This window comes from Schistocerca cancellata, chromosome 3 (assembly GCF_023864275.1).
Source record: "Schistocerca cancellata isolate TAMUIC-IGC-003103 chromosome 3, iqSchCanc2.1, whole genome shotgun sequence".
Lineage (NCBI taxonomy): Eukaryota > Metazoa > Arthropoda > Insecta > Orthoptera > Acrididae > Schistocerca > Schistocerca cancellata.
This window is the reverse complement of record NC_064628.1, coordinates 68,809,607-69,097,964: the sequence shown is the minus strand read 5'-3', so window position 1 is coordinate 69,097,964 and position 288,358 is coordinate 68,809,607.

Below are 288,358 nucleotides of genomic sequence, written 5' to 3'. Positions count from 1 at the left end.
AGTAAAGTTCTTGAGTAGCAATGAACTCCTTTAAATATGCACATTGCCCGTCAAATAAAGGCGCAGTGAAACAAATGAACAGCAAACAACGGCAATAAACACATTGGCCGGCCGGTGTGGCCGTGCGGTTCTAGGCGCTTCAGTCTGGAACCGCGTGACCACTACGGTCGCAGGTTCGAATCCTGCCCCGGGCATGGATGTGTGTGATGTCCTTGGGTTAGTTAGGTTTAAGTAGTTCTAAGTTCTAGGGGACTGATGACCACAGATGTTAAGTCCCATAGTGCTCAGAGCCATTTGGACCATTAAACACATTAGATGACAAAACAAAATTTATATGTTGTGACAAAATGCTTAAAAATCTGTGTGAAACCGCCAGAACCTCCATCATGCATAAATTAAATGCCTTAACACATCGTAAATGACGGGAATAATGGATACAGAAGAACCAACAATCTTAAGTAGCAAGATAAGTGACGTAGGTTTTGATGTGGGACAGAAACAGGAAATAGAATCTGTTTGTTTTCCTTTTCAGTTGACAGGTTGTAAGAAAACGTGTGGTAGTTATAAATTTACCAGCACAAATGCAGGTTATTAACATCACGTAATGTGCTATGCTGAAAGTAGATTTCGTAAAAAGTTATTCAGAAATCCATTAAAAAGCAAGTGAACCGTGGATGAAAAAAGGTATTAAAATATCATGTAAGAGGAAGAGAGAAATTTATATGAAGAGCAGAATAAGTCAAGATCTGACACTACGTGGTTATTACAAAAAACACTTATATTTTAAGAGAGGTCATTAAAATGTCGAGTATTACGCAGGTCCTGACAGAAACTAATAATGCATGTAACAAGATTAAAGTTATATGGGACATCGTCAAACGAAAGACAGGACTGCCAGTCATTGTACAAGATACCATAACAAACTAGATGACAGTACTGTGACCAAAGCTTCACAAGTTATAGTACTTTTAACAATCGTTTTCTAATTTCACCAGCGAAAATAAGATTAAAAGGTTCAGTTGAATGAGCAAGAGAACTATTGCTGTCCATTCCCAGGCTCCTACAGTCGTCAGGAAAGAGCAAGGCGGATTACGGTGGTGAGGTCCTAGTTACGCTCGAGAGCGCCAAGAAAATTGCGAATAACACATTTATTAGGCAGAAATAAAGGATTGTCTTCCAAAAGCTCCGCGTCACAATCGGACCGGCGGAATAGCACCTAGTCCGGAGCAGAAGGTCGGCATGCGGTAGTTTGCTGTATCCAACGCGCAGCGAAGCATCGGGTGATGACCGTCGACTCATGGCCTCCGGCTCTATGCATCATCTCCAAAGTGTACTCACTGAAGTCGAAGATTCGCACTCAGGAGTTAAGACCCAGATCAACTTGAAGTACTCGCTGGCACACAGGGGTCGGCTATCAACCCCGTTCAGGAACGGGAGCCAGCAGCCACAGGAAACGTATGGGCAGCAGCGGCCCCCACCCACTGCAAGGTGGATGGTAGCGTCGAGGTCAAGCCTCAAGCAGACGTGCAGGGTGATGGCGGTCTCCGAACCCCACCACTGTGGCCTCTGAAGCTGGGTGAATGATTCGATACTGTTGTAAGGCTCGTATATTTTGATGACTGGGAAGAAATCACAAAGGAAGTTCGCAGGGTTCGATTTTGGATCCATTTCTATTTCTTAAGTAAGTGAATGACTTTCCACTAAACATTCGAAAAGGAGAATTTTAAATTTTTGCAGGCGATACTAGCTTTACAATAATAGCGAGAAAGGAATGATAAAGATTGTTAATGATTTCATTCAAAGTATTATTAAGTGAAACTTCATGGCAGATTAAAACTGTGTGCCGGACCGAGACTTGAACTCGGGACCTTTGCCTTTCGCGGGCAGAGTGCTCTACCAGGAGTTCGCAGGAGAGCTTCTGTGAAGTTTGGAAAGTGGGAGACGAGGTACTGGCGGAAGTGAAGTTGTGAGGACGGGGTGTGTGTCGTGCTTGGGTAGCTCAGTCGGCAGAGCACTTGCCCGCCAAAAGCAAAGGTCTCAAGTTCGAGTCTTGGTCCGGTACACAGTTTTAATCTGCGAGGAAGCTTCATATCAGCGCACACTCCGCTGCAGAGTGAAAATCTCATTCTGAAATTATTAAGTGGTTCTCTGAAAAGGACTCCGACTAAATTGAGAAAACATGCTATATTCAGTTCTGTGCAACCAATAAGAGTGATGTACCACATCAACAGGATTCAGTAAACAGGACAGAAAGCCTCAAATTTTTGGACGAACACACTGATGGAAACTTGAGCTGGAAACAGCATATTACTGATCATCTGAAACAATTAACTTCAGCTTCTTTTGCTCGTCGTATAATTGTTAGTCACTGAAACAATTGACTCAGTCTTATTACGTATTTAGCATATTTTCACTCAGTAACGTCTGATAGAATAATTTTCTGGGCTAATACATCACTTAGAAAGTACTGATTGTACAAAAATGAGTACGAGGAACAATAGGTGGTGTTCATCCCTGGTGGTAAAGTACATATGTCTTCAAAGAGTTAAATATTTCAAATGTACCATCACAAATTCGTCATGAACAATCGATCACAATTTGAGAAGAATAGTGATGTCCACACCTATATGACTAGAAGAAAAAGTGACATTTATTATCTGTTATTAAGGCTGTCAGTGGCTCAGAAAGGAAGTCAATACGCGCATTAAAAATTTTTATCATTTGCCCATTAATATAGAATGGCAGTTTCAAATCTAACCTAAAATCATTTCTTTAACAAGACTTGTATTTAAGACTAGTAGCATGAGAGAGCTAAAAATTGTATGTAATGTCAAGACTAATTACATATACACATCTTGAAAGGTCTCTGTTGGATTCCTTTCATGTTTAATTTCTTAAATCTGTTGCCATTTATGGAATAAATTCCTCTTCTAAATGTACTGTGGCGTTTCTAACTATCTGGGAGGAGACTGAGCAGTGGAACGTGTTACTTTTACACATAAACAAGAACGATCTGTCACACTACTACACTTTAAAGCACAGTTTATATGTAATTCTTATATGTAATTCATGTCACACAGTTTCATACGGAACCTACATCCGCTTTCTTTTATATACTGTATATGATAAGATACTGTCATCCCCCTTCCCTTTTGTGTGAGAGGATGAATGAGCATATGTATTTCTAGTTGCATGCTTGAGGGTAGCAGACAAGGCTGTCTGCTAGAGAACAGTCGGACCAACGTCGGAACAGGTAGCTACGCTTCCTAAAAGCAAAGATGTTTCTATCCTTAGTATGGTCCTGTCCGTCCGTTGTCATGTTGGTATAGGAAGCTGCCCCTCTGGCCACTTCCGTTGGTCTTTGTGAGCCACCCTCAGGAAGCACGCTCGGCAGTAGGGCAGTGGCAGTGTGGCCGTGGCGAGCGTCTGAAGTGGTAAGATCTCCGGCTAAGCGCGTGTCTGTTAAGTCCGTAGGACAATGGATTTCTTAAGTTCAGCCTAACTGAAAATTTAATCACCTTTATTTCGGGTTTAGGTCTAAAATATCCGATGTTATCTTAAATTTCAGCGCAGTATAATTCTCGTGTGAAGTTCAGATTAGTTTCCGGTAGTTGCTTTGTTACTACTTTGTGAGTAAAGTGGAACTATGTGTTGATCAGTAACTCTAACTAAGATCAATCTTATATGCGAATGCTTGTGTGATTATAACGTCTCGTCTTGACTATATGTTCAATATAGCAACTTTTCTTTATGTTCAGCCCACGTGGGGTGTACTTTGCGAGACCACTACCACGTGCTTATATAACTGTTTGACCCATCAGGTTAATAGTAAGACGTTAGTAACCAGTTCAAGGTTTTTCTTTTGTCAATTGCTTTTCGATCTAATTTATTTTAATTATCAAAATTATTGTGGAGTTGTACGCTTTGTGTAAACCAAGTTGACCACGTGAAGCATGTGGTGTAATCATCAAAGTAGCCCTCAGCTATTCTTTTTGCGAAGTCTTCACAAAGAGTTAATATGAATTTAGTATACCAGTGTGTGGTAATTACATGACGGACAGGATTGTGGTATGAACGTAATTTCTTTGGGTAAAAACTGAATCTGCTGGTTGTGGTTAATTTCTTCTTGCTTATGTTTCAATGTTCTTCGTGTGTTATTTTATGAATGCAGTGTTGTATCCAGTCTCCCAATCTTGGCTCCACATTTTATGTGTTCCGTAAGATTACAATCTCACTTTTTTCAATCATAAATAAGGCACCAGCTCAGTTATAACTCACGTATAATATGCTGAAATTTCAATGAACAATCTTAAAATAAATTTCCAAATATAAACTGATTTCTTTCTTTTTATTTAAATTCTCCTTTATATATATATATATATATATATATATATATATATATATATATATATATATATATTACCGGTTTTGTATGACTATTAAAAGATTATCATTAATGTTAGTCTGCTTGGTAAACCTAGACTAAATATCTGATGAAACAGTTGCCCAGTAATCCACGGTTAACGTCCCCAGACAGATCACGCCTTTTAACCCACTTTCATTGTTAATTAGCACCGATTTCAGCATGCCAAATAAGAGTTACAATATTACACATCAGCATAAGAAAATTAGAGTGACAATATTACACATGGCGACCCTGTTCTGTGATTCCGCTAGACTCTGGAATCTCTGAAACGTTAGATTGCGAGCGTGTTATAATCTTAATTTTCTTCCTACAGCGCACAAACAACTTCTGCGTTGTTTCCGAGCAGACTTTCAAAAGATTCACGGCGTTGTTGATCGGCGTTGCGTTGTTTGTCTTGTTTTGTTTTTTATACTTGTGTGTTTTATATGTCTGTGTTTTTTATTCTCGCTTGTAAATTCCACTGTTTCGATCTAAGATAAAAATTTGTTTTGCGTGTGAAAAAGTGCGTACTAGGTTGGGTATTTTTCGTGTGACTGTCGTAATTTTTGTGGGACACATTTATTTTGATTAGTGTGTCGCATACCGGTTATAAATTGCACTAATGCAGACACATAACCAAACTAAAAGTAAGCGGTCCGACAACCTAAGCAACATGGACCAAGGGGATAATTTAATTTCGAATGTTAACGCGTTGGGCGGTTCCGAAAATGCAATGGGGAATACTTCAGACGAAATGCAAGACAGGACGAACGGGCTCACATCAGAGCCACAAATTAATTTGCCTCCAACTAACCAAATTGATTTGGCAGAACTCATGAAAGCCTTATTGCAACAAAATAAAGAATCATTTGAAAAATCGTTCCGAGAACAAAAAGAATCATCAGAAAAATCGTTCCGAGAACAAAAAGAATCATCCGAAAAATCGATCCGCGAGCTAGGCGAACAAATGACGCATAAATCTGAAAAATCGATCCGAGAGCTAGGCGAACAAATAGACGAAAAACTAATCCAGCAGACAAATAAAGTCGACAAGTCGATGCAGAGAGTGTCCGATGATATCTCACAAAGAATAAACAATCTGGCAAGTGAGATAAAAAGTGATATTATGAAAGAATTAGGCCGTACATTTGAACAAATCAATGATCGTCTGAAAGCTTTAGAACAGAGCAAGCGGAGGGGCGATACCGAATCTAAAGAAAGTGAAGAACGGCTACTTAGGAATTTCCAAGAGCTGAGGGAAGAATGCCAAAGGGAACACCAGCAGTTACTGTCGAGGGTCCAAGAGGCGGAAACGCATTGTCCCATGTCCGTTAGCAACACAATAGCGGACAACAGTTTAGCGATCCACGCGTTGGAACAGCAAATAGAACAATTGAAGCAGACTGGGGCGGAGGACAAGAGACAAATTGATGATAAGATTGCGGCATTAGCGGACACTGTAGGCAAGATGAAGCTGACAGAAAAGCGAGAACAATACTACACCGGTAGCAGCCGCAGAGACCGAAGAAGTGCGTTCGCTTCTTAGATTTCAGAAGGGACAGTTTGAAGTGAACAGACAACACAAAGCTGTAACAGGCGAATTACAAGAACGCGTGGCGCATCTGGAAAACCGCATGGCGTGTGATTCCGAACTCGCCAATAGCACTAAAAATAGCCGTACGAACAGTGCAGAGAGGGACTCCGGCCACGAGGGAGATTTTGACGACAGGGAGGAATGTAATTTAAGGGGCAGACATGAGAGAAACAGAAACATTCAAGGGCCTCGCCAGGAGGAAATGCGGGGATTTGATTTCAAACATTTCCTTACGGTAAGAAAGTTTGAGATATTCCGAAATTCACAAAAAGGAATACATCCACGTGCATGGCTCGAGCAATTTGAGTTTTGTCTTCCCCCCGACTGGGCAAGTTCACATAAGATAGAATATATGTGTGGCTATTTGGAAGGCGAACTGGCGATTCGCATGAGGTCGGCAGCGCGTCACTGCAACTCCACTCGGGAGTTTCGACAAGCCTTTCTGTCCGCCTATTGGTCGGAAGCGGCACAAGGTAGGGTCAAACATGGCATAATTATGCTGCCAAATTTGAACCAGTCTGGTTTCGGCAGCCCTGCACGCCTATTCGACCACATGCTGCAGGCAAATCAATTCCTATACGACCCATACGGGCCTGCAGAACTAATTAGGATATGCATCACCAAACTGCCGATGCACTTGCGGCACGTCATTCTTGCAGGACGATGCAAAGAGGACGTGGAAACGTTTAAGACGCTTCTCCAAGAGTTGGAATATAATACAGCAGAATGCCCGCCTAATCAGGCACAAAGTTATTACGGGGCACAGCAGCGCGACCGCAGTCGTGGCCGTATTATTAATCAACGGCGTGACTGGTCGTCGCGACGCGAACGGAACAATAATCGGGACCGACCGTATAGAAACTGGGGTAACAGTCGCGAACACAGGTGGAACAACGGAAATGATCGAAGACGTAGACAGAATCGTGAACGGAACAGTTACGGCAACCAGAATCGATACTACGGTGAACACGGTGGGAATAGGACTATAGGCGGAGCACCTCATGATGTTGAAATTCGGCCGGCTAACCCTAGACATAATCCAGCAAATGGAAATGAACGAAACCGGCAATGACAAACGATCAGCGCAGAAGGCGCCCAATCGGAACAAATGAGCGACATGGCAAATGACTAGAAAGGACAGTGAGAAGTAGAGTGGACGGTGAGGAGAAAGAATTGATTAGTTTAAATTTGTGACGTATGCATTTTAAATAATATGTTGGTAAAAAAATTAATGATAAAGATGTTTCTATGTGATGGATTGAAGTGATGTTTTAATTTTTTTCTTTCCTTGTGCAATTAGGATTTAGTTTGATTCAAACGTGAAGATAAAAGGTTTCTTTGTGAACGAGTAAAATGCTGTTTATGTTTTTTTTTTTGTGTGTAAATTGAAAAGAGTCGCTCCTGAGGAAAGCAAGATCGTTGCTGAATTAGTGCATAAACTCAGGGGAATATCCGATCTGTGGGTATTATGGGTCTGGCAAACCCAGGTCCCCAGCTGTTAGTAGCCTTGTTTCCGATTTTCTGCTTTCAGTGCTACTATCTATCTTTTACTATTCTATATCTGTCAGTATAAATGAGGATCTCTTACTATAGTATGCGTGCTGTATGAATATTTTAAGATAGGAGAACTCTGAGAAAGGAATGAGTAAGTTTGGAATCTTGAAAACAGGATGCGATAATACGATTGTTGAACCATTGGCTTCCAATATGCGATGATATGTTAATATTGGTGATATATGTCTTTTTTGTTCTTTATAGCTGAGTACGTAAAGTGCTGTCTGTGGATTTCGTAAGTATATTGATTCCCTTCAAGGTGAAAGAAGAATTGTGGTTTGTGTAATTTACGTGGCTCTGAAATATTATTGTGGTAGTTAAATACGAGCAGCTTTTCAGCAAATGGAGAATGGAACGGAAATATGGATCCTTTTTGTAGTCTTGATTGATGTTGAGCCAAAGTCTAAAAAATTATTCTGCGTTGATACTTGTCCTAGAAAAGCGACGTTTATGTGTTTTGCTGATGCTGTGAGCATTACAGCTTACTGTTTTCGCTGGTGCGGGATGCACTGCAGCCTATATGATTTGTACTGAGGAAATTTCCCTCTTGAAGGTAGAGGATGATTAAATAATTTTGATTATGGGAACGAAGGAAAGCTTGGTTTAAGGTAATAAGGATAAAGCAAAACATTTGTCATTTAAACTACAGGAGGATTCGGATCTTTTGTGTCTGTTGTAAGTTCAATATGTTAAGATGATACTGTTTTACAGAATAGAGGTGACCACAATTTTGCCATTCATGAGAAATGAATCCAGAATAACCACCACAGGCGAAATAACTGATTTGGAAGCGAAAGGTAACGTAAAGAAGGAACGAAATCGCAGCAAAATGGGTAAGAAAATGTAATATAACCTGTATAATGCAAATATTTTTAACCTTCTCAGAGTCATCTGCGTGATTAATTGTTCTGATAACGTAATTTTAGGTGAAATTTTCTTACTGTTTTATGTGTGAATATATGAGTATGATAAATGTATAATTGCGAGTCTCTTTTCAGGTGTGCGAACTGGTATAAATGTTTTGGCGTGTAAATAACCATTGTTCTTTTTAATGTGTATGTTTAAGGAAAGTTCTCCATATTTATCATGTGACAAGACGTATGCCGCGAGCGTCAAGAAGAGGACGAATTAGAACAATGTTGTAGTGGTATATACACGGTGTTGAAATAGCAGTGAAGTAGCTTATTGGCTTAACTAGTAGTGGATAGAAGTAGAATATTGAGTAATGCATGTTTATGGGTAGTTAGTTTGTAGAATAGACAACAGGTGTGCATGTATGTGTGTGTAAATAACATGTGAACCCTATGCTGTCCTGACCTATACTTGCACAAGGCATAATCCTATTCATTTTAGTGAATTAATAAATAGCATTTGATTTATTAAAACGTAAGTGAACCACATTAGTGATGTGGATTTAAATATTATATTGTCAGTTCATTTAAATTTTTATTTTTATACTGTCAAGTCATTTCACTTTTATTTTTTTTACATTGTCAAGTCATTTAAATTTTATTTTATATTGTCGATTCATCTAATTTTTTTATTTAAAAAAAATATTAAGTCTCACTTGGTTCTTAAAAAGTGTGAAAGACAATACTAAGTGGTATTATGTATGACATTGTGTAATCACATAAGGATGATGAAAAATTTCTGTGAATGCAGTTGAGAACGTGAAAGCGAACCGGCAAAACTCTTAAGAGACAGCGGGAGCAGCCGGACTAGTTGTAAACTGGCGGGTTTCCCAGCAGGACACGCTGTCAGCCAGGCCACTTTGGGAACGCGGCCGACAACAAAAGAAGGTACGCGGCAAACACTTTCCCTTGTACCTGGAGCTAATGGGCGGCCGCCCCGGGCGACCCTTCCTCGAGGCGATGACCTGAGATGGGCGAGCGGTCCACCACGCGGAAATCCATCTGCTGGCAACGCACCACACGCACGCGACCGTGACGAGACGGCCGCGGTGAAACAACACAAGGGGCGTGGAGCCTTTTGACAGATACTGCCCAGAGAAACTTGCAGACGTCAACGACGCCTATCGACATTTCCTGATGGATGCCTACTGTCAAGCGACAGTAAATCATGGTTCGATGTTCTCTGGTCGCTAAGGGTGGCACAAAAGAAGAGCCATTAAGTGTCATCCTTGCCCAGGAATATCAAACCGGCGAGCCAATTGAGGATAACCCAAGAATGTAACAACACAAAGGGCGTGGAGCCTTTTGACACATACTGTCCAGAGTAACTGGCAGACTTCAATGACGCCTATCAACATCTCCTGGCGGATGCCCACTGTCAAGCGACAGTAAATCATGGTTCGATGTTCTCTGGTCGCTAAGGGTGGCACAAAAGAAGAGCCATTAAGTGTCATCCTTGCCCAGGAATATCAACCTGGTGTGTCAAACGAGGATACCGCACGAATTTGACAACACAAAAATGGAACCAAATCGAGATGACGTGACACGGGAGAAACTTCATGAGAGGGCAGAGACAGCGGGATTGCACGCAACAGATGGACAAAAAAATCCCTACTGACAGCTGCAGCGACGAACCCCCCCTCTTTCCCCTATATTGTGCCACAAAACAGTGGAAGTACTGAGTGTGTCAGTGAACAGTGATTATACGGGTCTTAGTCCAGTGCATATACGTGTGTTTCTGTCAGAGAAACTCTGACTCGTGTGTTTTGCAGGAGTTCGATTTATTGGTGTTTATTAGACTGACTCTTGTATTTTGCAGGTGTTTTATATATAGGTGTTTTTTTTGTTTTAGATGTTGACTATTGTACTGTTTTATTTATCAATGTTTGTTTTTGTGTGATGTATTAGATTTGTGATATTTTGTTTCGTAAATTCATTGCTGTGGCATTGCTTCGTTTATCAGTCAGATAGCTTTTTATTCTCATTGAACTGTGATCGATTAGCCTTTGCATGGGGCATATTTACTGTGAGGAACCCCTTAAGGGTAACAATCACATAATTATTGTAGTTTCAGTATAATGACACAGTGCTCATTGTTTGCTAGCTAATTGAAATATAGTAGAGTGATTAAATGAGTGCCACATAGTTATTTTAATTCTACAAATTATTAGTTTTATACGATATAGAATTTTTTGCGATAACCACTTTGTAAAACATGTTTTTTCTCTTATCATTTTGTTGCTTTTGCAGATTGTGCATTGTTATGTTCTGCTTTTTAATACCGATGTTATTTGATGTTCTTTTTTTAATTGCTGTGGCACCTTTGCTATTTTCATAAATTTTGCTTGTTAATAAACAGTCATAAATTTTCCTGTGATCAGTTGGCTCTTGCAATGAGCAAATACTGGTGAACTCCATAAGAGTAACAACCAGAAATTGTTTTCATATTAATGACACAGGAACCATTGTTTTTACTTGCTGACCGAATTAGGTCTACACTACCTTTTAAATAGGTGTCACAGATTGTGTTCTTTTTTTTCTGTTTGAAATTGGTAGATTCTAAAGACGTGTTGAAATTATTGTGTTTTAGCAAGTAGCTGGTGTCCGTTTGCCTTTTCTTTTACACTTTTGGTTTAAGTAGGGTGTGAGAAGCCTGCTTGGGAATGTCCTAGCATGGCCAGAAAATTCCCTGCACAGTCTTTTCCTGGAGCGTTGGGGTTATGAAAGGTCTCTGTTGGATTCCTTTCATGTTTAATTTCTTAAATCTGTTGCCATTTATGGAATAAATTCCTCTTCTAAATGTACTGTGGCGTTTCTGACTATCTGGGAGGAGACTGAGCAGTGGAACGTGTTACTTTTACACATAACCAAGAACGATCTGTCACACTACTACACTTTAAAGCACAGTTTATATGTAATTCTTATATGTAATTCATGTCACACAGTTTCATACGGAACCTACATCCGCTTTCTTTTATATACTGTATATGATAAGATACTGTCATCCCCCTTCCCTTTTGTGTGAGAGGATGAATGAGCATATGTATTTCTAGTTGCATGCTTGAGGGTAGCAGACAAGGCTGTCTGCTAGAGAACAGTCGGACCAACGTCGGAACAGGTAGCTACGCGTCCTAAAAGCAAAGATGTTTCTATCCTTAGTATGGTCCTGTCCGTCCGTTGTCATGTTGGTATAGGAAGCTGCCCCTCTGGCCACTTCCGTTGGTCTTTGTGAGCCACCCTCAGGAAGCACGCTCGGCAGTAGGGCAGTGGCAGTGTGGCCGTGGCGAGCGTCTGAAGTGGTAAGATCTCCGGCTAAGCGCGTGTCTGTTAAGTCCGTAGGACAATGGATTTCTTAAGTTCAGCCTAACTGAAAATTTAATCACCTTTATTTCGGGTTTAGGTCTAAAATATCCGATGTTATCTTAAATTTCAGCGCAGTATAATTCTCGTGTGAAGTTCAGATTAGTTTCCGGTAGTTGCTTTGTTACTACTTTGTGAGTAAAGTGGAACTATGTGTTGATCAGTAACTCTAACTAAGATCAATCTTATATGCGAATGCTTGTGTGATTATAACGTCTCGTCTTGACTATATGTTCAATATAGCAACTTTTCTTTATGTTCAGCCCACGTGGGGTGTACTTTGCGAGACCACTACCACGTGCTTATATAACTGTTTGACCCATCAGGTTAATAGTAAGACGTTAGTAACTAGTTCAAGGTTTTTCTTTTGTCAATTGCTTTTCGATCTAATTTATTTTAATTATCAAAATTATTGTGGAGTTGTACGCTTTGTGTAAACCAAGTTGACCACGTGAAGCATGTGGTGTAATCATCAAAGTAGCCCTCAGCTATTCTTTTTGCGAAGTTTCACAAAGAGTTAATATGAATTTAGTATACCAGTGTGTGGTAATTACATGACGGACAGGATTGTGGTATGAACGTAATTTCTTTGGGTAAAAACTGAATCTGTTGGTTGTGGTTAATTTCTTCTTGCTTATGTTTCAATGTTCTTCGTGTGTTATTTTATGAATGCAGTGTTGTATCCAGTCTCCCAATCTTGGCTCCATATTTTATGTGTTCCGTAAGATTACAATCTCACTTTTTTCAATCGTAAATAAGGCACCAGCTCAGTTATAACTCACGTATAATATGCTGAAATTTCAATGAACAATCTTAAAATAAATTTCCAAATATAAACTGATTTCTTTCTTTTTATTTAAATTCTCCTTTATATATATATATATATATATATATTACCGGTTTTGTATGACTATTAAAAGATTATCATTAATGTTAGTCTGCTTGGTAAACCTAGACTAAATATCTGATGAAACAGTTGCCCAGTAATCCACAGTTAACGTCCCCAGACAGATCACGCCTTTTAACCCACTTTCATTGTTAATTAGCACCGATTTCAGCATACCAAATAAGAGTTACAATATTACACATCAGCATAAGAAAATTAGAGTAACAATATTACAATCTTGTAAACTGACTTGTTACATGTCTTTTCGTTCAGATAATCTGTGGAACACGTAACAAACTAACTTCCTTGTAAACTCAGTGAATATTTAGTCAGCCTTCTAATGGCATTGCTCAGCATTTCTTCAGAGACTGCCCTTTGTATTCCTTTTGTCGACACCATCTCGAGCTGCGGTTCGTCAGTCTAGCAGCTCCTCAGTGAGCTGTACGGGCGCGGCCATCTATCGATTTACCCCTCGTTGACCATCTTTGTCTGGATAACACTGGAGGTACGCCGGTGGCGCCATTGGCGGGAACAAAGTCCGTGGAGCAGGAAGATTTCAGAGTGAGTGTATGGTATGCGGAGCGAGTCGGCTGGGGGCACAAGGGGTTTGGAGCTCCGGATAAGTGTAAATGTCATGTGACTAGGGCCTCCAGTCGGGTAGACCACTCGCCGGGTGCAAGTCATTCGATTTGACACCACTTCAGCGACTTGAGCGTCGATGTGGATGAAATGATGATGATTATAACAAGCGGAAAAATCTCTGACCCAGCTGGGAATCGAACCTAGTCTCTCAGGATTGACATTCTGTCGCGCTGACCACTCACCTACTGGGGGCAGACGGAGCTATGGATGGTAGACGAGGATGAATCAGCTCTTGTGTAGGTGCCAAGCCTGGTCCTGAAGGCGGTCCAGTCTCTTGCAGGCTTAAGGAGTGGAAGAACAGGGGCCATCCTGTCCAAATTAAGTAACTATTGTGAAGTCCTTACCTCTCGCTTTTTCCCTTCTACCCCCCCCCCCCCCCTTTGTGGGGTTTATGCAACCACTCATAATTAATAGCAGTTTCTTGAAAGTTATTTGATTAAAAACTCATCAGTGAATTCTGGCTACCTATAGCTGCCTATTCACTGACTTAATTGTTTTGAAAATTCTGTATTTTTCTGTATACAGAATGACAGTGGGTTCATAATTAATAGAACATACTTAAAGGTCGTCTGGTAAAAATCTGATCAGTGAATTTTGGCTAACTGTAGCTGCTTATTCAGTGACTGTTATTTTTTTTTAATTCTGTATTTTGTTGTCTACTGAATGACAGTGGGTTCTTAATTAGTAACGTTTGTTTGAAAGTCATTTGTTTAAAATCTGATCAGGGAATTTTGATTAAGTGTAGCTAGCTATTCAGTGACTGTTAATTGTTTTAAAAATTCTGCGCCTTCGCTGTCTACTGAGTGACAGGTTCATAATGAATGGCAGCTGTTTGAAGGTCATTCGGTTAAAAAATTGTTCAGTGAATTTGCTAACTGTAATTAATTGTTTTTCAAATTATGTACTTTTGGTGCACAGTTAATGGCTGGTTGCTCATAAGTAGTGTCAGCTGTTAAAAATTTATTTCTCTAAACTCTGCTCAGTCAGTTTTTTTACCTCGTTTATTTAATAAAGGCAAGTTATGTACAAAGTACAATGAACGCTGAAGCTATTTATGGGGACCCCAGTCCTTCCATTAGGGTGACCTGATCCTAAATCTCACCTGAATACCTAGTTAGCAACTGGTAACCCAGAGTGTGGTTATTTTAATTTTCCTGGAAAGATCCGGGGAGCAGGGGGGGGGGGGAGGGGGAGGGAAAGGGGCGAGGGTGGCCATGTTTTCCCTTCTTGCAACAGCGCTCTTAGTTACTACCTTACTCGTGTCAACTGTAAACTGTATGTGGTTAATTACGTACTGTTTTCCAGGCAGAAATCGTCGGCATGGGAACCATGCCGTGCCCAGACATAAGCTATCTCAAGAAAAACCACCTTTTGTACGATTTCCAAATTAGGCAGCAATCGGACGACGGCACAATGCCTGAATTGGCTGCTCGTTTGCGCGCAACGTGGGAAAAGCCTTGGACCTCAGTGAAGGCTCCACTGATGAGGCAGGTGCTGTGCTCAGCGATGGCTCGGCGGCATTGGCAGGACCGTGGGAAAATGTGGACGTCTTACAGGACAGACAGCCTATCTGCAAACAAGTGTATAGGATACAAGTGTACAGGATACAAACTGGGTGAATCATCTTCGCGATGTAAAGCAGACATCCCTGAACGCCGACGAAAATGCTACCGTTGATAGCTTGATAAGTCAATTTAGGGAGCTACAGACAGATTTGAGTCTTCTCGAATTAGATGACCTAACTAGTGTAAGTGAGAGGGGCACTGTAGGTGATAATGTGCGCCATCTGTAGAGTGGGCAGGAAACTTAGGGACCAGTAAATGTGATTTCCTCTAGTGCTTTTGCTGGCTTGACAAACCCCATTTGGCATCTACTGCGAAGGTTTAATTAGCTTACTATGGAGTAGACTGAACAAATTGAATTTGTGTTATTGTTAATGGTTCGGTTTGAATTTCACGCTGATGCACAGTACATTTCACATACCATTGTTCTTCAACTTCTTTATCCATTAACCCACAGGATTTTAAGCATGATTTTATCTAAAAGTTTGGAGAGTGAAGGATTCCTTTGTGATTTGAGACACCGCATTATTTAACTGAAGTTGTCTCCGTAGAGCAGGCATGAGTTGGAGTGCAAGCATTTTTGACATGTGCGATACCAGAACGAGATTTTTCGTAAATACACCAATGAGATCCCCACTGCTTTGCTAGCTCTAGGGTTGTAAATAGTTCGGGGTGACGTCGTTAAGACCATATTAGAAGGCTTGAAGCCTGAGGACTTGCTAGATACGGCTTTTTGAAGGAAAGCCACCTTCATTGAATGAGATACCTTGGTTACTGAGATAGAACGATTAAGATTTTTTTATGAGCAACGGGAGCCTGTCAGCCGCGTAGTTACTCCATTTGAGAGAAACCAACAAGAAGCCTCGCTATTTGTGCTCTGTAAGGTTAAACCTAAGGTCTGTTTCAGGTATGGTGATGGTGGTTATTTTGTGCGGTCATGTCAGGGCCTGAATCCGAACAAATGGAGACATCTGATCCATCTTCCTGTTACGAATCGCTCCCATGTTAGAGCAATGCAAAATCTGATGCTTCCTTATATGTGTGCCCAATTGAATAATGAACCTGTATGTCCCAGAATGGAGTTCTGTTTCATTACTTGATTATAATTAGTACCTCAAATTTGGGAATTTATATAGACTGCCTACTGCATGTCCTTATCTCAAAGATGTTTTCTGGTTAATGTTCAAATGTGTGTGAAATCTTATGGGACGTAACTGCTAAGGTCATCAGTCCCTAAGCTTACACACTATTTAACCTAAATTATCCTAAGGACAAACACACACACCCATGCCCGAGGGAGGACTCAAACCTTAGCCGGGATCAGCCGCACAGTCCATGACTACAGCGCCTTAGACCGCTCGTCTGGTAAATGCACAAGAGTTACCTCTGGTAGATGAGTTTCGGGGAAAATTAGGTAGACTGGATTTTACGAGGCCTGCCGACTTTATCGTTGCTAAGGATTTGCCAGTTAACTTGATACTGGGCTCTGATTTCATTGAGTACACTGGTCTTTTTCTTGACTATCAAGCTCGCGCCTTTTATTTCAAATTTTGCCCTAATGAAAGGATAGCATTGTGTCTGTGTTGACGCTTTCAACTGATTAGTAACGTGCAGTCATGGTCGTCTGAGCTTTCCACTGATCATTTGGAACCTGGCGTGGCTAGGCGACTGTTGAGCGTATTATGCCCATTTCGCAATGTCCTCAGTAATAAATTATGCGCCACTAATAAGATCCGATACAAAATTCGCTTGGTGGACGATATTCCGGTTCGTCAGGCGCCGTATAGGTTATCCCCACCCAAGATGAAGATTTTGTGTGGGTTAGTTAATACCATACCCTGGGATGGTGTCATCAGACCGTCGACTTCTCCCTACGCTGCGCTCATTTTTCTGGTTCCTAAAGGACAGAGTGGCGATTATCGGCCAGTCGTCGGTTATAGGGCATCCAGCCAGGAGGTCGTCTTGGAATCAGTCCCGTTGCCGGATCTTCACGACTGCTTCACCTGGTTGGTGGGTGTCCGTTGGCTCTCTGTACTGGACCTCAATCAAGACTACTATCAGATACTCTTGACCGAAGGTACCAAACCAGTAACTGCCTTACGTACTGATTGGCACTTTTATTAGTTTAATCAGATTTCTTTCAGACTGTCTATAGGCGCTGCCACGTTGTCTCATCTTTTGGACCATGTTTTGGGAGATTTTAAGTTCAAATCCGCTTATAACTATCTTGATGATGTGATAGTTTACGGTGCCACGTTCGCGGACATTTGGACCACCTTGAAAAAGTTTTGTTACATGTTAAGGAGGCTGGGCTTACTACCAAGCTGTCTAAAATTACCTTGGCTCATCACTGTATATAATTTTTGGGTCGGCACTGATCAATAGCTGACACGTCTCTTGTGCGACTCCCCCACTGCTCCTCCCCCCTACCTCCAAGAGCAAGAACAAAAAGGTAGTGGCCAGATTTATTGAAATGGTGAATTTATTTCGGAAGTTTGTTCCTAATTTCGCTCAATTTGCGGCGCCCTTTAATAACTTGCTCAAAAAAGGTGAGCGCTTCCTTTGGAGGGAGATTCATCAAGCTTCCTTTGAGGCAATAAAGCCGCCCTTAGAAACCCTCCTGTGTTAGTTATCCTGGATTTCGGCAAGCCTTTTATTGTCCACATCGAAGCATGAAATTATGGAGTAGCGTCAGGGCCTCTCCAAGAACATCAGGAGCAACGGTGTCCCATCGTTTAAGCATCGCGCTGTTTGTCTCCCGCTGAATTCAAATATTCGGTGTATGAGTGGGAAGCTTTAGCAGTTCTCTTCGCCTTGGAACAGTTTAAGTTCTATCTGGAGCATAGGGAATTTATGCTCAAGACTGAAAATCAGACGTTGAATTGGGTATTCGCTCACCCCTGAAAAACTGGTAGGATTGCTCGTTGCGCAGTCCGCATCTCCTCATTTCGTTTTAACGTTAATCATATCAGGGCTCTTGACAATAGCGTGACCGCCTCAGTCACGCTGAAACTTGCAACTACCCGCAATATGCGGAGGATAGTGACCAACTTGCGTTGGGCGGTGCTGTGTTGACTGAAGTTCAAGAACTCAGGGGAGACAAAAGGAAGATTCTCATATGTTGCAAATAAAGATGGTTTTAGAATGGCGAGAACATAGACGAGTATGTTCTTAATAAAGGCAGTGCGCGCCAAAAGGGGAAGGGTGACTGCAGATTCAAAATTTGTTTGCTTCACTTATTGATTCCAGCTGTTTTTGGATATTTTTGTAGCTTTGTGGTGGGCGGTCATCGAGGTTTCCATAACTCCTTGGCCAAAGTTAGACGACATGTGGTTTAAGGATATAGGTAAGTTAGTGGGAGTATCTGTTATGCAGATAAGGGAAACCCCATTCTAAGTCATTTTAGGGTCTTTCGAGTCTACTCATGAGAACAGATCCATGGATCATCGCTTTGTGGACTTCGTAGAACCCCTTTCAAATGCCCGTGGGGAGGTGGGACATGATATTTTGGTGGTGGTGGTGGATGAGTTTTCCTGTTTTAGCTGGTTAATTCCCAGCCGTGGGGTGACTAGTGGAAAATCTGTGCAGCATCTTATTAAAATCTTTGCCGTCTTCGGACCACCGAGCAGCCTACTACGTGATAATGCTCCGGCATTTAAAGATAGAGAATCCTGTAGACTTTGTATCGATCATGCTGTTAGGCATGTTACCACTACTATTCACTACCCAATGTATGCATGTCCAAAGGAACTTTGCATCATAATTCAGAACAACACAGGCACTACAATATCGTATTTATCTGCCGACGCCAGGCAAGCGACTATCAAGTGCCGGCTGTAGTGACCGAGCGGTTCTAGGCGCTCAGTCCGGAACCGCGCGACTGCTACGGTCGCAGGTTCGAATCCTGCCTCGGGCATGGATGTGTGTGATGTCCTTAGGTTAGTTAGGTTTAAGTAGTTCTAAGTTCTATGGGACTGATGACCACAGATGTTAAGTCCCATAGTGCTCAGAGCCATTTGAACCATTTTGATTTTTAGATAAGTGCCACAGTGCTCAGAGGCATTCTAACCATTCGACTATCTAGTAAACTGTCCGACCTTAATGGATGTACGAGTACAGGTTGTAGATGTATTGTTTATACATGTGAAAGTTGGGGACTAGCGTGAGTGGTGCATGGATAGACAATTGGTAAGGCGACTGCTCGTGATAATTGGGAAATCCAGGTTCGAGTCCCAGTCTGCCATAAATTTTCATTGTCATCATTCCATTCTACAGCTGATCGTTATACATATTCGCAATTGCGAATATATTTCATGTCTTCTTTCTGTAGCTTATACTAACTGGCGTTGGCAGAATCTGAATTTCCTTTCATGTGAGTTGTGTAGATGTAGGCTAGGCTGGTGCTACCGCCATTAAAGGAAACCGAAATCTCTGTGCCAGCCACTTTGTGGAGAGACACAAGCCGGTCGTGCAGTGCCGAGTTGGTGAGGAGCTGGACACTACCTTGAGATCTGAAATGCATCGTTCCAGCCTGCTGTGTGCTGCGCTGGCTGGGCGACTTCATGGCATCAGGCTCCAGTAATGCAACATGGAGGCTTTTAGGAAGTTGGGCATCTATACTTGCTGAGAAACAAGAGCCTGGAGGTGAAAGCAAACATGTGTATCCTTGGGCCCTGTACATTGATCTCAGGACCTGGATGAGAGGCTGAAATATTAGACGAAAGCGAATCAGTCATTGGCATCAAGCTTATGACCGTAATGTCTTCAGCAAGTGCAGCCTTTGTTGATAGTAGGAGTCGAAATTATGGCGTGGTTGGATTTAGGAACAGACAACCACTTCTTGGTGTCAAGTTGTGTCAGAGGTGGCGCTGAAGTATCTAAAAGAGGTAAGAAGACAGAGATTTTTCAGGACAGTAGTAATCAAGGAGTCATTGTACAGAGAAGCAGTTGTCAAGTCTGCATGTGGTGGAGATGCAGTTGTGAGTGACTGGAGGTGATGCGTTTGTGAAAAGTGCTTCCACACTGTGCTCAAGGTCACGTATGTCTTTAGAGGTCGATTACTGTTCTTTCGTTACTAGTGCTTTGATTCCTGTGGGAACACTTATAACAGGACGTCACCTTAAACCCTAAACTAGAATAGTAATACTCGATACAGTAAATAGTTTTGAAGTAACCGATAATCCAATGTCTGATTTAAAGACTGTCAGATTCCATATATTTACCTTTGTACACTTTAACCTTGCTTACATGGCAATGGTGTCTACAACTTACGACTATTGAGTCGCATGTAGTAGTTCCCAAATAATATTGAATATACCATTTAGTGTAACCTTGAAGCAAGCAGAAAACATTAGCTAGCCTTCTCTGTGCATTCCTCTGTTTTTAAACTACCGGCCCGAATCAAATCGGTAATTATGAGAACGTAAAATTATTTATTGCTGTAATTTCTTTACATGTAATATTTTGTGCAAATATTGTCTTTGGCTTCGAGTTTAACAACTCGAAGAGACTGTCATCTTTGGTCATGCAGGGAGGAGATGGATCTTTGGAATACGAGGTTCGGGGTCTTTAATCTCTAGTGTCGGTTGGGGGAGGTTGTGATACAGATGTGGTGGAAGACGCTTGAGTGTAAATCTGGTGAAAGACAATGTTTCATTTTATATTGGTGTAGACGTGTTTAATGTGAGAAGACTTATTAAATAGTGATGTTCATAAACTAAAATAACTCTTTTTCTCTAAAAAAAAACAGAATATCACGTTACAATACAAACCAGATCGTCTCATTCTAACATAAAGAAAACCGCGGGAAACTCTCAGTGGAATCACTCCTACACTTAACGAAGCCAAGATATACTATGAAGACAATAACGAAGCCATCATCGTAAAAGCTAAGTACCAACACTATTCGTACTTGTTAACGAGCTCTAACTGTAAATTTGGACCTACTGTAGATCCTAAAGTCACCAAGTGGACAAAGGAGTAGGTAAACTTATAGACTGTGGAAGTGACACACCTCATCGATAATTTGTTAGTGTGGGAAGTTCCCACACGCTAACGAGGAGGTGACGCATTTCATGTCTTGCTGAGAATGTGTACCTTCGATCTAATTTATTTGGGCACTGATCCAAATGGACCTGCCTCCATGGCCGAGGATCAGTCTGGCTTTAGAAGCCAAGCAGTGCAGACACATGCAATGTTTCTGCGTGTGATGCACACAACCTGCCTTCTTTAATCATCTTGTGGTGCAGTTCAACAACACGTAAGGGCAGCGAAAACTCCGCCTATGTTTTGAGTAATCGAAAAACTGCATTGCCACGTGAACACAGGCAAAGAAGTAAGCCTATTTACTTCGCCAACAAAACAGGAAAACGTACCACAACTTCAAAACTATGACATGTTGTATATTGTGTAGCATAACAGCTACCAAAACAAGAGGACAATAACATAATGTAAGTTAAAAATAAAAATAGAACCCACTGATGATAACACAAAAGTGCTGAAACATGTATGGGTGAAACAAAAGAAATAAGGTGTCTTGCATAAAGCGGAACTTCTCATCCCACTGCCTTCTTTACTTTGCGGACTTAGACTCTGCTTCAGGAAAGAAGCACTTCGATTCTCCTTTAACAGTGAATATACACACTTTCTCCGTGACGAGGCAAAGATGCGACCATCGGACATACGTCTCTCCATTCTTTGTAGTGTCGTATACGTCAAGGTCGTCGACAATGCGACGTGTGACTGGATCTTGAAATCTTCTCAACATGGCCATGGAGGAGCATGCACGTTTGGGCATTCATACTATATGCGTGTATGAGCTGCTTTAGCAGCCCTTGCACGGTTCAGGGTCACACTACAGAACGCTGGATGCAGTTCGATATCTACCCGTTTTAAACAGGGTGCGTCAGATCATGATTGATCTTCGTTGTCATGTGCCATCGTATTTATTGGTGCACGCAGTCATTATATTTATTTAGCGTATGGCTAATACAGACATATCATGGAATTACATATACATATGTACATACTGATACACAAGAAACTTAAGTTAGTCCTTACAACTGAATATCCAGTCCTTCAATCCGGCGCACTGCATCTGGAGTTGCTAGCAGGAAGTCCTCTTTGGCGCCGTGATAGGCTCGAATCCTGCATTCACTGGCAATGTGGTGAACAGTCTGGTATGGAGCCCCGCAGTCACAAGCTGGATCAGGCAGCTTCTTCCACTTAAAGAGAGCATCCCTGCATCGCCCATGGTTGGTACGGATTCTGTTGAGAGTAGACCAAGTCTTGCGTGGTAAGTCGAATCCACTTGGAAGTTTAGCACCTAAGAAGATGTTATGCAGGTGCACATCTGTCACTGCTTCCCACCGACCTTTCCATTCTTCAAGAGGTTTGATATTCTTAGCAACCATGTCAGCAGCATCGCACAGAGTTGGATGACGTGATTTCAGTCTCTTGCGATTTAAAAGTGGCAGGTCGCTATGCACGGGTCGGTTAGAATTCCTGGAGATCTTGTGGAATTCTCTCATAAGGGCAGTACATCTGCGTAGATCAGGAGGAATTATACCAGTTAACAGTGGAAGCCAATAAACTGGAGTAGATCTGATTGTGCCAGATATTATGCGCATTGTCGTATTCAGCTGGGTATCAACAATCCAAACAGGTGCACAACACTCAGCACTTGAGTATACCAAGCCCAGAGCTGAAGTTCGCAGGGTGGTTGCTGAAGATCCCCAGGTAGTTCCGCATAGCTTATGGAGGATGTTGTTTCGAGTCATCAGCTTTTGAGCTAAGTTAAGAAGGTGTTGTTTGAAGCATAGTGTACGATCCAGGATGACACCAAGATATTTTGGGTTCCAATTGTGACGAAGAATTCTGCCTCTGAAACTTACTTCCAGTTTTACGTTCGCCAGTATTACGTTAGATGGAAGCAACACACATCTGTTTTACTCACGCTGGGTTGGAGTCTCCAGATTTTGAAGTAATTGTCTAATGCAGACAGGTCATTGGCTAAAATCTCTTCTGTTGTCTTCATTTCCTGGTCATCGGCATAGCAGTATTTTCTGGACGAAGTGTCAGGTAGATCAGATAGATATAGGTTGAACAGTAAGGGTGAGAGAACTGATCCTTGAGGCAATCCGTTGTTCAGCTTCCTCTCCTTACTTACGTTGCTTCCAGTGATTACCTGGAACTTCCGATCACTTAGCATGCTGTTAATCAGTCGAGCCATTGTTCTGCAGGGTATGATGCGGAGAAATTTGTGTCGAAGGCGGCAATTATATCAACAAATGCCACAGATGTTTTCTGCTTCATTTGGTATCCTGACTCTATGAAGGATGTGAGAGACAATACTTGGTCGCAGCAGCTACGCCCTGGTCTGAAGCCTGCCTGATCAACTGGAACGTTCTCTAAGATAGCGCTACTTATTCTGTTATATATTAGCCTTTCAAAAAGCTTGTAGCAGCAGCTGAGTATAGAAATGGGGCGATAGTTTTCTACCTTGTTTCTGGGTTTGCCAGGTTTCAGAACAGATATTACCTTCGCCTTTTTAAACTCAGATGGAAGTTGACCAGTCAGCAGGATGTCAGTGAAGAATTCTGCCAGCCATTTCTTAGCTTTTCCTCCCATATAGGTCAGGAATTATGGATGGATACCATCGACTCCAGGTGCCTTAAGAGGTTTGAGGTCCTTCAGACGAGAGTCAATGTCTGAAACTGTGAAGGGATGGGTATACTTAGATGAGGGAGATGCCTTCTTTTTCAGGTCACGAAGCTGTCGTCTGATATGTCTTGTATGTTTCTTGTCAGGAGGTACTCTTGAGGTAGTAATGATGAGGGAAGCAATTTGGTCTGGTGTTACTTCGGAATTTTTTCTGCATGCTGGTGCACTTCCTCCCAGTTTTCTCAGAAGACTCCATGCTTTCCTGCTCGAGTGGGTAAAGTCCATAGTTTTGACTGTTTCTGCCCATTTCTGCCTCCGAGATGTGGCCAAGCTGGACAATAGTTCCGTAGCTATCTCTGGGTCACCACTTTGCTGGAAGTATTGGTACAGTGTTTCACTTTCCTCATTCCATCCTGGAACATATTCTTTTCGGTATCCTCTTGGCATACACTTTTTAGCTGTTGCTGTTACTGCACCAATGAAGCGTTGATAGTTATTATGTGATGGAGGTATCCATCGAATGGTCTTATCCAGTTCCGTTGAAAACTTCATCCAGTCGGCTTTCTAGAAATTCCATCGAGCATGCGGAGTTGATCGTATGACAGGAACAGAGCAGCCAATATGTATTATTACAGGTCTGTGTTGGCTGTGAGGAAAGGCATCTATCACTTTCCTTGTGGTGTTGATGGGAAAGCCAGTTTCGTTGCAGCTAACAAAGCACAAGTCAGGATTTGAATCCTTATCCCAAGCAGCTAACCTGAAAGTGCCTTGATCTTTGGCATCAAACACTAGATGAAGATTATTCTCTTCGATCCATTCTGCAAGCATGCTCCCATTTTCATCATTTTGAGAGTACTTCCAAAGTTCATGGTGACTATTGAAGTCTCCTATGTAAATTGCAGGATGTTCTGCTGTGTGTAGGACAAAATCGGGCCATGTTGTTTTGGGTGGTTTGTAAGCATTTGTAATAGTAATGCCGTGCAATTGTATGACAACTGTATGTATATCTGCCTCCACACTTACAGAAATCAGTGAAGCTTCGTTTATGTTGTTACGGACATACGTAGCAATTCTATACACCTCGTGGTAAGTTACACCAAGTGCAGAATATCCAGGAATTCGACCTCGGCTTCGGCATATTTCTTCGCTGGAAACACGAGTTTCTTGAATGGCGACGACATCGATATTGTTGTCCAGCAAAAATTTTGACAGGTAGTCACACTTTGCCCTGCTAATGCTTTCGATATTCAGTTGAAGGAGTCTGATAGTTGGTCCAATGTTTCTTGTTAATGAGCTCTGAAAAGAACTGTTTCTGCTATTTAGTTGATATGTCATTGCCAGGAGCTCCTATGGATAGTCTGGCTGCCTGTAATCACTGTTGCTCAATTAGCACCACCCAGGAGGCACGTGTAGGGTATTTTAAGTTTAAACCTACGGACGTGAGCAACGCTACCTCCCGCAGTCTTTATATATGACGGTCAACCCAAGACCTGCTCTGTATGTGGCATGAAGGGCCATCTTCATTGAGAACGCCTGCAATGGTGCATCATTCAACTGTCGCCCGCTGAGATGCCAAGAGAGACTCCACCAACGGTATTGCCAAAGTGACAGGCCCATCTGTGGAGTCCAACAGAACAGAGGCATCTGTCTCTCCTTCCTCCTGCCACAAAGACGCCTGCCAACGCCATGCTAGATGCTTCAGTGGAACTTTCGGTACTCATTGTTCCTACGACGTGTTTTGTGCTGGTACGTCGAGAATCTCTCCCATCTTCGGATACTGAAGGTCAGGTGTGCAAGTAACACTCACTAAAAAAGCATAAGCGGCGACGCTGCACGACCTTTTACCCATGATTCAGAGCCCAATCGTCCTGGTGACACTTCAGTGATTTCTCAGGATAAAGAGGACCCCAGTGTTACTTTGGCAGACGGACCAGTCTATTGGCGATAGATCGTATAGACTCATCTCACGTGCCGACGACATCAGGATGGAGCGACAACGTCAAGGACGAACTGGACACTGCACAGGTGCCTACAACACTCGTGATGGAACAATAAACATACAGAAGCAGCTGTGGATTCCAGGGGCACCCAGTGAATGGCGCTGCAGGCTGCCCTGTTTTGTTGCCTACAAGTGGGATTACCACCCGTGACATGCCACAGCTTCAGACCTACCGAGTGGCTACAATTAACACCAACAACATTAGTACCTGGGTGAAACTTCTGACGGGAATGATTTGGGCTTCCGACACTAACGTCACGTTTTTTCAGGAGGTGTACTTGGCCACTCTGCCAAGTGTGGCCAGTTACGCCTCTTACATATCACCTGTTGATGATCTTGGACGCGGAGTAGCTGCGTGTGTTCGTGAGGGCATCAAGACATGCTGTATGTATCATCCGCGATGAGTATAGCACTTATCTTGATGGGCACCCACATTGCAAATGTGTATGTCCAATCCGGTTGTGGGCATAGTAGGGGCAGAGCTCGATTATACAAAGAGGAGGTCACTCCCCTCTTTCTTGGCCGCTAAGAATAGAAGGACCAGCAACCACAATTCTCAACTCCTGCGACGAACTGTGCTTTGTAGTCCGCAACCTTCTCCATCTGTGACAAATGGGAGATTCAACATGACGATGCACAAGGCTATAATATCAGACAGGCCACTCTGCGAGTTGTCTGGGTAGGATTTATGTCTCCCAGGGGCTCGTCAGTGTTATCCAGGATTTAGAACGTTGGCCCTTGGCATCCTCGGAACACTGCGCATCCTCCTCCCATTGCAGACAGTATAGTGCAGTGGTGTGCCATGGAAATTAAATACCTCCACACTTTACCAATCCTGACTGCCGGCAATGTGTAGCAGAGGTTTGGACAGCATGCGAGCGTTGCCATCTGGCACACGCAACAATGATTGCCTAGTGGATGGAGGGCACAAAGCCTTTGATACTGCGAGTCTTGATGCAGTTGGGGAAGGAAGTGGCTGGAGCCACCGTACAACAGACTTCTAGTTTGCTAGGCTTTCTGACCTTGATATACAACTACTCTCTCCGGCCATTCGCATGGACTGCTAGAGGATCAAGGCTCTCAGAGTTATGCTGACCGGTCATAGAATCCCGGGAGTGGTCGTGAGGACTCGCCATCAAGGTATTGCGTGGCAGAAAGACCCCTCAAATAACCACATCGTGATTCGTAGGAAGCACCACTCGCAAAATTTCGTCTTGGAGTTCATCACTTGTGGGGGGCATCAGGCCACCAGCTAGACTGATGTTGTGGCTGGCTTTGTGGAACACTTTTGCCACTTCTACCAATATGGACTACATGAAGTTCATGATTTGGAGCTTGTTTCGTCCCATATCACTCGCGCCATCTCGGGCATCAATATGGAAACCCTGACAGGCGTGTATCACGTAGCCTGTGGGAAATTCGCCACTAACCAGCTTTTACATGCGATTGGATTAATGGGCACTCCTTTATGGTTCACTTGTCTCTCAGTGGACGATGACACCCGTCAACTGACCTGCGCCACTGGGGCGGCAAATGGTCATCTGGTTTCTCTGCGCCCATCCATCTATGGTCAAACCACACACTTTCATTCCCCTGAAGGACGTGTGTTGCTCTGCAGCAAAGAATCATGCAGCAGTCTCGGTCAAAGGATGGACTTCTCCAACCTTTATGGAGATGGGGACCAATCACGGCTTAGTCTTTGGACTCTCCTACAGAATGAGCATCTGGTGATTGAGCGATGTCCAGACTGACGCACAGATTCCGCCAATTCCTCCGTCGGGTTTTGTGCAACCCCTAGCTCTGGTGGAATGTGCTGATGTGATTGGTTCGATCGCTGTTAAGCTGAACTACTAAGACTTGCTCAAAGCTTTTCAAGGCGCCAGCAGGTGCAGCTCCTGATACCGCCTGTCCTTGTTTTCCATTCCCATCTCACCTATCACTGCTCTCTGGCATGCTGAAATTTCATGGCTAAAATTAAGAATCTGCTTCCTTGACTGTCCGTTCTTGTCGACTTCCTGTTGGTTGGTGACATTGGGGACGCTGTGGCCAGACCTCATATGGTCTACCCCTGCCGACTCAGCTCCCTGATGTGCCATCTAGCCGGAGGCGATCTACACTCAACAATTCCCATTTGTATTTTCTGCCGTTATCTGCTGATTTGGAGTATTTTTTGTTTCTTAATAAAGTTTATATTTTCCTCTCATGTTAAAAGAAAGGGAAGAAAAAGAAAACGCACGCTTGTGCGGTGGTGCTCGACCCAAGGGTGAGCCGATTCGAATTCTGGTGGAGCAAATAATTTCACTGCCAGTACTTAGCTGGCAAGAAGAGGAGAAGTAGTGGCGTAAAGTTCCTGATTACCAGACCTCACGCCAATGTCCTGGTTTAAATACCAAACCTCTCTGCAGTGTCTCATGAAGATGGGGACGTTAAGGTGGCTGCCCCATAGGTGCTATTCGGGAGGGGTAGGCTATGTGCCTCCACCGAGTTTCGCCCTCTCCCTCCTCTCATCAGCATCATACAAAAGAAACATTATACTACACTCCACAAACGCACGCATACAAAACACACGCACAATACATACTAGTTTTACAAAAAGCTGTAATGTAGCATATTGCAAATCAACAGTAAACGAAGTCATCCAAACGGCAGTTGCTTGCTTGCAGTCCCAGCACACAATGTATTCCCCCCATCCCCCCTCCCCCCCCCACACAACCAATCCCCCAAAACGAAATATTTTTACAGTTTTCACTACGGTATTAAGTGTTAACTTCAATTGTTCTTAATACAAAAAAGAGATGTTATGTTTAAACTCAGTGTGGAAAATTATTCACAATGCGTGCCACTAGGATACAAACACATTCACAATGCCTAAGATCTGAGATTTCCGGTGGAAACAACAGATGTGTGCAACTAGTATCTTTATACATCTTGAGAGTCTCTGATATTGTGTCTGCCCAATATTGTCCACGATGCTACTCCAGGTGGATGTAAAATGAATGTGCGCAACGGAAAATAATAAACGCTAAAATGAAGATATGGCCCTGTCTGACTACCCGCTGAACCAGATCTTAGGATCTCTTAATTCTTCTAAACATAAATGAATTATGAAGGCAACTAATACTACTAAAGGATACACGTTGTTGAACAATAAATATTTATTATAGATGAAAATCAACCCTTTAAGTACAGTTGTCTATATTTTCTAACTAAAATTATTAATCAATTACCCAACTCTGCCCCTTATTACGACTGCGCGATCTAATATCAATAACACGAAATGGCTGACATCATCTACATACCAAACACTAGAAGACACTACTTTCAAAATGATCTACTGTGGTGTGGAACCTCAGTGGAAATAAACTAATGTGATCACAGCTGTTTAGCTTCATAGCCCTAGAAAGCCGAATAAATTTGCGGTATCACCGTCTGTACCGCGTCTGGTGCGTCAGCGTGCTGGTTCTCATACACGTCTGCGTCGATGGAAGAACCCCAGCCACAAAATAAAATCTTTCAAACACTAGGACGGCATAAGGCGGTCCTCTGATTAATATACTCTAATACTGTCTTCTCCGCTCTGTGTTCTACAGACGAGAAACACGAACTCCCAGCCACAAGGATGGAGTTCAGATAACGTATCAATGTAAGTATAGGCAGGAGAAGTGCTCTCAATTACTGAACACTGCGCACTCAACGACGACTTCCAACCCAGAGGTGCAGTCGAGAATCGTATAGGTTCGCAACTGTACGGTGCCTAACTGTTCTAGCTATAAACTCTCCTGAGAGCAAAGACAGCAAGTCTGTCTGTCCCAACAAAACTGATATCGAGCGACCGTCACACAGCGGCGCTCACAACGGAAGACTAAGTCTCCCGACCACTGGCCTCCTAGCAAGGCTCGGCTCCCCGCCCGCGTAATTCCGAAAACGAATCATATTCCCGAAACCACAGAATATTCTCCCTCTCTACAGATCCTTCCGAATGCCAACCATCCATATTTTAGTCTTTTGTCGTCCAGCGCCTAAAGTTTGCAAGGAAAAACCTATAGTCGTAGAATGTTACGCTTCTGAGTAATAATCCTTGGAAGGAACCCAGCCTGCGTGGTTTCCGTGGTGTCGCTTCTTCGTTCCTCTCACCTGCATCCAAGATTTTCAGAGTTTGGAAGTATTATCCGGTTATCCTTCCGGCCCTACTACAACAGCGGCCGGTCGCCCCTGTATTGTGTCTTCGCGCTCAGGTGTCCAGACTGTCCGTCTCCGCACTTCCTGTGTGTAGCTCAACCACCACACCTGTGTGGGCCTTCCACCCAGAGCTTGGGTTCCACCTGCCGTTTCCTCTGCACTGTCGTTCTTACCTCTACTAGTATGGAGGATGCTAAGTTCACCCAACCTGGATATGATGTGACGTCATTATGACGTATATACTCTTCAGTCGATTAGCACACCTATCGACTTTTACGAACGTTCGAGATTCTAAACTGTCGTCAGCTAGTGGTTTGTTTTGACACGTGCGATTCTGATAAAAGCTCAGCGTGGCAGCGTGTATGTACACTCCTGGATATGGAAAAAAGAACACATTGTCACCAGTGTGTCAGACCCACCATACTTGCTCCGGACACTGCGAGATGGCTGTACAAGCAATGATCACACGCACGGCACAGCGGACACACCAGGAACCGTGGTGTTGGCCGTCGAATGGCGCTAGCTGCGCAGCATTTGTGCACCGCCGCCGTCAGTGTCAGCCAGTTTGCCGTTGCATACGGAGCTCCATCGCAGTCTTTAACACTGGTAGCATGCCGCGACAGCGTGGACGTGAACCGTATGTGCAGTTGACGGACTTTGAGCGAGGGCGTATAGTGGGCATGCGGGAGGCCGGGTGGACGTACCGCCGAATTGCTCAACACGTGGGGCGTGAGGTCTCCACAGTACATCGATGTTGTCGCCAGTGGTCGGCGGAACGTGCACGTGCCCGTCGACCTGGGACCGGACCGCAGCGACGCACGGATGCACGCCAAGACCGTAGGATCCTACGCAGTGCCGTAGGGGACCGCACCGCCACTTCCCAGCAAATTAGGGACACTGTTGCTCCTGGGGTATCGGCGAGGACCATTCGCAACCGTCTCCATGAAGCTGGGCTACGGTCCCGCACACCGTTAGGCCGTCTTCCGCTCTCGCCCCAACATCGTGCAGCCCGCCTCCAATGGTGTCGCGACAGGCGTGAATGGAGGGACGAATGGAGACGTGTCGTCTTCAGCGATGAGAGTCGCTTCTGCCTTGGTGCCAATGATGGTCGTATGCGTGTTTGGCGCCGTGCAGGTGAGCGCCACAATCAGGACTGCATACGACCGAGGCACACAGGGCCAACACCCGGCATCATGGTGTGGGGAGCGATCTCCTACACTGGCCGTACACCACTGGTAATCGTCGAGGGGACACTGAATAGTGCACGGTACATCCAAACCGTCATCGAACCCATCGTTCTACCATTCCTAGACCGGCAAGGGAACTTGCTGTTCCAACAGGACAATGCACGTCCGCATGTATCCCGTGCCACCCAACGTGCTCTAGAAGGTGTAAGTCAACTACCCTGGCCAGCAAGATCTCCGGATCTGTCCCCCATTGAGCATGTTTGGGACTGGATGAAGCGTCGTCTCACGCGGTCTGCACGTCCAGCACGAACGCTGGTCCAACTGAGGCGCCAGGTGGAAATGGCATGGCAAGCCGTTCCACAGGACTACATCCAGCATCTCTACGATCGTCTCCATGGGAGAATAGCAGCCTGCATTGCTGCGAAAGGTGGATATACACTGTACTAGTGCCGACATTGTGCATGCTCTGTTGCCTGTGTCTATGTGCCTGTGGTTCTGTCAGTGTGATCATGTGATGTATCTGACCCCAGGAATGTGTCAATAAAGTTTCCCCTTCCTGGGACAATGAATTCACGGTGTTCTTATTTCAATTTCCAGGAGTGTATTTCGCCAAAATAAAAGAGCTGGATATTAATAGAAATTTTCCTGACCGTGGCCTTGAAAACACCACGGACAACACGTTTCGTAAAAAAGTGAAGTCTTCTTATGTCCCGACCAGATTAGATTGGGTGATTGTTGTATTGAATGCTTACGCCGAAAATAATATTTATTTATTATCAATATTTTAGTATGGTTTCATACAATTGGTCTTGTCAAAAGATTGTAGCAGCATACTCTTGCTGACTTTTTTTTCTTAATTTATATAGCTGAAAGAGAACTCGTGCAAGTTTGTTAGCTAAGTAATTTATATGTCCATCCGAAGATAGTCTTTTATCAACCATAATTCCAAGTAATTTTACACTCGGACCGCAGAGACAGGTACCTTAGTGTCCAGTAATGACTGGTGTGTAGAATGATTGAATTTCGAACTTAAAAAGATAAATATGAGACATTGTTTAAGAAAAATCGTCGACCGGAGATGAAATACGAGGGGAAGTGGATTTCTCAATGTAATCTTAACCAAAGGTTAGTGTCTTGACGCGTCTAAAGATTTTGGCTGCTGAGTGCTTCTTCTCACCGAGTACGAATAACCGACGCACTTCAGCTGGGTCACAAGTACAATTTCTGCTTGAGATTCACAATAACCACGCAATTGCCTGTCGTCATCGATGCTGAACTCTTTCAGCTTTTCTCTCATTAGTCTCTCGAATGCTGAATACATAATTAGAGACGAGCAAACGAAAAACAACGCACAGGACACAAACACAGTACAATACACGATTTAAACGCAAGGAACGCAAAACACATTTAAACGAATGGCGCAGAGCACAGCGCTACCCTGTCACAAACTCTCGAAAGTTCACAAAAGTCGAATAGTCGATATACGGTTTGTATCGTTTTCGATGTAGCGTGTATACGTCATAATGACGTCACATCGTATCCAAGTCCGGTGAACTTAGCATCCTCCTACTAGTACAGGCAATAATTCATTACACCATTCTGATGACAAAGACACTCTCTCATCTTTCATGCAATGAGCTTTAAGAATTACTTACAAGGCGTACGTGACAATGTCAGTCTCCTTTCTACATTCATGTATGCGATGTACAACCTATCACATGATACCTAATTGTGTTTGTAGATCACGGCCAAGTTTGTGGATGAGTTCTTGTAAGGTGAGAAATTATAGACACCTTACAATTGCACCATGAGATATGGCATTTCGTTTATATACAAACGTGTATAGAGATACTACTGACAATATTCACTCTAAGAAATTTGCTGGTATTGAATTTCTTGTCTGTTCTTAATAATTTTCGTCCACTGCAGTTCTGGTTGTGCCACAGAGTCCAGCTTTGTTTGAGAAACAATCAGAATGTTCAACAGATGTGTTACGGGTGTGGAGATCCGAACATTGGCTGCATCGTTTGCGATGCACCGAGGGAATAGGAACTTGACCAACGAGGAATGGGTCGCATACTCTACTAGTACGAGTGTAGATTATGCCTGAATAGTGAATTTGGACGCTCCATCACACGTCGGAAGACAAGGACATTGTCGAAAATGATAGTTTCGGTGGTCGAGGTGTTATGGTGTGGGAGACGTAATACTGATTTTTCGTGTTGACCTCCAAATGTTTGAACACGGCACATTCACCGGCTAGCGTTATCGTGGCACTATAGTCCTCCCTCATGGGAGTATTTTCAGAATTGCATTTGACCCTGGCTTCATGTTTATGGATGACAATGTGCGACAGCAGCGAGCAGTGCAAATAGTGGAGCTCTTTGAAAGAGAGGATATTCGGCGACAGGCTGGCCTGCCCGTTTCCCCAACATAAATCTTATCCAGCACCTGTGGGATGCGTTGGGGGTACGTACACTACTGGCCATTAAAATTGCTACACCAAGAAGACCTGCAGATGATAAACGGATATTCATTGGAAAAACATATTATACTAGAACTGACATGTGATTACATTTTCACGCAATCTGGGTGCATAGATCCTGAGAAATCAGTACCCAGCACAACCACCTCTGGCCGTAATAACGGCCTTGATACGCGTGGAAATTGAGTCAAACACAGCTTGGATGGCGTTTACAGGTACAGCTGCTCATGCAGCTTCAACACGATACCACAGTTCATCAAGAGTAGAGACTGGCGTATTGTGACGAGCCAGTTGCTCGGCCACCATTGACCAGACGTTTTCAATTGGTGAGAGATCTGGAGAAAGTGCTGGCCAGGGCAGCAGTCGAACATTTTCTGTATCCAAAAAGGCCCGTACAGGACCTGACACATGCGGTCGTGCATTATCCTGCTGAAATGTAGGGTTTCGCAGGGATCGAATGAAGGGTAGAGCCACGGGTCGTAAAACATCTCAAATGTAACGTCCACTGTTCAAAGTGCCGTCAATGCGAGCAAGAGGTGACCGAGACGTGTAACCAATGGCACCCCATACCATCACGGCGGGTGATACGCCAGTATGGCGATGACGAATACACGCTTCCAATGTGCGTTCACCGCGATGTCGCCAAACACGGATGTGACCATCATGATGCTGTAAACAGAACCTGGATTCATCCGAAAAAATGACGTTTTGTCATTCGCGCACCCAGGTTCGTCGTTGAGTACACCATTGCAGGCGCTCCTGTCTGTGATGCAGCGTCAAGGGTAACCGCAGCCATAGTCTCCGAGCTGATAGTCCATGCTACTGAAAACGTGTCGAACTGTTCGTGCAGATAGTTGTTGTCTTGCAAACGTCCCCATCTGTTGACTCAGGGATCGAGACGTGGCTGCACGATCCGTTATAGCCATGCGGATAAGATGCCTGCCATCTCGACTGCTAGTAATACGAGGCCGTTGGGATGCAGCACGGCGTTCCGTATTACCCTCCTGAACTCACCGATTCCATATTCTGCTAACAGTAATTGGATCTCGACCAACGCGAGCAGCAATGTCGCGGTACGATAAACCGCAATCGCGGTAGGCTACAATCCAGCCTTTATCAAAGTCGTAAACGTGATGGTACGCATTTCTCCTTCCTTACACGAGGCATCACAACAACGTTTCACCAGGCAACGTCGGTCAACTGCTGTTTGTGTATGAGAAATCGGTTGGAAACTTTCCTCATGTCAGCTCGTTGTAGGTGTCGCCACCGGCGCCAACCTTGTATGAATGCTCTGAAAAGCTAATCATTTGCATACCACAGAATCTTCTTCCAATCGGTTAAATTTCGCGTCTGTAGCGCGTCATGTTCGTGGTGTAGCAATTTTAGTGGGCAATAGTGTATTACAGCGCGTCCACGTACACAAATGACCATCCGTCAGTTGTCAATCACACACCCTGTTAAGAACCATCTCCCGCCTTTCGCAATGTCAGTTTATTTACTGTCTGTTAATAAAAGTGTAATCTATTTTCGTCTCATTGCATGTTTCTTTCAGTTAGCTTCTGTACCATACTGATGCAATTCTTACTGGGTAGGGTCCAAATTTCATCAAGCTGTGTTACTTGGCAGTGCTTTTCAAGGATGCATTTGGCCCTTACCCCTTTAGCACACTAGTGCAAAGTATTCATTTATTTCCGCATGGAGTATAAGTGAAGTTGTATAAAACTCTGACATCATGCCGATCCAGAGAATGTCAAAGAATCAGAAGGACGTCCTCTTCATATCCTTGTTTTCATGAGCTTTAGGCCATTGTCCAAGCCATGTTTCTCTGTACAACGTTCCTCGTCGTTCTGCAGCTGACACCTTCAGAGGCTGTAAAGAGGCAGTTATTAAATTTTCAACAGGAAACTTGTTTCTCTAGACGGAGCAGCGGAACTTTTTATTGGTACCCAACCTACGATCGAGTTATGACATTATCCGTTCGGTGCCAGATATTGAAGAATCGAGCAGATGCGTGTTGTGGAACTTGTACAGCAGAAGAGTTCGCACTGTTTGCTATATTTAGCACTAAGGCGCATCACTTGCTTAGTTAAAAAAAATGTATGGCCCTTTTTTATACCATAGAATTGTAGTTTTAATATCTAGATAAAACTTTAGTATCTGAGATTCGAAATTGGTGGTTCCCTGGTCCCAGACGGCGATCTGCTACTGCCGATTTGTCTGTGTTACCCAGACGGCAATTGTTCTTTAAGTCGGATATTGGTGTTTCTTTTAATACTTTCAATGTACACTTGAGCGCGTGTGCAAGGGGATTTGTACACTTCTTCCGTGGCAAGTTACGGACATAGATCCTTCGCAGTATTGGAATGTTCACAAACCTCCTTTCTCGATTCAAACAATGTCTCAATAGCGAGTCTCCTCAGCACGCTGCTAATGCAATATGAAGCCGTTTTCTACAAATACCAGCCATACTTTCCCTTTATCTGGCCAGTGCATTTTTGCCGGTGCTGCCCTTTCTTGTTAAAGTAACATTCTAGATTGTTCAGCTCTTCTCCAAGTATTGTTGCTCAGAGATGCTATTAGCCCAGCGCTTTAGCATCTTACGAGGGCAGTTCAATAAGTAATGCAACACATTTTTTTTCTGAAACAGGGGTTGTTTTATTCAGCATTGAAATACACCAGGTTATTCCCCAATCTTTTAGCTACACAACACTATTTTTCAACGTAATCTCCATTCAATGCTACGGTCTTACGCCACCTTGAAATGAGGGCCTGTATGCCTGCACGGTACCATTCCACTGGTCGATGTCGGAGCCAACGTCGTACTGCATCAATAACTTCTTCATCATCCGCGTAGTGCCTCCCACGGATTGCGTCCTTAATTGGGCCAAACATATGGAAATCCGACGGTGCGAGATCGGGGCTGTAGGGTGCATGAGGAAGAACAGTCCACTGAAGTTTTGTGAGCTCCTCTCTGGTGCGAAGACTTGTGTGAGGTCTTGCGTTGTCATGAAGAAGGAGAAGTTCGTTCAGATTTTTGTGCCTACGAACACGCTGAAGTCGTTTCTTCAATTTCTGAAGAGTAGCACAATACACTTCAGAGTTGATCGTTTGACCACGGGGAAGGACATCGAACAGAATAACCCCTTCAGCGTCCCAGAAGACTGTAACCATGACTTTACCGTCTGAGGGTATGGCTTTAAACTTTTTCTTGGTAGGGGAGTGGGTGTGGCGGCACTCCATTGATTGCCGTTTTGTTTCAGGTTCGAAGTGATGAACCCATGTTTCATCGCCTGTAACAATCTTTCACAAGAAATTGTCACCCTCAGCCACATGACGAGCAAGCAATTCGGCACAGATGGTTCTCCTTTGCTCTTTATGGTGTTCGGTTAGACAACGAGGGACCCAGCGGCAACAAACCTTTGAATATCCCAACTGGTGAACAATTGTGACAGCACTACCAACAGAGATGTCAAGTTGAGCACTGAGTTGTTTGATGGTGATCCGTCGATCATCTCGAACGAGTGTGTTCGCACGCTCCGCCATTGCAGGAGTCACAGCTGTGCACGGCCGGCCCGCACGCGGGAGATCAGACAGTCTTGCTTGACCTTGCGGCGATGATGACACACGCTTTGCCCAACGACTCACCGTGCTTTTGTCCACTGCCAGATCACCGTAGACATTCTGCAAGCGCCTATGAATATCTGAGATGCCCTGGTTTTTCGCCAAAAGAAACTCGATCACTGCCCGTTGTTTGCAACGCACATCCGTTACAGACGCCATTTTAACAGCTCCGTACAGCGCTGCCACCTGTCGGAAGACAATGAAACTATACGAGACGAAGCGGGAATGTTTGAAAATATTCCACAAGAAATTTCCGGTTTTTTCAACCAAAATTGGCCGAGAAAAAAAATGTGTTGCATTACTTATTGAACTGCCCTCGTATTTTCTCCTTTCTCTTGCTTGGAATGGTGACAGGAATTTTTGTTGAAGTATCTGTCCCTTTGAGTCCGTTTTTGTACATTCTGTGTTCTAAAATTCCGCTAGTTTCTCTAGTTACATGTAGGCCTACATCGATGAAGAAAATTTGATCTTTTTGCATTGTAAAACTTATGTTACAATTTATATAATTCAGATATTCTGAGAGGTAGTTTTTCTCATGAGGTAACGTAACGGAAGTGTCATTAACGTACCGAAATCAACAAGGATATCAGCCTAACGTCATGGGTTTCTTATTGGCCGTCCGAGAGGCTATTGCTTCAGATCTTTTCACACAGAGCAAATGCGAACCTTAGTGTTAAATAAAGCGAACAAAGGGAACTACTCCGCTGAAGAATATCCGTAACACACTATTTTTGGCACTGGTCGGATGAGGCCACAACTAGTCCATTGCGTCAGTTTCTTCTTTCTAATCAAATTTACGATTGAAAAGTTGGCAACTACGTCTTCATACACTGTACGAGCATGTCTCCCACAGAAGAAGAGGAAAGGTTAGGGAAAGTTAGATACCTTATACGAGAGCCTTATGCCCACAATACCAATGTAATAACAATAGATGATCAGTCTAAACACTACCTGAATGAACTAGAGTCGTTTCAGCAGAACTGACTCAATTATCAATCTTCTGTCGCACTTTAAAAATACTATTGATTTATAGTTTTCATTAAGTTTGCCGGTACTGTACCTCTATGAGTTGGTCTGGCGTGTAGTATTCCTGCACTACATCGTCTTTTGCATACCTTTACGTAAGGAAATAGCATTTAAGTCAGGTTTGATCAAGTTAAGGTTGTGCAGTCATTATAGGTAAGATTGAACGTTGTCTTTGGATTGCACGGTTGATCGGGAACACTCTTTCCAGTTAATGTTCGTACTGTTCTTCAGATCGCGTATGCCTATTGCAATTGCATATTTACATCTGGGCCCTGAAACTATTACAGATAGTATCATCAACTGATTTACCTTCCCGGAATCCGAACCGATGAGACCTATGAAGACGGCGATTGGCTCTATGTGCCTCCAGACCGTCCCACAGGAGCCTCTCCTAGACGCTAGCGTATTTATTAGACAGATGGGTCTTTACGATACTGGATCTGAAGGGTTCCTCTAGGCGGATTTCTTGAATATTATTGAATTAGTTTCTTCCAGCATCGGTGGACTCAATGTGAAGTTATAACTTACACTGCTCTCTATTTTCTTCTTCAAAATGTCTTCGATGTCACTGCATATGTCACAAACACGGCGGCTGGCTGTGCCAGCAGGGAATATTTGAAATTTCGGTAGCAGCTTCTGAAGCAAGGACTATTTTTATGGTTTCTTTACACGTGGGCATTAACATCGTTTCTGCTATTGTGTGAGGTTTTTTGGCCCTTAAGATAAGTTCGAGTACTGAAAGGTGGCTACACTGAGTCACAGCGCCAGAGATTGCGCCAGAGAGTATTATTTAGCCGCCTCCATTGGCGGTAGTTGTTCAGAAGCGGTGGTAGAGAGTTCTTGTCGAGAAGCGGTGGTAGAGAGTGCTTGTGGAGATGTTGCAGTAGCGTGTCGTTGTTGAGAATATCCCATGGAGAGTGCTTGTTCAGATATTGTCATATTACTTTGATGGACTAGAGTGTACTTTTCGTCAATATATATGAAGGTAAAAAATTCCTTTTTTTAATTATTTCAATGTCTTAAACAATAATGCCTCTTGGTAACAGGTTCAGTCAACAAAGCATCTGGCTCGTGTTCATGTATTAGTCTGTAATTCGGGTTTCTATGTGCAATTATAGTATTTCAGTTTCATTTTATTAATTCAGTCTAAATGGTATTTAAATATCTTGTCTTATTAAGGAAGTACCGTGCCAGATGTGTACGTTGAATCACACTTCCACACACAGATCAGTTACACTTGTGCTTGGTTGTTTCGTAGCTTTTGTAGTTGCTGGGGACTTAATTAATTAATTGTGTTAACGGAAGTTTTGTTTCATTCTTTGTTGTTATTCCATGCAGTCAGATTGCGTACTAATACTAGTCAGGGCCAACCGGTTACGAGACTGCGTAACCGGACAGTCAGCTACTAAAATTGAAAATATTTGCAATCTATGTAATTAAGCCCCCATGCAGTACCTTCTGCGGAACATGTACCGGCATAGTCATGAGCTGCACTTGTTTTTTATTTTGTTCCAAGAAGCGGCTACAAACTGCTGCAAATCTCAAAACAAGGCAATAAAAATAATGAGAGAGGTATATTTCTGCTAAACCCCGAAATTGTAGGCAAAAGGACATACAGCCAGACGTATAAAAAATATGCGGCGTTACGAAGTACTGTCACCCTGGCGGCATAGCCGCCGATGTGCTACTGGAGAGACCACAATTAACTTCAGATAAGCAAACTATAACAACAGTACTGAGAAAATAATTACGTTTACTTGCTATGTAAATATAACAGTTATCAGCATGTATTATATGATTAAAGAATAACGAAATCCCCCTTACACAAAATCGAAGGAAATAAATAATATGTTTGTGAAGATGGTGTCGATGTTTTCGGACATTCATAGTGCACTATGAATATAGTGCGGGACAATAAGTTGGGAATGTTGGTCTCACGGGAGGCGTGCCAGAGATAAGTCCCTGCAGGATACTCTGTGACCTCGATGGCTCAGCAGGCACGGTAGCTCAGCGTGTTCGGTCAGAGAGCTGGTTGGCCTCTGTAATAAAAAAAAACTGAGTGGAAGGATCAACAACGAACTTGAACGGATGTCATGTAACGTCTGCAACGACCAAGCACAAAAATAAAATAAAATAAAATAAAATAAAATAAAATAAAATAAAATAAAATAAAAATAAAAAAATGGAGAGAGTGCCATGAGATCCCGGGTTCGAGTCCTGGTCGGGGCGCCCATTTTCAACTGTCCCCGTTGACTTTGAAATGTCCCCTTTGAACAATTATACAGGACTGAGCTTAAACTGACACACAATATTTTTTAGCGCAACGCAATCTGACTTTCAAAAATCCCTACAAAAGAATGGCCCTGACTAACATTAACCTATACCTTTCACAAATCACTTACCTCACCAAAACTCCTCATTACTCGAACTACTGCAATACAGCGAGCGATACTACTGCCAGCTAAATAAAAGATTCAAACTACGGAAGGCACTAACTACTGATAGGCATAGTTAGCAAATGAAATATTTTAATAGAGAACAAACAATGTACTTACCTTAATAGTCATCAAAAGTCATAATATATATAGCAGTTCATGACATCCAGTCTTACAAATTTCAAAACTCCGCCATTTCTCTCCCCACATCCACCACTGCTGGCGGCTCACCTCCAACTGCGCAACGCTACGCGCTGTTAACATCCAGCTGCCCAACACTACAATGGCTGACAACAATGCAAACTGGCCACAGACTGCACGCAGCACAGCCAGTGATTTTCATACAGAGCGCTACGTAACGTTGCCAATAAGAAAACATAAACAGCCTACTTACAACTTATATCAACGCCTGTATGCAGCTAGGGGTATTCATTTCATTGTAATTTCATCGAAATAAATTTTCTTCAACAACACAAAAATTCGCGGTACATCTAAAATCGAAACCCGTTATTTCCTCACAATAATACGTTAGTGTTCGCGTCACACTCTTCACTTTGTGGCGGCACACTAGTGTGTCTCGGCACATCTGTTTATGAACTCTGGACTAGACTGACACGGTCTTCTAAAGCCCCTTTTGAGCAACGGTGATGGAAGCGAACACAAGGGAATGCGCATTGGCATCCTGTTCGCCAGTGTTCACCGCCAAAGGCGTGTATCCGTGAACAAGCGTTTACACTAGAGATAACGGAAGAGAACAACACTAGATCATGAAGACAGACTATTAACGCTACCCTCTGATATTAGGTATAGCAGATGAGATTAACACTACACAATTGTTTTTTGGCTCTGGTAATCGGTACACAGGATGAGACACATTAAAGTTAGAACAACCATACAAAACTTTGATGTTAAAAGACGATTATTTTGCATGGCAAGAGCACTGCTTTTGTCGAAGTATTCAAAATGGCGTAGGAAAAAGAGAATATAGGTGTTTCAGTTTCTACGTAAACGTGAAAGTCGTGGTGGTTGTCGGTTGATGTTTTCCACTGACTTCTCATTACAATTGTGGAGAGAATTTAAACACAGAATACTAATTACCGTCGCCCAGAGTAACCATTTCGCTCTGATTACTGGCAACTGGCGACATTCACGTTAAATGTTGTTTCGCATTTCAGTAGGTGTTGTACATTGTCCAGTCTCATTAATGTGACACCCTCTCTCAAGCCTGAATGACCACATCTTGCTGCGCAGCCGCTGCGAGACGTATAGGAATAGAGTCTACATCTACATCTACATCTACATCTACATCTACATCTGCATGGATACTGTGCAAATCACATTTAAGTGCCTGGCAGAGGGATCGTCGAACCAGCTACACAAGTCTCTATTATTCCAATCTCGTATAGCGCGCAAACATTTGAGTCATTTGAGGTTCTGGAAGGCACCAAGAGGATTCATGAGGCAAACAGCCCGACCGAGATGGTCCCACAGATTCTCGATTCGGTTTAAATCTGGGGAGTTTGGTGGTTAGGAAAGTATGATAAGCCCATGCTGCTGCTCTGCACGCTACACACTGCAAGCTGTGTGACACGCTGCATTGTCCTGTTCCTAGATGTCATAGTGCCAAGGAAAAGCAAACTGGACGTACCGGTGGACATGGTCACCAGGGATAGATGGATATTTGTGTTGGTCCATTGCACTTTCAAGACTGGTGAGATGACCCAGGGAATGGCCTCTGTCCGGCCGCGGTGGTCTAGCGGTTCTGGCGCTGCAGTCCGAAACCGCGGGACTGCTACGGTCGCAGGTTCGAATCCTGCCTCGAGCATGGGTGTGTGTGGTGTCCTTAGGTTAGTTAGGTTTAAGTAGTTCTAAGTTCTGGGGGACTTATGCCCATAGTGCTCAGAGCCATTTGAACCATTTTTTGAATGGCCTCTGTCTGGACCCTTCCGACGACTGTAGCAGGATATTTGCTTCTACGTGTACATCTACATCTACATATATACTCCGCTGGGCACCAAGCGGTGTGTGGCAGAGGGCGCAATTCTCACCGCAGTCATATTTCCCCCTGTCTGCTCCACTCGCGGATCGCGCGAAGGAAAAACGACTGTCTGAACGCCTCAGTACGAGCTCTAATTTCCCTTTTATTTGAATGGTGATTATTGCGTGATTTGAAAGTTGATGGTAATAACATATGCTCTACGTCCTCGGCGAAGATGGGATTTCGGAATTTAGTGAGCAGCCCCTTCCGCTTAGCGCGCCGTCTATCTGCAAATGTGTCCCACTTCAAACTTTCTATGAGATTTGTAACGTTCTCCCGATGGTTAAATGTACCAGTCACGAATCTTGCCGCTCTTCTATGGACCTTCTCAATCTCTTGAATCAGACCCGTCTGGTAAGGGTCCCATACATACGAACAATACTCTAAGACTTGACGAACTAACGTATTGTAAACTATTTCCTTTGCTGAAGGACTGCATCGCTTCAGGACACTACCGATAAACCGCAATCTAGAGTTCGCCTTACCCGTTACTTGTGTAAGCTGATCATTCCATTTGAGATCATTTCCAATAGTCACACCCAGATACTTGACGGATGTTACCGCTTCCAAAGACTGGGCGTTTATTTTGTACTCGTACATATGAGGATTTTCGCTTTCTTATAAACAGTAGGTTACACTCACTAATATTGAGAGATAACTGCCAGTCATTACACCAAGCATTTATTTTCTGCAAATCCTCTTTGATTTGTTCACAACTTTCTTGTAATACTACTTTCCTGTAGACTACAGCATCATCGGCAAATAGTCTAATGCCGCTATCAATACGATCAACCAGACGGTTTATGTAAATCGTAAAAAGCAGCGGACCTATCACACTGCCCTGGGGCACACCTCAAGTTACGCTTGTTTCTGTTGAAGTTAGCCCGTTCAGGACGACATACTGCTCCATGTCTGTTAGAAAACTATCTATCCATCAGCTATGTCATCAGATAGGCCGTAAGGGCGCACTTTTTGGAGCAAGCGCCAGTGCGTAACTGAGTCGAACGCCTGTCGAAAATCGAGAAATATGGCATCAACCTGGGAGCCGGTATCTAGAGCCTGTTGCACATCATGCACAAAGAGGGCGAGCTGTGTCTCTCATGACCGCTGTTTCCTAAAACCGTGCTGGTTTCTGCAGATGAGCTTCTCAGAGTCTAGAAAGGTCATTATGACTGAACACAAAATATGTTCCACGATTCTACAACAAATCGATGTCAGTGAAATTGGCCGGTAATTATGTGGATCCGATTTTCTGCTCTTTTCATAGACCTGTGCCTTCTTCCAGTCCCGTGGAACTTCCCGCTGTTCCAATGATATCTGATAGAGGATGGATAAGAATGATGCTATATTTGTAGCATAGTCAACGTAAAATCTTACGGCGATACCGTCTGGGCCAGATGCCTTCCTGGCGTCTAAGGATCTTAACTGGTTTAGAATGCCAGATACACTAAACACCATGTCAGCCATCCTTGCGTCTGTTCGATAGTTGAAAGGGAGAATGGTGCTGCAGTCCTCTACCGTAAACGAGTTTTTGAAAGTTAGGTTTATCATCATCAGTTACATTACCCGTACTGTCAGCAAGAGAAGGTATTGAATTATTTGTAGCTTCGTAATCTTACGTACGACCAAAATTTTTTGGGGTTATTTTTAGAATCTGCAGATAAAATATTGCTTTCAAATTCGTTAAAAGAATCTCTCATTGACCTTTTATAGCTGCTTTCATTTCGCATAATTTCTGTTTGTCAGCGGGGCAGTGACTACGTTTAAAACGACTGTGCAAAATTCTCTACTTTCTCAGCAACTTCCTAATATGTTTGTTGTACCAAGGCGGATCCTTTCCCTCCCCTATATTTTTGCTAGGCACTTACTCCTGTAGCACATGGTGGACACTATAAATTCCGACCAAATATGCTCAATATCTTTGCGTCCTGCGGCGAATGCTTGGAGCTGACAATGAAGGTATTCATTAATGACACTTTTATTTGCTTTCCCAAACAAGAAAACGCTTTTTTTTTTTTTTTTTTTTTTTTTTTTTTTTTTTTTTTTTTTTTTTTTTTTTTTTTGCAGCTTCCACTGACATAGAAGCCACAACGCCATTATGGTCGCTAATACCTTCTTCAAGACGTTTCAGGCCGTACACGCCAACGGTCACCTGTCCGATGGAGAATATAACGATATTCATCCGAAAAGGCGGTGTAAGTAGGCTGTTTATGTTTACTTACTGGCAACGTTACGTAGCGCTCTGTATGAAAATCACTGGCTGTGCTGTGTGCAGTCTGTGGCTAGTTTGCATTGTTGTCTGCCATTGTAGTGTTGGGCAGCGGCAGCGCATAGCGTTGTGCAGTTAGAGGTGAGCCGCCAGCAGTGGTGGATGTGTGGAAGGAAATGGCAGAGTTTTGAAATTACATATATTATGACTTTTGATGATATTAAGGTAAATACATTGTTTGTTCTCTATTAAAATCTTTCATTTGCTAACTATGCTTATCAGTAGTTAGTGCCTTCCGTAGTTTGAATCTTTTATTTAGCTGGCAGTAGTGGCGCTCGCTGTATTGCAGTAGTTCGAGTAACGAAGATTTTTGGTGAGGTAAGTGATCTGTGAAACGTATAGGTTAATGTTAGTCAGGGCCATTCCTTTGTAGGGATTTCTGAAAGTCAGATTGCGTTGCGCTAAAAAAATATTGTGTGTCAGTTTAAGCACAGTCATGTATAATTTGTTCTAAGGGGATGTTTCAGCGGTTGGCGTGCAAATTCCAGCCTTCCATGGGTGCATGAACCAAACGCCTGCTGCTGACAAGGGAACCTCCCCATCGCACCCCCCTCAGATTTAGCTATAAATTGACACAGTGGATAGGCCTTGAAAAACTGAACACAGATCAATTGAGAAAACAGGAAGAAGTTGTGTGGAACTATGAAAAAATGAGCAAAATATGCATACTGAGTAGTCCATGTGCAAGATATGCAACATCAAGGAATCCGTGAGCTGAGGAGCTCCGTGGTCCCGTGGTTAGAGTGAGCAGCTGCGGAACAAGCGTCCTTGGTTCAAGACTTCACTCGAGTGGAAATTTTACTTTCTTTATTTTCGCAAAGTTACGATCTGTCCCTTCATTCATTAACGTTTCTGTTCACTGTAATAAGTTTAGTGTCTGTGTTTTGCAACCGCACGGCAAAACCGTGCGATTAGTAGATGAAAGGACGTGCCTCTCCAATAGGAACCGAAAACATTTGATCGCATGGTCATAGGTCAACCGATTCCTCCACAGGAAAACACGTCTGATATATTCTATACGACACTGGTGACGGCATGTGCGTCACATGACGAATATGTTGTCGACCCACCTAACTTGCACACTTGGCGAATGGGTAAAAAGATTCTTCTACCCTGCCCGATTTAGGTTTTCTTGTGGATGTGATAATCACTCCCAAAAAAGTGATGAAAACATAAGAGTTTGTCACATAAACTGCAACAAATGAATGCAACAGTTTCGCAGTCGCACAGTTTTCCCTGTGCTCTGTCCTAACACGTTTTTTACGTTTTCAAATGTTTCCGTGTGTAGACCGTCAAATCCTGCGTATGTCCAAGCAAATCTGAACATGTCCTGGAATTTTGGAGAGCGAAGTTGATTATGTGTGAGTGCCTGAACTTTGATAATTGTCTGAAAATAAAAAAATAAACTTTTCACTCGAGAGAAGACTTGAACCAAGGACCTCTCGTTCCGCAGCTGATCACGCTAAGCACGGGACCACAGCACTCGCAAGCTCACATTTTCCTTGATATTGCTTACCTTACGCATGGACTACTCAGTTTGTATATTTTGCTCATTTTTTTCGTAGTTCCACACAACTTCTTCCTGTTTTCTCGATTGATCTGTGTTCAGTTTTTCAAGGCCTATCCCTGTGCCAACTTATAACTAAATCTGAGGGGGGTGCGATGGGGAGGTTCCCTTGTGAGTAACATACGCAGCAGTGTTCGCCGAAAGGTCATTGAGGAGACACTTGGTTCACCTCGAGGATCAGTTGCTCAACAGTTACACGTGTATTTGCCCATACACACATCCGCAGCTGTCGTTTACTCCTTCATTTATCGCCTGTGGAGCACCACATTTGACACGGCGCCGGTTTTGGATAGCGCCATTTTGCAACGTACAGTATTCTTTAACCAAGGTGGCACACGAACTGTTTACAGACCTAATCGTTACGGAAATGCTTCCACACTTGGCCCAAAAGCCAGTGGTCAACCCTTTTGGATGTCAGAGAAATCGCTCCGGTTCCGCATTACGAGAACGACTGCGTGTTATTCGCTTCCTCCAGACACGCTTTATGTACCTTCCGCTCTTAGTGCTGCCACGTGCCGTCTGTGAGTGGTCACTGCCCGTTGACGTAGAACATATGCGGCAGTCATATTAACATCCGCAGTGAGATATGCGAAACACTTCAAGAAATTTATTAAAGTAGGTGAAAGAAAGATAATGTCAACGAAATGTTGTTGTTGTGGTCTTCAGTCCTGAGACTGGTTTGATGCACCTCTCCATGCTACTCTATCCTGTGCAAGCTTCTTCATCTCCCAGTATCTACTGCAACCTACATCCTTCTGAATCTGCTTAGTGTATTCATCTCTTGGTCTCCCTCTACGATTTTTACCCTCCACACTGCCCTCCAATGCTAAATTTGTGATCCCTTGATGCCTCAAAACATGTCCTACCAACCGATCCCTTCTTCTAGTCAAGTTGTGCCACAAACTTCTCTTCTCCCCAATCCTATTCAATACCTCCTCATTAGTTACGTGATCTACCCACCTTATCTTCAGCATTCTTCTGTAGCACCACATTTCGAAAGCTTCTATTCTCTTCTTGTCCAAACTAGTTATCGTCCATGTTTCACTTCCATACATGGCTACACTCCATACAAATACTTTCAAAAACGACTTCCTGACACTTAAATCTATACTCGATGTTAACAAAATCCTCTTCTTGAGAAACGCTTTCCTTGCCATTGCCAGTCTACATTTTATATCCTCTCTACTTCGACCATCATCGGTTATTTTACTCCCTAAATAGCAAAACTCCTTTACTACATTAAGTGTCTCATTTCCTAATCTAATTCCCTCAGCATCACCCGACTTAATTTGACTACATTCCATTATCCTCGTTTTGCTTTTGTTGATGTTCATCTTATATCCTCCCTTCAAGACACCATCCATTCCGTTCAACTGCTCTTCCAAGTCCTTTGCTGTCTCTGACAGAATTACAATGTCATCGGCGAACCTCAAAGTTTTTATTTCTTCTCCATTAATTTTAATACCTACTCAGAATTTTTCTTTTGTTTCCTTTACTGTTTACTCAATATACAGATTGAATAACATCGGGGATAGGCTACAACCCTGTCTCACTCCCTTCCCAACCACTGCTTCCCTTTGATGCCCCTCGACTCTTATAACTGCAATTTGCTTTCTGTACAAATTGTAAATAGCCTTTCGCTCCCTGTATTTTACCCCTGCCACCTTCAGAATTTGAAAGAGAGTATTCCAGTTAACATTGTCAAAAGCTTTCTCTAAGTCTACAAATGCTAGAAACGTAGGTTTGCATTTTCTTAATCTTTCTTCTAAGATAAGTCGTAAGGTCAGTATTGCCTCACGTGTTCCAACATTTCTACGGAATCCAAACTGATCTTCCCCGAGGTCGGCTTCTACCAGTTTTTCCATTCGTCTGTAAAGAATTCGCGTTAGTATTTTGCAGCTGTGACTTATTAAACGGAGAGTTCGGTAATTTTCACATCTGTCAACACCTGCTTTCTTTGGGATTGGAATTATTATATTCTTCTTGAAGTCTGAGGGTATTTCGCCTGTCTCATACATCGTGCTCACCAGATGGTAGAGTTTTGTCATGACTGGCTCTCCCGAGGCCATCAGTAGTTCAAATGGAATGTTGTCTACTCCCGGGGCCTTGTTCCGACTCAGGTCTTTCAGTGCTCTGTCAAACTCTTCACGCAGTATCTTATCTCCCATTTCGTCTTCATCTACATCCTCTTCCATTTCCATAATATTGTCCTCATTTACATCGCCCTTGTATAAACCCTCTATATACTCCTTCCACCTGTCAACGAAATATGGCTAATGAAATGTGAAATAAACATACATGTCACATAGGCTCCTAGATAAAATCTACTATAAAGTTTCTTAAAGGGCTTATGGTGTGATGCTCGGTAAACAGTATTTATTGATCATCAAAAATCTCTAACATAACAGAGGTAAGTCAGCAATGTAATAGGAGATGATCAAGTCTTTCATATATTTTTAATTTCTAGCGGCGTAATAGGTACATATTCGTATTTGTTTACTTTCAGGGAAATTTATTGAGCTTTTTTTTTCAATAAGAAGAATGACAAAAGTCATGCTTATTCACTCCGTTTCCGCACGAAGCAAGCATCTAATGTATTTATCGTGTTTCTCACGTCCCTACTAGGACCTTTGAATCTTCGGCAGTTCTCTACCAATTATATTTCCATTCCTTAGAACTTTGTGCTGTGGATCTGTTGGACCACAAAAGCTTGTTTGATATCTGTATACTTCCATCACCAGCAATACCTTCCCTTCGGACCAGTCCATCGCACACGCAATTCATGTCAACATCGACAAAAGTAGGCAAGATAGCAGGCGAATGCCTCCAGTACTGCTGGGACCGAAGCGAAGATGGCGCGAACTTTCTTTGATTGTATGCCAAAAATGGAAAACCAGCGGAAAACGAACAAGCACACGCGAATGCGAACCGAACGCGACAGAATGCCGTTTGCATACGCTCTTCTAACGTTTAAACCAGAAAGATTTCGCGTTACTGTTGCACGTTGTGTTCGCTCCATTGTAAAGCGGGCTCAACGTAAAGCTTGCAGCTAATCGTTCAAGCGTCATTAAGTACTCTTAATGAACTAATGAAATGGAGTTTTTCCTGCTTTCATAGCGTTTTGTTTAATTACCGAGAAACTGTTCCTGATAGGTAGTCCTGAATGCAACATAAGCCTATCTGTCATCGATCACCGAGTGCCTTGTCATTGGCGATAAATATAGCGTCGGAAATGTTCCTACTGGTGCCGCGGTTACAAGCACACCATTCTTCATGATGAAATGTGAGCGTACTTTAGCACTTCGTATGTAAACGCATTGGCTGCGGAAGGTAATCAGCTCACATTTGACAAATTACGGGTTAATGTATGGCACATCGTGTCCTCGCTTAAGAAGCTTACTCTGCTCCCAAGGAAGTGGCGAGAGGTCGGGGTAGGGGGAGGAGGGAATATTTATAGCCGCGCATTGATCACTCGATGATCAACGCGTCCCTTTCATCAATCACGCGTTGCTTTAGGATTCCAAACACGCTTTGATAGCTTGTCGAGGTGTGCTCCTTTGGAAATAGGCATAGCAAAGCACGAATACTAAACGCGTTAATAGCCGTGCATAGCATCACGACGCCTCGAGCGTGAACATCCGTGCGAGCAACGCTAACGAAATGAAATGTCTCTAGAACAAAAGGAACCTACCGTACGTGAGAAAAGTACTTTGGGCCGAATCATCCGTTAAATCTTAGACAAACCGTAAACATCACCGTCCAACGCAATTTTTTTTTCTCGATTGTCTGTATTTAAAATGCACTGGTGCTTTCTTCCGACGCAAAAATATTCATATTTAAAGAACAAATTCCACGTAATTAATCTTAAAAGCACAAATTACAATGGAGAGGTAGGCCTATACTTAGATAGCCCATATACAACAGCTACTGTCTTGCCCAAAACTATCCGAACGGCCGGAATTGAGTTAAGCCTGATTTGCATGCAGCGCACGTAATGGAACTGCCTTGCAAGTCTAAGCAGTTTTTGGTACAGTCATTTGACTACGCAAAATAGTTACCACAATTGACCTCCAGAGAACACTGCTATGGCAATAAATCCAGATATAAATTAATGCTGCGAGACTGCAAATATCAGGGAACACTTTATTAGAGATGAGACAGTCTTTAACGCTTGTACACTAAAATTTATTACGTTAAGTGACATTCCTATAATGTTACCACTCGCATTATTGTCTGAGACAACTAACACCCGTAACTCAACCAAATAAATAATGGCGTAATCCTTTCTCAAAATATTTTTTTTTCTTTTTTTGCAAACAAGAGATTTCTCAAGAGTATCTAAACTTCCAATGTTCGACGATAATTCAAAGTAGCGTTACTCTAGAAAATGTTTTCCATCCTCCTATCAACTGTCGTTACCATAAACTAGTTAATGAAGTAACCAGTTAGAAAACCGTCATTTAGAGTGTCCAGTGCTCTATGGAAACTTCACCATCAGCGACGTACCACTAGTAATTTCACTGTATTCATGATGGCACCTGGCTCAATGTGCAATTCGAAAGTCACTTATCGCCCTTCTTACTTAACACAATGTGATATTAAAAATTATCTGTCGCTAGTTATGCACATGTTTGACCGTTAAAAGACATGGCCAGCTGTGTCGTTCTGGATATGGATTCAAAGCCAGTTTCTATACTCATACTAAATGAAGCATAGCTTCGTGTCTGAGCGTCACTCGAACACAGGACTGATCTTCACTGCTGGCAAGGCATAAATTGGCGTGATATACATCACTCTTAACTAGTATCAGTTAGTAATTTTTTACCGGAAATTATATGACGACACTCTTCGTAAGGATCTCGACTCCCATGCAGCAACTATTGCCCTGTTAACTAGCCATGAAACATATTAAATATAGTTTCCTTCTGAAGTAAAAATCTTGAAATACCCTGATTCAAATTGTAATGGACGGGGATCAACCCAACACACGATCGGTTTGTTAACTAAGCACAGTCGAATGTCAGATATACAATTTGTTTGGCAGTAGCGATATGTTGAACTGCAAATGACGAAATAAATGAATAACTGTAGCCTTCTCAGGATCTGAACGCGGAACCTATCGCCGTTGTTTTACAGCGAAAGCGCACCAAGTTTCTCCACCAGTAGCGAAATGTGCACATGTTTGAACTAGAAATAATGCGACTAAGACGGCCGCGGTGGCTGAGCGGTTCTAGGCGCTACAGTCTGTAACCGCGCGACCGCTACGGTTACAGGTTCGAATCCTGCCTTGGGCATGGATGTGTGTGATGTCCTTAGGTTAGTTAGGTTTAAGTAGTTCTAAGTTCTAGGGGACTGATGACCTCAGAAGTTAAGTCCCATAGTGCTCAGAGCCATTTGAACCAATGCGACTAAGAGCTCGGTACTGAATGGGTGCAAATGGTTCAAATGGCTCTGAGCACTATGGGACTTAACATCTATGGTCATCAGTCCCCTAGAACTTAGAACTACTTAGACCTAACTAACCTGAGGACAGCACACAACACCCAGTCATCACGAGGCAGAGAAAATCCCTGACCCCGCCGGGAATCGAACCCGGGAATCCGGCCGCGGGAAGCGAAGTGCTGAATGGGACTTATACTGCGCATATACCGTCGTTGACTACAGACGAAGTGTCACTAACTATCGAACTCGTTTTCAATAATAGTCACGAGTGGCGTGTATGACCTTGAAATGATGAGACGAAAATTTCTGTATCTTACTGGGAGTCGTAACCATCCCATATTGTTATTGCTGATAACAAATACAAATACGTTAAAAATCAAAATTATTTTCCATCAGCAGTTAGATGCACTTATGCTCGAGCTCGAAGAGAAATGATACATAATTTTAAGCTGGACGTGTATTCGAAACCAGGTACTCTCCTTGCTTGAAGACATTTAGAAATTTGTAATTCTGAGCAGACATGCTCCAGGACCTTGGAGATTTGCTCCTCAGTTTGGTCCTACGAAACTTTACATGTAAATAAATAAATAAATAAAACAAAGATTTGATGGAATTGTATCGTCCCGAAGGGAACAAATCGTACGGAAGGGAAGATCCAAATTCAAATCCCGGCCAGAACCAATACATCTATCACAAGCTCAAATAAAAGACATTGTTCAGCACACTGAACTCACATTCGCGCAGTAAACGGTTCTAACCCACATCTGGACGTCCTGATTTAGGTTTTCCGTGATTTCCCTAAATCGCTCCGGGAAAATGGCGGGATGGTTCCCCTGAAAGGGCACCACCAAAACTAAAACTTACACCAAACGACATTCTGGTCAGCTTTGGTATTGTTTCTTTGTTTACGAAAGTGCCACTCAGTGACGCTCTGGAGCACATAGGTTCCATTTTCCCGCAAGACATTACAAAGCTCTTCCATGCATATCTCACCACAAGCTATTTCACATGGAATGGCGATTTCTACGAACACATGGAAGGCTTTGCCATGGGTAGTTCTCTTTGTCCAGTGGTGGCCAACGTCTTCATGGAACATTTAGAAGCACAGGTACTGGACTCCACGACTTGTAAACCTAAGGTGTGGTACACACTTTCGTTGTGTGGAGCCATGGTGAAGAGCAGCTTGAAGACTTCCTAAGACACTTGAACAGCCTCCACGCCAACACAAGATTTACCAAGAAAGGAGAAAAGGACAAAAAACTACCATTTCTAGATGTGGTGGTCACAAGGGATGCGAAAACCTGGGACATAGCACGTACCGAAAACCGACACACACCGACCGATACTTGCACAAACAATCAAACCACCACCCGAGCCAGAAAAGAGGCATGATTCATACGCTCGTAACGCGAGCAGGACGAATATGTGAGCCGCAACACCTCAGACGCGAAATGCAACACCTGGAAGGTGTTCTGAGGAGCAATGGGTACTCCACTAATTATATTAGAATTGTAACAGAGCCAAACACTCGGCGAAGTAAGAAATCAGAAAAAGAAATATCGGATACAGCCTTTCTGCCATACATTCCCAGAGTGACGGGCAGAATCGGCAGTATATTGCACAAACACCGCGTAAAGACAACTTTCATACCGACAAGGAAGATCAAAGAATGTCTTAGATCGGCAAAGGATAAAAGGGACCCACTTACAATGTCGGAAATATACCGCACACCATGCAAATGCTGAAAAGCTTATGTCGGAATGACGGGACACCAGGATCAAAGAACATAAGCGACATTGCAGGTTGGAGCAGGTGGAGGAATCGGGCGTGGCAGAGCACGCGGTGAGTGAGACCGACCACGTAATAAAATTTCACCGACACGGAAGTGCTGGCTGTAGAGAAGCACTATCACACCCGCTTGTTTGGAGAAGCTATCGAAATACACAAACACGGGATTAGCTTCAACAAGAAAAAAGAAAGCCTTAAGGTAAACGGAGCCTGGCTTGTCATACTGGAGCGAACGACCGTCGCTGCTAGAGGGGAACCGCATCGGAAGTGACCGCGGAGAAGCCCTGGGACGTTGGCGTGCCAGATACATATAGTCTGCGGCCGCGAGCTCGGCTGCAGTCCACCACCGGCAATGGGGGGTGAAGCTTTAACAATGACAGCCACTCGTACTGCCGAAAGTCAGTAAAATTATCAGACGAACGTCGGCCGAAGAACCAGAGACAGAAGCAAATAGGTAGTTTGTCAACAAGTGGCCACAAAAGCCTTAACAGTATTCTACGATCGATTTCGTTCCTCATCCTTGACACTATCCGAGCCTGTGCTTCGTCTCTGTCTCTAATGGCTTCGATGTCGACGGGTCGTTAAACCCAATCTTTCTTCCTTCCTTCCTCACATAAAAGATGGAGTAAGTGACTTGTGATATTACATGATGTTTGGCTCATTAACTAAAATAAGTTAAAACTGTCAGAGAGGTCACTGGTGACGGAGTTTGTACAATGCTGACACTTTAGCTTCTGTCGTGACCGGACCTAACCTCTAGTCGGTAGAGAAGGGACATCACATCAAATGTGAATTTGCAACCACGGTGCTATTTTTTTTTTTTTTTTTTTTTGGTCATCAGTCTACTGCTGGTTTGATGCGGCCCACCACGAATTCCTTTCCTGTGCTAACCTCTTCATCTCAGAGTAGCACTTGCAACCTACGTCCTCAATTATTTGCTTGACGTATTCCAATCTCTGTCTTCCTCTACAGTTTTTGCCCTCTACCGCTCCCTCTAGTACCATGGAAGTCATTCCCTCACGTCTTAGCAGATGTCCTATCATCCTGTCCCTTCTCCTTATCAGTGTTTTCCACATATTCCTTTCCTCTCCGATTCTGTGTAGAACCTCCTCATTCCTTACCTTATCAGTCCACCTAATTTTCAACATTCGTCTATAGCACCACATCTCAAATGCTTCGATTCTCTTCTGTTCCGGTTTTCCCACAGTCCATGTTTCACTACCATACAATGCTGTACTCCAGACTACATCCTCAGAAATTCTTCCTCAAATTAAGGCCGGTATTTGATATTAGTAGACTTCTCTTGGCCAGAAATGCCTTTTTTGCCATAGCGAGTCTGCTTTTGATGTCCTCCTTTCTCCGTCCGTCATTGGTTATTTTACTGCCTACGTAGTAGAATTCCTCAACTTCATTAACTTCGTGACCATCAATCCTGATGTTAAGTTTCTCGCTGTTCTCATTTCTACTACTTCTCATTACCTTCGTCTTTCTCCGATTTACTCTCAAACCATACTGTGTACTCATTAGACTGTTCATTCCGTTCAGCAGATCTTTTAATTCTTCTTCACTTTCACTCAGGATAACAATGTCATCAGCGAATAGTATCATTGATATCCTTTCACCTTGTATTTTAATTCCACTCCTGAACTTTTCTTTTATTTCTATCATTGCTTCCTCGATGTACAGATTGAAGAGTAGGGGCGAAAGGCTACAGCCTTGTCTTACACCCTTCTTAATATGAGCACTTCGTTCTTGATCGTCCACTCTTATTAATCCCTCTTGGCTGTTGTACATATTGTATATGACCCGTCTCTCCCTATAGCTTACCCCTACTTCTTTCAGAATCTCGAACAGCTTGCACCATTTTATATTGTCGAACGCTTTTTCCAGGTCGACAAATCGTATGAAAGTGTCTTGATTTTTCTTTAGCCTTGCTTCCATTATGAGCCGTAACGTCAGAATTGCCTCTCTCGTCCCTTTACTTTTCCTAAAGCCAAACTGATCGTCACCTAGCGCATTCTCAATTTTCTTTTCCATTCTTCTGTATATTATTCTTGTGAGCAGCTTCGATGCATGAGCTGTTAAGCTGATTGTGCGATAATTCTCGCACTTGTCAGATCTTGCCGTCTTCGGAATTGTGTGGATGATGCTTTTCCGATAGTCAGATGGTATATCGCCAGACTCATATATTCTACACACCAACGTGAATAGTCGTTTTGTTGCCACTTCCCCCAATGATTTTAGAAATTCTGATGGAATGTTATCCATCCCTTCTGCCTTATTTGACCGTAAGTCCTCCAAAGCTCTTTTAAATTCCGATTCTAATACTGGATCCCCTATCAGACAAATCTTCACCCTCATAGAGACTTTCAATGTATTCTTTTCACCTTTCTGCTCTCTCCTCTGCATTTAACAGTGGAATTCCCGTTGCACTCTTAATGTTACCACCGTTGCTTTTAATGTCACCAAAGTTTGTTTTGACTTTCCTGTATGCTGAGTCTGTCCTTCCGACAACCATATCTTTTTCGATGTCTTCACATGTTTCCTGCAGCCATTTCGTCTTAGCTTCCCTGCACTTCCTATTTATTTCATTCCTCAGCGACTTGTATTTCTGTATTCCTGATTTTCCCGGAACATGTTTGTACTTCCTCCTTTCATCAACCAACTGAACTATTTCTTCTGTTACCCATGGTTTCTTCTCAGCTACCTTCTTTGTACCTATGTTTTCCTTCCCAACTTCTGTGATGGCCCTTTTTAGAGATGTCCATTCCTCTTCAACTGTACTGCCTACTGCGCTATTCCTTATTGCTGTATCTATAGCGTTAGAGAACTTCAAACGTATCTCGTCATTCCTTAGTACTTCCGTACCGCACTTCTTTGCGTATTGATTCTTCCTGACTAATGTCTTGAACTTCAGCCTACTCTTCATCACTACTATATTGTGGTCTGAGTCTATATCTGCTCCTGGGTACGTCTTACAATCCAGTATCTGATTTCGGAATCTCTGTCTGACCATGATGTAATCTAATTGAAATCTTCCCGTATCTCGTGGCCTTTTCCAAGTATGTCTCCTCCTCTTGTGATTCTTGAACAGGGTATTCGCTATTACTAGCTGAAACTTGTTACAGAACTCAACTAGTCTTTCTCCTCTTTCATTCCTTGTGCTATCTTACACGGTTCATTTCGCATTACTGGAGGTGAGCAGGATCTCGTGCCTATTAAAGACGATCACTTGAAGCGGGAATCTAACCCAGACGATAATTGTGCTACCCTATCATCAATCCACCAGACCAGGAAACTCAACGTGTGGCTTCATTACGATGCTGTCGTAATGCATGTGCGTCACACTGGATGAAAATTCTGACTCTCTCTATTCCCTGCAATGGATTACAGACTGTTCAGTACATTCATTTCCTGTTCCGATTGAATCACCATTAATTTGCCGCCTCGGATACCCTGTCCATATATTCTACTTCATTCCGCAATCACGGACATAAAATCGCATAATTATAGTCTAAACAAAATACCAACACTGTAGGATGCCGAAGCTTCCACAGATAGCGTTTATCTTCCACATGAGCTACTCTCCTGAGCTATCTGTTCATCGTGCAGTGTAGGTGGTCCCGGCGGAGGTTCGAGTCCTCCCTCGGGCATGGGTGTGTGTGTTTGTCCTTAGGATAATCTAGGTTAAGTAGTGTGTAAGCTTAGCAACTGATGACCTTAGCAGTTAAGTCCCATAAGGTTTCGCACACATTTGAACGTTTTTGAACATCGCGCTGTGAAATAGAAAACCTGAGTTATTGAACCGATTCTTCCGTGATTTTGTAAACTACACCTTACCTTTCCGCTAGCAGTGTCGATCTGTCGGAAGCTCGGAGATAATTTCCTTCCTTTTCTAACACAACTGTAATACAGAAATCTTGGCAAAACATTTCCGAGCTCGTGACTGTCTGTCATGATCGGAACACTTTCTGCTCCACTGACCTGACGCTAGCTGGCGTTAGCCCAGGCGATCGCGACGCATCGCGCCTTGAGCCATGGTCTGCAGCAGACGTTTCTGCACTCATAATGCCAAACATAAGATTACTTAATACTATAGTTTGCTTTTCCGCCTGAAATATTTTCGTTAAGCTGTGTGTTCACCAAGCAGTAACAACCGCGTTATAATCAGTGCTCACGCTGCGAATTAGGTGAGGGAGATTCAGTGCACAATCCCCAACTGTGGGCAATATTCGTCCGGAAAAAAGAAGTTGGTGCGTAAGTTCGTGGCGATTTTTCATTTGGTGCGTTGGTACGCAGGTATATTTACAACTCCTCATTTTTTATTTGATGTACTAGTACAGGGTTATTACAAATGATTGAAGCGATTTCACAGCTCTACAATAACTTTATTATTTGAGATATTTTCACAATGCTTTGCACACACATACAAAAACTCAAAAGGTTTTTTTAGGCATTCACAAATGTTCGATATGTGCCCCTTTAGTGATTCGGCAGACATCAAGCCGATAATCAAGTTCCTCCCACACTCGGCGCAGCATGTCCCCATCAATGAGTTCGAAAGCATCGTTGATGCGAGCTCGCAGTTCTGGCACGTTTCTTGGTAGAGGAGGTTTAAACATTGAATCTTTCACATAACCCCACAGAAAGAAATCGCATGGGGTTAAGTCGGGAGAGCTGATCATGATCTCCACCACTACCGATCCATCGGTTTTCCAATCTCCTGTTTAAGAAATGCCGAACATCATGATGGAAGTGCGGTGGAGCACCATCCTGTTGACCGTCGGCTGTGGTACCTTTAGCTCCCTGCTTGCTTTATTCGTCGACTTCCGCGGGCTACGCGTGAAACTTGCCCGCACGCGTTCAACCGTTTCTTCGCTCACTGCAGGCCGACCCGTTGATTTCCCCTTACAGAGGCATCCAGAAGCTTTAAACTGCGCATACCATCGCCGAATGGAGTTAGCAGTTGGTGGATCTTTGTTGAACTTCGTCCTGAAGTGTCGTTGCACTGTTATGACTGACTGATGTGAGTGCATTTCAAGCACGACATACGCTTTCTCGGCTCCTGTCGCCATTTTGTCTCACTCCGCTCTCGAGCGCTCTGAAGTGCGGCTTCAGCCGAACAAAACTTTATGAGTTTTTCTACGTATCTGTAGTGTGTCGTGACCATATGTCAATGAATGGAGCTGCAGTGAATTTATGAAATCGCTTCAATCATTTGTAATAGCCCTGTATTATTCTTGCTTTGACTTCTTGAACGTTGCGTATCTGAGAGTTACCAGTAGCGTTAGAAAACTGAGCAATAGAAGAAAGTTCTTTGGATTTAATAGCGATGTGAAATCAGTGGGAATCTGTATCCACTGTTTAGATTCTGACGATTATGTTATTCCTCTCAATGTTATCCGATCGAATATTTGTGCCTTGTAAGGAGGTGATTCGCTTCGTGTAGGATGGTTTTCATACAAATTATTCGCCACATTCAGGACGCCCAAGCTCTGTAGCTCTGTTATTTAAAGGATTAAATGCTGTTCTCCCACGTGGCTTGAAACTAGAACGAACGACACCTCGGTTTTACAGCATACCTACGTTTCCATAAACATAGCGACCGACTGCAGCATCACTGCTCCATCACTGTCCTAATGATGGCTAAGACAGATAATTCGCAACGAGAAAGACGAAATTAGTTGTAGATTCTGTGTGGAGTGACCTTCTTGCACCGAAAACATACATTTATCTGTTGGTTGACACACCATAATTGAAATTAGTTCAAAAAATTTATCTGGCATACAAAGAAAACAGCAATTAAATTAGCAGGATAATTCCGTGTCACTCCAGGCAGTAACTCGACTATCACAGGGTTGCCGGACATATTCTACAATGTGGCCAAGTCCCAATCATCCGCAAGGCATGAAGAAATACCTTTCCGTAGTTGATGTGTTTTTGAGTACTCTAGCAATACAGGAGAGATTCCGTATCAAAAAGACAGAGAGGTAACAGTTTCCTAATTGACTGCTACGACAACCCGACTACCATAGAGTAAGAGCAGGAGCAATTAATTTGATGGTCCTCGTCGTCATAGCTGTCTTTATAGTACAGGGTTCCATAAAGTCCCTTTACAACTTCAAAATTATAATGACAACGGCAGTTGTTGAAATATTTTAACAACATTTCTTTTATTGTAATCAGAGTTTATAAAAGTTTTTTGACAGTGTTTAATAGACCTCTATATGGGCGCCTTTAGTTGCACGAAGCACAGCAAGACGCTATTCTACTTCTTGCCATGTTCGATGTAGCATAGCGTCATCAATGGTGGCAATGGCATTACGAATCCTATGCTTCAGGTCAGCAATGTCCCGTATCTGTGTTTGATACACAATATCTTTTACACACACCCATAAAAAAAGTCCTAGCCCGCATCTCGTGGTCGTGCGGTAGCGTTCTCGCTTCCCACGCCCGGGTTCCCGGGTTCGATTCCCGGCGGGGTCAGGGATTTTCTCTGCCTCGTGATGGCTGGGTGTTGTGTGCTGTCCTTAGGTTAGTTAGGTTTAAGTAGTTCTAAGTTCTAGGGGACTTATGACCACAGCAGTTGAGTCCCATAGTGCTCAGAGCCATTTGAACCAAAAAAAGTCCTAGGGAGTGATATCTGGCGAACGGGGTGGCCAAGGAATTGGCCCATCCCTCCCAATCCATCTGCCTGGAAATTGAGAAACCGACGAAGACGCAGTCCCCAATATGGTGGTGTACCATCTTCCTGGAAAATGATAGTTGGTTGTAAGTCAATCAATTGTGGTGCTACATATTCCGTCAGAAGGTCGAAGTAAACATCTGCAGTAATTTTTGACTTGTTGAAGAAAAATGGACCAGTTATTCGGTTGCACGTGATTCCACACCACACATTCACTTTTGGACTACCCCGGTGAAGCTCCCTAGTCATATGGAGGTGTTCAGATCCCCAGATTCTCACATTGTGTCTGTTTAATGTCCCAGAAACATGGAAAGTTGCCTCGTCACTGAAACAAACTCGCTTGAGGAATGCTCCATCCTCCGAAAGACGTTCCAGCATGTTGAGTGCAAACTCTGTCCGTTTAGGCTTGTAATTTGGCTCAAGTGTCTGTAACAGACGCACTTTGTAAGCGTACAGCCGTAAAATCTTGTGGAGGACCTTGAAAGTGGTAGCTGCAACTGGCAGCACTGAGGATGGGCTTCGTAGGTGAACGAGTGAAGATATTTAAAACGCGTTTCATGTTTTCCTCGAATGTTCTAAGTCACCCGCTCCTCCCTTTATCCAACACTATCCATGTCTCCATAATTTTTTGTACCTTGCACGGACTGAAGGACGCGATGGTGCACCTCTTCCACCCTTCGTTCTGCAGTTTCGTTGAGTCTGAACATCCAATTTTGTCTCAATAAACCAGGACACACATTGTGCGTTCTATTGAGAAGTTACCATTTTAGAAAGATTCAGTTCCTTCCATCAACAGAGTATCTGAAACACAAAATATTAGAATATATAAAAACTTTAGTAAACAGCGTTTACAGTAAAATAATTGTGTTAAAATATTTCAACAACTGAAATTGTAATAGAATTTTGAAGTTGTTGTTGTTGTGGTCTTCAGTCCAGAGACTGGTTTGATGCAGCTCTCCATGCTACTCTATCCTGTGCAAGCTTCTTCATCTCCCAGTACCTACTGCAACCTACATCCTTCTGAATCTGCTTAGTGTATTGATCTCTTGGTCTCCCTCTACGAATTTTACCCTCCACGCTGCCCTCCAATACTAAATTTGTGATCCCTCGATGCCTCAGAACATGTCCTACCAACCGATCCCTTCTTCTAGTCAAGTTGTGCCACAAACTTCTCTTCTCCCCAATCCTATTCAATACCTCCTCATTAGTTACGTGATCTACCCACCTTATCTTCAGCATTCTTCTGTAGCACCACATTTCGAAAGCTTCTATTCTCTTCTTGTCCAAACTAGTTATCGTCCATGTCTCACTTCCATACATGGCTACACTCCATACAAATACTTTCAGAAACGACTTCCTGACACCTAAATCTATATTCGATGTTAACAAATTTCTCTTATTGAGAAACGCTTTCCTTGCCATTGCCAGTCTACATTTTATATCCTCTCTACTTCGACCATCATCGGTTATTTTACTCCCTAAATAGCAAAACTCCTCTACTACTTTAAGTGTCTCATTTCCTAATCTAATTCCCTCAGCATCACCCGACTTAATTTGACTACATTCCATTATCCTCGTTTTGCTTTTGTTGATGTTCATCTTATATCCTCCTTTCAAGACACTGTCCATTCCGTTCAACTGCTCTTCCAAGTCCTTTGCTGTCTCTGACAGAATTACAATGTCATCGGCGAACCTCAAAGTTTTTACTTCTTCTCCATGAATTTTAATACCTACTCCGAATTTTTCTTTTGTTTCCTTTACTGCTTGCTCAATATACAGATTGAATAACATCGGGGAGAGGCTACAACCCTGTCTCACTCCTTTCCCAACCACTGCTTCCCTTTCATGCCCCTCGACTCTTATAACTGCCATCTGGTTTCTGTACAAATTGTAAATAGCCTTTCGCTCCCTGTATTTTACCCCTGCCACCTTCAGAATTTGAAAGAGAGTATTCCAGTCAACATTGTCAAAAGCTTTCTCTAAGTCTACAAATGCTAGAAACGTAGGTTTGCCTTTTCTTAATCTTTCTTCCAAGATAAGTCGTAAGGTCAGTATTGCCTCACGTGTTCCAACATTTCTACGGAATCCAAACTGATCTTCCCCGAGGTCAGCTTCTACCAGTTTTTCCATTCGTCTTTAAAGAATTCGCGTTAGTATTTTGCAGCTGTGACTTATTAAACTGATCGTTCGGTAACTTTCACATCTGTCAACACCTGCTTTCTTTGGGATTGGAATTATTATATTCTTCTTAAAGTCTGAGGGTATTTCGCCTGTCTCATACAGAGACTTTATGGACACCCTGTATTTTATGTTTAGTCTCTAGGTTATCAGATTGTTCGTATGAGAATTATCGAGGAATAATTGTTGAAACAGATTGTTACGTTAAGAGAAAATAAGAAAAAACCAATCATTGAAATGAAGGGCTGAATGACAGCACGTTCTTAGATAAACAGAAATTTTAAAAACCAGCCATTGACCCACCACATCGTCTTGGCAACATGAATGCGACGATATGGATGGGACGACTGTGTTGTAACGTGTGAAGATGATCCAGATACAGCTGCTAATTCGTTAAGTGAGACTACTAACACACTCTAACAGCTCTCGTTCTCATTCAGATTCCAACTCAAGCTTAATTTCTAATGTTCAAAGACTTGCTAAGCCGTGTGTAAAAACAGCATCAACACCTTTGTATCCCACACACACCACAACCTCATCGCAGTCTACTTAACCATAGCAATACCTGCCGTGCTTATATTTTTCTGTAGATGATTTAATTTCTTCGTGGCAGACACTCTCCTCATTTTGGAAGCGTTGAACAAGAGAAACAGACTATCACATCTTCATACATCTAATACAGCCTCGCTTCTCCACCCTTCACCGATCTTCACAGTGGATTTCTCATAAATTATCATTCCACCCACACAAACATAAATTGAAGTTATGCGGCCATCCAGTACTATGAATAAACTTAGCAATGCCCTATGGACCTAAGGCGTCTGCCTCATGAAACTGGTGTATTATCGAAGATAACTAACCTACCCTACTTCCCTCTGGGCGCAGGGACCACACTACTCCACCCTCGACGAGGTGTAACCACGGACTCCTAGACTTCGCGAGTTTAAATCAGCCCCTGAATTTGTTCATGGATTTTCGCCAATTATCGTAGTAGGTGAAGTTTTATTAGGATCTTTGTCAGTCACGGTTCTGTACCCCTAAGAACAGTACTGTACAAAGCCTGAGTTGACTTCCTCAATGTGAATATTATAACAGTTCACTTGACGTCGTGGGGAGCCGTCACATTAACCGCAGGACTGGGGACAAAAGTAGCATCTTATTATTAATGACTGCATACGAATAGGTGCTCCCAGCTTGAGTACCATTAGCTCCTGGCACGTTTAAATCACTGAATGTCTCGCACCACGTTACGGTGTTACGAATAATAAGCTGATCGGAAAGAATTTCCCCTCCACCAACTCGTTTCTGCAGGCTTCTACATGAAGTTTTACAAAGTAACTCGGTATTCCTAAAGCAATAAACTATGGCTACAACGGCTAACCCCAATAAAGTGAACCATGGTTGAGCCATGGTTGCTAGTGGACTAATGAACTGCTTGCAGTATCATGCGACACACGAGTAACTGTTAGCCGATAACAAAAAGTAATAACTCTTCTGTGTGTCAACCTTTTCATATTTCGTAACAAATGCAACAGAATCCCAGTGTCATTAAATATTTTCTCCCGTTTTTGGTTACTTCAATGGAGACAACAGTTGAAACAACAGAAAATCATTCTAGGTTGATCAGGCCCACGCATTCGTGGCTTTCTGGTAATTATAGTGCATTTACTCATTCTGTAGTCGCGTAACATGCTACAATACAAACTGATTTATCATAACAGAGGTAAATCACCCCAAATGGTTGTAGGTTTATATCTAGAGTATCAGCTTGCTGTTATCAGCTTTTGTAATTGAATTTCCTCCTTTTACTCTGAATATAAGTGAATACCGAAGGTACTGGAGAACATTACGTGCGGCGAACATCTAATGATTCCATCTTCCAACTCACCGTTCAAAAACTAGTGAAAATAAGCAACACAAAAGTCTCTAAAGACGAATAAATAACAATAATAATATTATAGTAACAATTAAAGAACTCTGGCTCAATTCCATCATTAAGCTGATGATTATCAAAAGTAGCCTGTTCAGTCTATATGAACTCCTGTACGAACTGAGAGACTTTATTAAAATTACTTTACTGAATTTCGTTCTGGTCCTCCCAGTTGCACTAGAGCAGGAGGAAAAAACTGACTTTCTTTGTATCACTTTTCTAGCGATACTCGGCCCAATGGCACCCGTCGAAAGTGCATCGGGAAACGAACTCAATACCACATAGTCAGCCGCCGATACCGGGAATATTCCCTCACTGCTGTAATAGCAGTTAGGCAGAGAGAATAACAGATTGCTCACAAACTGAAAGACGAGAGAAATTATTATAATTTATCAGTAAAATAATCTTCTCACAGCCGAAAAATTAATTTTCCTCATTGTCACTTATTACTTAAGAATTGTTGAGAATATTTCATCAAAATTATAAAAATATGTCCAGTATGTTTTGGAAGAATAATTAGGCTGCAGTCCCGAACGTAAGTCGACGATCACAGATTTTTTCGAAGTCTCGGGTGTTCCAACAGCAGTAAAATATTTTTGTGCGGCTCTCAAGATCTCACTCTACATCTGGATCAGAATAACAAAGTGATTGTCAGTTAAGCGTGGAGGGGTGAAATGTCAATTCATCGTTCCGCGCGTGGGCAATATGGCTTCTGTAACATCAGCCGTGAGGTTGCGTACTGATTATGTTCATACATAAGCGCAGCATTGAATTCGGTTGCAGAATAATAAGTTTTATCAGTTCCCTATGTAGTTTCACACATTCTGAAAAAGAAACAAACCTCACAGACAAATGAAGCATGTGAGAACAAGTCACAACAATAATGCTAAGACGGCAGCTGTCGTCTGCAGCCGACTGCTAACCGCCAGCTGAGGCAGCAGAGCGATATGACAGCTGTGAAGAGGACAGAAGGCGTCAGCAAACTCGTGCCCTTATTGGTAGTTACTATGGCAGTTCTTCTGTAAACAACTAGCTGCTAGTCACCCTGACTACTAACAAATCCCTGCTCGACCTGTGGTCTACCGAACACCAGTTTCAGGGCAGGCTTCACTCAAAGCGTTGAATCCTGCCTTGACGTCAAATATGTTGCGTCTAGGAAGCCTGTCTTCTCGGATCGCTAGACAACATTCAAAACAATTGTATTAATGAGTTTTATTACGGAATGAACAATGACGGTACTTAACTTTGACAATAATAAGCAAGTGTCGCAAGCAAAGGGCGACAGACAAAATAAACAATGTTCTTCAGTCTATTCAATTCCTAAGTCGATGGTCTTCAACCGCCTATTCTCGATGCTGCTGTAGAAGTTGGCGGCGGTCAATGCGCTAGGCGCTTATGTCGTCTTCGTATAGAGGCCACTGCCATCGCGTTGTCGTCCTGGAGATGCGTCGGTCAGCTGCAATTGGCTGACGTCCTGCTCTCTCATTTCCGATTGGCGTGCCGGCGTTTGACTTTACGCCGTAACACAAACACCCTACAGAATACATCACTGAGTTTTATTTCGGTATATTAATAATTTTTACTTATGGACCGTCTGACAGCAACTGAATAAAACACAATTTTAGTGCCATAGGCGTTTCGCCTTTATTTTCTGCAAGGCATCATCAGTGGCAGGTTGCGTGGACAATTTCCTACATATTACGCTCCTGTTGCATTTTTGGTGTTGTTCTTCTTCTTATGAACGCCAAGAAGAAGAACAACACCAAAAATGCAACAGGAGCGTAATATGTAGGAAATTGTCCACGCAACCTGCCACTGATGATGCCTTGCAGAAAATAAAGGCGAAACGCGTATGGCACTAAAATTGTGTTTTATTCAGTTTCTGTCAGACGGTCCATAAGTAAAAATTATTAATATACCGTAGTATTACACGCAACTGAGGAAGACAGGACTATAAGAGTTTTATTTCGTTTGTTGCTGGTAACTGTAATTAACTGAATATCTATGTTACCATAGAAAGATGAAACCTTCGCCAGGGACTTAATTGTGAATTACAGAGTAATCATGAAGACGTAAATGTAGGTGTAGATGCAACTCTATGTAAAATATCCTGTGATTTATGTAATTGCGCCACTATATGTTTGTATGCGTTATTTTGTAATGAAGGTATAACTGCGTCATGATAACTGTCAATTGTCTTACGTGCAATTTTTGGAATGAGCCATTCCTGTTCTAAACATCGTACACAACAGCTGTGTTTCTACGACTGCAAAACAAAATGGCTCTGAGCACTATGCGACTTAACTTCTGAGGTCATCCGTCGCCTAGAACTTAGAACTAATTAAACGTAACTAACCTAAGGACATCACACACATCCATGCCCGAGGCAGGATTCGGACCTGCGACCGGAGCGGTCGCTCGGCTCCAGACTGTAGCGCCTAGAACCGCACGGCCACTCCGGCCGGCACTGCAAAACATCGGTGGCGATTAGAGTCTCAGCTTTTGGCAGCTTTTTGAGAAGAAACGATTAGTGTGAGATAGAGCGAGTACTTCGCAACTGTACCGCAGACAGAAAGGACTCTGAAAAATTGTATTATACCATTTTAAAAGTTCACAAAGTATGAGCTAAAAAGCAAATACCAACGTGTCAGTTGCTGCAGAGACGATGGTACCCAAGAATTGTCCCCTGCCGTCTTACTACGGGAAATGAAAGTTCCTCATTTCAGAGAAGCGGACAGAATTGCAGTCTGTGAAATGGTGCGGTTATTTTGCTTTATGGGACAATACAATCATCACGTGCAAGTTGCTTCATCTTAGTAAAGACAGATAAAAGTGAAATTCACCAACTGGCTCAATTTATTTGTCCTTTCAGACAACGTAACTTATCGCAAACATTAGTTTTGACATCTGTGTAATACGATCTTCACGTCATCCTGTCGTCAGTCATTGTTTTTTTTTTTTTTTCACAGCTCTACTCCATGTAAAAATGAACACGAATGAAAGTGCAATGACTGTTCATTCAAATAACCGCTGCTCAGTAAAATTCAGAATTGTGAAAGAAATAATGCTACGAACTGACTAATCATCCAAGCAATTAGTGATAAGTAAAATTCATAATAGTGAAAGAAATATTGCAATGAACCGCCTATTAATTCAAATAACCAATGGTCAGTAAAATTCACAACGCAGGAAGAAATATTACAATGAACTGATAAACTAATCGTAACACACTGAACCTGAATACTAACTCTTGTTTCAGTTGATAGCAGAGGATACGATCTGGTTTTAAGATATTTACAGATTTAACATACTTACTGCAACAATGAATTCTATTGTCATTTGAATCGAATTTACAGCTCAACAATGGAGATTTGCATTCGTTATGTCAGATTATTCTGAGTGTTGCTAACTTCAGGAGACGTTTGAAATTCATCTTGTGTGGTATTTTACAAATAGCAGTAAAAGAATTAACTCCAACGTGACCAGTATTTAATTGCGTCATTCATTATGGAAAACTATTATTTATGACGTAAAGTTTGTAAATTAATCATTATTTACATGAAAAACCATGCTTGTGAGGCAAATGTTGTCTCTGTTCAGGGTTGTGGAGTACTGTATAATTTACAGCAATTACTTATTTCCGTCGTCATGGATCACTTTTAAGAAATTGTGGAAGTTAGGCAACTAAAATCGAGAGCATCTGGATAGTATCCACCCACTGCAGCAGAAGGGCCACGTACACGCCAGGACTTTATTGACGCACGCGTCCACAACCTGAAACTTCCAAAAAAGAACAGGCTATGAGGACACTAGCGTATTTTGTACTTTTTTGTGACCCCATTTACGTCAGATAAAAAAGAGCAAGCAACTGCGCTCAAGAACTGTCTTGAAGGCGTTATTAAGACTTTACAATAGTCTGCAGGCTTGTTTATGTGTTTAGCACACGTCGAACATACCGTGGATTGATGTCGATACATTTTGTTTATCTTCGCGTAGCAAGCCTTCCTTATAACATGTCTTGACCAAAACTAAAATGGGAGAATATATTTATATAACAGAACATCAATTTGCATTCAGGATCACGGGTTATGAGCAATCCATCGTGGGATAGGTACGGGGATTCGGGGAGTGGCATAGGTGCATAGTAATGCGATAAACTTTAACGACAAGACGACAGTCAGCTGTGGAACATATTAAATCGTCTACAGAGAACTGTAAGCTTACGGCACGTTACATGCGTTTCAGTTGGGACATAAAGTCGCACAAGTACCTTGCGACTTTTATGTCTATACTGAGCACGTGGTTTCTCACTGCTTCACTTGGTTATAAACAACAACAGTCCATTCGTTCTCAAAAAATTATTTCTTTACGTGTCTCGAGCATAGCCCATCACAAGAACATCATATAAAAGGACTTCATGCATATTATCATGTCACATGGTTTCAGTATTAACACTGGTCCAAAACTAACATTGGAATCACACCACACAGCACCATGTTTTGTGAATAAAATCGTCTAGATCACTGAATGTATTTTTTTCCTTTTTTCACTTCGCTTTGGCTACTGCCATTCTCAGATCAAAAGCTATGTACGTTATGACGATGGGCTATGGCCAAAACGCATGAACAAACAATTTTTTTTACAATAAGTAGACTGTTATTATTAGTTACCGAAAAAAAGTGACAAGAAACGCGCTCAGTATTAACCCTTCCGTGGAAGTGCCTTTCATATTTCCATGAGTGGGCGCGTTGAGACTTTTGCACCGCAGTTAGTTTTATATTTTTAACCTAAGGAAAAATAATCATCCCATCAGTAATAAATAGGTAAAATGCATCAATTTCTTTTTCCGTAATTTCAGCACTTGCTTTTGTACCTGGCAAAACTTTTAGGATATTCTTGGCCCTGGTTTTAGGAGAAGAAGGAAGCAGTTCACTTCTCCAAATAGTTTCTTTATCTATTCCTACGTAAAATCGGTAATACTCTGTTTGTTGTCTCCCTTCTTCAACCAGGTGGTCGTCGGTTTCCTCTGTTGACTGTCCGGAGTCACTGCTGTGGTTTTCTTCTACAATAACGCCGGCCGGGGTGGCCAAGCGGTTAAAGGCGCTACAGTCTGGAACCGCGCGACCGCTGCGGTCGCGGGTTCGAATCCTGCCTCGGACATGGATGTGTGTGATGTCCTTAGGTTAGTTAGGTTTAAGTAGTTCTAAGTTCTAGCGGACTGATGACCATAGAAGTTAAGTCCCATAGTGCTCAGAGCCATTTGAACCATTTTTCTACAATAACGTCCTCTTCCGACTCAGATTCACATGAATCTGACAATTCTCGTAATTCTTCAAAAATGGCTCTGAGCACTATGGGACTTAACTTCTGAGGTCATCAGTCCCCTAGAACTTAGAACTACTTAAACTTAACTAACACACACACATCCATGCCCGAGGCAGGATTCGAACCTGCGACCGGAGGGGTCGCGCGGTTCCAGACTGTAGCGCCTAGAACCGCTCGGCCACTTCGGTCGGCTGTAAATCTTCTTCTGACAATTCTTGCAGTACTTTCTCATAGTCTTCAGGACGTACAGTTAGACGTTGCCTGTCAAATGCTTTCTTTCTCTCCATTTCCACGCTTTTATGAGACCTAATGAAACACATGCCTTTGTAAAAGTAATATATTGTAGTAAATCAATATCAAGGACTGTAAAAAGTAATGAAAATTGCATATGGAAACTTTGATTCGATTCGAATATTCATTATATACTAATATAAAAGAAAGATTGCCTCGAGGCGAAAGGAAAACACAAGTATAGAAAATACTTTCGTCACAGGGAGCGAAGAGGCAATCACACCGCAAACGCAACACTCACGTTTCAAACAACAATAGTGACCAAACTGCTGAAAGCATGAATAGCGCAAATGTAGTAAGTGGTGACAACCGTTGAGAACAACAAATACGTATCTGGACGTGGACGCATCTGTAACGCCATCTGTGATACTAACAGAAAACTAAATGTTGCGGCTATCTGCCGCAGGCTCGCCCACCGAAGGGTTAACTAACGTAAGATGGATTGTGTTTTGTGTGGCGCTGTTCAGCCGCTGTTGAACAAGTTTCAGACATAATCTGTCTTACGATGTCTGTTAATGAATCTTGATAGTCTGACTTAATGAATGAGCAACCCCTGTACAGTCTCCAGACGCATCCTCCCATCGATACCTACGTATTCATATGACCAGATGATGTTGCGGGTCGATGCTTGTGAACACCACTCCTGACTAGTTTTTTAAATTGCTTTTTATTCAACGACTTGCTGTCATTGAGCACTTCAGTTTAGTCGTTAGTCATTTCCTTATTTATTCAAATGGTTCAAATGGCTCTGAGCACTATGGGACTTAACATCTGAGGTCATCAGTCCCCTAGAACTTAGAACTACTTAAACCTAACTAACCTAAGGACATCACACACATCCATGCCCAAGGCAGGATTCGAACCTGCGACCGTAGCGGTCGCGCGGTTCCAGACTGTAGCGCCTAGAACCGCTCGGCCACCCCGACCGGCCCTTATTTATTCTTAACATAGCAATCTATTTTAACAATTATTACTCGATAATATTCTCATGTAAATATTCTGATAACCTAGAGTCGAAAACAGAAGTAAAATAATGGTAGCTACGACAAGGAAGGCTTTCAAATTAATTTTTCCTGTTCTTACTTTTTGTTAGCTTGGTTGGTTTAAGAAATTGGCTTACACCTCTTGTATTTTAGGTATCTGCCAGTTTGGTGGCTCTTTCTGCTGTGCTTTGAAGTGGACTCTTGACTCCTGGATTTCTAAACCACTCAAAAACACATCAGCTGTGAAAACGTATTCCTTCATGCGCTGAGGATGGTTGTGATTTTGCAACATTGTAGACTATGTCTGCCAACTCTGTGATAGTCGAGTTACTCCCTGGATTGACAAAGAATTATCCAGCAACATTAATTTGGTATTTTCTTTGTATTATAATTAAATGTTGCGAAAGAATTACAACAATGGTTTGTCAACTAAAGATCGAGTGTATGTTTCTCCACACATAAACTACAACAAAGTTCGTCTTTTTAGTTGCGAATTTTGTGTCAATAGGGTACTGTAGGAGCACTGAATCCCGCAAATGGTTGGTATGTCTTCGGAAATGTAGTCGCACTGTAAAGCAAAGGCTTCCTTCGTTCCAGGTTCAAGTCTCGCCGGACAACTGCATGTTATCTCTTTAGTGACAGAGCTGCAGCGGTTTGGCGTCCTGAATGTGGCAAGTAATTCATGTCAAAAGGATCCTACACGACTCAAGAAAACTGTTTCCTGACGTAATTTGTGTTTTGTGCGATACCACTCACTCCCTACAAGGTACATGGACTCTCAGAAAAATAGGACGCACCACGAACGAATTATACTAACGAGACGGAAATCGGTATATGTGATGTATAAACAAACAAATGATGATAATTTCAGAAAAACTGAATGATTTATTCAAGAGAAATAGCTTCACAAATTAAGCAAGTCCACATCTAGCCTTTATTCAAGCAGTTCTTCAGCTTGGCATTGACTGATAGAGCTGTTGAATGTCTTTCTGAAGGGTATAGTGCCTAACCCCGGCTGACACGTTAGGTCGTCAAAATCCCCACCTCGTTGGAGAGCCCAGCCCACAGTGTTCCAGACTTCCTTAATCTGAATGGAGCGTTGCGTTACATCTAGATCTACATCTATATCCATACTCTGCAAGCCACCTGACCGTGTGTGGCGGAGGGTACTTTGAGTACCTATATCGGTTCTCCCTTCTATTCCAGTCTCGTATTGTTCGTGGAAAGAAAGATCGTCGGTATGCCTCTGTGTGGGCTCTAATCTCTCTGATTTTATCCTCATGGTCTCGTCGCGAGATATACGTAGGAGGGGCCAATATACTGCTTGACTCCTCGGTGAAGGTATGTTCTCGAAACTTCAACAAAAGCCCGTACCGAGCTACTGAGTGTCTCTGTTGCAGAGTCATCCACTGGATTCTATCAACTCCGTAACGCTTTCGCGATTACTAAATGATCCTGTAACGAAGCGCGCTGTTCTCCGTTGGATCTTCTCTATCTCTTCTATCAACCCTATCTAGTACGGATCCCACACTGGTGAGCAATATTCAAGGAGTGGGCGAACAAGTGTACTGTAACCTACTTCCTTCGTTTTCGGATTGCATTTCCTTAGGATCCTTCCAATGAATCTCAGTCTGGCATCTGCTTTACCGACGATCAATTTTATATGATCATTCCATTTTAAATCACTCCTAATGCCTACTCACAGGTAATTTATGGAATTAACTGCTTTCAGTTGCTGACCTGCTATATTGTAGCTAAATGATAAAGGATCTTTCTTTCTATGTATTCGCAGCACATTACACTTGTCTACATTGAGAATCAATTGGCATTTCCTGCACCATGCGTCAATTCGTTGCAGATCCTCCTGGATTTGTGCACAATTTTCCATTGTTACAACCTCTCGATATACCAAAGCATCATCCGTAAAAAGCCTCAGTGAACTTCCGATGTTATCGACAAGGTCATTTATGTATATTGTCAATAGCAACGGTGCTACGACACTCCCCTGCGGCACACCTGAAATCACTCTTACTTCGGAAGACTTCTCTCCATTCTTGTTACAGGGATCGTTTAGTTGTTGCTCAACAGATTCCACATGCAAACGCTACATGAGAAGGGTCCCGTGTCGCTGACAGGTTGTTGTTGTTGTTGTGGTCTTCAGTCCTGAGACTGTTTTGATGCAGCTCTCCATGCTACTCTATCCTGTGCAAGCTTCTTCATCTCCCAGTACCTACTGCAGCCTGCAGCCTTCTGAATCTGCTTAGTGTATTCATCTCTTGGTCTCCCTCTACGATTTTTACCCTCCACGCTGCCCTCCAGTAGTAAATTGGTGATCCATTGATGCCTCAGAACATGTCCTACCAACCGATCCCTTATTCTAGTCCAGTTGTGCCACAAACTCCTCTTCTCCCCAATTCTATTCAACACCTCCTCATTAGTTATGTGATCTACCCATCTAATCTTCATCATTCTTGTGTAGCACCACATTCCGAAAGCTTCTATTCCCTTCTTGTCCAAACTATTTATCGTCCATGTTTCACTTCCATACGTGGCTACACTCCATACAAATACTTTCAGAAACGACTTCCTGACACTTACATCAATACTCGATATTAACAAATTTCTCTTCTTTAACTGGTGAAATTCCAAGACCATATGTTCGAAGACGAGCCGGCCAGCATATTACTTTCTGCAAGGTACATCTCGCGAAATGACCACGACGACAAGATCAGATAAATTGGAGCCCTTGCTGGTGTTTACTTACAGTCGTTCTTCTCATGAGCCGTTGGTGAATGGAAGAGTGAAGAGGAGAAAGTGAAAAATGATAGCAGAAGTACCAGACAGTACACTCTGGAGCGTGGTTTGCGGAGTACAGATGGATGCAGGTACGAACGTAACTGTGCTCTCTGCATCCTACTGAATCAGCTGATGGGAGACAAAAGGGCAGTGTGCACCACCAGCGTCTCCCGTCGGGCGTCAGAGGATGACTCATGTGGAGCGCTGCCTCCTAATTGGTTTACACTGACATTTTAGCGCCGGCACAAGGCGCGCTAGTTGATATTTACAAGTTTTGATTTTCTCCCTTTTGTGAGCGGGTGTTTTATCGCGCACAGGTGCGAGCAGCCTTGTTCCGCGGTAGAAGGGAAGGGGCTCGCTGGCTGGTGGAAATGGGAAGGAGAAAAGGGCCGGGGGGGGAGGAGGGGGATGGGCAGGGGGGAGGGGGGGCGGTGGCTCGCCCGCGGAGAAATATTTAGGCACTTCCTGCGCGGCCGCGACCCGCCGCTCCTACCTAAATCTCTGTCATCGCCAACACCACGACGGCCGCCAGCCGCACGCCTCATCTGCAATTCAAAACAAATAACTCTGGGCCCCTTAAAGATGAGCTTTACGAGTTATAACGATGGAGTTTCGAGAGGCGCGTACAGTCGCTCCCGCGCCCAGTGGGCAGTCCCTCCCGCTGCCCCCCGCTGGGCACCGCGTGCGTGGGATTCGGACCCGCGGGCGCCCGGTTCGGTCTCCCGGCGAGTCTTCTCACGTTAGTCTCTCCCTGTTTACTAATTCAGGGGAGGCGAATGACCGGACAGCCCGACAGACTTTGCTAATGCAAAGTAGTGCCGCAGTGCTCCAATAGACATGAACATAGTGATGATGATGAGCGTTTGGCGTCATTGGCCGGGAGGCCCCTCGCGGGGCAGGTCCGGCCGCCTTGGCGCAGGTCTTATTACATTCGGCGCCACATTGGGCGACCTGCACGCCGGATGGGGATGAAATGATGATGAACACAACACAACACCCAGTCCCTGAGCGGAGAAAATCTCCGACCCAGCCGGGAATCGAACCCGGGCCCGGAGGACGGCAATCCGTCACGCTGACCACTCAGCTACTGGGGCGGACATGAACATAGTAAGAGCATATGGTTATCAGACCGATTGTGTGATTGGATTGAAGAGTTCCTAGATAGCAGAACGCAGCATGGCATTCTCAACGGAGAGAAGTATTCCGAAGTAAGAGAGATATCAGGTGTGCTGCAGGGGAGTATCGTAGGACCGTTGCTATTGACAATATACATAAATGACCTTGTGGATAACATCGAAAGTTCACTGACGCTCTTTACGGATGATGCTGTGGTATATCGAGAAGTTGTAACAATGGAAAATTGTACTGAAATGCAGGAGGATCTGCAACGAATTGACGCATGGTGCAGGGTATGGCAACTGAATCTCAGTGTAGACAAGCGTAATGTGCTACGAATACATAGAAAGAACGATCCTTTATCATTTTGCTACAATATAGCAGGTCAGAAACTGGAAGCAGTTAATTCCATAAATTATCTGGGAGTAGGCATTAGGAGTGACTTAAAATGGAATTATCATATAAAGTTGATCGCCGATAAAGCAGATTCCAGACTGAGATTCATTGGAAGAATCCTGACGAAATGCAATCCGAAAACAAAGGAAATAGATTACAGTACACTTGTTGGCCAACTGCTTGAATATTGCTCACCAGTGTGAGATCCGTACCAGATGCGGTTGATAGAAGAGATAGAGAAGATCCAACGGAGACCAGCGCGTTTCGTTACAGGATCATTTAGTAATCGCGAAAGCGTTACGGAGATGATGGATAAACTCCAGTGGAAGACTATGCAGGAGAAGCGCTCAGTAACTCCGTACGGGCTTTTGTTGAAATTTCGAGAACATACCTCCCTCCTACGTATTTCTCGCGAAGAAACCACGAGGATAAAATCAGAGATGTTAGAGCCCATACAGAGGCATACCGACAGTCTTTCTTCCCACCAACAACACGAGACTGGAATAGAAGGGAGAACTGACAGACTCAAAGTACCCTCCGCCCACAGCTTGCGGAGTATGGATGTAGATGTAAATGTAGATAGAAGGTTTCGGTTTCGAGCCCGGGTGGTGGGACAGACGTTTGCAACAAATACAGGTTTCGAAAAGCGAGTCAACAGGGGACACTTTCTTCCCCCTCACCTCTGGAGCAGTTGCTGTTGTGAATCTGAAAATTAGTATGATGCAGCTCCTGATGCTAGTCTACCTTGTGCAAGCGTCTTAAACTCTGGATAACTACTGTAACCTACACACACTGTCCGCCCCCGGTAGCTGAGTGGTCAGCGCGACAGAAAGTCAATCCTAAGGGTCCGGGTTCGATTCCCGACTGGGTCGGAGATTTTCTCCGCTCAGGGACTGGGTGTTGTGTTGTCATCATCATCATCATCATTTCACCCCATCGACGTGCATGTCGCCGAAGTGGCGTCGAATTGAAACACTTGCACCCGGCGAACGGTCTACCTGGCGGGAGGCCCTAGTCACACGACATTTACATTTACCTACATACACTATGTGATCAAAAGTATCCGAACACCCCCAAAAACGTACGTATTTCATATTAGGTGCATTGTGCTGCAACCTACCGCAGGTACTCCATATCAGCGACCTCAGTAGGCATTAGGTATCGTGAGAGAGCAGAATGGGGCGCTCTGCGCAACTCACGGACCTCGAACGTGGTCAAGTGATAGGGTGTCACTTGTGTCACATGTCTGTACGCGAGATTTCCACACTCCTAAACATCCCCTAGGTCCACTGTTTCCGGTGTGATAGTGAAGTGGAAACGTGAAGGGGCACGTACAGTACAAAAGCGTACAGGCCGACCGCGTCTGTTGACTGACAGAGACCGCCGACAGATGAAGAGGGTCGTAATAGGCAGACGTCTATCAAGACCATCACACAGGAATTCCAAACTGCATCAGGTTGCGCTGCAAGTACTATGACAGTTAGGTGGGATGTGAGAAAACTTGGATTTCATGGTCGAGAGGCTGCTCATAAGCCACACATCACGCCGGTAAATGCCCAACGACACCTCGCTTGGTGTAAGGACCGTAATCGTTGGACGATTAAACAGTGGAAAAACGTTGTGTGGTGTGACGAATAACGGTTCACAATGTGGCCATCCGATGGCGGGGTGTGGGTACGGCGAATACCCGGTAAACGTCTCCTGCCAGTGTGTGTTGTGCCAACAGCAAAATTCTGAGTCGGTGGTGTTATAGTGTGGTCGTGTTCTTCACGGAGGGGGCTTGCACTCCTTTCTGTTTTGCGTGGCACTATCATAGAACAGGCTTACATTGACGTTTTAAACACCTTCTTGCTTCTTGAGAGCACTTCGGAGATGGCGATTGCATCTTTCAACATGATCGAGCACCTGTTCATAATGCACGGCCTGTGGCGGAGTGGTTACACGACAATAACATCCCTGTAATAGACTGGCCTGCACAAATTTCTGACCTGAATCCTGTGGCACACCTTTAGGATGTTTTGGAACGCCGATTTCGTGCCAGTCCTCATCGACCGACATCGATACCTCTCCTCAGTGCAGCAATCCGTGAAGAATGGTCTGCCATTCCCCAAGAAATCTTCCAGCACCTGATTGAACGTATGCCTGCGAGTGTGGAAGCTGTCATCAGGGGTAAGAGTGGGCCACGAACTTATAAGTCATTTTCAGCCAGGTGTCCGGATACTTTTAATCATATAGTGTACATTTGTACCTGAGTACGGTATTCATGCCTTGGTTTCTCTCAACAGTTTTTACCACATACACACTTCCCTCCACCGACAAACTGACCATTCTTTGATGCCCCAGAACTTGTTCTTCCAACCGATCACTTCTCTTTGTCCAGCATGACCTCACTAGTTAGATAACTTACCCGTATAATCTTTAGAAATTTTCTACAGTGCCACGTTTCACGAAGTTCAGTTCTTATCTGAACTGTTTATCATCCACGTTTAACTCCCGAACAAGGCTACACTGGAGCCAATACCGCCCTCCAGAAAAGACTTCCTGAAGCTTTAAAGTCGATGTTCACAAATGTCTCTTTACCTGTAATAGTTTTTTTTTAATTTTTTTGATACGACCAGTTTGCATTTTATACTCTACCTCGGCCAGAATCACTTCGCCGCCTATTGTATAAATTATTTATTTCATTATTGCAATTTCGGGCTCTGGACCATTTTCACGTAGTACTGCAGAAGGTAAAACAGTACAAAAATAAAGCCCATAGTATATACACAGAAGTGTAGGCAGTAGTACATTACAAACATGGTGAAAATAATACATCTTTTACATTTTGCTTCAGCGCCTGTCAGTCTTTAAAATCCACCAACTATATATATATCTATACATGTCATCGTCAAAAATAAGCCTTTCCACTGTACAAATAAAGCAGCATCTAAACGAGTGCGAAGTTTTGTACATCGTGAAATGACGTAAATTGCGTGAAATGTTACCAAATAAATCGCTGCAAATCAGTGTTCTAGCACACTGTTTACATGTGAACCAAGGTAGCTGTATCACTGGAGAGCATTCTGCGCATTCTATGTCTTTCATCAGTTGCAGTCTATACGCAAACAAACTAATATGTCAGAGTTCTGTTGTCACGTTCTAAATGAATACCTAAGTCAATGTGAGACCTTCTGAACAGGAAACATATCTATTTTTACGCTACTTTTTTATAACTAAATTCTTCGCGCCCCTGGTAGCCGTCCTTCCTGAAGTGTGAGATTTGCGTGTTTATTGTAACTGTTACGAATAGTTGACTGTAATGAGTGTGTGTATAGTGTGATGTCACGTTTGCGTTTTATGATGATGAGAGAAGAGAGAGGGTGAAACCTAATGTCAGCGCATAACCTACTTATCTCCATTTTTCGGTGCTCTGTCAAATTCCCCTCGCAGTATCATATTTTTCATCTTAATCTAAGTTCTCTCCCGTTTCTATAATATTGCCTTAATGTTTATCACCTCTGTGTAGAGCCTTTATACACTCCTTCCTACTTATAGTTTTCCATTCTTGGCCTAGGAGCGGTTTTCCATCCGATCCCTTGGTATTCATACAGGAGGTTCTCGTTACTCCAAATGCCTCTTTAATTTTCCTGTAGGAGGTGTCTTATGTTTCCCCTAGTGAAATACGTTTCTAAATCCCTACACAACCCTGCTTAGATGTTTTTCACTTTCTGTCTATCTCCCCCCTTTCTTACGACATTTGTATTGTCTTTCGCCTGCTTCATTTTTATATTTTCTTCTTTCATCACTTAAATTCATGTTCTGTGTTATCTAAGCATTTCTACTAGGCCTTCTCTTTTTGCCTATTTGATGCCCTGCTGTATTCACTATTTCATCTCTCAAAGCTACCCATTCATCTTCTACCGTATTCCTCCCCCCTGTTCTAGTCAATCGCTGCCTAATGCCCCCTCTGAAACCCTCAGCAACCTCAGGTTCTTTCAACCTGATCAGGTCGCATCTCCTTAATTTCCCACGTGTCTGCAGTTTCTGTAGTGTTAGTCTACAGAGTCCACATCTGCCCTGTAAATGTCTTACAATTTAAAATCTGGTTCCATAATCTCTCTCTTATCATTATAGGAACAATCTGAAACATTTCATTGTCTCTAGGTCTCTTCCGCGTATACAACCTTCTTTCGTGATTCTTAAACTAAGTCTTAGCTATGATTAAATTATGCTTTGCGCAAAAGTTCTACGATGTGGCTTCCTTTAACTTATTTTCCCCAGTCCATATTCACCTACAATTTTTTCTTCTCTTCTTTTTCTACTGTCGAATTCCGGTAACACATCACAATTAAATCTTCGTCTCCCTTAATTTCGTTTATCTCATTTCTTTAATCTCCTCATCATATGCAGAGCTAGTTGGTCTACAAACTTGTACTACTGTGGTCGGTGTTGACTTTGTTTATCTTGTCTACAATAAGGCGTTCACTGTGTAAATACATGAAACTGCAGCCAGCTATTTTTTGAATAGTTATTTATTATTTCCTGAACCGGTTTTCGAACCTTTTCAAGTTCATCTTCAGATGATTTTCTGGAAGTTACATCACTATTTCTAGCGTAATGCTAGGTGCTGGCTTGCGACAGTACGGGCGACTTTATCCTGTTGGTGTCCATCTGTCTGCTTCCATTTTGATGGCCAGTTGGTACATCACTTCACAAACTGTTACACAATCTATATACATTTACACTGTGATGGCGAAATTTTTGCAGTATCCAGCATGTGCTATCCATCCGTAATGGATAAGCATAGTGCGTTCACTATGCTCCCCACATTAGCTTACTCACATTTATGTGCTCTTATTCCAATACTAAACCCACTTCTATATTGTCCGTAGCCGCCAGCGGTGGCCGAGCGGTTCTAGGCGCTTCAGTCCGGAACCGCGCGACTGCTACGGTCGCAGGTTCGAATCCTGCCTCGGGCATGGATGTGTGTGATGTCCTTAGGTTAGTTAGGGGACTGATGACCTCAAATATTAAGTCCCATAAAGCTTAGAGTCATTCGAACCATCTTGTTCCTCCTGTCAACGAAGACCACTAATTCCCAGTATATCTAAGCTCCACCTTATCCATTTCCGTTTCTAAATTTTCTAATTTACCTGCACAATAAAGGGATCTAAAATTCCATGCTCCTATAGAGTACCCCTATGCATTTTTATATTTGTTACGAATTAATGAACTGAGTGACTTTAATAAAAGGATTTCTGTATATTGTAATAAGTAATGAAAAAGAAAATGAATGGACATGGAATATAAGATTGGAGAAAACAAGTGACAAACCGGACTTGACATAATGTGTTACGAAACAGTATGTAAGTATCTGTGACCCTTAGAAGGTAGACCATTTTGAGAGGATCTCTCTCATTGACATGCTCTCTCTAGCTCTCTTTCTCTGACTTTGTCGTTCTTGTAAGATCGATTTGCGTCTTCCGTATCTGTACGACTGTGTAATTTGTTATTAACTGTGAAATAGATTTTTAACTTCAGCCGTCACTCAGTGCTTTCATTTCGTGGTTGTAGTCACCCTGCGTCAAATAACGAAACATGTACAGCAATTCTATCACGCTGTACAGTCAAGATAACGTAGCGGCGCAGGAGGTACAAGGTAGTCGCCATTACGCTGAAAATTTGAATTTTAATGCTTCCATTAGAGTCGCACAACCGCTCTCGCAGCTAGTATACCACTTCTATTTCACAGGAGCCTGCGGACCTGGAGGAGATTTCTATTTACATCGGAACAAGTAGGTGTACAATAAACGATTTTTCAGCTGCCCTGGCTACAAACCAACAAAAATGTAATTTCATGTCATGTTATTAAGGAAAGGTGTGGGATCATGCTCTGTTAAACCATTACAGTGATAATTATTTACAGCGATACTCATTTTACAGAGATAGCCATTAACATTGGCAGAGTTGATTTTGTGATGCGAAAATAGGTACTTAACGTAGGACGCTTATCGTGAGGAGAATGTTCTTTTCTTGGGAATTGCTTGTAACAGCCCTTACGCCACGCAGTCACAATAATTAGATGCAAGGCTCAATTCATGAATATTAAAGTAAATGTGTCTAAGAATTGTCCTGTAATTTACGTCGCAAACGCAAGTACTAGGCTCAGGACCCATGTAATATTATACGAGCTAATTTCCAAAAAATACTTGGATGTATTTAAAGAAAACCTTAGAAACATTTAATTAAAAAAATAAATTTTCGAACTCGAGACACCACAAAATTGGCGCCCACCGTGAGAGCAGAATATACACTCCTGGAAATGGAAAAAAGAACACATTGACACCGGTGTGTCAGACCCACCATACTTGCTCCGGACACTGCGAGAGGGCTGTACAAGCAATGATCACACGCACGGCACAGCGGACACACCAGGCCGTCGAATGGCGCTAGCTGCGCAGCATTTGTGCACCGCCGCCGTCAGTGTCAGCCAGTTTGCCGTGGCATACGGAGCTCCATCGCAATCTTTAACACTGGTAGCATGCCGCGACAGCGTGGACGTGAACCGTATGTGCAGTTGACGGACTTTGAGCGAGGGCGTATAGTGGGCATGCGGGAGGCCGGGTGGACGTACTGCCGAATTGCTCAGCACGTGGGGTGTGAGGTCTCCACAGTACATCGATGTTGTCGCCAGTGGTCGGCGGAAGGTGCACGTGCCCGTCGACCTGGGACCGGACCGCAGCGACGCACGGATGCACGCCAAGACCGTAGGATCCTACGCAGTGCCGTAGGGGACCGCACCGCCACTTCCCAGCAAATTAGGGACACTGTTGCTCCTGGGGTATCGGCGAGGACCATTCGCAACCGTCTCCATGAAGCTGGGCTACGGTCCCGCACACCGTTAGGCCGTCTTCCGCTCACGCCCTAACATCGTGCAGCCCGCCTCCGGTGGTGTCGCGACAGACGTGAATGGAGGGACGAATGGAGGGACGAATGGAGACGTGTCGTCTTCAGCGATGAGAGTCGCTTCTGCCTTGGTGCCAATGATGGTCGTATGCGTGTTTGGCACCGTGCAGGTGAGCGCCACAATCAGGACTGCATACGACCGAGGCACACAGGGCCAACACCCGGCATCATGGTGTGCGGAGCGATCTCCTACACTGGCCGTACACCACTGGTGATCGTCGAGGGGACACTGAATAGTGCACGGTACATCCAAACCGTCATCGAACCCATCATTCTACCATTCCTAGACCGGCAAGGGAACTTGCTGTTCCAACAGGACAATGCACGTCCGCATGTATCGCGTGCCACCCAACGTGCTCTAGAAGGTGTAAGTCAACTACCCTGGCCAGCAAGATCTCCGGATGTGTCCCCCATTGAGCATGTTTGGGACTGGATGAAGCGTCGTCTCACGCGGTCTGCACGTCCAGCACGAACGCTGGTCCAACTGAGGCGCCAGGTGGAAATGGCATGGCAAGCCGTTCCACAGGACTACATCCAGCATCTCTACGATCGTCTCCATGGGAGAATAGCAGCCTGCATTGCTGCGAAAGGTGGATATACACTGTACTAGTGCCGACATTGTGCATGCTCTGTTGCCTGTGTCTATGTGCCTGTGGTTCTGTCAGTGTGTTCATGTGATGTATCTGACCCCAGGAATGTGTCAATAAAGTTTCCCCTTCCTGGGACAATGAATTCACGGTGTTCTTATTTCAATTTCCAGGAGTGTATATTTTATCATATATTGTTTCAACATATATTAATTGATTAATAGTAGGTGTTTGTTCCATGAAATACGTACGAGATTGATCGTGAGGAGATACTTGTAATCTTAAGAGGGAAAGAGTAGCCGAAAAGTAAATGTACGGTAATACAATGCAAGATTAATCGTCAACCGTTAAGGGCGGCAGCGTAGAATTTCCTGTTGTTAAGTAATTACTGAAGTGAATGTACAGAAGATAGTTTCTGGTATTGTTAGTATTGCTTGTAGTATTGCGGTACTGTATCATTTACTTGTGTGTTGTCGCTTCTTCTGTAGACTTTTAGTGCGTTTTGAACCAAATTTCGCGTGAGCCAAGGCTTGTGTGCTATAGAAATAGTGCCAGATACTGAAATAGATGGCCTAACAGGAGATACTGAAGCGGATACTCGGCAAGGAACCGGAATAATTAGTGAACTGGGTGCACCATCTTTTAGAGAAAGTAATACGATGGAAGGCACAGGTGCTGAGATACTGAAAAGTCAATTCGTAGAAAAATAAACGGATGGGCTATAGAATAGGTCTTTCTGTTCGTCTACACCAGATCCGTTCGCTGACCTTCTACATAAGTTAGCAGAACACGACAAAGAATGCGATCGATTGCGAGCAGTACGCGACGGAGAACGTGATAAGGTTTTGGGGGGAAAAAAATGAGCCGAACGTGAGAAAGAGCGCAGTCGCTTACAAGTAGAGCGTGAGATAGAGCCCGATAGGAAATTAGTCGCTAAAATGAAGGAAATAAAGGATGGATTTAGAGAATGAAAAAGTGGGATGCAGATGTTTACCAGCATTGGTACAGTTCCTGTCAACGCAACTATAGAAACTTAAGAAGCCGGTCGCTCAGCTGTAGAGAAAGAAGTAGAGTCAGTAACTGAACTGGTTGATAATCTTGTTGCAGATACAAATAAAAATGTCGTCGCACAAAAATTTGCTGAGGAAGTAAAGAACAGAGAATCTGAATTCAATAAATGATTAGATAGCACACATAATGAGATTACCGATCGAGTGGACTCAGGTAAAGCTTGGGATGCAGCACATAAGCAACGAAATCCCAAGCAACAACAACACGGGCTCCGCTACAGCTGAGTCAGACGACACAGCGCAGAAAAACGAAGACAACAAGACGCTCTGGCAGCGAGGCGCTACGGATTGTTTTGACACAAATCGTAGTCCAGTAAACAGTAACAGGCATACTGTAAACTGTGGTGTGACATGTGAAAATATGGATGGTAATGAGCACAACTTCCCGTGCTCATTGGAGCAGCAATACGCATCACATCGTGCAGTCACAGTGTAATCAATAGCCAACATTCATCACTTGCAGGGGCAGCGCGTCAGGGGTTCTGATTTATTGAAGAAAGTTTGCTTAAGCACAGACAGTTTCAACCTTATACTGATAAAAAGAAATTTATTCACCCGGCTGTGTCCGTTCGAGGTTTTAAAAATATATTACCAAGTGTTGGAGTGAGAAACCGAAAGGCCAGTTAATTTTGTCTCACATTAAAGGTGAACCAGCACTATGGGCCACACAGGTGGCAGAGACTTGCGATACACAAGAACAACTCGCAAGAACATTTCTAGCGAAATTCTGTTCAATCAGTATTCAAGAACATTTACGTAAACAAATCTACAGTCCAGAATTGTATATCTCAAAACAGGGTTCCTTGGGGAAGTATTTCTACATCTACATCTACATGGTTACTCTGCAATTCACACTTAAGTTCCTGACACAGGGTTCATCCAACCATTTCCATACTACTTCTCTACCATTCCACTCTCGAATGGCGAGTGGGAAAAAGGAACACCTAAATCTTTCCGTTCGAGCTCTGATTTCTCTTATTTTATCATGATGATCATTTCTCCCTACGTAGCTTGGTGTCAGCAAATTATTTTCGCATTCGGAAGAGAAAGATGGGGATTGAAATTTCATAAATAGATTTCGCCGGAGAGAAAACCGCCTTTGTTTCAGTGACTGCCACCCCAACTCGCGTATCATATCAGTGACATTCTCACCCCTATTGCGCGATAACACGAAACGAGCTGCCCTTCTTTGCACTTTTTCAATGTCCTCCGTCAATCCCACCTGGTTCAAAAAATGGTTCAAATGGCTCTGAGCACAATGGGACTCAACATCTGAGGTCATCAGTCCCCTAGAACTTAGAACTACTCAAACCTAACTAACCTAAGGACATCACACACATCCATGCCCGAGGCAGGATTCGAACCTGCGACCGTAGCGGTCACGCGGTTCCAAACTGAAGCGCCTAGAACCGCAAGGCCACACCGGCCGGCAATACCACCTGGAAAGGATCCCATACCGTGCAGCAATATTCCAGCAGAGCACGGACAAGTGTAATGTAGGCTGTCTCTTTAGTGGGTTTGTCGCATCTTCTAAGTGTTTTGCCACCAAAGCGCAGTCTTTGTTTCGCCGTCCCCACAATATTACCTATGTGATCTTTCCAATTGAAGTTGCTCGTAACAATAATTCCTAGGTACGTAGTCGAATTCACAGCCTTTAGATCTGTGCGATTTATCGTATACTCAAAATTTATAGGATTTGTTTAGTACCCATGGGGATGGCCTCACACTTTTCTTTGTTTAGTGCTCATTGCCACTTTTCGCTCCATACAGAAATTCTCTCTAGATCGTTTGATCGTCTGATGATTTTACTAGATGGTAAATTACAGCGTCATCTGCAAACAATGTAAGGGGCCTGCTCTGATTATCAGCTAGATCATTTATATAAATCAGGAATAGCAGAGGGCCTATGACACTACCTTGGGGAACGCCAGATATCACTTCTGTTCTACTCGGTGATTTACCGTCTATCACTACGTACTGTGACCTCTCTGAGAGGAAATCACGAATCCAGTCACACAACTGAGACGATACTCCATATGCACGCAATTTGATTAATAGCCGCTTGAGAGGAACGGTATCCAAAGCCTTCTGGAAATTTAGGAATATGGAATTTCGAAAGATACATAAATAAAATGCGTTACTGGGATGAACCGATCTGTAATATCGAGTCGTCATTCACTTATTGAAGCCTCGGTTACCTCACAATATCAAAGAAAAGTTGATCAGTGCAACCGAAAATGATCTTTAGCACTTTATGTCCGCGTTTGACTCTATTGAACATACACAGGAAGACATGAGGCACAGTAGTAAGCACGGAAACAGGAAGCATCTTCATCTAAGCAAGATAAACGCCACATAACAACGGCAGTGGAGGTGGTAGGACGAGTTTTCACAATCACAACAAGAATAGACAACAAAACGGTCGTGGAAATCGGTCATTTAGCCGGTAAAGGGTCCAAGAGGAGAGGACCCACTCAAGCCCTAATCATAATGCGGAAAGGAGAAATACTAGGCAAGGAGGATATTCCGGAACGTGGAATACAAATCAGGGACCACCGCCTAGTAATTCGAACATATAAACTAATAATGGCCAACCAATTGGGTAAGGGCTAAACCCACATGCCCAAAAATGGCGGAATGCTAATCAAAACGTTTGTGGAGGTAACGGACGGAAACCTGTCCGGTCCATCTGTTCTTTTGAACTAGATTCGGCCGCAGTACGCTCTGCATTGTCGGCCGTGAGGCGGAGTGAGAGCAACATGACTCACACAGTGTTGAGGTACAACAGTGACCTCGACGTACAGCAGGATTTACTGAATGAAAAGCGTCCTCGTCCGAAGACGGATAGAGAACTAGGTGCCTCTACGAACGTACTTGAGTGTAGAATTCCTTAAAAAAATTTCCCATGCTCAAAAACTACCAACATTATCGGTAAAAAAACTGTTGAGTGACAGGTGCTATTAGCGCCCAGTCGTATATGACAAAATGATAGATATGCACCTTTCTCGTAGTCTGAGGACTCTCGATTGCCTGTGACGTGAGTTGCGTGTTTCTCAGGGGGAGGGAATCAAATATTGACCTCTCCAATGGTGTAATAAGCTTTATCAGAGTGGGAAGGACAGAGTCTTTTGTAATGTTGAGGACAAAGGAAATACATGGCAAATATTGCCAAAGTTTCCAAATTAGATATAGGGGGTCACATGTCTTGCAAATCTGCAGTACGATGTATGATGAGGGATTCTACTACTCAGACGCTGGGGAAGATAATTTACATCAGGTGGGAAAGCTGATTATTTCGAAAACACGAGGATCAGAGTACCTTACTAGCAGCTAGCAAGTTGTATCAGGTCAACTACGTAAATACGTAAAGGTTTTTTCTGACAAACCAGGTGTGATCAAGGGATACAAGCACAATATAGAGCTGATACCTCAAAACACTTTTTGTCACGGCACTTACTCCATACTATGAGCCAAGAAGGAGGCAGTCACCAAGGAAATTAGAAAAATGGTTGAACAGGGAATAACAGAACCTTCCTTGCCAACATATAGTAGTCCTTTAGTTGTTGTAACTAAAGGCAGTGGGACAATCTATCTAGTTTTAGACACTAGAGACATAAATAATTGTACAGATTTGCACCAGACCAGAGAATCTGGAAGAACAGATTCAAAAATTCTTTGGTGTTAGATATCTAACATCAATATATTTAATGGTAGATTCCATTAAGTGAAGCTTATGAAAAGTATACAGCATTCAAATTTTGTGGTAGAAGCTGCCAGTTTATCCTGAACATCAGTGCAGGTGTATTTGTAACAGTACTTGATACAATTCTTGGCACTGAACTCCATGATAGAATTTATGTTGTAAGTGTATGGCTTACTTATTACCATCCCAACATGGGAAAAGCATATAGAGGAGCAGGGGCGACTGCAGACCTCAAGAAAACTGAAGTTTGCTAGGCACCAAATCTAATTTCAAGGACATATTATTTTGCCCTTAGGCATCGTTTCTGATCCTAAGAAAATGCAATCGATTGAGGAATTTCTTCAACCAAGTGTATAGAAGCAAATAAAGGCTTTCATCAGTCTCGTGTCTTTTTTCCGACGTTTTCTGCCCAATAAGATATTGAACAGTGAACCACTGTTGGGATTACAACAGAAAAACTCAATGTGGTTGTGGTCAGCAGAATGCCAGAGAGCGTTTTCAACAATAAAACAATCCTTGTTAGAAGCAAACTTGCTGTACGACCCGAATATGACGAATGAGTTCTGTATTGGAACAGACACTTCTTCGTATAGGCTGTTTCAAGTAGAAGAAGTGAATGTTTGCACAGATATACGAGTGCAAATCAAGTGCTCACAATCTGTGAGCGATCCTATTCTTTAAGAGACTTCGAAGCCTTGGCAGTCGTTTGGGCGATTAAAAAGTTCCATTTTTACGTCTACAGTAAGCTTTTGAAAGTATATTGTGATCACCAAGCTCTGAGCTTTTTGCTTACGTGCAAACTTTTACTTGACAGGATGTCCTGGTGGACTCTAGCCTTACAAGAGTACCAGCTAAAAATAATGTTTATCAAAGGATGTGACAACGCAGTTGAAAATGATTTACCGCGCTTACCATGTGGTATCTACCGAGCTGATTGAACAGGCTTCTGCGTATGAAGTGTTGCTAGTTAGGGATCATAAACACAGACAAAAGTTCTTGCAGATGTGGAAAGACATGGCCGAATTGCAAAACTCAGATCCGACTTCTAATGAGGTAATAACAGCCTTGTCCCAAGATCCAACGTGTGCCCTAATCGAGTGATATAAAATAGAAAATTCAGTCCTATTCTGTAGGAAGGTTGTAAACACAAATGTGAGGGGCGCATGTGTATACCACAGTCATGTATGAAAGATTTCGTCTTGACATGGGAACACGTAAGAATTAATAAGTGTATGACAATTGTAAAAAAGTACTGTCATGCCAATAATCTCAAAAGACAAGCACAAAGCCTAATAAGAACCTGTGAAATATGTCAGAAGACAAGGCCCATGAACAGGTGAAGTAGGAACGTATTACATACTGTAAAATCAACTAGATATTTAGAATTTGTGTCACTTGACGTAGCATAGTGTCTGAAGATGCTGTTCATTTTACTAGTTTCAGATGGAAACAGTTCTTATGGGAACAGGAAATTAAGCAGGTATTAATATCCAGCTTTCACCCAGAAGTAAATCTGGTGAAGATAGTTTTTCAGGAATTCAGTAGTACCCAATCAGCACAGTATGTGGAAAGATTATGTGTCAACCTTCGATAACATTCATAATAACCTTCCACGTGCCTACCGCTGTTACTCACCAGCCGAGATGTTAATAGGTAAGGAGGAAATAAACCAATGGATTGTTCCATTACCTCACTTACCAAGGACAGAAAAGTCGGAAGGACAGAGATACGCAGAAGTCTTCGCTAACTTCTTAAGTGTGCCCAAGGTAGGATATTAAAATATGAATGTAATGTCACGAAGGCACTATCATTTGAAGTAGATAATTTAGTATTGTTAAGGACTTACCTGAAGTCACATTTCATGAAAAAAAAAAAAACTAGAAATCGCAGTAGCTATATGCGGGGCCATACAGGGTAATAAAATTACCTGTTAGTTGACACGAAAACAAATAAAGCAAAGGGTTTCTACACCTACAAAGACCTAAAGAAATACATACAGAAGTTGTAAATAGTAGATGTAAGTTTTGTGTAGTAAGTGTTTAATCAATAATTTTCATTTGTGTATTGTGTTTCGTATGTAATGTGTGTTACTTGGCCGTCGGCCTGCACTGAACATTTGCAGTTAAAGGAAGAATTGCCTTCAGCAGTTTAATGTACATAATTTATCAAAGTAAAATCCACCTGGTAGACAAGACGTGCCAGAGGTAAAAGTAAATATTTAATTGAAAAGGAATGTAAAGTGCCTTAAACAGCAACAAATATTTTTCATTTGAATTTTCACTTTGAAACTCATATGAAACGATTTTGTATTGTAAGACCTAGACATCTTCTGCGCATTGCACAAGAGTAAAACCGTATAGGAAAGGTGTGTGCCTTCTCCACGTACAACTTCATATGGAAGTTTTATTGCATGAATGAATAGCTATGATTCTTTAATTTCAGGATGTGCGTGTATTGTTGTAATAGGGAAAATACACTGCCAACCTAACGCCAATACTCTCCAAATGGATTTAACTTCTGTCGTAATTACAATTAGGATTTGATTATACGGTAAAGATTATTGTAATGTCAGGCCAGGATTTGTAGCCAGGACGCAGGACCCCCATGATCCGCTATTTGACATGGGTGAATAAAAAAAATGAAGCATGTGTACCAAAGTCAAAATGACAGACTTGTGTCTACTATGTTTATAAAGAAAATTCTCTCGCCCGTAACACGATTAGAAGCCAGGTAATGAAAGTGAAAGTTATCTACCGTCTGGTTACTAAGAAGAACTTTAAACCAAAAGCGTGTTAGTGACTTGAAACTGTGACTGGTAATATGTATGTAATGAAGAATGAACACTTCTTGATGGAAGATAGTGGGATTTTGAACGTTATGTGTATAAACCTGGACTACATCGAAATGTAGCAGTGTAATAAAGACATGTGTACAATACCTCTGTGTAAGTCACAGTGATATCTGTACAAGCACTGGTTGGGTCTGGATAAGCTGAGGTCAAACTGTTTGAGACTGCTGAGATTCACTTGCAGACAACAGTCCACATACCTCGCTAACCGTCGGCGACGAGGGGCACACAATGTAAGATTGCCGCAATGAATGTTTTCAGAACGCAACATACCCTCGAGCGTCCGCACTCTGTGAATTTATAACAACAGAAGTCAGTGACAACGGTGCGTTATGTAAAATTCTGCGTATCGCAAATCGACATGTTCAATAATGTGGAAAATTTGTGAGAATATATCGCCAAGCCAAATAATCTTCAGAACTGGTCCTGAAGAAACATAATCCTTATGCATTTTATCCAAAAGCATGCAACGTCTAAGTTAATTAGTGTGTAATGTTGTACTTTAAACATTTTCATGGCCAAGCACGACGGAGTTGCACAGTCGAAGACAGTAGAAGTTCGCGAGAACGAGGCAGCGACAAGTCGACAGCAGCAACCAAGCAGTTGTCACCTGGGGGGGTCCGGTTTTCGACCCAGTGTTCCTGCCGGGCCCTTCGCAACATCTACATCGAAACTACAACGACGTGGCTGCAAAACTTCGCCTAGGTCATCGGAGACTTCATACGATGCAGAAGATCTCCGAAAAATTTAAAATATCTGTGTTGTATAATTGGGAAGACAAACTCTTCGGAGAAATTCTGCAAAACTTCATGCTTGTAGCAAAACTAATTACGCATTCATGTTTGATATGTATATTTATGCATAGCTCTAAAATATTAGCATAATAGGTCTCATTGAACCAAATGTTTTACAAAGTCTAGACGAAAGTAATAGATGAGCAAAATGGGAGTGGAGGTAGGTCCTTTCCTGGTTTTTTGGCCCGTTTTCCCAGTGAACCGCACCCTAATTGGAAGCCCACAAACTTTCTAACAGCTCAAGCTAATAAATTTCCACTTCAAACAAAAGTAGTTTATAAGAACAGCTGCAAAACTGTATATTTCAAAGCAACCTTAAGAAGTAGAAGCAAACTAAGCTGCAATTGTATACCTAATAATAAGCAGCAACAAATACTAGTTCATAAGTTTCAAAAACTTTAATTGCAACCTGTAAGAAGATAGATATGATGAAATGTAATGCGAATTATCGTAAACTGAACGTTAACTAACAAACTACATACAAGGTGACAATTATTGAATTATGTGAAAAAAACGTAAATTAGTTAGAAACTACGGCGTGCATACACTTTAGTCAACATGTAAACATCAATGCAGATATTCGCATTTAGGTTATGACGTGCTCGATATGCCTGCCATCTTTGGCGATGATGTGGCGCAGACAAATAGCGAGATTATGCATGTCCCACTCAAGTGTCGGAACATCGATGCTGTCGATGACCTACTGAATGGCCGTTTTCATCACAGCTATGCTTTTGGGGTTATTGCTGTACTCCTTATCTTTAATATATATAACTTGTCTTAACTACTCGTAATAATGGTGTTGTTCATAGTTACTCATGATCTTCCGCAGTTGTCGTCCTGAGTACATTGACAGTCACTGTAACTCAACTACTGGAGAGTTAATTTAGTTTAATCTTGTGTTAAGTTTCTTCATTTTTATTATACTTTGAAAACAAAATTAAAGTATTATTACAGAGGTAATCAATACTTACAGCAGAAAAGGACCAGCTACATGCTCACTTCTCAAAAACCAAAACCAGACTGACTTACTTTGCCAACATGGCTGTAACTATTTATACTTTCTCAACAATCCCGAACAATCCTCGACATTGTTTAAAATTATTATTATCATTAATTAACAATTAAAACTCTCATCCTAAAACAAATGTCACATTTCAATGGTTACCTAGATTCTTATTTATTACACACATGAGTGAATTCTAGTCTATATACTAATTGTATCGTGTATAAACGCTTAGTTGTCAAATGTTAACAATACACTTGTTGTATTTACTAATTACAGAAGATTCATATCATATAAAATTTTCCTACCAATTAATGGACTTCTACACATTAGGGTAATTAAGATTCCGTAATTGTTTCCTTCATAAATTTTTCACAAATACATATTTCCATACACCTCTATGTCAGAAATTACTGTTTATGGTTAAAATTTTACGCGTTAAATACGATTCTATTAGACTGTTACGTTTCATATAGCCCCACATAAAGGAGTCTCATGTGTTCAGATCCGGAGAATATGACGGCCAGTCAAGGCCTATGCCAGTGGCCCCTGGGTACACCAGAGGTAGAATGCTGTCCCCGAAGTGCTCCTCCAGGACATCAAACACTCTCCTGCTTCGATGGAGTGGAGCTCCGCCTTACATGAACCACATCTTGACGAAATCGTGGCCACTCTGGATAATGTGGATGAAATCATCTTCCAAGTCTTTACGTACAGTTCGGTAGTCACCGTGGTATCAAAGAATATCGCATCGGTTATTCCATGACTGGACATTGCACACAACACAATCACCCATTAAGGGTGAGGAAACCTGTCAATCGCGAAATGTTGATTCTCAGTCCCCCAAATGCGCAAATTTTGCTTATTGACGAACCCATCCGAATGAAAGTGAGCTTCGTCGCTAAACGATGTTATGCATATGCATACTAATTCTCATCATGCCCTGCGGCCAACCGTGCAGTTTGAACGTCGTAACGCAAACCGTTGAGAAGTTATGACGATTTTATGTCATATATTTCTATAATTGTCACCCTGTAGATGTTATGTGTATAATTCTGTGAACAATGATTGTACCATGAACTGTTAGTGAATGTGACGGTGAGGTACTATTTATGTGATGCGTGTGTTATAAAAAACAGCAACTCTCTTGAATGCCTATTACAGACAATATTCAAATGTATGCATAGCCATTCACAGGGCCATATAGCGTCCCCATGTGTATTTGTCACGAACATATTTGTATTTGTTACGAGTTAATGAACTGAGTGACTTTAATAAAAGAAACTCTGTATAATGTAATAACTAGTTAAAAGAAAAATCAATGGACATCGAATATAAATTGTTAATTTTACGTAATGTTACTTTGGAGAAAACCAGTGACAAGAGAAACTTTATATAATGTCCTACGAAATAGTATATATAAGAGGTGTTAAAAAAGTCTCTTCGCAGTACGGTATGATCGTTAGCCGCGCGTGCCGTAATGATTGTTCGCCTGCCTGGGTTACTTCCCTTCAAGTGGACTCTCCCAACATTCCACTGTTTCGTTTATCTCAGCTGGCGTCAGTAGTATCGTTGGTGTGTGTCGTTACGTGTTGACCTGAATGTTTCAGTTTAGCTCCCTTGTTTCGTTTTTGTGAGTGCTAAGATGCTAACCATTGAAGAACGTGTGTTTTTAGTCGAACAAATTCAAATGGTTCAAATGGCTCTGAGCACTGTGCGACTTACCTTCTGAGGTCATCAGTCGCCTAGAACTTAGAACTAATTAAACCTATCTAACCTAAGGACATCACACAAATCCATGCCCGAGGCAAGATTCGAACCTGCGTCTGTAGCGGTCGCACGGTTCCAGACTGTAGCGCCTAGAATAGCACGGCCACTCCGGCCGGCGTCGAACAAGTGTTCAAAGCTGGCGGTAGATATATAGTTTCAGTTCGTCAAACATTTAATTCAGTTTTCCCGGAGACAACACTCCCACATCGTGATACTCTGCGAGATTTGAGTAATAAATTTCGAAGTACGGATTCAGCAACAGATGCACCAAGAAGTGGTCGTCGTAGCGTTTTGTCTGAGGATAAATTGAAACGTCCCCTTAGAACAATTATACATGACTGTCCTTAAACTGACACACAATATTTTTAGCGCAACGCAATCTGACTTTCAATAATCCCTACAAAAGAGTGGCCCTGACTAACATTAACCTATACCTTTCACAAATCACTTACCTCACAAAAATCTTCGTTACTCGAACTACTGCAATACAGCGAGCGCCACTACTGCCAGCTAAATAAAAGATTCAAACTACGGAAGGCACTAACTACTGATAGGCATAGTTAGCAAATGAAAGATTTTAATAGAGAACAAACAATGTATTTACCTTAATAGTAATGAAAAATCATAATATACATAGCAGTTCATGACATCCAGTCTTACAAATTTCGAAACTCCGCCATATCTCTCCCAACATCCACCACTGCTGGCGGCTCACCTCCAACTGCGCAACGCTACACGCTGTTAACAGCCAACTGCCCAACGCTACAATGGCAGACAACAATGCAAACTAGCCACAGACTGCACACAGCACAGCCAGTGATTTTCATACAGAGCGCTACGTGGCGTTACCAATAAGAAAACCTAAACAGCCTACTTACAAAATTACTCGATAAAATGACCATGAGTCCGAACAAGTCAGTAAGAAAACTCGCCCAGGAAATCGATGTTAGTTTCGGAACGGCCCGCACAGCCGCAAGGAAAGAATTAGAACTTTTCCCATAGGAAGTGACACTCTGAAAAATACTTATCACGGCAAGAGACTGCCTTATTGTCAATGGCTCAATAATTTCGTTCAACAAAATGGAAGGGATATTCTTAATGAAACGTTTTTCGCTGATGAGGCGTGGTTTCATTTATCCGGGTACATGAACTCGCAAAATTCTCGTATGTAGAGTGCTGCAAATCCATTGTGTATTCATGAGGAACCACTTCATTCTGTGAAAATAGGAGTTTGGATTGCAATTTCTAGACGTCGGATCATGGGTCCCATATTTTTCAACGAAACGATAAACGCCCAACGATACTGCAGTGAGTTTCTCGGTATATTCACTGCGACATACGGCAAGCGCGGCTAACAATCACACGGCACTGCAGAGAGACTTTTTGAACACATCGTATGTCTGTGACTCTTAAAATTTAGTATATATATATACATATATATAGAAGCGCCATTCTAGCAGGATCTTTCTCCCGGAAATTCTTTCTCTGGCCCTCTTTCTCTGAGTCTCTCGCTGTTATAAAATCGCTCTGCATTTTCCACGCCTGAACGATGTCCAATATGTTATTAACTGTGGAATAGATTTTTAACTTAAACTCTTATTTAATGCATTCATTTCGTGGCTGTAATCACCCTGCGTCAAATAATGAAGCATTTACAGCAATTCTACAACGCCGAGCAGTTGACACAATTACCACCGCAGGCTATCTTTTACCAGAGCTACAAGATAGCCACCATTACGCGGCAGATTTGAATTTTAACACTTTCATTACAGTTGCTCAACTGCGCACCTATTATAACATTTATATTTCATACGAGCATTCAGACCCGGAGGAGCTTTTATTTACATCAGGACAAGTAGGTGTACAATAAATGATTGATCGTTCAGCTGGCCTGGCTACGAACCAACAAAAACGTAATTTCAAGTCATGCTATAAAGAAAAGGTGGGACTATGCTCTGTTAAACCGTTATAGTGAGGAATATATTGCTGCGTCTACTTTGCGTAGACGCAGTTACGGACGCTTATAATCACTAGGTTGTTTTTTTCTTGGTCATTGCTTTCAACTGCACTCACGCCACGCAATCACAATAATTAGATGCAAGGCTGAATTCATGATTAATAAAGTAAATGTGGCTAAGAACTGTCCTGTAATTTACGTCGTAAACGAAAGTGCTAGGACGAGAACCCATGCAATATTTTACGAGCTAATTTCCAAAATATACTTGGATTTATTCAGTCAAAACCATAAAAGAATTTAATTAAGAAAAGCAAAAATAATTCTGAAACTCTAGAAACCACTCTCGGATCAGAAGAATGCCAGTTTTATGTCTCCTGATGACGACATCCTCTGGAGTAGTCCACACATGAGACCCGAATGAGAGATTATTTTACTTCCAAAATATTTTACCCAATAGGCTGCCATCATCACTTGACCATACAGTAGACACACATAGCCTAAAAAATTACGACTGTAATTTCCCGTTGCTTTCAGCTGTTCTTACTACCATCGCAGCCAGGCCATTTTGGTTGATGTTATAAGGCAGAGCAGTCCATCACCCAGAATGTTGCACCTGTAACTACTGAAAAGGCTGCTGCCCCTCTTCTGGAACCACACGTTTGCCTGGCCTCTAAACAGATACCCCTTCATTGTGGTTGCATCTGTGGTACGGCTATCTGAATCGCTATGGCACAACAACAAGGTCCATGGATAATGGAGGGTGGTACATACTCAGTAACATCGAGGATAGGGCACAATCCTGTCCCTGTCCCTTCTCAGCTACTGCTTAACTGTCACGTCTGCCGACCCCTGTAACTGCAGTCTGAATCCTTACAATTTCTAGATAACCTTTCGCTCCCTGTATTTTATCTCTACCACCTTCAGGATTTGAGTGTTTTAATGTAAACATTGTCAAAATCTTTGGAATATTGAAAATCACTAATTTCGGTAACTAACTTGTAGTTCAGAGTTCGTTGCACACAAAACTATACATTAATTCCAAACAACGGTGTCACTACAACGAAAGGGGAATATTCCAGATTGAGCCTACAGGAATCCATATTATCCCTTCTGGGGGTATTGATGATTTGAAGTAAATATTAAACCCCAATAGGCTCGGAACGTAAGAAAAGTTCCTATATGACTCTTCGTCGGTGGCTCACGAACGATTCAGCGAACGACTACTAGGGCAGGCACTGCTCAGCGCTGGCAAACCACAACCCACTGTCAACGAGGAAAGACGATCAGGTATTGTTTATGAACAGTCGTACGTTTTGAAATCGACGGCGACAGCTGCCAGATGAACATAAAAATAACAACTAATAAAATTTGAACCAAATACGTGGTGTAAGGATACATAATTCTCAAAACATAACGTGGTAAGATATAAGGGAATAGGAGCGTATATTCAATAGTACAAGAGGACGCCGCAAAGGGCAAAAATTTAGGGGTAGTCAGACATTTTATCATATGCAACGAAGTATTGCGTGTAGTGGTTACTCTGACGCTACGAGATTAGCCGAAAAGTAATCAAGTTTTAGTGGGAGAACACCAGATTTGAGACAATCTCATGGAATGCATCTACCAGCGTGTCGGACCTTCAGTGAAATTTCCATTTGAAGATGTTCCACTGTGGTCCTGGTCTTGTGACGTCAGTTCTGGAAAAGTATGAGAAAGTCTTTAGAGATGGAGCCAAAGCTCAAATTGGGAAGGAAACAGTCTACGTCCTTTTCAATTAAACCACCCCAGCATTTGCCTTAAATGATTTAGGAAAACGACGGAAAACCTAAATGATATGAAAAAGTCATTTTACTGAATGTTAACTTAATTGTTATTTAAATATTGCTGACAGTTGACAATTTAGAGGTAAATTCACGTAACAGGAAACAAAATTGTTTGTAGTAAAACCAGTAATACACATCAAGCTTCACCTATATAAGCTACAAGTTTCTACATAAAAATTCGTTTGTTTAGTGAAAGGAGTTCCACTCTCTGTCAGGCATTTAATATCATGGGATAAATGGTCAAAAATTTCAACAGCAGCATTGCTGCATAGATGTAGTGCTGTCAACTCCTCCAAATGTTCTCTTCGTCGGATCCAATAAATCTTTGATCGACCTCAAAATAGGTTTCTTTCCCCTCATTCATTTTCTGACTGGTTTGAAGCCTCCATCTACGACTTCCTTTCATGTACTTTTCCACAATACCTCGCGTCTCGTCTCATACCAGCACTTCTGTCTAAAATGCTATATTTCTTGTTGTACATATTCGCATCTATGTCGCTGTGTACTGTTTGTGCCCAACGGCTGCCACCGGTATCATGGTTGTTATTCACCTGTGTCTTAACTACACTACTTGCCATTAAAATTGCTACACCAAGCAGAAATATACATGATAAACGGTTATTCATTGGACCAATATATTATACTAGAAGTGACATGTGATTACATTTCCACGCAATTTGGGTGCATAGATCCTGAGAAAGCAGTACCCAGAACAACCACCTCTGGCCGTAATAACGGCCTTGATACGCCTGGGCATTGAATCAAACAGAGCCTGGATGGCGTGTACAGTTACAGCTGCCCATGCAGTTTCCACACGATACCACAGTTCATCAAGAGTAGTGACTGGCCTATTGTGACGAGCCAGTTGCTCGGCCACCATTGACCAGACGTTTTCAATTGGTGAGAGATTGGAGAATGTGCTGGCCAGGGCAGCAGTCGAACATTTTCTGTATCCAGAAAGGCCCGTACAGGACCTGCAACATGCGGTCGTGCATTATCCTGCTGAAATGTAGGGTTTGGCAGAAATCGAATGAAGGGTAGAGCCACGGGTCGTAACACATCTGAACTGTAACGTCCACTGTTCAAAGTGCCGTCAATGCGAACAAGAGGTGACCAAGACGCATAACCCCATACCACCTCGTCGGGTGATACGCCAGTACGGCGAAGACGAATACAAGCTTCCAATTTGCGTTCACCGCGATGTCGCCAAACACGGATGCGACCATCATGATGCTGGAAACAGAACCCGGATTCATCCGGAAAAATGACGTTTTGCCATTCGTGCACCCAGGTTCGTCGTTGAGTACACCATCGCAGGGGCTCCTGTCTGTGGTGCAGCGTCAAGGGTAACTGCAGCCATGATCTCCGAGCCTATAGTCCATGCTGCTGCAAACGTCGTCGAACTGTTCGTGCAGATGGTTCTTGTCTTGCAAACGTCCCCATGTGTTGACTCAGGGATCGAGACGTGGCTGCACGATCCGTTACAGCCATGCGGATAAGATGCCTGTCATGTCGACCGCTAGTGATACGAGGCCGTATGGATCCAGCACGGCGTTCCGTATTACCCTCCTGAACCCATCAATTCCATATTCTGCTAACAGTCATTGGATCTCGACCATCACGAGCAGCAATTTCGCGATACGATAAACCGCAATCGTGACAGGCTACAATCCGACCTTCATCAAAGTCGGAAACGTGATGGTACGCATTTCTCCTCCTTACATGAGGCATCACAACAACGTTTCACCAGGCAACGCCGGTCAACTGCTGTTTGTGTATGCGAAATCGGTTGGAAACTTTCCTCATGTCAGCACGTTGTAGGTGTCGCCACCGGCGCCAAGCTTGTGTGAATGCTCTGAAAAGCTAATGATTTGCATATCACAGCATCTTCTTCCTGTCGGTTAAATTTCGCGTCTGTAGCACGTCATGTTCGTGGTGTAGCAATTTTAATGGCCAGTAGTGTATATCCTATAATCCTCTCCCTTATTTTGTTCAGTGTTTCCCACATGTTTCTTCCCTTGCTGATTCTGGCAAGGAATTCCTCACATCTTTTATATAGTTCCACTTAATTTTAAATATCTTCCTGTAACACCAAATGTCGAACTCATAGTTTCTCTTATTTTCTGGTTGTCCCATAGTCCATTATTTGTTGTTGTTGTTGTGGTCTTCAGTCGAGAGACTGGCTTGATGCATCTCTCCATGCTACTCTATCCTGTGCAAGCTTCTTCATCTCCCAGTACCTACTGCAACCTACATTCTTCTGAATATGCTTCGTGTATTCATCCCTTGGTCTCCCTCTACGATTTTTACCCTCCAAGCTGCCCTACAATACTAAATTGGTGATCCCTTGATGCCTCAGAACATGTCCTACCAACCGATCCCTTCTTCTACTCAAGTTGTGCCGCAAATTTCTCTTCTCCCTAATACTCTTCAGTACCTCCTCATTAATTATGTGATCTACCCATCTAATCTTCAGCATTCTTGTGTAGCACCACATTTCGGAAGCTTCTATTCTCTTCTTGTCCTAACTATTTATCTCCCATGTTTCACTTCCATACATAGCTTTTCAGGAACGACTTCCAGACACTTAAATCTATACTCGATGTTACCATATTTCTGTTCGTCAGAAACGCTTTCCTTGCCACTGCCAGTTCACATTTTATGTCCCCTCTACATCGAACGTCATCGGTTATTTTGCTCCCCAAATAGCAAAACTCCTTTACTACTTTAAGTGTCTCATTTCCTAATCTAATTCCCTCAACATCACCCCAATTAATGCGACTACATTCCTTGTCTTACTTTTGTTGATGTTAATCTTATGTCCTCCTTTCAATATACTGTCCATTCCGTTCAACTGCTCTTCCGGGACCTTCTCCATGCATTTTAATTCTTACTCCGAATTTTTCTTTTGTTCCCTTTACTGCTTGCCGAATATACAGTTTGAATAACATCGTGGATAGGCTAAAACCCTGTCTCAGTCCGTTCCCAACCACTGGTTCCCTTTCATGCCCCTCGACTCTTATAACCGCAATCTGGTTTCTATACAAATTGTAAATAGCCTTTCGCTCCCTGTATTTTACCCCTGCTACCTTCAGAATTTGAAAGAGAATATTCCAGTGAACATTGTCAAAAGCTTTTTCTAAATCTGCAAATGCTAGAAACGTAGGTTTGCCTTTCCTTAATCTATTTTCTAAGATAAGTAGTAGGGTCAGTATTGCCTCCCGTGTTCCAACATTTCTCCGGAATTCAAACTGATCTTCCCCGAGGTCTGCTTCTACCGCTTTTTCCATTCGTCTGTAAAGAATTCGTGTTAGTTTTTTGCAACCGTGGCTTATAATGGAATGTTGTCTACTCCCGGGGCCTTGTTTCAGCTTAGGTCTTTCAGTGCTCTGTCAAACTCTTCACGCAGTATCGTATCTCCCATTTCATCCTCATCTACTTCCTCTTCCATTTCCATGATATTATCTTCAAGTACATCACCCTTGTACACACCCTCTATATACTCCTTCTACCTCTTTGCTTTCTCTTCTTTGCTTATAACTGGGTTCCCATCTGAGCTCTTGATATTTATACAAATGGTTCTCTTCTTTCCAAAGGTCTCTTTAATTTTCCTGTAGGCAGTATCTATCTTACCCCTAGTGACATATGCCTCTACATACATACATTTGTCTTCTAGCAACCGTCCTTAGCCATTTTTCACTTACTGTAGATCTCATTTTTGGGACGCTTATATTCCTTTTCGCCTGCTTCATTTACTTCGTTTTTATATTTTCTCCTTTCATCAATTAAATTCAATATATCTTCTGTTATCGAAGGATTTCTACAAGCCCTCGTCTTTTTACCTACTTGATCCTTTGGTGCCTTCACTATTTTATCTCTCAAACCTACCCATTCTTTTTCTACTGTATTTCTTTACCCCATTCCTGTCAATCGTTCCCTAATGCTCTCTCTGAGACTCTCTACAACATCTGCTTCTTTTGGTTTATCCAGGTCCCATCTCCTTAAATTCCGACCTTTTTGCAGTTTCTTCAGTTTTAATCTACAGTTAGTAACCAATAGATTGTGTTCAGAGTCCACATCTGCCCCTGGAAATGTCTTACAATTTAAAACCTGGCTCCTAAATCTCTGTCTTACCATTATATAATCTACTATATGGTAAACTGAATTCAATATTCCGAGTTCCACAGTGTCAAGAGTGTGCCGAGAATACCTAATTTCAGGCACCAGCTCTAACAACGACAACGCACAACGCAGTGGGCGACGGCCTTCACTTAACTACCGAGAACAGTGACGTTTGCGTAGAGTTGACAATGCTAACGGAAGAGCAACACTGCGTGAAATAACCGCAGAAATCAAAGTGGGACGTACGAAGAACGTATATATTACAGGGTGTTTCAAAATTGACCGGTATATTTGAAACGGCAATAAAAACTAAACGAGCAGCGATAGAAATACACCGTTTCTTGCAATATGCTTGGGACAACAGTACATTTTCAGGCGGACAAACTTTCGAAATTACAGTAGTTACAATTTTCAACAACAGATGGCGCTGCAAGTGATGTGAACGATATAGAAGACAACGCAGTCTGTGGGTGCGCCATTCTGTACGTCGTATTTCTGCTATAAGCGTGTGCTGTTCACAACGTGCAAGTGTGCTGTAGACAACATGGTTTATTCCTTAGAACAGAGGATTTTTCTGGTGTTGGAATTCCACCACCTAGAACACAGTGTTGTTGCAACAAGACGAAGTTTTCAACGGAGGTTTAATGTAACCAAAGGACCGAAAAGCGATACAATAAAGGATCTGTTTGAAAAATTTCAACGGACTGGGAACGTGACGGATGAACGTGCTGGAAAGGTAGGGCGACTGCGTACGGCAACCACAGAGGGCAACGTGCAGCTAGTGCAGCAGGTGATCCGACAGCGGCCTCGGGTTTCCGTTCGCCGTGTTGCAGCTGCGGTCCAAATGACGCCAACGTCCACGTATCGTCTCATGCGCCAGAGTTTACACCTCTATCCGTACAAAATTCAAACGCGGCAACCCCTCAGCGCCGCTACCATTGCTGCACGAGAGACATTCGCTAACGATATAGTGCACAGGACTGATGACGGCGATATGCATGTGGGCAGCATTTGGTTTACTGGCGAAGCTTATTTTTACCTGGACGGCTTCGTCAATAAACAGAACTGGCGCATATGGGGAACCGAAAAGCCCCATGTTGCAGTCCCATCGTCCCTGCATCCTCAAAAAGTACTGGTCTGGGCCGCCATTTCTTCCAAAGGAATCATTGGCCCATTTTTCAGATCCGAAACGTTTACTGCATCACGCTATCTGGACATTCTTCGTGAATTTGTGGCGGTACAAACTGCCTTAGACGACACTGCGAACACCTCGTGGTTTATGCAAGATGGTGCCCGGCCACATCGCACGGCCGACGTCTTTAATTTCCTGAATGAATATTTCGATGATCGTGTGATTGCTTTGGGCTATCCTAAACATACAGGAGGCGGCGTGGATTGGCCTCCCTATTCGCCAGACATGAACCCCTGTGACTTCTTTCTGTGGGGACACTTGAAAGACCAGGTGTACCGCCAGAATCCAGAAACAATTGAACAGCTGAAGCAGTACATCTCATCTGCATGTGAAGCCATTCCGCCAGACACGTTGTCAAAGGTTTCGGGTAACTTCATTCAGAGACTACCATATTATTGCTACGCATGGTGGATATGTGGAAAAAATCGTACTATAGAGTTTCCCAGACCGCAGCGCCATCTGTTGTTGAAAATTGTAACTACTGTAATTTCGAAAGTTTGTCTGCCTGAAAATGTACTGTTGTCCCAAGCATATTGCAACAAACGGTGTATTTCTATTGCTGCTCGTTTAGTTTTTATTGCCGTTTCAAATATACCGGTCATTTTTGAAACACCCTGTAGGAATGTGTGGCGGAGTCTGGCGTTATGATACCATGGCCGCAGACGGCAGACGCGAGTGCGTGTACTAACAGCACGACATCGCCTGCAGCGCCTCTCCTGGACCCAGAATGACAACAAGGCGCTGTGCAAGCTGATGATGCCCTCACAGTGGTGTAGGCGGTTCGAAATTGACGCACACTCCACGAAGCCACGGATCAAGATTGAAAACAAGGCAGTATGCCAGCTGCTGTTAGCTGCTTAATAGTGTGCGCCGTGTTTGTATGGAATGGAATGAACCTTCTGGTCCAACTGAACCGACCATTGACTTGGAATGGTTGTGTTCAGGTTGGACAACATTTGCAGTCATTAATGGACTTCATGTTCCCAAACAACAGTGGGATTTGTATGGATGACAATGCGCCATGTCACCGAGCCATAGTTGTGCACGACTGGTTTGAAGAACATTTTGGACAATTAGAGCTCCCGAGACGAATCCCATATAACATTTATGGACGTGATCTAGAGGTCTGTTCGTGCACATTTTCTGCACCGGCAACACTTTTCGCAATTATGGACGGTTCTAGAGGCGACATGGCTTCGTATTTCTGGAGGGGACTTCCAGCGACTTGTGGAGTCCATGCCACATCGAGTTGTTGCACTATACCGAGCAAAAGGATGTTGTAGTGGGACGCGAAATTGAAGCGTCACCCATCCACCAGTGTCAGCCCAGTTTGCAGGTGAATATAAGTTTAATTTAGTTTTCGTTTATGTATTTTTGTAATATTTTGTAATGGTTGTGAACTGCCTAAAGTTTTGTATTTTTTTTTTATGTTTCATGTACGGAGAGGGCGGCGCAACGAACGGAGACAGCATCTTCGCTGCCGCGACCAGAGAGAAAATTGCTGGCCACTATACGTCGCGGGTCGACAGCCAAAGAGCAACAGAAATCCGGGAACCGATTTCTTGCGTCGTGCTTCTAAAAATTGAAAATGAATTTTTTTGTAATGTTTTGTACAACAATGACGTCATAGAGAGCTTAATCTTATTGAAAATGTCAGTCCTATCTTATCAAGGCTCAGGTTCACGTCTGTATGTAGGAAGATAATAAAATAGTGGATGCTACTAAAGTTGAAACACGTGTTCTGAGGATTTATTTATGAAGAATTATGTGAATTGATTAATAATATATTTGACAAGATTATTGAATTTTGACAGCGTTCATCGCAACTTTGAATCTCAAAAGTTTATTCAATGTATGATTCAAATATCGATTAAATCAAAATAACGTGTGTCAATATAATTTCTGAGGAGAAACAAACGAAATTTAAATTGAAAAAGTTTACGCAAACCAATTGGCCCGAGCGACGTAATTCGGTGCATACGACTCAAATGATGTTTTACAGTTTCGTTCGAGAACCATTCAATTTAAAAAGAATATAAATAATTTTGAAGTGGGTTGTAACTGACGTAGGTGACGAAGTCTGCACATGGTCATATATCAAAAGAAAACCATTTATAAAAACTTACGTCGTTACACTACAATGTCCAACACGATATTGGGAGATATTTCACCACTTTCGTCACCCCAGTGTATATAGACAACGATCTTAATTGGGGAAACACTTTCACCCTTGCCAGAAGTGAATCCATGCAAATACAAATCATTATGACTTGCCGAAGATTTCAGCTCTGCTACGTCACAATATGCTTCCCGTGTCTCAACCGTTGCACGGCCTCATTTGAGCTGTGAACAGCGTGGTCGGTTGGGAAGAAGCAGAAGTCCACACCTGAAAAAAGAGCATTGATGAATTCTGCCGGGGGTATGCTGCTTTAAAAGTGCAGCCATTGCGTACTCTGTTTACATCAGTTCGCAAAAACTGAGGATGTAATGTAGGAAGGAAGGAAAGAAGATTTTGATTTAACACCCTGTCGTCCTGCGTTATGCGAGCATGATTTTGAGAAGCAGATTGTGACCAAATAGCATCAGTACCGAAAATTTCTCAGAAAATCGTACATATTTCGTTAACGTGGAATAAATTCAGTTGTTTCTTCTCGTTTTCCCTCTATGTTCAGGAGCTCGCGTGTTATTTTTTCTATTTGGCAACATTAGTGGTGCAGATTTAAATTCTGTCGCCACCTCTGTTTCAACAGAGATCAAGATGACCAAACAAACAGTAGTTCATCATCTTCATAGCTGTATTAAAGGTCTTCCCACATTATAGTTTAACTTTAATGAGCTGCTGAACTGTTTAAAACATTTGAAAGTTTCTTCACAAATCCTATGTGAAGTCGTGACAGATAGAAACATTGCTTTTGCTAAAGCATTCAGTAAACTGTTACTGTAATTATTGGTTCTAGTATTATAATGTTAACTACACATGAGCTAGATGAAAATAATCTTTAGTAGCGTTACCACATTAAAATTTAGTTTAAAACATTACAGTGACATAAAAATGTGAGGATGAGATTTTCACTCTGCTGTGGAGTGTGCGGTGATATGAAACTTCCTGGCAGATTAAAACTGTGTGCCGGACCAAGACTCGAACTCGGGACCTTTGCCTTTCGCGGGCAAGATCACTTGTCCGCGAAAGGAAACGGTTCTGAGTTCGAGTCTCGGTCCGGCACACAGTTTTAATCTGCCAGCAAGTTTCAAATGTGAGGATATTTCAAATGACTGCCTCAAAAAAAGTTTTTCATAAGTTGGCAATCGGAAACACTAAAGTTGATGAAAATGGAAGGCTTACATAGACAAACATTTTAAATGGTGACAAATACACTTGCAAGATTGTACGCAGCTCATCGATTGTCTTCTTCAAACACAGTAACAAAAAGAAAGACGGCTGATCTACTTTTAGAAAAACAAAAGGAAGAATTAACGGTCCTGCCCTGTAACAGATGAAAAATACTCTGCTGCTACCAGTCACAAGATTGCAGCACTTTTGGATAGTCCAAAACAATGACACAGCTCAACACAGCGATAAGTTGTTTCTAAATCATAGCATTCCCGCCGTATCAGATTTGGCCGTTCTTCATCAGATCGTGGAGAGAACTTCAATATGGTCAGATCGCATCCGTTGTGTCCCATCCGAGGCAACTGAACAAACGTAACTTGAGATCCACTCATTTTACCACTGCAGCTACGTACAGCTGACTGACTTCGGCGGAGGCTAAGCGGAAGCCAACCGCTCTCCCCCAGCGCGTGCCGCCTCGAAGCGACAAGAGCGTCGGTATATCCATTATCGCGGCAGAAGACTGCGTTCGAAATGTAATGCTTTTTTCCCTCAGCGAAAGGACAACTTGTTCAGAATAGCACTAAATACAAAATGGTTCAAATGGCTCTGAGCACTACGGGACTTAACAGCTCAGGTCATCAGTCACCTAGAACTTAGAACTACTTAAACCTAACTAACCTGAGGACATCACACACATTCATGCCCGAGGCAGGATTCGAACCTGCGACCGTAGAGGTCGCGCGGTTCCAGACTGAAGCGCCTAGAACCGCTCGGTCACTCCGGCCGGCCACTAAATTCATATTTGATACAAAAACTCGTAACAATATTCACAGTATCCTATTTTACAGTATAAAAACAACTAAAATAAAATTCAATTTGTACAATCGATAATACATATAATGTTAAATATACCATCACATAACTAAGAAAATTACATACACCATGTTTAACAGGATATACTGTGTATACAATGTCAACTACACATGGTGTAACAAAAATGTATGACACAAATTGCAGGATACGTTCCCCACACGTAGACGAAGAAATTATGTTATATGAACATGGGTCTGCAAGTGTTTTGTTTCCATATTACAACTCATTTCATTTTCTCTAACTCATTAATCATGGGAAACTCACAAGAACAGAACGTTAGAATCATGGGGAACAAGGACCCTTGGTGACGTCTGGCTACGTTGTGAACTGCCAGTGTTTTGTTTTGCATGTTCCTGTTGCCATGCGACGTACGTCATTGCTTGTTTACAGGTAACATAAACTGTTCCAGCGGTCAGCACGATCATTGCAACCAAGCAGTAGAGTTAAAAATCACAGACTTGGTTCTTGCAATGGCAGTGTACACAAATGCAGAGGCGTCATATGCCCATTTGATGTAGCCTATGGATTAACCTACACCAATTGCGCTCCCGCTCAACGTTTGTTTGAACCGGGAGAGATTTCCAGGATTAAGGGGTCCCGACGCGAAAATGTTTGAAGCCATTGATCTTCGACTTGGGAAACTTACGCATTTAACCATGATACTCGCCGTCGGGGGAAGCCCTAGAAGGACGAGGACACCGCAACGGGAGGCGGCAAATCTTCATGCAGTTGACGACGACCCTGATGAGGCACCAAAGAAACCGGCATAAGCATGCGCATTCAAATACAGAGATATGTATACAGGGAGAACACGGCGCTGTGGTCAGCAGTGCCTATACGAGACGACAAATGTGTGGCGCAATTGTTAGATCGGTTACTGCTGCAACAGTGGCAGGTTATCAAGATATTATAACTGAGTTTGATTGTGGAGCTATAGTCGGCATACGAGCGATAGGACACAACATCTCCGAAGTAGCGATGAAGTGGGGATTTTCCCATACGACCATTTCAAGAGTGTACCGTGAATATCAGGTATCCGGTACAACATCAGATATCCGACATCGCTGCGGCCGGAAAAAGATCCTTCAAGAACAGGGCCAACGACGACTGAAGAGAATCGTTCAAAGAGACAGAAGTGCAACCCTTCGGCAAATTGCTGCGAACTTCAATGCAGAGCCATCAACAAGAGTCAGCGTGCGACCGATTCGACAAAACATTATCGATATGGGCTTTCGGAGCCGAAGGCCCACTGGTGTGCCCTTGATGACTCCTCGAAAGAAACCTTTTCGCCTCGACTGGGCCCGTCAGCATCGACATTGGACTGTTGACGACTGGAAACATGTTCTCTGGTCGGACGAGTCTCGTTCCAAATTGTATCGAGCGGATGGATGTGTACGGGTATGGAGACAACCTCATGAATCCATGGATCCTGCATGTCAGCAAGGGACAGTTCAGGCTGGTGGATGCTTTGTAATAGTGTGGGGCGAGTGCAGCTGGAGTGATATGTGACCTCTGATACATCTAGATACAGCTCTGACAGGTGAAACATACGTAAGTATTCTGTCTGATCCCCTACATCCATTTATGTCTACTGTGCATTCCGAGGGACTTTGGCAATTCCAGCAGGACAATGCGACACCCGACAGATCCAGAATTGCTACATAGTGGCTCCAGCAACACTCCTCTGAGTTTAAACACTTCCCCTGACCACCAAAGTCCCTAGACATGAACATTATTGAGCATATACGAGGTGCCTTGCAACGTGCTGCTCAGAAGAGACCTCCACCTCCTCGTATTCTTACGGATTTATGGACAGCCCTGCAGGAATGATGGTGTCAGTTCTCTCCAGCACTACTTCAGATATTAGTGAAGTCCATGCCACGTCGTGTTGCGGCACTTCTGCCCTCTCGCAGGGGCCCTACACAATTTAAGGCAGATGTATCAGTTTTTTGGCTCTTTAGTGTAGCTGGAACACTGAATGCTGACCACATGAGTGTCTGGCGGGTGGATGTATGTATCAGTGCTCATCGAGAGCCTATTGAACATCTCTTGTGGGAAAGAGTTGCATATGGTATGCTGGTGCATTCTATTCGTGTATGTTTCCCATGATCAATGAGTTGGGATAAATGAGTCGTAACACGGGAACAAAGCCTTTCCAGACCCATGTTCATATAACATAATTTCTTCATCTGCGTATGAGGAATGTATCCTGTAATTTGTGCCGCACATTTTTGTTATAACCTATAATCTATGTGACACTAACTCCATCTGTACACCGAGCGAGGTGGCGCAGTGGTTAGCACACTGGACTCGCATTCAGGAGGACGACGGTTCAATCCCTCGTCCGGCCATCCTGATTTAGGTTTTCCGTGATTTCCCTAAATTGCTCCAGGCAAATGCCGGGATGGTTCCTGTGAAAGGGCACGGCCGACTTACTTTCCGATCCTTCCCTAATCCGATGAGACCGATGACCTCGCTGTTTGGTCTCTTTCCCCCAAACAACCAACCATCCATCTGTACATATGCATATCTCTAGTCCACGACTTTTGTCAGCTCAATGTAGTTCCCATTTCTTGCCTAAATCCAGTCAGACCTGGCGTTTGCATCGACAGATGTTGGGCTCCAACTTCGCCTTATCTTTTTCCTTGTTTTCAGACAAGTGAAAAGATATACATACGTCTCGATACGTGTTGTTACACGGCTAAACACCACAAATCGTTCGTGAAGGCTGATGATTAAAGCTAGTCATTAAAACAACTTTTTTCCAAAGAACTGCAATTGCAATTCGGAATACTGATGATGCGTTTCACTGTATGCTTTCCCTCGAGATTTTTCGGGTCCTGTTGAAACTTACCGTTATGAAACGAATTTCCGAAACTTATGACTCAGTAGCTCATATCCTCTGCTACAAGTAACATATACAGCCTTTCGTCTTCTATAAAACTCTGTAAAGGTTACACCCAGTTATAGGTCTGCCAAAACGGACGCTTCCTACTCGCGTCAATGAAGACTACAACTACGTCGAAATAATGGAGTAGTCAATAGGTTTGCTATCCACGAGGGTGATAAATGCAGCTTTACTTAAAGAACGAGGTGGCAACTGTTAATTCCGGAGTGGTCAGAATTTACGATTGCTGTAGGTGGACGTTTTGTAAACATCGTCCCATTCCACTAGGGAGAAGGGTGACTGTATTCGTTAAATGAATGTGCTGTCAGATTATTTCGTTTACGAAGCAGTCGACAGGCTCGTATGCAGATGAGGAAGGTGTCATTAATCAGTATCATTGTACCAAAGGTTCGTGATAGGAATGTGTTTCGGATGAATAATGCATGAGCCGAGGTTGTTATTAGGCCACCATACAGACAGTCCGTTTTCGCCTTTGCTGATCCCCGTGGCGAAGTTATGAAGCTGTTAGTGAGGCTCGGCGTACATCACGAAGCGTCAATAAATTTTCTAACTCATTCTGCTGCTTCCACTTGGAATATTATTATGCTATAATGGGATGCTATAGACTGTGCGTTTCCACGACGGAATAGAAATTAAATATTCAACATTCATACAAACTTTATTTCACGATAAAGTAACAGAATTTGCTTCGGATTAAGCAGCCTCGTTGCTAAATATTCATAACGAATTTCAGATAAAAAACTATTTTATTTATTCTCGCAACGTTTTGTTTTTAATACGGTACTTATAATCATGCGTGGTGCGCGGATGTTGTTGATTGAGAGTTAATTCTCTATACATTCCGAGAGTAAATTTGCTTTATATCTTAAGCACGCCCAATGAAGTCACCGATTTTCCATTTGGAGCACAGGCTGAAAGCTGTCAGTAAAGATTCAACAACTGTGGTCTGCACGTTTATGAGGTTATATAGTTTTGAAGACCCGGAACCTGAACGGTATTACTGCGAAATCGTTATGCTGAAATGAGATATCCTTCATTGGTATTTAGTTAACGCCAAGCAATCCAGTCTTCTTCAGGTGAATAAGAGGATTAAGCAGCTGTAGCTCGTCGACTGTTTTATATCGACGAGAGTCCGGAAAGCACTCATCAAAAGCCGCCCTGAGTGACCGAGCGGTTCTAGGCGCTACAGTCTGGAACCGCGCGGCCGCAATGGTCGCAGTTTCGAATCCTGCCTCGACCATGGATGTGTGTGATGTCCTTAGGTTAGTTAGGTTTAAGTAGTTTTAAGTTCTAGGGGACTGAAGACCTCAGAAGTTAAGTCACATACTGCTCAGAGCCATTTGAACCAACTCATGAAAACTTCGACCGAACAGTACTCGCACAGTTGCCCTCAAAATGCTTTTAAATACTACTGAAGGCGATACGCTGTACCATTCTAAGTGTTTAGGTTATGCAGTCACCAACTACTTACACATTTAACTTATAGTACTGCGTGTCACATCGGAATAGCATAGCATTTTTTTAAAACGCCACAAGTACCTAGCCTTACAAAATTGGCAGTGAGAATCATAGTTACCACATCACACCAGTTGCTTTCCCAAATGTGTGATGGACGAAGCAGACATTTCTACTTTCATCTTTCTGGGATGGAATTGCGAAGATACGACAGACTTAGGTTAAGCTCTGTGGTTTATGGGAAAGATGTAAAATGTGTTTCATAGCCTACAGTCAAAGTTGGAAGGACAGTAGGTCTCAATAACAGACAGTGGGATTTTGTAAAGGAGCTTATTCTATGTTACCCGTCGTTTGCGAGCTACGATGACGCACGTTGCTCGTGGTACTTAATGGACGATAACCAACTCTTCAATAGTTAATGTTCCAATTCTAAGCCTTCATTGTGGAGTATCAGTTGTTGTAATTTACATGTTACGTTCAAGTAAAGAACTGACTACGAATTGTTTAAGCTAGTCGCCTCTAGAAGCAGGAGATATTCGTGTATCGCCCCCCTCAAGGAAAAAAGAGTATTTGCCCAGAGCGCTTTGGCAGCAGATGGCATAACGTGGAAGCACAGGATTTTGAGGATGTATTTCTAGCCTGTAGAGATGCTGTAGCAAATGCTTTGAATTCAGCTCCACTCGTAGAGAAGGGAGCGCGAGCAGTTCAGCAGCAGCTCACAGTTTGTACACAGACACAATAACTCGTTTAGTTTAGTAGTGTGCTGACGTGTTGGAGAGAAAAAGTGAGTAGTAACTACACTCCTGGAAATTGAAATAAGAACACCGTGAATTCATTGTCCCAGGAAGGGGAAACTTTATTGACACATTCCTGGGGTCAGATACATCACATGATCACACTGACAGAACCACAGGCACATAGACACAGGCAACAGAGCATGCACAATGTCGGCACTAGTACAGTGTATATCCACCTTTCGCAGCAATGCAGGCTGCTATTCTCCCATGGAGACGATCGTAGAGATGCTGGATGTAGTCCTGTGGAACGGATTGCCATGCCATTTCCACCTGGCGCCTCAGTTGGACCAGCGTTCGTGCTGGACGTGCAGACCGCGTGAGACGACGCTTCATCCAGTCCCAAACATGCTCAATGGGGAACAGATCCGGAGATCTTGCTGGCCAGGGTAGTTGACTTACACCTTCTAGATCACGTTGGGTGGCACGGGATACATGCGGACGTGCATTGTCCTGTTGGAACAGCAAGTTCCCTTGCCGGTCTAGGAATGGTAGAACGATGGGTTCGATGACGGTTTGGATGTACCGTGCACTATTCAGTGTCCCCTCGACGATCACCAGTGGTGTACGGCCAGTGTAGGAGATCGCTCCCCACACCATGATGCCGGGTGTTGGCCCTGTGTGCCTCGGTCGTATGCAGTCCTGATTGTGGCGCTCACCTGCACGGCGCCAAACACGCATACGACCATCATTGGCACCAAGGCAGAAGCGACTCTCATCGCTGAAGACGACACGTCTCCATTCGTCCCTCCATTCACGCCTGTCGTGACACCACTGGAGGCGGGCTGCACGATGTTGGGGCGTGAGCGGAAGACGGCCTAACGGTGTGCGGGACCGTAGCCCAGCTTCATGGAGACGGTTGCGAATGGTCCTCGCCGATACCCCAGGAGCAACAGTGTCCCTAATTTGCTGGGAAGTGGCGGTGCGGTCCCCTACGGCACTGCGTAGGATCCTACGGTCTTGGCGTGCATCCGTGCGTCGCTGCGGTCCGGTCCCAGGTCGACGGGCACGTGCACCTTCCGCCGACCACTGGCGACAACATCGATGTACTGTGGAGACCTCACGCCCCACGTGTTGAGCAATTCCGCGGTACGTCCACCCGGCCTCCCGCATGCCCACTATACGCCCTCGCTCAAAGTCCGTTAACTGCACATACGGTTCACGTCCTCGCTGTCGCGGCATGCTACCAGTGTTAAAGACTGCGATGGAGCTCCGTATGCCACGGCAAACTGGCTGACACTGACGGCGGCGGTGCACAAATGCTGCGCAGCTAGCGCCATTCGACGGCCAACACCGCGGTTCCTGGTGTGTCCGCTGTGCCGTGCGTGTGATCATTGCTTGTACAGCCCTCTCGCAGTATTCGGAGCAAGTATGGTGGGTCCGCAGCGACGCACGGATGCACGCCAAGACCGTAGGATCCTACGCAGTGCCGTAGGGGACCGCACCGCCACTTCCCAGCAAATTAGGGACACTGTTGCTCCTGGGGTATCGGCGAGGACCATTCGCAACCGTCTCCATGAAGCTGGGCTACGGTCCCGCACACCGTTAGGCCGTCTTCCGCTCACGCCCCAACATCGTGCAGCCCGCCTCCAGTGGTGTCACGACAGGCGTGAATGGAGGGACGAATGGAGACGTGTCGTCTTCAGCGATGAGAGTCGCTTCTGCCTTGGTGCCAATGATGGTCGTATGCGTGTTTGGCGCCGTGCAGGTGAGCGCCACAATCAGGACTGCATACGACCGAGGCACACAGGGCCAACACCCGGCATCATGGTGTGGGGAGCGATCTCCTACACTGGCCGTACATCACTGGTGATCGTCGAGGGGACACTGAATAGTGCACGGTACATCCAAACCGTCATCGAACCCATCGTTCCACCATTCCTGGACCGGCAAGGGAACTTGCTGTTCCAACAGGACAATGCACGTCCGCATGTATCCCGTGCCACCCAACGTGCTCTAGAAGGTGTAAGTCAACTACCCTGGCCAGCAAGATCTCCGGATCTGTCCCCCATTGAGCATGTTTGGGATTGGATGCAGCGTCGTCTCACGCGGTCTGCACGTCCAGCACGAACGCTGGTCCAACTGAGGCGCCAGGTGGAAATGGCATGAAAAGCCGTTCCACAGGACTACATCCAGCATCTCTACGATCGTCTCCATGGGAGAATAGCAGCCTGCATTGCTGCGAAAGGTGGATATACACTGTACTAGTGCCGACATTGTGCATGCTCTGTTGCCTGTGTCTATGTGCCTGTGGTTCTGTCAGTGTGATCATGTGATGTATCTGACCCCAGGAATGTGTCAATAAAGTTTCCCCTTCCTGGGACAATGAATTCACGGTGTTCTTATTTCAATTTCCAGGAGTGTAGAAAATTATTTTTCTCCTCAAATAATTCTGACTTTTACACTGCTGGAATATTTATGTGCTGTGTAGGCTATTTCTCCGCGAAACGTAAATGCCTTTATGCTGTCAGATATTTCGTCCCTCTTGTGGGAGAGCTCTGGTAGAGGAGGAGTAAGACGAGATTAGTGTTTAACAACCCGCCGACAACGAGGTCATTAGAGAAGGAGCACAAGATCGGATTCGGGAAGGAATGGGAAGGAAGTCGACAATGCCCTTTCCAGTGAACTATCCCAGCATTTGCCTGAAGCGAGTCAGGTAAGTCATGGAAAACCTAAATCAGGATCGCCGGACGTGGGTTCGAACTGTCGTCCTCCGGAATGCGAGTCCAGTGTGCTAACCACTGCGCCACCTTGCCCGGTGAGAGTGCTAGTAATACAAGTGCCAGGACCTTATGCAGCCTTCTCAGTGCGTCACGAAAACAAAACAAACAACACAATAAAAGTCAAGAAGACACGAAAGAACGAATTCATTTCTCTAATAGAGTGAGTTCGGCCACAATAGGCTAACTTCCAATGTTACGAGACGCTGCACAGCGTTCAGCACATTCGGAAATTAGGAACTCCGCACTCAGCACAATCTATAGATCATTGACGTCATAGACACACCCGTGACATGGTGGGTTGCTAATTTACACAACGCAGGCAAGAAAGATGCACGCACTTTTGGTAGTAGATTTTGACCAGAAAGTCTCTCGTGTAAAACGGACTTAAGCTGCGGCGATATGTGGGTGCCAGTGGCGAAAGCTGCAACATCTCTGCTGTCGCTGGAGTCCTCTGGCAACCCCGATGTCACTGCATCTTCGGCTGCGCATGATATGAACAGATTGCCCTCAGTCCAGGGTGACTGGCGAACATCTGTCGGTCGTCATATCTCTGGGCAGAGAGCGAAAGTGCGAATTACCCGCACCGCTACATCTTGCGCCTTACCAACAGGTACGAATCACTGCACACTGGGAATGACGCATCTAAATCAGCACGGGGTGCTTCGTGTGTTGGGCCAGGGGCATATTCTCCTGCCAATTCCTGAATAGCACATAGGGTGGATTTGTTGGGCATTAGGAGCTCCAGCGTTGGGTAGCGTAGTCCCTCAGGATAACCGCAGGTGTGGCAGGTAAGACTGCACTGTACGTGGTTGTCGGGAGGTATCATTTGAGACGCGAAGGAGGCTGTGCCGGTTGCTGTTTTACGCACTGGGTGCAACACGCTGCAAATAGGGACTCGTGTAGGCACGGGTGACACTCGCCACCTGCGATCTGTGGCCACCCTCGGTTCCTTTATGTGACTGGCTGAACTGATGAAGACAGCTGGCCTCATACCTACAAAGTGTCATACTTACCAAGGGTCGCGGTCTTTTGGTTTGAAGCTTATACGATTCTGCGTCGACATTTCATGTGAATTTCTCGACCACCGATATTGAGTCAAGAGCTGCAGAGCCCTGATGTGCATTACAGAAAGGAAGCGGCTGCTTTGGAGCAGAGTACGTGTGACGTGCACTTCCTTGATAGAGATCCTTTGTAACTGTAATAAGTGGTTCCACTCTCTTCCTTCAACGTTTTTAAGTTTTATATTCAGTGAGCATTTTGTAACGATGACTTTGTCATATAATATTGCTTTTAACATTTTGGTCGAATTTATGTACTGAGCTATTTCGGTATGTCACGTCCTATGTTAAGAACCTAGCAGCTTTGGAATATAGCAGCAATGGAAATGAGATTACTTTATTAATATTTTTATGCGAGGGGAATTAAAAAAGTAAAGGGACTTCTGAGAAAAGGAATATTTATTATTATACGATAGAAAAATGAAACATACATTATTTTTTAAATAACCTCCCTGTACTTCGACGCACTTTGTTCAACGTTTCACAAGTTTTTTTCATTCCGTCAGAAAAGAAGTTTTTGTTGCACCTGTAACCAATTTTGCATCATACTAATGACTTCTGCATCGGTTGCATGTCTTCTTCCTCTGAGTACTTCCTACAACGGTCCGAACGTGTGGAAATCGCTTATAGCCAGGATTGGACTACACTCCTGGAAATGGAAAAAAGAACACATTGACACCGGTGTGTCAGACCCACCATACTTGCTCCGGACACTGCGAGAGGGCTGTACAAGCAATGATCACACGCACGGCACAGCGGACACACCAGGAACCGCGGTGTTGGCCGTCGAATGGCGTTAGCTGCGCAGCATTTGTGCACCGCCGCCGTCAGTGTCAGCCAGTTTGCCGTGGCATACGGAGTTCCATCGCAGTCTTTAACACTGGTAGCATGCCGCGACAGCGTGGACGTGAACGGTATGTGCAGTTGACGGACTTTGAGCGAGGGCGTATAGTGGGCATGCGGGAGGCCGGGTGGACGTACCGCCGAATTGCTCAACACGTGGGGCGTGAGGTCTCCACAGTACATCGATGTTGTCGCCAGTGGTCGGCGGAAGGTGCACTTGCTCGTCGACCTGGGACCGGACCGCAGCGACGCACGGATGCACGCCAAGACCGTAGGATCCTACGCAGTGCCGTAGAGGACCGCACCGCCACTTCCCAGCAAATTAGGGACACTGTTGCTCCTGGGGTATCGGCGAGGACCATTCGCAACCGTCTCCATGAAGCTGGGCTACGGTCCCGCACACCGTTAGGCCGTCTTCCGCTCACGCCCCAACATCGTGCAGCCCGCCTCCAGTGGTGTCGCGACAGGCGTGAATGGAGGGACGAATGGAGACGTGTCGTCTTCAGCGATGAGAGTCGCTTCTGCCTTGGTGCCAATCATGGTCGTATGAGTGTTTGGCGCCGTGCAGGTGAGCGCCACAATCAGGACTGCATACGACCGAGGCACACAGGGCCAACACCCGGCATCATGGTGTGGGGAGCGATCTCCTACACTGGCCGTACACCACTGGTGATCGTCGAGGGGACACTGAATAGTGCACGGTACATCCAAACCGTCATCGAACCCATCGTTCTACCATTCCTAGACCGGCAAGGGAACTTGCTGTTCCAACAGGACAATGCACGTCCGCATGTATCCCGTGCCACCCAACGTGCTCTAGAAGGTGTAAGTCAACTACCCTGGCCAGCAAGATCTCCGGATCTGTCCCCCATTGAGCATGTTTGGGACTGGATGAAGCGTCGTCTCACGCGGTCTGCACGTCCAGCACGAACGCTGGTCCAACTGAGGCACCAGGTGGAAATGGCATGGCAAGCCGTTCCACAGAACTACATCCAGCATCTCTACGATCGTCTCCATGGGAGAATAGCAGCCTGCATTGCTGCGAAAGGTGGATATACACTGTACTAGTGCCGACTTTGTGCATGCTCTGTTGCCTGTGTCTATGTGCCTGTGGTTCTGTCAGTGTGATCATGTGATGTATCTGACCCCAGGAATGTGTCAATAAAGTTTCTCCTTCCTGGGACAATGAACTCTCCGTGTTCTTATTTCAATTTCCAGGAGTGTATATGGCGAATGTTCCAGCAATTCGCGTCCCAATTCCTTTATTGTTTCGGCCGTCCGTTTTGCTGAATGTGGCAGAGCGTTACCTTCTGCAGGATGCCACCTTTTCGCAGTTACCCGCGACGTTTCGATCTGACTGTAGGTTTCAGTTTAGTTCGTAACGCATCACCATAGTTCCCACTGTTCAGTTTCACCTATTGAGATGAACGGCTATAACACCTTCCATGTCCCAGAACAGTGTTAGCAAAATCTTGCCAGCTGTGGTTGACGGTTAAATTACTTAACTGCTGGTGATGATGGGTGTTTCCAAACCGTACTCACAGCCTTGCTTTCCGGTTCGTGATTATGCACCCACGTTTCGTCTGCAGTAACGATTTGCTGTAAAAATCCATCTGCTTCGCGATGGTAACAGGCCGAATGTTTACGAAAGATTTCCGTCCTTTGCGCCTTACGCCGCCCTGACAATCGTTTCGGTACTCACCTTGCACACAGTTTCCGAAAATTTAGCCTGTGGTGTTAGATGGATAACGCCGAACTGTGACTAATATGTAAAGTATTGGCGATTTCGTCCACTGTGATTAGTCTGTTTTCCACCACTATACTCTCAACGACTTCCAAATTGTCCTCAGTTGACGGTGTTTACTCGTCACATAGAGAAGTTCTTCCCTGTTTCAAGCGCTCTATCCATTCACAGATTTTGCTTCGCGATAAACTGCTGCCACCATACTGCGCTTGCATTCGACGAATAGTTTCCGCAGGTTTGACACCTTATCCAAACAAAAAGCGATCACTGCCCTAATTTCCTCCTTGGTGCAGATACGCAATGGAGCGGTCATGTTCCACGGTCTCCTACAATACAGCGACTAACGCTGGCGTAAGAGTGACATTTTGTATAGAATAGTTGCAGACGACGTTACCCCAGTCCTGCATATGAGCAGTGCTGCCATGAGAGAAACTGCAAAAGCCTCTTTACTTTTTCATGTCTCCTCGAATATATGCAAGTCATTTGTTCTTTTTTAACCCTGGAAGGGATACGTGAAGCTGACACTCGTATAAACTGGGTATTTGCTTGCCCCCAAAGGAATTTGAATGCGTATTAATCGAATCAGTGCAATAATTGCCAATGTTTTAGTACTTAACCACTGGCTCTCACATTAGAATTCTGTGTTTCTACATAAAGTACATATCAGCTTATTACAATTCGAGCACACAATTTCAGTTTTTGTGTCCTCTAATCTTGGACACTGGTAAAACCTAGAACACTTATTACTCTTGCTAGGCACTCTGCTTGCTTACTGTCCCTTTCCACATTTAGCATATCTTGAATGTATGAGCGCAGTGGGCTCTTCAGTCGACTTTTTGGTCAGCCTTCTCCATATGTGTTCCTGCACCATCTGAACCTCAGGTTCATAAAGAAATGGTCTTCTTGTAATTTTTTCTGACGATTTGCGTCCTCCCATTAATAATACGATTGGATTTATTCCGTCTTAAACCAATATCCCGAAAAAAGATTTAAAAAAATGAAAGAACCTCAAAGGCCCCCTCCTGGTTTTACGAGCCACTGCATAGCAATGCACCACTTTTGTGTTCTCCTCCTTCGCTGATGTTATGACACTCAGTTATTTGTTGTTTCTTGGTATCTTGATTTGCTGAATTGTCTGACTGCATGGGTTTGACTTTTTTTACCTTGCTTCTATCTGGCAAAAAAGGAAGAGGTATTTCTTTCTCACTGTGTCTGAGTGTTCCCACAACGGTAAGCTTATGATCTGGTAACATATCAATAGCTAACTGAGTAGATGTGAACAAATTATCCATCGTCATATTATGTGAATTGAACTTGTCAGTGACTAGTGAAACGCTAGAGGGTCTTCAGTTCCTCTTGCTTCTTTCTCAATGCAGGGAATTGCACTGATCACATAAAGCTTCGTACTGCTCCTCGGGGCTACTGTTTCATATCATACCTATCTGGTTTAGAAGCTGACTGACGCGAAAACACCGAAAAATTATTAACGTAGAGTAATGAATTTTTGGGGATACGTCTGTCTAGTGGTTCATGGTGTGGGTTCCTGTAGTCATGTCCTAGTTCATGAACCACGAGCAACGTATGAGTGGCCAAGTAAGTGGTCCCGACAGTCGGGATACCAGTTACTTTGGAATAACGCTGGGCATCTCGGACATATTCTGAGTCGTGGTCACCTTTGTGCTCATACGGCAAAGACTACCAAATCCACCGGTTAGTCCCTTAGCCGTTAGGGGTAAAACCCAATGGGACTCGGGGCAAGTAAGCCTAGCAACCTGCTTCCCTGGTACTTTAAATATGATGCTGGCAACAATCAGAGCAAAATGCCTCGGACCTTTGGAGGTGACAGAGTCCAACCTCTAACTGACAAACCAGGGACTCCTAAGATACGAATTGGCAAACAAATGGTAATGAGGGGGGAGCTATTAATATCAATGGGGGCTACTCTGGGAAGAAGGTAGAGCAGGCAGAGGCTGCAAGTAAGATGGGGCTGGACGTTTTAGCTGTTAGTGACATTCGGGTAAGGAGTGAGAAAGAAGAGGAAGTGGGAGAATACAAGGTCTACCTGTCAGGAGTCAAAACAGGAATAGCACAATGGAGTGTAGGACTTTACGGCCGGCCGCGGTGGTCTAGCGGTTCTAGGCGCTCAGTACGGAGCCGCACGACCGCTACGGTCGCAGGTTCGAATCCTGCCTCGGGCATGGATGTGTGTGATGTCCTTAGGTTAGTTAGGTTTAAGTAGTTCTAAGTTCTAGGGGACTGATGACCACATATGTTAAGTCCCATAGTGCTCAGAGCCATTTGAACCATTTTTTTGTAGGACTTTACATCAGGAAAGAAATGGAACCCATCGTAGTTGCAATAAGGTATGTAAACGAACGACTAATGTGGATAGATTTGACAGTATCTAGCAAGAAAATTAGGATTGTGTCAGTATATTCGCATTGTGAAGGGATAGATCAAGACAAGATGGATAGATTTTATGAGGCTCTCAGTGATGTAGTTGTTAGAGTAAAGGACAAGGTCAGTGTTCTGCTCATGGGTGATTTTAACGCCAGGATTGGAAATCGAACAGAAGGGTACGAAAAGGTTATGGGTAAATTTGGAGAGGACATGGAGGCCAACAGGAACGGGAAACAACTCTTGGATTTCTGTGCCAGTATGGGCTTAAGAATCGCAAACTCCTTTTTTAAACATAAGAACATTCACCGGTATACTTGGGAAGGCAGGGGAACCAGATCTGTCATTGACTATATAATAACAGATCAGGAATTCAGGAAGGCTGTGAGGGACACACGTGTATTCAGGGGATTCTTTGATGACACTGATCATTATTTAATCTGCAATGAAATTTGGATTGTGAGGTGAAAGTGCAGGAGGTCAGGTCCATAAGTAGGACGATAAGAGTGGAGAAACTTCAGGATAAGGAAATCGGGCACAAGTACATAACAGCGATCTCAGAAAGGTACCAGTTAGTTGAATGTAGTCAATTACAGTCATTGGAAAAGGAATGGACAAGGTACAGGGACACAGTACTAGAAGTGGCTAAAGAATGTCTTGGAACGGTAGTGTGTAAAAGCAAACAGCTTGGTAGAATGACACAGTCAAGGCAGCCTGTAAAAGGAAAAAGAAGGCGTATCAAAAATGGCTACATACCAGAACCCAGGTAGACAGGTTACCCAAGAGACTCATGGGTTCAGCAGTAGAGGGAAGGAGGAGTCGGGGCAGACCAAGGAGAAGGTACCTGGATTCGGTTAAGAATGATTTTGAAGTAATAGGTTTAACATCAGAAGAGGCACCAATGTTAGCACTGAATAGGGGATCATGGAGACATTTTATAAGGGGGGCTATGCTCCAGACTGAACGATGAAAGGCATAATCAGTCTTAAATGATGATGATGATGATGACATCTCTCTAGGTAACATACAGGGTGGGGCAAATAAGGGTAGCCCAGACGAATGGGTAGGACTGGACGTGAGTTAATGCATAAACCACCACCCGTGACGTTCGCATCACGTGTACGCCCGCCGCGTGATCCACACCGGTTCCATGGAACACATTTACAGTCTTCACGCCTGGCAGAGTTGTTAGCAGAGGTCAGGCTGGTCGCGGCCCTAGCTGGCCACCCAGGTCGCCTGAACTGCCAGTGTGCGATTACTTTGTGTGAGGAGTCCTCAAGTCTACGGTGTACAGCAATAACCCTCACAGTCTGCCGGCCGGGGTGGCCGAGCGGTTCTAGGCACTACAGTCTGGAACCGCGCGACCGCTACGGTCGCAGGTTCGAATCCTGCCTCGGGCATGGGTGTGTGTGATGTCCTTAGGTTAGTTAGGTTTAAGTAGTTCTAAGCTCTAGGGGACTGATGACCTTAGAAGTTAAGTCCCATAGTGCTCAGAGCCAACCAACCTCACAGTCTTCAGGAACTTCAGCAGAAGATTTCGGATGAGATGGCAGCAATTCCAGCAGTCCAGCTTCATTCCGCCTTTAGGATCTTGCTAATCAGTGTCCAGTCGCGCCAAGGGATGAAAGATGGTCACTTTCAACATCTACTATAGTCAGGTTAGTTGCGTATTTCCTTTCTTCTGCTGTGTATATTCTTACTCTGGAACTCTGTTCTCTGGGCTACTTTTATTGGCCCCAATCTGTATTTCAGTGATCAACATTGGAAAATCACCTGTTAATGTAAACGCGGTATAAGCCACTGTTAATGTGAAGTACTGGTACATTAATAACTGGTGTAACCGTCAGAAATTTGAATGCAAGCATGAAAACTTGCATGCATTGTGTTGTACATTTACCGGATGTCAGTTTGAGGGTTGTTGTTCCATGCCTGTTGCACTTGATCGATCAATACAGGGACGGTTATTGCTGGTTGTGGATGCCGTTGGAACTGTCATCCGATGATATCCAATATGTACTCGATCGGAGACAGACCTGATGATTGAGCAGCCCAAGGCAATATGTCGACACTCGGCACAGCATGTTGGGTTACAACAGCGATAAGTGTGAGAGCGTTATCTGGTTGGAAAACACCCCCTTGAATGCTGTTCACGAATGGCAGCATAACAAGTCGATTCACCAGATTGACGTTCAGTTTGGCAGACATGGTGCGTGGGGTAACCACAAGAGTGCCCCTGCTGTATTACGAAATTACACCCCAGATGTCAGCTCCAGATGTAGGTCCAGACAGATTGGTTGCAGACCTCAAGTTGCCTCCTTCTGACCAACAAAAGGCCATCACTTACACTGAGACAGAAGCAGTTATCATCATAAAATACAGGGTGATTCAAAAAGAATACCACAACTTTAAAAGTGTGTATTTAATGAAAGAAACATAATATAACCTTCTGTTATACATCATTACAAAGAGTATTTAAAAAGATTTTTTTTCACTCAAAAACAAGTTCAGAGATGTTCAATATGGCCCCCTCCAGACACTCGAGCAATATCAACCCGATACTCCAACTCGTTCCACACTCTCTGTAGCATATCAGGCGTAACAGTTTGGATAGCTGCTGTTATTTCTCGTTTCAAATCATCAATGGTGGCTGGGAGAGGTGGCCGAAACACCATATCCTTAACATACCCCCATAAGAAAAAATCGCTTCTTGGAGGCCAGTGATGAAGTGCTCTGTCACGGGCTGCCTGGCGGCCGGTCCATCGCCTCGGGTAGTTGACGTTCAGGTAGTTACGGACAGATAAGTGCCAATGTGGTGGCGCTCCATCCTGCTGAAATATAAATTGTTGTGCTTCTTGTTCGAGCTGAGGGAACAGCCAATTCTCTAACATCTCCAGATATTGTAGTCCAGTTACAGTAGCACCTTCGAAGAAAAAGGGACCAAAAACTTTATTGGCTGAAATGGGACAGAAAACGTTCACCTTAGGCGAGTCACGTTCATACTGAGTTGTTTCCCGCGGATTCTCAGTGCCCCATATACAGACATTGTGACGGTTGACTTTCCCGTTAGTGTGGAAAGTTGCTTCATCACTAAACACAATCTTTGAAACGAAAGATTCATCTGTTTCCCTTTGAGCAAGGATAAAATCACAGAAATCGATTCTTTTAACCTTATCAGCTGCAGACAGTGCTTGAACCAATTTCAGACGATAAGGTTTCATAACTAACCTTTTTCGTAGCACTCTCCATACAGTTGATTGTGGAATTTGCAGCTCTCTGCTAGCTCTGCGAGTTGATTTTCCTGGGCTGCGAACAAATGCTTGCCGGATGCGTGCTACATTTTCATCACTCGTTCTCGGCCGTCCAGAACTTTTTCCTTTGCACAAACACCCATTCTCTGCAAACTGTTTATACCAACGTTTAATACACCACCTATCAGGAGGTTTAACACCATACTTCGTTCGAAATGCACGCTGAACAACTGTCGTCGATTCACTTCTGCCGTACTCAATAACACAAAAAGCTTTCTGTTGAGCGGTCGCCATCTTAGCATCAACTGACGCTGACGCCTAGTCAACAGCGCCTCAAGCGAACAAATGTACAACTAAATGAAACTTTATAGCTCCCTTAATTCGCCGACAGATAGTGCTTAGCTCTGCCTTTTGTCGTTGCAGAGTTTTAAATTCCTAAAGTTGTGGTATTCACCCTGTACAACAGACATTCACCCTGCCCTCCAGCCAGATCTCTTTTGACGCAGCTGAGGTGGCTACTGGTGGTGGTTTGGGCCCAGTGCAATGCACGCTACAGGGCGCCTGACACGGAGCTGTCCTTGAAGTAACCGATATGCAACAGTTCGTTGTCGCTGTGGTGTCAACTGCTGCTCAGACTGCTGATGCAAATGCAAGATGCGCCAGAGTGATACGCCTAACCGATGGTCCCTCTCGGTAGTGCCACGTGGCCGCCTGGAACCCAGTCTTCTTGCGAGCGTACATTCTCGTGAACAACGCTGCCAGTTATCATGCACAGTGGTTACATTCCTGCCAAGTCTCTGTGCAATATCGCTGGAGGATCATGCAGCTTCTCGTATGCATTTTCCACGATTTCATTCAAATTCAGTGAGGTGTCGGTAATGGCGTCTTTGCCACATTAAAGGTATTCTTAGCTAACATCAACTCACCACGTTCAATGTCAAAGGTAACTAACGCTCCGAACCGTTACAGCGTGTATTTAAAGCAAACCTGATTTGCATCCTCGTAGCGCCACTCTTCAGCGACTGACGCGAAATTTGATTATACATCATCTTTCAGATGAAGAAACACGCATACCAACTTTCGTTCATGTCGATTTTTTTCAGACGGTGTACAGGGCTATTACAAATGATTGAAGCAATTTCATAAATTCACTGTAGCTACATTCATTGATATATGGTCACGACACACTACAGATACGTAGAAAAACTCATAAAGTTTTGTTCGACTGAAGCCGCACTTCAGGTTTCTGCCGCCAGAGCGCTCGAGAGCGCAGTGAGACAAAATGGCAACAGGAACCGAGAAAGCGTATGTCGTGCTTGAAATGCACTCACATCAGTCAGTCATAACGGTGCAACGACACTTCAGGACGAAGTTCAACAAAGATCCACCAACTGCTAACTCCATTCGGCGATGGCATGCGCAGTTTAAAGCTTCTGGATGCCTCTGTAAGGGGAAATCAACGGGTCGGCCTGCAGTGAGCGAAGAAACGGTTGAACGCGTGCGGGCAAGTTTCACGCGTAGCGCGCGTAAGTCGACGAATAAAGCAAGCAGGGAGCTAAACGTACCACAGCCGACGGTTTGGAAAATCTTACGGAAAAGGCCAAAGCAGAAGCCTTACCGTTTACAATTGCTACAAGCCCTGACACCCGATGACAAAGTCAAACGCTTTGAATTATTTTATCGGCGCGGTTGCAACAGCTCATGGAAGAGGATGCGTTCAGTGCGAAACTTGTTTTCAGTGATGAAGCAACATTTTTTCTTAATGGTGAAGTGAACAGACACAATGTGCGAATCTGGGCGGTAGAGAATCCTCACGCATTCGTGCAGCAAATTCGCAATTCACCAAAAGTTAAAGTGTTTTGTGCAATCTCACGGTTTAAAGTTTACGGCCCCTCTTTCTTCTGCGAAAAAAACGTTACAGGACACGTGTATCTAGACATGCTGGAAAATTGGCTCATGCCACAACTGGAGACCGACAGCGCCGACTTCATCTTTCAACAGGATGGTGCTCCACCGCACTTCCATCATGATGTTCGGCATTTCTTAAGCAGGAGATTGGAAAACCGATGGATCGGTCGTGGTGGAGATCATGATCAGCAATTCATGTCATGGCCTCCACGCTCTCCCGACTTAACCCCATGCGATTTATTTCTGTGGGTTTATGTGAAAGATTCAGTGTTTAAACCTCTTCTACCAAAAAACGTGCCAGAACTGCGAGCTCGCATCAACGATGCTTTCGAACTCATTGATGGGGACATGCTGCGCCGAGTGTGGGAGGAACTTGATTATCGGCTTGATGTGTGCCGAATCACTAAAGGGGCACATATCGAACATTTGTGAATGCCTAAAAGAACTTTTTGAGTTTTTGTCTGTGTCTGCAAAGCACTGTGAAAATATCTCAAATAATAAAGTTATTGTAGAGCTGTGAAATCGCTCCAATCATTTGTAATAACCCTGTATATACTCTCGGCAAGGGCCGTGATATCTCAAACAAAGTAACTGTTCATCAGCTGTGCAGTAGGCATGGCATATACAGTTTGCGATACAATTTTGTATGAAAGATTGCCACAGAGCCAGAATTGTAGTGGACTTATCGTCTTGATTCTTACTGTTTTGCCATAGAATCTGATGCAGTGGAGAAGAAACTTAAGTCTTAGCGCAATCACGATAAAATGCGTATTCTGGGTCTTTGTTCTGAAAACATATCACTGATGGATGTCCTTCCGTCAGACATAAAGTATATTTCCGCCTTATCAGTTGCTTCAACGTACCTAGCATCTTTGTAGTTCAGCTCTTGTGGCTCAATTTCTTGGTTGATTTGGGTTACAATTTGATCAAGCATATCATCATCAAACAGTACATACCAACAATACCTTCTGCGTAGAAGCAGTCTTTCCTCCTCACTTAACACTTGGAATTTTAACTGCTATATTCTAGTAGCTGTTCCAGTTTTGGGAGTGTCTTTCGTACTCCTCATAAACCCATTTCTGGCGTACATATATAATGCTGATTCACATTTTCATTACATCGTTGATGTATGATAATTCAACCTCAGAAATAACACTTTCATGATCTGAGAGAAAGTCAAAATTATTTTGAAATTCATTATTGTTATCTTCATAACCTGCTTCCACCTCATTTATCCAAGTACTTATAACGTTCTCGAAGTTTGGATCTGTTGATAACTACTACTGTACCAATGCAGTTGGATACAGCGGTACCTCTTTACCCAAACAAAAATAGTCCTCTTCTTCGTTGAGAGTAAGCTGCTGAACACAAGCAGGCCGGGGTGGCCGAGGGGTTCTAGGCGCTTCAGTCTGGAACCGCGCGACCACTACGGTCGCAGGTTCGAATCCTGCCTCGGGCATGGGTGTGTGTGATGTCCTTAGGTTAGTTAGGTTTAAGTAGTTCTAAGTTCTAGGGGACTGATGACCTCAGTAGTTAAGTCCCATAGGCGATGGTGCTCAGAGCCATTTGAACCATTTTTTTGCTAAACACAGTTATCAACAATTGTACCTCGGGCATAACTAATAATACACTGTCATGTCTTTATAAAGGAAATATAAATCTGCCGAAACATAATCACATGGGGTAACGAGTTAATCTGTATCCTTTCTAGGATTAATGGGGTTTGCCTGTATCCCGCAAGGCGTGCGTTTAACGAGACTCGTGGCATTTCTGTGCAGAGGCCAGCAGCTGACCTTTATAGGTTCACCGAGCGAGGTGGCGCAGTGGTTAGCACACTGGACTCGCATTCGGAAGGACGACGGTTCAATCCCGTGTCCGGCCATCTTGATTTAGGTTTTCCGTGATTTCCCTAAATCGCTCCAGGCAAATGCCGGGATGGTTCTTCTGAAAGGGCACGGATGACTTCCTTCCCTGATGCGACGAGACCAATGACCTCGCTGATCTCTTCCCACAAACAACCCAACCCAACTCTTTATAGGTTCTTTTGAGATCGCCCTGAACAGCACGCTAGTAACGGATCCCTGCAGGGGAGAGAGCATGCCTCGGCTTACACAGGTAGCCCCGACGTTTTTCGATGGCCTTGCTGGCTACACCATATCGGCCTATGAAGGAAAACGTTCCGCGTTGGTCGCCGTAATGGATTAGTCCACGGCTGAGGCATTCCAAGAACTGCTGTAATTTTTGAGAGACACGTAGGCTTCCAGGCCAGCGTTCCCATATGAATGGTTAATCTGTGTCTTGATTCCCAAGCTGACTGTCGTGTTGAGGTGCATATCAGAGTTCGCCTGTTCAGTGCTGCAATAGAGAGAGGATCAGTGGAAAAGGATCTATCCATCTGTTGGAGAGAGGCAGTACTGGGTATTAAAAAATATGCTGTTGGCGAAAAACAACACTCACGCTACGCCATCGGTGGACTGTCCTTTTTGAAGGAACTTCACGGTGTTTTTGTTTTCTGTATAATACTAAGAAGAAGAGAGAGCAGAGAGGGAGTAGGTGGAAGGCGGGGAGAGTGGACAATCGTGATCAGACTGTCGGAGCGGGATTTGAAATCAGATGGAACTGTAAATGTTGTGTGGTAGCTGCAAGGCCCACCATACATCCGATGTTAGATGTAGGGCACTATGGTCGATTACAGGGTTGTTGCTGTGAGACAAATCTTGGTGAATTTTCTGACGGAGAGCCTTTGTTCGTATGGCATCGCAATTTTGAGTCTGATTTGGACATGCTGTTCCTGGTCCTGGATTGAGCATCGGAGGCTGTGGTACTGTGGTCGAATCATAGCCGTAATGCGCAATTAATCGCATTGCAGAGTCCTCACGGTGCATGGTAATCATTGTTCTGCCCCGACTTGAATGAAATACCGGAGGTGAACTGCTCACAGCATACGGTGTTTGTCTGCGCAAACAGCAGCAGTCACAGCCCCACATTCGTGCAGCAACTGGCTCGTAGTTTCTCATTCACATTTTCTGTCAATCTAGTGATATTTATAGTCAGGCAGGCTCATCCACATTCTGAGTCGGAACTATTGGTGTAGGGATCCTCCCATTCCCGATTTTGTCGACTGCACGGCAGTACATTTTGCACTTACTCTGTTAAGAGTTGTTTATGTTTGCTCATCGAATTTCACCCAGTGTAATCACAGTGGAAATCTATCATTTCAGCAGAGATCAGTCCTTATAACCCCTTTTATATTAATTTATGTGGGAGATACTTAAAGCAGTTGAAAATCTGTTACATTATATCCACTTCAATTTCGTCTTCAGGGGCAAAATATTATAGGATCGGATCTCCTGCGAGTAATTTTACAGGGGTGTAACCGAAGGATGCTTCTGTCACGCAGAGCATAACCTAACAGAGAGAAGAAAATAGGTCATACCATGGATTTTTTGTAACATCACTGTCACGTATGGCACCTACTGGCAAAGTTCTTTACTTTGTACCAAGTCGAACTGTCTATGGCAGTTTGGGCAATGGTGATGTTAAAGAATGGAGTGGAGGCGACAAGATGGTCTGTATTGATTTTAAGATGTGCATAGCTCAGCTTCACTGCGTTGTTGGAGCATATGCCTTTCAATATCTTGTCTTATGGTTCAAATGGCTCTGAGCACTATGGTACTTAACATCTGAGGTCATCATATAACACTACCTTCTGCTACTGTTATACCATAACCTCAAAACTGGAGGCAGTTTGCAAACAGAATTATTATGTTAGATTAATGATGGTATAAAGTAACAGAACAGTGTTACCCTCTGAGAGGAATTTTGCTAGGTTAACCGTGTTGTACCTAACGGGAATGGCTTATCGGAATGAAAGTCAGAATTATGTAAATGTTTGAACAGTAACAAACAAAATTTTGTTTATCTGTACTGTTCAATTGATAAAGAAAACGGTCGCCAGCCTAATTAGGCAAGAGAAAGATTAATGTTCTCGTTTAAGAAAGTAGGTATAAGTAACTATGATGGACAAACACAACCTAGACTTAGCCACACGCGAGTGCAATGAACTCTGACACACACATATGTTTTAAGATTGAAGCTAACAGTTAGAGCAGCACAAACTATTTGCAAAATTATAACATGTACCGAAACACACTATTACTTTCAGGGCTTACACAAAGTGAATGGTCTTTATAACATTACTATTAATATGCACTTCTAATACACAAGAGAGGCAAACACTTAGCAATCATGAACATATAGTTTTCTACTATTGCAGTTTCCCACTTTTACTACAGCGAAACACAATGTTGACAAAATTGCAAGAAACTGACTCGCCTTTTAGAATTTACTACAGACAATAATGTGATCATTTGCCTTATAAGCCTCAGTCTTAAGAACTTTTAATATTGAAGTTAGCAACAGCACTTTAAATAGCAGTTTTAATAGGAAAATTATTTTGAGCAAATAACATTTACTTTAACTCAATCTATTGCCACATTAACTTTAACTTTCTTTTTACTAAGTTCAAGAGGCATTAATTAGCAAAACCCTAGGCTTTTATTTCTTTTAGTAAGGACACTCGGATATAACTTTAGCTCAAACGGAGAGGAACCTGAGAGGTGTTATGATAAGGAAAAAATCAAGGTAGGTACATAAATTCCGATATAAATTACCTTATATTTGAGCACACTAACACATCCATTAGGCTGATCCTTCACTGTACATCAATGTAGTATTCCGATACAATGATTGCGCAATGTGGTGGCAACTGCATGTTGGTAGGTGTAATTGCAGGTAGAATTGCTGGACTCTGTCATTTCTTGGTGGCGATGATAAATACAAATTCCAGAATAGTTCCAGCTATTTATCCACCCATCCGAGGCATTGGAAAGTAGCAGAAAAAGCCTCCCTCGGAACCCTCACAATATGCATCGGTTACTTGGCAGTCCCCGACTGCTGGCTCGTCCCCGACTGGTAGCTCGTCTCCGACTGACTATCAGTTCCACCTTTTCCACCTATGCCAACCACAATTTGCGCGCGCTACACAGTTCCGTTCCTGAGGGGAACCACTACACCGTTTACATACAAACTAACTAAGAACCCTAAGTGAGGATCAGCAGTTTACATAACAGCAACCAAATACATTAAATAACACAAAACATTTACACATATTGACATCTCTACAAAAAATTATTCACACAAAATTACAATCATATACAGTAAGTTTTGTTCCCTCCAAATGGGACAAAGAATATAAATTACAGATACACTGCTTTGCATAGAATCAAATCAAGACACCAAAGTTTTTACAAAGAAAGGAGTATAAATTTTATGTTATCGATTCAATCACACATTTACAGATACTCAATGTTATAACATTAAATAAAACAAAAACAAAATAAATCCATACAGCATAAGAGCTGTGGTGTTACAATCAGTCCCATAGGACTTAGAACTACTTAAACCTAACTAACCTAAGGACATCACACACATCCATGCCCGAGGCATGATTCGAACCTGCGACCGTAGCGGTCGCGCGGTTCCAGACTGAAGCGCCTAGAACCGCTTGGCCACACCGGCCGGCTCTTGTCTTATATTGTATGATTGATACTACAGATCTTATGGTGGAGTTCTCCCAAAATACATCGTGAGATGTTGTACGAGGAATGTTTTTTAAGGAAGTATCGTATTGAAATTTAAAAAAAGACTTGGTAAGATACCTCAATACTTTTGTTTTTACATGAAAGCCTGTACCTTAATCTACTTTTCTACATAATTTCCGTCAATATTGAGGCACGTGTCATAACGTTGTACCAGTTTTTGAATACCGTCCTCATAGAAGTCTGGCGCCTACCTTGTTAACCACTGCATCACCACTCTTTTGACTTCGTCACCGTCTTGAAGACGCTGACCGCCAAGGTGTTTCTACAAGTGCAGGAACAGATGGTAGTCACTGGGCGCAAGACCGGGGCTGTACCGAGGATGATCTAGAGTTTCCCATCGAAGAGATGTGATGAGATCTTTGGTCTGATTCGCCACATGCGGACCGGCAGTGTCTTGCAGCAAAACGATGTCCTTGCTCAACTTCCATGGACTGTTGCTTTGACTCTGGTGTGACGTAGGGCACCCATGTTTCATCGCCAGTAACAATTTGGCTTAAGAAATCATCACCGTCGATGTGGTACCGCTCAAGAAAAGTCAATGCACTGTCTAAACGTTTGGTTTTGTGCATATCCGTCAACATTTTCGGTACCCGACGTGCGCACAATTTTCGGTAATTCAAGTGCTCGGTCACAATGCCATACAAAACACTACGAGAAACATTAGGCAAGTCATCCCGCAAGGAGGAAATCGTAAAGCGTCTGTTTTCTCTCGCCTTATTGTCCACTTCCTGCACCAAACTTTCATTAACGACCGAAGGACGCCCACTTCGTTGTTCATCATGTACATTTGTGTGACCATCTTTAAATGCTCTCACAAAGTTTCTTACCATTCCATCATTCATAATGTTTTCTTCGTAAACTGCACAGATCTCACGGTGAATATCGATCGCTTTTAGGCCTTTAGCACTAAGAAATGTTATAACAGCCCGTACTCCACAGTCGGCGGGACTCACGATTATCGGAGGCATCTTAAACACTCTCAAGGGAACCTCCCCATCGCACTCCACTCAGATTTAGTTTTAAGTTGGCATAGTGGATAGGCCTTGAAAAACTGAACACAGATCAATCGAGAAAACAGGAAGAAGTGCGTAAGTATGAAAAAAATAAGCAAAATATACAAACTGAGTAGTCCATGCGCAAGATAGGCAACATCAAGGACAGTGGGTGCTCAGGAGCGCCGTGGTCTCGTTGCTGGCGTGAGCAGCTGCGGAACAAGAGGTCCTTTGTTCAAGTCTTCCATCAAGAGAAAAGTTTAATTTTTTATTTTGGCAAAGTTATGATCTGTCCCCCCCCCCTCCCCCATGAACCATGGACCTTGCCGTTGGTGGGGAGGCTTGCGTGCCTCAGCGATACAGATAGCCGTACCGTAGGTGGAACCACAACGGAGGGGTATCTGTTGAGAGGCCAGACAAACGTGTGGTTCCTGAAGAGGGGCAGCAGCCTTTTCAGTAGTTGCAGGGGCAACACTCTGGATGATTGACTGATCTGGCCCTCTAACACTAACCAAAACGGTCTTGCTGTTTTGGTACTGCGAATGGTGAACGGCAAGGGGAAACTACAGCCATAATTTTTCCCGAGGGCATGCAGCTTTACTGTATGATTAAATGATGATGGCGTCCTCTTGGGTAAAATATTCCGGAGGTAAAATAGTCCCCCATTCGGATCTCCGGGCGGGGACTACTCAAGAGGACGTCGTTATCAGCAGAAAGAAAACTGGTGTTCTACGGATCGGAGCGTGGAATGTCAGATCCCTTAATCGGGCAGGTAGGTTAGAAAATTTAAAAAGAGAAATGGATAGGTTAAAGTTAGATATAGTGGGAATTAGTGACGTTCGGTGGCAGGAGGAACAAGACTTCTGGTCAGGTGACTACAGGGTTATAAACACAAAATCAAATAGGGGTAATGCAGGAGTAGGTTTAGTAATGAATAAGAAAGTAGGAATGCGGGTAAGCTACTACAAACAGCATAGTGAACGCATTATTGTGGCCAAGATAGATACGAAGTCCACACCTACTACAGTAGTACAAGTTTATATGCCAACTAGCTCTGCAGATGACGAAGAAATTGAAGAAATGTATGATGAAATAAAAGAAATTATTCAGATAGTGAAGGGTGACGAAAATTTAATAGTCGTGGGTGACTGGAATTCGGTAGTAGGAAAAGGGAGAGAAGGAAACGTAGTAAGTGAATATGGATTGGGGCTAACAAATGAAAGAGGAAGCCGCCTGGTAGAATTTTGCACAGAGCATAACTTAATCATAGCTAACACTTGGTTCAAGAATCATAAAAGAAGGCTGTATACATGGAAGAATCCTGGAGATACTGACAGGTTTCAGATAGATTATATAATTGTAAGACAGAGATTTAGGAACCAGGTTTTAAATTGTAAGACATTGTGGACTCTGACCACAATCTATTGGTTATGACCTGTAGATTAAAACTGAAGAAACTGCGAAAAGGTGGGAATTTAAGGAGATGGGACCTGGATAAACTGACTAAACCAGAGGTTGTACAGAGTTTAAAGGAGAGCATAAAGGAACAATTGACAGGAATTGGGGAAAGAAATACAGTAGAAGAAGAATGGGTAGCTTTGAGGGATGAAGAAGTGAAGGCAGCAGAGGGTCAAGTAGGTAAAAAGACGAGGGCTAGTAGAAATCCTTGGGTAACAGAAGAAATATTGAATTTAATTGATGAAAGGAGAAAATATAACAATGCAGTAAATGAAGCAGGCAAAAAGGAATACAAACGTCTCAAAAATGAGATCGACAGGAAGTGCAAAATGGTTAAGCAGGGATGGCTAGAGGACAAATGTAAGGATGTAGAGGCTTATCTCACTAGGGGTAAGATAGATACTGCCTACAGAAAATTAAAGAGTCCTTTGGAGGAAAGACGACCACTTGTATGAACATCAAGAGCTCAGATGGAAACCCAGTTCTAAGCAAAGAAGGGAAAGCAGAAAGGTGGAAGGAGTATATAAAGAGTCTATACAAGGGCGATGTACTTGAGGACAATATTATGGAAATGGAAGAGGATGTAGATGAAGATGAAATGGGAGATACGATACTGCGTGAAGAGTTTGACAGAGCACTGAAAGACCTGGGTCGAAACAAGGCCCCCGGAGTAGACAACATTCCATTGGAACTACTGACGGCCTTGGGACAGCTAGTCCTGACAAAACTCTACCATCTGGTGAGCAAGATGTATGAAACAGGCGAAATACCCTCAGACTTCAAGAAGAATATAATCATTCCAATCCCAAAGAAAGTAGGTGTTGACAGATGTGAAAATTACCGAACTATCAGTTTAATATGTGACAGCTGCAAAATACTAACGCGAATTCTTTACAGACGAATGGAAAAAACTAGTAGAAGCCGACCTCGGGGAGGATCAGCTTGGATTCCGTAGAAATGTTGGAACACGTGAGGCAATACTGACCCTACGACTTATCTTAGAAGCTAGATTAAGGAAGGGCAAACCTACGTTTCTAGCATTTGTTGACTTAGAGAAAGCTTTTGACAATGTTGACTGGAATATTCTCTTTCAAATTCTGAAGGTGGCAGGGGTAAAATACAGGGAGCGAAAGGCTATTTACAATTTGTACAGAAGCCAGGTGGCGGTTATAAGAGTCGAGGGACATGAAAGGGAAGCAGTGGTTGGGAAGGGAGTGAGACAGGATTGTAGTCTCTCCCCGATGTTATTCAATCTGTATATTGAGCAAGCAGTGAAGGAAACAAAAGAAAAATTCGGAGTAGGTATTAAAATCCATGGAGAAGAAATAAAAACTTTGAGGTTCGCCGATGACATTGTAATTCTGTCAGAGACAGCAAAGGACTTGGAAGAGCAATTGAACGGAATGGATAGGGTCTTGAAAGGAGGATATAAAATGAACATCAACAAAAGCAAAACGAGGATAATGGAATGTAGTCGAATTAAGTCGGGTGATGCTGAGGGAATTAGATTAAGAAATGAGACACTTAAAGTAGTAAAGGTATTTTGCTATTTGGGGAGCAAAATAACTGATGATGGTCGAAGTAGAGAGGATATAAAATGTAGACTGGCAATGGCAAGGAAAGCGTTTCTGAAGAAGAGAAATTTGTTAACATCGAGTATAGATTTAAGTGTCAGGAAGTCATTTCGAAAGTATTTGTATGGAGTGTAGCCATGTATGGAAGTGAAACATGGACGATAAATAGTTTGGACAAGAAGAGAATAGAAGCTTTCGAAATGTGGTGCTAGAGAAGAATGCTGACGATTAGATGGGTAGATCACATAACTAATGAGGAAGTATTGAATAGGATTGGGGAGAAGAGAAGTTTGTGGCACAACTTGACCAGAAGAAGGGATCGGTTGGTAAGACATGTTCTGAGGCATCAATGGATCACCAATTTAGTATTGGAGGGTAGCGTGGAGGGTAAAAATCGTAGAGGGAGACCAAGAGATGAATAGACTAAGCAGATTCAGAAGGATGTAGGTGGCAGTAGGTACTGTGAGATGAAGAAGCTTGCACAGGATAGAGTAGCATGGAGAGCTGCATCAAACCAGTCTCAGGACTGAAGACGACAACAACAACAACAACATGATCTGTCCGTTCGTTCATTGATGTCTCTGTTCACTGTAATAAGTTTAGTGTCTGTGTTTTGCGGCCGCACCGCAAAACCGTGCGATTAGTAGACGAAAGGAGGTGCCTCTCCAATGGGAACCGAAAACATTTGATCGCAAGGTCATAGGTCAACCGATTCCTCCACAGGAAAACACGTCTGATATATTCTATACGACACTGGTGACGGCATGTGCGTGACATGACAGGACTATGTTGTAGACCCATCTAACTTTTACACTTGGCGAATGGGTAAAAAGATTCTTCTACCTTGCCCGATTTAGGTTTTCTTATGAATGTGATATACACTCCCAAAAAGTGATGAACACGTAGGAGTTTGTCACATAAACTGCAACAAATGCATGCAACAGTTTCACAGTCGCACAGTTTTCCTGTGCTCTGCCAAAATATATGTTTTTAACGTTTTCAAATTTTTCCGTGTGTAGACCGTCAAATCCTGCATATGTCCAAGCAAATCTGAACATGTCCTGGTATTTTGGAGAGCGAAGTTGATTATGTGTGAGTGCCTGAACTTTGATAATTGTCTGAAAACAAAAAACGAAACTTTTCACTCGAGGGAAGACTTGAACCAAGGACCTTTCATTTCGCAGCTGCTCACGCTAACAACGGGACCACGGCGCTCCTGAGCTCCCACTATCCTTGATGTTGCCTTTCTTGCGCATGGCCTACTCAGTTTGTATATTTTACTTATTTTTTTCATAGTTCCACACAACTTCTTCCTGTTTTCTCGATTAATCTGTGTTCAGTTTTTCAAGGCATATCCACTGTGCCAACTTATAACTAAATCTGAGGGGGGTGCGATGGGGAGGTTCCCTTGTCAGTACACAACGTAAACAAGGAAGAACGAGAATGTAATGGCGTTAGTGCGTAGATTAAGGTACAGGCTTCATGTAAAAATAGAATTATTGAGATATCTTATCACGTCTTTTTTTAATTTCGTAGCGGTACTTACTTAAAAAACACGCCTCGTACAAAAATTATTTTGACGACGAAAACAAGTGTATTGACATTTAGGACGAGTAGAATTGTTGCACTGTGTTTCAGTTTTAACGGCCAGCGGTGCACTTGCACCTGTCTCACACGACTTTTCTGGCTCGTTCGTGTAGCACTGCGTCACAGCGAAGAACAGAGCACAGTTAAAGGGGGCAGCTGCGCCATACAAGACGAGAACAGGAGCAGCGTGCTGAACGCAGAGCAGTCGGGCCGGACCACCACCACCTAGAGACAATGCCGCGGCGCGAAATTCAAAGCAGGTCGTGACGTCACTCCAAGCGGGCCACCATGTTGTGTTTCGAAGCGTTTGTTTATCTACACGTTTGTTGGATCGAGTGCTATATTCGTGCTTAAAACTAGCGATTACAGTGTTTACGTGTAGTGAAGCTACTGTGAACATAGTTTACAAGTGTTGTGTGCCAAGGTGTCGTGGGAAATACGGAACTCGACCGAAAGTAATGATGTTTTCCTTTCCGAAAGATGCGAATCTGCGTTGGAAATGTCTTTCAGCGATTCATCGGGCCAAATTCCAACCCACTAAGCACACGAAGGTATGTAAAAACTATATACCTAGTACAATTATTATTTTTTTCTGGTGGAATATCTTGCATTTTGGATACATTTGACTAAAATTGTGAGCAAAAGTTCGCAGTAAATAGGCCTAGTATTCGTTATCAAGTGGCTTTATTTTGATTTTGAAAACGAAATATAAATTTGTGGCTCGTGTTACTTTTTATTCGTGTTTAAATTTCTCTGCAGTTCGTATTTTGTTACACATTACCGTTACGTTTTATTCTCTATTTGTGAGTGGGTGTTGTTTTTCACTCTCGCATTAGTTAGCATGAGTGCTAACGAATGTTGAAACTGCTGTTTTCATGTTTAAAAAGCGATCTCTCTGTATGAAGCATATCTGTTTTATTTTTCGATGTGTCAAACAATGGAACAAATTAATCTAGAAATAGCTAGGTTAAATTTATTATTGACGTTTTTAGCTTGACACATTGGCTCATTCCAGCTGCTGCAAATGTCTGCTGAAGATTTGTAGATTTTCACTGTTGATTTATGCTCAAAATCTGCCATATTTTTACAGGAAAGAAAATTTACATTACAATAACAACGCATAATTGTTTATGTGAGGTGAGTTAAAAGTGATTGTTTGCTTGGGGAATGTACTCAGCTTTCCTGATGGAGCTCTACAAACAGCTACACAATATTTATTTAGGATACTAAAGGCAGAGGAATTTAATATTATACACTGTATTAGTGCAGAATTTTTCAAGTGAGTGTAAATAATAGTTGTCTGGTCCAGAAAGAATGTACTTTATCACAGTGCATTTTTCACAAATGTACCTTGTTTTATCATGTATATCGCAATATTATTTACATCCCGCATTCGTACGTTTTCACTGGCTATTGATAAGTCTTATGCAATTACATCACCGGTAAAAAAGAATTATAAACTATAGTTTCTGCTATATCGCAATTGATAAAGTTACTTATTTTAACCATTCGGCAAAGTACTCTCCTCTTTGCGTGGTATCATTTGGCAAGATCTCGTTTCGTTATCTCCAGCGGTTTACGAGATATGACAGTTGTTATGAATATTTCATTCCCGCGCGTTGCGATCGGAAGTGAAGTTGCTGCAGATGCTCAATTTTTTCGAGATTGGAAGCAGATATAGATACAAAGTTTTACGAAAATTTCAAAACCTCATCTGTATTTCATACTCAGCAATAGAATGTGTAATATGCATCAAACACAAATTCATAGCGACCTCTATTTTTGATGGCAACGTTCTCAAATTTAATACTCATCTGTGAAATACCATAATAGTTATGACCATTTATGAAACGCCCCCTTAGAACAATTTATAGAAGACTGTGCTTAAACTGACACACAATATTTTTAGTGCAACGCAGTCTGACTTTCAGAAATCCATACAAAGGAATGGCCCTGACTAACATTAACCTGTACCTTTCACAAATCACTTACCTCACCAAAAATCTGCGTTACTCGAACTACTGCAATACAGCGAGCGCCACTACTGCCAGCTAAATAAAAGATTCAAACTACTGAAGGCACTAACTACTGATAGGCATAGTTAGCAAATGAAAGATTTTAATAGAGAAAAAACAATGTATTTACCTTAATATCATCAAAAGTCATAATATATGTAATTTCAAAAATCCGCCATTTCCTTCCACACATCCACCACTGCTGGCGGCTCACCTCTAACTGCGCAACGCTACGCGCTGTTCACATCCAGCTGCCCAACACTACAATGGCAGACAACAATGCAAACTAGCCACAGACTGCACACAGCACAGCCAGTGATTTTCATACAGAGCGCTACGTAACGTTTCCAATAAGAAAACATAAACATCCTACTTACACATTATCGAAATGATTGGCACTTCATCATGAAGCTTCCATATAAAGCTAAAAGTATTTCAGAAATTAATTATTTTTTACGGAATAGGTTCTGTAAAACCGTTTGACAAAGACTTGCAGACCGTGCGTCTCGATTCTTTAAGCGCAGCGCCAATCCAACCCTGGCCCGCTTTGCGTGACGTCACAAGAGCGGGCCGCGGCCTTCTCTTTAGGTGGTGGTGGCCGGACGGCCGGCTGGAGGTAAATCACCGGCGGCGGTAACTCTCCGGAGTGCGGGAGGCGTGGTGGCCGAGGCTGGGCGCGTGGGAACGCCACTGGGCGCCGTCGCCGCACACGCTGCTTGGTATTCGCCGGCCGTCCGTCACTCAATAAACGACAATCATAAGGGGTGCATGCGGGCAGCGCGGCCGGCGCGCATACGAAGCCGCGGCCCACACCTGCCTTTGTCCGGCGCGGCGGACACGTGGCTGCCGCCTTTTGTAGCGCTGCGTGTGGAACTCCCGTGTCCGACTTTACTGCTCGCACCAGCCTCCCCCCCTGTCGGCCATTAAAACGCTCCGGGCTTTTGTGTCCCCGCGGGCAGCGTTTATTTAGCTTCCAGACAGGCGCGAGCGCACACACACTGCTCATCTCGCGCGGCGGCAGAAATTGCGTTTAACAAGGCGCTTATTAAACAATGGCTCGTAGAGTATTCTCATTTGCAGTGAACTTCTGTGGTAAATTTGATTTATGGGAGACATCGTAAAGATAAGCTGCAGCTACCCTGCGAAAGGAATTTCCGACCAGTCGTAAGTAGCTCTTTCGTCGCCCAAGTGTTGGACGTATTTAGCGATGACACTAGCCGCACGTAACTTTACGCGGCACCTCGATTCGAATCTCTGACTAACGGGCAGCAAAATACACTACTGGCCATTAAAGTTGCTACACCAAGAAGAAATGGAGATGATAAACGGGTATTCATTGGGCTATTATATTATACTAGAACTGATATGTGATTACATTTTCACGCAATTTGAGAGCATAGATCCTGAGAAATGGGTACCCAGAACAACCACCTCCGGCCGTAATAACGGCCGTGATACGCCTGGGCTTTGAGTGAAACAGAGCTTGGATGGCGTGTGCAGGTACAGCTGCCCATGCAGCTTCAACACGATACCACAGTTCATCAAGAGTAACGACTGGCGTATTGTGACGAGCCAGTTGCTCGGCCACCATTGACCAGACATTTTCAATTGGTGAGACATCTGGAGAATGTGCTGGCCATGGCAGCAGTAGAACATTTTCTGTATCCAGAAAGGCCCGTACAGGACCTGCAACATGCGGTCGTGCATTATCTTGCTGAAATGTGGGGATTCGGAGGGATCGAATGAAGAGTAGAGCCACGGGGCGTAACGCATCTGAAATGTAACGTCCACTGTTCAAAGTGCCGTCAATGCAAACAAGAGGTGACCGACACATGTAACCAATCGCACCCCATACCATCACGCCGGGTGATACGCCAGTATGGCGTGACGAATACAAGCTTCCAATGTGCGTTCACCACGATGTCGCCAAACACGGATGCGACCATCATCATGCTGTAAACATAACCTGGATTCATCCGAAAAAATGTTTTGGCATTCGTGCACCCAGGTTCGTCGTTGAGTACACCGTTGCAGGCGCTCCTGTCTGTGATGCAGCGTCAAGTGTAACCGCAGGCATGGTCTCTGAGCTGATAGTCCATGCTGCTGCAAACGTCATCGAACTGTTCGTGCAGATGGTTGTTGTCTTGCAGACGTCCCCATCTCTTGACTCAGGGATCGAGACGTGGCTGCACGATCCGTTACAGCCATGCGAAAAGATGCCTGTCATATCGACTGCTAGTGATACGAGGCCGTTGTGATCCAGCACGGCGTTCCGTATTACCCTCCTGATCCCACCGATTCCATATTCTGCTAACAGTCATGGGATCTCGAACAACGCGAGCAGCAATGTCGCGATACGGTAAACCGCAGCCGCGTTAGGCTACAATCCGACCTTTATCAAAGTCGGAAACGTGATGGTACACATTTCCCCTCCTTACATGAGGCATCTCAACAACGTTTCACCAGACAACGCCGATCAACTGCTGTGTATGAGAAATCGGTTGGAAACTTACCTCATGTCAGCTCGTTATAGTTGTCGCCACCGGCACCAACCGTGTGTGAATGCTCTGAAAAGCCAATCATTTGCATATCACAGCATCTTCTTCCTTTAGGTTAAACTTCGCGTCTGTAGCACGTCATCTTCGTGGTGTAGCAATTTTAAAGGCCAATAGTGTACTTAGGTTCCAATTATTGCTGACATGTAACACCTCAGAAACACAATAAACCGAATCACTACGCTCTATTTAGCATTTTATTGCGTCTAGTACTTTCAAAATACGGGAAACCTCGCCCCATGAACCATGGACCTTGCCGCTCATGGGAAGGCTCGCGTGCCTCAGCGATACAGTACTGTAGGTGCAACCACAACGCAGCGGTATCTATCGAGAGGTCAGACAAACGTGAGGTTCTTGAAGAGGGGCAGCAGCATTTCAGCAGTTGCGGGGGCAACAGTCTGGCCTTGTAAAATTAACCAAAACAACTTTGTTGTGCTGATACTGCGAACAGCTGAAAGCAAGGGGAATCTACGGCCGTAATTTTTCCCGAGGGAATACAGCTTTGCTGTTTGGATAAATGATGATTGCGCCCTCTTGGGTAAAATATTCCGGAGGTAAAATAGTCCCCCATTCGGTTCCCCGGGCGGGGAATGCTCAGAAGGACGTCGTTATCAGGAAGCGAAGACTTTAAGAAAAGACAATAAATGCCTTAGACAAGAAGATAATAGAATCCTCCGAAATGCGGTGCTGCAGCAGAATGCTGAAGATTAGGTGGGGAGACCACGTAACTAATGTGGAGGTACTGAATAGAATTGGGGAGAAGAAGAATTTATGGCACAACCAGATTAAAAGAAGGGACACATTCTGCGTTGTCAACTGATCACCAATATAGTACTGGAGGGCAGCGTGGAGGGAAAAAGTCGTAGAGGGAGACCAAGAGATGAATACACTAAGCAGATTCAGAAGGATGTAGGTTGCAGTAGGTTTTCGGAGACGAAGAAGCTTGCACAGGATAGAGTAGCATGGAGAGCTGCAGCAAACCAGTCTCAGGACTGAAAACTACAACAACTTTAAAACCTCTGGAGAGTGAAGTGTGTATATCCTAGTACTTCCTTTTTATTTGTTTTCTTTTTGTAGCTAATTTACGGATGTTTTATTGATGCTCACTGAGATTCCTCGGCAGTGCACTCGGCAATTAGCATAGAGACTGAGGCAGCTAAGACAAGCCGACCCAAATATATCCACAATGAATAAATATGGCGAGTAATTTTTATCGTTTATAGTAGCTATATTACGACACCGACGTGGTTGTTTGAAAGAAGTTTCTAAAAGAACCGTAAACACATAATATCTATGGAACGTAATCAAACAGTAAAAAGGTAACATCGAACAGTATCAAGATAACAGCACCCCAAACCTTTGTCCGCCGTCAGAAGAAGGGGTCCCACAAGCGTCTGCCGAATTGTTGTAGACAAGCGTGTAACTCAGATACCGCTGCTTCGTTTATGTGTGCGCTTGAAACCCATCAGTCTGTGTTCTGTTATTGTAGAAATCATATAACTTGCACGTAAAGCTGTTGAGACCTTCACAATATATACGACAGTCGAAACAGTGAATATTGTTGATGGTGTACGTCGACGAAATATTGAAATGTTGAAGAGCGTCCGGATCGTGCTATGCACTTGCAATCTGTCTTTCCAAACATAGTGCTGAAGAAGAAATTTGGTAACTGCAAGAGAGGAGAATAAAACACGGTAATAAAAAAAAGGGAACTGATGAAAGAAATGGATCGAACGTTTTAGCAGCAGTAACACACAACGCAAAAGAAAGTTCAGTAAGAGACATCTAGTAAGTATGAGAGTGGTCAACCAAACCAGTGTTCTGCGAACACTTCATTCCATCGCATTTCATTCTCTTCATATTTCGATTCACTACAGCAGCTTGGTAATCAGTGCTCCGAATGTTATCTACGAAAAGTGGAAAGTGATACAGCATATATGTATAAAATTTTGTGTGAGAAAGGAGCGTCGTTTACAAGTCATGCACAAGTCAATTGTCGCAATAAGCACAAATCATCAGTTGCAAATCCATGCTGGCTCAACGAATTGGATCAAAACAACGTTTGGTTCACGTTTTTCAAGATCCGTATCAACGGTCCTGTTTTGTTGATAGGACTCTAAATACACACAAGTAAGTCATGCTGCAGCCGCAATTGCTGGAAGACATTCCACAGGACACAGTGTGGTACCAACATGACAAATGTCCATACCATTCTGTACCTGAAATTACAAGCCCTCTTAAGAATTGTAACACCCCACCCGACACTTATCTGGTTTTGGCGTGTGTTCACTCCAGGTAATTGACTAACAGATCAACAGAGATTGCAAAACTGCCACAATGTCGGATAACGCAAAGAAAGTAATAAGGCCCTGTGACTCCTGAGTGAACTGCGGTGGCAGTGTTGACATTAATTGATTCAGAATTGATCCCTTGTAATTAAAAAGGGGGTGCACATTGATGTTATATTCAGCTATTGAACAACAGATGCAAATGTTGAACATAAACTTAATTAAGAAAGTGACTTGGGATTTAAACTACTTGATTGAAAACAGATGCAGTCGATTAGCACAAATTTATTTTAACTCACGACCTTCAATCATCACATTACATGACTCTCCTAACAGGCAGTGGTAATAAATTGCGTTTGCGTGGAGTAAAGCGCGATAACTCAAAAGTAATTCCTATCGACTGGCCCAGGCGTAATGTGAAGTGGGAGAAGAATTCTGCAATACACGGCCCATGAAACCCTCGTGGAAACTTTGCTGACGTGATCCAACAAATTAATCAGTGGCCTAACTCAAGCCGGAGCGGGCGCAATATCACCGAATACAGCGTGGCGGAGCGGCGTCGTTGTGCAGACGTCGGCCGACCTCGTGGTGCTGCAAGGCTGCGCTCGTCTATTCACTCCTAGCTATTTTGCTCAGTACATAGCTGAACCAAAACTTTCTATCTCCAAGCTCAATCGTTCCGTTTGCTAAGTCCTAAACTGCAGAGATGCTCACTCTCTCTCAGACAAGCTGAGTAAAGAACGCCACGTCCACACTCTGGGCAAGCTGGGAACGGAAGACCTCTACGGAGACTTCTCCTAGTCCACTCTTCGCCTCGGTTTCCCCTCCAGCAAAATCACTTACGCTAATTGCAGCACAAGTCGCGATAATTATGCGTCTTTTCCCAGTGCCGACCGATGCCTGCTCTGGGAAGTGAACAAATTCCCACAAAATTTCCCTTCCTCTCAACTTCTGCTATTTAGCTCCTCCCAGGCCACCCATCAATGTTAGCGTTTGCACAAAACACCAATTTTTCCGGAATTCTGACTCCCAGAAGAGTACTTCAGATTCCTTGGTCCTATATTTCCATCGCAGGTTGGCGTATATCATTCTGTCGCTCTTCACCTGATTTACTTCAGACTCTACGGACTGTGAATTCAGTGTGAAGTTGCTATAGTCACGAACACGCATATTTTGGCCTCTGTTGACGGCTCCACCTTAGCTTTGCACGGCTTTCTCGCATGTTTCAATGAAAACGGGACGACGGACATTTATCAACAGGTGTACAAGTTCTCCGTCTGCTTCCCGGCACACCAGCATGGGGTCAACCACCCACTCACTGTCACTCATCTTAAGGCGGCTGGAGGCCGCGCTCGTTACCTCTTTCTCAGAGCTTGAGCCGCCCTAAGCTGCCTATTGTCGCTTCCCTTTGCCGCTCCCCAGCCCGGCCACGGTCAACTCTGAATACTTCCTTGGGATTAACTAGCCTGCAATAAATCGACGCGTTTCCACAAAGTTTTCATGTTGCGTGAATTGCTTTAAAACCATCACTCAACATTAATTATTCCAATATGTCCATACTATACCCTCTACAAGATGCATTGTGCCTTGTCAGTAATTTTTGTTCAGCCCTACTGTTCGCTCAAGGTGAGTTCGGTGATCCTTAATGACTTTATGTAAGGAGCATAGTTCTGGCCATCTTACAGAATGTACTTGGAGAACATTTGGAAGGTCGTTAAGGAAACACACAATGGCGTGTACACTCAACAAACTTAACACTTCTATACTTTTGTCTGTAGCAAAATTTAAAACAAGAGGTCAATTAAGAAACACTGGTGACTCCCGTAGGTATGAAATGCATTAGAACATAGAGCTGTGTTACTTTAACTTAAGACAAAATCCAAAGTGCTTTATTGTTTCTCCAAAACAATTTTGTAGCGGGAAGCTCAAGATCTAAATTTTAAGCATTTGCAGAGGTCGAAAATACCGCTTCAGTTGTAAATTACTTTATTTTGGCACGACCGGTTTCGGACTGTTGAAACCCATCCTCAGGTGTCGTAGCTGTGACTCCCTGTTCTGCGCTCATTGGCAGCACACCGCGCCTGGTACACGCGGCGCTCGGACCACAACACATCTACGATCTCTGGAAACCTACGTAGTGCTTGTGTTACAAAGAATCGATGGTTTCTTTGGTGTGCAACGTAGTAGTTTTATCACTCTGCAGTTTGTCACAATAGTTTATCGTAGAGATACTTGTAGGGAGAATGTACGTCATGGACTGGGAATGTGTTTCTTACATTGGAATATTACCAGCGTTGCATTCCACACAGCTAATAGGATGGAAACGGTGCAGGCGTTTTACTGTAGCAGATATGTTCCAAAACGGTGACTCATTTCGAGATATGAGCGTGTCGCGAATATGAATCACCAGTGGCAGTAGTCATTAAAAGACGTCTCCATAGGATCAATGCAAGTATGTGGTTGAACGGACAGACTTGAATCCAAATCGTGGACAGCATTTCTACCCGAAACCGTAACGCTATCAGCTACTCTTGTGTGTGCACGTAGAACCAAGACTGCTTCATATGCAGGGTGACAGTAATGTAGTCGTTGTGATCGTATCTTTAATAGCGTGGTTCTTAGGTAAAATGTGTGTAGCCGGCAGTAGAATCCTTCTGTAGTCAGCTTCAAATATAGGTTCTCAATAGTGTTCCTCGAAAGAGCATCGTTTTCCCTCCAGGGATTCTCGTTCAGGCTATCTGGTGAGTTCAATCCGACTACTGAAATAGAAATATTACTCGCCTTGCAAAGTGACTCTCACGATTAATTTACTTAATTAGCCTATCAAACTGATATTAATTATGTGCCGCCTGCAGGCGGAAGAGAAGACTGGGGCAGCACAGATATGATTCTTTACTTGGAGCTGTTACAGGCATTTCTTTCGCTGCGGAGATATGTTTCAATGATATTTCAATCTCTCACGTACGCAGGGGGAGTCGGCCATCGTAATAAAATCAGACGTATTACCGTATTTATCAAGTGATACATAGTATAAACCTGATATTTACAACTTGTCTGTGCAGTTGTCATAGAGAGTTCGTATGTGGCGTGGAATTTGGTTAGCACTCCGTCAAGAGCTAAAAATCAGTGTAATATTCTAGTCCACTGACGCATTACGTAACACGTAAGGAAAGGTTTTTTTCTACCTGATGAGAATATACTTAGAGCAAATCTAGCCTGTGCCACACCGTTCCAGGACTTTCACTGCGGCCGGCCGTTGTGGCCGAGCGGTTCTAGGCACTACAGTCTGGAACCGCGCAACCGCTACGGTCGTAGGTTCTAATCCTGCCTCGGGCATGGATGTGTGTGATGTCCTTAGGTTAGTTAGGTTTAAGTAGTTCTAAGTTCTAGGGGACTGATGACCTCAGCAGTTAAGTCCCACAGTACTGAGAGCCATTTTGAACATTCACTACGAGCAAAGATATTTCAGTGATGTGAAAAAGCGTATACGCCTCGATTTCTCCCGGCTCGAAAATAACTCGCATAGAAGGGGGCAATCTACATGTCACATGAGAAATTCGAGGTGTATGGTCAACAACATCGCTGCCTCGAATTGGGTGAAGTGGAATTTTTAAACTGGTTAGTCTATGTCGAGGTGGAATTGTTAAGAACTGCTGTATACATCAAAGCTGCAGCTGTTTGTTTCGCAGTACTCCGTTGCAGGCTGCAAGGCCAGTCACGAGGATTCAGCGACTGGAAATTATGGTTTAGTTAATCCTGCGATGGGTACAAAGAATGCGCCTACCTGTCTGGTCTTGCTCATGGTAGTGAAGACTGACGAAGTTACCAGTGTGCTGGGTGACCGCGACCGAAGCAGACGTGTGTGTTGTGTGAGACAAGATCCAAAATGACTGGTGTCTGCACTGGACATATTAATAACATCCGAATCCCTACCAGTCCAATCATTCCCCTACGCCCTTCATGGCGGGGGCTGGAGCACTGTGGCTGCGAACACATCTGCAGTTTTCACCACCTCAGAGCATTGGCGCCGGTGTTGTGTGAAGGGGCTGGCACACTCTGTGTGTGCATCTAGCGACATGTGCGTGCAGGATGACGGAGTGTTTCGCAGATCTCCAGCATCTCGCCATGGCAATTACCGTTACCGACTTTATCATGGTTTAAGTGTGTAATGTTTAGTGCCTCTCAGTACATCACTGTGGATTCTGTCTTGTAGAGTTAATTGTCATTGTTGTCGTTTCAATCTCATCAATACTATAACGCTTTAAAAAAGAAAATACACTTAATAGACCTGTGGTGGTCGGGAACTATATAACTGTGTCGGTATAAATTCACGTCGAAATTCGAAATTCTAATAATCATATCCCGCTTTGAATTGTGACATCAAGTAGTAGGTTTGGATTATTTAACGAAATTTCTTGTCAAAAACATAACACTGTTGCTTATTCATGCAAACTCCTGTGCAGTGTCTATCTTTTTTTGTTTCCAGTAGTTTTACACTGTGTGAAGCACATCGTTTTAACACTATGTTAACACTTACTTAATATTTTATGTGACACGTCTTCTGAAGCAACATTTGTGACATCTTCAATATCTGATATTCCACACCAGATTCAATAGCTCCTGAAGCAGTTCGTGAAGTGCACCACAAGAAAGTGCACCAAGAAGACAGGGGCAGTTTAGAGTCTACATTGGAACGCGATATCCCATGCTAGTTCCTATGTCATCTGCAAAGCAAACTACTGGTCTCCCTCCCTCTACCTTTCTTTGTATGCAGCGATCCTTTATAAAGTCTATTTCGAGTCAGCCTGCTACAGGTTTTGTGGCGTCGTCAATTTGTGTGTGTATGAAGTAGCTACTGCATCTGCCTTATTTGCCCTGTCATGATCATCTGATCAGAAATAAATCATTTATTAACTTCAGCAGTAAAAATGAATAGAAGAATATAAAAATAATGATGCAGTTCTGGCTGTAAATATTTCAGATTTAAATCAATTGCTAGTACCTCAGTTGGAACTTGAGGTGACTTCCTGAAACTTGAAATCGTGTTTGAAACCTGATTCATATCTGACTGTCACAAATGTGTTTGTGCTAAGCAAAGAGATACTGGATGAAATATCAGGTAATATGAGTGAATTTCTAAGTATTACAGGTAATGTTTTTGGAAACAGCAAGAAAACATCTGTTAGTGTAATGTCAAAAGTATAAGTATATCCAGAGAGGCTATACATTGTTTATGGCTAGTACATTCAGGTAGCAGGTAAATGTGAGACAGAGTCTCATTTGTTCCTCTGGGATGGTAACTGCAAGAGCGTAATTATTGTGTGTCTGGAAGTTGGTTAGTTTGTTGTGAGAGACAGCGACTGCTCTGCTATAGGATACAGCTGGACCACCATTCGTTAAAAGAATGGCACTCTTCATACTGAGGTCTGAGTGAGTCTCATTATGGAAGTGTTTAACAGCACTAGAATTTTGAAACTGATATGTCTTTTATTTCTACATTAGTTAATTTTTTTCTTTTATTACAGTAACGAAACAGAACTTCATGTAATTTTGTTGAAGTGCCTCTAAGTAATACATTTGGGCAGAAATCTGTCAGTGTATCCATGTGTTTATTGTTTTGTTTCTATGAATGATAAGATTTTTTGCTTTCATTATGCGTTTTATGTGCAGCTTGTTTATGAGGTTGGCACTGTGCGGGTGGAGGTATGCAATACTTTTCAGGCGTTTGGGTTGTTGTATTGGATGTACTTCCCATGCATTTTTGTGTGATTCTTAGTATTAAAGTTATATTCTTTAATATATTGATTGTTGTGTACTTGAAGCCATTGTCATTCAAGTGTGAGTGCTACTCCATAGCTTGTGTGACGTTTCGATGAGCTTACCATAGATTTTTTTCCTTGGTGAATGGTTTGATACACTGAGGGGTCATCTGAGTATTGTACGAGGTGGTGAGTTGGAACAAGAGTTAAGCTGCTTTGTGTTTACAAAATTTTGAAAAGTGTCATAATAGTAAGCGTTTCCTATCTGTTGACATGTAGCCCATGCTGAATACTGAGATGTACTGAGATAAGGATCGTTCATACCGGTGTACATAGGTGGGCTTAGTGTGGGTGAATGTTGAGCATGCACTGAGTAAAAGGTGAATGTTAAATGGAAACGCTCAAGTGGCATACATTTTATGTATGCTACATATTTAGCTACCACAAGGAACCTTGGCTGCAACGGTATATACTCAACCTCAAGGTTCTGCCTGGTTCACCTATGTTGCATATACACGAAATTTTTGTTTAATGATTCATCTCACCGTGTTTCCTGATTGATTTGTAATTGTTTACATTTTGTTTTATGATGTCCTCTGTCAGTGGAGATGCAGGCATAATTATTAAGTTATTTAGTATCGTGTTTATTTTATAGAAATCATTCAATTGGGACATTTTTGTTACTAGCTCCATAATTATCCTATTCTTTTGTTGTTCTTATATTTTGCTATGGACCATATTGTGTACAGTTATTAAATGAATCAATTTAGCTTATGTGAATCGTGTGGTGGAAGTGACGAATCAGAGGCTGAAGCATGTGAAAAGAAGAGGAAATTTATTCATCTAATTACTTTGTCCTATTTCTGTGGTTACCATGATGTATGAATCTTTTGCTAAGAGTATATCAGGAGTGGACAAGAAAAATGTGTATTGATTCATTGTCTGTTACTCATAATCATCATCATTTATTGCCATACGCAGCCATTTGGGCCAAACGCAGAAGACAAAAATATACAAATACAAGACATACATAGAACATAATAAAATGATAAACACATCAACTCCACTAATAATGACAAAATAGTTGTAACATCACTGAAATTCTTAATGCTTTCCCGGCGATCTGTTGACATCTTGGATATTCGGGAATCCAGCCGGATATTCGCATCGTTCTCGCAGGATATTTCAACAGCGCGCCTCGCTGACTTCTTCAGGTGCTACCTGAGACTGGTCCTTGGGTCGATCGAGTCCAGTATTTGTGCCTGGAAGGAGCTGGGCGTTCCGTCTTCGGTCTGCACCGAGTCGAGCGTCCCCTCTGTGGTCCGCGCCCGCCAGACTCGGCTTCATGCGAGTTCATGCTCTGGTGTGTGTCAAATGTGGTCTCTAATGTCCGACACCTTATCTCGCGGCTGTTCCCTCGGACTCCGTTTCTATTTCTTGGAGAATCCCAGAGTGTCCTGCATTGAGTTTTCACAAGGTCAAGTGCTGGATTCCAGGCGGTACTGATTTGGTACCTGAGTCACGGTTGATTAGATTATCTGTGACCCTAATCTCAATGGCTTCTTTAATGACACTGTCCCAACATCTCGAGGTCTGTGTCACAATCTTGGTGTCATTTTAATCCATTGAGTGACCAAGTTCCAGGCAATGCTCTGCTATGGATGATTTAGTTGCCTGTCTATGTCTCTGGTGTTCTTTACACCTGATGTCCACAGTTCTGGTGGTCTGGCCAGTGTATGACATCCCACACTGGCATGGTATGTTGTAAATACCAGGCCTGTGTAGCCCCAGGTCATTTTTTACATTCCCCAGCATAGCCCCAATTTTGGTGGTTGGGCAAAAGATGCTCTTGATGTCATATTTCTGGAGAATCCTGCTGATTTTGGCAGAGATCAGTCTGGCAAATGGCAGGTATGCCATCTTCTTTGCCTCTTCTGGTTCTTCTTCTGGATTCTTTGGCTGATTGGCAGGTTGAAGTGCCTTCTGGATATCTCTAGAGGAGTACCCATTCCTACTGAACACTAATCGTCAGTGTTCTATTTCTGTGGCCAAACTATCAGGATCTGACAGAGTTTGTGCTCTGTGGACCAGTGTTTTGAGCACTCCATTCTTCTGTGCCAGATGTTGGCGACTACTGGCTTGTAGGTAAAAGTCAGTGTGTGTAGGTTTGAGGTACACACTGTGTCCAAATGTGCCACCGGCCTTTCTATTCACTAGAACATTCAAGAACGAAAGTAGTCCATCCTTCTCCATTTCCATTGTGAACTGAATATTCAGATGGCAAGAGTTCAGATGTAGCAGGAATTCATCTAACTTCTCTCTACCATGGGGCCAGATGACAAAGGTATCATCCACATACCTAAAAAAGGCACTTGGGTTGATATGTGGCTGAAGAGAGTGCCTCCTCTTCAAACCTTTCCATAAATAGGTTGGCCACCATTGGTGATAGAGGAAGGCCCATCGCCACCCATTCTGTTTGTTCATAAAATTGACCCCCATATAGGAAGTACGTCGAGGTAACTACATGTCTGAAGAAGTCAAGGAGAGCCCCATCGCACTTCTCTCCAATAAGCTCAAGTGACTCCTTCAGTGGTACCTGTGTGAAGAGAGACACCACATCGAAATTAACCATGATGTCTGTGTCTGTGATGTGTTGCTAGCTCAGCCATTGCAGGAAATCCTCTCAGTTCCAGATGTGATGTGCACATTTACCCACACGCGTTGTCAACATCTTCTTCAGGTATTTCGCAGTAGGGTAGGTTGCTGCGCCAATATTGCTGACAATAGGTCGCAGAGGAACCCCATCCTTGTGAACCTTGGTTAGTCCATACAGTCTAGGTGGTGCTGGCGCTTTGGGACGAAGCTTCTTGATGACTTGTTAAGGCAGGCCTGTATCCTTCAACAGAGCCCCGGGCTTTTTGTCCACTTTCCCTGTAGTGTCGCTCCCTATTGACCTGTATGCAGGATCCTCCAGAAGTTGTTGCACCTTTCTGTCATATTCTGTTTTCTTTAGGATGACTGTGGAGTTCCCCTTGTCTGCAGGCATAACCACAATGCTGACTTATTCAGGCATGTACTGACCCTGACATACTTCCTATATGGTGGTCAATTTTATGAACAAACAGAAGGGATGGCGATGGACCTTTCTCTATCACCAGTGGTGGCCAACCTATTTATGGAAAGGTTTGAAGAGGAGGCACTCTCTTCAGTCACGTATCAACCCAAGTGCCTTTTTTAGGTATGTGGATGATACCTTTGTCATCTGGCCCCATGGTAGAGGGAAGTTAGATGAATTCCTGCTACATCTGAACTCTTGCCATCTGAATATTCAGTTCACAATGGAAATGGAGAAGGATGGACTACTTTCGTTCTTGAATGTTCTAGTGAATAGAAAGGCCGGTGGCACATTTGGACACAATGTGTACCTCAAACCTACACACACTGACTTTTACCTACAAGCCAGCAGTCGCCACCATCTGGCACAGAAGAATGGAGTGCTCAAAACACTGGTCCACAGAGCACAAACTCTGTCAGATCCTGATAGTTTGGCCACAGAAACAGAACACTGGTGATCAGTGTTCAGTAGGAATCGGTACTCCTCTAGAGATATCCAGAAGGCACTTCAACCTGCCAATCAGCCAAAGAATCCAGAAGAAGAACCAGAAGAGGCAAAGAAGATGGCATACCCGCCATTTGCCAGACTGATCTCTGCCAAAATCAGCAGGATTCTCCAGAAAGATGACATCAAGAGCATCTTTTGCCCAACCAACAAAATTGGGGCTATGCTGGGGAATCTAAAAGATGACCTGGGGCTACACAAGCCTGGTATTTACAACATACCATGCCAGTGTGGGATGTCATACATTGGCCAGACCACCAGAACTGTGGACATCAGGTGTAAAGAACACCAGCGACACAGACAGGCAACTAAATCATCCATAGCAGGGCATTGCCTGGAACTTGGTCACTCAATGGATTAAAATGACACCAAGATTGTGACACAGACCTCAAGATGTTGGGACAGTGTCATTAAAGAAGCCATTGAGATTAGGGTCACAGATAATCTAATCAACCGTGACTCAGGTACCAAATCAGTACCGCCTGGAATCCAGCACTTGACCTTGTGAAAACTCAATGCAGGACACTCTGGGATTCTCCAAGAAATAGAAGCGGAGTCCGAGGGAACAGCCGTGAGATAAGGTGTCGGACGTTAGAGACCACATTTGACACACCCCAGAGCATGAACTCGCATGAAGCCGAGTCTGGCGGGCGGGGACCACAGAGGGGACACTCGACTAGGTGCAGACCGAAGACGGAACGTCCAGCTTTTTCCAGGCACAAATACTGGACTCGATCGATCCAAGGACCAGTCTCAGGTTGCACCTGAAGAAGTCAGCGAGGCACGCTGTTGAAATATGGTGCGAGAACGACGCGAATATCCGGCTGGATTCCCAAATATGCAAGATGTCATCACTGATATTTATTACATATGTTTGCCCATTTACTACTGTCTCGAGCACCGTCAGTGCTAGCTGTTGGATCTGCTTCTTTGAAGGTCACTAAGGTCCTGTCTCTCCATCTCATTCGCGGACGACCTCTTGGTTGTCTACCAGTTCGCTGGTGTAGAAATTCTCTGTTAGGGAGAGTGCCCTCTGCCCGTAGAACACGTTCTGCCCGTAGTAGCCTTCTTCTTGCTGTCACTCTCACAGCATCGGCTTTGTTAAACTGCCGATACAGATCTTCATTGTGCCTTCTTTCCCATCTTTTAGTTTCTGCATTGTATTCCGGGCCATAAATTTTCCTTAAAATCTTTACTGATGCCAGGTACTTGGATTTTTCAATTCGTTGAAAATTGTCGCCGTCTATACTGATGGCCACGATACCATTTTGCCGACGAAAGACCACAATATACTTTGGTTTCTCATCGTTGACCAGTAACCCTAGTTTGCTCGCGTCTAGCATGAATCGAGAATTATCTGCTGTCACCTCATTCAGAGTTTCCCCGAAGCGAATGCAAGGATCGTATCACTTACAGCCATCTCTATAACCTTATTATAACCAACTGCACGTCTTACCTTCTCCAGCGCTGTATTGATCAGAGCTGGTGAGAGAGGATCACCCTGCGCCAACCTATTCCCAGCTGTGAAGGGTGCCGACAAATGATTTGTAAAGCGTAGTTGGCAACTTGATCCTTTGTAATAAGCTGCAATCAGCGTAACGTACTTCACTGGTATGCTGAACTCCCGCGTTATCTTCCAGAGGGCGATCCGATTAATGCTGTCGTATGCCTACAGGGAGTCAATGAATATAAGGTGTAGGTCTTTATCGAATTCATGAAACTCCATCATTTGTCTCAATATGAAGATGTGGTTGGTAGTTGAACGTCCAGGAGTAAATCCACATCGGTTTGTGTTTACAGTCCCTCCGAGCAATGGTTCTAGCCGACTTACTATTGGAGTGGTGTACACTTTATACCCAAACTCCAGCAGCGAGATCCCTCGATAGTTAAGCGCTTTTGTGACATCGCCTTTATTTAAAAATCGGGCTTACGATTGCCTTTTTCCAATCTGGGGTATCTCCTCTGCTGACCATATTTCGGCCATAAGCTATCTGAGACCTTATATTACCGTTTCCCGTTTACCTAAACAACTCCGCGTTGATGCCACAACCGCTTGGAGCCTTATTGTTTTTAAGGGCCTACAGGATGGTTTCTATCTTGTCCGATGTTGGCTCACGAACTATTTCTTCTGTCCTTTCTAATCTCTAAGCCGCTATCTATGGCTCACAGGAGGAATAAGGATCTTTAATTTTATACTTGAAATGTGTCTCGTCAGTGTCACGCTCAGCTCTGACAGATTAGTGCAATAACATTCATACTGTTAAGCTTTCATAATTTTGTTGACTGTGTTATGATGCGCTTGGATTTGTGCCATCTGACTGTCTCAATGGAAGATGATATATACATATATGAATAAGATTTCGACTTAAAGCCATGGTCTATAAAAGGAGTTAGTGTAGACGATTTCGAACCCAGTGATATTCTTGAACTTAAGGGTCTGATTGTAGATGGTATGGAGCGATGTGTAATGTAGGAGAACTGTACTGTTGCACTTAGCTGGAGAGGTAGTTACTAAACTGACATAAAATGTGTATGTGAGAAATGTAACTGTACATATCATGTCTTGATGTGTTCGCATAAGAATTAAGAATTACTATAAAAGTGAGCTATGTACATTGTGAACCACTTATGCTTTCATTTTAGTTTTTATTTGGAATATTTTATTTTTATTGTAATCTGTTTCTGTTGATGTCATACTGTCTGTATCCTTAAAGTGATATGACAAACGGACGAGAACAACTCTCGATTTTTATTAATTATTACCTTATCATTTAAACAACTGAGTGTGGAGTAGGTGTGTATTTTATGACTACCTAGAGATTTTTGAGTGTAAAAACTACTTATAAATAATCATGCTTATTGAACCCCTGTTGTACTATTTGGGTCAGAGAGCCTGGAGAAAGGAGAGAGACGCTCTCTGGGCACAAGGAGTATAAAACCAAAATTATGGAGGCTTTTTGAAGTTTCATTGGGGCCACACTGAGCAAGACGATTTTATGGTGATTTGGGCTGATTTTATGGTAGTCTTCATATTTGATAAGAGTAAGGTGTCTTGATATTTTCTGCTATTTACTATTCTGGAGGAATTTAATGAATGTGTTTTTTAAATATTGAAATTTAACTTTCTCAGTAGGCCTATGCATTTTATAATATGATGACTTTTTCATGACCACTTAGTTTCAACATACTTCTGTGTTGATGACTGGGTGTTGTGTGATGTCCTTAGGTTAGTTAGGTTTAAGTAGTTCTAAGTTCTAGGGGACTGATGACCATAGATGTTAAGTCCCATAGTGCTGAGAGCCAGCCATTACTTCTGTGTGTTAGGATGATCTGTTGTTGGCGTTATAGTACTCGGACTTATTTTTGAATACTGACAGTCCTTCATTATGGATCTTGTAAAGTTACTAAGCTCTTCAAGCAAAAATTTGAGAACCATGGAACATGATTGTGTAGAATCTGGTTTAAGCCAATCCCCCTGAATAACCCTCAACATTTAACCTTGTGTTTTAGAATTAACTCTTTACTCATCTTATTCAATTATTTTATCATATTTAGCAATATATTAGGATGTAATGAAACAATTTCTAATATCTTCTGGTGGTCTCCTCCAGAGCACATTCCAAATACTTTTAGCTCATTAAGGGGAATGGGATGAAATGGGCTACTAATTGGTTCTTTCATTTCCGCACACTAACTTTTACTTCTTTTTGTGATTTGTAATATTTACTTCGCTTCTGTTTTCGAGATCTTGCAACAACCAGTTATGACATATATCGATTAAGCTGCTATCAAAAACTCTTTCCTGAACTACTGCATCAGTTGTTTGTCTTTGGAAAGTAGACCGCGCGATGTGGGGCAGTGGTTAGCACCCTGGACTCGCATTCTGGAGGAAGACGGTTCAAACCCGTCTCCTGCCGTCCTGATTTAGGTTTTCCGTGATTTCCCTAAATCGTTTCAGGCAAATGCCGGGATGGTTCGTTCGAAAGGGCAAGGCCTATTTCCTGGCCAATCCTTCCCTAATCCGAGCTTGTGCTCCGTCTCTAATGACCTAGTTGTCGACGAGACGTTAAACACTAATCTCCTCCTCCTCCTCTTTGGAAAGTAAGGTGGCCGTCAGGTAGTTGGATTCGTTGGCAGCTTCCAAGCCATGTGGGCTCCTTGTAAGAAGAAAGTCACCCATTATTCTGCTTCCTTAGTTACATTGCTGTGCAATACTTTGGAATGTAAAGATATATCTGGTTTGGGGACTGCATTTGAGACAGCATAGTATTCTGATGAAGTCACATTTGTTTGATGGAAAGCCATGTTATTGAACAGTTTCTAACAATAGGAAGATGCTCGATAAGTTCATTCAAATTCATATTGTGTGGTGAAGTGTAATTTACCATGTGAGGTCAGCTGGGTTTGTTAATTACCATAGCTACATGCACTCTTATGATTCCACGTCTTTACATGAAGTGGAATAGGTACGAAGATGTTACGAATTATTAAGCCCTTGGAGGCAGGTTCATTTCATTCGACATAATCTTAAAGTCACGCATGTTAACTGTTGATGGAGCATAAAGTTTATTCCACTTGGATGTCTCCGGATTCTGTTTGTTCTAATAGCATTTTGATTGTGTAACGGGAAGTATGTATCTGACTATCCTGATGAAGTTGTAAATTGTGTAATTGATTCATAATGGATAATTCACTTAATACTCAATTCAAGATTGCGAATTTATGTGCAAGAAAAATATTTACTGTATACGTACTTTATTTAAGGATGCCGCAGCATCGAGCTGCCATTTTGTGCTGCGATGATATTCAAGTGTACCATTCTTAATCAATTTCAACGATAAATATCCAAATGCGAGATGTGCACTGATTATTATAATTCTTAAGTACAATCGGTCAGTTTACAGGAGCTGTGTAAGATAAGGTTCATGTGATCCTCTGTTGCTGGACGCTGTTATGTGATAGCACTCCGTCAGTAAAATGGTAACATTATATGACCGATCGAATTTCAGATTTCTGTTAAATGATCATTCAGCTAGTTAATTATTTCCTGCAATCTGAATCTAAATGTACACAGTCAGGAGAACTGTTAAAGGGTAACACATTCTCATACAACCTAACCAACTCCGTCCGAACAGGCCTCGGAAGGTCCAACGGTACTGACCGACCGCCGTGTCATCCTCAGCCGATAGGTGACACTGGATGCAGATACGGAGGGGCATGGGGTGGGCAAACCGCTCTCCTTACACATGTCAGTTTTCGCGACCAGAGCGGCTACTACTAAGTAGCTCCTCAACTGGTCTCACAAAAGTTGAGTACAGTCTGCTTGCCAACAGTGCTCGGCAGACTGGGATGGTCACCCATCCAGGTGCTAACCAAGGCCGACGGTGCTTAACTTCGGCAATCCAACGTGTAACCTCCCTGCAAAGATTAATAATTAAATGAAAATGTGAGCCAAGTGTAACCTCCCCAAAGAATTGTTTATATTTAAAATATGAACCATGCGTAAACTCCCCACAAAATAATAATTAAATGAATTTTTTAATTATTGTGAGCTCTGAACAAAATTAATTTTAATGTAACCTCTGAATAAAATTGTGTCGCATTTATGCTCTGTGTGTAGAAATCCATTCACATTTAATGTTCCCACAAAATTCTTTTCTCATTTAATGTTAAGTTCGAAACAGAAAAATTCCTAAACAGCAAAAATAATAAAAAAGTTTAGTAACCTGATAAATTTTTATCAGGACAGCAGCGCTGGCCTTTGGCCCTGTATTCTGAATAAAAAAAGCAAGAATTCTTACCTCAATAAGAACTGCAATTATATCTGCTCTTAAATTAGTCATTTTTCGACACAGCTTCGTGCAATGCTGGCGTATATATTTTTTTTTTATTATTGGAAGGAATGATCATGCATTTGAAATATTCTTTAAATTGAAATGAATGCTTTTCTTTAAAAAAGTTGCTTTATACACTCCTGGAAATGGAAAAAAGAACACATTGACACCGGTGTGTCAGACCCACCATACTTGCTCCGGACACTGCGAGAGGGCTGTACAAGCAATGATCACACGCACGGCACAGCGGACACACCAGGAACCGCGGTGTTGGCCGTCGAATGGCGCTAGCTGCGCAGCATTTGTGCACCGCCGCCGTCAGTGTCAGCCAGTTTGCCGTGGCATACGGAGCTCCATCGCAGTCTTTAACACTGGCAGCATGCCGCGACAGCGTGGACGTGAACCGTATGTGCAGTTGACGGACTTTGAGCGAGGGCGTATAGTGGGCATGCGGGAGGCCGGGTGGACGTACCGCCGAATTGCTCAACACGTGGGGCGTGAGGTCTCCACAGTACATCGATGTTGTCGCCAGTGGTCGGCGGAAGGTGCACGTGCCCGTCGACCTGGGACCGGACCGCAGCGACGCACGGATGCACGCCAAGACCGTAGGATCCTACGCAGTGCCGTAGGGGACCGCACCGCCACTTCCCAGCAAATTAGGGACACTGTTGCTCCTGGGGTATCGGCGAGGACCATTCGCAACCGTCTCCATGAAGCTGGGCTACGGTCCCGCACACCGTTAGGCCGTCTTCCGCTCCCGCTCCAACATCGTGCAGCCCGCCTCCAGTGGTGTCGCGACAGGCGTGAATGGAGGGACGAACGGAGACGTGTCGTCTTCAGCGATGAGAGTCGCTTCTGCCTTGGTGCCAATGATGGCCGTATGCGTGTTTGGCGCCGTGCAGGTGAGCGCCACAATCAGGACTGCATACGACCGAGGCACACAGGGCCAACACCCGGCATCATGGTGTGGGGAGCGATCTCCTACACTGGCCGTACACCACTGGTGATCGTCGAAGGGACACTGAATAGTGCACGGTACATCCAAACCGTCATCGAACCCATCGTTCTACCATTCCTAGACCGGCAAGGGAACTTGCTGTTCCAACAGGACAATGCACGTCCGCATGTATCCCGTGCCACCCAACGTGCTCTAGAAGGTGTAAGTCAACTGCCCTGGCCAGCAAGATCTCCGGATCTGTCCCCCATTGAGCATGGTTGGGACTGGATGAAGCGTCGTCTCACGCGGTCTGCACGTCCAGCACGAACGCTGGTCCAACTGAGGCGCCAGGTGGAAATGGTATGGCAAGCCGTTCCACAGGACTACATCCAGCATATCTACGATCGTCTCCATGGGAGAATAGCAGCCTGCATTGCTGCGAAAGGTGGATATACACTGTACTAGTGCCGACATTGTGCATGCTCTGTTGCCTGTGTCTATGTGCCTGTGGTTCTGTCAGTGTGATCATGTGATGTATCTGACCCCAGGAATGTGTCAATAAAGTTTCCCCTTCCTGGGACAATGAATTCACGGTGTTCTTATTTCAATTTCCAGGAGTGTATTATAAAAATTATTATTGGGGCATTTTTGGGATCAAATTAAATTACAATTAACATACATTATTAAATATGCGCAAGGCTGCTTCTTTACCTTCTACAACAATACTCATCCTCCAGACCCCTGACCAGAGTCGCGAGCAGAGCACACAGCCGACGCATGCCGACTCCCTCCGACTACAGCTTACTAGCACGGACGGACGACTACTGTCGACTGACTGCTGACTCGCTACTGTCGACTCGCGCGGTCAAGCGCAGACTAGCAACAGCTAACGATAAACTACTCTCTGGTCAGAGATTCTGTCATGCCTCGCCCATCGCTGGCAATGTATACATCTTTCAAACGGGAGTCGGTTTTACCACTACGGCAAAGCCGTTGACACTAACGCAACCCACTGCTTTGAAAAAAATTCCATTCTTGCTTTTTGTACTGTTTTAGGACAGGCAATCCCTTTTTGTTTTTCCGTTGCACAGGTTTTATGAAAGTGTGTGCTGTTTGATTGTCTTATAGACATTTTTCGAGTCAGATCATACAAAAAACACACAGACACACACACACACAGACACACACACACACTTTACCATGAGCTAGTGATGTGTGGAGCTCGATGCCCTGTAGAAATGGTTTTAACTTAGTGTGCTTCAGGTTTCGATTTGATTCATGCTTTAGCCAATTATTCTTGACAGGCTTGAACAGACACTCTTTACCTCAGGAACACAACTGAACAGCATAGGATAGCACCGTGTTTAAGCTGTCCCGATGTTGCAGACTGGATGAGACTCGGGCTAGGTTGAACATTCAACAGAGGCAGACATCGCAGCAAGCGGCAACTCTGTTACCAGTAAGCTGTCTTTCACCAGAAATTTAATTTGTTTGCAGAACCAGCCATCGTATAAATGTCACTGGGCGCTTGTGTCTCGTTGTATTTGAATTTGAGATGCTGAAAATATTGACATTTGACGGTCGTCGATTGATGAACGAAGGAATAGTGTTTCATAAACCAGAGATCTATGGACGCCAGTTATACAATATTGGCTCCTGTTACGACTGCACACGACATTGAATTGTTCCCAATTTACGTTAATCAAGGGGCTTGGAGATGCTGTAATGGAACACCAAACCGCAAATGCGAAAGTGACAGCTGCAGGTGTTTTAGTTTTCATTTCACATTAAGCAGCCGAAGTTCTGGTAACCCTCCATTAAAAGGATGGACATACAAACATTTAAATTCACCCCTGTTATTAACCATTAGGAAGTAAATATATTGGGATTTGAGATTCAGTATCTCTAGGCACCTGAAGGAGCGTACGCAAGATGTTCGGTTATAAACTTAACTGCTCGCTTCCGTGGAATAAACACTTTTGTCATCTTGTCCACATTGCCCCAGGAAACTGAGATATGGGACAGCACTGTGTGAAAGTGTGCAAAGTTTGCTGGCCATCCGATCTGCAGATCAGTACAGCGAGAGGGATTTTTAAGTGGGGAGCAAACAGAACTCAACATTTTGGATAACTTCTCCGTGTTTAGATGCCACCTCAATCTTTTATTCAGCTGACCGCCTAGAACTTCATCTGTGAAAGCTATCCAATAAGTGTCCGTTGATCTCTGCGTATGGCACCTGCAAGTTATTTCTAACGGCATAATATGGGTCCGAGTAAGATTAAGAGTTAAGCTTCCAGAATGAGATTTTCACTCTGCAGCGGAGTGTGCGCTGATATGAAACTTCCTGGCAGATTAAAACTGTGTGCCCGACCGAGACTCGAACTCGGGACCTTTGCCTTTCACGGGAAAGTGCTCTACCATCTGAGCTACCGAAGCACGACTCACGCCCGGTACTCACAGCTTTACTTCTGCCAGTACCTCGTCTCCTACCTTCCAAACTTTACAGAAGCTCTCCTGCGAACCACGCAGAACTAGCACTCCTGAAAGAAAGGATATTGCGGAGACATGGCTTAGCCACAGCCTGGGGGATGTTTCCAGAATGACATTTTCACTCTGCCCGGTGAGTACAGGGCGTGAGTCGTGCTTTGGTAGCTCAGATGGTAGAGCACTTGCCCGCGAAAGGCAAAGGTCCCGAGTTCGAGTCTCGGTCGTGCACACAGTTTTAATCTGCCAGGAAGTTTCATATCAGCGCACACTCCGCTGCAGAGTGAAAATCTCATTCTGGAAACATCCCCCAGGCTGTGGCTAAGCCATGTCTCGGCAATATCCTTTCTTTCAGGAGTGCTAGTTCTGCAAGGTTCGCAGGAGAGCTTCTGTAAAGTTTGGAAGGTAGGAGACGAGGTACTAGCAGAAGTAAAGCTGTGAGTACCGGGCGTGAGTCGTGCTTCGGTAGCTCAGATGGTAGAGCACTTGCCCGCGAAAGGCAAAGGTCCCGAGTTCGAGTCTCGGTCGGCACACAGTTTTAATCTGCCAGGAAGTTTCAAGAGTTAAGCTCTTTGCTATGAACCAGTTCTGGAAGTCTTCGAGTATCTTCCCGCCATTGTCTGGTATTGTACAGGCTTCTGCAAACGTTACAGATTTTGAAGAGTGTTTCAATGCCCCAGGCAAACTTTAATACTCAGACGGAAAAATATCGCAACACCAAGAAGTAATTGTGCGACGCAAATTGAAGTTGGTAGGCGTGTTTCTACGCCTGAAAAATGATGTGTATTGAGATTTTGCTCCAGTCGCGTAAGAGCCCTAGTAGCGCCACTATGAGGAAGCTAATCGGATTTGCTTTGAACAACAGAGTAACGCTCGTGAGCGTTAGTTACCTTTGAGATTTGACGCTTTGAGTTGACGTTAGTCAAGGATGCCTCTAAGACGACACAGTAGCCATTATCATCAACATCTGGCTGAGTTTCAAGGAGGTCATGTAATAGAGCTACGAGAAGCGGGATGTTCCTTCCGCGATATTGCAGGAATACTTGTCAGAAATGTAGTGACTCCACAGGATTGCTGGCAGCGGTGGCTACGTGAATGTACGGTTGCGAGAAACCCGACCTTCGGACGGCCACGTGGCACTACCGAGATGGAGGACGATCGTGTTCGGTGTATGACTCTGGCGCACAGCACTGCATTTGCAGCAGCAATTTGAGCAGCATTGGGCGCCATAGTGACACAACGACCAGTTACAAACAGGTTACATCAATGAATTTCCCAGTGGTGTTACTCATGGTGAAAAAAACCCTCTTCGCTGATGGCAGCAATGTTATAATCACTGAGAAAACAAGAGAACTCCTTACTGAGAAAGAAAATGAAACTCTCGAGGAAGTTTATGTTTGGTCAATAAGTAATAAAGTGACTTTGAACATAAAGAAAACTAATGCCATGAAATTTCAGTTTGAAGAGGAAAAATGACAATGTTGAACTAAATGTAGATGGCACCTCTATAGACTGATGCAAAGATTCTAGGAATGAATATTGATTCTCAGTTGAAGTGGTGTGAACAGACAAAGGTACATGCAAACAGAATGTCATCAGCGTGTTATGCCCTTAGAATCCTATCATCAGTGTGTAACATGCAGTGTCTTTTAGTTACATATAATTCATATGTACACTCAATTCTTAGCTATGGCATTCTTTTTTGGGGAACAAATGCACAAAATATGAACACAATTTTCAAACTCCAGAAAACAGCCATAAGAATATTAACCAAAAATACTAGTCGAGCTCATTGTAAAGATCTACTCAGAAAACTGGGGATTTTAACTGCTCCATGTGAATACATTTATCAGTCAATTGTACACATCAAAAATAACATTGGTAATTACTGTACAAACAGCTCTATTCATGACCATGCAACAAGAGATAGACTCAAAACATCTACCGAGAAAAAATAAACATAAAACTCAAATCAGCATTTTCTACCAAGGAATAAAACTGTACAATAAATTACCAAAAGAGATTAAAAAATGGCAAAAATACACTTATTTAAAAAGGCAGCTAAAAAGTACCTGCTATGCAGTACATTTTACATATTGAGGGATTACTTAGCTAAAACAGACTAGGGGTTTGATAAAAAATGTTATACAAATAAATAATAGTAATAATGATTATAAAATATCCAACATTCCACATAACACCTTCATTTTGTGTTTTTTTCCTTCTTTTTTTTTTCTTTCTAGAAATACTTACCCCCAAACTGTGCTTGGCACAATACTAACACCTCTTCCTCTTTCTGAGCTCAACATCTCACTCATTATAGAGCGATGCTGACTCATTTTTTCAGGATAGCAAATGGGAAGTTGCGATACGGAAAATAGCCCACAGATCACCAGTGTATGTGTATGTGTGTGTGTGTGTGTGTGTGTGTGTGTGTGTAGTGAATGAAGGGTTATGAAACAATGTGTGTATAGTGTGTGCAGTGACTGATAGTGAGATATGAGTGAATAATGTGGCATTGCATTATTTAATGAGTTATTTGTAAAAAAAGTATTGTATACCAGGAGTAAATCTAATGATTGTCTCCAACTAGAAGTCTGTAAATATATGCGTATATAAATTAGCTTATTTTAAATTGATCTAAATTTGTAAATACTTTGACATGTCCTACATCCTTGTAAAAAGAGATCTACGGATGAATAAAGCTGCTACTACTAGTACTACTACTACTACCGAGCCAGACACGCTGTAGCGTGTCTGGCACCGACCCAATACCACCGCCGTTTGCGACTTCAGTGGTGACAAGCGGGGGTCATTGGAAAGCAGTGTTGACGCCTCTTCTGTTTCCTGATGAAAGCTGGTTCTGCCTCGGTGACAATGATGGCCGTCTGTCTGTTAGAAGTAGGATAGTAGAGGGCCTGATACCTTCTTATTTGCGTGCTCGACACGCTGGACATACACCTGTACTGGGGTGCGATATCGTATGAGAGCATAAGCATTCTCGTGGTTATCCCACGCACCCTGACTGCAGACTTGTACGTCAATCTGGTGATTCGAACTGTTGTGCTGGCATTCATGAACAGCATTCCATGAGGAGCTTTCCAACAGGATAACGCTCGTCCACATACCGCTATTGTAACCCAACATGCTCTACAGAGCGTCGACGTGTTGCCTTGGCCTGCTTGATCGTCAGATTTGTCTCGAATCGACTACATATGGGATACCATTGGACGACAACCACAGCGTCATCCACAAAGCGCATTACCCATTCCTGTAGTGACCGACAAAGTGAAACAGGCGTGGATTTCCTTCCCAAAAACTGACATCTGGCACCTATACAGCACAATGCATGCATGTTTGCATGGTTGCATTCAACATTCCCGCGGTTGCAGCCGTTATTAATGTACCATCATTTCACATTTGCAATGGCTTACTTCGCGCCTACATTAACCTGTGTTCTTAAAATGACAACCACAGTAGAGTCGCGTTAATACGAAATAATTGGGACAGATCTTGTTCGGATTACCGATTTGTTCGGATTGGCCGGAATTACGGTGACGAGTTTCTAGAATGAGGTATACCAAGCAGATAAGTGGGTACACCATGGTAACAAATGGAAAAAAGTGTGGGAACAATGGCTCACTCTCACTCCCTGCCCTTGTTGTTGTGCATTGTTGAGACCTATGTATTGTCTGCGGTCAGTGCACTGCCAGATGGCTCGCAAAGCGCTTAGATATGTTAGTTAACGATCGCTGACACGCGTAACAATAGGTGCAGTGGTGTACGTATTTTCGTTATGAGTAAACGGAAACATACAACGTTAACTCTCAAGGAAAAACTGAATGCTTTGAAGCAGATAGACAATGGTGAGAATGTATGTAAACACGCAACGGAACTGGGTGTTGGTAAAACAACCATTTGTGAAAGGAAGATGAACCGAGTGAAGCTTGAACAGTCCTGTGCAACGTCTTCGGGAAAAACACTCGAAATTCGGTAGACTTTGAAACAGTACCAGTACGATAAAGTGGATGAAGCTCTTTTCCTTTGGTTTACGCTGGAAAGAGAAAGGGGAGCTCCTTTGAGTGGAACACTGGTTCAGGAGAAGGCTGTTTACCTGAACAACTTAATCAAGTCTTTTAGTGCGAGTACGGGTTAGTTGGATAGATTAAAAAAACGTTATGGAATCCGACTGCTAACAATTACTGGAGAGAAGCTTTCTTCTGACAGTGATGCATTGAAGGAAGCCTAGGCTGAGTATGGAAATGTGATAAGAGAGGGAAAGTATTCTCCCCAACAAATTTATAACGCTGACGAGACTGGCCTTAATTTTAGGGCACTGATGACAAAAAGCCTGGCATCAAAAGCAGAAGACGAGGCTCCTGGTTTTAAAATGTGCCAAGATCGTGTGACTTCATTAGCGTGCAGCAACGCTGCTGGTAAACACAAGCTGCCTTTAATACTGATCGGCAAATCTGCTGTGCCCAGAGCTTTTAAAAAGTGAGACATGAAGCAAGGGCGTACCCAGGATATGAACTGGGGGGGGGGGGAGGGGGGCAGGTCATACTAGTCTCAGGAAACAGGACTCGAGACAACATACAGCACTTCTTATTAAATAAAACAGTAAACCAGTGTAAAACTGCTTTTAATAAACTTTTTAAATACAAGAATGCACAATCCGAGAAAACAGGCAGCATTTCTTATTAAATAAAACAGTAAACTAGTAAGAAACTGCGAAAATCTTCTAGGGGTGGCAGGTGCCCCCCCCCCCCCCCCCCCCACTGCCCCTCGCTGGGTACGCCCATGGCATGAAGTCCCTGCCCGTATATTAAAGCATGGATGGAGGGCAAGCTGTTCAAAGAACAGTTTCACGGCCAGTTTGTTCGTCGGTTTTCTAAGGAAAATCATTTGTCTTCTCGTGCAATCCTTTTGATTGATAATGCTCCACCTCACCCCAGCACTGAGGAATTATGTGTTGGAGAAAATGTGGCGAAGTTTTTGCCGCCGAATATTACACCACTTCTACAGTCGATGAACCAGGGAGTACTGCAAACATTAAAACTGATTTACAGAAAACAATTTTTAAGAATGCTGATCCAAGATGATAGCATTCCTTTAGTGGACAAAATAAAAACGACCAATTTGAAGAATATTGTTTTTTGGGCCGCTGAGGCATGGCAGAATATTTCAGAAAATACCCTGAGAAAATCGTGAAGAAAACTGAGGCCATCTCTTGAATTTCAGGGCAACCTGGTTGAAAATGAAGAGGAAAATCTACTACAAATGATACAGACAGTCCCTGGATGTGAAGAAGCTAGTGAAGGAGACGTAGATAAGTGGATGGCAGCAGTTGGGGCAAGTGTGGAGAACCTTACTGACGCTGATATAGTTGCTGCTGTGTCTCAAGACCAGGAAGAAGTGGACTGCTGTGACGGAAGTGACAATGAGCCTGAGAGCTGGTGCCACACAGTGACGCAGCAGAAGCCCTCGACCACGCACTACGTTATTTGGAGCAACAGCCCACAGCTGCACCTGCTAAGTTGATGTTTATGAGACGATGGCGTAACTATGCGTCATATACCAGACTGTCTTCAGTACGCCAAAACACAATGACTGAGTTTTTCTCATTTAAAAAGTAGGGATAAAATGTCCGCTGTATTTTAGAACGTTTGACAGCTTTCCTTTCATTGTTATGCATTGTTTAAACGTAATATTTTCTTGCCCATTTTTCTAATACATGTTTACTGTTCTGTGTAGTGTGTATGTACAGCAATTTACCACACAGTTTTTCATATTTAGACTAACATTTTTCTTGTTCGGATTAACAGATCGTTCGGATTACCGGGGTTCGGATTAACGGGACTCTGCTGTGGTTGAATATGTTACCTAGAAAAATGTATTCCCAAAATTTTATTGTTGTTGTTGTGGTCTTCAGTCCAAAGACCGGTTTGATGCAGCTTTCCATGCTACTCTATTCTGTGCAAGGTTCTTCATCACCCAGTACCTACTGCAACCTCCATCCCTCTGAATCTGTTTAGAGTATTCATCTCTTGTCCTCCCTCTACGATTTTTACCCTCCACACTGCCCTCCAATACTAAATTGGTGAGCCCTTGATGCCTCAGAACATGTCCTAGCAACAGATGCCTTCCTCTAGTCAAGTTGTGCCACAAACTCCTCTTCTCCCCAATCCTATTCAATACCGCCTCATTAGTTATGTGATCTACCCATCTAATCTTCAGCATTCTTCTGTAGCACCACATTTCGAAATCTTCGACTCTCTTCTTGTCCAAACTACTTATCGTCTACGTTTCACTTCCATACATGGCTACACTCCATACAAATACCTTCAGAAAAGACTTCCTGACATTTAAATCTATACTCGATGTTAACAATTTCCTCTTCTTCAGAAACGCTTTCCTTGCCATTGCCAGTCTACGTTTTATACCCTCTCTACCTCGACCATGATCAGTTATTTTGCTCCCCAAATAGCAAAACGCACTTACTGATTTAAGCGTCTCATTTCCTAATCTAATACCCTCAGCATCACAAGACTTAATTCGACTACATTCCATCTTCCTCGTTTTGCTTTTGTTGATGTTCATCTTATATCCTCCTTTCAAGACACTGTCCATTCCGTTCAACTGCTCTTCCAAGGCATAATTATAACGTCATCGGCGAACCTCAAAGTTTTTATTTCTTCTCCATGGATTTTAATACCTACTCTGCATATTTCTTTTGTTTCCCTTACTGCTTGCTCAATATACAGATTGAATAACATCGGGGACAGGCTACAACCCTGTCTCACTCCCTCCCCAACCACTGCTTCCCTTTCATGCCCCTCGCGTCTTATAACTGCCATCTGGTTTCTGTACAAATTGTAAATAGCCTTTCGCTCTCTGTATTTTACCCCTGCCACCTTTAGAATTTGAAAGAGAGTATTCCAGTCAACATTGTCAAAAGCTTTCTCTAAGTCTACAAATGCTAGAAACGTAGGTTTGCCTTTCCTTAATCGTTCTTCTAAGATAAGTCGTAGAGTCAGTATTGCCTCACGTGTTCCAACATTTCTACGGAATCCAAACTGATCTTCCCCGAGGTCGGATTCTACCAGTTTTTCCATTCCTCTGTAAAGAATTTTGTAGTTAGTATTTTGCAGCTGTGACTTATTAATATGATTGTTCGGTAATTTTCACGTCTGTCAACACCTGCTTTCTTTGGGATTGGAATTATTATATTCTTCTTGAAGTCTGACGATATTTCACCGGTCTCATACATCTTGCTCACCAGATGGTAGAGTTTTGTCAGGATTGGCTCTCCCAAGGCTGTCAGTAGTTCTAATGGAATGTTGTCTACTCCCGGGGCCTTGTTTCGACTCAGGTGTTTCAGGGCTCAGTCAAACTCTTCACAAAATTTCATTACTCTACAGTAATTAATTAAAATTTCATTACTCTACATTAATTATTTTTTGGTGTTCCGACATTTTTTCCGTCGGTATACGTAGGTCAAGAACAAATCCAGACCGAACACCGTACATCACCAGTTTTAAACTTTTTCCGCTCCGTATCCCGTCTCATTTCTGCGATAACATTTATTGTTGTCATCTTTTGTTTTCTATAGTGACGTTAGTATTATCACTGTGTACCGCTGCCGATAGTGCTGTTTCATTTAAGTGACATTAGCTTGCCTTTTACACCTTCCAGTGCGAATAACTCGGTATTTTTACACGATCGATGGCGACATCACCAGAGATACGCTATCGCTAACTCACACGTCCGCTTTTCGTGTACGCCAGGATGACATCCCGGACAAAGGCCGCCAGTGCGGCAACGACACTCCTTGGCGCGTCCAGCCATCACTAAATCTCCAGCGGGCCCCTCTGAATTAGTGTGAAATTAGCCGCGCCGTAAATCTGTGGCGTGTCGCAGGGCGCGTGAACAGGTCGACCCTACTGGGGTCACAGACGGTGTGGGTAGGTGAGAAGGGGGTGGGAGGGGAGGAAGGAGGTGGGGGGGGGGAGAGCGACGCGACCGCCACCTTGTGGGTTTTTCACCCGATTTATGGATCGCGCCACGGCTCCTTCTTTATGTGCCGGTGTTTTCGTCGGCGGGACAAATCTACAGAGAATAAAATTTCTCCCCGCCGGGCTTAAAAGAGACGTCTCTCCTTTCTTCCCCTGCTCCCCTCGCTATCTGCCTCACTCCTTCCGTGCGGCACCGGCACTAAATCACGTGCGAGGCCAGATAAAGCACTGGAAACCTGCCTCCGAAAATCGCGAGAACGCCGCACGGATCTCTCCCCCGCCTCGGCCGCGCTGGGGAGTGTCCGGTTTCAGGAATGGATATACAGCGCGGCTCGCTTTTAAGAGCGGCAGTAATACTATAGTCTCCTTCCAGCAAGTCACAGAAAGTTTTCAAGTTATTTTGTAGCTGACGCGAAGCAAGCTGTGTAGCAGTTGGACAGCTCTTTACATTTCACAGCCATACTACCACACTGGGCACAAATTTTATGGCCCCAAGACGACATGACTCTAATATCTGCTAACTCTGCCTCTCACTTTGATAATGTCCTCAATTCGAGAAAGAGACTCCACAAGTAGAGATGTAAAACTACCGTAGGCTTGTGTACACTATCTTAAGTAAGCATAGATTAATGTTGTTTTCCTAGTAGCTTTTGTCAGTTAAGATAGTACCCGCGTCAGGTGTGTTGCATAAATACCGGAACAAATGGCTCCGAGCACTATGGGACTCAACATCTGATGTCATCAGTCCCCTAGAACTCAAAACTAATTAAACCTAATTAACGTAAGGACACCACACACATCCGTGCCCGAGGCAGGATTCGAACCTGCGAACCTATATTTTACACAGCTAACGACTACTTCAAAAGCTATTCACGGTGGTTTTCTTTTTTTTTTTTTTTTTTTTTTGAGGGGTGTAGGTGTATCCAGTTTGCACAGTAACCACTTTATGAACCACTTTATGAATAAAAGCGAAATGTGTCTCGTGTAATTCTTTTTCATTAAATTACAGTTAGCTCAAGACAGATAACAATAGTAACAAATTTCTGCGAAAGATGGCCACGCAGACAATCGTATCATGGACGCCTTGCCAAGCATTTCCAAGTGGCTTCTACATGAAGTTTAGAAGGATACGTCTTTTCCTGCATAAAACTGTCCAGTGTATAAAGTTTACCAACATTTGGAGATCAACTAATATTATACCTAAATATAATAATACAGGTTAAGAACAGTTCTACCAGTGCACAGAAACCAAAACAAATTGCTCAAAAAATTTTGCTTAACAACGAAATCAAATATCTTTATGCCAAAAAGCAAACCCTAAATTGGGAACTATATAAAACACATCTTAACCTTGCGAGAGTTCTGAATAATAGCGCTGTTTTCTCCCATCTTGTTAGCAAGGTTGAAAATCGTACATATGCAGTGACAGAGAAAGTGAAAAATTCACAAAAGAAAGATAGAAAATTTAAAAGCAACACAAACAGCCAACACAGGCACAGATTACATCCAGTTTAACGAAAAACATCACTTCTATCCAAGACTGGTCAACATCAGTTGTACTGGTTTCCATACAGAAGAAGTAAAACTGCTCGAAAGAGGTCTGAGACACAATGTCAGCACACAAACAGAAGAAAAATATATAGAAAATCTCGTAGTTGACTCAGAAAGTATTCTCTCACAGTAAAACAGAAACGAAACACGGGAGGTAAACATTGATCTGACAAGAGAGCTAGTCAGTAATAAAATCAAAAACATAATAACACAGCTGAAAGAAAACAGAGGAAACCAAAACAATACAGATTCCATAACAATGACGAAACTTAGAAAGGAACTACAGGAACGCAACACCATCATCACAAGGGCAGATAAAGGAAACACAGTGGTTCTCATGAATGAAGAGTAATACATTAGTGAGACACAAGACTTCATCACGAAAAATAAAATTATGAAACGAAAATCAGATCCATCTAACAGCTTCCAAACAAAGTTGAGAAACTCTCTGAAAGACATTGAACATTCAATAGAAAACAATGAAAAAAGAAAACTGCTACAAAAAAATCCCAGTGCACCTGTCCTTTGATGCCAACCAAAGCTGCACAAGAAAGATCTCTCCATCAGAGCTATTGCCAATTACAGAAACGTTCCCAATTACCCACTTGCAAGATACATGTTGAAAATCTAATCATGAAACTACAAATTACGAGAGGACAGAACTATAAGAAGCACATAAAAGTACATAAAAGACATACAGGTTCCAGAAGCAGCTCCCTCCTGGTTACTGATGACCCTGTAGTTTGGTCCCTTTACACCCCAAACCAACCAACCACCCTCTTGTCATATGATGTAGAAAATAAGTATTCCGATATACCAATAACTGAAACGATAAACACTGTAGAACAAAACGTTAAGACACACAGTACACTTCCACATGAAAACATCAAAGAAACAGTCAGGCCTCTAGAACTAATAACAGAAGAGAGCTATTTCCAGTTCAATAACGAATTCTATTTACAAAGTGTAGGGTTACCCATGGGATCCCCAGTTTCTGGAACCATAGCAAACATATTTATATTCCATCTAGAACAGATCATATTTAACAAAATAGTGCCAAATAGGAACAACATCTTATTTTCGATTAGATATATGGTTGACATCTTCCGCCTGATAGATGAACCAAGCAATAAAATTGACACAGACGTAAATTCTGTTCATGATAAGATGCATTTTACAATATAGAAAGAGCAAAATAGACACTTATATTTCTTGGACATCACGATAAAGGTTCAAAACAACAACACAGATTTGACATATAACGAAAACCGACAACAAGAGACACAGCTATCCATGACACATCACGACACCCCAGTTCTCAAAAGCAGGCAGCACTTAGACAACACAGTACCATTAGGTACAAACCAAGAGATAGAAAGAATTACGAAAACGAAATGTGTACCGTAATACAAATAACCACAAGGAATGAATACAAAGAAAACTTAGTAACAAAGCTGAACAAGAAAATCAAGAAACAGAAAAGAACAAACACGCAGCTGTCGTCAACAATAGGAAAAAATCACACAAAAACAAATACACAAAATACAAATAGGAACAACACAAAGTGTGAAAAAAACCAGAAAGTAAAAGCTGGTACACAATGACATACAACCACAAATACACATAAAAAATATAGAATATTTTCAAAAAACAAGGCCTAAGAATAGCACACCAAGCCAACAACTTCATTCAGAAATACTTCCCAAAATCAATACGAATAACTGATCTATATCAGAAATCGGGAATATATCAACTGAAATGCAATACATGTGATGGAAGATACAGAGCTCAAATCACGTGGACATTTGATACCAGATACAGAGAACATGTAAGAGCATGGAAGTATAGGACAAATTATTCAACTTTTGTTGAACGCTTACACCAACACCAATATAAAATTACAGCCATAGACACAGGCATGGAAATCATAAGGATAAACAACAACATAAAACACCTCCTCGCCTTACAAGGAAACTAATCCAAAACACCGCAACAGAAAAGAAACAACTCATAAATGAACAGACTAACTTCGCAAACTACACACTCTTTCAATTGATTGCCCACTTAGTATAACATTAAATATACACATGTAACCACATGCCACATTTACCACCACCATCTCCTCCCACATTCCGTCCCATAATCACCATGTCCGCTCCCCCCCCCCCACCCAAAAAAAATTGTCAACCCACCCCTATTCCCCTCACTTCTCTACCTAACATACAAGACAATTTCACAAATTTTCACTAACTCACACACACACATACACACACGCACTCACACACACACACAAAAAGTAGTTTCACAGGTTTGCAATACTCACAACGTGAACAGAAACAAACGAACACACAGAAACTCTGTTACTTTGCGGAATGAGAATCAGTTTACAAAAGTGAAGTGTAAATAATGCAGAGCAATAAATACTACAGAATGGCAAAAATTGCCAAGTGCAAATGTGAATCGAAGTCTTTCTATGTAGGTCGCTGCTAGCAAGGAGGGGAGAAGAAGAACATGTGTAGAAACACCACAAGTAACTTGCACACCAGCTTCATAAACAAAACGCTGTTTTTAACCTAAAACAATCAAAAATGTGCAAACGTATGTACCCGATTTGTAGAATAATCACGGAAGATGCTTTATGAATAAAAGCGGAACGCGTCTGGTGCAGTTCTTTTCAATTAAATTGCATTCAGCTCCAGACAAATGGCTCTGAGCATTATGGGACTTAACATCTTAGGTCATCTGTCCCCTAGAACTTAGAACTACTTAAACCTAACTAACCTAAGGACATCACACACGTCCATGCCCGAGGCAGGATTCGAACCTGCGACTGTAGCAGTCCCACGGTGCCGGACTGCAGCGCCAGAACCGCACGGCCACTGCGGCCGGCAGCTCCAGACAGATAACCAATAACAAGAGATTTTATCAGATGCTGTGGAAGATGGTCAATCAAAAAAACGGATTGCTATTTCACACGGAAATACACTGGCTTTCAAAAGGAAATATGTTAGCTAGTTTATTTGAAATTAGAAATGAAGTAATTCAGTTTTCGGAAATTCAAAACCAAACTGAATTGTGCATGGAACTCTGAAAGCCCAGTGTTCAAGTTTTGTTGGCTTATCTGTCAGATATTTTCGATTCATTGAACTGATTGAATTCGAAATTGCTAGGTGGAGATTCGATACTAATTTATCATCGGGATGCCATCACAGTGTATACAGGTAAGTTGCAACTTTGGGAACGTGAAACTGTAGCTCACAGCTATTCATGTTTTCCCAAATTATTTGAAATCCTGGGAGAAGCATACTTTATGGAGGTCTTTAAGCAAACTGATACTACGAATAAAATTTGAAATCATTTGTAGCATCTCATTGACTACTTCCCTATCTCGTGTGACAGTAACATTTACAGATTAGCAACAGATCCTTTTCACACTGACATACATGCGCTGGCAGAAACACTGCAAGAACAAGCTTTGGAAATTAAAAACGATTCTGCAGCCAAATATGACTTTGTCAATATTGATAAGTTTTTATTTTGGGTAAAATATTTGGAAGCTTATCCCAGAACAGCAAAGCAAGCACAGCAGTTGCACTTATCATTTTCAAGCACTTGTTTGTGCGATAGGGTGTTTCCAGCAGTTCTACCAATGAAAACGAAATATTGCTAGTGATTTACGTTGTGCAGTTTCTTTTGTAAGATGACAAGAACTATGCCCCTTACATGAAGTCATTAAAGATCACCTAACTCAAGTTGAGTGAACAGTAGGGCTGAACAAAAATGACTGACAAGGCACAATGCATCTTGTAGAGGGTATAGTATGGATGTATTGGAATAAATAATGTTGGGTGATGTAAAGTAATTCACACGTCATGAAAACTTTGTGGAAATGCGTCAATTTACTGGAGGCTAGTTTATCCCAGGGAAGTACTCAGAGTTGAACGTGGCTGGCTGGGGAGCGGCGAAGGGAAGCGACAATAGGCAGCTTAGGACGGCTCAAGCTCTGAGAAAACGGTAACGGGGTGCAACCTCCAGCTCCCTTAAAATGAGTGACAGTGAGTGGGTGGTTGACCCCATGCTGGTGTACCGCAAAGCAGACAGAGAACTTGTACACCTGTTGACAAATGTCTGTCGTCCCGTTTTCTGTGAAACATGCGAGAAAGCCGTGCAAAACTATGGTGGAGCAGTCAACAGAGGCGAAAATATGCGTGTTCGTGACTATAGCAACTTTATGCTGAATTCACGGTCCACAGAGTCTGAAGTAAATCAGGTGAAGAGGGACAGAATGAAATACGCCGGCCTCCGATGGGAACGTAGGACCAAGGAATTTGAAGTACTCTCCTGGGAGTCAGAATTCCTGAAAAATTGGTGTTCTGTGCAGACTCTAACCTTGATGGGTGACCTGGGAGGAGCTAAATAGCAGAGGCTGAGAGGAAGGGAAATTTTGTGGGAATTTGTTCACTTCCCAGAGCAGGCATTGGTTGGCTCTGGGAAGCGACGCATAGTTAACGCGACTTGAGCTGCAATTGGCATACGTGATTTTGCTGGAGGGGAAGCCGAGGCGAAGAGCGGACTGGCAGAAGTCTCCGTAAGGTCTTCCGTTCCCAGCTTGCCTAGAGTGCGGATGTGGCGTTCTTTACTCAGCTTGCCTGAGAAAGAGTGAGTATCTCTGCAGTTTAGGACTTAGCAAACGGGACGATTGAGCTTGGAGATAGGAAGTTTTGGTTCAGCTATCTACTGAGCAGGATAGCTAGGAGTGCATGGACGAGCGCAGCCTTGCAGCACCACGAGGTCGGCCGACGTCTGCACAATGACGACGCCCCGCCACGCTGAATTCGGTGATATTGCACCCACCCTGTCTTGAGTTAGGCTCTGATTAATTTGTTGGATCACGTCGGCAAAGTTTCCACGAGGGTTTCATGGCTATTGTGGAATTCTTCTCCCACTTTACATTACGCCTGGGTCAGTCGATAGGAATTAATTTTGATTTATTGTGCTTTACTCCACGTATACGCAATTTATTACCATTCCCTGTTAGGAGAGTCATGTAATGTAATGATTGAAGGTCGGGAGTTAAAATAAATTTGTGCTAATCGTCTGCATCTGTTTTCAATCAAGTAGTTGAAATCCCAAGTCACTTTCTTAGTTAATTTTATGTACAACATTTGCATTTGGTGTTCAATAGCTGAATAGAACATAAATGTGCACCCCTTTTTAATTAAAAGTGATCAATTCTGAATCAATTAATGTCAACACTGCCTTATTACTTTCTTTGCGTTATCCGATATTGCGGCAGTTTTGCACTCTCTGTTGATCTGTTAGTCAATTAGCTGGGGTGAACACACGCCAAAACCAGATAAGTGACGGGTGGGGTGTTACACTTTTTTTTATTCAACTAAGAAATGAAAGTCTTTTCTAAAATATTCAAGGTCTTCCATCACATTAATTTAATTCTTTTTTAAGATTTTAAACAAGGCGGCGTTTCAGCAACTATGCATGCAAAAGCATCACTGCACTGGGAATAACAGCCAACCAGTTGCAAAATACAGGCTTGTTGATCCTTGACCATGGTTTCGACGGTTTTAAAAGTTCATCGTGAGGAGAGGGGGTTCGTGAAAGGCGAAATGTGTACTTATTAATTTCTCTCTCGGTACTGTCAACATAAAGCTGATACCCTTTACCGATCAACCTCTACGGTATAAATACCGCATGGAAGTGCTTCAATGGATTAGAAATAACAGTCCACCAGTTGCAAAATACAGGTTTATTAAACCTTGACCACGGTTTCGACAGCTTTAAAAGCAGCTTCTTCAGGAAATGTAGGAACTATGAACAATATTACGGCATTGTATATGGAACGATTAAAAAACCTGTATTTCGCAAGTGGTTGGCTGTTGTTGCTAATGCATTGAAGCTATTTGTTTTTTATTACCGAATGTGTGTACAAATAGTATATGTCTCACCGATCCATCAGCAGTCACAATTTTTTTTCTATCCGTTGCGAAGTATTCCAACAGATTTAATTATTTTCATCATATTTGTTACAAACAAGAGCCGCATCTGAGACTGGCTGTCTCTGTAATGAGCAGAGCCCGATTTTCCATGCAAGTGTGTGTATTGACTATTTTAGGGAATTAATGCACATGTGGAAGAATTCTTTATTTAGTATCTTGTATTTAGAAATTAACAGGGGATACAAATTTCAGCATAGGAATCACAAAGCGAACCTGTTGTCTTTGTGATTCCTATGATGAAACGTATATACAGTTGCTGAGAGACACCATGTTTAAAACTGCGAGGGATACAAATAATTTTCCTGGCTTCAATGGAGATGTTGCAATAACTTGCATAGGCTTTATACGTGTGCTCTTTTTTCATGTGAATTATGACTAAATTGACGATTATGTAAAATTTATGGTAATTTGGCTGAACTGATTATCATTCTAGAACTGAAAAATTTTGCAATTTTGGGAGGTCGTGTAACGTAGCCAAGTTATTGTGAGATGACATTCGTTCAGTAAGGCACGCAGCCGTTTGGTACGCTGGCTGCAGGATGGCTATGCTTTCTTCGCTCTGCTCACAGAGCAGCTGACGCGGCCTGCCGTGATAACTGCATAACCTAACAGTCAGTCAATACGAAGATTCATACTCTCTACGAATCTAAATAATCCATATTAGTTATTATCCGATTCTGTTCCAATTTGGTACACGGCCTTTTGTTATTAATGGAATGATGCTGACAAAAATTTCAGATTTCTATTTATTATAGTTCCGGAGATAGAGAAAATTACCTGCAAGTCCAAAAATCCAATGCTTGTTTTTTTTTAAAACAAAGTTAGGAACTACACAGATTGACTTTCATTATCATTTGAAGCCATTACCGAGTTAACCAGTGCATAAAAATCAATTAATTAGAATGTTCTTTTCTAGCACGTTAATCACTGTGCATTACGTATTGCAAAAGTCGGTCAAAATTATTATTTGATTATATTTTGTGGTGTGAGTGTGTGAGAATGATTGAGAGAGTGTATGTGGGACATACGTTAAAACTTAATATGTCATTTTTCATAAAACCTTGTACAAATAAACCGTGGGACAGTTATGGTGCAACCGTGATTCAGATGACGTATGTCGGTGTGAGCTTGCTTTTGTATAAAGGCAGCCAGAATGAAAGTTAGAGACGGAATAGGTTTATTTATTGATTTGGAGAATAATTCGTACTTTGCTTATTTTGATTAAACCATACGCTAGAAATTGAAGTTTTAATGACGTTAATTTCTATCAGATTATTGATTGGATAAGGCAAGTTTTGCAGCGAGAATGATCTGGAAGGAACATTCTGACTGGTCAACAGCCAATCAGAACTAAGCTGTTCCCGCGCGAATATAGTGGAGTGGGCAGTGAGTAGAGTAGTTCTAGATAGTCTCTAGCTAACCGGCCTACGGATAACACCATGTTAGATAACTCCGTAAAAATACTCTGAAAATGAAGAAATGGTGAGTTAATTGCGGTTGGAATACCACGTGACTGAAGCGACTGCAGTTGCGAACATTTATATGAAAGTTTGGTGTGTCTAAATTAAATAGTTTGAGAGTTATGAGCGCGTGACCTTTCTGATCGTAGAAACAATTCCGCGTGGCATGTTTCGTGTTCTGTACGGAATACTTTGTCGAGCACTTCTTTCGAAGAAGACCACTGAAACGACCGAATGTTTAACTTGCGAATAGTTGTGGGTCGGTACCTTGTAGAACTTGAAAATAAGTCGGGTCGGACTTGAAAAAATTTTGGCTGCTTTTCGAGTGAAACTATGTTGTACAGACAGTGAACTTTGAATGATAGAGCATTACAATATTAAATACGGACTTGATAGACATTTCATGTGTTTCCATATGAATAACAAGCAGATTCAATCTAATTTTAAATGCTTGCTGCAAGTAGACTGTATCCTCCGAACGCCCGATTTTTAAAAAAATGAACCTTCGGGAACTGACTTTCAACTCGAGTCACGCGGCCTCTGTGTGGTAGGTATTAGGTGGTGGTTTCATCAACGCTGCTTTACACTGCCTAGCACGTATCTGCTACCACAGAGTGAAGGGACGTCGGAAAGAAGCAAATCGAGGTAAGTGGATGAGTGAAAGAGAGAAGGTAGACAACCGACCCCGCCCCGCCGCAGGTATTTTGTGTGTAAAGTACAACACAGTAGGCCTAAACCATTTCCTTCAAATGTCTATCTTAAGACGTTAGTCGACAAAGCATTAGTGTTTCCTTGCCACCCACAAAGGAAAGTGACCGAGGAAATGGCTCTGAGCACTATGGGACTTAACATCTGTGGTCATCAGTCCCCTAGAACTTAGAACTACTTAAACCTAACTAACCTAAGAACATCACACACATCCATGCCCGAGGCAGGATTCGAACCTGCTTCCGTAGCGGTCACGCGATTCCTGACTGAAGCGCCTAGAACCGCACGGCCACACCGGTCGGCAAAGTGACCGAGGAAAGTACAGTACGCGTATGTTCGGTTGTTCTTCCTGTCGCATGTCAGAAAAAATAGGAACAATTCGTATCAATATACCTCTTTATGCCATTGGCGCCATCGTCAAAATACACTCCTGGAAATTGAAATAAGAACACCGTGAATTCATTGTCCCAGGAAGGGGAAACTTTATTGACACATTCCTGGGGTCAGATACATCACATGATCACACTGACAGAACCACAGGCACATAGACACAGGCAACAGAGCATGCACAATGTCGGCACTAGTACAGTGTATATCCACCTTTCGCAGCAATGCAGGCTGCTATTCTCCCATGGAGACGATCGTAGAGATGCTGGATGTAGTCCTGTGGAACTGCTTGCCATGCCATTTCCACCTGGCGCCTCAGTTGGACCAGCGTTCGTGCTGGACGTGCAGACCGCGTGAGACGACGCTTCATCCAGTCCCAAACAAGCTCAATGGGGGACAGATCCAGAGATCTTGCTGGCCAGGGTAGTTGACTTACACCTTCTAGAGCACATTGGGTGGCACGGGATACATGCGGACGTGCATTGTCCTGTTGGAACAGCAAGTTCCCTTGCCGGTCTAGGAATGGTAGAACGATGGGTTCGATGACGGTTTGGATGTACCATGCACTATTCAGTGTCCCTTCGACGATCACCAGTGGTGTACGGCCAGTGTAGGAGATCGCTCCCCACACAATGATGCTGGGTGTTGGCCCTGTGTGCCTCGGTCGTATGCAGTCCTGATTGTGGCGCTCACCTGCACGGCGCCATACACGCATACGACCATCATTGGCACCAAGGCAGAAGCGACTCTCATCGCTGAAGACGACACGTCTCCATTCGTCCCTCCATTCACGCCTGTCGCGACACCACCGGAGGCGGGCTGCACGATGTTGGGGCGTGAGCGGAAGACGGCCTAACGGTGTGCGGGACCGTAGCTCAGCTTCATGGAGACGGTTGCGAATGGTCCTCGCCGATACCCCAGGAGCAACAGTGTCCCTAATTTGCTGGGAAGTGGCGGTGCGGTCCCCTACGGCACTGCGTAGGATCCTACGGTCTTGGCGTGCATCCGGTCCGGTCCCAGATCGACGGGCACGTGCACCTTCCGCCGATCACTGGCGACAACATCGATGTACTGTGGAGACCTCACGCCCCACGTGTTGAGCAATTCGGCGGTACGTCCACCCGGCCTCCCGCATGCCCACTATACGCCCTCGCTCAAAGTCCGTCAACTGCACATACGGTTCACGTCCACGCTGTCGCGGCATGCTACCAGTGTTAAAGACTGCGATGGAGCTCCGTATGCCACGGCAAACTGGCTGACACTGACGGCGGCGGTGCACAAATGCTGCGCAGCTAGCGCCATTCGACGGCCAACACCGCGGTTCCTGGTGTGTCCGCTGTGCCGTGCGTGTGATCATTGCTTGTACAGCTCTCTCGCAGTGTCCGGAGCAAGTATGGTGGGTCTGACACACCGGTGTCAATGTGTTCTTTTTTCCATTTCCAGGAGTGTATTAAAGTTGTGGCACTAAGGATGCGAGGGAAGTAGTGTTGTGGTGTATAGCCTGGCGCTGGCAAATTAAATAATAACGAAATTAGCGATTAACTCTAGTGGTAATAATTCTAGTTACATAAAATTATCTGACACGACCTAATATGATCAATACGTTTTTGAAATGTCGTTTTTCTCTAATTGCTTAGTGCTACAACATCTTTAAACCAGTTTCATTTTCCTTGACACGTGTATAATGCGCTATCTCGAGTCTATGTTTCTTCTGTGTCAAATTTATTTTTGCAACTTTTTGGTAGGATGCTCGCGAACTCTTCGGTTGTCAGCGCCGAATCGGAGACACATAAAGACCCCCGCTCTCCGCAGCTATAATGGTTCGCTCTCGTTCTCCTCCTCCTGTACATCCTCGAGACAAAACAGTAACTTCAGCTGTTCGTACTGTAACAAATACTCTATCGCTCATAATCCACTTCAGTATAAATTTGTGTAGAACTGTGAAGTATACTTATCGCACATACCAATATTTCAATATGGGATCTGTCATAAAATGAACTAGGGAAAAAGTTTTTAAGAACGGACATTGTTGTTGCAGTTATTGTACAACGCTGCCAGCACACAGGTGCGTACACTTTCTACGGAAAGGAACTGGTGCCCGTCGACCAACGTTTTGGATATAAGAGTGTGTCAGAGTGAAGTAAATATTGGATTCACTCATTGAGCCAAGCCAGCTCATTGCACGTTACGTGCCTACAAGATGCGTTACTTACAAGTTCCTGAAACAAGGCTACAAGTTTATCACAAGTTGTTACGAGTACTGAATTCACTCAAATGTTCATTTACGTCCACTATTATTTCGCTGCGCAAAGTAAGCATACTTTCAATATATTCTATACCTTTCGAAGACAATGGGTCTAAATTTTATGTAGAACAGGGAATTTTATTCATGGCGTGTTTCAGGATACATACTTGCACGTAAAACTTCCTGGCAGATTAAAACTGTGTGTCGGACCGAGACTCGAACTCGGCAGCTTTGCCTTTCGCGGGCAAGTGCTCTACGAACTGAGCTACCGAAGCACGACTCATGACCCGTCCTCACAGCATCAATTTATTTCTTTTTTTTATTTATTTACGCGTCAGGTTCCGTAGGACCAAATTGAGGAGCAATATCTCCAAGGTCATGGAACGTGTCAGTACATGAAATTACAACATAAAAGTAATAACAACAATAAATGTTTATGAACCCGAAAAAAGTCAATCCATAAGTTTAAGTAAAAGCAGTCAACAATACAATAAGAATCAGCTTAATTTTTCAAGGAACTTCTCGACTGAAAGAAGGAGTGACCCATGAGGAAACTCTTCAGTTTACATTTGGGCAAATTTTATTCTTTAATTTTGCAAGGAGGTTACACTTGGCTCCATTTTATTATTCAGTTAATATTGACAAACATTACTGCGGGGAGGTTACGGTATGAGCGAGTGGATTACTGCTAAGATTTTTGAATTCGAGTGGTAGGTTACTGAAAATGAATGCAGCAGTATACTGCACACCTTTTGCACAAGAGTTAAGGACGACCGATCCAAATGCAGGTTTGATTGCTGCCGAGTATTAACCGAGTAAAAGCTGCTTATTCTTGGGAATAAGCTAATACTGTTAACAAGAAATGACAGTAAGGAATATATATATATATATATATATATATATATATATATATATATATATATATATATGTGTGTGTGTGTGTGTGTGTGTGTGTGTGTGTGTGTGTGTGTGTGTGTGTGTGTGTGTGACTTACCAAACGCAAGTGCTGGCAGGTCGATAGTTACACAAACATACACACAAAATTCAAGCTTTCGCAACAAACGCTTGCTTCATCAGGAAAGAGGGAAGGAGAGGCCAGCTTCACATGTCCGTCCACATCAAACCCACCAACAAGCAACAGTACCTCCATTATGACAGCTGCCACTCATTCCACATCAAACGGTCCCTTCCCAACAGCCTAGGTCTTCGTGGCAAACGAATCTGCTCCAGTCCGGAATCCCTGAACAATTACACCAACAACCTGAAAACAGTTTTTGCATCCCGCAACTACCCTCCCGACCTGGTACAGAAGCAAATAACCAGAGCCACTTCATCTCCTCAAACCCAGAACCTCCCACAGAAGAACCCCAAAAGTGCCCCACTTGTGACAGGATACTTTCCGGGACTGGATCAGACTCTGAATGTGGCTCTCCAACAGGGATACGACTTCCTCAAATCCTGCCCTGAAATGAGGTCCATCCTTCATGAAATCCTCCCCACTCCACCAAGAGTGTCTTTCCGCCGTCCACCTAACCTTCGTAACCTCTTAGTTCATCCCGATGAAATCCCCAAACCACCTTCCCTACCCTCTGGCTCCTACCCTTGTAACTGCCCCAGGTGTAAAACCTGTCCCATGCACCCTCCCACCAGCACCTACTCCAGTCCTGTAACCCGGAAGGTGTGCACGATCAAAGGCAGAGCCACGTGTGAAAGCACCCACGTGATTTACCAACTGACCTGCCTACACTGTGAAGTTTTCTATGTGGGAATGACCAGCAACAAACTGTCCATTCGCATGAATGGACACAGGCAGACAGTGTTTGTTGGTAATGAGGATCACCCTGTGGCTAAACATGCATTGGTGCACGGCCAGCACATCTTGGCACAGTGTTACACCGTCCGGGTTATCTGGATACTTCCCACTAACACCAACCTGTCAGAACTCCGGAGATGGGAACTTGCCCTTCAGTATATCCTCTCTTCTCGTTATCCACCAGGCCTCAACCTCCGCTAACTTCAAGTTGCCGCCGCTCATACCATAACCTCCCCGCAGTAATGTTTGTCAATATTAACTGAATAATAAAATGGAGCCAAGTGTAACCTCCTTGCAAAATTAAAGAATAAAATTTGCCCAAATGTAAACTCCCCACAAAAGTTAAGGAATGAAGATTGCTCATTAAACCCACAATAATAATGTTAACTAAATAATGAACCATGAACTGAATGTAACAACTCAACAGCAATAATTAAACCAGATACATTTAATAGGCACAGCAGCGCTGACCTACGGCCCTGTGAAATAATCAAACCTGATAAATCTGCTCTTATTTTTCACAGCTTCATGCAATGCTGGCGTATATTTAATTCTGATTCTTGGAGGAAATGCATAGGAAATATTCTTTGAATTGAAATGAATCTTTTTCTTCAAAAAGGTGGAAAAATTCCTTAAATTGAAATGATTACTTTTCTTTAAAAGATTTACTTTATAAAAAAATTATTATTGGGGCAATTCTTGAACAAATTAATTACAATTAACATATGATATTAGCTGAGCGCATTGCTGCTTCATTACCTTCGATAACAATATACCTCGTCCAGAACCGTGACTGGAGACTCATGTCGACGCCCGCCGACTCCTCACACACAACTACTGTTCCTGCCGGCTCGCTACATGCAACTACTGTCATCTCGCGCGCGCTACAACTCTCGAACTGCCCTCTCGCGCGGTCAAGCGCAGACTAGCAACGATAAATAACTCTCTGGTCAGAGATTCTGTCATGCCTCGCCATCGCTGGTAATGAATACATATGAAACGTACGCGTTTCAATACTTCACCTGTCTTTCAACAACATCTTTGCCTCTGCACTTCCGCCTCGACTGACATCTCTGCCCAAACTCTTTGCCTTTACAAATGTCTGCTTGTGTCTGTGTATGTGCGGATGGATATGTGTGTGTGAGCGAGTGTATACCTGTCCTTTTTCCCCCTAAGGTAAGTCTTTCCGCTCCCGGGATTGGAATGGCTCCTTACCCTCTCCCTTAAAACCCGCATCCTTTCGTCTTTCCCTCTCCTTCCCTCTTTTCTGATGGAGCAACCGTTAGTTGCGAAAGCTAGAATTTTGTGTGTATGTTTGGGTTTGTTTGTGTGTCAATCGACCTGCCAGCACTTTCGTTTGGTAAGTCACATCATCTTTGTTTTTAGATATACACTCCTGGAAATTGAAATAAGAACACCGTGAATTCATTGTCCCAGGAAGGGGAAACTTTATTGACACATTCCTGGGGTCAGATACATCACATGATCACACTGACAGAACCACAGACACATAGACACAGGCAACAGAGCATGCACAATGTCGGCACTAGTACAGTGTATATCCACCTTTCGCAGCAATGCAGGCTGCTATTCTCCCATGGAGACGATCGTAGAGATGCTGGATGTAGTCCTGTGGAACGGCTTGCCATGCCATTTCCACCTGGCGCCTCAGTTGGACCAGCGTTCGTGCTGGACGTGCAGACCGCGTGAGACGACGCTTCATCCAGTCCCAAACATGCTCAATGGGGGACAGATTCGGTGATCTTGCTGGCCAGGGTAGTTGACTTACACCTTCTAGAGCACGTTGGGTGGCACGGGATACATGCGGACGTGCATTGTCCTGTTGGAACAGCAAGTTCCCTTGCCGGTCTAGGAATGGTAGAACGATGGGTTCGATGACGGTTTGGATGTACCGTGCACTATTCAGTGTCCCCTCGACGATCACCAGTGGTGTACGGCCGGTGTAGGAGATCGCTCCCCACACCATGATGCCGGGTGTTGGCCCTGTGTGCCTCGGTCGTATGCAGTCCTGATTGTGGCGCTCACCTGCACGGCGCCAAACACGCATACGACCATCATTGGCACCAAGGCAGAAGCGACTCTCATCGCTGAAGACGACACGTCTCCATTCGTCCCTCCATTCACGCCTGTCGCGACACCACTGGAGGCGGGCTGCACGATGTTGGGGCGTGAGCGGAAGACGGCCTAACGGTGTGCGGGACCGTAGCCCAGCTTCATGGAGACGGTTGCGAATGGTCCTCGCCGATACCCCAGGAGCAACAGTGTCCCTAATTTGCTGGGAAGTGGCGGTGCGGTCCCCTACGGCACTGCGTAGGATCCTACGGTCTTGGCGTGCATCCGTGCGTCGCTGCGGTCCGGTCCCAGGTCGACGGGCACGTGCACCTTCCGCCGACCACTGGCGACAACATCGATGTACTGTGGAGACCTCACGCCCCACGTGTTGAGCAATTCGGCGGTACGTCCACCCGGCCTCCCGCATGCCCACTATACGCCCTCGCTCAAAGTCCGTCAACTGCACATACGGTTCACGTCCACGCTGTCGCGGCATGCTACCAGTGTTAAAGACTGCGATGGAGCTCCGTATGTCACGGCAAACTGGCTGACACTGACGGCGGCGGTGCACAAATGCTGCGCAGCTAGCGCCATTCGACGGCGAACACCGCGGTTCCTGGTGTGTCCGCTGTGCCGTGCGTGTGATCATTCCTTGTACAGCCCTCTCGCAGTGTCCGGAGCAAGTATGGTGGGTCTGACACACCGGTGTCAATGTGTTCTTTTTTCCATTTCCGGGAGTGTAGATATCGTGATGTGAAACGGCCACAAGGTCGCTGATGATGTAACACTTACCTGTGCCCACAAGTATACTCTCATTTCGGAAACCTGAGGTGTGAATTCCCCAAGGGATAACAAGGGGGGGGGGGGGGATTTAGTTTAAATGCTGATTGACTGTCATTTAATAGCCGTAGCTCCACAAAAAATGGCATTTAGGAGGACGACGGTCCAATTTCCCGTCCGGCCATCTTAATTTAGCCTTTCAGTGATTTCCCTAAATCACTTAAGCCAAATGCCGAGATGTTTCCTTCGAAACAACATGGCCGATCTCTTTCCCTGTCCTTCCTTAATCCGAGTTTGTGGTCCGTTTCTAATGATCCCGTTGTTGACGGATCGTTGAATACCTAGCTTCCTTCCTTCCTTCCACAACGGTACACTTCTGGTCTACGGTTTTTAGGAAAATTCTGCTCGGTACTGTGATTTAGCCTAGGATTCCGAAGACTCAGGACGTAAAGGTTTCTAAGTGAGTGAAAAGATAGCAGGTTCTTGTTTCTGCCAGCTACACCTTGCTTGCTCTGTGCATATAATCAAAAAATGGTTCAAATGGCTCTGAGCACTGTTGGACTTAACTTCCAAGGTCATCCGTCCCCTAGAACTTACAACTACTTAAACCTAACTAACGTAAGGACATCACACACATCTATGTCCGAGGCTGGATTCGAATCTGCGACCGTAGAGGTCGCGCGGTTCCAGACTGTAGCGCCTAGAACCGCTCGGCCACCCCGGCCGGCCGCATATAATCTTTATAACGGTATGTCTGCTGCAGGTTGTGTGCTGTTAATGCATCAACAAACTGCTGCTTGTTATTAGAATAAATTTTGTCGGAGAACGGGATGTTCACCGCTTGCAGTATTTGTAGTGCTTTGGTTCTATATCGTCCCGTAAGTGTCTTCGCCATTGAACCAGGTAACCAACGTCGCTACTGCGGCAAGCTGTTCATTTAAATCCGGAAGCTATTACGAGGGCGGGGAAGCTGTTAGCGTTTCTCCGTGTTCCTGACTACCAGGTTCATTGATGACGACAGCACCACACGTGACAAACGACTCGTGATTACCGAACGTTAAAGTCTTGTTACGGAGAGCGATCTAGATAAAGCCGAAGAGAGATGTAAATAAGACGCACTGCTCCACGAAGCCTCGGGAGGAAATGACGAAGCATCACGTCAAAAACAAAGAATGACACTGAAACGTGAAAGAAGCCGAAACATGGAAACGTCGCTATTATAGATTGGCTGTAGATCAACACAGCACGGACTTGACGATCTCAGATCTTCACCATTCGAATGAGAGTTACTTTTCGGTCGAGCGGCTGATACACTTTGGAAGATACGATCAGTATCGGCGGGAGCCATAACTAGAGGAAATAACCGAAGAAACATCCTTACACCGAGAAAACGGCCTCTCTGTCAATGTACACCTGAATAATTTCACGATAAGGAACGATTTTAACGAGTGACGATGCTATAAGAGCGATAAATTTTTCGTAGTGGATATGTCGCGTCTCACTACGATTGTCGTGATATGTAGACAGCTCCTTTAGATTCCACCTTACTCTTTGTCGCGGTTAACTTGTGCTGGATATCATAGTGAGTAATTACGGCAGCTAGTGAATAAATGAATGCGACTTTTTTGTGGAAAATTTCTCCAGTGAGTTATCATGAAAAAAAGATTCAAGGATCACTTCTACATTATGGTGAAGACTGTACGACACGACAAATTAATGAAACATCCGAAGGAAATAATTTCTTAAGCAGTATCTGGAAATGCTAATTTGCTAAAAATTATAAGCACAAAATTTCGCCACGTCAGGAGGAGGAGGAGGAGATTAGTGTTTAACGTCCCGTCGACAACGAGGTCATTAGAGACGGAGCACAAGCTCGGGTGAGGTAAGAATGGGGAAGGAAATCGGCCGTGCCCTTTCAAAGGAACCATCCCGGTATTTTCCTAAAGCGATTTAGGGAAATCACGGAAAACCTAAATCAGGATGGCCGGAGACGGGATCGAACCGTCGTCCTCCCGAATGCGAGTCCAGTGTGCTAACCACTGCGCCACCTCGCTCGGTCGCCAAGTCAGTGTATGATTTTGAGAATCACTAAGGCACAATATAATTATTTTGTTCTTCGCCCAAGCATGCGTAAGGAAATGGTCCAATTGGTCAACCTAGTAATAAGAATACAGTTAATGGATACGTGTGATGTCCTTAGGTTAGTTAGGTTTAACTAGTTCTAAGTTCTAGGGGACTGATGACCTCAGAAGTAAAGTCCCATAGTACTCAGAGCCATTTGAACCATTTAAGAATACAGTTAAATGTTCATCTCTTACCAGATATGTTTCACCACAGTTATGGCGTCAGGTAACGCAGTGTTTCTTTATTTCCCGCCTGCAGGAAGGTTATGAAGCCAATCACTAATTATGAAATACAAGTAGATATAGGTATGAACAATGAGTAAATACAACATGGATTATGTTGACCGCAGGTCATAGTAATAACTCATACGTGGATTTCATTGTTTTGGCTCCGTCTATCGGATGACGAAGACAATGTACAAACATAAGTTCTATATTACCTTTTAATAATTAAATTTTTCCCTGAGACATTTGAGTCTCATCTTTATCTGCGATAATGATGAAAGCAGAAAAAATGAGTTAAAATTTGTGCGACGGCCAGGTTTGAGTCCCGGCCATCGCACTAATTTTAATTCATTTCTTCTTTTTCCATCATTTTATAGTGCCCTTCAGACCGATGGCATGCATACATAAGTTCTACAGTGCCATTCAAAACAGGTCTGGTGATACAATAGCTCCATATTTAGCAATTATATACAACTGCTCGCTCACAGAATGATTTGCACCTAAAGACTGGAAAATTGCTCGAGTAACACCAATACCCAAAAAGGGAAGTAGGAGTAATCCGATGAATTACAGGTCAATATCACTAACGTCGATTTGCAGTAGGGTTTTGGAACACATACTGTGTTCGGACATTATGAAGTACCTCGAAGAAAACGATTTATTGACACATAGTAAGGATTCAGAAAATATCGTTCACGTGAAACCCAACTAGCTCTTTGTAATCATAAAGTAATGAGTGCTAGCGACAGGGGATGTCAAATTGATTCCATATTTTTAGATTTCTAGAAGGCTTTCAACTCCGTCCCTCACAAGCGTCTTCTAGCCAAACTGCGTGCCTATGGAAAATCGCTTCAGTTCTGCGACTGGATTCGTGATTTCCTATCAGAAAGGTCACACTTCGAAGCAACAGACCGAAAGTCATCGAGTAAAACAGAAGTAATATCCGGCGTTCCCCAAGGAAGTGTTATAGTCCATCTACTGTTCCTGATCTATATTAACGACATAGGAGACAATCTGAGTAGCCGTCTTAGATTGTTTGTAGATGATGCTGTCATTTACCGCCTTGTAAAGTCATCAGATGACCAAAATGAATTGCAAAATGATTTAGATACGATATCTGTATGGTGCGAAAAGTGGCAACTGACCCTGAGTAAAGAAAAGTGTGAAGTTATTCACATGGTTACTAAAAGAAATCCGCTAAATTTCGACTACGCGATAAGTCACACAAACCTGAAGGCTGTAAATTCAAGTAATACTTAGGGATTACAGTTACAAATAACCTAAACTTGAACGATCACGTAGATAGTGTTGTGGGTAGAGCAAACCAGAGACTGCGATTCATTGGCAGAACACTTATAAGATGCAACAGGTGTACTAAAGAGACTGCTTACACCACGCTTGTCCGCCCTATTCTGGAGTATTGCTGTGCGGTGTGGGATCCGCATCAGGTGGTACTGACGGATGACATCGAAAAAGTACAAAGAATGGCAGCTCGTTTTGTATTATCGCGAAATAGGCGAGATACTGTCACAGACATGATACGTCAATTGAAGTGGCAGTCGTTAAAACAAAGGCGTTTTTCGTTGCGACGGGATCTTCTCATGAAATTTCAATCACCAGTTTTCTCCTCCGATTGTGAAAAGATTCTGTTGGCACCGACCTACATAGGGAGAAATTATCATTGCGATAAAATAAGAATAATCAGGGCTCGCACAGAAACATTTAAGTACTAGTTTGCCCCGCGCTCCGTTCGAGAGTGGAACGGCAGAGAGACAGCTTGAAGGTGGTTCATTGCACCCTCTGCCAGGCACTGTATTGTGGATAGCAGAGTAATCACGTAGATGTAAATGTAGACGAGATGCATTCGCCTAGCCATCCAACATTAGCAGTAATTTAATGAATGGAGAAAACATGCGATTACATGCAAACTAATGAAGACGCATCATGTGTAGTATTAACATGTAGGCGAAACTATTAACATCCAGTTGCATACTTTCTGCGAAAAATGTGTGCTACACCAATGGTATTCATTAAAACACAGTGGTAACAGGTACAAGCGCTGATATTTTTATTTGTGGTACCTTAATGTGACTATATATCATTGTTTTGCGTGTTTTCTCCCTGCGTCCAACAGTTCTTCCCACAAACACGTCAAAAACTTTAGGACCTGATGCTTTCTCCACAGTCGTAGCTGCACCGCTAAGTGGCCTACGCGTGTCACTACGGATTAAACATTTTGCGTCGACGTGTTCACAGTACAACACCTATTCTGCTGATCAGGGGAAAATATGTATTAATGGCTTGTTCTTTCTTATTTGTACTTGGAGATTCTACACAAACAAAAAATATATCACTTGTAATGGTTATAATTATTAGTCTGCTATGACGTAAATATTCATGTAACGTTATTCAGTATATTGTCCTCAGTCACTAATAGGAGTAGCTACACGTATACCCATTACAGCCTGCATGTTAAGTGGGTTCTGTACATTATTAATTCATACAGAGATTTTTGTTTTCAGAGTCTCGTTCTCGTGGATGTAAACGTGAACCAGAGAAAGAAATGTTAGAGTTCATAAAAGAACAAAAGTGTTTTAAGGGACCGAATAAAATACTCATGTTGCAAGAATACGAAAAGAAAGATGGAAAATTGTTTCCATCAGTAGACTTCTGTTTACACAGATGTTCATTAAACGAAAAAAACCACGATAGACAGCTGATAACGAAATATTTCTCTTTGTGGGTACGCAGTATAATAGGAAGAATAGAAGATTAAATTTAGAAATGAGTTGCGAGTATACCAGATACGAAACTTTCTACAGCGAGCTGCCACCTCTGGCAACAACAATAGGTCTAACACCTGTGAACAATTAGCCAAACTGAACATGGTGACAGATGTGGATGCACTGTTCCCTGCTGCTTCAGATCTTTGGGAGAGTTCGTCAATCTTTGTGTCAAGGCAACCCATAACCAGACGTTTTTAACGGACAAGAGATCTGCGGAAGTTACTGGCCAGGGAAGCAGTCGAACATCCAGTGTATCGAGGTAGGTCAGGATAGAATGGGCAACATGCAGTGTCGTGTTACCTTTGTGGAAGTTAACGCCATGCAGACCTCAAAGGTAGGACACAGCCAATGACCTTATGGGTCAGAAAGGTAAAGGCTGCTGTCTAAATTACAGGCCATGGGGTCCAGAGGTGATGGTGTAGAACCAGTGGCATATCATGCTAACAAGCCAGGGGTTGTTCCCATAAAGAGATGTCTGCCAACGTTCTTTCTCCCCAGAACCTCCACGCACGGATACGTCCATCACGATGCCGTATGCATAATGGGGACTTGTCTCAAAAGAAGACATGTCTTGAACCCCATTCTCAGTTTTCCGCTGGGCGGAACTCTGTCGGCTCACAACTCTCTCTGCTGCCACGCCAAGGGAAGCCGCAACAATATTTACCATACTGATAGTTCCTGGGGCTTCAGACGTCGTCACACTGTCAGTGGGGATACTTGTTATGCTGTGAAGGAGCTCCTTTCCTGACGCTACGTACGTGACATGGATGTACGATCCTGCACGGCCCAGGGAACAATACACTTTGTAACAGATATAAGTGCAGATATTTTTATACATCTTACCTTAATATATACACACATCAGTGAGCTGCCTGCTTTTCCTCTGCCTCGAACAGTCTCCCCACAAACGCGACACAAAGTTTATGACCTGATGTTCTCTGCACGGTTGTAACGGCATCTCCAAGTGGACTACAGCTGTCATTATACAGTATATCGACTGTTTGTCATCCACGTGGCCACACTTCAACTCGTGATCTGCTACCCAGGGGAAAACAAGCATTACTGGCTTCCTTGGGGTATGTATGCATGGAGGAACTAACCAGTTGTGACGTATAACTTTATATATATATATATATATATATATATATATATATATATATATATATATAGGGTGTTTCAAAAATGACCGGTATATTTGAAACGGCAATAAAAACTAAACGATCAGCGATAGAAATACACCGTTTGTTGCAATATACTCGGGACAACAGTACATTTTCAGGCAGACAAACTTTAGAAATTACAGTAGTTACAATTTTCAACAACAGATGGCGCTGCGGTCTGGGAAACTCTATAGTACGATGTTTTCCACATATCCACCATGCGTAGCAATAATATGGCGTAGTCTCTGAATGAAATTACCCGAAACCTTTGACAACGTGTCTGGCGGAATGGCTTCACATGCAGATGAGATGTACTGCTTCAGCTGTTCAATTCTGGATTCTGGCGGTACACCTGGTCTTCCAAGTGTCCCCACAGAAAGAAGTCACAGGGGTTCATGTCTGGCGAATAGGGAGGCCAATCCACGCCGCCTCCTGTATGTTTCGGATAGCCCAAAGCAATCACACGATCATCGAAATATTCATTCAGGAAATTAAAGACGTCGGCCGTGCGATGTGGCCGGGCACCATCTTGCATAAACCACGAGGTGTTCGCAGTGTCGTCTAAGGCAGTTTGTACCGCCACAAATTCACGAAGAATGTCCAGATAGCGTGATGCAGTAATCGTTTCGGATCTGAAAAATGGGCCAATGATTCCTTTGGAAGAAATGGCGGCCCAGACCAGTACTTTTTGAGGATGCAGGGACGATGGGTCTGCAACATGGGGCTTTTCGGTTCCCCATATGCGCCAGTTCTGTTTATTGACGAAGCCGTCCAGGTAAAAATAAGCTTCGTCAGTAAACCAAATGCTGCCCACATGCATATCGCCGTCATCAATCCTGTGCACTATATCGTTATCGAATGTCTCTCGTGCAGCAATGGTAGCGGCGCTGAGGGGTTGCCGCATTTGAATTTTGTATGGATAGAGGTGTAAACTCTGGCGCATGAGACGATACGTGGACGTTGGCGTCATTTGGACCGCAGCTGCAACACGGCGAACGGAAACCCGAGGCCGCTGTTGGATCACCTGCTGCACTAGCTGCGCGTTGCCCTCTGTGGTTGCCATACGCGGTCACCCTACCTTTCCAGCACGTTCATCCGTCACGTTCCCAGTCCGTTGAAATTTTTCAAACAGACCCTTTATTGTATCGCTTTTCGGTCCTTTGGTTACATTAAACCTCTGTTGAAAACTTCGTCTTGTTGCAACAACACTGTGTTCTAGGCGGTGGAATTCCAACACCAGAAAAATCCTCTGTTCTAAGGAATAAACCATGTTGTCTACAGCACACTTGCACGTTGTGAACAGCACACGCTTACAGCACAAAGACGACGTACAGAATGGCGCACCCACAGACTGCGTTGTCTTCTATATCTTTCACATCACTTGCAGCGCCATCTGTTGTTGAAAATTGTAAGTACTGTAATTTCGAAAGTTTGTCCGCCTGAAAATGTATTGTTGTCCCAAGCATATTACAACAAACGGTGTATTTCTATCGCTGCTCGTTTAGTTTTTATTGCCGTTTCAAATATACCGGTCATTTTTTAAACACCCTGTATATTCTGTGCCTACAATGTCACGTCTTTCACAGTCACACAAATTTTTATTTTTAAAGGGGATCACTTAAGACTATTTCCATGGGTTCGCCCCTCAAATTTATCCCTCATATCACAAAATTGTCATCTGATGTAGTACAAACTGAAAAAATAAATTCCTTTTAAAGCACAGTTTCGTCTGTAATTTATATTCAAAACCTTACACCTGTGTCACAGAACAAATTCTTCATGGAGAATACTTTACACAAGTTTAAGGGAAGAAATGCTTCTGATAATTATTACAGTATTTAAAGAACATCAAAATATGAACAGGCTGAAATGAGCAAATAGTACATGAGACTATGTTAACCGAATCAAATGTAAAAAGCTAAGGAGCATATTATTAGCAAAATGAGAAATATGCAAAAGTGCAATGCCAAAATAAGCACTTCTCAATTGGGAGTAATTCAAAACAATCAGAATCGCTGAAAGAGAGCACACTATCATCAGCCATAAACGAATAAGAGTTAAGCAACTAAGCAAATAAGAGAATAGGCAAAAATGAGATGCCAACAAAATGAGAGCTGGCCGAACTCCGTCGGCACTTATATACGATCGCGCTCGCGGCGGCGTCTAGCGGCCCGTACGCAAGTTGTGCGATTGTTGTCGCAGGTCGACCCTTAATCTATGATGTTACACAGTCTAAAAACATAAAACTTGTAAAAACTGTAATTATTTCTCTGCAAATGACGTAAATACTGATGTAATGTTGTTCCATACACTACGCTCAGTCACCAGTAGAAACATTTGCACTTACACCCGTCACACGCCTATATGTGTTTCTCAGTTCTTGTAACTCGGGGCAACTGAGATTCAACATGCCGTTGAGTATGGCTCTACTGGGCCTATCAGTCCCATATTCACATGAGAGACATGGGATGGAGAACAGTATGAAGAGCAGTGTTGGGGAACGACGAACAACGGTCTTTCTAAGCCACGGTCTTGTATTTACTAAATTCGGACACGCGCTAGTAGACGCTTACTCCTTCTTATTCGAGGCAGAACACCTTATAACACTCCTGTCTGCTACTGCTATACCATAACCTCGAAACTGGAGGCAGTTTGCAAAACAGAATTATTTTGTTAGAGTGATAATGGTATAAAGCAACAGAGCAGTGTTACCCTCTGAGAGGAATTTTGTTATGTTGACCGTGTCGTACCTAATGGAGGTGGCTTATCGGAAGTGAAAGTCAGAATTACGTAAATATTTGAACAGTAACAAACAAAATTTTGCCTATCTGCACTGTTCAACGGGTAAAGAAAACGGTCGCCAGCCTAACTAGGCAAGAGAATGATTAACATTCTCGTTCAAGAAAATACTTATTAGTAACTTTAACGGATAAACACAACCTATACTTTGTCACACGCGAGTGCAGTGAACTCTGATACATACATATGTTTACTGTAAGATTGAAACTAACAGAGCAGCACAAACTATTTGCAAAATTATAACAGATACCGAAACACACTATTACTTTCAATGTAAGATACTGACTCACCTTCTGCGATTTACAACAAGCAGTAATGTGATCATTTACTAAGCAAAACTTTATAAGCTTCAGTCTTAAGAATTTTTAATTTGAAGTTGGCAACAACACATTAATAAGCAATTTTACTAGGAAAATTATTTTCAGCAAGCATCATTAACTTTAACCCACTCTCTTGCCACATTAACTATAACTTCCTTTTTACTATGTTGAAGAGGCATTAATTAACAAAACACTGGGCTTTAATGTTCTTTTAGTAAGGACACTCGGATATCACTTTAGCTCAAAAGGAAAGGAACCTGAGAGGTGTTATGATGAGGAGAAAAATCAAGGTAGGTACATAAATTCAGATATAAATTACCTTATATTTGAGCACACTAACACATCCATTAAGCTGATCCTTCACTGTACATCATTGTAGTATTCCGATGTAATGATTGCGCAATCTGGTGGCAACTGCATGTTGTTAGGTGGAATTGCAGGTAGAATTGCCGGACTCTGTCGTTTCTTGGTGGCGATGATTGATACCAATCCCAGAATATTTCCAGCTATTTATCCATTCTTCCGAGACATTGGAAAGCGGCAGGAAAAGCCTATCTCGGAACCAGCACAATATGCATCTTTTACATGGCAGTCCCCGACTCGTAGCTCGTCCCCGACTGACTATCAGTTCCACCTTTACTACGTAGGCCAACCACAATTTGCGCGCGCTACACAGTTCCGTTCCCGAGGGGAACCACTACACCTTTTACATACAAAGTAACTAAGAACCCTAAGTGAGGATCAGCAGTTTACATAACAGTAACCAAATGCATTAAATAAAACAGAACATTTGCATATATTGACATTTCTACAAAAGATTATTCACACAAAATTACAATTATATACAGTAAGTTTTGTTCCCCCCAAATGGGACAAAGCATTTAAATGACAGATACGCTACTTTGCATAGAATCAAACCATGACATCAAAGTTTTAACAACGAAATGAGTATACAGTTTTATGTTATCGATTGAAACACAATTACAGAAGCACAGCAATGTAACATTAAATGAAACAAAAGCAAAATAAATCAGTAGAGTATTAGAGCTATGGTGTTACAACCTTCTACTCAGTTAGTTAGTTGGTTGCGTGTTCCATTGATCAATGGCACGGTTCCGTAGCCGTTATGAGGTAGAACGTGTCAATTGCACAAGAAATGCACATATGAAACAAGATGTTATTGATTAATAATTCTATTATTTACCCCATTCCCTTAAAATGCATGTACTATATTTATACATTTATTTATTCCTATTCAAGAATTAAGCTATGTTATAGAAAGAGTAGTCAAGGAGATATGATTTCAATTTAGTTTTGAAGTTATTACTGCTATCTGTCAGACATTTTATTTCATCTGGTAACTGGTCGAAAATTTTTATACCGGCATATGTTACCCCTCTCTGTGCCAAAGATAAGTAGAGTAAAGAATAGTGTAAGTCTTTCTTTTTTCTGGTATTATAATCATGAACGTCACTGTTGTTTTTAAACTGTTCCATGTTGTTGAGTCAAATTTCATTAGTGAGTAAATGTACTGTGAGGCTGTTATAAGAATTCCCAATCTTTTAAAAAGATGCCTACAAGATGTACGACTATGAACCCCACGCATTATTCTAACTACTTTCTTTTGAGCAGTGAATACTTTTTGTCTAAATGTTGAGTTACCCCAAAACATTATTCCGTATGACATCGGAGAGTGAAGGTCTACATCTACATCTACATCCATACTCCGCAAGCCACCTGACGGTGTGTGGCGGAGGGTACCCTGAGTACCTCTATCGGTTCTCCCTTCTATTCCAGTCTCGTATTGTTCGTGGGAAGAAGGATTGTCGGTATGCTTCTGTGTGGGCTCTAATCTCTCTGATTTTATCCTCATGGTCTCTTCGCGAGATATGCGTAGAAGGGAGCAATATACTGCTTGAGTCTTCGGTGAAGGTATGTTCTCGAAACTTTGAAAACAGCCCGTACCGAGCTACTGAGCGTCTCTCCTGCAGAGTCTTCCGCTGGAGTTTATCTATCATCTCCCTAACGCTTTCGTGATTACTATACGATCCTGTAACGAAGCGCGCTGCTCTCCGTTGGATCTTCTCTATCTCCTCTATCTACCCTATCTGGCACGGATCCCACACTGGTGAGCAGTATTCAAGCAGTGGGCGAACAAGTGCATTGTAACCTACTTCCTTTGTTTTCGGATTGCATTTCCTTAGCATTCTTTCAATGAATCTCAGTCTGGCATCTGCTTTACCGACGATGAAGTTTCTATGATAATTCCATTTTAAACCACTCCTAATGCCTATTCCGAGATAATTTATGGAATTAACTCCTTCCAGTTGCTGACCTGCTATATTGTAGCTAAATGATACAGTATCTTTCTTTCTATGTATTCGCAGCACATTACACTTGTCTACATTGAGATTCAATTGCCATTCCCTGCACCATGCGTCAATTCGTTGCAGATCCTCCTGCACTTCAGTACAATTTTCCATTGTTACAACCTCTCGATATACCACAGCATCATCCGAAAAAAGCCTCAGTGAACTTTCGATGTTATCCACAAGGTCATTTATGTATATTGTGAATAGCAACGGTCCTACGACACTCCCCTGCGGCACACCTGAAATCACTCTTACTTCGCAAGACTTCTCTCCATTGAGAATGACATGCTGCGTTCTGTTATCTAGGGACTCTTCAATCCAATCTCATAATTGGTCTGATAGACGATATGCTCTTACTTTGTTCATTAAACGACTGTGGCGAACCGTATCGAACGCCTTGCGGAAGTCAAGAAACACGGCATCTACCTGGGAACCCGTGTCTATGGCCCTCTGAGTCTCGTGGACGAATAGCGCGAGCTGAGTTTCACACGATCGTCTTTTTCTAGTCTCCAGAAAAATCATTATACTCGAACATAATACCTGTTCCAAAATTCTACAACTGATCGACGTTAGAGACATAGGTCTATAGTTCCGCACATCTGTTCGACGTCCCTTCTTAAAAACGGGGATGACCTGTGCCTTTTTCCAATCCTTTGGAACGCTACGCTCTTCTAGAGACCTATGGTACACCGCTGCAAGATGGGGGGCAAGTTCCTTCGCGTTCTGTGTGTAAAATCGAACTGGTATCCCTTCAGGTCCAGCGGCCTTTCCTCTTTTGAGCGATTTTAATTGTTTCTCTATCCCTCTGTCGTCTATTTCGATATCTACCATTTTGTCATCTGTGCGACAATGTAGAAAGGAAACTACAGTGTTGTCTTCCTCTGTGAAACTTCTTAGGAAAAAGAAGTTTAGTATTTCGGTCTTTAGTCTTTCATCCTCTGTTTCAGTACCATTTTGGTCACAGAGTGTCTGGACATTTTGTTTTGATCCACCTACCGCTTTGACATAAGACCAAAATTTCTTAGGATTTTCTGCCAAGTCAGTACATAGAACTTTACTTTCGAATTCATTTAACGCCTCTCGCATAGCCCTCCTCACATTACACTTCGCTTCCCGTAATTTTTGTTTGTCTGCAAGGCTGTGAAGTTAGCTTTGCTTCCGCAGCAGTTTCCTAACTTGGTTGTTGTACCACGGTGGCTCTTTTCCATCTCTTACAATTGTGCTTGGCACATACTCATCTAACGCAAATGTATTTCTTCTGAAAATACATGCAGCTCCAAAGAAACTGGTATAGGCTTGAGTATTCAAATACAGAGATTTGTAAACAGGCAGAATACGGCGTTGCGCCTAAATAAGACAAGTGTCTGGTGTAGCTGTTAGATAGGTTACTGCTGCTACATGGCAGATTATCAAGATTTAATTGAGTTTGAACGTGGTGTTATAGTCGGCGCAAGAGCGATGGGACACAGCCTGTCAGAGGTGGGAATTTTCCCGTACGACCGTTTCACTAGTGTACCGTGAATATCAGGAATCCGGTAAAACATCAAATCTCCGACATCGCTGCGGCCGGAAAAAGATCTTTGAAGAACGGGACCAACAATGACTGAATAAAATCGTTCGACGTGACAGAAGTGCAACCCCTCGGCAGATTGCTGCAGATTTCAATGCTGGACCATCAACGAGTGTCAACGTGCGAACCATTCAACGAACCATTATCGATATGGGCTTTCGGAGCCGAAGACCCAGTTGTGTAACCGTGACGGCTGCACGACACAAGGCTTTACGCCTCGCCTGGGCCCGTCAACACCGACATTTGACTGTTGATGACTGGAAACATGCTGCCTGATCGGACTAGTCTCACTTCAAATCGTATCGAGCGGATGGAAGTGTACGGGTATGGAGACAATCTCATGAATCCATGGATACTGCATGTCAGCAGGGGACTGTTGCTGCTGGAGACTCTGTAATGGTGTGAGGCGTGTGCAATTGGAGTGATATGGGACCTCTGACACGTCTAAATACGACTCTGACAGGTGAGCATCCTGTCTGATCACCTGCATCCATTCATATGCATTGTGCATTCCGGAGGACTTTGGCAACACCAGCAGAACAATGCGACACCACAAGCGTTCATTATTGCTATAGAGTGGCTCCAGGAACACTCTTCTGGGTTCAAACACTTATGCTGGCCACCATACCCCCCAGACATGAACATTACTGAGCTTATTTGGGATGCCTTACAACGTGCTGTTCAGAAGAGATCTCCACCCCATCGTACTCTTACAGATTTATGGACAGCCCTGCAGGGTGCATGGTGTAAATCCCGTCCAGCACTACTTCAGACATTAGTCGTCCATGCCACGTCTTGTTGGGGCTCTAACGATTTAGGCAGGTGTACTAGTTACTTTTGCTCTTCAGTGTATACTGATGTAAGTTCATTGCTGTACAAAGTAGCACAAGCTTTTCTCTGCTGGCTATATTATGTTACTGTATAATGTACGTTGCCATATATCTACTGCCTATCAGACACAGATTTATATTGAAGGCAGTCTGCCATCTCGAACAGAGGGATGCTCAGAAGTTATATCGATTTGAAATTAGAGCTAGATCGCAATGTCGGAAAAAAAAAACAGAAATACAGCAAGAAACGTCAGTGTAGCACAAATCTGATGCTTGCTGTTGGACGGGCCATTGATTGTTCGTTTATCAATTTTTTATACTTCAGCATTTTTTTCTGTTTGTGAATTTTAGCAAAATGCATATACTCCAGGACAAAAAAAAAAAGACGAATCACGAAGAAATTAGTCCAATGAGACGGGGATCGGCAGATGTGATGTACAAGTACAGACAAACAAATGATTTCTATTCCAGAAAGAAATTGATGACATATTCACGTGAAAGAGCTTCACAAATTGAACAAATCAATAATGCGTTGATCTACCTTTGGTCCTTATGCATGTAGTTATTCGGCAAGGCAGTAATCGACGGAGTTGTTGGATGTCATTCTGGGGGACATTGCGCCAAATTCTGCCCTCGGTGTATATATTCAGTTGGTGCATTCATAGCAGTGTTGGAAGCTATTGCTGCGTTGTTTTTATTTGAAAGAGACAACCTGTGAACTTCGTACTCGTTACTTATTTATGTATTCCGAAACGTGACATTACGTTCTCTCGATGGTGTTATTATATCAACGCAGTGTACTTCGTAGCTGCGCTGTGGCGCAGTCGTTTACATGCTGCTACTGGGAACGTACAGCATGTATTCATCCCTCAATGACACTTGAAATCCTTTCTATTGATGTGAAAAATGTCAGGCTGTATTGTGAATCACGTTAAACTTGATACATAAGGACGAAGATCGGAAGAAGAAGGCAAGTTACTGTAATCATTCAAGTGGTAATATTCAAGAGTGGATTTCTTAGGCAAGTGTGAGAGATGTCTAAATATTATTGCAACTTTTCAAGTACGTGCACATTGAGGCATCATATTTGGCCTATATATTAGAAGGTCAACGCCTGTTAGCAAATTAAATTGCGCCCACTATGCAAATACAAATTCGATAACGAAAGCAATGCGGAACACTGCCAGAACACTTCCAGAACGATTCATTATTGTTGAAAGGGTATTTTGGTTTAGACAAAACAATCTTGGAAAAATAGGACATTTAAATCTAAAGGCAAACTACTTCCACATTTGTAAAGTAGTATGTTAAAACACTAACAAAGTCGTGAAAGGTGTCTATTGATTCAGCCAGCCTTCATTTCGATTGCTTATTTCTGCACATCGATTACGGAAGAGTTCTTTGGTATATTTTCCGACGGCTATCTGGTCGATTTTGATATACCTCTGCTACACGGGAAGTGGAACGGCGTGTATCTAGTGGCAGTGTGACTGGTTAGATTTTCTGATGAACCAAGTAGTAGACTCACGATTAGGCTGAGCTCAACATTCAGTATTGGCTACGTTCGCAACCAATATTTAACTCCCCATCGGGAGTTAGTAAATCACTGTTTTCGTTCACCAAACACATGGCAAATGTCCCTGTATTTTCTTAATACTGCCGGTTCAGCAATCAAACCAAATGTAATTGTATTAGGTGTAGCGGATGCTACGTGTTCTATTGATTTGTGCGAGAGTTTGTTGTAAGAATTATCCTAATAAACCAGAAGTTGATTTGAATTTTCCAGACTAATGCTCCAATTGCATGCATTTTATGAAGTAATAATCGTCAAATATATTGTGAGCAATGTTAGTGTGGAGTGGTAACTTTTACTGCCTTAGTATGATGTATGTCAGGAGTCGCTGTTGTATGATAGCGCCAGTTTTATAATTGTAAGGTAAGTAGCGACATCGAACGACGAATCTGCACCTGCCGAAATCTCATCGTATTCTTTACACGAAGTGTGGCGTTGTCAGTCCATGAATGAGTAATTGTAACAGTGATTTAATTTTTTATTCTCCCACCTAAGGACGGGATGTGACCGTTAATAGCCTAGAGAGGTTGCTTATTGTCTGAGCCACACTAGAACATTTCTATAATACTGACAGACTGTACCGTTGCGCAATTCATGTATTGGTGTCTGTCAAACCGAGCTCGCATTTAGTCAAATGCTCATCATCGATATGTATATATCTCCTTTCGACAAACGTCGTACAGACAGAGTCTCCAAAAGAAACTGCTTACATAATATTAGTGCGTCTCATGTAAGTTAAAAGTATCTAACCCATACCAAACATTACCAATGAAGGCTATTCAACGTATACAAAGAAGGGCAGCACGAATTGTCACAGGTTTGTCTGACGTGTGAAAGGGCGCCATCAAAACGCTGAAAAACATGAACTGACACACTCTCGAAGCGAGATGCTGGTTATCCACCGAAAGCCTTATAATGAGTCTACTGTTTTTAAACACCTGCCGAACACAGGGTGGAAAGTGTGCGTGGGTGATTGTCAAATTTTTACTACTGTTATAAACTTTTAAATCTATGGAATAGTCACCCACACTATCAGCTCATTTTTTAAATAATTTTATGATTATTTTAAATAAATAGATGATGGGGTAAATTAGATTGAAGAAAAGTATAGTAAGTTTAAAGTTTGATATTTATTTTGTAATTGATTATTGTTCAATAAAACGAATAACACATGCTAAGTGACTCAAAGCTGGTGCCTTATTTACTGTTGCGAATTAATTTGAAAAGAGTTACTCATAGGGGGTCAACTGGCAAATATGTGATTTTCAAAGGACAGCCAACAGAAAGAACAGGAAACAGGATGGGATACCGCATTCAAATAAGCACTCAAAGATAGTTCAAGGTTCCACAAAAAAGGAACTGAACCATCACAATTCCATTCTGTTTAGGGCAAGGAAATTCCAGTCCTAGTGTAGTCTTGTTCCCAATGGATAACCAAAGACTGGTATTGGAAGTTTAGAGAAAGATCATGCGGTTCGATGTATCCACAATCTTAGCAAAATGCCATACAAAAATCTTTCTAGAAATTGTGAAATAGGAATAATGCTCGCGATAGCAATTTATTAAGTTTTAATACGCGAAATATTATGCAAAAGAGCAGCTGAGGGCTAGTTTTGTTACTACAGCACATGCTCCACGTGCGCAAGTACATTTACAGAAAATGAGTAGTTCCACAAAGAGTTTAATGACGAAATCAAATCGAAACACCTTAGTTACAAAAGAAACTTCCGAACTGCGTTAATAACGGTATAGTACTGACCTCATGGCTCAAACAATTTTACGAACACGTTGTACTGCTACTACAAAGCACACACCACATGGGCTGAACACCAAGAGAATTATTAATTTCAAGAATTTCAACGAGAGAAAACACTTATACGCACATTCACACTAAAGAGCGATGATTTTAATCAGAATTACGCCTCATGACAATGTGCTTCCACTTTTCTTTATTGGAGTGGGCACAAAGCAACTACCGCAATACACTCCGAAACCAGCACTGAAATCGCACTACATCCCGATTTAAAATAATATATAAAACATTTTCGATGTAGATCTGTAAAAAAATTAATTAATATTTAAGTTGCGCTGAAAACTTAAGAATTTTATTGTCATTCAGACTCAACAAACACGCGCTTACCCGGAGATGTTACCACTTGAGAAACTGCCAGCAGACTCACTAGCGTGGGCCCCGTCCGAGGGTGTCCCACAAATGGTTCAGATGGCTCTGAGCACTATGGGACTTAACAGCTGAGGTCATCAGTCCCCTAGAACTTAGAACTACTTAAACCTAACTAACCTAAGGACATTACACATATCAATGCCCGAGGCAGGATTCGAACCTGCGACCGTAGCGGTCGCGCGTATCCAGACTGTAGCGCCTAGAACCGCAGGGCCATCCCGGCCGGCTGTCCCAGAGATACAATAGGAAGTGATCAGAGAGGTAGCTTTCTTTACCAACCTGACAAGGGACGGACAGAACCACACCAAGGGGACACACCTCTTTGCCTTAGAAATCTTATCTACCTACTCAGGCGTTAGTCCTACTGTTCTCTAGCAGACAGAACTTCTCTGCTACCGCTGTGCATGAAACTACAAATACTCACACTCATTCATACTTCCACACCAGAAGGGAAGGAGATGACAATATCTTGAGACATCATATACACTACGTGAAGGAGGCGGATGTGGGTTTCATAGGAAACTGTATGATAAGAATTACATATAAAAAATGTGAAAGTGTTGCACAACAAGTTGCTCTTGTTTGTATGTGAATATAACATATTCCACTGCTCAGTCTCCTCCAAGATAAATTTAGAAATACCACAGTAAATTTAGAGATGCAAATGTTTGCCGTTAACAACAATAAATCGAGGAAAATTGCATGAAAGAAATCTAACAGAGACTTTTGAGCCTACTTATAAAGTTTCAAGAAACAATATCACTCCCGTGGAGACCACGTATAGCGTCCCCAATGCCATATTACGAAAAGACTTAAAAACAATATTTATAAATAAGAGACATTCATAAATTGAATAATACATTTTTTTTCATGTAGCCGTAAAACAATAATTTCTCTGTCGAGAAATGAAAAAAAATGCAATGCAAAGAAATATAATAAAGTGATCTAAAGAGACCACAAGATACGCTCTTTTGTTAATTTTTTAGTCGTCTTCACTTCTTCTTTTGTCTTGAGTGTATATAGACGGACATCTTTCGAGTGCTGACAAATGTAAGCCTATTTGTATGAGTTAAGCAGATAATATATTAATTGAATATTATTGTGCACTTTTAATTTGTAAGAGGTGATCCTGATTTCATGTCCGCCTTCCTTGAATTAACCGGCATTCAAGTAATTTACAGTTCAACAATCGCAGCGGCCGATGCAGCCAACGACGCCATTACGTGGCGATATTAACTTATGAAAATTAGCGGAAGCGAAATACTCGCCCGCTATTAACATAATATTAATATTTCTCCACAGCCGCCCGACGTTGCAGAAAATACTTAGCTTTAAGATTCTTATTTTCAGTACCATAGCCGAGACCCAGAGCCAGGACTCCGACTACAATACAATGGTTAACGGAGGTAAGAAAAATACTCTCGCGCGTGTGTGGGCCGCAATTGTAATTAATAACTGAAGATCTTTTGCCTTAAAGTGAACTGACTAGCCGAGGAAATTAATATGAAAAGTTTATTACATTGTTCAGCTTGTATGCTCATGTTTTAAGATGCAGCGAGTCTAACATTCATTAACGTAACAAATAATTTGAGATTAATATTGTTAAAAAGGAGAACTTCAGGAAAGCATTTAACCGTAAAATCAAAATTAAATGGAATATCATTTTTATTAAGGCCCACCACGTAAGTCGGCAACAATCAAAAAATAATAATAATAACAATAATAATATATTAAATTACGACGGCCGACGCACGCCAGACACGGAAAGATTAGGCTAATTACTAGAGGTCTTCATTATCTTCGATTTTCTCCGGTGGACTCAGTGACAGCGAGCGGCGCTTCGTCACACTCCTTGAGATCAGAGGCCACCGCTTCACGTTAACCACTCACTTATTTCTTTTACAAATGTCTTTCTTTGTTTACTACCAGTTCTAAATAATACACTTGTATATGTTACATTTGACGTTTGTTAATAAGTTGCAGACTACTGGAGTTTCGCCTTTGAGGTTATCATGTATTCCAGTAATTCTAACTTTAAAAACTGTAATGTCTGTATTTAGTATTTTGTTCCGTTCGGTAGACAAACGGGAACACAGTAGTCTAATCATGGACTATGTGTAGCCTATCTCCAAACTCGGCCACGTATACGTTGTACTAATACTGAATGCAGAATCGGGAAGGAATGACGGAGTTAAAAGTAATACTCACGAAATTTTGTTGCACAAACGTTAATTTCTGTTGTGTCTAGACAAGACAGCCTAGACACAATGAGAGGAAGCCGAAAGGCACGCGCTTAAACTCACGCAGGCTGGCGTGAGGTCTGAAACAGGATACGTAATGAATGCTATAAAGAAAAGTACGTAGCTTCTGGAATACTTAACTTTAATCCACATTTTTAGAACATCGCTCTTGATGATACATTAATAGAATCTCAATATCAATTGAATAGGGCGCCTTGCTAGGTCGTAGCAAAGGTAGCTGAAAGCTATGCTAACTATCGTCTCGGCAAATGAGAGCGTAGTTGTCAGTGAACCGTTCCTTGCAAAGTCGGCTGTACAACTGGGGCGAGTGCTAGTCAGTGTCTCTAGACCTGCCGTGTGGCGGCGCTCGGTCTGCCATCACTGACAGTGGCGACACGCGGGTCCGTCGTATACTAGCGGACCGCGGCAGATTTAAAAGCTACCACCTAGCAAGTGTGGTGTCTGACGGTGACACCACATTTTCTAAACAAATTATGACCTGTAAATAACGTTACAAGTGAATCATGAATATACAATTAGTTTTTCGTCATTGGTGCTCCTTGATACACAGGCGTCATTTGTGTTCCTGGAGCTATTACTACAGCTGGCGGTTTGAACTTCTTCCTGTGAAGTCAATGAAAGTGGAATCATAGGAGGGCTATCCACAAAGTACATTACGTTTTGGAATTAAAAATAAATAAAGTTTTGGAATTTTTTTTTATTATATACAGATGGAAGCCACACTTAAATACTACTTTTCTACATAGTTGCCATTTAAATTAAGGCACTTATCGTAGCGATGGACGAGCTTGGAAATTCCTTCGTCGTAAAATTCGGCCGCCTGCGCCGTCAACCACGTGGTTACCTCTTCTTGAAGCTGTGCGTCGTCATCAAAACGCTGCATAGCCAACCACTTCTTCATTGCTGGGAATAAGTGGAAGTCGCTCGGTGCCAGGTCGGGACTGTACGGCGGATGAGGAAACAACTCCCACATAAAAGATTCGAGAACTTCACGAGTGGCATTTGCCGTGTGGGCCCGGGCGTTGTTGTGAATCAGCAAGATCTTTGAGCCCTTTGTTTTGTATTGCTCTTCTGATTTCGTGCAGAGTTTGGCAATACCTTTGAGAGTTTATTGTAGTGCCTCTTTTCAGGAAATCCACAATAGTCACACCTTTTCTGTCCCAAAAGACAGTCGCCATCACCTTCCTTGCCGACATTGTCTGCATGCATTTCTTGGGTTTTTGGGGGGAATTTCTGTGCCCCCACTGCATTGACTGCAATTTTGTCTCGCAGTTCACATGCTTAACCTATCTTTCGTCACCAGTAACGATGCGATCGAGTAATGAGTCGCCATCTTTCTCGTAAGCGTCCAAAAACGTTAACGCTGCAGCCATTCGCTGATTTTTGTGAATCTCTATCAAGATTTTTGGTATCCATCTTGCACAAAACTTGTGGTAACCAAGCTTTTCGGTAATGATTTCGTGCAACAAACTTCGTGAAATTTGTGGAAAACTCATAGAGAGTTCCGTTATTGTGAAATTACGGTTTTCACGGACCGCGGCATCGACTTTTTCGACAAGTTCAGCAGTCACTATGCTGGGTCTTCCACTTCGCTCTTCGTCGTGAATGTTAGTTCGGCCATTTTTAAATTTTATGACCCATTGACGCACTCCACCTTCAGTGATTATGTTGTCCCCATACACTTCACAAAGCTGCCGATAGATTTCTATCGGTGTACAGTTTTTTGCAGTCAGAAACCTTATTACAGCACGCACTTCACACTTCGCGGCATTTTCAATTAACGCTGACATTTCAAACTGTCACAGTAACTCAACGGAGTACAGCACGAACCTCTCACTAGCACGGCAGGATGCCGACTGAGCGGCGGAATGCCATGACACCAAGACAGCCGCGTTAGCCCCGCCCCCAACGGACACAAACGGAAACGTAATGTACTTTGTGGATAGCCCTCGTACATTTATAGAGTTTGAGGAATGTTTCCTTCCTTGTGATTACGTGGTATGTTGCGAATACTTACGTAATTGTGATGGGTCAATAAGAGATCATCCACCTTGTCTGATTCCAGGCACGATCTTTTGCTGGACAGCAGGTGACCGGCCTGGATAAAATTTCTCTAGCTGGCAGCACTAGTGGCAGGTATACAGAGAACTCTTGTGGGTACTACCGACAGCCTTGGAAATAACCCCGCGTGCGTTTTACACCACTGCAAAATTTGTCCTTCGGCACAGCTACAGTCGGATTTGGAGAGCGAAAGGTACCTGTCGAGTTCATTGGTGGTAACTGCGTGTCCATCTTCGTCGTCCTCATCCGAACTCCAGTATATCCTGGACTTTTTCATGGGAAGAACTTGGTCACTGTTTCCTTGAATGGACTCTAAACATGAATGAAAAGATCCGTAAGATATTCCTGTCACCTTCAAATATGTATACACCGTAGTTAGAATTACTGGTTACTAAACGACTATATTTACGGTGACATTTTACATATATCGCACAAATTACATCAAAACGCATTGTGGAATGTTTAAGCTGCGAAACCTTTCCCAAATATCACATTGTAGACGTAATAAATGTTGATCTAACGAAAGATGGCAGATTAGACAAACAAACATTCGTTTACTAATTGGTTTCAGTGAATGAAGCTTACCATTTACGGGCAGTTCCGAGTACAATCGTCGAACTTCAGCATACGCGGCTTGCTTTTCGTCTGCTGTGAGTTTCTTCAAATGACGCAGTGATGGCCATAGAACCGTGGCCACGTATTGGATAGCCTCAAGTTTGCACTTCTCTGTGATGAAGTATGCTGATCTCCTTTTTATTTTCGCCATGAGCTGAAAAGGAAACCCAATATACATAACTGCACTCTGATAATTCAACAGTTGTATAAAGGATCGCAACCTATAAAAAGTGTTCTTACCTCGTTGTCACTGTCTATTGGTTCACAATGATGTAACAGACTCTTGTACCACGGCAGCACACGTTCCAGCGTTGTTATCTTTGCAGTTTCCAAATCCAAACTCGCTCCTTTAGGGGGTTAGAAAAGCGACAACGTCTCGTACGCACCCTTCTTGGAAGGTTTCTAAGAGTGTCGATTGCCCCCGGGATTCTAGTAGATCTCGAATATCGTCGATTTGACTTATGACTGAATTGAGCATTAACTGTATACTGTTCCACCGAGTTACAACTTCTCGCTTCACAGAATGCCGCAGACGCCCCGAGTGACCCGATCTCTTCAAATAGCCTACTATAGCTCTTGCTGATAGTAGACACGACAGGATTTAAGGGGCTTCGTCTTCTAAAAACGTCTCTTGAAATGTGTGACGAAGCGCAGTCATCAAGCAGTGATCAAAGCAAGGCAAACGGTCGTAAGGTTCAAGTGCCTTCTTCATATTAGCTCCTTGGTCGGTGACAAAGTAGCATTTCGTAAGAACATTCTTGTTAATTCCTAACTCAAGCATCCGCTCTTCGATTTCGTACCGTATGTTCTCGCCTGTCTTACGTACGTCCGGAAACTCGGCTGTTATCAAAACAAGCGGTTCTAGCTGCCACTCATCATTCACATAATGCGACGTCACAGTCAAAAAATTTCTCTTCTTGTAGTTATCAGACCACAGATCAGCGTCTAAAGCGCACATTTTGTTCTTTAAGGCACATATTAGCTTGGGCACCATTGTCACCTGTATTTTGTCTGCCTTTTCTTTAATATGCCGCGATACAGTGATAGGGTGCGGAAGAACATCTTCTATACTGACTTTGACGTAAGTGGCGCCAACATTGATGAGCTCCTGCGAATAATTTTTGAAGCCAATCTTACTACAAGTATTTAACGGTAGCAAATCTATTCCACTCATATCGACAAACCTATCAACAACAACTTTCTTCATGCTACCTGGTACTGCAAGTGGCCGGTGGACTTCTCCTTCGCATTTACTTATTCAGTGCCGAATCGTACCTGTTGTGCTTGACTGGTACGAAAGTATGGTATCACGTGTGGTACATTGCACGAAACCAGCAGAAGCCTGCGTGACAGGATCCACTACAAGTGCAAACGATTTCTTAGCTTCACTTTTCGCCTCCTCTTCCGACATGTCTTTCTTCTTCAGGACTAATGATCCGCTCCTAATTCTCTCCATAATACTTCTCTTCGTTTCATGAATGGAACGTTTACGACCTATACTTGGTTTATCCATAACGCTGTCTGCGCTGCTCAAAGCCAGGTCGTTAACTGCGTTTACGCACGGTTTCTAATGCGATTCGGCACTGCAGAGCGCGCGGCGGTTGTACTGTCACCGGCCGAGATTCTACATCTGCATCTACATTCATCTACATTTATACTCCGCAAGCCACCCAACGGTGTGTGGCGGAGGGCACTTTACGTGCCACTGTCATTACCTCCCTTTCCTGTTCCAGTCGTGTATGGTTCGCGGGAAGAACGACTGTCTGAAAGCCTCCGTGCTTGCTCGAATCTCTCTAATTTTACATTCGTGATCTCCTCGGGAGGTATAAGTAGGGGGAAGCAATATATTCGATACCTCATCCAGAAACGCACCCTCTCCAAACCTGGCGAGCAAGCTACACCGCGGTGCAGAGCGCCTCTCTTGCAGAGTCTGCCACTTGTGTTTGTTAAACATCTCCGTAACGCTATCACGGTTGCCAAATAACGCTGTGACGAAACGCGCCGCTCTTCTTTCGATCTTCTCTATCTCCTCCGTCAACCCGATCTGGTACGGATCCCACACTGATGAGCAATACTCAAGTATAGGTCGAACGAGTGTTTTGTAAGCCACCTCCTTTGTTGATGGACTACATTTTCTAAGGACTCTCCCAATGAATCTCAACCTGGTACCCGCCTTACCAACAATTAATTTTATATGATCATTCCACTTCAAATCGTTCCGCACCCATACTCCCAGATATTTTACAGAAGTAACTGCTACCAGTGCTTGTTCCGCCATCATATAATCATACAATAAAGGATCCTACTTTCTATGTATTCACAATACATTACATTTGTCTATGTTAAGGGTCAGTTGCCACTCCCTGCACCAAGTGCCTATCCGCTGCAGATCTTCCTGCATTTCGCTACAATTTTCTAACGCTGCAACTTCTCTGTATACTACAGCATCATCCGCGAAAAGCCGCATGGAACTTCTGACACTATCTACTAGGTCATTTATATATATTGTGAAAAGCAATGGTCCCATAACACTCCCCTGTGGCACGCCAGAGGTTACTTTAACGTCTGATAACAACATGCTGTGTTCTGTTTGCTAAAAACTCTTGAATCCAGCCACACAGCTGGTCTGATATTCCGTAGGCTCTTACTTTGTTTATCAGGCGACAGTGCGAACTGTATCGAACGCCTTCCGGAAGTCAAGGAAAATAGCATCTACCTGGATATTGTGAGTACGCTCGAGCTCCCGGCAGTGCTCGACAGTCCAACCGATAACCGAGAGGTGGAGCACAACCGGCCACATGGCGCATTAGACGGCCACAGCCGTATCGCAGCGTTGGCCTTTGCAGGCCGTTGAGCAGCGGCACGAAATGGGAAATGCTCGAGCGGTTGTTTTCATCGAAATGCAGAGCTCTACTAATTACTGCACCCACAAGGGCATTTAACGATGATGTGCTCAAAACCAATGAAAGATTAAAGTAAAATTTCCAAAAAATCTACAGACATTCAGGGCAGAATAAAACACCTGCTGAAGTCGGGCATGTAACACGAGACCGCTCTGGCCGAAATGCAATTAAAAAAGCTGCCTTGTCCAAATACACATAAATAATGTAATTGTTCAGTCAATGCGTGGTAGAACAGGAAGTACCCTCTGATACGCATTTCCCAGTGGTTTGTAGAGAAAGGACGTACATGTGGAGAGCATCGTAATAAGTGAATACTGCTGTCCGTGGAATGGTCACATGTGGTACACCGTTGCCTACCTCTTCCTACCTTAGAACTCTCTTATCGAATTTATGGTGCGCCACGGTGCAACTTGGTATTTTTCACGTAAAGAACAAACAAAAAATTGAAGTAGCACAGTGGGTTTGAAGACGGAATCTATTATTTATAAAAGTAACACTTAACCGGCAAACGGCCGGTGCAACTACGAAGTCCATTCCGTTAATATAATAATACCACAGGATGAGCTCGAGTTTACCTTTCGTAATCGGACTGTTGTTCGGTCATGTCCTCTTCCGGAACATATTTTACCATGCAATTTTGTCATATGACGACATGGTTGGAGGCTGTGGCTGTTATTTGAAGAGAAATGTTGATGGTGTTGGGACAGCAACCAGCCACAAATTTACTTTCAGTTCCTTTATTCAAAGGGTACCGTTACCGGTTTCGGAACGTTATGATTCGTCTTCACACGGTTTACACGCTTTCCTTACAACATGTGGTGCGATTTTTACAGATTAATTGTCGTGGAATATCGGTTTGGAGTGCTTGTTTTCATAACATTGGTCCAACAGATGTGGATACATTCCCGCTGCATTCTTATTGTTGCACACGTAAATTTTTCTCACTGAACACTTCAGATTTGTCACTGAAAAGATTTCTACTACGCACCATATGTTTTGATGCATATGTATGTATACATACTGAAAAGATTTCTACTATGCACCACATGTTTTGATAAATACGTATGTATCAAACCATGTGGTGCGTAGTAGAAATCTTTTCAGTATGCATATATACGTATGTATCAAAACATGTGGTGCATAGTAGAAATCTTTTCAGTATGTGTAAATACGTATCTATCAAAACATGTGGTGTGTAGTAGAAATATTTTCAGTATGCATACATACGTATGTATAAAACATGTGGTGCGTAGTAGAAACCTTTTCACTGACAAATCTAAAGTGTTCAGTGAGAAAAATTTACGTGTGCAACAATGAGAATGCAGTGGGAATGTATCCACATCTGTTCGACGAATATTATGAAAACAAACACTCCAAACCGATATTTCACGACAATTAATCTTTAAAAACGCACCACATGTTGCAAGGAGAGCGTGTAAACCGTCTGAAGATAAATCATAACGATTCGAAACCTGTAACGGTACGCTTTGAATAAAGGAACTGAAAGTAAATTTGTGATTGGTTGCTGTCCCTACACCATCAATATTTCACCATGTTTGGTCGGTTTCCAGTCTTTCCTTCTCACAGTATTCACCCAGAGAGCTTTTCTAGCTGGACTCCTAGGTAGTTAATGTCATATGAAGAAATAAAACCATCACACTAAAAATAAACAGCGCAATAAAATTAGAGTTCTTACACGGAGGAGCCAAAAGTCGTGGGACACCTGCCAATATCGGTCGGACCTCCTTTTGCCCGGCACAGTGCAGCAACACGGCAAGGCATGGACTCACAAGCGGTACTGGTTCTACAGATGCACAGACATTAAAAGCCATACTGACTTTACAAATCGAGGTATGGCACTAACTCCGAATGACGTGAGTTTTCCAGACAAATACCGCGACACTGAATGTAGACAGTGATCGCCGGAGTGTATATTATCAGACCAACAGTGTGGTTACATGACGCTGACAATGCAACCTCATGATAAAATCATCGAATTTAGAAAGTGATTCGCTAAGAAACGTGCTACGAAACCAGTATTTGCAACTGCCTCATGCTGCCGCTAGATATTCCTCCAACATTTGTAACGCATTCTGTCTCTATGCCATGTCAGAGGTTCTGCAATATATCCACTAGGTTTTAGGCGAAGGTTGATTGCGAAGGATCACAAATAGTAGATGGTGTGCTGATTGAGGTCGTAAGAAATGTACACAGGATTTTCAGGTCTGTTGTGTTACACTATCTGGTAGAAATGCTGTCTGGGATTTGGAGGCAAGTCTTTCCATTCAACCACATATCTTCGTTGGATCCTATGGAGAAGTCCTTTAATGGTTACAGCCACTAGTGAATCATATTTGTGGCACTCCCATATCTCGAAACGAGTCATCATTCTCGAACCTATCTGCTACAGTAAAATTTTAACGTGGTTTTAGATAGTCCCTATGCTTCTTGCAACTGCCCCTTAGTCTCTGCACTACCATTCCTGCAGCTTTGTGCATGTGGTCGTTATAATTTAAGTCAGAACAGAGATGAAGTCAGAGAAAGCTATATCCACCATCTTCTGCAACCTGTGTAGAAACAGCCTAAGCTAAGTTAGTGCGACAGCACTTAGTTTTGACCATTTGATGGAAAAGGAAACGTGTTGTCGTAGCTCTGCCAACTGTGCACCATGTGTAAGGTCAGCATCAAATGAAGCCCGCTCCTGCAACACAATGTAGGTAATAGACAGCATGGGAACTGCGGGAGGGACAAGGATTTTGCTTCTGCATTGTGGTGCTTGCCCAGTCTACATACAGGTACTGCAGATGTACGTCACTCATGTCCCATTCAAGCCCGTCATCCCAACATTCTATCATCGTTATTCTGTACCACCCAAAAGACAAAATTTCGAGCTATGAAAGCTTCATTAACTTCATCCAATAGTGAACTCGATAAGACTTTTACCGAATCTCTCTCCTCCCATACATCGAAAACAAATACCGTATGCATTCTGACACTGAGCACATGTGGCAGTCATACTAAATATACTACACAGACCAGTTTAAAATTTCATCACCTGTTGTTCTTGGGGTTGTTTTGGGGGAAGAGACCAAACTACGAGGTCATCAGTCTCATCGGATTAGGGAAGGACGGGGACGGAATTCGGCCGTGCCGTTTCAAACGAACCATCCCAGCATTTGCCTGGAGCGATTTAGGGAAATCACGGAAAACCTAAATCAGGATGGCCGGACGGGGGATTGAACCGTCGTCCTCCCGAATGCGAGTCCAGTTCATCACCTGTACTGCAGGTGGATGACCATATCCCACAGACTATACTGTAAGTCGCAAGATACGCTCCATGTGACCCCCTGTCGTTGTTTGAAACATTGCTTCTTTGTTTTCTGCTCTAACACGCTTTGTACTCTGCTATACATTTTGTTTTTCCGCCATGACTTCGAGGTCTGTGTCAGATTCTAAACTGACATTAACACGTTCTGATTCATTGCCTATCGCACGAAACTTGCACATACAGAGACATACAGTAAACAGAGCAAACGCACTGCAAATGTGGAATATGTGGGTGGAGGCAGCTGGATGCAATCGAGTACAGTGCTATACTACGCCTCCCGGTCAGAAAAATAGTGCATTTGCGCTGTACTACATTTACAAGCAATTTTAGAACATGGAGCGAGTGGTTATGCCATGAACGCATGGGTAGAAGTGACATTAAAAAATCGATAGATTTGTGAAAAATGACGGAAAACACGTATAAATTGTGGGCAAATGCACTGAAATGCAGTGAAATTGAGAAAGTACGAGGTGCATTCAAGTTCTAAGGCCTCCGATTTTTTTTCTCCAGACTGGAAAGAGATAGAAACATGCGCATTGTTTTAAAATGAGGCCGCTTTCATTGTCAATACGTCCCAGAGATGGCAGCACCGTACGGCAAATGGAATTTTACCGCCAGCGGCGAGAATGAGAACTGTTTTAAATACTTAAAATGGCGACGTTTTCCTTACTTGAACAGCGTGAAATCATTAGTTTTCTGAATTTGCGTGGTGTGAAACCAATTGAAATTCATTGGCAGTTGAAGAAGACATGTGGTGATGGAGGTATGGATGTGTCGAAGGTGTGTTTGTGGGTGCGACAGTTTAATGAAGGCAGAACATCGTGTGACAACAAACCGAAACAACCTCGGGCTCGCACAAGCCGGTCCGACGACACGATCGAGAAAGTGGAGAGAATTGTTTTGGGGGATCGCCGAATGACTGTTGAACAGATCACCTCCAGAGTTGGCCTGTGCTCACAATCCGGCATGACGACCTGAAAATGCGAAAAGTGTCATCCTGGTGGGTGCCACGAATGCTGACGGACGACCACACGGCTGCCCGTGTGGCATGTTGCCGAGTAATGTTGACGTGCAACGACAGCACGAATGGGACTTTCTTTTCGTCGGTTGTGATAATGGATGAGACGTGGATGCCATTTTTCAATCCAGAAACAAAGCGCCAGTCAGCTCAATGGAAGCACACAGATTCACCGCCACCAAAAAAATTTCGGGTAACCGCCAGTGCTGAAAAAATTATGGTGTCCATGTTCTGGGACAGCGAGGGCGTAATCCTTACCCATTGCGTTCCAAAGGGCACTACGGTAACAGGTGCATCCTACGAAACTGTTTTGAAGAACAAATTCCTTCCTGCACTGCAACAAAAACGTCCGGGAAGGGCTGCGCGTGTGCTGTTTCACCGAGACAACGCACCCGCACATCGAGCTAACGTTACGCAACAGTTTCTTCGTGATAACAACTTTGAAGTGATTCCTCATGCTCCCTACTCACCTGACCTGGCTCCTAGAGACTTTTGGCTTTTTCCAACAATGAAAGACACTCTCCGTGGCCGCACATTCACCAGCCGTGCTGCTATTGCCTCAGCGATTTTCCAGTGGTCAAAACAGACTCCTAAAGAAGCCTTCGCCGCTGCCATGGAATCATGGCGTCAGCGTTGTGAAAAATGTGTACGTCTGCAGGGCGATTACGTCGAGAAGTAACGCCAGTATCATCGATTTCGGGTGAGTAGTTAATTAGAAAAAAAATCGAAGGCCTTAGAAGTTGAATGCACCTCGTACTTGCGCGTCTTCTGGTTGGCGCAGAACAGTTCTTGTACATAGGAACAAGTATCCGACAGCAAGAGGAATCCGAGAAAACGTCGACATGGAAGCGAAGGAAACCAAGGAAACAGTCACTTTTTTCCGTCGATGTAGCATTCTACTGTATGTCTACTGAGGTAACAGTGATACATGTAAGTTGACTACTCCATTTGATGCTTTTCAGGTAAACAGAGAACCATTTGTATCTAAACTTACATGCATCTGCGTTAAAGTATAACAGAGAGTGGACGGGGTGGTCGATTGAGAGGGACCTGTAACGAGGTGTGATTTAATGGTAGACTGATGACGCATTCTGGAGAGGGAGATGTTGCTGCAGGTGATTTGACCATTTCTTCTGCGTTCTGTCAGGATGCGTCAGTCGCATGACATAGCCTGCGTTCGACTTGTATACAACGACGTGATCCGTGTGTTGTGCCTTAGAGCACTGTCTACTTTCGATTGATAACAGCAAACCTCTCGGTCATCAGAGAACAATCATCTCATGTGTGATGAAACGTTACCATCTTGTTACGACACACTCCTCTAAACGAACGAAGATTTATACCATGTACTCCATTTCCCTGTCGCATCTTGGGTATAAAATCGAGACTTCAGTTTCATAACTAAGATGATTCTAAGTCAGCGATAGGTGTTTGTGAGACACTGCAATCACTGTGTATACATCTGCTTGACACATGCTCTGTTTACAGAGTTAGTTGCAGCATGTCGTGTAATTTCACATGTCGGATGACGCTGCAATGCGTTTATCCGTTTCCTTGTAAGAGATGTTCTTCGTTACTAACGATCATTTTATATAGGACGGAAGCGGGCAAAGTATAATTTCTGAACCGTGATCGGATGTGAACAGTGGACGCAATACAACTCTGGAAAGCTATATTGCACATGTATCACATTGAGCTGATGTTTTAAGGAAGTTACTTTTTTCATTTTACAGTTTGTTACCATAGTATATCGTAGAGAAACCTGCAAGATGGATGTATGTCACGTGCTGGAAATATATTTCTTACAGTGGGATATTAACAGCGCTACATTCCACAAGACCAGTGGGTCGGAAACTTTGGTTCAAAATGGTTCAAATGGCTCTGAGCACTATGGGACTCAACATCTGTGGTCATAAGTCCCCTAGAACTTAGAACTACTTAAACCTAACTAACCTAAGGACATCACACATATCCATGCCCGAGGCAAGATTCGAACCTGCGACCGTAGCAGTCGCGTGGTTCCTGACTGAGCGCCTAGAACCGCTAGACCACCGCGGCCGGCGGTCGGAAACTGAAGCGATCTAACATTATAGCCTGTTTTAGGTGCAGAACAGTGTAGCGTAAGGAATGCATGTGTTTGTGTTCTCTCTTATCTATACCCTCCTGGTACTCATGCGAGACACTAGAATAATACTTTTTAAATTGATAGCATAGTTGATTTACATAAAATGCTTCGAACTTCATCCATCTGGGTTTACATCATGCATAAAAACCACCTGTTTCTTGTTCTTCTTAACCATATGCTATTACATCACAACACTTTCAAATCTACTGCCATACACCGATAGGGGATGCTAACATCCTCGACATGGGCGCATCTGGAGAAATCTTGTGCACTTGGCTGTTTGCGAACTTGGCAAGCTCCATTCGTTCACGAGATGCTGAATGTAGCGGTTTACTCCTGGTAAGCTGCAGATTGAATCAATAACGGTGCTGCAGGGCAGATTCGTCAAAGACTGTGCGATGGGATGTTTTAGTCTTTTAACTTTATCCTAGCACTGTGACTCCTGTCTACATAAAGACAGATCGTAAATTATGCACTATGCTCAAGATGTTACAAATATGTAGATTTCTGTCTGGTATAGTTTGATGATGTATATGTTCGAGGATTAAAATGAATGGACGCACTGCACAGTCATCTGTCTGCATTCACAATGATACTCTCAGAGTAGAGAATGGGTGGCTAAGCAATGATACTGAAATTGGGAAACATGCTGTCACATGGCCGCTGTTGAAATTACTCTACAACTCGGAAAATTGTTCACACTATCAGCTGTGATGCTAATTATTACAGTACATCGACGGTGTCTCTTTCGATCCCATCTGTCCACTGGTACGCTGTTGGTTAGCACATAACTATTGACTGGCGTCTGGCATTGTTTGTTTGAGAGGGAGAAAGAGTTTTGGTGGAGGGGCAACAACTTCTGGGAATGACTAGCACTGAAACAGTGACTTTTCATGAGTGCAATATGAGGAGCCAGGAAAAATGGAACGCAGAGCCATCAGCTATTCCATCAATGTGACAGATGTATTTAAATGTAGAGGCCGAGCGGTTCTAGGCGCTACAGTCTGGAACCGCGAGACCGCTGCGGTCGCAGGTTCGAATCCTGCCTCGGGCATGGATGTGTGTGATGTCTTTAGGTTAGTTAGGTTTAAGTAGTTCTAAGTTCTAGGGGACTGATGACCTCAGAAGTTAAGTCCCATAGTGCTCAGAGCCATTTGAACCATTTTTTGTAGAGGTCGTCAATCACCTTCGGACTGCAGTCTGGAAACGCTCCACAACTCCGCAGAACTCTTCCACTTACCTTAGATTGTAAGCATCTTTTATTTAAAATCATCCAGTCTGTGTGGTGTGTTATGGCATCAATAGTAACAACATTATTTACACTGTGCGATGTCTAGTTTTCTGTGAGAGGCAGTATACAAAGCGTGTTGCAGCAGAAAAAAAAGCAATGTTTCAAAAAACGATAAAGGGTCACAGGGAGCATCTAATGTGACTTACAGTATAGTCTTTGGGATACGGTCATCTGCCTTTACAACAGGTGATAAAACTTTAAACTGGTCCATGCAGTGGATCATTACCTGTATATGTAATAGGACCGCCACATGTACTCAGTGTCAGGCACGTATGGTATTTGTTTTCGATATATGGGAGGATAGAGATGCAGTAAAAATCTTATTGAGTTCTCTACTGGATGAAGTTAATGGAGCTTTCATAGTTTGTAATTTTCTCTGTTGGAAAGTACAGAATAACGATGATAGAATGTGGGACTCAAATCTGCCGTACCTGTATGTAGTTTGGAGAAGCACCACAATGCAGAAGCAAAATCCTTGTCCTTCTCCCAGTTCCCATACTGTCTTTTATACTACCTCCTGCTGCAGCAGCGGGCTTTGTTTGGTGCTGACCTTACAAATTGTGAACTGTTGGCGGAGCTATGACACCATGTTCCTGTTTCCATCGAATGGTGAAAACACAGTTCTGTCACACTAACTGTTTCTACATGTGTTGCAGAAGGTGGTAGATACAGCTTTCTCCATCTTCTACTCAGTTTCGACTTAAATCGCAACGATCACATGCACAAAGCTGCATGGATGGTAGCGCAGAGTCTGCTGGGCAGTTGCAAGATGCATAGGGACTATCTAAAACCACGGTGGAATTATACTGTAGCAAATAGGTTCGAGAAGGGTGACTCATTTCAAGATATGAGAGTGCCATAAAAATGATTCACTAGTGGCTGTAACCATTAAAGGACTTCTCCATAGGATCCAATACAGGTATGTGGTTGAACGGAAAGAGTTGCTTCCAAATCCCAGACAGCATTTCTACCAGATAGCGAAACACAAGAGATCCGAAAAGCCTTTGTAAATTTCTTACGACCTCGATCAGCACACCACCTACTGTCTGTGATCCTTCGCAATCAACCTTCACCTATAACCTAGTGGATATATTGTAGAACCTCTGACATGGCAGTGAGACAGAATGCATTACAAATATTAGAGAAATATCTAGTAGCAGCATGAGGCAGTTGCAAAAGCTGGTGTCATACCACGTTTCTTAGCCGAATCACTTTCTAAATTCGATGATTTTATCACGAGGTTGCATCGTGAGCTACGTGTAACCACTCTGTTGATCTGATAATATTCACTCCAGTGACCACCGTCTATATTCAGTGTTGCGGTATTTGTCTGGAAAAACCACTTCATTCGGAGGTAGTGCCATACCTCGATTTATAAAGCTGGTATAGCTCTTAACATCGGTACTTGTGTTCATCCATTGAACCAAGATCGCTTGTGACAATAATATGCAGTAGTTATTGCGATCGTGTCTTTTAACGTCTGTCAGTTTGTAAGACGATTACGCCTCTCTTTCTAAGACACTGTGGTATCACTCGCAAGAAAAACTTATGAGACTTGTCCACCCATCGCTGATTTTCGGTCAGTATGATTTTGCATCGCCAGAAATCAGTTATTGGCGGAGTATTACACTTAGTAGTAGGGGAAGCGTGATGGTTTCGCCTTGAACGTCATGAAGTATGTGTGTGTGTTCCGACATGTGCAAGGGGAATGACTATGTCCAGTCATAAGGTATACTGTAATGTTGACTGGAATACTCTCTTTCAAATTCTAAAGGTGGCAGGGGTAAAATACAGCGAACGAAAGGCTATTTACAATTTGTACAGAAACCAGATGGCAGTTATAAGAATCGAGGGACATGAAAGGGAAGCAGTGGTTGGGAAGGGAGTAAGGCAGCGTTGTAGCCTCTCCCCGATGTTATTCAATCTGTATATTGAGCAAGCAGTAAAGGAAACAAAAGAAATATGCGGAGTAGGTATTAAAATCCATGGAGAAGAAATAAAAACTTTGAGGTTCGCCGGTGACGTTATAATTATGTCAGACACACCAAAGGCCTTGGAAGTGCAGTTGAACGGAATGGACAGTGTCTTGAAAGGAGGATATAAGATGAACATTTACAAAAGCAAAACGAGGATGATGGAATGTAGTCGAATTAAGTCGGATGATGCTGAGGGAATTAGATTAGGAAATGAGACACTTAAAGTAGTAAAGGAGTTTTGCTATTTGGGGAGCAAAATAACTGATGATGGTCGAAGTAGAGAGGATATAAAATGTAGACTGGCAATGGCAAGGAAAGCGTTTCTCAAGAAGAGGAATTTGTTAACATCGAGTATAGATTTAAGTGTCAGGAAGTTATTTCTGAAAGCATTTGTATGGAGTGTAGCCATGTATGGAAGTGAAACATGGACGATAAATATTTTGGACAAGAAGAGAATAGAAGCTTTCGAAATGTGGTGCTACAGAAGAATGCTGAAGATAAGGTGGGTAGATCACGTAACTAATGAGGAGGTATTGAATAGGATTGGGGAGAAGAGAAGTTTGTGGCACAACTTGACTAGAAGAAGGGATCGGTAGGTAGGACATTTTTTGAGGCATCAAGGGATCACAAATTTAGCATTGGAGGGCAGTGTGGAGGGTAAAAATCGTAGAGGGAGACCAAGAGATGAATACACTAAGCAGATTCAGAAGGATGTATGTTGCAGTAGGTACTGGGAGATGAAGAAGCTTGCACAGGATAAAGTAGCATGGAGAGCTGCATCAAATCAGTCTCAGGACTGAAGACCACGACAACAACAATACTGTAATAGTTCAAATGGCTCTGAGCACTATGGGACTTAACATCTGAGGTCATGAGTCCCCTAGAACTTAGAACTACTTAAACCTAACTAACTTAAGGACATCACACACATCCATGCCAGAGGCAGGTTCCGAGCCTGCGAGCGTAGCGGTCGCGCGGTTCCAGACTGAAGCGCCTAGAACAACTCCGTCACTGCGGCCGGCGTTAGTGTGATAGCAAAGGGAAAAGTATGTCAAGTTGTAAGAATGGTACAGATATTTCTATTTCCAGGGCCGTAGTCGTTATAAGGGTGTATTTCTGATACATCGCTCGTTGTCGAATGTCGTCCAATTGAGACCGCAATTGTAATATTTAATTGTAAGCACAGTATTAAAATATATAAATTGCCTGTTTCATAATTCCGTCTGGGAGTCCATAGTGCGCAGCGGCGGTGTCATGTGGCAGAATTGATTCACGTTCTACCACAGTCCTCACATGCCTGTTCCATTTGATCCGCTTTGGAAAGTTTCGCCCAGATATTTAAATGACTAGACTGTCATAGGTTTGTTCTTCCTACTCATCTGCATTAACTCAAATTTTTCCATATTTAGAGCTAGCTCCCATTCATTACACCATCTGGAAATGTTGTCTAAGTCGTTTTGTATCGTCCTACACCTTACTGTACACCATAGCATAATCTGCAAACAACCGCAGATGCCTGTCCACCCTGCCCGCCAAATCATTTATGTATATACAGAACAACAACGGTCCTGTCAAACTTCCCTGGAGCACTCCTGAAGACACCCTTGTCTCTGATGAACACGCGCCATCGAGCAGAGGAAGGGTTTTATCAGGCTTAGTGCGTGTGGAGAATGATGGATAAATGCGATCTCCGTATTTGGCCAGCTAATAGTTTCAGTAGTTTTAGTCCATTATGAGCTATCTGTTGTATGGTCAGTACAAGAGATTTCGGGTGTTAGCTTACAAACAAGGGTTAGTCCGAGATATTTTAGTGTGTTTGTTAATTTAATAGGGCGATCATAAATGATGAGGTACGCCTTGAAAGCGGAAACAGCGAATTAATCGCCCTATTGAATGTTGCTTAGCCTCATATCATTTTTAAGTGAGTGAGAATTCACCCTGAAAATAATACGACGCGGCTAATGTGATACCAGGCAAAAATAAAGAAGTATGAGAATACTCTTTTTCTTGCTGTTGTATTCTTATCGGATTTTCTGCCACGTCGTAAAATCCACATGACGTAATACATAGAAGGACAGACAAATAGTACACCTGGAAAGACGACATCGAGTTTGATTCGATGACCCCATATATCACCTGGGGTGTGGTAGATGTACAGATAATGGTTTCAACGTCGTCGGCCACCAGCTAGCGTAGTGTGTATCCTATACTATATTTTACTACTGGCTGGATAATAAATTACAGTTTTTGAATTGGAAATGTTTTATGACTTCTAACTGTGAACTCATAAACGGAAATGAATGAAATACTTTTACTGCCGGCTGCCGCACAGACACAATCAAACATACCTGAAATAAACTTTTTGGGACATTTAGCAGTAAATATTCTTCATTGTATTTTCTTTTCAGTGAGAAACGTTATCTCTTCTTTCTGTTTCGATGGTCGTCGGAATACAGCCGCCGTAGAAGTTGTTCGAATACAGCCGCTATAGAAGTTGCCAAATATTGACCGTGTCACCCAATGAGAGAAATTCATATTTCGTTGCGGTGAGATGAACCCAAAATCCAGTATTATTAACAAACCTGTTACAATAAGAAGAGCGATAAAATGTTTGGTCCTCTCTTCATCAAGACACACCACAGACTTCTCTCTTTTAACCAAGTTAGAAAAAAAGTGACAGTCACGTCTCGCATCTAACTGCATCTCTGCTGCAGTGCATCACTTTCCTCTTTCATCTCACGTATACCTCCTTGGAAACATCTAGCAAGAGCCATTACTCCTGCCCCCTACTTTCATATACTGCACATAGCACAGAGTAAAAAATTTCCTTTTCTTATTAATTTATACAAATATATACATTTCATATTTTTCACACAGAGGGGCAAGTGCAGTCGCCTGCTTTCATGGCTGAAGTGTAAGAAATCTTTATTTTGACGCTTCAGCTATTGACATAACTAACAAAACTGTATCGTTATAGATCCCACTGATGATGCCTTAGAACAAGAGAAGGCGAAACGCGTATGGGATAAATAAAGTAACTAGCAGCAGGAAAAGGCAGTTTTATTTACAAAATAAGTATTGGCATATTTATATACTATTCCTTAATATCCTTTTCCACTAATGCTTGTCAGCTATGTGGGAACGTCATTTTCATCAAATTCTTTGTATGTCACATATTTTACAACAAAATTTTTTATAATATACTAAAATTACAAATACATCAATTAGTTTACATATGTAAGGAAAATAGAGGGCTATTACAAATGATTGAAGCGATTTCATAAATTCACTGTAGCTCCATTCATTGACATATGGTCACGACACACTACAGATACGTAGAAAAAACTCATCAAGTTTTGTTCGGCTGAAGCCGCACTTCAGGTTTCTGCCGCCAGAGCGCTCGAGAGCGCAGTGAGACAAAATGGCGACAGGAGCCGAGAAAGCGTATGTCGTGCTTGAAATGCACTCACATCAGTCAGTCATAACAGTGCAACGACACTTCAGGACGAAGTTCAACAAAGATCCACCAACTGCTAACTCCATTTGGCGATGGTATGTGCAGTTTAAAGCTTCTGGATGCCTCTGTAAGGGGAAATCAACGGGTCGGCCTGCAGTGAGCGAAGAAACGGTTGAACGCGTGCGGGCAAGTTTCACGCGTAGCCCGCGGAAGTCGACGAATAAAGCAAGCAGGGAGCTAAACGTACCACAGCCGACGGTTTGGAAAATCTTACGGAAAAGGCTAAAGCAGAAGCCTTACCGTTTACAATTGCTACAAGCCCTGACACCCGATGACAAAGTCAAACGCTTTGAATTTTCGGCGTGGTTGCAACAGCTCATGGAAGAGGATGCGTTCAGTGCGAAACTTGTTTTCAGTGATGAAGCAACATTTTTTCTTAATGGTGAAGTGAACAGACACAATGTGCGAATCTGGGCGGTAGAGAACCCTCATGCATTCGTGCAGCAAATTCGCAATTCACCAAAAGTTAACGTGTTTTGTGCAATCTCACGGTTTAAAGTTTACGGCCCCTTTTTCTTCTGCGAAAAAAACGTTACAGGACACGTGTATCTGGACATGCTGGAAAATTGGCTCATGCCACAACTGAAGACCGACAGCGCCGACTTCATCTTTCAACAGGATGGTGCTCCACCGCACTTCCATCATGATGTTCGGCATTTCTTAAACAGGAGATTGGAAAGCCGATGGATCGGTCGTGGTGGAGATCATGATCAGCAATTCATGTCATGGCCTCCACGCTCTCCCGACTTAACCCCATGCGATTTCTTTCTGTGGGGTTATGTGAAAGATTCAGTGTTTAAACCTCCTCAACCAAGAAATGTGCCAGAACTGCGAGCTCGCATCAACGATGCTTTCGAACTCATTGAGGGGGACATGCTGCGTCGAGTGTGGGAGGAACTTGATTATCGGCTTGATGTCGGCCGAATCACTAAAGGGGCACATATCGAACATTTGTGAATGCCTAAAAAAACTTTTAGAGTTTTTGTACGTGTGTGCAAAGCATTGTGAAAATATCTCAAATAATAAAGTTATTGTAGAGCTGTGAAATCGCTTCAATCATTTGTAATAACCCTGTCCATCAATTAGTTTACATATGTAAGGAAAATATTAGAAATTTTGTTTCATATCATCTAGTCCTTTTTCACATTCAGTTAAATATATTCTTTATTTGCGTGTAAGACAACTGCGTCTTCCTCCTGTAGCTTGTAACAAAAATTTGCTTCTTCTCTGTCCTTCGTTTTTCTATTGTCGTTGGGCCGTTGGCTTGAGTTCCTCGCAGCTGTTTTTTCCGCTTCTCGGAGAGCACTAATCGATCGCCTGATCAAGTGTGAACAGCTCGTAGCGTCTACTCAGGGTAACTGTCTACACCCGCCTACGGATTCCGTGAACTACGACGGTCTCCACGGTCTCGTGAGGCCGAAGGACCCTGCTGGACCAGTTACGTCTGGCTGGAATGTTCATAAGACCTTTTGGTGAGTGTTCTCTTTTCCTCTAGCGTACATGTGCCACTGTTCCGCTCATTCACCTCGGCGCTGTAGATTCGTTAACTCATCTGGGGTAGGTTGCACAACTTACGTAGGTCTCTTTGACACGTATTTGCATTTCCTGATACGTCTTATGTCGCATAAGATCGGTTCCACAGGTTTACAAAATATACATGAACATATTTACAAACACATGAAACAAATAAGTCATACAAGCACAGTTACAAGAAAATCTTACAAATATGCTAACATCGGGTTCCTCGTAATTAATTTTTGCGGGCAACCGTATTTTTAGCTCTAAGAAAATTTTCTCCTTTTTATTTCTCCTTTCAGTGAATGAAGAATTTGCTTCTCAAAATCCATATACCTCCCATAACAACCTGAAACAGATATTATCATCAACACAGTCAAGAGCAATTTGACCACTACACGAAGAAAAGAAGAGCGTAGAAACTACATGAAACAGCTTCGGTTTAAGACAAACGTCATGCATTTTCTTCCACTACGAATTATTTTCACAAACAATTTACGCTAACTGCTACGAGGACAGGTGAAATACCGGTTTAAATCCATGTTCCGATCACAACACATTGTTTCTTATATTACTATCTACGCCTCAAAATTCTGTGTCTAGTACTTGTATTTTTCACTCAGCTACTTACTGTAGAAACCGTCTTTTTATGCTATAAACTGGTACATACGTATACAGGGTGGTCCAGTGATCGTGACCGAGCCAAATATCTCACGAAATAAGTGTCAAACGAAAAAGTACAAAGAACGAAACTCGTCTAGCTTGAAGGGGGAAACCAGATGGCGCTATGGTTGGCCCGCTAGATGGCGCTGCCGTAGGTCAAACGGATATCAACTCCGTTTTTTTTAAATAGGAACCCCCAATTTTTTATTACTTATTCGTGTAGTACTTAAAGAAATATGAATGTTTTAGATGGACAATTTTTTCCACTTTGTGATAGCTGGCGCTGTAATAGTCACAAACATATGGCTCACAATTTTAGACGAACAGTTGGTAACACGTAGGTTTTTCAAATTAAAATATAGTACGTAGGTACATTTGAACATTTTATTTCGGTTGTTCCAATGTGATACATGTACCTTTGTAAACTTCTCATTTATGAGAAAGCATGCTGTTACAGCGTGATTACCTATAAATACCACATTAATGCTATAAATGCTCAAAATGATGTCCGTCAACCTCAATGCATTTGGCGACACGTGTAACGACATTCCTCTCAACAGCGAGTAATTCGCCTTCCGTAATGTTCGCACATGCATTGACAATGCTCTGACGCATGCTGTCAGGCGTTGTCGGTGTATCACGATAGCAAATATCCTTCAACTTTCCCCACAGAAAGAAATCCGGGGACGTCAGATCCGGTGAACGTGCGGGCCATGGTATGGTGCTTCGACGACCAATCCACCTGTCATGAAATATGCTATTCAATATCGCTTCAACCGCACGCGAGCTATGCGCCGCACATCCATCATGTTGGAAATACATCGCCATTCTGTCATGCAGTGAAACATCTCGCAGGAACATATGTACAACATTACGTAGGAAATCAGCATACATTGCACCATTTAGATTGCCATCGATAAGATGGGGGCCAATTATCCTTCCTCCCATAATGCAGCACCATACATTAACCCGCCAAGGTCGCTGATGTTCCACTTGTCGCAGCCATCGTGGATTTTCCGTTACGCAATAGTGGATATTATGCCATTTTACGTTACCGCTATTGGTGAATGACGCTTCGTCGCTAAATAGAACGCGTGCAAAAAAATCTGTCATCGTCCCGTAATTTCTCTTGTGCCCAGTGGCAGAACTGTACACGACGTTCAAAGTCGTTGCCATGCAGTTCCTGGTTCATAGAAATATGGTACGGGTACAATCGATGTTGATGTAGCATTTTTTGAGATTCCAGATTCTCACGCAATTTTTCTGCTACTGATGTGCGGATTAGCCGCGACAGCACCTAAAACACCTACTTGGGCATCATAATTTGTTGCAGGTCGTGGTTGACGTTTCACATGTGGCTGAACACTTGCCGTTTCCTTAAATAACGTAACTATCTGGTGAACGGTCCGGACACTTGGATGATGCCGTCCAGGATACCGAGCAGCATACATAGCACACGCCCGTTGTGCATTTTGATCACAATAGCCATACATCAACACGATATCGACCTTTTCCGCAATTGGTAAACGATCCATTTTAACACGGGTAATGTATCACGAAGCAAATACCGTCCGAACTGGCGGAATGTTATGTGATACCACGTACTTATACGTTTGTGAGTATTACAGCGCCATCTATCACAAATCGAAAAAAGTGGTCCAACTGAAACATTCATATTTCTTTAAGTACTACACGAATATGTAATAGAAATGGGGGTTCCTATTTTAAAAAACGCAGTTGATATCCGTTTGACCTATGGCAGCGCCATCTAGCGGGTCAACCATAGCGCCATCTGGTTTCCCCCTTCAAGCTAGACGAGTATCGTTTTTTGTAGTTTTTTCGTTTTATGCTTATTCCGTGAGATATTCGACCCGGTTACTATCAATGGATCACCCCGTATATGTTTTCATTGCATAATTTGTTCAGGTTCACTGGTAATTCTCTGTCTGAAAATAGTGTTCAGATTTTTATACAACTCTAATTCTGTATTACTCTTTGTACAACATGAACAGAAATGCTAATGTACCCTCAGATGTGGCTTGCATAACCATGTATGTATTTCATTGGACATAGCACTCAGAGTTTTACATAATCGCTTAACACGCAGGCTAAATGTACACTCTTTGACAATGATTTGATTTCTGCACTGTGTTTGTGAAAATAACGCTTATGTTCCATAATGAATCTCAACTTACCTTTTGACTTGTAGTTGCTAGCTGTGCAAAGTTTTTGCCATTTTAATGACGTGAGCCTAATTCCACTTTCTCCTACATTTTTTAAATTCCGCCTGCCGGAGTGGCCGTGCGGTTCTAGGCGCTACAGTCTGGAACCGCGCTACCGCTACGGTCGCAGGTTCGAACCCTGCCTCGGGCATGGATGTGTGTGATGTCCTCAGGTTAGTTAGGTTTAAGTAGTTCAAAGTTATAGGGGACTGATGTCATCAGAAGTTAAGTCCGATAATGCTCAGAGCCATTTGAACCATTTTTTTAAATTCAGTTTTAGACATTACATTAATTTTTCGTATTAACTTTAATGTAGTTTCCAATAGATCAGCATAAAGCATTGTAAAATCGTCAGAACTTAATCGGTTGTTGTTTCATATAAATAATGTAGTTCTTTCTTGTTGTAAGTAGCTGTAGATACTGTAATATAAATCGCACGTAATTTTGGTACTATCACACTATTCATTAGCCTGTTCCTCTTTGTAGCTTACTTGTTAACTTTTGCTTTATTTATTACTTTAGTAATCTTTCTGTAAACAATTCTTTCCTCATGCGTGACCATAGCTCTTCATGTGTAAATGACTTCTTTTGTGTATAGCTTCTTACTCTGGTATCTCCTTCATCTTGTACGTAATCTTACATCTATTTACGGTCGCATGTGTGAAGTTAGTTTTGTAGTTTGTTACATAATGACGTATCACAATGGCCATGACATTCGAAAAAATTTTTCATACTAACAAAATCTGTGTAGAAAATACAAAGTGTGCAGTAATAATACTCGGTATACTTGTTTATGCTTAAGGTTAATGCATTTTCGAGCGATGTGGGTGAACAAGAATACCCTCTCTTCCTTCAACTAGCTATATGGAAAAAATTATTACTTTACTTGTTCAAATCTCCTGTAATTTTGTCATACGTATATGTCAGTGTTTACTTTGTGCGGTCTGTCCATAGTGTTTCCTTTGCACAATTAAGTCTTATTTCGTCATTTTCACTAGTTAATGTTTGAACGGCGCATTGTGTCTCTTAATTCAATCATTGTTTGTTAAGCGGTGCACTAGCGTGTTGGGTACAGCACACATGCGCGAATATGACCACTGCAGACTAAGTGGGGAAAGGGTGGATATGTTTAGCACTCACAATTCAGCTATCTCCTCCCCTTGCCCTGCGTAATGCGCAGTCTACCAGAATATGTTGTTGTCGTTCATAATGAGTTCTTCCAAAACTGTATTTAGCGTAAGGTTTGTATATTATCATTTCAGTCTGAATACAATAACAAAATTTTCATATCAGATTTCAAGGATTCTTCATACTTAATTTCGATTATACATGACCTAACATTCATCTCCAATTTGTTTCAAAAGTAATATTGATATTTTGCGTGTAGTTAAGCGGAAATGTGCATTGTGTCACATCCTAAGGGTGTTTTCATTTTTTTACTATCAGGCAGACTTTCCAGATCTATATAAGAATTATAAATTGATGTATTTTCTGAAAGGGCTGTAGGCGCTGAAATCGTTGAGGTACATTAACGTCTTATGTTTAACGTATAAATTCTTATGTTTAGTGCATACATTCTTTGATATCTTTATGTGGATATAATCGGTGTATTTCCTCTGTTTTCGGGTTGCTCAACAAATACCATCCCGGGTGTGGTAATCTTTGTATAACGTATGATCCTGTGCATTGCAGCTGCTATTTTTTGTTAAGCTTTTTGTCTTTTGTAGACTGAGGATGTGTGAGCAATAGCACCTCCAGTCCAACGAGAGAAGTAGTTGTGCAACTAAATCTTCCATCATACTGTTCTTACCTAGCTTGTGCCTTTGCTTCCAGCGTTATTACGCCTTGTCTAACCTTTTCTTCGAACGGAAGGTGAGGGTTTAACCGAGTCGTCAAATTTATACTTCTCGTACATTAATTCGATTGGACTGATTTTCATTATGATGGTTAATCTGAAACAATATTGCCGCCAGACCCTGGAAGTATTTATCGGTACCGAAGAAAAATTTTTGTGTCGTATCAGGATGTACTAATATGTCCAGAGATTATCAAAGCTTGTTTTATGGTGTCAAACTCCCTCTGACAGTTTTCTGTCCACATCCACGTGCGGCTTTTCCTCAAAAGACTGAACAGTGCGTCACTATTTCCACTGTTTAGTAGCTGGTGAGGCACATACTTATGGAAGAATGAAGCTAAGCCCATGAATGCTCCTACTTGTTCCCTTTATTTTAGTCTCTGAGATAGGAAAGAGTCTGACAGCGTACAGTTTGTGTGGATCAGGCCGAATGTCTCCAGGTGAAGTAATGTGACCTAAGGACTTAGTCTCTTTACTGGCAAATTCAGATTTCTTTAAATTAATTGTGATTTCATGACTGCAAAATTTGTCTAACACACTTCTCAATATGCACAAAGGCTCATCCCATTCAGCTGTAATAGTAAATTATCCACATAGACTGTAACTTGACTCAATAATTCGGCTAGTAGCATCGTGTTCAAAACTGCAATAAGCACTTCTGCACTTACAGTTATTCCGAATGCTAAAACGCGGAATTGATCACTTCTAGCCGGCCACTGTGGCCGAGCGGTTCTAGGCGCTACAGTCTGGAACCGCGTGACCGCTACGTCCGCAGGTTCGAATCCTGCCTCGGGCATGGATGTGTGTGATGTCCTTAGGTTAGTTAGGTTTAAGTAGTTCTAAGTTCTAGAGGACTGGTGACCTCAGAAGTTAAGTCCCATAGTGCTCAGAGCCATTTGAACCATTCTATACTCATCTGAATTTTGATTGCTCTCATAAATGAGTCAATCGGACCAACGACCGTTAGAAAGTATTGTAGGTCATAAGTTTGCACAGTTACCAGCTTCTCGCGAATGTTATTCGGCAGACGACTCTCTACTATTCTCAAAACATCGACATGTGGTATAAGTATCTCGTGTTGTTCAAGGATCTTACGAAATACCGGTACAGTTCCCATTGTTTTACGTTAAATGTCTGTTGGTCAAAAACTTCCAGTCTTAATGCTTCCTGAATTCACTGCGACCAGCATTTACTTGGGAAGGCGTGTTCAAATTCTTCATACATTCGACAATTATCGGCGTGTTATACTGGCCAAAATCGCGCATCATCTTGTATGACACCAACAGCTAACTGAATATTTTGCAGTTTGGACCAACACCGTTGTAAAACATTTCTTAAAGTTCTCACAAAGGCAAAGAGATGTGTTTTCTTGGATGCTTGTGAGAAGAATGGGAACTGTATATGTTTTATTAGACCGTCGTCTGTTATGACGATGCATTACGTCATCAGATTGCGACGCCACCTACGCCTTTTCGGAGGCACAGTGCTGTGTATGGTGAAACTGTTGATTGCTTGCGAACTGTTCTCCTTCGCTTTTGTCATAATCTGACTTCGGTGAAAAAATGTTCGCTTGACTGCCGTCGAGTACTGCTTTTCTGTTTTGACTGGCTGCGGAAGGCAGTTTATTCGATCAATCTCTTTCACTGATAAGTTCGGAACGTATCCTACCTTCTATTTCTTTCATATCACTATCCATTTTAGCGAGAATTTTATGTCCTCTTTTGTTATGATATCTTCAGCCGCGTCACGTAAGCTTTTTTTGCTTCATGACGCAGTTTCCAACTAGGGTAGAATCGCTGTCAAAGACTTCATCGTCGACTATCTCATTTAATCTTTTTACATGCTTACTGATGCGGTCGCACTCGGTTTTCAAAAACATTTGTCCTGAAGTTACGAATCATACGTGTTGTGCGAGTCTTTGTGCGTCATCTGGTAAATTTTCGCACGCAGACTTCATTTCAGATATGTGTGTTTGATTTGTTGTTACCACTTGAGCTAAGCTTTCTGGTGCGATTTGTAAACTACTGTGAGCCGTTGGAAGTTCCTCAATTTGACGTGCACTTTGACCTCCATCTTCATTCATCTTAGAAAGTTTTTTTTCGTATAGCTGATTGTATACATTAGTAACTTCTCTATGTATTTTATTGGCTACATCTGTTAAGCGTGCGTTCAAGTTAGTATGCAAGTTTTCGAAGTAGTTCGAAAGTGTCCTGAATTTTTGGTGTAATGTACTGAGACTTTGATCTGAATTGGCGAGAGCAGTAGACACTTTTGTGATTTTTGTACTCAAGTCTGTATGTAATTCAGTATTCAACTGTATTAATTTGTGTATGTATCGTCTTACGGTTGATACCTGCGAATAACGGTTCTCTACTGTGCATATCCGCGTGACCGCTACGGTCGCAGGTTCGAGTCCTGCTTCAGGCATGGATGTCTGTGATGTCCTTAGGTTAGTTAGGTTTAAGTAGTTCTAAGTTCTAGGGGACTGATGACCTTAGATGTTAAGTCCCATAGTGCTCAGAGCCATTTGAACCAATGTTTTTTAATTTTTTTACTGTGCGCATGGCCTGAGTGTGTGTGTGTCCGTGTGAAGATCGTCAATTGACCTCATCGACTGTTAGCCATGTGACATCATTTAGTCTAACCTTCTGTCTATTCGTTGCAGGTGAGTTCAGTTGTATATTGATTTCAATTGCGACGTTACCATTCTGTTGCGATGCATTGTCATTTCCATTACCTAATACATTTTGATTCAGTATTTTCGTGATCCCTTTCGTTAGTATTAATTTTCTCATTGACACTTGGCTCCATTTTTTCTGACAATTCAAGTTACACACTGAAACCGAATTATAGAAATATATCAGACTATGAAGAGTCATAGAAAATTTCACTCATGATATAAGTTCGCGACAAGATAGCTTGTCACTATTGACACTATTACGTGTATGAAAATCGTTTACTATTGCAACTCTACCCTACCATAAATATTGCTGCTCGCAAAGGGTTTTAAGCAGGTTAAGGATCAGGATATTGTGGTGAAATTGCTTTAGCGTGCTATGATCAATGGAATATTCTTGATTCTACCTTTGGTTGAGGTACCTCTCTTCAAGTTCCGTAAAATTCAATACCTTGTCTCTGGAGAAATTTTTCTTCAGTTTCCATACTCTTATTCCGTTTTTACTGGTAACATTCTACTTTTCTCATTGTATCCCGATTGTCAAGTATATATGGAACAAAGACACAATGAAATTAGTATTTCAACAATCACTGTTAGAATTACATTAGTTTTCACTTACGACCCGAAGATTGCGGAATCTGGTCTCTGTTCAAGCGCCAATGTATTACGTTCAATTTTTCCTACTGGCTGGATAATGAATTACAGATTTTGAATTGGGAATGTTTTCTGACTTTTAACTGGGAGGTCATAAGTGTAAGTTAAAGAAACGCTTTTACGGCCGGCTGCTGCACAAATACCATCAAACATACCTGGAATAAACTTTCTATGAAATTTAATAATATAATGTTCTTATGTACCTATATAGGTGGGGATATTCAGCCGCCAAATAACTGTTAAAATTCGTGGTGAACCTCCAGTTGTCCTATTGGTGAACCTTCAGTTGTCCTTTATTTTGCACAATGCGCTTCGCTACTATTTTCTATCAAATGACCGTTATCAAACTTAATCTAGCACAAACTTTCCAGCCGTTCATGCGAGCTTATGCTTCATAGTCGTCATTTGACCGAAAATAGTAGTGAATGTTCACAACGAATTTTAACAAATGTTCTTGGTTGTATTTTCTCGTCAGTGGGAAGCCTTACCTCTTCTTTCAGGGCTATAGTCGTCTCGGATACCAGTTGTTGACCGTTTCGCCTAATAAAAGAAACTCATTTTTCGATGCGGTGAGATTAACCGTTTTTCAAATAAATAGTCAGGCACTGTAATTAACTTCAAGTTATTTATATTAACCCAAAATACAACATTATTAACAAAAATTTACAATAGGAAGGGCGATAAAACGATCGCGTCGTTCTTCATCAAGACGTACCACAGACTTCTCTCTTTCTGCCGACTTAGAAAAAAATTGATAATCACTTCTCTCTCATTTAACAGCGTCTCTGCCGCAGCTCATGGCTTACTTTTTTATCTTACGTACACCTCTTTGGAAACATCTAGCAAGTGCCATTACAAGTGGCACAGTCATCAGAGCGCCATCTGTGTGTATCCTTTAATAGGGAATACTTACAGGGGACAGGCAAAATAGTGTGAACACCTATGATTATTTGGGAATGGTTTATGAATAAGGGGGTGGACTCCTATTGGCCTTAATACAGATACGATTCTTCGATTCTTCTTGGAATACTGGCATATAATGATAGTACAGTCTCCAGTGGAATGTTATACCACTCTTCGATCAGGACCTCTTGTAACTGCTGTAGTGACGAGGGAGGCGGAAATCTGCTCCGGAGTCTGCGCTCCAATACCGCCCAAAAGGGTTCGATAATGTTTAAGTACGGGGTCTGTGCTGGCCAGGGAAGACACGGCAGTTCAGTTGCAACAGGGAAGACACGGCAGTTCAGTTGCAAGCTCCTCATACCACGGTTGTACTGTCCTGGCTGTGTAAATGGGTGCATTATCGTTCTGAAATATGGCATCATTTTTGGGGAACAACATTTGAATCATGGGGTGCACCTGATTAACTAAAATGTTGACATAATCGTTGACTGTAACACGGCCTTTGAGAGTAATGATGGGACCAGCAGAATACCATGCTATGGCTGCCCACACCATCAAACTTCCACCTCCATGCTTAACCGTTGGAATCAAGCAATCAGGATTGTACGCTTCCTTTGGTATTCTCCAGACGTAAACCCGGCTTGATGTTAGAAATAACGAAAACGTTGATTCATCGGACCATATGACTTGTTTCCACTGATCAGCCGTTCAGGACTTATGATCCTGACACCATGTTTTACGCTTCTTTGCGTTGGTTGTTGTCACTAATGGTTTCGGTATAGCAGCTGGTCCATTAATATTCTCTTTATGGAGTTATCGGTGGACAGTATCGATACTGAGTCTCGAGGGCATTGAGCTCTGCAGTCACTTTAGCCACCGTAGTTTTGTGTTGTTTTGACACAAATCGTGTCAACGTACGACGATCTCTTTCATTTCGTTTTCATTTACACCCACTATTACGTTTACATGATGATCTCTTTCTGTGTTTTGTGTAGGCTGTCATGACTGCTGAAACAGTTGCTCTTGAAACTTTCAATAAGTTGGGTGTGTTGTTTACTGATGCTACAGCAATCTGCCCTCTTCGGAATTCTGTTAGGTCTTTCATTGCACGCCGACCTCGGACCCTAAATGCAAATACGAGCCGGCCGGGGTGGACGAGCGGTTCTAGGCGCAACAGTCTGCAACCGCGCTACCGCTACGGTCGTAGGTTAGAATCCTGCCTCGGGCATGGATGTGTGTAATGTCCTGAGGTTAGTTAGGTTTAAGTTGTTGTAATTTCTAGGGGACTGATTACCTTAGCAGTTAAGTCCCATAGTGCTCAGAGCCATTTGCAAATACGAAGCGTCCACTACTCGTAAGCCGGCCGGAGTGGCCGTGCGGTTCTAGGCGCTACAGTCTGGAGCCGAGCGACGCTACGGTCGCAGGTTCGAATCCTGCCTCGGGCGTGGATGTGTGTGATGTCCTTAGGTTAGTTAGGTTTAATTAGTTCTAAGTTCTAGGTGACTGATGACCTCAGAAGTTAAGTCGCATAGTGCTCAGAGCCATTTGAACCACTACTCGTAAACAACCTGCACTGATGCCTAGTCCTTACTGAAGACGCACAGTTCAGCGTGGCACGTGCCTTACGTGCGTTGTTGACCGTCAAACACAACCGTCCCTTTACTACCACTGTTCACATTATTTTCCATATTCCCTGTACCGCCACAAAGCTTACTGTAGTGCGAACGTGAAAAGCAAGCCGGCAACCGTATCATGGAGAGGCACTCGTGCTTCCTATAGCCAAATGAGTGAGTCTGAAAAGGGGTCAAAGTTGGTTGGTTGGTTGGTTGTTTTGGGGAACGAGACCAGCCAGCGAGGTCATCGGTCTCATCGGATCAGGATAGGACGGGGAAGGAAGTCGGCCGTGCCCTTTCAAAGGAACCATACCGGCATTTGCCTGGAGCGATTTAGGGAAATCACGGAAAACCTAAATCAGGATGGCCGGACGCTGGATTGAACCGTCGTCCTCCCGAATGCAAGTCCAGTGTCTAACCACGGCGCCACCTCGTTCGGTAGGGGTCAAAGTCTCGCCTTGGAGTGGCGAGATATCCTTTCGCAGAACTGCCACACAGGTTGGACATGCTACATGAGTTGTGCAACGATGCTGGTATCTGTGGTCACGTGAACATTGTCACACCCATAGAGGAGGGTCTGGACGTCCACATAGCAGACACAGGATCATCGTATAGTAAGGGCAGCCAGGGCTGATCATACAGCTACCACACCACAGGTAAGAGGGCTTGTGAGCCCAGACATTTCAACACGAACTGTTGCGAACCGGTTACTAGCAGTGGGACTATGAGTAAGCACGCCTCTAGGTCGTCTACCACTCACTCCATAGCATCGAAGTGAACACTTCCACTGGTGGCTTCAGAGCATCACTTGGAATGACGTGCTGTTGTCCTCAGCGATGAAACGAGATTCTGCCTACGCGCTAATGGTGGTCATTTACAACTACGATATAGACCTGGTGAGCGCTGTCTCGTAGACTGAATTCGTCCAAGATTTATTGTCCTCATCCCAGGCCTTACGGTCTGGTGTGCGATAAGTCTCAACTCTCGTTCACCATTGGTGTTTCTGGAAGGGACGCTAACCAGAGCTGTGTATGTGCAGTATTGTTCTTTCAACAGGAAAGTGATGTGTTGTTCCAACAGGAAAATGCTCACCCATACACTGCCCTTGAAACCCACGTGCTCTGCAAGACGAGCAGCAAATTCCCAATCCAGTATAATCTCTGGATTTGTCTTGTAACCTCCCCCTCACTCATCGACCTTAATGACAGTGAAAAATTAAACCGCGTGTACCTAATGCAAATTTGGGAAAAGCAATCGTCACCGAAGTTAATCTGTCGGTAAAGAGGGAGGAAAGGGTTACATCTAAATGAAAGGAAAAATGGAAATGAAAGTGGTGGAAATTAATTTTGAAAAGGGGTAAAGTTAATAAAGAAAGTAATGTGTGGCCATTACGTTAACAATTAACCAGCGGAAATTAGATATTTGAGATTTGGGGGAAATTACGGTCGCCAGTCCTATGGACAATTACTATAGTAACTGAAAAAGAAAGGTTATTACACATATAATTAGCACTAGAAGCGTGGCAACTGAAGGTTGACACGTGTAGTGTGAAAACTGACAGTTTGTCAGAAGTAATAAATTTCGCTACACTCTGACTTAATTTAGCAAAAGAATTAATAAAACCGGAAAATCGAAAGTTAATTTAGTGACTGAAGTTAATAGTGAGCTTTCTTTCTGAAGCACATCGAAATTCAGTAAAATACGGTTACTCTTGGACTACCTCAACAATCATTTCAAAAGCTACTTGAATCTACGTAATTTAGAAATAAGAGATTTAACTTTGAACTTGAATTAAATGATTCTGAACAATTAACAATAGTAAAATTTAGTACGTACCAAGCTGAGCTGCAATCACAGGTAAGCTAAAATACGGTAACAAAATTCGCACTCTTAATTTGTGCTTGTGTAATCTAAATATTGTAGCCAGCTATGAAAACCTTAACTGAACTTTGAATTTCAATGACACTCGGGTTCATTCCGGAAAAGGAAGGGACCCTACTTGGTAATGCAATTGGGACAATGAGCAACAAAGGTTCATGCTACGTTGCTGTAATTTAGTTATGAAAATAGAACAGTTTGAAAAGCTGAGGTCTGCCATACAGTTCTAAAACTTTACGTGCTTCCAGTCTTCCTTGTTGGTTGATTGAAGGTTTGAAACCGTCGATCGAGGAGGTGGCGACAGTCACTCATTGTCGGCCGTCGCTGTTGCAGAAGCTGGATGTTGGCGCGCCTTCTTCTCGACACGGTCACCAGGCGAAACGGGCTCTTGATGTGCGCCAGCTAATGCTTCCCGTCGGCGACAACGTGTCAGAAACTATCATAGCAAGTCGAGCGCAATTACATGCTGCCCAACCCCGAAAGCGCGGCAACTCGTGGAAGCGTCACACAACACACCTGCTCCATTGCACCACCCTAGCCAGACTCTCCCTCTGCCCGCGCTCCACCCGACCGAGTTAACACTACCAAAGATCCTACACACTTTGGTTCTCCACACGCCCTATCGATGTAATCGTTCGATAGCATAGTTTTCCCTAGGCAAGACCCAGCGTAAAAATACAAATAATATTTACAAAACAAACCAATTATACATCGACACAAATGCACTAATATATATATACAAATAGTAAAACAATTACAATAAAGAGACAGAAATGTCATATCTTCAGGTGACAAAATAAGGAAAAAATTTATAGTACAACAGATGGAAACAGGAGGATATGCATTTCCGGCGTTACAGTCTCCAGTGGAGCACGTGTGGGACTCTCGCGACTCGTCCACTAAACAAATCTTGCACAACTACGTGAACAGGTCGAGCAGGCGTGGAGTAACGTATCGATCCCAGGACAATATTAGCCATCTGTGCGATCGACTGGGTGCCTGAGTCAGCACCTGCATTGCCTTCTGTGGGGGCTACACCACGTACTGATACGGGTCTTCCAGCAGGGGTTGATACTCGGTACCACACACCCGCTTGTACTGTTGATCAGTAAGGGTAATCACTTCATGTACTTCAAGTGCACTGTTGCCACAATAAATCTGAGTGAATTGGAAACCTCTAAAAGGCTGTACTATTTTTTTACCGCCAGTGTACGAGTATTTCATTAATCTCCTTGGCAGCCATCATCGGATGAGATGTTGTTTCTGAGTCTCGCTGAAGTAATTCCAGCTCCATTTACAGCTACCTTTTACGGCTGTTGTGCTACGCCACCCACCCCCTTTGTAATGTATTGTACCTTGTGGCAACCCTTGGCAAGAGAGGAGTTTCCGCTATTGAAAATTGCCACAAAATCATCTGCCGACGTAACCTCATTGCACTGTGATTTGATGAACTTTAGTGTAGGATCCCATGTCTTGCTTAAATTAAAATTCTGAGAAGTTCAGTACAGTTCGCTATCTTAATTTAAGGTGCACCTTACAATTACATTTTCAACAACAGAACGTGGAAGTAGTAAGTCTACGAGGCCTTTGCTGCACTTTGTTTATAGATTTGTGACGTCACTTTTGCAGGTCAGTGCGCTACCTATGATGTCACAAGACATGTCGAGTTACTTGCGACGTCATCACCAAGATGATCTTTGATGTCATAATCACGTCACAAGCCACGCCACGCTGACATGACGTCACGAAACTGACTAAACTGTCAATCACAGATTAGTACTTCGTCACCCATTGAAATAAAACAGCCAGTCACTATGTAGTCACCATGTTGAAAAGTGTACGAACTATTTGAAGTTTTTGTGTCATGTTCAAAAATATCCAAAATGCCTGTCCTATTTCTCAAAATACATAAGTTTCACTTCAATTGTGTAAGTTGGTGTTATATTCAAAAGCATCCTATTGATGTGAATATGTGAAATTTGTGAACCCTTGTTCAAAAATATAAAGATATTGACAATACTTGTGTAAATTTCTTTAGTTCTATGTCAAAAATACGTAAAACACACACACACACACACACACACACACACACACACACAATTATCAGTAAAAATTAATGCCTAAAACTGACTATGAACTAAGAAATTAAGTGCCCCAATTCTATTTCCATGTCTAAATTATTTTATAATAGTGAAAAACACATCTGCTGTAATATTTGACAGTTCATTTATAGGTCAAAACGAAGCTATTCTAGCTGCACCACCGTTTAAGATAGGGAAAGCTCGTTTTGTGCGCAATATTCGGAGCACGAGTTACAGCTAGGTGTGAGCCGGATTGCAGTAAGTTACGCATACCAGCAGCTGCGAAGGCAAATAGTGGCCACTGGGGCGTAGAACTGCTGGAGAGGGCGCACACAGCAGTTTCCATGGATCAAGTCACAGGAAGAAGAGTGCCACTGGGCAGCCTAAGTGTTGCGCGTACGTGACGCGAACCGGCGCACTTGGCAAAACAGAGGCGCACAGCCGAGTATAAATAGGTGCCATTTTCTAACGAGATCCATTAAGTGTGGCAACTCTCCTGGATGGCAAGGCGTGTCACATCGCTGGGCTACACGCAGCAACGGATGGGGCGACGGCATCCCAGTCCACGGCAGGTCGTTGGTTCGACTCTCTGAGGCCGACACGGGGTCCGCAGTCAGCCAGAGGCAGGCCACTCTTCAGCTCGCTACTGCTGGAGACTTCCTGAGGCGAGGGCCGCAAATTCGGACGCTGGATAGCGGGCGCTTGTTCGTCGCCTCCATGGAGGTAAGAATAAGGGGAGATGGCGCTACGTATCCCAGCCGTACTACGTTTTGAAGCCATGGGGGCGTGGCTCGCTGCCATGACACTCTGACCAAAACATTGCCAGTGTGCTATAGCACTGCGTGTATTGCAGTCGCTAATTGCACCATATACGCATGTAACGTCATCATATTGGTTGTTTGAAAGTTTTTGTTTAAAATAAAATCTCGTAAAGGCGAAATTCCGCGTTTCTTCTGATTAAAAATAGTTTTTAATGTAGCTAGCCTTCAATGTAAACGATACAATTTTGCTAATTCAGTAATAAACGTGTATCACAAACTAAATAATAGAAACTGAAAACTAAGTTAGCAATACCCTTCCTCCAAAGCCCCATAAATACATCTTGTTTGTAATACGTACTGGGACATTTCAGTTACGTTACACTACTGGTAAACGCTGTTCATTACCACCAATATTTACTGAAATACGGTACATAGAATGGCAAATCTACACAGTGTCCTGTTTAGGCCTATACTTTACGCCAGTTAATGTAGTGTTAGCTTTTAATTTGGTACATGATGAAGACAAAGACTCAACACTTCGATTATCGACGATACGTACGTATTATACTGAAACGTGAACTTGAAAACTAAGAATTTAATTCTTTGAATTAACATACCTTTTGCAAATGTTTTGGGTGTGTAGGGAAAACTGATGGTACAGCATTTTCTCGGAGCATTACTGTTGAAAGGGAAGTTCGGTCTATGTCCTCTTCTCGGAAATGCTGAGAACATATAGTGCTCCATTTAGACGCACGCCAATTCTTCCTCGTCACGGCATTCTCCCACAGATCTTTCCGACTTTCATTTTTAGGAAATCTAAAATCATACAGGAGAAAAACACGCTATAGTACAAGTACCGATGTAGCACACGTTCATTCACAATGAAGTTGTAAAATCACACTTAACGAGACAACTTACACACGAAATGTTATTCCCTTCGATTTCGCATCACAATCTGAACGATTCGTACATCCGAACACCACAAAAGTCCCCGTAATAGCGCAAAATCCTTCCAAAAGCGAGCGACAAGCCTATGCACACAAGCTTACAGCAGCAATGTTTTGGTCGGATTGAGATGGCTACCCTCGGCTTCACATAGCTTCACAGCTGTGACGTCACGGCGTCTCCCTCTATTCTTACCTCCATGGTCGCCGCCATCTCAGCGGTCCTGACATCATCGAAACTCAGTGGGCCAGCGAAGGCCGGCAGTACACAGCGTCGCATTGCTCAGGCCGCTGGGGCGCTTCCCCAGCACTGCAGGGACGCTGTGACGCAGACTGAGGTGAACGGAGCACTGAAGTGGAAACAAGTAATTCATTTGGGAAGTTCTCACCGAGTTTTAATACAGCACCTCTTGGCACCCCACCCATAACACTATGTACAAAAATGGACCTGCAGAGCTTGTAACTGTATGAACCTTCCTATGCTAAGCAGGCAGGCAGTGATAATCGACACAAACATATAAGCAGTCAGAATTACTGTTCTGTACCTGTCAGCCACTGGAAGAGTGCACCACCACAATGTTATTACCATGTATCACCTGACACTTAAATCACAAGTCTGAACTCAAAAACTAAGTGCCACCATGCTATTTCCGTGTCTAAATACGTGAAGATATTAACTTTTCGAGCTCGTTTTGTATTATCACGTAATAGGGGAGAGAGTGTGGCAGATATGATACGCGAGTTGGGATGGAAGTCATTAAAGCAAAAAGCTTTTCCGTCGCGGCATGATCTATTTACGAAATTTCAGTCACCAACTTTCTCTTCCGATTCCGAAAATATTTTGTTGAGCCCAACCTACATAGGTAGGAATCATCATCAAAATAAAATACGAGAAATCAGAGCTCGAACAGAAAGGTTTAGGTGTTCGTTTTTCCCGCGCGCTGTTCGGGAGTGGAATGGTAGGAAGATAGTATGATTGTGGCTCGATGAACCTTCTGCCAAGCACTTAAATGTGAATTGCAGAGTAATCATGTACATGTAGATGTAGATGCAGATAATTGTGTTAAAAAGTATGAAGTAATGCAGAGTTTCTCCTGTCGAGAAGCTACCTAGACAGTACACAGGTGTAATAATTTTTTTCTCCCTTCCGACTGTGGATTTTAAAACGAAACAAATCCTGCCCACACCGAAGTGCCAGGTGGGCTACACAGTCCTCTCGCACCGATGTGCACTGCATACCGCGGGCTGGCCGGCCGCTGGCAGCTTGATGGGAAGGGGTAGTGGTGGGGGAGGGAGGAGGGGGGGGGAGGTAGAGCTCCATAAATAATGGGCGAGGTGTTCGTCCGGCCCATAAAGCCAACACGGCCCCCGCGCCGTAAATCCACGCTCTTATTATTGATATCCTTCTTAAAACAGCGTTAAACCTTTTTATATACGTGCATAACACGCTGACCGGTTTTTACAGGTCTTTTATTTAACTGGTGTCAATAAAAGTTTCTCCACATATTACTTTCTTATGATGTTTGAGCCGTGTTGCGCTGGAATGCTGCCGCTTTTCTCACGATATTAGCACCTGAAGAGGCTTATTCGTGGGTGGGTAGCTCGGAGAGTGAATGTAGAACGAGGCGGGGGGGAGGGGAGCTGTCTGATTTAGTGGCACGACCTGGCGTCCGTTCGGACACTGGGTGTTGGCTCGCAGTTGAGCCCCTTCTGGAGGCCTCGCAGCTCCCACGGTCCCCAAATGTTCCACACTTCTCTGCCAGCATCCACACCCTTTAAGTTACGGTGTCCCGTATAAAGCGGACGCCTCAAAACCTCAGACTATAAGTAACAGATCTCGAAACAAGACTTTCAGCAAGTGAGATTGGGACGAATTCTTTTGTGTGTGATAAACATTCATTCAGTATTCATCTGTCGAGCCACAGAACCAATTCCCTTTTCCTTTATTTTCTTTCCGTGGAACTTGGCTGGTTTTTAACACGATTTGAAAGCATTTGAAAGCTTGCAAACGGTGTTGGCTTGCGAGTGTGGTAAATTTCTAAGACATAGCTGGAAATATAGTAAGTGGCACGATTATTGGTGTCCAAGCCGGCACCCGATAGCTGAATAGTCAGTGAGGTGTATTGTCAATCCTCTGGGCCCGGGTTCGATTCCCGGCTGGGTCGGGGAATTTTCTACGCCCAGGGACTGGTTGTTGTGCTGTTCTCATCATCATCCAATCATCGACTGCAGGTCGCCGAAGTGGCGTCAACTTAAAGGACCGGCACCCGGCGAACGGCCTACCCGACGGGGGGCCCTAGCCATACGACTAAATAAATAAAATTAGTGTCCAAGATCGCTCTAATTTTTATTTTAAACCGCTAAAACTGCTGAAAAGTACATAGTTATTGATGGCAATTTTATTAACTGGTCAGTGTCACGCATTGTGAAGAAATGGATGCAAAAGTGTGTCATGCTACTATGAAGCTATTTTAATTAAAGAAAGTTGTCGACATCTGCGGTAAAAACTGAGTTGACCTTAATCCACAGCCCATCAGCCCTGTTACTGAACTTAGGCGTTGTTGTATGAGCACAGAAACGTTGATTCCTGCAGTTTACTTAGTTACATGTTCCAGTGGATTTCCTGCACGATGTATCTTCAATGACGAGAAATCAGTTAATTTATTGGTTGTTGTTGTTGTGGTCTTCAGTCCTGAGACTGGTTTGATGCAGCTCTCCATGCTACTCTATCTTGTGCAAGCTTCTTCATCTCCCAGTATCTACTGCAACCTACATCCTTCTGAATCTGCTTAGTGTATTCATCTCTTGGTCTCCCTCTACGATTTTTACCCTCCACACTGCCCTCCAATGCTAAATTTGTGATCCCTTGATGCCTCAAAAAATGTCCTACCTACCGATCCCTTCTTCTAGTCAAGTTGTGCCACAAACTTCTCTTCTCCCCAATCCTATTCAATACCTCCTCATTAGTTACGTGATCTACCCACCTTATCTTCAGCATTCTTCTGTAGCACCACATTTCGAAAGCTTCTATTCTCTTCTTGTCCAAAATATTTATCGTCCATGTTTCACTTCCATACATGGCTACACTCCATACAAATGCTTTCAGAAATAACTTCCTGACACTTAAATCTATACTCGATGTTAACAAATTCCTCTTCTTGAGAAACGCTTTCCTTGCCATTGCCAGTCTACATTTTATATCCTCTCTACTTCGACCACCATCGGTTATTTTACTCCCTAAATAGCAAAACTCCTTTACTACTTTAAGTGTCTCATTTCCTAATCTAATTCCCTCAGCATCACCCGACTTAATTTGACTACGTTCCATTATCCTCGTTTTGCTTTTGTTGATGTTCATCTTATATCCTCCTTTCAAGACACTGTCCATTCCGTTCAACTGCTCTTCCAAGTCCTTTGCTGTCTCTGACAGAATTACAATGTCATCGGCGAACCTCAAAGTTTTTACTTCTTCTCCATGAATTTTAATACCTACTCCGAATTTTTCTTTTGTTTCCTTTACTGCTTGCTCAATATACAGATTGAATAACATCGGGGAGAGGCTACAACCCTGTCTTACTCCTTTACTAACCACTGCTTCCCTTTCATGCCCCTCGACTCTTGTAACTGCCATCTGGTTTCTGAAACAAACTGTAAATAGCCTTTCTCTCCCTGTATTTTACCCCTGCCACCTTCAGAATTTGAAAGAGAGTATTCCAGTTAACATTGTCAAAAGCTTTCTCTAAGTCTACAAATGCTAGAAACGTAGGTTTGCCTTTTCTTAATCTTTCTTCTAAGATAAGTCGTAAGGTCAGTATTGCCTCACGTGTTCCAACATTTCTACGGAATCCAAACTGATCTTCCCCGAGGTCGGCTTCTACCAGTTTTTCCATTCGTCTGTAAAGAATTCGCGTTAGTATTTTGCAGCTGTGACTTATTAAACTGATAGTTCGGTAATTTTCACATCTGTCAACACCTGCTTTCTTTGGGATTGGAATTATTATATTCTTCTTGAAGTCTGAGGGCATTTCGCCTGTCTCATACATCGTGCTCACCAGATGGTAGAGTTTTGTCATGACTGGCTCTCCCGAGGCCATCAGTAGTTCAAATGGAATGTTGTCTACTCCCGGGGCCTTGTTTCGACTCAGGTCTTTCAGTGCTCTGTCAAATTCTTCACGCAGTATCTTATCTCCCATTTCGTCTTCATCTACATCCTCTTCCATTTCCATAATATTGTCCTCAAGTACATCGCCCTTGTATAAACCCTCTATATACTCCTTCCACCTTTCTGCCTTCCCTTCTTTGCTTAGAACTGGGTTGCCATCTGAGCTCTTGATATTCATACAAGTGGTTCTCTTCTCTCCAAAGGTCTCTTTAATTTTCCTGTAGGCAGTATCTATCTTACCCCTAGTGAGGTAAGCCTCTACATCCTTACATTTGTCCTCTAGCCATCCCTGCTTAGCCATTTTGCACTTCCTGTCGATATCGTTTCTGAGACGTTTGTATTCCTTTTTGCCTGCTTCATTTACTGCATTTTTATATTTTCTCCTTTCATCAATTAAATTCAATATTTCTTCTGTTACCCAAGGATTTCTATTAGCCCTCGTCTTTTTACCTACTTGATCCTCTGCTGCCTTCACTACTTCATCCCTCAGAGCTACCCATTCTTCTTCTACTGTATTTCTTTCCCCCATTCCTGTCAATTGTTCCCTTATGCTCTCCCTGAAACTCTCTACAACCTCTGGTTTAGTCTGTTTATCCAGGTCCCATCTCCTTAAATTCCCACCTTTTTGCAGTTTCTTCAGTTTCAATCTGCAGTTCATAACTAATAGATTGTGGTCAGAATCCACATCTGCCCCAGGAAATGTCTTACAATTTAAAACCTGGTTCCTAAATCTCTGTCTTACCATTATATAATCTATCTGATACCTTTTAGTATCTCCAGGATTCTTCCAGGTATACAACCTTCTTTTATGATTCTTGAACCAAGTGTTGGCTATGATTAAGTTATGCTCTGTGCAAAATTCTACAAGGCGGCTTCCTCTTTCATTCCTTCCCCCCAATCCATATTCACCTACTATGTTTCCTTCTCTCCCTTTTCCTACTGACGAATTCCAGTCACCCATGACTATTAAATTTTCGTCTCCCTTCACTACCTGAATAATTTCTTTTATCTTGTCATACATTTCATCTATTTCTTCATCATCTGCAGAGGTAGTTGGCATATAAACTTGTACTACTGTAGTAGGCATGGGCTTTGTGTCTATCTTGGCCACAATAATGCGTTCACTATGCTGTTTGTAGTAGCTAACCCGCACTCCTATTTTTTTATTCATTATTAAACCTACTCCTGCATTACCCCTATTTGATTTTGTATTTATAACCCTGTAATCACCTGACCAGAAGTCTTGTTCCTCCTGCCACCGAACTTCACTAATTCCCACTATATCTAACTTTAACCTATCCATTTCCCTTTTTAAATTTTCTAACCTACCTGCCCGATTAAGGGATCTGACATTCCACGCTCCGATCCGTAGAACGCCAGTTTTCTTTCTCCTGATAACGACGTCCTCCTGAGTAGTCCCCGCCCGGAGATCCGAATGGGGGACTATTTTACCTCCGGAATATTTTACCCAAGAGGACGCCATCATCATTTAATCATACAGTAGAGCTGCATGTCCTCGGGAAAAATTACGGCTGTAGTTTCCCCTTGCTTTCAGCCATTCGCAGTACCAGCACAGCAAGGCCGTTTTGGTTAATGTTACAAGGCCAGATCAGTCAATCATCCAGACTGTTGCCCCTGCAACTACTGAAAAGGCTGCTGCCCCTCTTCAGGAACCACATGTTTGTCTGGCCTCTCAACAGATACCCCTCCGTTGTGGTTGCACCTACGGTACGGCCATCTGTATCGCTGAGGCACGGAAGCCTCCCCACCAACGGCAAGGTCCATGGTTCATGGGGGGGAATTTATTGGTTATTAACTTAATTTATACTTCTGTAAGTTGCATGATGATGATTTACATATCTGTTCAAATGAAAGAGAGAAATTCAATCACTTACTTTTAAGATCTAGGAATCAGCGATGTTCACCTCTTTTTTTTGCTAATGTCGATTTTAATGAAGATCATTATTTCTGAACTCCAAAAGTTTATTTGAAACAAATTGAATATTAGAAAATACCTACTGCAAAGCTAATAAATTTCCATAAAGTCACCTATGAAACGACTGTGAGAAAGTACTATGTATTACTGTCACTTAATAAAGGTAAATATAGTCCGTCGTAGGCTGTAATGCGACGTTTATTTAATCGTGCGATTAGCTAATTTCGACTAAGTATCACTGGCAAGCACATTTGTAACATCTCCATCACAAGGACGCTTAGTCGAAATTAGCTAATCGCACGATTAAATAAACATAGCTTTACAGACTACTACGGATCATGTTCACGTGGATCATCACAAATACTAAATTTTATTATTATTTAGGTACGCTCTCCTGCAGTGAAAACTTTTTGTCTTCTAGATAAGTTTCACAAAAATACAAGACGGTAAAAAAGGTATCCCTTATTTTGAGATGTATTTGTTGATGTTGTGGTCTTCACTCCAGAGACTGGTTTGATGTAGCTCTCCCTGCTACTCTATCCTGTGCAAGCTTCTTCATCTCCCAGTACGTACTGCAACCTACATCCTTCTGAATCTGTTTAGTGTATTCATCTCGTGGTCTCCCTCTACGATTTTTACCCTCCACGCTGCCCTCCAATACTAAATTGGTGATCCCTTGATGCCTCAGAATATGCCCCACCAACCGATCCTTTCTCCTATTCAAGTCGTGCCACATATTTCTATTCTCCCCAATTCTATTCAGTATCTCCTCATTACTTATATGATCTACCTATCTAATCTTCAGCATTCTTCGGTAGCACCACATTTCGAAAGCTTCTATTCTCTTCTTGTCTAAACTATTTGTCGTCCATGTTTCACGTCCATACATGGCTACACTCCAAACAAGTACTTTCAGAAACGAATTCCTGACACTTATATCTATACTCGACGTTAACAAATTTCTCTTCTTTAGAAACGCTTTCCTTGCCATTGCCAGTTTACATTTTATATCCTCTCTACTTCGACCATCATCAGTTATTGTGCTCCCGAAATTGCAAAACTCATCTACTTATTTATGTGTCTCATTTCCTAATCTAATTCCCTCAGCATCACCCGATTTAATTCGAATATATCCCATTATCCTCGTTTTGCTTTTGTTGATGTTCATCTTATATCCTCCTTGCAAGACACTGTCCATTCCGTTCAAATGCTCTTCCAAATCCTTTGCTGTCTCTGACAGAACTACAATGTCATCGGCAAACCTCAAAGTTTTTATTTCTTCTCCATGGATTTTAATTCCTACTCAGAATATTTCTATTGTTTCCTTTACCGCGTGCTCAATATACAGATTGAACAACATCGGGTATAGGCTAGAACCCTGTCTCACTCCCTTCCCAACCACTGCTTCCCTTTCATGCCCCTCGACTCTTATAACTGTCATCTGGTTCCCGTACAAATTGTAAACAGCCTTTCGCTCCCTGTACTTTACCCCTGCCACCTTCATAAAAAAATTGAAAGGGAGTATTCCAGTCAACATTGTCAAAAGCTTTCACTAAGTCTACAAATGCTAGAAACGTAGGTTTGCCTTTCCTTAATCTATTTTCTAAGTTAAGTCGTAGGGTTTCAGAAGGATGTAGGATACACTAGGTACTGGGAGATGAAGCTTGCACAGGATAGAGTAGCATGGAGAGCTGCATCAAACCAGTCTCAGGACTGAAGAGTACAACAAACAAGTCGTAGGGTCGGTATTGCCTCACGTGTTCCAATATTTCTACGGAATCCAAACCGATCTTCCCCGAGGTCGTCTTCTACTATAATTTCCATTCGTCTGCAAAGAATTCATGATAGTATTTTGCAGCCATGACTTATTAAACTGATAGTTCGGTAATTTCCACGTATGTCAACATCTGCTTTCTTTGGGACTGGAATTATTATATTCTTCTTGAAGTCTGATGGTAATTCGCCTGTCTCATACATCTTGCTCACCAGATGGTAGAGTTTTGTCAGAGCTGGCTCTCCCAAGGCTATCGCTATCAGTATTTTTAATCGAATATTATCTACTCCCGGGGCCTTGTTTCGGCTTAGGTCTTTCAGTGCCCTGTCAAACTCCTCAAGCCGTATCATATCTCCCATTTCATCTACGTCCTCTTCTATTTCCATAATATTGTACTCAAGTACAACAGCCTTGTAAAGACCCTCTATATACTCTTTCCACCTTTCTGATTTCCCTTCTTTGCTTAGAACTGGGTTTCCATCTGAGCTCTTGATATTCATACAAGTGGTTCTTTTTTTGTCCAAAGGTCTCTTTAATTTTCCTGTAGGCAGTATCTATCTTACCCCTAGTGATATATGCCTCTACATCCTTACATTTGTCCTCTAGCCATCCCTGCTTAGCCATTTTGAGACGTTTGTATTCCTTATTGCCTGCTTCATTTACTGCGTTTTTATATTTTCTCCTTTCTTCAATTAAATTCAATATATCTTCTGTTACCGAAGGATTTCCACTAGCCCTCGCCTTTTTCCCTTCTTGATCCTCTGCTGTCCTCACAATTTCATCGCTCAAAACTACCCATTCTTCTTCTACTGTATTTCTTTCCCACATTGCTGTCAATCGTTCCCTAATGCTCTCTCAGAAACTCTCTATATCCTCTGGTTCTTTCAGTTTATCCAGGCCCCATCTCCTGAGAGGTGGTAAAAAACCATATCTTACGAGCTATGAGCACTTGTGTTCACTACCATAAAATACATCGATGGAAAAAATTGCATTACCACGAAGGTGAAATTTATAAAACGAAATTTGATAGGCATGTTTCTATATCTGAAAGGCAATGTCTACCTAAATTTCCTGCCAGTCGCAGAAGAGTGGCGCCAGGAGCGCGACAATGAGGATGCGAATCAGGTTTGCTTTAAATACACGCTGTGACGGTTGTGCGCGCTAGTCACCTTTGAGAGTGGACTTGGTAAGCTGAAGTTAGGCAAGAATGTCTTTAAGGCTACAACGACGCCATTATTAATACCTCACTGCGTTTGAATGGTGTAGTGTAATAGGGCTACGAGAAGCTGAATGTTCTTATACGATATTGCAGACAGACTTGGCAAGAATTAAGCCACTGTGGATGAGCGCTGGCAGCGGAGGTCATGAGAGTGTACAGTCTCAAGAAGACTGGGGTCCGGACGCCAAAGTGGCGCTACCGAGGGCGAAGACTACCGTGATCGGCGTACTAATCTGGTGCATCGTACTACGAGGTGCATTCAAGTTCTAAGGCCTCCGATTTTTTTTCTCCGGACTGGAAAGAGATAGAAACATGCGCATTGTTTTAAAATGAGGCCGCGTTCATTGTCAATACGTCCCAGAGATGGCAGCACCGTACGGCAGATGGAATTTTACCGCCAGCGGCGACAATGAGAACTGTTTTAAATACTTAAAATGGCGACGTTTTCCTTACTTGAACAGCGTGCAATCATTCGTTTTCTGAATTTGCGTGGTGTGAAACCAATTGAAATTCATTGACAGTTGAAGGAGACATGTGGTGATGGAGTTATGGATGTGTCGAAAGTGCGTTCGTGGGTGCGACAGTTTAATGAAGGCAGAACGTCGTGTGACAACAAACCGAAACAACCTCGGGCTCGCACAAGCCGGTCTGACGACATGATCAAGAAAGTGGAGAGAATTGTTTTGGGAGATCGCCGAATGACTGTTGAACAGATCGCCTCCAGAGTTGGCATTTCTGTGGGTTGTGTGCACAAAATCCTGCATGACGACCTGAAAATGCGAAAAGTGTCATCCAGGTGGGTGCCACGAATGCTGACGGACAACCACACGGCTGCCCGTGTGGCATGTTGCCAAGCAATGTTGACGCGCAACGACAGCATGAATGGGACTTTCTTTTCGTCGGTTGTGACAATGGATGAGACGTGGATGCCATTTTTCAATCCAGAAACAAAGCACCAGTCAGCTCAATGGAAGCACACAGATTCACCTCCACCAAAAAAATTTCAGGTAACCGCCAGTGCTGAAAAAATGATGGTGTCCATGTTCTGGGACAGCGAGGGTGTAATCCTTACCCATTGCATTCCAAAGGGCACTACGGTAACAGGTGCATCCTACGAAAATATTTTGAAGAACAAATTCCTTCCTGCACTGCAACAAAAAGGTCCGGGAAGGGCTGCGCGTGTGCTGTTTCACCAAGACAACGCACCCGCACATCGAGCTAACGTTACGCAACAGTTTCTTCTTGATAACAACTTTGAAGTGATTCCTCATGCTCCCTACTCACCTGACCTGGCTCCTAGTGACTTTTGGCTTTTTCCAACAATGAAAGACACTCTCCGTGGCCGCACATTCACCAGCCGTGCTGCTATTGCCTCGGCGATTTTCCAGTGGTCAAAACAGACTCCTAAAGAAGCCTTCGCCGCTGCCATGGAATCACGGCGTCAGCGTTGTGAAAAATGTGTACGTCTGCAGGGCGATTACGTCGAGAAGTAACGCCAGTTTCATCGATTTCGGGTGAGTAGTTAATTAGGTAAAAAATCGGAGGCCTTAGAACTTGAATGCACCTCGTACAGCTGCAGCAGCAGTGCGAGCAGCAGTTGGCACCACAGTGAGACAACGAACTGTTACAAATCGTATACTTCAAGGACAGCTTCGAGTCAGACGCTCTGTAGCGTGCATTCCACTGACCAAGACCTCCACCTTTTGCCACATCAGTGGTGTCAAGCGAGAGTTCACTGGAGGGCAGGATGGGTGACTTATAATTTATGACGGTAGCTGGTTCTGCCTCGGTGTAAGTAATAGCCTTGCGTTGGTAAGAACGAGGCTAGGTGAGGCCTGCAACTAATCTGTCTGCGTGCTAAACACGTTGGACCTACACGCAGCTAGGGTCTAGGGTGCGATTTCGTATGACAGCAGGAGCGCTTATAACACTGCAATTGCATTTACGTAGCTTATACAATCAAATACCAAATTTGGTTTATTGCGTACTATGCCCCAACAGAACAAATAGTCCTGTCACGGAAAAGCCACGTATAACACTACTGTCAGCTACTGCTATACCATAACCTTCAAGTTGGAGGCAGGTCGTGTAATAAAAACTGTCCTGTTAAAGTAATTATGGTATAAAGCAATAGGGCAGTGCTACCCTCTGAGAGGAATTTTGTTACGTTGACCGTGTTGTACCTAACGGAGGCGGCTTATCGGAAATGAAAGTTAGAATTACGTAAATATTAAAATAGTAACAAATAATATTTTACCTAGCTACACTGTTTAAAGAATAAAGGAAACGGTCGCCAGCCTAATTAGGCAAGAGAAAGATTAACGATCTTGTTTAAGAAAGTATGTATGAGTAACTTCAACGGACAAACACAACCTATATTTTGCCACACGCGAGTGCAATGAACTCTGACACCTGCATATGTTCACGGTTAAGATTGGAAACTGGCAGAGCAGGACAGACTGTTTGCATAAATATAACAGATAATGAAACACACTATTACTTTCAGGGCTTGTTCCTACTGAATGGTCTTTATAAAATTACTATTAATATTCACTGCAGGATCATTAATTGGACATAGGTTAAGTATTATTTTTCAAACACTTTCCTAATTGACATAGAATAAATGTTGTTCACTGCAAAATTATGAGCTGGTAACAGGTTAAGTCTCTCTCAGTTAAATACTTTACTATTTAAAATGAAAGTTAAATGGAATTCTATAACAGGTTACTTCTCACTGTCTTTTGAATAAACAGTGGTAAAGGATGACCTGTGGATCTTATTACACTATTAATATGCTATTTCAATACCAAAAAGAAACAAGTGCTTAACAAGTATGATTATATAACTTTCCGCAACTGCAATTCACGACTTTTACTGCAGTGAGACACAATGTTGACAAATTTGCAAGATACTGACTCACCTTTTAAAATTTACTACAGGCAGCACTGTGATTATTAACTAAGCAAAACTTTATAAGCCTCAGTTTCAAGAACTTTTAATTTTTAAAAGAAGCAGCAAATTGTCTTTATTACCAGAGTCTTCTACTTTCAAAATGATTAAATAGGTGACTTTGAGACTCCACAAAACTTTAAATTAGACTGTTTCCATCCCTGGGAGGCTTTCACAACACTACATTTACTACCTCCCACAATTTCACTAAATCCACAGTATATGTGAACACTCCGTTCTTACCAAAGATCAAACAACATTATTTAATGTTCTGAGGCTGTCATTTTTTCCACAAACTAGGACACTCGGTAATCATAGTTTAAATGGAGAGGAACCTGAGAGGTGTTGCGATAGGGAAAAAATCAAGGTAGGTACATAAATTCAGTTATACGTTACCTTATATTTGAGCACACTAACACATCCAATAAGCTGATCCTTCACTGTACATTATTATCGTATTCCGTTACAGTGATTGCGCAATGTGGTGGCAACTGCATGTTGGTAGGTGGATTTGCTGGCAGAATTGCTGGACTCAGTCCCTTCTTGGTGGCGATGATGGATACCAATTCCAGAATCGTTCCAGCTATTTATCCATCCATCCGAGGTATTGGACAGTGGCAGAAAAAGCCTCTCTCGGAACCAGCACAATATAAAACTTTTACATGTTAGTTCACAGTTTGGTAGCTCGTCCCCGACTGACTCTCGTTCCACCTTTTCTAGCTAGGCCAACCACAATTTGCGCGCGCTACTAAGTTCCGTTCTCGAGGGGAACCACTACACCTTTTACGTACAGAATAACTAAGAACTCTAAGTGAGGATCAGCAGTTTGCATAACAGCAACCAAACGCATTAAATAAAACAGAACATTTGCACATATTGACATTTAAAAAAAATATTGTTTAAACAAATTCCAAATATATACAGTGAGTTTTGTCTCCCTTCAACTGGGACAAAGAATTTAAATGACAGATACACTACATTGCATAGAATCAAATCATGACATCCAAGTTTTTACAAAGAAAGGAGTATACAATTTTGTGTTATTCAATCAAACACATTTACAGAAGCTCAACGATGTAACATTAAATAAGACAAAAGCAAAATAAATCAGTAGAGCACTAGAGTTATGGTGTTACACGCTCTTGTGGCTATACCACGCACCGTGGCTGGTAAATTGTTCGTTAGTCTGGTGGTTCCACTTGTTGTGCTGCCCATTCATGAACAGCATCCCAGGGAGTGTTTTCCAACCTACGCTGGCACACGTACCACTCTCTGCGCGTCACATTTTACTAGACTTTATTTAATATTCGGACGAGAGGGCAGCCGCAGATTCGCCGGAAGATCGGGTCTGTATTTTAAGTGACGTGCAAACGTATGTGATGCGACTTTCATGGTTTAGTGATGTGTCCAACTTGTTTCCGAAAATTTTAGGGAGATATTTGTAATGTGCCAACAGGGTGGCTGGCTCACCCATGTTTTTTGTAAGTGACCAGTTAGATAAATTTCTCTGTGTCTTTCTTCTAGCTCTTCTATGGTTTTATGTCTGAAACAGGATGGAAAGCTCTGAGACATTTAGAGAGTCATGGAATGTATATCGCAAAGACAAATTACAGGTCATAAGAGGTGGAGTGTTCATTGAGATTGAAAAAAATATTTTCTCTATTTGGGTCGAAGTCGATTGTGACAGTGAAGTTACCTGGTCGCCTATAACAGGTGCAGGTGAAATCAAGTTAATTGTTGGATATTTTTACCGCCCACCCGACTTCGATGTGACAGTTCTAGGGTAATTCAAAGAAAGTCTACGGTCAGTAGGGTGTAAATACCCATATCGTCCAATACTAGTTAGAGGGGACTTTAACCTACTGAGTATAGACTGTCTATGTAATCGTTTCGGTGGGTACAGATAGGTACTCATACGAAATACATTTTATTACCTTTTCTGAAAACTGTCTTGAGCAGCTAGCCCGGCAGTCCACACGCAATGAAAAATCTTAGACCTTGTAACTACAAATAGGCCGGACCTTATCGACAATGTGAGTACAGAATCTGGGATTAGCGATCGTGTTGTCATTAGAGCAACTACGATTCCTAAAGTTAATAAATCAGTCATGAACGCTTGGTTAGTGTTTCTGCACTTAGGAGTGAACTGACATCATTTAGTCCCAGTAAGATGGTTGAGGAGGAATCATGGGTAAAGTTTAAGCAGATTGTAAAAGCATGGTCTGGAGAGTCGTGTGCCTAGTAAGTGGACAAAGATCCACCACGGTTTAATAACGAAATTCGGAAGATGCTGAGATGCGGTTCAAAAGAGAACGCTCAAATGACGAAGAGCGAAGGTTAGTAGAGATTCGTGCGTCTATGAAGTGATCTATGCGCGAAGTATACAACAACTACCACCGTCACACCTTAGCAAAAGATCTGGCAGAGAACTCGAGAAAATTCAGGTCATACGTAAAATCACTAAGCTGGTCTAAGGCTTCCATTCAGTCCGTTGTTGACCAGTCTGGTGTTTCAGTCGAAAATAGCAAAACGAAAGACGAAGTTTTAAATTTCACGTTCTAGAAATCGTTCACACAGGAGAATCGTACAAACATACCGTCATTTGATGATCGCACATACTCCCGTATGGACGACATGGTAATAAACATCCATAGCGTAGAGAAACAACTGAAAGATTTGAAAACAGATAACTCACCAGGTCACAGATGGAATCCCAGATCGTTTTTATAAAGAGTACTCTACGGCATTCGTACCTTTCCTAGCCTGCATTTACTGTGAATTTCTCGTCCAGCACAATGTCTCAAGTGATTGGGAAAAAGCGCAGGTGACTCTGTAACCTCCCCCTCACTTACCGACCTTAATGACAGTGAAAGATGAAACCGCGTGTACCTAATGGGAGTTTTGGAAAAGCAATCGTCACCGAAGTTAACCTGTCGGTAAAGAGGGAGGAAAGGGTTACATCTAAATGAAAGGAAATGTGCTACTGAAACTGGTGGAAATTAATTTTGAAAAGGGGTAAAGTTAATAAAGACAGTAAATGTGCAGCCGTTACGTTAACAATTAACTAGCGGTAATTAGGTATTTGAGATTTGGGGGAAATCACGGTCGCCAGTCCTAAGGACAATTACTATAGTAACTGAAAAAGAAAGGTTATTACACATATAATTAGCACTAGAAGCGTGGTAACTGAAGGTTGACACGTGTAGTGTGAAAACTGAAAGTTTGTCAGAAGTAATAAATTTCGCTACACCCTGACTTAATTTAGCAAAAGAATTAATAAAACCGGAAAATCGAAAGTTAATTTAGTGACTGAAGTTAATAGTGAGCTTTCTTTCTGAAGCACATCGAAATTCAGTAACATACGGTTAGTCTTGGACTACCTCAACAATCATTTCAAAAGCTACTTGAATCTACGCAATTTAGAAATAAGAGATTTAACTTTGAGCCTGAATTAAATGATTCTGAACAATTAACAATAGTAAAATTTAGTACGTACCAAGCTGAGCTGCAGTCACAGGTAAGCTAAAATATGGTAACAAAACTCGCACTCTTAATTTGTGCTTGTGTAATCTGAATATTGTAGCCAGCTGACTTTGAAATTAAAGCAGTGAAATCGAATGGTATAATTTTAATGCTGGCGTTTGAATTTCAACGACACTCGGGTTCATTTCGGAAAAGGAAGGGACCCTGCTTGGTAATGCAATTAGGACAATGAGCAACAAAGGTTCATGCTAAGTTGCTGTAATTATAGTTACGAAAATGGTACAGTATGAAAGCTGAGGTCTGCCATACAGTTCTAAAACTTTACTTGCTTCCAGTCTTCCTTGTTGGTGGATTGAAGGTTTGAAGCCGTCGATCGAGGAGGTGGCGACAGTCACTCATTGTCGGCCGTCGCTGTTGCAGAAGCTGGATGTTGGCGCGCCTTCTTCTCGACACGGTCACTTGATGTGCGCTAGTTAATGTTTCCCGTCCGCGACACCATGTCAGAAACTATCATCGCAAGTCGAGCGCAATTACATGCTGCCAAACCCCGAAAGCGCGGCAACTCACGGGAGCGTCACACAACACACCTGCTCCACTCGCTACTCCAGCCAGACCCCTTCTCTCAGCCCGCGCTCCACGCGGCAGAGTTAACACTACCAAAGATCCTACACACTTTGATTCTTCACACGACCTATCGACGTAATCGTTCGATAGCAGTTTTCCCTAGGCAAGACCCAGCGTAAAAATACAAATAATATTTACGAAACAAACCAATTATACATCGACATAAATGCATAAATATACAAATAGTAAAACAATTACAATATACAAAGAGACAGAAATGTCATATCTTGAGGTAACAAAGCAAGGAAAAAAAATAGTACAATAGATGGAAATAGGAGGATATGCATTTCCGGCGTTACAACTCCAGTATATAAGAAGGGTAAAAGAACGGACCCACATAATTGCCGACAAACATCCCTAACTTCGGTTTGCTGCAGAATCCTTGAACATTTAATTTTGAATACATTTTAGGAGTAGCAGTGGTCAATGAGTTACAAATATTTACTGTTAAAAACAGTCTTGATCACGATTTATTTATTAAGGTGAGCGGCTTAGACCACTACTGTGGTCATCTTCAGACCATTGAGTAGGAACCTCCTTCTGCTGAAGAGTCACTACTGTAGTGATCTTTCATTTGCTAACTATGCCTAACAGTAGTTAGTGCCTTCAGTAGTTTGAATCTTTTATTTAGCTGGCAGTAGTGGCGCTCGCTGTATTGCAGTAGTTCGAGTAACGAAGATTTCTGTGAGTTAAGTGATTTGTGAAACGTATAGGTTAATGTTAGTCAGGGCCATTCTTTTGTAGGGATTATTGAAAGTCAGATTGCGTTGCGCTAAAAATATTGTGTGTCAGCTTAGTGTTGGTCAGAATAGGTAAAGAGCGAAATGTCTGAGTACGTTCACTTCTGCTGTTTGAAAATCGAATAATGTAAGACGTTTATCAACACAGTAATTCATTAATTTTTCTAAGGGGACGTTACATAATTTCTAGATGTCCAGAAAGCACTCGGCTCAGTGCCCCACTGAAGGCTGATTACGAAGGTACGAGTGTATGTAATGAATTCACAGATGTGTGAGTGGCTCGAAGACTTCTTAAGAAATAGATCCCCCAGTACGCTGTCCTCAACGTCGATAGCTCAGCAGAGAGAAGAGTATCGTCAGGTGGGGAAGTGGGATAGATCTCCTGTTGTACTCCTTAAACATAAATTATTTGTCGGGCAAGGAGGGAAGGAGTCTGCGATTGTTTGGTGATGATGCTGTGGTGTGCGATAAGGTGTCGAAGTTGAGTGACTGTAGGAAGATACGAATTAGACAAAATTTGTAGTTGATATGATGAATGGCACCTAGCTCTAAATGTGAAAAATTTACTTTAATGCGGATAAGTAGGAAGAAAACACCTGTAATGTTCGGATACAGTCTTACTGGTGTCCTGCTTGACACAGTCGTTTGAATATCTGGGCGCAACGTTCCAAAGCGATATGAAATGGAAATGAGAACTGTGGTAGGAAAGGCGAATGGTAGACTACGGTTTATTGGAAGAATTTTAGGAAAGAGTAGTTCACCTGTAAAGAAGAACGCATAAACGGCGCTGGCAAGACCTATTCTTGAGCACTGCTCGAGCATTTGGGATCCGTACACAGGTCAGAAAAGCACATCGAAGCAATCTAGAGGCGGGCTGTTGGAGATGCTCCGGAAACTCAAATGAGGAAACCTGGAGGGAAGGCAACGCTCTTTTCGAGAAACACTATTGTAGCGGGACCACCGTTTATGATAGGGAAAGTTAGTTCTGTGCGATATTCGGAGCACGAGTTACAGCCAGGTGCGGGCCGGACTGCCGTAAGTTACGCATACCAGCAGTTGTGAAGGCAAATAGAGGCCACAGGGGCGTAGAACTGCCAGAGAGGGCGCACACAGCAGTTTCCATGGCGCAAGTCACAGGCAGAAGAGGGCCACTGGCCAACCTAAGTGTTATGCATACGTTACGCGAAGCGACGTGCCTCGCACAGCTGAGAATAAATAGGTGCTGTTTTCTAACGAGCTTCATTCAAGAGCGGCAACTCTCCTGGACGGCGAGGCGTGTCACACGGCTGGGCTACACGCAGCAACAGATGGGGCGCGAGCGTCCCAGTCAACGGCGGGTCGTTGGTTCGACCCTCTGAGGCCGACGCGGGATCCGCTGCCAGCCAGGGCGGGCCACTCGTCGGCTCGCTACTGCGGACAGTCATCTCGGCTCCCGACACATGCCAGAGACTTCCGAGGCGAGGGCCGCAGATTCGGACGCCGGATCGTGGGCAGCGCTGCCGCCGCGTTCTCAGCTACACCAGCGAGGAAGAAGCAGCAGCGGGGCCAGCCTACAGCTCCCAGCGGTGCGGAGTGGAACAGACCGAGGTGAACGGAACACTTTAGTGGAAGCAAATAAATCATCTGGAAAGTTCTCGCCGAATTTTATTATGGCACCTCCTGGCACCCACCCACAACACTATTGAGAAAATCTAGAGGACCAGCATTTGAAGCTTACTGCCACACGATTCTATTGCTGCCATCATATGTTGCGTGTAGGTACCATGAAGATAAGATACGAGAAACTAGGGCTCACATGGAGTCATATAGACAGTTGTTTTTCTCTCGTGCTGTTTACGAGTGGAACAGGAAAGAAAATGACTAGTAGTGGAACAGAGTAACCTCCGCCACAGGGCTTACGGTGGCTTGCGGAGTATCACACTGGCTATATACAATACATCACAAAGAATAGTCACAACGTTAGAATCACTTCACTTTCAGCTTTCCCACTTCAATTAGTATTCATCCCAGTTTCACACGACACTGCCCCACTTCGTAACTTTTCTTTCCTACTACGAACTCTGGAGGATATATGCACGTCTTCCTGTGCAATGCAATCCAAGTGGCGTTGGTGGATAGACGGCTGACTCACCTTGCTTCTCTCTCAGAGTATTAGAGTTTGAATCAAGCGTCACACGGAAACATAACACGCAAAGCAATATTAAGATCATATTCGTCACACACGCGAGTCCCCAACTGATACCTTGGACGAGTACTTCTCTTTATCCTTTGTCTCATACACAGATTGAGACTCACACAGTACTCACCACGTGGAAGTGCTCGTGTCTAATGTCAAGTCCTGCACACGCCATTCTTAAATATTTCCAAATTATAGTACACACGCCAGTAATTCAGCTTAACTTTAGCATTCGCAAGTATTTCAACTTATTGTTACACGTGGTTTCATTGTGACTGTTGGTCACTTCCGAAGATTACTACGATCCCCTTAATATTACCTGCCTGTCATTTAATTCTCCCCCCAAAAGTTCCTGAAATAGAGAAATTATTATTCCAAGCTACTCTTAAGTATTTCACATCCATAACATTCTCTCCACTCTTTTGTGTTTACGGAACACACCTAAGACAGGTCTTACCAACACAAGATCCAGCGCCAGAGTGCTGAAACACGGCCGTTCTTCAGGTCATCTCGCACCTCCGCCGAGGTGCGGGAGCACCTTGCTATCGTATTGGTCAGCCACATTTCAGGCGCTCAAAGCTCAGGTAAATTTCATCTCTTTGGTTCCGCCAAAGGTGACCAAAGGACCATCTCAAAGATGATCATATATTGCACATTCACTATCTTCGGTTAGCAGACGACCATACATTCATTCATTTCGCAGATCTCACCAAATTGGATATAGGTATTTATTTTGTGGGAGTGCACATGTGATCAATTAAATAAATAAATTGTCCTTCTTTCCTACACTGGTATCCTGCTTTGGTGTGTTAAGTGAAATTGAGTTATTAATACAAAAAATATGTTGTTCTGACAAGAATAACGAAGAATGTTGTACCTTTTTTCAATGTCAGGCGGTACTGTAACCTTTCAAGAGATACAAATGGATTTCCTAACTAATATGATTCTACATCTACATCTACATGTTTACTTAGCAATTCACACTTAAGTGCCTGGCAGAGGGTTCATCTAACCATTTTCACACTACTTCTCTACCATTCGACTCTCGAATGGCGCGTGGGAAAAGGAAACACCTACATTTTCCGTTCGAGTTCTGATTTCTCTTATTTTATTATGATGATCATTTCTCCCCACGTAGGTGGGTGCCAACAAAATATTTTCCCATTTGGAAAAGAAAGTTGGTGATTGAAATTTCGTAAATATATCTCGCCGTAAAGAAAACCGCCTTTGTTTCAGTGACTGCCACCCCAACGCGTGTATCATATCAGTGACACTCTCACCCCTATTGCGCGATAACACGAAACGAGCTCCCCTTCTTTGCACTTTTTCGATGTCCTTCGTCAATCCTACCTGGTAAGGATCCCACACCGCACAGCAATATTCCAGCAGAGGACGAACAATTGTAATGTAAGCTGTCACTTTAGTGGGTTTGTCGCATCTTCTAAGTGTTCTGCCAACAAAGCGCAGTCTTTGTTTCTCCTTGCCCACAATACTATCTATGTGGTCTTTCCAATCTTAGATCAATTACCCAAATCTGCCCCTTTTTATGGCTACGCGATCTAATATAAATAACGCGAGATGACTGTCACCACCTATGTACCATACATTAGAAGACACTACTTTCAAAGATGTTCTACAGTGGTGTGCAACCTCAGTGGAAATAAAATGTTTAGCCTTATAGCCCTAATAAGCCGAAGCAATTAGCAATATCACCATATGTACTGCGTCCGGTGCGTCGGAGTGATGGTTCTTGTACATGTCTGCGACGACGAGAGAACTCCAGCCACAAAATATAGAAAGACAACTCATTCAAACAATGAGACGGCAGAAGACGGTTCTCTGTGTTCTACAGACGAGAAACGCGAACTCCCAGCCACAAGGACCAAGTTCAGATAACGTCTCAACGTGAGTATAGACAGAGGAAGTGCTCTCAATCACTGAACACTGCGTACTCAACGATGACTCGCTACCCAGAGGCAAAGTCCAGAAACATATAAGTTTGCAACAGTACGCGGCCTAACCGTCCTAACTACAAAAATCTCCTAAGGGCAAAGACAGCAAGTCCGTCTGTACCAACAAAGCCGATGCTGAGCGACCGTCAGACAAGGGCACTCAAAACGGGAGAACTCCTTCTCTCCATCGCTGGCTTCCCAGCAAAGCTTGGATCCTCTCCCTTGTAGCAGCAGAAGGTGAATCATGTTCTCGAAACCACAGAATATTCTACCTCTCGAAAGATTCTTCCGAACGCCGACCAACCACACTTAAGTTTTTTTTTTTTTTTTCGTGCAGCGCGGAAACTTTGCGAGGAAGTACCTATTCTCGTTAATTAGGAATTCCTACAGTGGTACGCTTCTCAGAATAAAAATCCTCTGAAATAACCCAGGATGCGAGATTTCCAAGGTAACGCTTCCTCGTTCCTCTCTGCTACGTCCAAGATTTTCAGAGTTTCCGAAGTATTATCCGGTTATCCAGCCGCGCTACCTTACGGCCGGCCGCCGCTGTATTGTGCTTCAGCGCTCAGGTGCCCCGGCCGTCCGTCTTGGCTACTTCCTGTGTCAAGCAGGACCAATTCACCTGTGCGGGCTTTTTCGCTCAGGGCTTGAGTTACGCCTGCCGTTTCATTTCCACTGGCGTTCCAACCTCTACTAGTATAGGCAATCATTCACTACGCCATTTTGATAATAAAGACACTCTATCACCTTTCATGCAATAAGCGTTAACTACTGTTAACAAGGTGTACGTGACAATATCTGTCTTCTTGAAATACTCACATATGCGATGTACGAGGTGCATTCAAGTTCTAAGGCCTCCGACTTTTTTTCTAATTAACTACTCACCCGAAATCGATGAAACTGGCGTTACTTCTCGACGTAATCGCCCTGCAGACGTACACATTTTTCACAACGCTGACGCCATTATTCCATGGCAGCGGCGAAGGCTTCTTTAGGAGTCTGTTTTGACCTCTGGAAAATCGCTGAGGCAATAGCAGCACGGCTGGTGAATGTGCGGCCACGGAGAGTGTCTTTCATTGTTGGAAAAAGCCAAAAGTCACTAGGAGCCAGGTCAGGTGAGTAGGGAGCATGAGGAATCACTTCAAAGTTGTTATCACGAAGAAACTTTTGCGTAGCGTTAGCTCGATGTGCGGATGCGTTGTCTTGGTGAAACAGCACACGCGCTGCCCTTCCCGGACGTTTTTGTTGCAGTGCAGGAAGGAATTTGTTCTTCAAAACATTTTCGTAGGATGCACCTGTTATCGTAATGCCCTTTGGAACGCAATGGGTAAGGATTACGCTCTTGCTGTCACAGAACATGGACACCATCATTTTTTCAGCACTGGCGGTTACTCGAAATTTTTTTGGTGGCGGTGAATCTGTGTGCTTCCATTGAGCTGACTGGCGCTTTGTTTCTGGATTGAAAAATGGCATCCACGTCTCATCCACTGTCACAGCCGATGAAAAGAAAGTCCCATTCCTGCTGTCGTTGCGCGTCAACATTGCTTGGCAACATGCCACACGGGCAGCCGTTTGCTCGTCTGTCAGCATTCGTGGCACCCACCTGGATGACACTTTTCGCATTTTCAGGTCGTCGTGCAGGATTGTGTGCATAGAATCCACAGAAATGCCAACTCTGGAGGCGATCTGTTCAACAGTCATTCGGCGATCCCCCAAAACAATTCTCTCCACTTTCTCGATCATGTCGTCAGACCGGCTTGTGCGAGCCCGAGGTTGTTTCGGTTTGTTGTCACACGATGTTCTGCCTTCATTAAACTGTCGCACCCACGAACGCACTTTCGACACATCCATAACTCCATCACCACATGTCTCCTTCAACTGTCGATGAATTTCAATTGGTTTCACACCAGGTAAATTAAGAAAACGAATGATTGCACGCTGTTCAAGTAAGGGAAACGTCCCCATTTTAAGTATTTAAAACAGTTCTCATTCTCGCCGCTGGCGGTAAAATTCCATCTGCCATACGGTGCTCCCATCTCAGGGACGTATTGGCAATGAACGCGGCCTCATTTTAAAACAATGCGCATGTTTCTATCTCTTTCCAGTCTGGAGAAAAAAAATCGGTGGCCTTAGAACTTGAATGCACCTCGTACAACCTACCCTAATTACGGTTGTAAATCACAGCAAAGTATGTAGATGAGTGCTTGTAAGGTGCGAAATTACAGTCACCTTACACAGTAACATTTTCGCGCCTGGTGAACGACCATGTGACGAAACGAGTCGTTTTTTTTTTTTTTTTTTTTTGTTTTTGCCTACGCTATTTCATTTATCAATCATCTGGCAGCGACCCCCCACTAACGAACAATAATCAAGTAGCAGAGGAACATAGGACTGGTAAGCTGTGCCCTTTGTTGGTGGATTATACTACCTGAAGATTCTTCCAAGCCGCAAGCTGTGGCCGAGCGGTTCTAGGTTCGTCAGTCCGGAACCGCACTGCTGCTATGGTCGCAGGTTCGAATCCCGCCCCGGGCATGGATGTATGTGATGTCCTTAGGTTAGTTAGGTTTAAGTAGTTCTAAGTCTAGGGGACTGATGACCTCACATGTTAAGTCCCATTGTGCTTAGAGCCATTTGAACCATTTTTGATTCTTCCAATGAGTCCCAGTCTGGCAGCTGCCTGTCTTATGACCGTGGGAGATGCGTCGAGTGCTTGTTTGGCAATCGTGTAACGCTACAATAGCAGGACTTTCCACTTGTATAACGTTAGCAACTGTCAGAAATGTCCCTATTAGTGAAGAACACAGCGCACATTACCAGCAAATGAGTTCGGTTGGTCGGGCTATGGCCGAATATACAGTATATATTTTCTAGTAATATTGGGTTTTTTCATTATCATGAACACGGTCTAAATGATTATTGTTCCCAGCGTACTGCAGTAGTATAGAGGAAATCAAGACGAACAATTTTGTTCGGAACACTTGTGGCCTACCAAGTCGGGAAAGCACATTGGCCAACAAAAACCACCTAAGCAACAGCGCTTGCACGCCGCGTGAGATTTTGATTTTCACTCACTCTCTAGACGTCCCAGGTATACACTATTAACCATTAAAATTGTTACACCAAGAAGAAATGCAGATGATAAACGGGTATTCATTGGACAAATATATTATACTAGAACTGGCATGTGATTACATTTTCACGCAATTTGGGTGCATAGATCCTCACAATTCAGTACCCAGAACAACCACCTCTGGCCGTAATAACGGCCTTGATACGTCTGGGCATTGAGTCAAACAGAGCTTGGATGGCGTGTACAGGTACAACTGCCCATGCAGCTTCAACACGATACCACAGCTCAACAAGAGTAGTGATTGGCGTATTGTGACGAGCCAGTTGCTCGGCCGTCATTGACCAAACTTTTTCAGTTGGTGAGAGATCTAGAGAATGTGCTGGCCAGGACAGCAGTCGAACATTTTCTGTATCCAGAAAGACCCGCACAGGACCTGCAACATGCGGTCGCGCATTATCCTGCTGAAATGTAGGGTTTCGCAGGGACAGAATGAAGGGTAGAGTCACGGGTCGTAACACATCTGAAATGTAACGTCCACCGTTCAAAGTGCCGTCAATGCGAACAAGAGGTGACCGAGACGTGTAACCAATGGCATCCCATACAAGCCGGATGATACGCCAGTATGGCGATGACGAATACACGCTTCCAATGAGCGTTCACCGCGATGTCGCCAAACACGGATGCGACCATCATCATGCTGTAAACAGAACCTGGATTCATCCGAAAAAATGACGTTTTGCCATTCGTGCACCCAGGTTCGTCGTTGAGTACACCATCGCAGGCGCTCCTGCCTGTGATGCAGCGTCAAGGGTATCCGCCGCCATGGTCTCCGAACTGATTGTCCATGCTGCTGCAAACGTTGCAAATGTTCCCATCTGTTGACTCAGGGATCGAGACATGGCTGCACGGTCCGTTACAGCCATGCGGATAAGATGCCTGTCATCTCGACTGCTAGTGATACGAGGCCGTTGGGATCCACCGCGGCGTTCCGTATTACCCTCCTGAACCCACCGATTCCGTATTCTGCTAACTGTCATTGGATCTCGACCAACGCGAGCAGCAATGTCGCGATACGATAAACCGCAATCGCGATAGGCTACAATCCGACCTTTATCAAAGTCGGAAACGTGATGGTACGCATTTCTCCTCCTTACACGAGGCATCACAACTACGTTTCACCAGGCAACGCAGGTCAACTGCTGTTTATGTATGAGAAATCGGTTGGAAACTTTCCTCATGTCAGCACGTTGTAGGTGTCGCCACCATTGAAAAACTTGTGTGAATGCTCTGAAAACCTAATCATTTGCATATCACAGCATCTTCTTTCTGTCGCTTAAATTTCGCGTCTGTAGCACGTCATCTACGTGGTGTAGCAATTTTAATGGCCAGTAGTGTAAAATAGGGAGGACCTTGTTTGTAGTACATTTAATGGAATTTGATTTTGTGCCGTTATGCTTATTCGCTAGAGGGCGTGCTTTTCGAGTTATTCAAGGAAAACGTAACCTTCAAACACAGCAGCACACCCATCCGTCACTAAACACACGTCATCATTTTTAGTGTGTTCTTCATAGCACTCACTGTTTCCACGGTACAAAAATTAGCAACTACGAGGATTTTTTCCAAGATTCGAAATTTTTAGGATTCCGTAGGTGAGTCGCTATAACTTTAGTATAATTTTGTTGTCTGTTTGTCCGACTGTTACGATCCTTTTTTCTTCTGCATGGGTTGAGGTATCAAGTTGACATTGACCCCAGGTAGTAAGGTCTATGGTCGCTTGGCGGTATGAAATATTTACGATTCTAGATCAAAAATGAGAAATCTCCTTCGTGTGACTTGCGTTTACTGACTGGGATAGAGAAATTGTTGACTGCTTAGTGAGAGAAAAATAATTTAGTAATTTTGAAAATCAGGTAGGTCCGCATTTTTGAGGATGATTCTCGATGGAATCGTTGGTTGCAGCACAGAAAAGAATTAGCTAGAGAGGTACGAACTGGTTACTCCATTATTATGATTAATTTTAAGATATAGAAAAAAAATACCTGATCCACTTTAATTCGGTATGCAGGAAGCAGAAGGTCCTCTGATGATCTGTCCGTTACTGTTATCTTCTACAAACCTCTAGGACATGTAGAAGAGAGTGAGTATATAATATTCTGAATAGCAACCCATGTCCGGAAATGTACCATTACAGTGCTGCAGCCATTTGAAAACATGTGTTGTTGGTAGGTATGCAGCAGGGTAGTCATGGTCGGGGGTGGTTACGTCGGATCGATTGATGTCAGCTGACGTCTATCCTATCTCACTGACCGGGTTCGAGTGCCACTCACGTGTCTGTGAGTGTTGTAGCAACACGGCTGGGCGTACGTTTGCAGAATACACAGACATGATCCTTCTGAATGGCGAAGCTCACGATAATGGGTGAGCTGCCTGCCGCATTTATTAAGACCGCTATTCACAACATCTGATTCTATTAGATACTCTTTTCGCCACAATTACGCAACGGCTTCTAGAAAGGCTACTTTCACCATCAGCAGGCGTGACTGTAGCGCTCCAAGGGGACGCCGCACACTCGAACTGGAAGAGGCCGTACTACATCGCGTTGAAGAGAACTCGTCAACGAATACGCGAGGAATTTATTTGGTTGTTAATGAGCGGAATTGCAAAACAAGTGGTGTACTGGATCACGCCTAATCAATTACTCGTAAAAGTGGACGCGTTGCCGATATGTTTTCAAATGGCTGTAACATGGAAGTGGTACGTTTCCTGACATGGATTCCTATTCAAAATACTGTCTACTCACTCCCCTCTTCAAGTCGTAGAAGTATGTAACGGGAATTTCCGAGCACCCTGTCTACACGTCGGGCCTTGTGGTCTAGCAGGAAATCGAGAGGTCTAAACCAAGCTCCACCCGAACAGGCCCTGAAGGCCCAGAGGGATAAAATCTCGGTCTGACGATAGATATTTCTGTCTTCTTTTTAACCTAGCATTCACCTCCCAACGATGTGAGGAGTCGCCAGAAACAACAAGCGGTTCAGGTTTCACATTAGACTGTAAGAGATCCCCTTTGCGCAGTTCGATAACTGGGGCGCAAGTCACTTAAGTGGCGGCCAATAGACGGACATGCACCAGGCCATTGATGATGATGATGTTTGGCTTGTGGGGCGATCAACTGTGCGGTCATCAGCGGCCGTACAAGTTGCCATTCTGTACACGGTCCAAGGTAGCCTCTTTCAGGAATGATGATGCAATGAGGAGGACAATACAGATATCTTGTCCCCGGACAGAGAAAATCCCCAACCGAGCCGGGAGTCGAACCAAGGACCCCGTGATCCAGAGGTAGCAACGCTAGACACTAGACCACGAGCTGCGGACGCCAGGCCATTGAGCCACGCGATATTATTATTATCTATATACGTAATTAAGTTTGTACGGAAACCCCAGAGCGCAACCTCTAATCGCATTGATTTCGGCTACATCGGCTGGGTTATTACGCCACTGGCTTAGTCGATTACTTTCTTAACGCTATTAATTTAAATGTGCTCGAGAGGGTAATAAGCGAGGAACGACTTTTGTACGTGTTACGCAAAAATTAATTACGTTGTCTATTCGATCAAAATCTAACACTTATAAGCACGTTAGTATCATAGTCAGAAGGCCAGAGAAGGAACACGATTTAATTGTTAATTTCACGCTGTGAAAATTCACAAAATTGTTAGAAAAAATTTGGACAAATCTCAGTTTTACAATTTGTAAGAGCAGGATTTAGCCGGTCGTGTGATAAAGCTCGGTCGATGAAGAGCAGAAAAGGTTGAATATGGGAAATAACTCGTGAAGCCCGCAGATATTTATACAGCAATAGGTGAAAGTGCTATGAACAACATAAAAAAATTCTTGATCATTAGGGATGAATGTGAGGGTGGGGGTGCATTTGAAGGTCACTGTCGTAAGTTTTTCTTGAATAATGCGAAGTTCCTAGCCTCTAGCGAAAACGTATCTCAGTACAGAATTAAACTACAACACAGTTCCTCATTTTTTGGCTAAGACTAATAGTTTGCTAGTAGAGAGCGAGAGAATGTGAAAATCTTGCGCGACGCGCATGCGCTTTGGTTTAGGTTCTTTTGTAGGCCAGCGTGAGGCACTTATCCGACTTGATGGGCCCATAAGTGTGATGTACAAAATTGTTCGTCTCGTCTTCCTCTGCGCCACTGTGGTTCGTTGTTTATACCCTGTAGAATCGGTATGCTTTATTATCGGTATTTGTAATATAAAATTTTACATCCATTGTTGGGAAATGAATGTAGGTCCATTGCATTATTCCCTGCTCGTCTTGTAGGTGAGAAACGATGTCACTACCGCATTAACGGCGGTGTGAAGATTTTCGGAGACTGAAATCATAGCATTGTTATAAGGGGTTCTTACCACTTTATAAGAGTCGAGGGGCATGAAAGGGAAGCAGTGGTTGGGAAAGGAGTAAGACAGGGTTGTAGCCTCTCCCCGATGTTATTCAATCTGTATATTGAGCAAGTAGTAAAGGAAACAAAAGAAAAATTCGGAGTAAGTATTAAAATTCATGGAGAAGAAGTAAAAACGTTGAGGTTCGCCGATGACATTGTAATTCTGTCAGAGACAGCAAAGGACTTGGAAGAGCAGTTGAACGGAATGGACAGTGTCTTGAAAGGAGGATATAAGATGAACATCAACAAAAGCAAAACGAGGATAATGGAATGTAGTCAAATTAAGTCTGGTGATGCTGAGGGAATTAGATTAGGAAATGAGACACTTAAAGTAGTAAAGGAGTTTTGCTACTTAGGGAGTAAAATAACCGATGATGGTCGAAGTAGAGAGGATATAAAATGTAGACTGGCAATGGCAAGGAAAGCGTTTCTCAAGAAGAGAAATTTGTTAACATCGAGTATAGATTTAAGTGTCAGGAAGTCGTTTCTGAAAGTATTTGTATGGAGTGTAGCCATGTATGGAAGTGAAACATGGACGATAAATAGTTTGGAGAAGAAGAGAATAGAAGCTTTCGAAATGTGGTGCTACAGAAGAATGCTGAAGATAAGGTGGGTAGATCACGTAACTAATGAGGAGGTATTGAATAGGATTGGGGAGAAGAGAAGTTTGTGGCACAACTTGACTAGAAGAAGGGATCGGTTGGTAGGACATGTTTTGAGGCATCAAGGAATCACAAATTTAGCATTGGAGGGCAGTGTGGAGGGTAAAAATCGTAGAGGGAGACCAAGAGATGAATACACTAAGCAGATTCAGAAGGATGTAGGTTGCAGTAGATACTGGGAGATGAAGAAGCTTGCACAGGATAGAGAAGCATGGAGAGCTGCATCAAACCAGTCTCAGGACTGAAGACCACAACAACAACAACCACTTTTGCAAACGTCAGAAAAAGGTATATGTTTTTAAAGATGCTGAGGTGAGAAGCAAAAGGTTCTTTCATTATAAGTCAATATCTTCTAAGATTGTATTTTAATCAGTGCTACACAGGTTCTGTAGTGACGAAGAAAATATCTATAGTTATTAAGTCGACGTGGAACGGAAATCGCGAATATTTGTCGGCTTTAATGACGTCGAAGTAAATCGCAATTAGATTTGAAATGCTGCTCATGGGCATTGTGAACATTCCTCGTCGGAAGCGGTGAGCTGTAACTTCGTCTTGTCTCTCAGGCTGCCACGAAATATTCTATTAAAGACGAGTTGTTAGATACTGAACAGCACGAATAGATTAAACAAAACAAAATCGATACTTTTCGCACTTTACCTGCTACCACCTTAGTAAAAGAGGCGGTTGCCATAAATCGCCTCTTCTCACGATACGAGACTTCCGTTAAGGCAGGTTTGATGAAAAGGCGGAGAACCACTTACGACTGTAGCGAACGAAATCATGATTCATCCGAGCAGTAGTCCTTTTTATATTAGTCCCGAGTGTGGCCAGACTGCAATCTCTTAAACATGACGTAATAAAAAGTTTTGATTTACGTCGAGTACTTTAGCTCTGGCGTCAAGTTTTACGAGTCATAAATAACTCTAAAACCCCACTCGTGCAATAATTTTAAAAGCATAACAACAGCTACTCCAAATAAATTCTTTCAAGTCTAATTTTTAGTGCCACGTTTTATGTATCTGCCATAATTTCAGAGGAATTCAAGGACGGGCGGGGACGTTTTATTGCTCGCAGATAGACCCCGCACCCACCGTTACGCTGGTGCTGCTTGACGCACGATCTGCCGTTGTTTCGACAAATATTTTCTGTTACCTGTTGATTGCTGGGCAAGGTACCGGAGTGTGTGTCTTTTGGTGAGTTTGTGACTGTCGCCCGGAGATGAATTGCGAGGAGCTCTTGGCAATGACACAGAGATAACTGATCCTATTCCTGTTATGATTTGGAGGTATGGAATAGATCCTTTTGCTAAGTGATACGGGTTTGAGTGATAATGCGATCATCCTGGAATCGGTGACGTCATACTTCCCATCCCTTGGGAAATATTCATTAGAGTTACATGGAACATCGAGAAAACAAACACCAGAATTTATGTCAGAAGAGGGAAAAATTATACTTAAATTAGATGTAGATGGTACCCTTGTAGAGTGTGTAACAAACAACAAAATGTCTAGGGATAAATATCGATTGTCGTTTGAAATAGTGTGAACACAAGAAGATATATCCAAGCTCCGTTGAAGTAGTGTGAACACACGAAGATATTTACAAACACAAAGTCATTAGTGTAGGCGTTTCATCCCCGTGTAGCAACGAGTGTGTTTTCCTTACTTAGAGGAGAAGATCCAAGTATAGGCTAGCTAAGATTTTTACACGGTAACTTTTTTCTGTTGGTGATTAAATTATTGAAGAAACCTTGGGATGGTACAATAACACGTGCCCTTCAGAGTTAAAGGGGATTAAACAATTAAAAAAACATTCTTATTTGAAATATGAGTAAAAATACAGTTTTCATCTGCATGTGTGATAGTTTTACAGTGTGTAGATACATCCACCCCGCTTGTTTTGAAACTTAGTTCAACCTGTTCCCGTGAGTGGCGCCGTCACAGCGTGTCTTCAAGATGGCTGCTACATTTGACGTTCGTCAGAAGCAACGTACTGTTATAGAATTCCTGCGCTGTGGAAACGAGACAGTGGGAAACATCCATAAGAGGTGAAAAAGGTGTATGGAGATGACGCTGTCGATCGCAGTACAGTTAGTCGGTGGGCAAGCAGGTTACGCGATGAAAGCGGGCACGGCAATATTGAGGATTGACCTTGCAGCGGCAGGCCTCGTACTGCACACACTCCAGACAGTGTCCAGAGAGTTAACGAACTAGTCACTGCTGACAGACGCATCACAGTGAACGAATTGGCACGCTACGTTGGGATAGGAGAAGGAAGTGTTTGCAGAACACTGAAAGTGTTGGCGTTGAAAAAGTTTGTGCCAGGTGGGTTCCCAGGATGTTGATAGTGGCTCACAAAGAAACAAGAAAAACCGTATGCAGCGAATTTTTGGAACAGTACGAGAATGGTGGAGATGAATTTCTTGGAAGAATTGTGACAGGTGATGAAACATGGCTCCATCATTTTTCATCAGAGACTAAGGGGCAATCAATGGAGTGGCATCACGCAAATTCAAAAAAATGGTTAAAATGGCTCTGAGCACTATGGGACTTAACTTCTGAGGTCATCAGTCCCCTAGAACTTATAACTACTTAAACCTAACTAACCTAAGGACATCACACTCATCCATGCCCAAGGCAGGATTCGAACCTGCAACCGTAGTGGTCGCGCGGTTCCAGACTGTAGCGCCTAAAACAGCTCGGCCACTCCGGCCGGCATGCAAATTCACCCAAAGAAAAAAAAATTCAAAACCACACCTTCTGCTGGAAAAGTTATGGCTACGGTGCTCGAAAGACTCTTCCTTGTGGACATCATGCCAAGTGGAGCCACCATAAATTCTGATGCGTATGTGACGACACTGAAGATACTTCAAGCTCGATTGAGTCCTGTTCGACCACATCAGCAAAAGCAGGATGTTTTGCTGTTGCACGACAATGCATGGCCACATGGCAGTCAAAAAACCGTGGAAGCGATCACAACACTCAGATGTGGCAGCGATCACAACACTCAGATGGACGACACTGAAACACTCGCCGTACATTCCTGACCTGGCTCCATGTGACTATCATCTCTTTGGGAAACTGAAAGACTCTCTTCGTGGAACAAGGTTTGAAGATGATGACTCCCTTGTGCACGCTGCCAAACAGTGGCTCCAACAGGTGGGTCCAGAATTTTACTGTTTGGATATACAGGCGCTGTTCCAAGATGGCGTAAGGCAGTTGAGAGGGATGGAACTTATGTGGAGAAATGAAAATACTGTTCCTAATGGATGTATCTACACACTGTAAGACTTCAAAACATGTAGAATAAAAGTGGGATTTAAAAAAAAGTAGTGTGCATTTCTTTTGGAGTGACCCTCGCAATTTGTTTAAAAAACCAATATAAAAACGCCGATATTTTCCTTGGGTCCAAATATGGGCTACCTTTAACGTGAAGGGAAAAATATTTAAAAAAATGTGTGAAGTGCAAGTTTGTTTACAATAATCACGAACATAAACTCTATTGTCCATCTCTGCACACTCAGAATGAGTCTACATACGACACTGGATACACAGAATCCATATTTCTCCGTCGACGTCCGCTGAAAATGGGCTGTCGCAGTATATGCACGTATGCACGACACTTGTGCCCCAGGAGGCGTGCCGTCTTCGGAAAGCTCGAAATAACTTTCTTCGTCGTCTAGGGTTGGCTCATCCTCATTATATAATTCGTCAGACGAGGATAAGTCTACTTTCCTTTTCTCCATATCTTTTTTTTCTTGACTTCTTTATTTGATTTTTTAATATCCTTCATTTTTTTTATCAGGCAGCTGTCTCTTCCTCTTCAGTGACCTGTTCAGGGGACTTGTGAGCTCTTTCTTGCACGGTGGTTCTGTACTCAAGCAAGGTTTTGGAGATTTCCGACCTCGACCTCTTTTTTGTTTCCTTCGCAATTGTGGGTGATGGGGAAATATCAAAAGGGCTAACAGGAGTCGAAGTGTCTGGCTGTGCATTTGATAAGGAAGAAATGAGCAGAGGAAGTTCAGAAAACGTCCCTGGCTGAGGAGAGGATAACCTTAATTTGGTGATAGGTTCACCACAGGAGGTTCTGTGTTATCCTTCCGCGACGATCCTGGCTGAGGGTCGATCGAGAGGAGAGATGAATGGCCATTCAGAAAAAGATCCCCTGAACTCCTACCAGCTGCGTTAATCGTGAAAGGTGTGTTAATGCCATTCCTATCCACTAAAACAAACGCCATTCGTTTCAAATCGGACAAAGTATCCGATCTGAAACGAATGGCGTATAACGAAGTATAACCAAAGCCTTTTTCCACAGTCAACAAGTAAGAAACTAGTTTTTCTTCCAGACGTGCTCCTAAAACAGAAAGCCTACCTAGCTTAGCACTGCCAGCAGCATTTAGAGTAAGATCTGTTTTCTTACTTAAAGGGTAGAGCGAGGTACATCATATTATACTTTTGTTGCCTTTAGAGTTCCCTTTTTCTTCGCCCTAACTGATGGCTTCACTCATTTTAAAGGGTCCCACGCCTTCCTCTTGCCCTTGGCTTCCTATTTAGGCTTGTTACGTGGCACTTTGAAAACAAAAATCTTGGGTAGATTTCAACTAAAATTATAGGAATATAAATTGGTCCAAATATGGACTAGCCGATAGTTAGACCCTTCATGGTATCCCATATTTGGACCACATTGTGGTTCCTGCAAAATGGTCCTAACGGTCATTACGACATACGGATAGAACGATGAAAACTGGGAAACAGAAGTTTAACGTATCAGTAACAGAGTTTTTCGAACGAACTGCGTGCAAGGCTAAGTCAGATTCTGAGGAACATAGTTAAGCACATACCCGTCGATGGAGTGTAGTCCACAGAATCGAGATTTTCACGCGAAAAGTCTCTCTGTAGCCAAACAATATGTGTTCGCACAACCAGTTGTTTACAGTCGTCCTTGGAGGTGGTGGGGGACAGACCTACAGACGCCAAAGTTAAGTGGCAGCACTTTCAGCGCCCCCAAGCCTTGTAGCCCATATTTAGAGCACCGCCCATATTTGGTTCTTCTCCTCTACTGATTTTTCGTAAATTCAGTTTTTAGCTAAGTCAATGATTTCGTGTGAGCAAATGCACAAAACAAGAACAAAATTTTCAAACTACGGAAAAGAGCCCCTAATCGGTAGCAAAATACATCAAGACGAAAAAATACGTACGTTTCTGCAAATTCATGAAACTTAACCGTTCAGTTCAAATTGCAGCTAGAGAAGGTGTAATACGAAAATATGTGATGTATTCGTTCCAGTTTAGGTTGCAGCTGATAGATGCTCCAAGATATATTTCGGTGTTAACTGTTTCTAGTAATCTCCTGCCAATATTGTAAACGTATAGTAGTGAGTCTATCTGCCTGCTTGTACGTAATACTGTAACTGACAAACAGTTTCGTCATGTGAAAGATTCGACACTGATAGGGACAACCAAATACTACGTTCAGGTGCAAAGAAAACACTCAGTATACGTCAGTAATTGATTCTATGCAAGAGTCCGCCCCAATAGGGTCAGCGCGTTGGAATGCCACACACGGGGGCCCGGGTTCGATTCATGGCTGGGGTGTGAGATTTTCTCCCCTCAGGGACTGGGTGTTGCCCTGTCCTCATCATCATTTTTCGACGTGCAAGTCGCCCAATGTGGCGTCGCACTCAATAAGACTCGCAACTGGCGGCCGAACTTCCCGCCTGGGAACTCCCGGCCACTGACGCCATACGCCCATTTCCATTTCTCTAGGCAAGAATTGGTATTCATCTTAAGCTGCAAAGTGATGTAGGCACAGCTTACTATCGCACACTTTCCGATCAAAAGTGTCCGGAAATCCCAACGTAATGCGGAACTGATCACGAGATGCCACGAGAAGCGGACCAGCCGGTGTGGATGATAGGAGGTTGCTTTTACTGTAGAGAAGGCAGTCACAGCAGAATGGGTCGGTCAAGAGAGTGTAAGTAGGCTGTTTATATTTTCTTATTGGCAACGTTACGTAGCGCTCTGTATGAAAATCACTGGCTGAGCTGTGCGCAGTCTGTGGCTAGTTTGCATTGTTGTCTGCCATTGTAGTGTTGGGCATCTGGATGTGAACAGCGCGTAGCGTCGTGCAGTTGGAGGTGAGCCGCCAGCAGTGGTGGATGTGGGAAATGAGATGGCGGATTTTTGAGTACAGAATGGATGTTATGAACTGCTATACATATTATGATTATTAAGGTAAATACATTGTTTGTTCTCTATTAAAATCTTTCATTTGCTAACTATGCCTATCAGTAGTTAGTGCCTTTTGTAGTTTGAATCTTTTATTTAGCTGGCAATTGTGGCGCTCGCTGTATTGCAGTAGTTCGAGTAATGAAGATTTTTGTGAGGTAAGTGATTTGTGAAAGGTATAGGTTAATGTTAGTCTGGGCCATTCTTTTGTAGGGATTTCTGAAAGTCAGATTGAGTTGCGCTAAAAATATTGTGTGTCAGTTTAAGCACAGTCTTGTATAAATTGTTCTAAGGGGACGTTTCATATGGCGACCCTGCCAGGATACCTCACTGGAATCTTCTGATTTTTTCTTGTAGTTTGTGTAATTAGTGTAGATTTTGTTTATTGCTAACATGTAATTATAGAGAGAATTTCTATTGTAGTTGTAGTTTTTCATTGTTGTACAGTAAAACAGTTGTGGCATGCATGTAGATTTGCACCAAGTATTTCGCAACTACGCTTGCAATTAACTAGATATTATTTTCAGTGCTATGTTAATGTGTTCCCCTATTTTTGCTCTTCAAATTGTGTTTTTTTGTGTTGTTGTGTGAAATATTGTGACAATAATGGCGTGTGAAAAACGTAATACTAGGCTCCAAAGTAAACTGAGAAAAGACAGTGAAGACGAAAGCAGTGTGTCAGTTTAAGCACAGTCATGTATAATTTTTCTAAGAGGACGTTTCATAGAGAAGCGGACCAGCCGGTGTGGATGATAAGAGTGTTGCTTTTACTGTAGAGAAGGCAGTCACAGCAGAATGGGTCGGTCAAGAGAGATCAGTGACTTCAAACGTGGACTAGTCATTGGACGTCGCCTGAGTAACAGGTCCATCAGGAGCATTCCAACATTTCTAAGGCTACCCCACTGGACTGTTGGTGACGTGATTGTGAAGCCGAAACGCGAAGAAACAACCACAGGTTAACCAAGATCAGAGAGACCTCATCTGCTGACGGGGAGCGAGCGATGAGCATTGCGGAAGGTGGTTGTAGGAATAACTCCTGAGTTCCAAATTTCTCCCAGCAGTCCAGCTAGCATAGTGACTGTGCGTAGGGAGTTAAAGAAATGAGGTACAGTGATCGAGCAGCTCCTTGTAAGCCACGCATTGCTGCAGTCGAAGCTAACTGACTTTTGAGGTGGTGAAAACAATGACGCCACAGGGTAGTGGACGACTAACCGACTTATTTGGAGTGATGTAACCCGCTTCATCCCGTGCCAAACTGATGGAAGGGTTTGGTTTAGGTGAATGCCTGGTGAATGTTATCTGCCATCATGTGTTGTGTCAACAGTGAAGTATGGAGGACGTGATGCCACGATATGTGGGTGTTTTGCGTATATAGGGTATAGTCTCTTACAGCGCTTAAGAAAACGCTATAAGCAGAAGGATATAAACACAGTTCACAGCGCTGTGTACTACATCTACATCTACAGTTCTACATCTACATTTATACTCCGCAAGCCACCCAACGGTGTGTGGCGGAGGGCACTTTACGTGCCACTGTCATTACCTCCCTTTCCTGTTCCAGTCGCGCATGGTTCACGGGAAGAACGACTGTCTGAAAGCCTCCGTGCGCGCTCTAATCTCTCTAATTTTACATTCGTGATCTCCTCGGGAGGTATAAGTAGGGGGAAGCAATATGTTTGATACCTCATCCAGAAACGCACCCTCTCGAAACCTGACGAGCAAGCTACACCGCGATGCAGAGCGCCTCTCTTGCAGAGTCTGCAACTTGAGTTTGTTAAACATCTCTGTAACGCTATCACGGTTACCAAATAACCCTGTGACGAAACGCGCCGCTCTTCTTTGGATCTTCTCTATCTCCTCCGTCAACCCGATCTGGTACGGATCCCACACAGATGAGCAATACTCAAGTATAGGTCGAACGAGTGTTTTGTAAGCCACCTCCTTTGTTGATGGACTACATTTTCTAAGGACTCTCCCAATGAATCTCAACCTGGTACCCGCCTTACCAACAATTAATTTTATATGATCATTCCACTTCAAATCGTTCCGCACGCATACTCCCAGATATTTTACAGAAGTAACTGCTACCAGTGTTTGTTCCGCTATCATATAATCATACAATATAGGATCCTTCTTTCTATGTATTCGCAATACATTACATTTGTCTATGTTAAGGGTCAGTTGCCACTCCCTGCACCAAGTGCCTATCCGCTGCAGATCTTCCTGCATTTCGCTACAATTTTCTAATGCTGCAAATTCTCTGTATACTACAGCATCATCTGCGAAAAGCCGCATGGAACTTCCGACACTATCTATTAGGTCATTTATATATATTGTGAAAAGCAATGGTCCCATAACACTACCCTGTGGCACGCCAGAGGCTACTTTAACGTCTGTAGACGTGTCTCCATTGATAACAACATGCTGTGTTCTGTTTGCTAAAAACTCTTCAATCCAGCCACACAGCTGGTCTGATATTCCGTAGGCTCTTATTTTGCTTATCAGGCGACAGTGCGGAACTGTATCGAACGCCTTCCGGAAGTCAAGAAAAATAGCATCTACCTGGGAGCCTGTATCTAATATTTTCTGGGTCCCACGAACAAATAAAGCGAGTTGGGTCTCATACGATCGCTGTTTCCGGAATCCATGTTGATTCCTACATAGTAGATTCTGGGTTTCCAAAAACGACATGATACTCCAGCAAAAAACATATTCTAAAATTCTACTGCTTACAGTGCGGAAAACGTCTGAAGTGATGAGTATTAGTATCAGCATGATGATACACCCTGTCACAAAACAGCATTTGTGAGGTAACGTTTAGTGGACAACGACACTCCTGAAATGCCCTGAGTCACAACCTGAACCCAAACACGTCTGGATTGAGTCATAACATCGACGCCACTCCAAACCTCGGTACCCAACACCCTTAACCTCTCTATTCTCGGTTCCTGAGGCAACGTGGGCTGCTATTCCTGAACAGACATTCAGACACATCATTAAAAGTGTCCCGAAGAGAGTTCAAGCCGTCATAAAGACAAAGGGTCTAATCAGACAGTGTACGCAAAGTTTGTCGTCTATTGACATGGAACATCATGCTGACTACTACAGAGAGAATGGTATACAGTAATGCCAGATCACTATCTCTGTTGTTATCACTTTGGTGCGGAATGCAGGTATGGCACTGATCTAATTAAAGGTATTCATTCTAAATTGTTTATGTAAATTAAATTACAACCACATATAATTTTTATTTATTACACTACCTCGTTGGTGAAGAGTTTGACAGAGCACTGAAAGACCTGAGTCGAAACAAGGCCCCGGGAGTAGATAACATTCCATTAGAACTACTGACAGCCTTGGGAGAGCCAGTCCTGACGAAACTCTACCATTTGGTGAGCAAGATGTATGAGACAGGCGAAATATCCTCAGACTTCAAGGAGAATATAATAATTCCAATCCCAAAGAAAGCAGGTGTTGACAGATGTAAAAAGTACCGAACTATCAGTTTAATAAGTCACAGCTGCAAAGTACTAACGCGAATTCTTTACAGACGAATGGAAAAACTAGTAGAAGCCGACCTCGGGAACATCAGTTTGGATTCCGTAGAAATATTGGAACACGTGAGGCAATACTGACCCTACGACTTATCTTGGAAGCTAGATTAAGGAAAGGCAAACCTACGTTTCTAGCGTTTGTAGACTTAGAGAAAGCTTTTGACAATGTTGACTGGAATACTCTCTTTCAAATTCTAAAGGTGGCAGGGGTAAAATATAGGGAGCGAAAGGCTATTTACAATTTGTACAGAAACCAGATGGCAGTTATAAGAGTCGTGTGACATGAAAGGGAAGCAGTGATTGGGAAGGGAGTGAGACAGGGTAGTAGCCTCTCCCCGATGTTATTCAATCTGTATATTGAGCAAGATATGTGCAACAGAAGAGTTGATAGCATACATCCAGACAGATGTGGAATGTTATACAGTAGTGCTGTATTGGAAATAAGAAGTAAAATTAAACACCTCGAATGGTCTTAGCTTGAAAGTTTCCAGGAAGGAACAGAATTAATTGTTAAACCTATAAAAGAGATAATTTACATTAAAAAAATAAAAGTATTGGAATTCGATACCATTCCTTCCTTTTTCATACCTTTGAACTGTCTCTTCTATGGATTTAACAGTTGTTTTGTTTCTACCTGTAAATATTCTAGCGTAGAGTATTTGGAGAGTTTAATTTTACCTCTCATTTTGTTACAAACTACACATACATCTGGGTGAATGCTGCAATTTCTTGTGAAACTTCTGCGCAGAACTCAAAGTTTCCGACTTTCGCAAACAAGTTGTCGTTGAATGTTGGTATTCCGCTGGTTTTAATATCTGCAAGTGGTTGTTCTGTTGCTACGTGCGCGACATCCAGTAAATACCATTTAGAAATAATGTAACCATCCTTTTTAAGAAGATCCAGGTGGAAATGGAATTTTATAAACATACTTTTTGTACGTACTTTAATGTAGTATACATGTTCCAATCCATCATTTTTGGCCAGGACTCCAAAAACTGACCACTTATCATTGCTGTGCTCAGTAAATGGTAACCAGGGGACCTGTGCAAAACTTTTGCAGATTTAAGGTTTTAAATAATGACAATATTGGAAATAAGTAGTCACTGGAGTAGAGATACTTGTAGGAATGAAGGGAAAAAATCTTTAAAAATTAACTGAACAATTTGAAATAATAATCACTAATTTATGATAAATCCTTGTATATACATTTACGTGCACACAGTTTTGAACAAAATTATTTACATAGTCTTACAGTACTTCGGCGTAAACGATATTTGACGTATGAATGCAATATTCATGTTTTCTTTTCTTTAAGGGGTACAAAAACTTCAGTTGATTTAGTTATACTTAAAAGGCTACTTACAGTCTGTGAGTAAAGATGAGATTTGGTAAATACAATCCTGCTCTTTGAAGTGTTTGTACTGTCACTTTTTTACAGTAATAGCAAATGCAATTTTAATAGGCAACAGTCTTCTTATCAATTGAGAAGGCATGCTTGGATCAGATGATGTTAGTCCATGGCAGTTTTCGCAGTGTCAATCAGCTGAGCATTAATTATCAGTCTGTAGACTTTTGCCACAGCCATGCATACTCCATCGACTAATACCTGTGTAGCGTTTAGGCATCTTATTAACATGAAAATAATGTTTTTCTTTAGTACATGTGGCAGAAATCCTGACAGATCTAATGAGTGTAAGAATTCTAAAGGATACAATTGGTTGTCAGTCCCCTCGTCAGACTGTACAGAGTCACAACTACACTAAATATTTAGATTTCCCTCCAAAATGTTCCTCATATTTTCTTGGTTTATTTTGGCGCAGTATTATTTTTTGGACACAATACTGGTTCGCTGAAAGGTTTCTTCACATTTTCTTCACTAATGGCGTTGGTTGGAAATACGTTCTGTACTATTTCGTCATCTTCACGGTATAATTTCCGTGGAATAATGACAGTGTATGGTGAAACTTCTTGTTGGATATCAAGGTGTCCATTACCTAGTTATAGGAGCCAAGTACTGTATTCTTGATCATACGTGCGAATATTTCTGGTAAGCACTCGTTTTTCAACTGTCGATCATAACGGTGATTGTTGTAATTTCTCTTCAAGAACAATCATTCTGTGTCCACCCGCCAGGATAGCCGAGAGCGCTAACGCGCTGCTTCCTGGTCTCGGGTAGGCATGCCAGCCCCGGATCGAATCCGCCTGGCGGATTAGCGACGGGCCAGACTGGATGTGGTTTTTAGGCGGTTTTCCACATCCCGCTAGGTGAATACCAGGCTGGTCCCCACGTTCCGCCTCAGTTACACGTCTCGCCGACATCTTAACACGTTCGCACTATTCCATTAATTACACTAGATGCAGACAGCTGGGGTACACTAATTCTGTCCCGAGGGGTATGGAGTGGCGGCAGGAAGGGCATCTGGCCACCCCTTCATCCTAACCTTGCAGAATCCGTTCCTAACAATGCCGACCCTGCGTCAGTCCGGGACATGGCACCAGTGAAAGAAAGAAAGAGAGAACGATCGTTCTGTGTCTATGCCTGACAATGGGCAAAATTTGTGTGAAGCACTCCCCAAAAATCATAATTATCCCCCCCGAATGGTTTGCTGCTGCGTGTAATATCTCTCGCACAAAGGAGTGATTTGGAAATATTAAAACTTTACCCAAATTATGCCGGCCGGAGTGGCCGTGCGGTCCTAGGCGCTAGAGTCTGGAACCGAGCAACCACTATAGTCGCAGGTTCGAATCCTGTCTCGGGCATGGATGTGTGTGATGTCCTTAGGTTAGTTAGGTTTAAGTAGTTCTAAGTTCTAGGGGACTGATGACCTTAGAAGTTAAGTCCCATAGTGCTAAGAGCCATTTGAACCATTTTTTTGTTTCTGGCTTCTGTCTGCTTGTAAAATAGTGTCTACTGTTGTTCATTCTTTAGCGTTGAGGCTACTCTAAGCTTCATTTCATTTTCTGATTCCTCAGTGATATTGTAAGTATATCCACCGTTGTCAATATTGCAGGTGGTAGGTTTGGATAATCTAAAGTCTTCAGAGTTCTGGCAATGGTAAATATGTTTGTCGTTTCAGGAAGTACACGGTTATTACAAATGATTGAAGCGATTTCACAGCTCTACAATAACTTTATTATTTGAGATATTTTCAAAATGCTTTGCACACACATACAAAAACTCAAAGAGTTTTTTTAGGCATTCACAAATGTTCGATATGTGCCCCTTTAGTGATTCGGCAGACATCAAGCCGATAATCAAGTTCCTCCCACACTCGGTGCAGCATGTCCCCATCAATGAGTTCGAAAGCATCGGTCATGCGAGCTCGCAGTTCTGGCACGTTTCAGAAAGAAATCGCATGGGGTTAAATCAGGAGAGCGTGCAGGCCATGACATGAATTGCTGATCATGATCTCCACCACGACCAATCCATCGGTTTTCCAATCTCCTGTTTAAGAAATGCCGAACGTCATGATGGAAGTGCGGTGGAGCACCATCCTGTTGAAAGATGAAGTCGGCGCTGTCGGTCTCCAGTTGTGGCATGAGCCAATTTTCCAGCATGTCCAGCGTGAAACTTGCCTGCACGCGTTCAACCGTTTCCTCGCTCACTGCAGGCCGACCCGTTGATTTTCCCTTACAGAGCCATCCAGAAGCTTTAAACTGCGCATACCATCGCCGAATGGAGTTAGTAGTTGGTGGATCTTTGTTGAACTTCGTCCTGAAGTGTCGTTGCACTGTTATGACTGACTGATGTGAGTGCATTTCAAGCACGACATACGCTTTCTCGGCTCCTGTCGCCATTTTGTCTCACTGCGCTCTCGAGCGCTCTGACGGCAGAAACCTGAAGTGCGGCTTCAGCCGAACAAAACTTTATGAGCTTTTCTACGTATCTGTAGTGTCTCGTGACCATATGTCAATGAATGGAGCTACAGTGAATTTATGAAATCGCTTCAATCATTTGTAATAGCCCTATATATTTGTTTAGAAAAGTCAGCTTGCACGATTGGATGAGATATTGGACTACCGCCGTGGTCACTGTTATTATCTATGACAATGCTGTATCCAAGTTATCCAGTAAATAAATAATTGAAAACACACATTTACATTTAACGAAAAATCTCGGAAAAGTCTTGTGCTATGTCCAAATCAAAACGGTAATAGTCGCCTGATATTCCGTTAGAACGTCTATTTTAACGTCAGATGATTCCACTTTATATGGGCTGGCAACAGGATTGGTGTATTTCTTCGAAACGATTCCCAGTGCTTTCTACCGATTTTTGCTTCTTGCTGTCACATTGTCATTCCCATGTAGGAGAAACGGTAGCTTTGCTTTGACACTGTCTTGTGGAGAGGA